The 280897-nt window shown below is 51.8% G+C and overlaps 8 protein-coding genes across 15 annotated transcripts; 2 read left to right on the top strand and 6 right to left on the bottom strand.

The window, feature by feature from the left end:
* Positions 1-15197: 15197 nt before the first annotated feature.
* On the bottom strand, positions 15198-34217 carry ALDH4A1 (aldehyde dehydrogenase 4 family member A1). The gene is made up of 15 exons (XM_071575641.1): positions 33996-34217; positions 32450-32543; positions 31314-31406; positions 31174-31221; positions 30731-30886; positions 29622-29771; positions 28873-28947; positions 25472-25659; positions 23772-23845; positions 22087-22283; positions 21664-21711; positions 21059-21211; positions 19997-20118; positions 19178-19296; positions 15198-16837 (listed from the first exon to the last, which is right to left on the bottom strand). Exons 1-15 carry the CDS (start codon positions 34028-34030, stop codon positions 16725-16727), a joined length of 1665 nt encoding a protein of 554 aa, XP_071431742.1. The 5' UTR covers positions 34031-34217; the 3' UTR covers positions 15198-16724.
* A 4795-nt stretch (positions 34218-39012) lies between these two features.
* On the bottom strand, positions 39013-82092 carry IFFO2 (intermediate filament family orphan 2). Its single transcript, XM_071576009.1, has 9 exons — positions 81370-82092; positions 55319-55379; positions 54420-54515; positions 51876-52016; positions 50136-50278; positions 47011-47131; positions 44297-44386; positions 43543-43673; positions 39013-41352 (listed from the first exon to the last, which is right to left on the bottom strand). The coding sequence occupies exons 1-9, from the start codon at positions 81975-81977 to the stop codon at positions 41247-41249; spliced, it is 1497 nt and encodes a 498-aa protein (XP_071432110.1). The 5' UTR covers positions 81978-82092; the 3' UTR covers positions 39013-41246.
* Positions 82093-93893: 11801 nt separating this feature from the next.
* UBR4 (ubiquitin protein ligase E3 component n-recognin 4) lies at positions 93894-180203 on the bottom strand. Of its 5 annotated transcripts, none has more exons than XM_071575770.1 (107): positions 180041-180203; positions 175637-175734; positions 174719-174822; positions 173851-173980; positions 173614-173753; positions 173169-173271; positions 172492-172633; positions 171248-171372; positions 170470-170594; positions 170189-170248; positions 169870-170060; positions 169526-169625; positions 169277-169414; positions 168274-168391; positions 167661-167848; positions 166981-167140; positions 166783-166868; positions 165658-165827; positions 164734-165016; positions 163312-163444; positions 162819-162898; positions 162080-162208; positions 161449-161631; positions 161128-161250; positions 160810-161039; positions 160063-160187; positions 159429-159526; positions 159148-159305; positions 158153-158362; positions 157371-157472; positions 156446-156546; positions 156057-156255; positions 155021-155209; positions 154445-154508; positions 154071-154262; positions 153452-153522; positions 153178-153325; positions 152393-152620; positions 152039-152209; positions 151770-151952; positions 151005-151163; positions 150247-150399; positions 149711-149938; positions 148799-148956; positions 147679-147850; positions 147330-147531; positions 146438-146601; positions 146027-146243; positions 145427-145643; positions 144035-144067; positions 142864-142927; positions 142263-142397; positions 141785-141959; positions 141431-141568; positions 140899-141020; positions 140201-140312; positions 139573-139703; positions 139256-139433; positions 138962-139066; positions 138329-138484; positions 136794-136962; positions 135943-136039; positions 135430-135537; positions 134871-134987; positions 133003-133212; positions 131961-132110; positions 130991-131218; positions 130825-130903; positions 129327-129569; positions 128287-128455; positions 127590-127734; positions 127119-127204; positions 126606-126693; positions 125426-125619; positions 124189-124428; positions 121527-121665; positions 120915-121040; positions 120628-120756; positions 119880-120223; positions 119503-119593; positions 119052-119136; positions 118770-118897; positions 117953-118082; positions 117284-117441; positions 116267-116376; positions 115602-115743; positions 114810-114891; positions 113704-113877; positions 113180-113301; positions 112064-112261; positions 111859-111939; positions 109578-109665; positions 109063-109190; positions 108546-108653; positions 107715-107834; positions 106712-106902; positions 106131-106304; positions 105536-105635; positions 104756-104974; positions 104435-104548; positions 103756-103898; positions 103364-103489; positions 102192-102386; positions 99990-100214; positions 95871-95961; positions 94902-95064; positions 93894-94309 (listed from the first exon to the last, which is right to left on the bottom strand). In XM_071575770.1, the coding sequence occupies exons 1-107, from the start codon at positions 180175-180177 to the stop codon at positions 94245-94247; spliced, it is 15546 nt and encodes a 5181-aa protein (XP_071431871.1). In that variant the 5' UTR covers positions 180178-180203; the 3' UTR covers positions 93894-94244. The 5 variants fall into 5 exon arrangements, with proteins under 5 accessions (XP_071431871.1, XP_071431872.1, XP_071431873.1 ...); XM_071575771.1 differs by having other exon boundaries at positions 138329-138466; XM_071575772.1 differs by having other exon boundaries at positions 138329-138460.
* Positions 180204-181221: 1018 nt separating this feature from the next.
* On the bottom strand, positions 181222-197729 carry EMC1 (ER membrane protein complex subunit 1). Of its 2 annotated transcripts, XM_071575753.1 has the most exons (23): positions 197607-197729; positions 197399-197523; positions 197186-197251; positions 196187-196280; positions 195395-195523; positions 195134-195260; positions 194099-194248; positions 193614-193781; positions 193221-193292; positions 192768-192827; positions 192454-192576; positions 191749-191845; positions 190977-191093; positions 189954-190153; positions 189563-189712; positions 189059-189220; positions 188672-188791; positions 188316-188453; positions 187286-187459; positions 186251-186461; positions 185653-185737; positions 184406-184535; positions 181222-182101 (listed from the first exon to the last, which is right to left on the bottom strand). In XM_071575753.1, the coding sequence occupies exons 1-23, from the start codon at positions 197693-197695 to the stop codon at positions 181922-181924; spliced, it is 2967 nt and encodes a 988-aa protein (XP_071431854.1). In that variant the 5' UTR covers positions 197696-197729; the 3' UTR covers positions 181222-181921. The 2 variants fall into 2 exon arrangements, with proteins under 2 accessions (XP_071431854.1, XP_071431855.1); XM_071575754.1 differs by lacking the exon at positions 192768-192827.
* A 96-nt stretch (positions 197730-197825) lies between these two features.
* On the top strand, positions 197826-202260 carry MRTO4 (MRT4 homolog, ribosome maturation factor). Its single transcript, XM_071575549.1, has 8 exons — positions 197826-197887; positions 198310-198368; positions 199549-199652; positions 199741-199822; positions 200118-200185; positions 200521-200672; positions 201678-201754; positions 201940-202260. The coding sequence occupies exons 1-8, from the start codon at positions 197860-197862 to the stop codon at positions 202093-202095; spliced, it is 726 nt and encodes a 241-aa protein (XP_071431650.1). The 5' UTR covers positions 197826-197859; the 3' UTR covers positions 202096-202260.
* Positions 202261-202505: 245 nt separating this feature from the next.
* AKR7A2 (aldo-keto reductase family 7 member A2) lies at positions 202506-208614 on the bottom strand. Its single transcript, XM_071575543.1, has 7 exons — positions 206703-208614; positions 205478-205665; positions 204865-204969; positions 204234-204330; positions 204036-204135; positions 203602-203731; positions 202506-203028 (listed from the first exon to the last, which is right to left on the bottom strand). Exons 1-7 carry the CDS (start codon positions 206905-206907, stop codon positions 202867-202869), a joined length of 987 nt encoding a protein of 328 aa, XP_071431644.1. The 5' UTR covers positions 206908-208614; the 3' UTR covers positions 202506-202866.
* On the top strand, positions 206698-212903 carry SLC66A1 (solute carrier family 66 member 1). 2 transcript variants are annotated; one of them, XM_071575547.1, is made up of 8 exons: positions 206698-207214; positions 208189-208382; positions 208966-209095; positions 209693-209780; positions 210792-210943; positions 211684-211776; positions 212116-212301; positions 212597-212903. In XM_071575547.1, the coding sequence occupies exons 2-8, from the start codon at positions 208213-208215 to the stop codon at positions 212693-212695; spliced, it is 918 nt and encodes a 305-aa protein (XP_071431648.1). In that variant the 5' UTR covers positions 206698-207214; positions 208189-208212; the 3' UTR covers positions 212696-212903. The 2 variants fall into 2 exon arrangements, with proteins under 2 accessions (XP_071431648.1, XP_071431649.1); XM_071575548.1 differs by lacking the exon at positions 206698-207214 and having other exon boundaries at positions 208192-208382; positions 208970-209095.
* Positions 212904-214115: 1212 nt separating this feature from the next.
* On the bottom strand, positions 214116-277276 carry CAPZB (capping actin protein of muscle Z-line subunit beta). Of its 2 annotated transcripts, XM_071575545.1 has the most exons (10): positions 277152-277276; positions 255359-255448; positions 245060-245181; positions 237505-237618; positions 224993-225134; positions 224399-224515; positions 218792-218857; positions 218398-218474; positions 217184-217295; positions 214895-214981 (listed from the first exon to the last, which is right to left on the bottom strand). In XM_071575545.1, the coding sequence occupies exons 1-9, from the start codon at positions 277254-277256 to the stop codon at positions 217193-217195; spliced, it is 936 nt and encodes a 311-aa protein (XP_071431646.1). In that variant the 5' UTR covers positions 277257-277276; the 3' UTR covers positions 214895-214981; positions 217184-217192. The 2 variants fall into 2 exon arrangements, with proteins under 2 accessions (XP_071431647.1, XP_071431646.1); XM_071575546.1 differs by lacking the exon at positions 217184-217295 and having other exon boundaries at positions 214116-214981.
* Positions 277277-280897: the final 3621 nt, after the last annotated feature.

The raw sequence follows: 280897 nt of genomic DNA, 5'->3' as shown, positions 1-280897 counted from the left end.
TGTGCCTTTAAGGTTGGCCCCAGCTGGGTTTGCCACGGGCTGCAGAGGAGGCGAAATTAAGGTCCGTGAGGCTCCTGCAGCTGAACCAGATGCGACTGAAACGGGGCTCTTTATGTATTCATGAGCTGTGGGGAAGAGAAATAAAAGGATTCATTACCACGCAAAGTGTTACTAATGACATGTACCTGGTGCCGAGCACCTCTGGAAATCTAATGCGACACAGTGGAGGGGAAAATGTATTCGCTTCTCAGAGGCCGGCGCTGAATGGAAAATTTCCCCTCCCCGGCCCTGCCTCATTCTGCATTCGCTAAAAGCGACATTTCCAATTCTTCTGCCATTATGTCCTACCAGGCCCTCTGAGCTCTCTGGCACGACCTTGAGAGGAGCTGAAAATTGGAAATTCGCTGCCACCGCCGAGATGGGGAGGGCTGGGGAGGGACCGGCCCTGCCTCCTGCTCTGTCAGGAACGGGGGGGAAGGAAGGGAAGGGAGGGAAAGGAAAAGAAGGACAGGGGGGAAAAGGGAAAGAAAAAGAAAAGAAGGAAAGAGAAAAGGAAAGGGAAAGAAAAAGAAAAGAAGGATAGAAAAAAAGAAAGGGAAAAGGGAGAAGGGGGGAAAGGAAAGGGAAAAGGGAAGGAGAAAGGGAAGGGAAAGGGAAAGGGAAAGAAAATAAGGAAAGAAAAAGAAAATAAGGAAAGAGAAAAGGAAAGGGAAAGAAAAAGAAAAAGAAAAGAAGGATGAAAAAAAGAAAATGAAAGGGAAAAGGGAGAAGGGGGAATAGGAAAAGGGAAGGGGAAGAAGAAAGGGAAAGGGAAGGGGAAGGGGAAGGGGAAGGGGAAGGGGAAGGGGAAGGGAAGAAGAAAGGGAAAGGGAAAGGGAAAGGGAAAGGGAAAGGGAAAGGGAAAGAAAATAAGGAAAGAAAAAAGAAAGGGAAAGGGAGAAGGGGGAAAAGGAAAGGGGAAAGGGGAAGGAGAAAGGGAAGGGAGATGGAGAGGGAAGAGAAGGGAGAAGAAAGGGAGAAGGAAAAGGAGGAAAGGAAAGGAAAGGAAAGGAAAGGAAAGGAAAGGAAAGGAAAGGAAAGGAAAGGAAAGGAAAGGAAAGGAAAGGAAAGGAAAGGAAAGGAAAGGAAAGGAAAAAGGAAAAGGAAAGGAGGAAGAGGAAAGGGAGAAGGAAAGGGAAAGGGTGAAGAAAAAAGAACAAAAAAGGCAATGCTTAACTGTTTTTAACTCCACAGCAGGAAGAGGTGGAGGGTGTGGAAGCAACCAGGGGTGGGACACAGAGATAAATGGGAGTGGATACAGTTCCACAGCATCTCACAGCCCTCTACTGATGCCACACAAGGTGTTTGGAAAGAACCTCCCTTATCTTGTCTTACCCCAGCTGCCCTTCCCAGGCTCTGGGCAAAGAAAGCAGCCTTTGGGGTCCCTGCTCAGTGCTGGCTGTGCTGTGTTGTTTCAGAATCCTTTCCACAGCCACACTGCCCATGGGAAACCCCTCAGCCCTCCCAAGAACCTCTTCCATCCACCCAGCACGGGGGTAGAACCACCCCAAGCTAATTGCAGACCACTTTATTTCTTCTTTCCCCAGCTTGGCTGCTCCTTTCCTCACTCCCAGCTGTACTTGGGTGGTTAGTTGGAGGTTTTCTACAAGGTTTCCTCATATTTGGGTGGTACTTGTTCATATAAGGCCTGGTCTGGATTCTGGGGAGTGGTGGAGGAGGATGAGGCTTTCAGGAGTGTTTTTATTATTCTTTATATGTGGATGTGATGGGTAAATGATCCAAAAAATGGAAGGAGAAAGGTCTTGTTGGGCTCTGACCTTCCATCCCTGCTCCGGTGCCTTCCCTCAGCCACTCCTGGTTTATCCCAGAGCTGGTGCCACGATTTTCACCCAGGTGAACTAAATGGGACACAGGGATCAGGTGAGGAGGGTCTGCAGGTGGGGGACAGGGATGTGCAGAGGGACCAAACCCACCTGCCTGTCCCAAACCTGCAGCTCCCCAATTTCCATCCCTCTCTCAGTCAGTGCAGCCTCTCAGGGCCAGTTTGGAGTCCACCAAAGCTCAGCCAGTTTGGGGCTGGTGGAGCTGCTCTGGAGTCACAGCCTGGAGGTTTCCTGCACCTTTAACAGGCAGCAAAACCTGCTGAAGTGCCCCCACCCTGTGCCTTTGCTGCTGATTCTTCAGCATTTCCATCTCTTTTAACAGAAAACAGACACTTTCTTTGTGTGTTGCCTTTTTAGGAAAACTCTTCCAAAGGAAATTGCCTTTCCCTTTTTCGCCCCTCATCCCTCTCTTCTCCTCATTTCTGGCTGCCTCTGCTTTCCTCCTCCCTTTTTTTCCTGCCTAAATCTCTGGCCCTGCCTTCCTCCCTCCCTTCCTCTCCCTCCCCAGCCCCGTCACTTGTCAAGTTGCTGCTTATCCACTTCATTAGTGCCCGTCCCCGTGTTTACCGAGGGGCTCTGCATTAGCTGGAGAGCTTTCTAATTTAATCAAGGTTAGAGATGCAATTGCAGGGCTTGTTTGCCCAGCATGCTGGCCCTGCTCCCTCATTAATTCCCAGGCAGTCAGATGTGCTGTTCTGCTTTGTTTGTCATTCTCCCCCTCGTGTCCTGCTCCATTCCCTGCTCTCCAGGTGTGCAGGGCTGGGAGAACTCCCTGCTGGATGTGGGGAGAGCCCAAACTGCACCCAAATCCTCAGGGATGGGGCTGATTCCTGCCTTCCTTGAGGTTCATGTGCAGCAACTACTGGAGATACCCTGAAGGGTGTAATAAGTGTGAAAAACCCAGGGAATGTGGGATCCTGAGCCCTTATTCCCACATGGAAGTTCGTGGTGTCTCCATGGGAGCTAAACCTTCTCTTCATGGCCCTCTGTGTCAGGGACATCAACCCAAAATGGGCAACTGGGTGTTCTGGAATGTGAAATTCAGCTCAATAAAACAGTGGCCACAGCCCTGCCTGGGTGGGAGGTTGGGCTGGAAAGCCAAAAAAAGTGGGAAACAGAAATATTTGCTCTGATCCTCTGCAAGCCACAAGTGCAACCCTTTGGTTCTTTCTCCCCAAATTGGTAATTCCCCTTTTCTGACCCAACTTCTCTCTCTTGTCCTCAGGGAGAAGTGTGAGAGAAAGAACCATCTGTGCCATTGAGGAGAGAAGAGGTGTGAGAAAAGGTGTGTTATCTTTGTAAAATATGTTATTAAGATTCATTTTTCCTTCCCCAGAGGGACTTTTCAGTGGGCAGGGAGTGGCAGGGCATTCCCAAGGGGGAATGGATTCCCACTGCCAGAGGGCAGGGATGGATGGGATATTGGGAAGGAATTCCTGGCTGGGAGGTTGGGCAGGCCCTGGCACAGGTTGGGCAGAGCAGCAGTGGCTGCTCCATACCTGGGAGTGCCCAAGGCCAGGCTGGACAGGGCTTGGAGCACCCTGGGATAGTGAGAGGTGCCCCTGCCCAGGACAGGGGGTGGAACAAGACAAGGTCTCCTCCAACCCAAACCATTCCAGGATTCTGTGATTCCCAAATCACTCAATCCATCCCCTCTGTCCAACAGCCCTCACTGGTGGGATGCAGCCACACCTTTTCCCTGATGCCACGTACAACCTGGGCAGGAATTACTGCCATGTCCCCATGGAGAGGCTTCATTCCACCCCCCTGGCTGTTGCCTGCACCTCGTGCCAGTTTCCTGTGGCACAAAAAGGGTGCAAACCTTCCCCACTCTGATTCGGTGGCGTTTTGCAGGAGCATCAGAAGCCTTGGGCTAAAACTGGGTCCTTTGCTTGCCAGGAAACATTAAAGTGTGAGTTTGCACGAGGAAGGACACGGCAGAAAGTGCTGACAGGCCTTGAAAGGGTCTCTGCTGCCTGCACAGTCCATTTGCATGACCTATTTTGTGCAGGAGCACCTGGGGGTGATGCCAAATATTTGCAATACTGTGGGATCCGGTTCAAAAGCAGCAGCTCTGCCTGTCCCTCTGCTGGGAAATTGGTGGGTTGGCCCCATGGATTGATGGCTGAGCTACAGGAATCACTGCTGGGATGATGCTCAGGGGGGAAAACAGGGATGAGCTTCCTGAGATTGTGGTGCTGGGCAGTGTTAGGGATTAAATTCAGGTCTGTTGGGTTGGGAACCCCAATTCCTTATCTATAAAATGGGGATAAATTGCTTTTCCACATGTCATGGGACACTGTTCAGGAGTGAGAGGCATTGAGAGTCTTAATTATTAATTGGGAGGTTCATCCTGTGGGCTCTGTGGGTGGGAGGTGCAAGCCTGGAGAGGTGTAGGAACATATTCCCAACAGCAGGAATTCCTCAGACTCCCCACACAGGCACAGCTGGGAAAGGGGAGTGTAATATTAAGAAGTATATTGGAATGGTTGGAATGTCTGTGCCCAAAAGAACGGGATGGGGAAGGAACAGGTTCATGTTTGGGGGGAAAAGAGGTGTGGGATATTCAGGGCACTGAGGATCCTGGAAAGGGATGGGATGGGATGGGATGGGATGGGATGGGATGGGATGGGATGGGATGGGATGGGATGGGATGGGATGGGGTGGGGTGGGGTGGGATGGGATGGAGTGGGGTGGGGTGGGGTGGGATGGGATGGGGTGGGATGGGATGGGGTGGGGTTGGAAGGGATGGGATGGGGTTGGAAGGGGTGGGATGGGATGGGATGGGATGGGGTGGGATGGGATGGGACGGGATGGGATGGGGTGGGGTGGGATGGCATGGCATGGCATGGCATGGCATGGGGTGGGATGGGACGGGACGGGACAGGATGGGATGGGATGACATGGGATGGGATGGGATGGGATGGGATGGGATGGGATGGGGTGGGATGGGATGGGATGGGGTGGGGTTGGAAGGGATGGGATGGGGTTGGAAGGGGTGGGATGGGATGGGACGGGATGGGATGGGGTGGGGTGGGATGGCATGGCATGGCATGGCATGGGGTGGGATGGGACGGGACGGGACGGGATGGGATGGGATGGGATGGGATGGGATGGGATGGGATGGGATGGGATGGGATGGGATGGGATGGGGTGGGATGGGGTGGGATGGGGTGGGATGGGTGGGCTGTTCTCCCTAAGGAGGGAGGGAAAGGGCCTAATCTTAAACAAGAGCTGTGGAATTTGAGGGGAGAAAAGAGAGAGAAATAAAGGGGGGAAAGGGCTTAATCTTAAACAAGGGCTGTGAGGTTTGGGGGGAGAAAAGGGAGGGATATAAAAGGAAGGGGAGAAGGATGGAGGGGGGAGTGGGCAGTGAGAGCAGTGGCCACTTGAATTTCAGGCCTCTCAGGGAAATGTGGAGCCCTGAACTATTTTCCCAGGCTGTGAGAAGGCAGCACAGCTGCCTCCCTCCAGCCCGGGCCAGGAGGGAGGGTCTGAAGTGGTGCCAAAGTCTTAGTGCTCCTGATGAAAACGGGAGGAGGAGAAGGATCCGGGAGGGCTCTCCCGGGCTGGAGCAGAAAGATGAGACTCTCCCCCACCAGCAGCTGCTCAACACATTGCCCAACTCCAGGAAAAACAACATCAGGAGCCTCTGGCAAGTTATCATGTGTGGTTAAAAGGAGCTGACAAGTGGGGGAGGCAGCCCGGGCTGTCAAGGCAGGTGTTGCCGAGGAATTATCGCCTTCCCCCAGGGCTGGGCAGCAGGAAATGAGCCCAGTCCATGGGCACAGGGATGCTCAGGGCCAGCAGGGAGGGCAGGACCAGGAACAGCCTTAGGGAGAAGGTCCCAAGTGGTGTTGCTTGACATGGATCACATCCCAGCTGGGATTCAGGGGGTCTGTGTGCACCTACACCCTCTGAGGGGCTCAAAACACCAGCTGGGGAAAAAACCCAGGTAGTTCCCATTTAGGGAACTAAAGCAAAGGAAAAGACAATGATTTCACCTCCTTCTTGCCTCTTTTCTCCTTCCATACTCTGTTAGTGTCTGTCCCTCAAGAGGGAACAAGAAATCTGGCTCCAAGAGCTGCTTTTCTCTACTTGAAGTTAATCCCTGTCCTTCAGCCCTGCCAGGTGGAGAGCAGGGTGGCACCCAGGGGGTGGCACAGGGCAGGGAGCAGCAGCTTGGCCATGGACAACTCTTTTCTTGTTGCCATAAACTAAACCCTCAGTTCTTGGCTCCTCTCAGTCAGAAATAGGTCAAGCATTGGGGTTTCAGCTGATTTCCCTCCATCACTTCACCCCTGGGTTTCCCAGACCACAAACCTGTGACTTTACAGGTTCTTGGTGTGTTTGGGCACAGGAGTGACAGTGCTGGAGTCAGGTCTGGAAATCAGCCTGATTTAACCAGCCAGGTCCTACTTTTGAGAGTGGGGAGACTCCTGGTGTGGGTTCAAGTTCTTTCTGCAATAGATTTATTCATTTTCATGAAAAAATGAACCTGAGGGAAAGGCTGGAGTTGTGTTGTCAGGGCAGGGTTAGGGGGGATCTCAGGGAAAGGTTCATCCCCCCGGAGGGTGGTGGGCACTGACCAGGCTCCCCAGGGCCGTGGGCACAGCCCCAAGGTTGACATTGCTCCAGGACAACACTCTGAGGGACAGGATGGGATTCTGGGGTGTCTGTGCAGGGCCAGGAGTTGGATGGATGATCCTTGGGGGTCCCTTCCAGCTCAAGATATTCCATAATTTTATGATTTATAACCTACCATTTGCTCAGGAGACCTCTGGGCTGCACAAAAGCTGTGCCAGGCAGAGCAGCACCAGAGTCCCTCCACATCTGTCCCAAATCCTTCCCAAGAACTCCTCTCCACCTCAGCCACCTCCTCCCCAGCCCTTCCCTGCAGGAACTGTCGTTTTCTCCAACATCTAAGACTCCTTCCAGCTTTGGAAATGGAGTTCCCAACCAGCAATCCCTCAGCCTGGTGTGCCTGGGGTGTTAATCCAGCCTGGAATGCCCGTGCTGGCCGTGCCCAGGCTGCGATGGCACCGCAGGAGGGTGGTGGCCCCGCAGGGAGGGTGGTGGCCCCAAAAGGAGGGTGGTGGCCCTGGAGGGAGGGTGGTGGCCCCGCAGAGAGGGAGGTGGCCCCGGAGGAAGGGTGGTGGCCCTGGAGGGAGGGTGGTGGCCCCACAGAGAAGGTGGTGGCCCCGCAGGGAGGGTGGTGACCCCGCAGGGAGGGTGATGGCCCCTCAAAGAGGGTGGTGGCCCCGGAGGGAGGGTGGTGGCCCCGCAGGGAGGGTGGTGGCCCCACAGGGAGGGTGGTGGCCCCACAGGGAGGGTGGTGGCCCCCCAGGGAGGGTGGTGGCCCCGCAGAGAGGGTGGTGGCCCATCGGGAAAGCCGCTTTGCTGCCGGGCGAGCGCAACCGGAGCCGCCGCAGCGATTCCCGGAGCGATTCCGAAGCGATTCCCGGAGCAATTTCTCGGAGCGATTCCCGGAGCGATTCCCAGCGCAGCGGGAGGGTGGCCAGGAACAAACTCCCCCAGGAGAGGGGACACAAAGGGACTGGGACACCGGGAGGAACTTCCCGAAGGCACAGCGGGGCTGGAGCTGAGCAGCTCAGCGGCTTTGCCCGCGGGGATTTCACGTTTCCAGCGCAGAGATTCCTCGGGGTTGGTGCTCAGAGAAGGAGGGACATCTCGGGAGCTGCACCAGGGCTGGGTGATCTGGGAACTGGGGACAACACACAGGTCTCCTGGGGGGTTTTGTAGCATATTTGGGTGGCTTTGGGCTGGAAATAGCGGGGGAAGGAGCCTCTCTGTGTCACCTGCTTGTGCAGAGCTTCTCATCAGCCTCATCCCCACCCTGAGCTGCATCTGCAGCATCAGATGCCGAGGGCAGAGCAGGGACAAAGTGACACCAGCAGAAGAGCTGAAGCTGCAGCGGGACTGCAGCTCAAAGGACCCATCACAAGGGGTTAAACGTGTCCAGGCTTCCCCTTCCCCTGCCAGGAGAGCGAAGCAGGGGCTGCCATGCCCAGCTTGAGTTTCACAAGCAGCTCTGGCTGTAAAATCTGATCGTGTCTCTGCCCTGATTGATGGTTCCAGTGAAAACATCAGGCCCAGAGGGGATCACATTTTCAAGGGCACAGGCGGCTGACATCCAATCCCCTTCCCCAGCCCAGCAAGCTGGGACCAGTTGTGGTTGTCCCACTTTTTACCCAGGCAGGGATGGAGGCTGAAAGGGGAGCAGGGGGAGCATCTCTGGGGCTGGAGCATCTCTCCTGGTGGGTCATTCTTTGGGAAGCCTTGAGCCATTGGCAGTGGGTTAGGGGGAGGTTTGGGGATGTCCAACCCTTTTATGTGGGAAACAGTGAGGGAAAAAGGTTTCCCAGAGAAGGTTTGGCAGCCCCATCCCTGGAAATGTCCAAGGCCAGGCTGGACAGGGCTTGGAGCAACCTGGGACAGTGGGAGGTGACCCTGCCCATGGCAGGGGGTGGAACGAGGTGACCTTTAAGGTCCCTTCCAACCCAAACCATTCAGTGATTCCACTTCTCCACAACACACTGCAGCAAATTTGGGGTGCCCATCAGCTGCCCACCCATTGAACCCCAGGACTATCCCAATCCAGTGGCATTCCAGTGTCCACATGGGCAGCTGCTCCCTGGTGTAGAGCCCAACAAAGCCCCTCTCAGCAAACCAGCTGCAGAGGGGCAAGAGCACAGACCCTGAGGAGTCCCAGGAGCAGGGAATGAGCTGCTGGTGAGGCAGAGGATGCTGGCACAGGTCCCTCCACACCAACATCCCTTTCAGGCACAGCCAGACCACCCTGGGACTGGGTTTTGCACATGTATAACCCCTGAGCAGCAGCAAGCACAGAGGGAAGATCTGCAAAGGCAGCAAACCAGGGGAGCAGCCACATCTCCGTGTCTCCCTCCGGCTGCATCCAGCTGGAGCTGCCCTGCATCCTTCCCTGCTTCCACCTCTTCATTCCCTCTTTGGAGGCACCAGCAGCAGAGACCTGGGGCTGAGAAAGCAAAGCTCAGTGCTGGATCTGGGCAGCTGAAAGGGGCAGCATTGGGGTTATTCCATGATCCAACCTGACTTTCCTTTGTGCCACACGGTGCCCCAGCAGTGGGGTTGGTGTGCAGGAATCTCCCTGCTTTTCTCCAGGGGATCCAGCACTGCCTGGATCTGCTGGCAAAGTGGAGGGACAGGGCTCCTCCTTTGCTCTCAGGAGATTCAGGGGAATGCAGGTGCCTCTTGACCCCTCCCTGCAAACCCTTGGAGAAGGAGACCCTGGCCCTTTTCCCCCCTCCCTTCAAACCCTTGGAGAAGGAGCCCTTGGCCTCTTTACCCCTTCCCTGCAAACCCTTGGAGAAGGAGGCCTTGGCCTTTTTCCCCCCTCTCTTCAAACCCTTGGAGAAGGAGCCCTTGGCCTTTTTCCCCCCTCTCTTCAAACCCTTGGAGAAGGAACCCCTGGCCCTTTTTCCCCCTCCCTTCAAACTCTTGGAGAAGGAACCCCTGGCCCTTTTTCCCCCTCCCTTCAAACCCTTGGAGAAGGAACCCCTGGCCCTTTCCTCCCCTCCCTTCCAGCCCTTGCAGAAGGAGCCCCAGTCCGAGGCAGCCGGTGGGTGATGTCAGGGCAGGCACAGCTGACTCCACACATCCCACCCCGGATTAGGGCCAGGAGAGGGAGGGGGACACACATTCCTGGGGGACAGGCGTCACTCCAGCGCTCCCCTCTCCTCCCATGGATTGATCTGTGTGGGGTTTTGGCCAAAGCAACATGTCCCCCCCACACACCCATCACTTCAGCCCCCCCAACTTGCTCCACCAGGGATCTTATCCAGGTGCAGAGCCTGGGGGACACACCCAGAATAAATTGGGGTGCCATCAGCGCATGGGGATCTCATTCCCAAGTTTTCAGCTCTTGCCCCTTTCCCAGAGCCCCCTCCCACACCCACCACAGTCCAGGGGTGGGAGCAGAGGACTGGGAAGCCCCATTGCCACTCATGGATTGCAGGGGGATTAATCACTCCCGACTGTGCCTGAACTTCCCCAGCCTCTAAATGGGGTGGCAACACCTCTGTGCCTGCACATCCCTGCCTGAGGAGGGGTTTGGATCCCTCTGGGAATACCCACAGACTCCTACAGAATCCACTGTACCCAGCCTGGTGGCAGAGACCCCCTCTGAGCCCCCAGCCTTGGAACCTGAGGATGGGGCTGCACCCTCTGGAGCTCAGGAAATTTTTACCCAGAGAATCCCAAAATCAAATTAATCCTGTTCCCTACAAGCTCCCAGATTCCATCATGTGCTTTTTTTCCCAGGCTTCAACCTGGAATCCCCTTTGCCTGAATTACTGACCTTCTCTGGGTTGCAGAAGTGATGCTGGAGGGGAGGCAAACTGGTCCCACAGCCATCCCAGTACACACCAGTTTGCCTGTGGAGGGGCAAACTGGGTTTCCCTGCTGAGCCTCCATCGCTCAGTCTGCTCTGAGTTGATCCCTTCCCATTCCCACCCTCGTGGCACGGGGATGCTCCCACCCAACTCCAGCGGCATCCCCCATTTTGGGGTGTCCCCTATCCCCCCAAACTGGGGACAAAAGGGGAGCTGCGGGCAGGGCTGAGCTCCCGCTGCTCAGATGGTTGGGCTGGCACCGGGAGGCGAGGCGGGGAAAATCGATTGGCCGCGGCGCTCCTGCCCGCCTGGCACTGCGGAACAGGCACCGAAATGTCACGTCTGTGATCTCCAATCGGCCAGCACGACACGGGGCGGGGGGGAAAAACCCCCCAAAGGGTGGGGTGGGGGAGAAAAATCTGCAACAAAAACAAGGGCAGAGCGGGGCTGCCGCCGGGATAATTCCGCTAATTGGGAGCGGGGGGAATATCCGCGGGAAGGAGCTGCTGTTTGTGAGTCATTTCTGGGCGCTGTGTACACGCAGATGCCTTATCGCTGAGGGATGGAAAATAGCAGCTGAGATGCTACTGCAGATACATTTTAAGCACCCAGACGCGGGGCTGGGGAGGGGGGATGTGATGGGAAGGGCTGTGATGAGCCGAGGGTGGGTCTCTGCGCTGGTGCTGGGTCTGAGGAAGGTTAGAGTTAGGGCAGGAGTGGGATTTAGGGGATAACTCCCCTCCCAGGAGAGGGACTGCGGGTGCAGGTGGCCCCTGGTGTGATGAAATGGTGGTTCAAGGGAAAACCATCTGTGCCTGGGGCTGTGGGGATGAGCTTTGAGCTTTGCTTTAGGCCTGGAGGCACGAGAGGGGGAGGATGCTGAGGATGTTGGTGGCTGTCGCTGCTGGAGAAAGGGCCGGAGCTCTCCCTGCCCACCCCGGCAGGGTCGCGTCTTTATATGAGCTGATTCCCATGGAGTGGATCCGGGAACGATCCCACCTTCCCTCCCATGGGTTCTCACCCCCTGGGATGGGGTCTGAGCCGAGGTGGTTCTGTCCCCGATCTCCCCCCATCCCTCGGGGCTCATCTGGCCAGGGAAGGGGCGCTGGAAGAGCCACAGCTGGACGGGGAAAGGCTGCGCCGGAGCCGCCTGGCAGATGCAAAAGTTCCCTCTTAATCCCCAAACCACCCTGGGCCAACTCTGCCGCTGCCAGGAACCTCCTCCTTGGCCTCCCGAGCCAACCCCGGGGCCGTCAGACAGTGATTTATCTCCTGGGGCTTCCCCGGAGAGCGGCTCTGCCTTCACCTGTTCCTCTTCTCAAGCAGCCTGGCTCCAAAAGAATTCAGAATTCCGGCTCCCAGACAGGCGCTCCCTGGGGGAAAGTGGGAATCGCTGGGAGAGGTGGGATCCACACCCCACTGAGGGGCTGGGAAGAGGCACCCAAAGCTGGAGGAAGGGATGGAGGTGTCCTCAGATGTATCCCACCGTTTTTAACCGCATGGTGAGCGCTGTGGTCATGCAAAGGAGGTGGGGGATGTATTTGGGGAGCTTTCTGCCTCCTGGTCCCTTTATTTTCCGGGAGTTTTTCCCCCGGCCCTGAGGGATGGTCATGTCTTCTTCCAGCTTTGCTGTGTCAGCCTGAGGGCTGAGAATCCCCTCTTTATTTATTTTAGCTGGAAGTTGACATCCCGCTGCATTCTCATGACTCCAGGACCTGGGGCTTTACCAAAAATGCTAAATATTGGAACCCTCTCCGTGATTTTGCAGCATTTTTGGAGGGAATGGGGAGTGCAGGCACTGGCTCCATAAAGCCCAGTTTGTTTGTGGAGCAGAGCACACACACTCAAACCTTCTCCCCTTTCCTGCCGCTGGTGTTTCTTTCCTCGCTTTCTCCCATCCTCACTGTGGGAAAATCCAGCTCCAGAGCTGAACCCTGGGGCTCTTCCCTTCCTTTCCTGGGGCTCAAACCCACTCCTGGTCCCCCAGCCCAGCCCCACGGCCGTTCCTCCCAGCAGCTCCCAGTCCGAGCTCCCACGGATGAGCCATCCCAGTCTCGGCGCCCAGTGGGAGCCGTTGGTTTTCCCGGGACAAAGACCACCATCTGCTGCCAAAGGCTTGTACTGCAAACGCTCCTCCCGGAGCCCTCCAGGCTCTCCCTGCTCTGCCAAAGCCACAGAGCACTGAGGACACCCGGGAGGAGAAGCATCACCCCAATGTGCCCATGTCCCCCACCCCCGGGGCTCTGCAGAGACCCCAACGTGTCTCAGAATATCATGGAGAGGTTCTGGAAAAGTGTATTTGGTGCCACATTCCCAGTGTGGGGATTTCGAGCTCGTTTATTGAGCCCTCAGGGCAGGGTGAGGGCTCTGCCCTGACACCAAATGCAACCAAGACCCCCCTCTGTGGTTCAGGTTTTGTGTTCTGTGCTGTGCTTGAGGTGATCCTTCATCCTTGGGTTTTCCAGCCCCATGGCCTGTCCTGGATTGCAGCAATTCCCAGTGTGGGGAATTGCAGCTGTTCCCCTTAGTGGGTTAAACCTTTCCTTTTCTAAAACAAACCAAATTGGTGAGTGCTGTTTGAATACTGTTAGGGCAGAATTGCATTATGGTGGTGCTTTTCTTTTTTTGGTCAGTCTGAGCAATTTTAAGAATTGTTTTACATTTAGATTTCATTTTAATTTTTGTATTTTAATATTTTAATAATATAATTTAATAACCTAATAATAAAATAATTTAATATTAAAAAAAAAACGTTTAAATTGCCCAGGAAGCAGAAGCTTCCCTGCTTGGTGCAAGAACAGCAGGGTGGCTGCTGCTCCAAATTCCCTGCAGTGGGAATGAGGCACCAAATGTGCTATTCCAGAGCCTCCAGTGGGAATGTGGCACTAAATGTGCTATTCCAGAGCCTGCAGTGGGAATGAGGCACCAAATGTGCTATTCCAGAGCCTGCAGTGGGAATATGGCACCAAATGTGCTATTCCAGAGCCTGCAGTGGGAATGTGGCACCAAATGTGCTATTCCAGAGCCTCTCTGTGTTGTGGGACACACTGGGCACCCTGCAGAGCCCCGAGGGTGGGGGACATTTCAGTCCTCCTGCTTTCCTGGGCTGAGCATCCTCCCTCCCTGTGCCTCTTCCGTTTATCCCCCATGGATTTACAGCTCTTGCGCTGCCTCGCATTCCCATTTTCCCTGCTCCAAGCCCCTCTGGCTGCCCCGGGTGGTTCCCATTAGCACAGTCCGGGGTGGTGGGGAAAGGCTTTGGGCTCCATCCAGGAGGTGTCGGGGCCGCTCCGGCCGCTCCGCGTCGGGGATTGGATGTGCCAATTTAGCGGCGGCCGCGGCGCCGACGGGAACCAGATGGAGCGACGCGTTATCGGAGGGGAAAATCTGTCACTTCCCACCGAGAGCCTGGCTCAGCCTCCCACCCGGCTCCGGGATGGAGAGCCCAGGGATCCGGGATGGAGAGCCCAGGGATCCAGGATGGAGAGCCCAGAGTTTGGGAATGGAGAGCCCAGGGTTTTGGGATGGAGAGCTCAGGGTTTGGGGATGGAGAGCCCAGGGATCCGGGATGGATAGCCCAGGGGACTGGGATGGAGAGCCCAGGGATCCAGGATGGAGAGCCCAGGGTTTTGGGATGGAGAGCCCAGGGATCCAGGATGGATAGCCCAGGGGGCCGGGATGGAGAGCCCAGGGTTTCAGGATGGAGAGCTCAGGGTTTCAGGATGGAGAGCCCAGGGATCCAGCATGGAGAGCCCAGGGCTGCAGATACACTGAGAGCTGGGATTGAAGCCCTACCAGAGGGCTCCAAACCTGTTGCCCACCTTCACTGGGATGGTGCAGAGCCCCTGTGCCCTCCCCAAGCCCCTTTTCCCTATCCTGGCACAGGGCACAGAGAGCTCCAGGAGCATCCAAACGGGAATGCTGGAGCAGGAACACACCCAGGGGCTGCTCCCAAACACCCACCCAAGCGTTTATCAGCTTCAAAAAGCCAACGTTTAAATAGCATTAGGGGGCTGATTTAGAGTCACAAAAGCCATGAAATTCAGAGTTAAGGCTCAAAAATCCACTTGACACTTGAGCCTCGAGGCATAAAAGGCGAGAGCCGAAGGCAGGGGCTGGGATGGACACTCTGCTCCAGGGCTGGGGTTCCCTGGATCTCCTGGCTGCCCAGAGAGGGGGTGAGGACAGCCCTTAATGGGATTTAAATGAGCTGATGGGACAGGTCTGGAAGGTTTGGGAATGCCATTTGGAGGAGCTTTGTGGAGGGGCTTATACCAAGCTGGGGACCAAGAGGTGACTTGGCTGGCCAGGACATCCCTCTGGTCCCACCTGGATGATCTCTGGGGGTTTGGAGCCCATCCCTGCAGTCAGGTGTGTCCAGGCCTTTCTCCACTGCTGGGGGACTGAGGGAGTTTCCTCCCTGCTGTGGAATTGGGGCAGTTTTGGAGCTGAGCTGGGCTCCCATGTGCTCTCCCAGTAAGATGTTACTTGGGAGTAACATGGATGAGGACAAGAGGGAATGGCTTTAAAGTGAAACAGGGCAGGGTTAGATGGGATTTTGGGAAGAAATTCCTGGCTGGAAGGGTGGGTAGGCCCTGGCACAGGTTGGGCAGAGAAGCTGTGACTGCCCCATCCCTGGAAGTGTCCAAGGCCAGGTTGGGCAGGGCTTGGAGCAACCTGGGACAGTGGGAGGTGTCCCTGCCAGTGACATGGGGTGGAATTGAATGGTCTTTAAGGTCCCTCCAACCCAAACCATTCTGGGGTTCTGATTGAGGCACCTGCTCATTTTTCTGCCTCTCTCTCCCAATGCAAGTCTTGGTTTTAGCAGAAAATACAACACTGGGTTGGTTTTATTTAAAGGTCCTGAATGCCCATTTGCTTGGGCAACAATCTGAAGAAATAATTCATAAAACATCACAAAGAGGCTTGTAATTTGTTTTATTGCACATTTTTGTAGCTGACCCAGGATCCACAGGAATTGCTGCCACTCCTCCCTGACCTGCACCCCGAGCCCCAGCCCAGGCACGGACTGGTATCAATACTGAGATCAATACTTAATGCTTATTAAAACAGCCCTAATAGGGTTATCCACTCCATCTGCAAATCCTGATAATTGAGCAGTTATTAATTACAGGTGTCAGAAACAAATACATCTGTAAATTAGCCCTGATCCTGCCAGGCCTCGTGGCTCAGATCCCTTTTCCTGTTTGCATTGCAGGTCCCATCACAGAGTCCTTGCCCAGGCAGAGACCAGAGACCACAAAGGTCAGAACTAATTAAACTCCTGATTTAACTCCTGAACTCAGCAGCTGGCAGAGACTCAGGGATGGGGCTGGGTCAGAGAGCAGCTTCCCAGGATGGGAGGGGGGTCCTGAACCTCCTGTTGCTGTCCCTGATCCTACTTAAAATTCCTTCCAGGGGTGGCTGGGGATGCTGCATCCACCTGAGCAGCTTGTGCAGGAACATTCCCCAAATCCTCCCAGTGCACACACAAGGACCAGAGCAGTGGAAACAACCAACCCCTGATGGGAACAGCAGAGACAGCCAGGCCTTGGCACCAGGAATGAAATAAGGGGACCAAGGGGGGTGTTGCTGCTCCTCTGCCCATGTCTGAGCCCACCCTGAGCCCACCTGAGAGGTCACAGGCAGGGAATGCCAACCAAGGGCTTGGAAGGGATGGAATAAGGCACTTGAACTTCTTTCCAAGCAGCACCACAGCTGCCCTCTCCTGGCACAGCCTGCCTGCTGCCAAGCTCCCTTTGCTACATCCCAAACATTTAGAGGGATGTGAGGCTTGGCTCTTGCTCAGGAATGGGGAGAAAACACCACTCAGGGTTCCCACCACATTGATCTGGAGTTTAAAACAAGCCTGGCTTCCCACACCCCCTGGCAAGGCTGGCACAGGCAGAGCTTAAAATCCAGGGATTGCTCTGGAAGGGGTAAAGGAGGCCCTGGGGACAAAGTGGGGACAATGTTTTGTCCAAGAGACAGGCCAGGGCCAACCACTTGATGCTCATCTTCTGCTTTAAGTCCCTCTCAGTCCCATTGAGAGGGAACTGTGCTGGACTGCTGGGAATGGAAAAAACGGGAGGAAAAGGGAACTGGGGTCCAGGTCTGCCTCTGCAACCACCCTATTATGTTATTAATTAACTAAGCATGCTCACATACAATCATTTCAGTTGGAAAAGACCTTTAAGATCATCCAGTCCAACCATAAACCCAAACACTGCCACATTCACCACTAAACAACATCCCACTCAACTAAGAAAACCTTTCAAGCCTACAATTTAACAGCAGATCATTATTTTTTTTTTCTTTAAAAAGAAAACCTAAGCTGGCCAGGTTAGAGCTCAGGAGATTGAAGTGCTTTGTGAGGCTGCAGCTGCAAAGCCACTGTGCTTTGGGGCTCAGTAGTACCAGAGCAGGGCTGGGGGCACACACAGAGGCATCACTGCATGTAGGAGTAACGCCAGTCCCCAAGGGGCACGTGGGTCTCTTTGATGGCCTGGGGGGACGTCCAGCGCAGGAGGTAGTGGGGACCCCCTGGTTTGTCGTTGGTGCCTGTTGGGGAAGGCAATAAAATGCTGGTGAGCACCAGGAGGGACGTACCTGATGCCTTCAAATCTGTATTATATAGGATTTTAGCATAATTTGTTAGCAATTTTAGCTTGCTAAGTGTCCTAGTTGAGCAGGAGGGACCAGCTAACCCTGTGGGGGGGGATCAAAGCTGTGTATTCTACCCCCTCTATTCATTCCCCAAGGACAATGGGCCATTAGCAGCAGCTGCCCAGGGAGTCATTATCACCTTCACACCCAGCCTGAGGGGGCGGAGCTGCCAATGGGCCATCAACAGCTCAACACCCCCTGGCTCCCAGAGTGAATCACCCATTGTGTGAGTCCCCGCCCAGGGGGAGGGACTGGGTGCTTGTAGTAGTTTTGGCTTTAGTCAGCATAGGTCCCCATTTAGGCCTCAGTTTTTAGCAGGCCTCAAAGGTTGTGACACGGATTAGAGGGGACAGGTATCATCTGACTTAAGCAGCCATAGAGGTATTTCATATCATCTGACATGATCAGGAAGTGTCGGGGAGTATAACAAGCAAGGTGGGAGGAGTCTCGCCCTCTTTTCGGTCCCTGCTTCTGACCAGGACAGTTCCCACTCCCTGACTGCTGATATCAGGCCCTGCTGCCGGTCGGCACGTCTGTTTACCCAGAGACGTGAGCACATTCCTGTTAATTCCTCTTTCCCTCTTGCTGGGAGGTTTCCTTTGGGGAGGGGGTTTGGTTGGTTTGGAGTTTCACCTGTTAGCTGGGGTGACCTCGGTGAGCCTGTTGTTGTTTCCTGTCACTATGTGCTATTTCATATTCTGTGTTAAGCTCTCCTCTTCTCTGTATAAATATAAAAACCTCACTGTGTCTAAAGCCTCGTTTCTGCTGTTTTCCCTCACTCTCCTGCTCTGGGAGTGGACTTTTTGACTGGGTACCAGGCAGTTGGCATTTTGCCAGCTCAAACTATAACAGTGCTCCCTGAGGGTACATTAGTGGTGGGTAAGAAGACCTCGGGAACTTCTCGTGGGATCCAGAGGAGCAGCAGGACCTCAACAGGAGGAGATCACCGCTCTCACCCAGACCACAGCTCTCACCTGCACCAACAGGTTTTTCATTTCCTTTTGCTCTGGACTTGGGGGAGCCACAGGGGTCTCAGCACAAGGGCAAACAAACCCCCTTGGGTTTGTACCCCAGGACACTGGGTTATACTGCTGGGGTTTTGTGAGTTGAAAGCAATTTCCCTTTCGTGTCAGTGTTTTTAGTGTAATATTATTATTAAATTTTAGCTCTGACTTATAATCTCCCTCGTGGTGAGTTCATTTCCCCTGCTGGTTCACCTTTAAACCAGCACACTAAGTAGTCCAAGATTCCTAAAATGCTGTTTAATGTTCTTAAGAATTTCAACAAAGGGTTTTAACGAGGTGAAGGGTTTTCTATCTGAGAAAGAGACACAACACCTGATATAACCAGAGCTGCTCAGAAACCCTGAAACCCTTCCAGAAAGCACCAAAGAACAAGGAACAAGATGAGGAAGATGAAGATAAAGGGTCTTTGGGACTTCCAATTCCAATTTAGGAAGGGAGGGACAGTTTTGGCATCGGGGTAACAATATTTGGCATTGCTTTGAATTAATTAACTAAATAAAAGCAAGAGGCTTTTGTAACTCTGTTTTTGAAGAGAGCAGATTCTCCTGCACGAGGCTGAAATGTTTGATGGAGTTGGTAAGTCGATTAGAGAGTTGTTGACTATTTTTAAGAGGGGGTGGTGCTTTTGTAGGTTGGGTGCCATTAATTCTTAGGTCTGTGTATGAATTAAATAATAAGGATTGATAAGGCAAAGGATCCGAGGTAGGGTTTGGTTATTCTGGTGTGGAAAGTGGCTGAGGTTTCAGTGGCTTTAATGCCAGTTCTTTGGGGCCTATTTTTGTGTACCAGGGCAGGTCAATTAAGTGGGAGGCAATTTTTGTCCATTCCTTGGCAGTTTAGTGTTAAGATGATGGTGCTGTGGGGATTGAAGTATCCTAAAGTTGAGGAGAAGTTTAGGACTGAGCTCTGGTTTGGTTTAGTGAAGTTAAGTGCTGTTTTTGACAACTCCAGGGCTAAGATAATGCCTAATGTTGTAACAACAGTGGGGTTTGTGGATAGGGGTGAAGTTACAGGCAGAGGATGTAGGAGGTAATGAGCTTTGGAGATGATAAGGTCGCTAATTACTGGCTCATTTTCCTTGATTGGGGTAATGAGCGTTATGCAGTGAAGTTTGTTTGGACTAACACCATGAAAGGAACTGGCCCTGCTACAACTCACAGACTGGTCTTAGGGGGGAATCCACATCCCCAGGGAGGAGTTTGGGTCTCACCTGAGATCCGGGAGCCCCCGAAGGGCTGTTGGGCCACCACGGCGCCCGTGGACTTGTCGTTGATGTAGAAGTTGCCCGCGGCGTTGCGCAGGATGCTCCGGGATTCCTGGATGATGCTCCTGGGGAGGGACACACAGGGCTGTGACAGCAGCAGCAAGAGCTTGGGGGAAGAGCTCAGCCCTCCTGGAGCCATTAGAACTGGGCAAAAAGCACATCTGTGGTTCTTTGGCCACATTTCCAGGGCTGCACGTTGTTTATCACACGCTGGAACAGCTCCTGGATACTTGGAGTGAAATTATCCCTGTTCTTTAGTTTGGTTTTCTTTAGTTTTATGGTGATAAAATGAAGGTAATTAATTATCTCTCAGCTGTGGCTGCCCCATCCCTGGCAGTGCCCAGGGCAGGGCTGGACAGAGCTTGGAGCAACCTGGGATAGAGGGAGGTGTCTCTGCCTTCCCTGCAGGGGTGGGATCAGATGAGCTTTAAGGTCCCTCCCAACCCAACCCATTCCTTGATTTTATAACTTATGGATGGTCTCTATTTGAGGTGACACTGCTCTGAGCCCTCCTCCTGCTTGAGGGGGCTGAGGGTGCACCCCCCCCCATATGCTCCAAAGAGTTTCTTATTCAAAAAAACCATTTTGGGGCTGAAAACCCATTTTAAAGCTGTCCCTCCCCTCCTCAGCAGGACAAGAGCTAAAAACAGCACCAGCCTTGTGGGAAATGCTTTTTTTCCTCCTTTGGAGAGGGGGAAAATCCGCGGCTCACCCCAGAAGGGACAAGGCAGAGGGATTTGGGAATTTGGGAATTTTGGGACTCACTTCTCCTGGGCGAAGAGCGCCCCCGTGAGGCCATAGGGGGTCGTGGTGTCGATGAGCTCCAGCACCTCCTTGTAGCGTTTCTCTGGGTACACATAAACCGTCAGGATCGGCCCGAAAATCTCCTGGGAAGCCAAAAAAACCCGAGCAGTCTGAGCGGGGGCAGCACCAAAAACAAGAACCAGCCCAGGAGCCAAACTGGGATGAAGAGGAACGTCCTTGAAGCAACTTCTCACAGAGCTCTGGGCAGCTCATTGGGTAGGGATTGTGGGATGGGGAATCACAGCCCACTTTTCCTGCAGGGATTGTGGGATGGGGAATCACAGCCCCCTTTCCTGCAGGGATTTCCCATCACAGCCCCTTTTCCTGCAGGGATTTCCCATCACAGCCCCCTTTTCTGCAGGGATTGTGGGATGGGGAATCACAGACCTTTTCCTGCAGGGATTTCAGGATGGGGAATCACACCCCCCTTTTCCTCCAGGGACTGTGGGATGGGGAATCACAGTCCCCTTTCCTGCAGGGATTTCCCATCACAGCCCCCTTTCCTGCAGGGATTTCAGGATGGGGAATCACAGCCCTTTTCCTGCAGGGATTGTGGGATGGGGAATCACAGTCCCCTTTCCTGCAGGGATTTCCCATCACAGCCCCCTTTCCTGCAGGGATTTCAGGATGGACCCCCACAGCCCCCTTTCCTGCAGGGATTTCAGGATGGACCCCCACAGCCCCCTTTCCTGCAGGGATTTCGGGATGGACACCCACAGCCCCCTTTCCTGCAGGGATTTCAGGATGGACCCCCACAGCCCCCTTTCCTGCAGGGATTTCAGGATGGACCCCCACAGCCCCCTTTCCTGCAGGGATTTCAGGATGGGAATCACAGTCCCCTTTCCTGCAGGGATTTCAGGATGGACACCCACAGCCCCCTTTCCTGCAGGGATTTCAGGATGGGAATCACAGCCCCCATTCCTGCAGGGATTTCAGGATGGACACCCACAGCCCCCTTTCCTGCAGGGATTTCAGGATGGACACCCACAGCCCCTCTCCTGCCCCTCTCAGAGCTGCCCTCACCTCTTTCATGATGGGATCCTGGGGGTCTTTGCTCTCCACAATGCAGGGCTCCACAAAGTACCCCACACTGTCATCACAGCCACCCCCAGCGAGGATGGTGAGGTTGGGGGACTTCTTGGCATGCTCCAGCCACTTCTTGATCCGTGCAAAGGACTTGAGAAAAGGGAAAAATAAAAAAGAGGGTGGGTTTGGGGCTCTAAGAAGGCTCTTTCTTGGCTACACTGCTCTGAGTGTTCTTCCAGCTCAAGAGGAGATGAAAACACAGTTCAGGGTGCTCTGCACCTCACATGAGACATAATCTGTGAGTGAAATAACCCACTTTTCAAGGGTGGCAGTGACCAAGACATGCAACACTCAGCTGATAACGAGCTCTGACTTATCACTGATGTCCCTATTTTGCTGTAATAAAAACCTCAGCAGAGCCTGGTGGTGTCACCTCCTGGCACCAAGAGAGCTGAATCAGAATCATAGAATGGATTGGGTTGGAAAGACCTCTGAGATCATCAAGTCCAACCCTTGGTCCAGCTCCAGTCCCTTTACCAGGTCATGGCACTCAGTGCCACGGCCAAGCTCAGGTTAAAACCCTCCAGGGATGGGGAACTCACCTTGTCATCGATCACAGCCGAGAAAAACGTCCCAAAGTCCTGGGCAGGCTGTGGGAAGGCAGAAAGGAGGTGATGCAAACACCCACTGTGCCTAAAAGTTAACTCTGAAACCAGGAAGGGCTGAAATTCCCCAAATAACACCGAGGGCAAGAGCTCCCCTTTTCAATTAGTCTGCAGGACTCAGCCACTCGCACAATCCTTCCCGCAGACTCCGGCTACAAGTTAATTTCTAATCACCAAAAAGAAAAAAAAAAAAAGGAGGAAGGGGAGGGGGGGAGCACAGAGGGGCTGCGGTGGGGAGAGAGAACCAGTGGATAAAAAGCTCGGTTCAATAGGAATTAGTAGCCAGTTACCGCAGTGTCTAATCCCATCAACCACCCGCTGAGCCGCAAAGCCCTTCAGCTCGGCGGCAGCTCCGCTCACATCGCCCACTTTGATCTTGCCGTGCTCCTCCAGCAGCTTCGCTTTGATCTGGGGCCACAGCGAGTCCGGCGCGTACAGGCGGGAGCAGGCGGAGCATTTCTGCCCGCCGTACTCGAAGGCGGAGCGCAGAGTCCCGTTCACCACCGAGCCCACGTCGGCAGAGCTGTGAACCACGTGGAAGTTCTTCCCGCCGCACTCTGGGAGTGGGAAAGGGAGGAAAGGGGGGTTGGAAAGGGTGAGATGGTTCTTCAAAGCACCCAAGGTCTTCTGCTCGCCCTGCCTGGGCTGCAGTTCCTCGGGGAGCACAACCCAGAGATGGAACGGAGCTCTTGGCAAAGGCACCAACTTGAGGTCCCAAACTCCATGTGGAGATTGTGGAACCTCACACCAACCACCACCTCCCACCCAGGTGGCAGCTCCCTCCCCACCATGAAAGCCCATCCTGTGCTGTATCTCCCATCCTGGTGCCATCACTCTAAATATCCAGCAATTTACTCTGTCCTCTGCTCCCAAAGAAAGGAATCCTGACCCTCACTTTAGTTTCTCTCCAGGCACAGGAGACAAGGGACCAAAAGGGGGTTGGAAAGGGTGGGATGGCTCTCCAAAGCACCCAAGGTCTTGTGCTCACCCTGCCTGGGCCACAGTTCCTTGGGGAGCACAACCCAGAGCTGGAACGGAGCTCTTGGCAAAGACACCAACTTGAGGTCCCAAATCCCACCCAGGTGGCAGCTCCCCATCATGAATCATAAAATCCTAGAATGGATTGGGTTGGAAAAGACCTCCGAGATCAAGTCCAACCCTTGGTCCAACTCCAGTCCCTTTACCAGATCATGGCACTCAGTGCCACGGCCAAGCTCAGGTTAAAAACCTCCAGGGATGGGGAATCCACCCCCTCTCTGGGCAGCCCATTCCAATCCCTGAGCACTCTCTCTGCAAAGAATTTCTTTCTCATCTCCAACTTCAATTTCCCCTGGCAGAGCTTGAGCCCATCATGCCCCCTTGTCCTATTGCTGAGTGCCTGGGAGAAGAGACCAACCCCCACCTGGCCAGAACTTCCCTTCAGGCAGTTCCAGACAGTGCTGAGGTCACCTCTGAGCCTCCTCTTCTCCAGGCTGAACACCCCCAGCTCCCTCAGCCTCTCCCCACAGCACTTGTGCTCCAGTCCCTTCTCCACCCTGTGCCAGATCTCCCATCCTGGTGCCATCACAGCAATTCATGGTGTCCTCTGCTCCCAAGGAGGCGAATCCTGACCCTCACTTTAGTTTCTCCCCAGGCACAGAAGGGAGCAAAAGGGGGTTGGCAGGGGTGGGACAGCTCTCCAAAGCATGTGGGGTCTTGTGTTTGCCCTGCCTGGCCACAGTTCCTCAGGGCCATGATCTTGGGAGCACAACCCAGAGCTCGAACAGGCTTCTAGAACTCTTGGGAAAAGCAGCAACCTGAGGTCCCAAACTTCATATGGAGGCTGGGCAACCTCACAGCACCACAACCTCCCACCCAGGTGGCAGCTCCATCCGTATCTCCCATCCTGGTGGCATCACTCCTCTAAATATCCAGAAATTTACTGTGTCCCCTACTCCCAAGGAGGGGAATCCTGACCCTCACTTTGGTTTCTCCCCAGGCAGAGGAGACCCTGGGCCTCCCCACCCTGCATGGCCTCCCCCAGGAGGTGGCAGAAGTGGCAGTACCTCCAGCCAGGCGTGGGAAGTTGCGGTAGCGATCCAGGTTTTCCGACACCTGCTTCCAGAGCCTCTTGAAAGTCCTGGGAGAGGGAGGAGGAGCTGGTTAGTGCACTCCTGCCTTTGCCCACAGGGGTGGCACTTGGCAAAGGCCCTGCTGAAGCCCCCCCCCAAAGGAAGGGATGCCCTGCAAGAGGAAGAGGAGATGCTGGGAATGAGACCACAGGTATCAGAGCAAAGGCTCTACACAACAACTCCATGGTTTTTAAAACTGAACTGTTGCAGTGCCACAGGGAAAAGCATCCAGCAGAAGTTTCTTTTCCTCCCCTTTCCCCCCCTTCCTTTTGGTCCTTACTGTGACAAACCTCTTGGTTGGAAAACAATAAAAATGCAAATGACCTCCCATCAGGAGGCACAGCCACTAATTCTAATTTATGAGCTTCCCATCCCACCTTTCCAGCCCAAAGCTCATCCAAGCATGTCCTTGCCCTGGATTTGACAGCCCATGGAGGCTCCCAGGGCCCTCAGCACCACCGACACCCACGAGGGCAAATCCACCTGGAGCAGCACAGGTTGGAAAGCCAAGTCACAGCACCCCTGGCAGTGCCATGTCTGAGTCTGGCTATTCCTGTGCCTTGAGTGACAAGAAAACCTGATTTAGACACTTTCCCCCCCTGTTTTAAACCCTGTTTTAATTGCAGTGTGTAATAATGGCCAGTTATCTGCCTGCTGCCCCACTCAACCCTGGCCTGTGTGTTCAATTCAAAGGACTGGTGTGGGATGATGGATGGGGTAAAATCCAGAGGAGAGTCAGAATTCTGGGGTAAAAAAGCAGCTGCAACTCCCTGGGTGGACTGAGATCCACATAATCCCCAATGAACAATAAACATCTGCTCAGAGAAACAGAACAGAGCATGGAATGAAGGGGAGACCAGGAGGCCCCTCTGCACTTCAATCCCAACAGAATGGGAGAACATTGAGGTACCTCTGCCAGTTGTGGTACCTCTGCCAGTTGTGGTCCCTCTGCCAAGGGACAATCCAGGTGTTCAGCTGCTGAAGCCAACAACCATGTCAAACCTCTTCCTCAAGGGCCAAGCCACGACCACCACCCCCTCCCATTAGGGACACCAATCAGAAATAAAAGGTATTTATGATCAGAGCTACTCAAACTCCACCCAAATATAAATAAATAGTGTAAAAGTAAGTTGGGGATACAAGGAGGAAAGGGGGAGAAGACCCACTGAAACTGCTGGGATCAGCTGAAGGGCTGAGCCCACCTTCTCCCCCCACAGGGACACCTTGGGTGAGAATTATACTCTGCATGTGTTAAATGCTGCTTTTAGGACTAGACCTTGTGTTTGTGCTCACCCCAGAGAACACCAGCAGGTTGGTTTGTATCAGAGCTCGTGCTTGCTCAATATAAGCATCACTGGATTGCTCTCAAACTTATTTTTGCAGTTAGAAACTATCCCTGACAACCTTTGAACCTTAATTAACCTGTCCCAGTTTGTGTTAATAAGGAGTGACCAGTTCAGGTGAGTCCTTGCAGTTGGCAGCAGCAGAAACCACCACGGCAGGACCTGCTGAGGGGTCTCAGCTCTGCTGGGTGGTGGAGGTCCCCTCGGACCTCGTGAAGCTGCTGGTGAAGGGTCTGCCTGTGAGACACTGGCAGGCTGGCAGAGGAGGTGCCACCCCCCTCCCCAACCTACGGCACACTCCCGGTGAAGTTGAGGCCACAGAAGTGCTCGGAGCCGGTGACGGTGTCCCCAAAGACGGGCCCGTCCGCGGGCACGAACTGCACCACGTTGGGGGGCAGCCCGGCCTCCAGCAGGATCCTGTACACAGCATAGCTGGCCAGCAGGGCAGTGTCACTGGGCTTCCACAGCACCACGTTGCCCTGGGAAGGAGGAGGACACAACAGCCGTGAGAAATGAGTCAAATCCATGGAAAATGTGTCCCACCCCAAGCGATGGCACCTCTGGGGGGGCATTTGTAACCACCTTCACCACACAGAAACACAGAATCAGCTGGGTTGGAAGAGACCTCTGAGATCATCAAGTCCAACCCTTGATCCAACCCCACTTTGATCACCAGATCATGGCACTCAGTGCCATGTCCAGTCTCATCTTAAACACCTCCAGGGATGGGGAATCCACCCCCTCCCTGGGCAGCCCATCCCAATCCCTGAGCACTCTCTCTGGAAAGAATTTCTTCCTGATATCCAACCTAAACCTCCCCTGGCAGAGCTTAAGTTGTGCCCTCTTGTCCTGCTGTTGGGTTGCCTGAGAGAAGAGACCAATCCCCACCTGGCATCACCAGTTTTGGGAAGGACTGTGACCACCCTGGCCAACTGAAGGCACAAATTCCCTTCTTCTTCATGCTAGTCTTCCACACTCTCCCTTCCCAGGGACGAGTTTTGCCTTCCCTAAGAGGAGCTGGAAACATAGACCTGGTTTATGTCTCAGGAAAAGGGACAACACTGCCAAGAAATGTGCTGTGATGTCACCAGTGCTGCCACCAGGTTTGGGCAGGACCCAGCAGGTTTTTGTGCCAGGCAGAGCAGTGAAACCAAACCTCAGGTCTGGATTAGTCCTGCACAAGGAAAGAGCAAGGAAAACACTGGTGGGGACACCCCACCCCTTTGGCTCCATGCCACTGTCCCTCCTCCTGCTCCAGGCACAGGGCCCGGGCACTGCCCTGTGTCCCTGTCACGCTGCTGACCCCCCTGCACAGGGTCACAGCCCTGGGGGGAGCATGAGGGCACTTTGTGGACTTTGTCTCCACCAGGCTCCTGCTTTCCAGGGACTTGTGCAGGCACAGCTCCTCTCTGGGCACAGCTCCTCTATGGGCACAGCTCCTCCCTGGGCCCCTCTAAACCTTCCTGGGCACAGCTCCTCGATGGGCCCCTCTAAACCTTCCTGGAGCAGCACAGGTTGGAAAGCCAAGTCACAGCACCCCTGGCAGTGCCATGGTGCCCTGGGCCCCTCTAAACCTTCCTGGGCACAGCTCCTTCCTGTGCCCCTCTAATCCTCCCTGGGCACAGCTCCTCCCTGGGCACAGCTCCTCTCTGGGCCCCTCTAATCCTCCCTGGGCACAGCTCCTCCCTGGGCCCCTCTAATCCTCCCTGGGCACAGCTCCTTCCTGGGCACAGCTCCTCCATGGGCACAGCTCCTTCATGGACCCCTCTAATCCTTCCTGGGCACAGCTCCTCCTTGGGCACAGCTCCTTCCTGGGCACAGCTCCTTCCCCTCTAATCCTCCCTGGGCACAGCTCCTCCCTGGGCACAGCTCCTCTCTGGGCCCCTCTAATCCTCCCTGGGCACAGCTCCTCCCTGGGCCCCTCTAATCCTCCCTGGGCACAGCTCCTTCCTGGGCACAGCTCCTCCATGGGCACAGCTCCTCCATGGACCCCTCTAATCCTTCCTGGGCACAGCTCCTCCATGGGCACAGCTCCTCCCTGGGCACAGCTCCTCCCTGTGCCCCTCTAATCCTTCCACTCCCAACACTGCACCACACCGTGGGAAACTCTCCAAGCAACTGGGAAACCTAAGCCAGGCCAGGACTGAAGGCAGCATTCCCAGCTCCTGGATTCCAGAGGAAATCCTGTTCCCAACGCTGCAATGGCATTACCTGCATTGATCTCTCCAGCTATTTAGGCCAGAGCCATGTTCAATCCCCTGGGAAGGGCACTGAACCACTGGGGTTTTAATTAATATCCACCTACCAAGCACCATTTTCTCCTAAATCTCATTCCAGGTACCACCTGCTGCTGAGCTTTTCAAGCCTTCTGCTCCTGGCCCAGGGAGAGCAGGGGGGATTTCATCACCTGCTGCATCCCAGTGGGAATTTATTGCCCCACTGGAGGAAGGAGAGTTGGATGCCCCAAACTCTTCACTCAGACCTGCCTCCCAGCACAGCTCATCCACCCTGGGATAAGTTTATCACATTTCCCAGTGCCAAGGACTTTTCTGGAATCCTGGGGTGGGAGGAATGACCTCCCTCCTCCAAAAAACTTCCCAGCTCTGTGTGAGCTTCACCTTCTTCCTTGTTCTCCCCATTCCTCCCTACAAAAGCACCAGGTTCAAATGCTGTGCCCAAATATGACATTCCCAAATTAAAAGCTTGGAGTTCTTCAGCCTCTTCCACCTCCAACTGTTGCTGGAGGGCAAATCTTTGGGGCCAGCAGGAAATCTGAGCCTAATTAGTAAAGAGCTCAGGATAATTTGTGGGTTTGTTTTTTTCAGGGCAACAATAATTAATGAATCTCAGCCCAAATTCACCAGGTTATTTCAGTTTCTCCCCAAAATCCACCCTGCAAAGGCAGGTGCTCCTGAACTCCATGGGATGGGACACACAGAAATTATTTTATCCAATACTTTGCCTTTTTGGACCATCTTTCATGCCTGTTGGGATCTCCTGTTTCCCAGTTCAGTGTTAAATGCCAGGGCCATGACCTGCCCCCTCCTTCCCTCACCCCAACACACCCAAAAAGCATCATCCAAGAGGAATCTGGGCAGTTACAAACTGGTTCCACTTTCCTGTCACGACAGCACCCCCTTCACAGGACAAGCATCACCAGGAGAACAAACCCTCTCTGTGTTTCTTCCCTTCCTTGGAGCTCAAACCCAGCCTGGGAGTGAAACCACACTTTGCTTCAGAAAAAAAACAAAACCAGGAGAGCAAGTTTGGGCAGTTCCTGCTTTTCTAACACTTCTCCCATCACACCTGTCCAGTGAAAATCTGAGCACTGAGATGATTTATAATTAGCTCAGTTGGTTAAAACTTGGTTGTAGTAACACCAAGGTCAAGGGTTCAATCCCATGTGTGGGTCATTGACTTGAGTTGGACTCGATGATCCTTGTGGGTCCTTCCAACTCAGAATAGTCTGGGATTCTTTGATTTAAAGATGTCTAATTGCTGATTGAATTCAAGAGGAATTAAGAGCAAAACCCTGGGTGTGTCTTACCGAACAGCACCAGGAAGGCTCAAATTCCTTCTCTGCAGATCCCAGACCAGGCAAACCACAGCCTGAGAGCCCAGATCCCTCTCCCAGCCCTTCTCCAGCCCATCCTCTCCGTCCCTGGTTGCCCCCAGACCCCCCACACACTCACCATCAGTGCTGGAGCTCCTGCCAGGTTGCCCCCAATGGCTGTGAAGTTGAAGGGAGAAACGGCAGCCACAAAACCCTGTGGAGGGAAGGGCAGTGGGATCACAGGGCCACCACACACCACATTTTAGAATCATAGAATTGATGGGGTTGGAAAAGACCTCCCACATCATCAAGTCCAACCCTTGGTCCAACTCCAGTCCCTTTACCAGATCATGGCACTCAGTGCCACGGCCAAGCTCAGCTGAAAAACCTCCAGGGATGGGGAATCCACCCCCTCTCTGGGCAGCCCATTCCAATCCCTGAGCACTCTCTCTGCAAAGAATTTCTTTCTCATCTCCAACTTCAATTTCCCCTGGCAGAGCTTGAGCCCATCGTGCCCCCTTGTCCTATTGCTGAGTGCCTGGGAGAAGAGACCAACCCCCACCTGGCCAGAACTTCCCTTCAGGCAGTTCCAGACAGTGCTGAGGTCACCTCTGAGCCTCCTCTTCTCCAGGCTGAACACCCCCAGCTCCCTCAGCCTCTCCCCACAGCACTTGTGCTCCAGTCCCTTCTCCAGCCTCGTTGCTCTTCTCACTTGGGTTGGAAGAGACCTCTGAGATCATCAAGTCCAACCCTTGATCAAGTCCAACCCTTGATCCAACCCCACTGGGATCACCAGCCCTTCTTGGCCACCTGGGCACACTGTTGGCTCCTGTTGAGCTTCCTGGGACAAAAATGGCAGAATGGCAGCAGGAGGGAGCCTGCCCTCACCTCCAGCCCCCGGTACACCATGCTGTTGGTGCTCACATCCACACTCAGGGGCTGGCTCTGCTCCAGCTCCAGCGCGTACTTGGCATTGAAGCGGAAGAAGTCGATGAGCTCCGCAGCGGCATCGATCTCTGCCTGGATCACTGTCTTGCCCTGCCAGGAGAGGCCACAGAGAGTGAAGGTACTCAGGGGAGGGAAGGCGGATGCAGGGGAGAGTCCCAGAGAGGGAAAGCACTCAGGGGAGGGAAGGGGGATGCAGGGGAGATGCCCCAGAGAGTGAAGACACTGAGAGGAGGGAAGGGGGATGCAGAGGAGATGCCCCAGAGAGTGAAGACACTGAGAGGAGGGAAGGGGGATGCAGGGGAGAGTCCCAGAGAGTGAAGGCACTGAGGGGAGGGAAGGGGGATGCAGGGGAGATGCCCCAGAGAGTGAAAGCACTCAGGGGAGGGAAGGGGGATGCAGCACAGCATGGCCAGGTGAGGTCTGTGGGATGCCTTTCACACAGGACATGTGCTCAGTTCCCAAAGAGTTGGCCTCCTGCAAGCCCTCCCAACCTGATCCTGGCCCCAGGAAGCACTGGCTCCCACCTTCACCTCCCTCCCAACCTGATCCTGGCCCCAGGAAGCCTGGCTCCCACCTTCACCTCCCTCCCAACCTGATCCTGTCCTCAGGAAGCACTGGCTCCCACCTTCACCTCCCTCCCAAGCTGATTCTGGCCCCAGGAAGCACTGGCTCCCACCTTCACCTCCCTCCCAAGCTGATCCTGGCCCCAGGAAGCACTGGCTCCCACCTTCACCTCCCTCCCAAGCTGATTCTGGCCCCAGGAAGCACTGGCTCCCACCTTCACCTCCCTCCCAAGCTGATCCTGGCCCCAGGAAGCACTGGCTCCCACCTTCACCTCCCTCCCAAGCAGATCCTGTCCTCAGGAAACACTGGCTCCCACCTTCACCTCCCTCCTTAGCACAGCAAGGATCATTTTGTATCCCCTCCCACTTACAGCCATTCCCACTGGCAAAGAATACCTTCAACAGCTCTCCCTGCCCCACTTCCCCAATTCCCAGCTCCCCACATTCCCTGCTGTGCCCCCCATGCCCACCCTGCATCCCCCATACCTGCCCAATCATGGTTTTGGCCAGCACTTCTGCCCTTCTGGGGCCACTCAGCATGTCAGCTGCCTTCAGGAAGATCTGGGCTCGGTCCTGCACAGGTTTCAGGTCCCATTCCTTCCTCGCTGCCAAGGCAGCGTTAATGGCTTTGTTAATGAGCTCCTGCAGAAGAAAAGGGGAAAGGCAGCAAGGAGGGACCCACCACCAGGTCAAAGGAGAAAGTGAGGGGTCACCCACCCCCAGGCACAAACCCCAACAGTCAGTGTCCCACTCCAACCCCAAAGATGCAGCTCCTGGTATGGATTTGTTCCAGGATCCCTGGGGCTTGGAAAGCCAAGAGCTGTTCCTGGAGCTTCCCAGCTCACAAAACGAGCAGCGATTTCTGTCTCACCTGAGCAAAATATTCCTGCCTACCCCCAGAAAGAGGGAGGGCAGTGAGATGTGCTCACCTTGCTGGCGTAGCAGAACTTGGCCACCTTGTGTGCATGGTTAAAGGGCTGGAAAGAAAAGGAAAGCCTCAGTAGATACCAGTCCAACAGTCCCTGTGCCAGGGGCACCCCCTGGTGAACCCCAGTACCCCCCGACTCACCGAGAGCTGGTACCGCACGGTCGGTGTCCAAACCTCCTCCCCTCCAATCACACACGGGATGTCCTCGGTCTTGCCCTTCAGGTCAGCGAGGGCCTGAGCAAAAGGAGGAGAGCAGGATGCTGGGAGCAGCATTCCAGCTGCTCTCCCTCTCCATCCATCCTTCCCAAGGAGAGCAGGATGCTGGGAGCAGCATTCCAGCTGCTCTCCCTCCTCTCCATCCTTCCCAAGGAGAGCAGGATGCTGGGAGCAACAGTCCAGCTGCTCTACCTCTCCATCCATCCATCCATCCATCCATCCATCCATCCATCCATCCATCCATCCCAAGGAGAGCAGGATGCTGGGAGCAGCAGTCCAGCTGCTCTCCCTCTCCATCCATCCATCCATCCATCCATCCATCCATCCATCCATCCATCCATCCATCCTTCCCAAGGAAAGCAGGATGCTGGGAGCAGCATTCCAGCTGCTCTCCCTCTCCATCCATCCTTCCCAAGGAGAGCAGGATGCTGGGAGCAGCATTCCAGCTGCTCTCCCTCCTCTCCATCCATCCATCCTCCCCGAGGAGAGCAGGATGCTGGGAGCAGCATTCCAGCTGCTCTTCCTCTCCATCCATCCATCCATCCATCCATCCATCCATCCATCCATCCATCCATCCATCCATCCATCCATCCTTCCCAAGGAGAGCAGGATGCTGGGAGCAGCATTCCAGCTGCTCTCCCTCCTCTCCATCCATCCATCCTCCCCGAGGAGAGCAGGATGCTGGGAGCAGCATTCCAGCTGCTCTCCCCCTCCATCCATCCATCCTTCCCAAGGAGAGCAGGATGCTGGGAGCAGCATTCCAGCTGCTCTTCCTCTCCATCCATCCATCCATCCATCCTCTCCAAGAAAAGCAGAATGCTGGGAGCAGCATTCCAGCTGCTCTCCCTCCTCTTCATCCACCCTCCCCATCATCCCCACGAGCAAAGGGAACCTGGGAACAGCCTTCCTTGAATCCCCTGAGTATCCATGAGCTGGAGACAGGAGACACAACTGTCTCCAAAGGGAAGGAGCAGGAGCCATGCAGGATGGGAATCCCCCACCCCAGGGAGAGCCTGGGGCTGCTCTGCCCTTCCAGCCCCCCAGAATTCCCAAAGTGGTACCTTTTGGAGCGCGGCTCGCTCGGGACTCCCCGGTTTAAACTCGAGGATGGGCTCGTTGGTCACCTGGATGGCCGCTCGGTGCTGCCATCTCCGCCTGGGAGAGGGGCAGGATTGGCGCTGGAATTCCCGCACATCCCTCTCCTTCCCGGTATCTCGATCCCAGCCTCCCTGGCCATGCCAACCCCCCCGTGCTCCATCCCATGATGCCAAAGCCAGGGAATGAGCCTGGACTTCACCCCCAGCCAACCATCCCTGGAAAAAGTGCTGGAAAAGGCATTTCTGCGGCACAAGCTCCGAATCGATCCGGTCTGCGCCAATATCCCGATGCTCCAACAGCTCCCGGCAAAGTCCAGGGGGCAGGAGCTGACCTGGCACCGCTGAACCCGCCCCAGGGACAGCTGGGCATTGGCAGCCGCCCAACACACCTGAGTTCAGCTGCCAGCTCAGCCAGAGTGCCCCAAAAAAGGCGGGGAAAGGGACAAAAATAGGGAGGGAAAGTGGAATGAGGGGGGGGGAAACAAGGGGAAAAGTGAGGAAAAGGGAGGGAAACTGGGAGGGAAAGAGAAAACAAGAGGGAAAGGGGAAAGCAAGGGGGGAAAGAGGGAAAGTAAGTGGGAAAAGGGGAAACAAGGAGGAAAAAGGGGGAACAAGGAGGAAAAGGGGGAAACAAGGAGAAAAAGGGGGAAACAAGGAGGAAAAAGGGGGAAACAAGGAGGAAAAGGGGGAAACAAGGAGGAAAAGGGGGAAACAAGGAGGAAAAGAGGGAAACAAGGAGGAAAAGGGGGAAACAAGGAGGAAAAGGGGGAAACAAGGAGAAAAAGGGAAGGAAACTGGGGAGGAAAGAGAAAAGAAGAGGGAAGGAGGACAACAAGGGGGGAAGGAGGGAAAACAATTGGAAAAAGGGGGGAAACTGAGAAAAAAGGGGGAAACTTGCGGGGAAAGAGGGAAAGTAAGTGGAAAAAAGGGAAACAAGGAGGGAGATGGGGGAAATGGGGAGGAAAGAGAGAAAACAAGGGGAAAACGAGGGGGTGGAGGGAAAAATAAGAGGTAATTAAAGGAAAACGTGTGACAAGGAGGAAAATGGGGGAAACCGGGGAGAACACGGGGGGAAATAGGTGGAAAAGACGGAGAAAGGGGAGAAATAAGGGGAAACGGGTGGAAAAAAAGGGGAAAGGGGAGAAATAAGGGGAAACGGGTGGAAAAGAAGGGGAAAGGGAGGAAATATGGGGGAACAGGTGGAAAAGAAGGGGAAAGGGGAGAAATAAGGGGGAAACGGGTGGAAAAGAAGGGGAAAGGGGAGAAATAAGGGGGAAACAGGTGGAAAAGAAGGGAAGGAAGGGCTGGAAGCGGCCGCGGTTGGCAGCGCGATGATGCCCGGCAGGAGCGGGGGATGCAGCGCGGCCCGAGCGGACCCCGAACCCGCAGCCCGCGGGGCTCCCACCGCGCCACGCGTGGGGACACGGCCGGGAGGGGGCCCGGGGGGTGCGGGGGTTGCCCCGGGAAGGGTGGGAAGGGCAGGGAAAGGCACCCCACGCTCATCACTCACCCGCAGCCCCGCAGCGCCCGCAGCCCGCGCCACATCCCGGCCCCGCACGCTGCCCCGCGGCCGCCACCAACCGCCGCGGGGGGGGGAGCGGGGAGGAGGCAGAACCATTGATTACATATTAAATTTAAAAAGCGCAGGGAAAGGGGGTGCTGGAGGAGCGTCCTCAAAGCCCAACATCGCTGTGCGGGGCGATGCGGGGCGTGGCACCCCCTCAGGGTGGGAAGGAGTGGGGTGTTCCTCCCCATGTCCCCCCCCCCGTCCGCGCGGCGGTGGTTGCGCCCGGCCGGGGGGCGGTGGCGCGCGCAGCACGTGGGACGGGGCGGGGCGTGGGAAGGAGCCAAAAATTGGGGAAAAACAGGAGAAACTGGTGGGAAAAACAACAACAAAACGCATCTCGAGGGCCTGTCCGGGATCGCGGGAGTGGGAGGAGAGGGAAAAACAACCGGGAGTCCCTTTGGGCACTGACAGCTACTTAAAAAGGGGGGATTTTAACCCAAAAATGGGGGATTTAAGCCAAGAAAATGGGGGGGTTTAATCCAAGAAAATGAGGATTTTTAACCCAAGAAAATGAGGATTTTAACCCCAATGGGCGCCTGGGTTGGGCACGGGGCCAGGAGGAGGCTGAGGTGTGCAGAGGGAGTTTTTATTTCCAAGGAGGGGCGTGTTTTCAGTAGAAAGAGCCTCATTTTGAGGGGATTTGGGGCTATTTTGAGACCCCAAATCACCTGGGCTGGGGCGGTTTTTCGGGATCAAGGACATTCCCTTTCTCCCCAGACTCCAACCCTTTGGTGCACAGACATTTCCCACCCCAAGAATTAATTAACACACAGAGCCATTAACCAGGAGTTTGGTATTTATTTTATAGTTTTTTTCTGTTTTCCTCGTCACCAGAGACCCGTTTTAGGGACAAGCTCCCACCCCCCTCACACAGAGGAGCCCACGGGGGGTCTGGCACTGAAGGATGAACCAGGAGGGATGGAGGGATGGAGGGATTGAAGGGAGATGGGGGAGAGATGGAGATGGGATGGAGGGATGGAAGGGGGATGGATGGAGATGGGATGGAGGGATGGAAGTGGGGTGAAGAGATGGAGACAGGATGGAGGTGGGATGGAGGAGGGATGGAGGGTGGAGGTGGGTTGGATGGAGACAGGATGGAGGGATGGAAGTGGGGTGGAGAGATGGAGATGGGATGGAGAGATGGAGACAGGATGGAGGGCTGGAGGTGGGATGGAGAAGGGATGGAGGTGGGATAGAGAGATGGAGACAGGACGGAGGGATGGAAGTGGGATGGAGGAATGGAGGTGGGATGGAGGAGAGATGGAGGTGGGATGGTGGGATGGAGGAGAAATGGAGGAGGGATGGAGGGGTGGAGGTGGGATGGAAGAGGAATGGAGGTGGGATGGTGAGATAGAGATGGGATGGTGGGATAGAGGTGGGATGGAGATGGAATGGAGGTGGGATGGAGGGATGGAGGAGAGATGGAGATGGGATGGTAGGATAGAGGTGGGATGGAGATGGAATGGAGGTGGGATGGTGGGACGGAGGGATGGAGGAGGGATGGAGGAGGGATGGAGGTGGGATGGAGGTGGGATGGAGGAGGGATGGAGGTGGGATGGAGGTGGGATGGAGGTGGGATGGAGGTGGGATGGAGGTGGGATGGAGGTGAGATGGAGGGATGGAGGAGGGATGGAGGAGGGATGGAGGAGGGATGGAGATGGGATGGAGGTGGGATGGAGGTGGGATGGAGGTGGGATGGAGGTGGGATGGAGGAGGGATGGAGGTGGGATGGTAGGATAGAGGTGGGATGGAGGAGGGATGGAGATGGGATGGAGACCTGGAGCAGCACATGGAGAGCCACCAGCACACCTGGAAGGGCTCCTGGGCTCGGTTTTGGCACTAAAAAAGGAACTGGGGAGCAAATCTGCTGAACTCAGAGGAGGGTGACCAATCCCAGCTCTCCCTGTGGCTGTTTGGGGGCTCCTGACGACAGGGATGGGATTTTGGAAGCATTTCATGGTCCCAAGTGTGGCTTGGACCATTTGGTTTTCCCAGCACAGCCTTCCAGCCACATCCCAACTCCAGAGGGTGGGAGCTGGTTCATCCTTCAGCCTTTCCCCACCAAGAGCATCATCAGTCCAGTCTTTTTTTTTTCTTTAAAACGAGCTAATATACAGAATATAAAGCACAATATTTACAAAGGGACGGAATCCAGGGGGCATTTCCACATGGGATCAGTAGTCTGTTGTCATGGATAGAAAAGGAATTCTTATGTGACCTAAGAGGAACCGACAAGAAGTGACACAGCACGAGGGAAGAGTCGTCAATACCCTCCACGAGAAATAATAAATAATCATTTTTGGCAGAAAGTAGCCACGGACACTTTACTCACAGTGAGGTGTTTTAAGGACTGAATTGTGTGTCTTTTGGTGAAGCCACAAGGAGTGTGTTTAGTCAGCAAGATTTAATCCTCCTCTGATGAAACAGCAATTTAGGATTTCAGGGGTTGCCCCTCTGGGTTTGGGGCAACCCTTGGGTGTTCTTGCCAGGGGGTTGAAGCCACCCCAGGGCTTGTTTTAAACATTAATATCATTTTTACCCCCCAAATGGAGCTGGCCAGACCCACAAGCACCAGTTCCCCCAAGTGCTTTGCTGTTGGAAATGCCTTAAATTCGGAGGGAATTGTGATTTCCACGACCAAAATCCCCCTTTTTTTAAACACAATTTGGCGCTTCTACAAAAGAGAAGCTCAGAAAGGCTCCTGCGGGCGCAGAAGGGTCTGAGGACACACAAAAAACACACAAAGGGAAAGACTCAGGTGCTCCTTCACCACTGCCAAAGGCTCGTCCAGCCCTCTGGGACTCCATTCCTATGAGGAATTTGGCAGGAAGTGCTTCCAGCCCCCCTTTAATCCCAGTTTTCCATGTGTTGTTTCTCATTTAAAACTCCAAAGTGACTCTCAAGTTCCACTGAAAGCTTAAAATCAAAGAGTGACAAAGTTTTAAAACCTGTCTGTCCCCCCTGCAACCAAGTCCTGGAGTAGAGCAAAAAGAATAAAATCCCAGAAATCCTGAAGCAAAAAAAAGGTGGCAAATCCTCACTGGGGTGTTCCAACACCATGGAAACATCAGGATGGCTTAATTTGGGATAAATCATCCCTTAAAACACCAAAAGGAAAAACTCTCAAAGGTGAAATAAGAGACTTCCCACTTGTCCAAGACAAACATCCTTCCCTGTTTTCCCAGAGCCAAAGGAAACACCAGGAAGGAGTTCTGGGAGCTCCCACCGTGGCTCTTCCTCAGCCAACTCGTGTTTTTGCTGGCAGCAAAGATTGTGGAAATCAAAATTAATCTCCTCTGGTTTCAGAAGCAGCTTTAGAGCCACGACTGAGATCCTTTATTCTGTTTCATCGAGTTAATCCCAATTTCTACAGCAAGAGATAAATATCATTTGTTTTCCAGCCAGGCTGGGGTTGAGTTTTGTCCTGGGATTTAGGGGGGCAAACCCTTTCCAGCAGGATCCTCCCAATCAGGGCAAGGGAATAAACACCAAAAATTCAGAATAATAATTCAGTTAAAATGCTGTTTTTTCCCCAAGGAAGAGACAGGTGAGAGCTCCACAGCTCCCATTTTTCCCATGCTTGGGGAATTTGGGAGTTGTCCCATCAGAGCAGAAGAGACTTCACAAGGGAATAGTTGCATTTGCTGACAGAATTCTGTTTGCACTTTAAAAACCTCTAATAAAAATAGAATATACACTTGTGGTTTTATAAATAGATTACACGTTTAGCTTAGATGAGTTTCATTACATTCCCCCCCAATTATTTCTTTTAAAAAGAATTTTGCTTTTTTTTTCATTGTGTGAACTAAAAGGAGCATCACCAAGTCTTTGAAAAAAAAAAACAAATTATTTGTCCCACATTATCCTTTAAAACTTTTGTACCACGTTATTCTTTGGACATTTTGGACCAACGTGCACCCACAAACTGCCACCTGTTTGCTGAAAACAGTTTTGTACAAACCCATTTTTTAGGAATTGGATCTGCTAATTATTCCACTGCTAATGAGCAAAAAAAAAAATTTGCTTCCTTGAACTCCCCCTTTTAAAAAAATGAGAAAGGATGAGGAGGATTTCCTGATTGTTAAGTCTAAAAAGGTGTCAATGTGACACCACTTTAAGAATAGAAAACAAAAATAAAGTATTTACAGCTTTACAAAGGAAAAAAAAACAAGAAAGAAAGAGGTCATCAAAATCATTTCCAGCATTTTCACAATTAATTAATTAATTGGGTGTTTTTCTGGCAAGCTTTTGATCTGGTTTTCAGAGTGGTGACACACACAGAGCAGGAGCAGCTGGACACAACCAAAGACCTCCCAGGAAAACCATCCAGGATCAACCCCAGTGGCTCCCAAGGGGCTGATCCAACCTAAAGGAAAATAAACCCCCAAAAGCCCAAGTATGAAAACACCTTTTCCTCCTTAAAAATGGATTATTACCTATGGACACAGGACACAGACACCACCAACCATGGGAATCTACTCTCCTACACATCACAGGATTCCTAAACCTCTACTACAACCCCTTACTCTGCCCCTTGGCACAACTGGAGGTGCCACCTGAATTCCTGCTGAGGATATTCCCACATTCCCAGCTCCCAGTTTTGGGAACACTCAGCCTTGTCCTTGTGAGGACACTGAGTTTGAGAGGCTGAAAACAACCATCCCACCCCAACCCAGCAGTGAAGCCCTTCCAGGTGCTGAGTTCCTCCAGTGCCAAGGAGCATTCCCAAATTTCCCAAATTTCCCAAGCCAAGAGAGGCCGATTCACTGCGCAAGGACAGCAAAGCCTCCTCCTCCCCAGCCACTAAAGCATCCCAGACATCTCCAGCTTTGGCAGAGGGTTCCTCAGCCCCAGCAGCTGAAGTTCAGACACCCTCCCAATGCCTGATTTCCAACATGCAGTCCCAGCCCCCTCCAAAAATCCCCTCCTTGTTCCCCCCCACCCACCCCCCCAACCCTCCCACTTTGCCATTGACCATTTACCACTTTGGCCACCTAAGAAATAACAGGAATGAGCACTTTGGAATCAAGGTTTCTCTTCCAGAGAACAATTATCTACATTTGCAGGGTGAGAGAGGCTTTGGGAAGCCCCTCACCCACCCCACGGGATCCAAGGACTTGCTGACCACTCTGGGAGCGACTGCACTGAGGATTCCCAGGAGTGAGGACACCACGAGAACATCCCTGGATCTACTTTCATGGACAGGAACCACCAGCTGTGGGTGGTGCCCTCCCTGCTGTGGATCCAGATGGATCATCCCAGTCCTCCTCCACACTCTGGAAAACTCAGGGAGCCCATTTGAGCCACGTGGCCCAAAAGCACCACCAAAATGTCCAAGCAGGAGATGGATCTGGGAGCGATGGGACACTCCATGGAGATGACATTCCTGGGCAACAGAAACCCTCTGAGGTGCTGCCCCTCTCCATGGCCATGCAGCACAGAGGACTTTCTGCCCAGGAATGTGCCATTTTCCAAGATATTTCTGCTCTTTATGGAATTCAGCAACACTGATCTATCCTGGCTGTTTGATTCAGATACAACTCCACCGATCCCGGATAGACACATCAGAAAGGCCTGGAAACATCCCTCAGGAAGCTCCAGAGATTGGCCACTTTACCTTTCCATAACACTGAGAGGGTGCTTAGATTGGGATTTTCCCTGTCCAGTCCCAGCTCTGCTCCTACACAGTAGCTTTTAAGCTTCCTGGCAGGGAACAACAAACACATTTGGTATTTGCTCCAAGTCTTAGTTAAGTGCAGAGTGAACCTTAGGCAGCATTAACTACACTTTCAATCTTGGCCTAAAACAAACACAGAATTATTGGCTGAGGTTTATACCCTGTTTTTACCTGGCTGAGGTGCTACAATTCCCATTATAAGCATGGACAGATTGATGATGCCAAGAGTTTCCTCCACTTCCACCACGGGATCTGACTTTTGATGCTGCTTCTCCTGGGTCAAAACACAGAGAGATGGACAAAGCCAAGGTCTTCCCAGAGAAAACACAAGGCTGTTCCTCCCTAATTCCAGGGCAGCAGCAGTTTGGGATTCTGTTTACTCTGCCCTAAAAAGGATTAGTGTTTCCCAATGTTGAGATTTCCTGAAGAACAGTGGCCTGGAACTCTCCCAGTGTCACATCTCCAGCCTCCACCTATGTCAGGTCATCCTGGTGCTCCAACTATCCCACTCTAAACACCATGAAAGCAGCATAAAATGGAGTTATCTCCCTGTCAGCAAAGGAAAAACCTGCAAACACTAAACAAAAACCCAAAAAACCACCCTGAAAAAAGACACAAACCAACACAGAACTGAAGGGGCTGATTCCCCTCCTAATCCAACCACTGGAAACAAAGGCTTTGAAATGTGACATTCCACCCCTAAAGAAGCTCCACAGACAGCCAAGTGTGCAAATGTGGGTTGAGCTTTCCTTTTCCCAAGAGAGAGAACTGTAGCCCAGCAGGGAGCAAACATTCCACAGAAATAAGGCGAGCTTTTTGTTTGGTTTTTGCATAGTAGATTATCAGGGATGGTCCCCCCCACTGGCCCCTCCTTTGTCCACCTGCTTTGCCACCGAGCTGAGACCTGTTTCTCCAGCTCCTGGAGTCCAGCAGAAAGCTTGGCCACATCTCAAAGGCTCCTTCACCCCCAAAGGTGGAATGAAGAAACTCCTTTTACATCCTGTAAAACTGCTTAATCCTGAGAGCTTCCTCAATGTTATTTCAATTCTTTTTTTTTTGTGCCAGACATCAGTAATTGCACCATCATTGTCTTGGGTTTGCTGCTCTTTTTGCCAGAGTTCCTTTTGCCAATCAGTGCAGCAGCTCAATAAAACCAGCAGCTTATTGAAGTACCCAGAGCCTTTGCAGCACCACTCCCAGCTTTGTAGTTTTTGAAATAATGTGTATTTATAAAAACACCTGCTAATAATATTCCACTGGAGCTCAAAGTGGCTCAGCTTGGGGCAAAGGCACAATTAACACACCGTGTTTTCCTACAGGACTCTGCATGAATGGTTTGTAGAACAATAGAAATGTACAGCACCAATCCTTGGGTGGGGTGGGGATGCACGTGGGAAGGAGTCCTTGAAACCCTCTGCAAGGGCTTGCAAGTCTTTCAGCTTTCCCCCATCAGCGTGTTGGGTTTGAATCTTCTCTTCTTCCACCTTCCCCTTCACCAGAACGCTCCGAGTTTGGTATCAGCTGACCATGGGCTCCACATCCGTCTCTCTGTCCAAATCATCCTGAATTTCATCTGTGTTTCCTGAGTCACTGCTGGCCACAGAGCTGGGAGATGGAGAGTTCCTGCACAGAGAGGCAGAGCCAAGAAAAATTCAATACCAGCAGCAGAAGGAAAAAAAAAAAAGAACCTTTAAAAGAAGAGTCGATTTCACCTCCCTAAAACTATTTAAAAAAAACAATTATTAACATTAAATTGTGGGTTTACAGCAAATATCAGTAGTAAAATTAAGTTGCCACCCCACCCATCTCCTATATAAACATAAATGAAGAGTAATTTTTGGAGAAATGTAAAGCAAGTCTCCTAACAGAGACTCTCATCATCCCTAATAGGCACAGTCTTAAAAATTGAAAGTTTATCATTTTATTCTACTGGGGGTGAGCAAGAGATAAGAAAAATCCCTCAGAGTGTAAGGTTCTTAACACATGAGAAGATTAAACCCCGAGTTCTTCATGTAAGTCCACAGCCAAGATTTAATTTGGGCTTTTAAGAGTTTTAAATCTAAGATGTTAAGACTAAAAGTCCATCCTGTTTTTACCAACAGGTGTGGAATCCTCAGAGCTGTTACACTGGGAGGACCCTCCACACTGTTCCAGGCTCCCTGTTAAAGCTGAGACTTATCCCTGAATAAAATAAGATTATCCAAAGGACAAAGTGTCCCAGTTCAGCAGGTGGGACCAGTTTATCCCTGTGTGGGGTGACCAAAGCTGGGGATTCTCCCCCTCCATTCATTGCCCAGCAACTGTTCCCAAGGGCCCATTGGCAGCAGCTGCCCAGGGCACAGCTGAGCCCTCAGGCTGGGAGCTGGCTGGGAAAGAAGCCTGGCAGAGGAGCTGGGAGAACTGCCCTGCAGGGACTCCTTGGCACCTCCACACCCACCTGAGGGCTCAGCTCTGCTCAGGGGCCAGCAACGATTCCAAACTCCCCCCTGACTGCCAGAGTCAGATCCCCCAGTGTGGAACTCCCTGCCCTGGGGGAGGCACTGGGGGCTCCCACCAGGGCCTGAGGGGATGGAATCTTGGGGTCTGGGGACTTGGGGACCACTCAATGGATGCAGAGGAGGAGCAGCCCCTGGCCAGGAGGAGCCCCCCACTCTCCACCAGACTGTGCCATCATCTGCACCAACAGGTTTGTCCCTTCTTTTTCCTTTGGCCTCAGGGGAACCACGTGGGGCTCAGCACAGGGGCCACCAAACCCCCCTGTGTTTGTGCCCCAGGGGGTGGGTTACACTGCTGGGGTTGGGGGTTAAACCCAATTTCTCTTTGTGTCATTGCATTTATTGTAATATTTTTATTAACTTGTAACTGATTTATAATCTCTTTAGTTTGGGTTCATTTCTCCTCCAGGTTCCCCTTTAAACCAGCACACAAAGTCAGAGACAAAATGATAGTGTGGCCTTTAAACCTGGCAGAGAACACCAGGGAAACCAAACCCTGGAGACCCCCAGGCGGGGGGAGATGCCCCCAGGCAGAGGGGGAAATGCCCCCCAGGCAGATGGAGATGCCCCCAGGCAGAGGGGGAGATGCCCCCCAAGCAGAGGAGGAGATGCCCCCCCAGGCAGAGGGGGAGATGCCTCCCAGGCAGAGGGGGAGATGCCTCCCAAGCAGAGGGGGGGATGCCCCCCAAGCAGAGGAGGAGATGCCCCCCCAGGCAGAGGGGGAGATGCCTCCCAGGCAGAGGGGGAGATGCCTCCCAAGCAGAGGGGGAGATGTCCCCAGGCAGAGGGGAAAATGCCCCCCTAGGCAGGGGATGATGCCCCCCAGGCAGAGGGGGAGATGCCCCCCAGACAGAGGGGGATGATGCCCCCCAGGCAGAGGGGGGGGATGATGTCCCCCAGGCAGAGGGGGATGATGCCCCCCAAGCAGAGGGGGGGGGATGATGCCCCCAGGCAGAGGTGGGGGATGATGCCCCCAGGCAGAGGGGGGGGATGATGCCCCCCAGGCAGAGATGCCCCCCAGGCAGAGGGGGGGGATGATGCCCCCAGGCAGAGGGGGGGGATGATGCCCCCCAGGCAGAGAGGGGGAGATGCCCCCCAGGCAGAGGGGGGGGATGATGCCCCCCAGGCAGGGGGGGGGGATGATGCCCCCCAGGCAGAGGGGGATGATGTCCCCAGGCAGAGGGGGGGGATGATGCCCCCCAGGCAGAGGGGGGGGATGATGCCCCCAGGCAGAGGGGGGGGATGATGTCCCCCAGGCAGAGGGGGATGATGTCCCCCAGGCAGAGGGGGATGATGCCCCCCAGGTGATGCCCCTCACCTGTCAGCTGAGCCTTTGATGAGCCTCCGACACGTTTCCATCTGCACATCCAGGCCCCTCTTCATGCTGCACATTTCCATGTACTCGTGGAGGTGCCGGTTCATGTCACTCTTGGCTGTGGCCAATTCCAGCTGCAAGGAAGGGAATCATCAGCCCAAGGGCACCTGCAGCTTCTCCCACCTTCACATCCCCAGGGCTGCTGCAGCTGCCCCAGGCCAGGCCACAACTCCCCATAACACACTTTTAACCTCACTGGTCCTTATTGCCAAGGTGTTCACCGGCTCAGGAAGTGCAACCAGGGCCCTACATTGTGTTTTAAACAGCCCTGGAAGGTTGTTTTTGTTTTTTTTTCTGCTGTTGGCATCTTGTTTGTCAACAGGCAGTAATTCATGAAAACATATTTTAGGCAGGGCAAGGATCTGGACAAGCTACAGCTGTTGTGTCAGGCAACCTGTGAAGTATTTCCCAGGTTGAGGGGGGATATACAAGACAAAGAGGGGGGAAAGAATAACAGTGTGTTTTATTCCCTTTGTTCTGCAGTTTCTCTCCCCACCAGCCTCAGATTTATGCTCAGTGCTAAAGCACAGAGCAATAATGGCATAAAGAAAGTCCCCAGGGGACATCAGAGGGAAATGCCTTTGCATTCTCAGACATACAGACATTCCTCTTTCCCTCTGGGATACACCACACCACAACACTGGGCATCTTTGCTTCCATTAGGAACAATTCCTGCTGTCCTGAGCCCCTTCCTTACCTCTATCTGTCCTATTGTTTCTTGGTATTCCTTGTCTCTCGTTTTAAAGAAAGACTCTGTTTCGTGGATCAAGTTTCCCAGGTTTTCCTCCTGCAGGGGGGTGAGGAGGACACAAAGAATCAGCAAGGAACAAACAAAGAACTCAGGGCTGCAGATTTATTCAACCTCACCTAGAAATGCAGGTTATGCCCATTCGTGCAAAGATTATTTTAAGACAGGTGAGGGAATATCAAGTGGAATATCAGAAACACCTTTTTGTGCCATGACACACAAAAATCAAGCTTGATTGAGGCTCCAGCAATTAAACCCCTCCACCAGCTGCATTCCAAAGCACCAAACCCCTGGATTTCCCTGAGCCTTTCACAGTCTGATCACACACTTGGACAGGCTGTAATTGCTCTCCAGCCACAACACTGAATTTTCCCTTGCACTGACCACTCTGCTACTTCCAGCTTTGCAGTGGAATTCTCATTTTCCAGTGACACCTCCCAGGTTTGCTCTGCATGTGCTGCTTCCCACTGAAATTCCTGCCTGGATAAAGCCAGGGGAAAACACATCCCCAGGAACCAATGGTGTCCCAAAGCAAAGCTCCTGCTCCTGGATCAGCCCTGACAGCACAGCCTGTGCTGCAAAGCACACAGAGCTATTTGGTGCTGTCACAATGTCATTTTTCTCTCTTTCAGGTTTTCACCTGTCTCTGCTTCCCATTAAAAAATGATCACTAATTTAATGCAACTGCAGTGATGAGTGTTAATTGTGTTTCCACCCTCTGGCCATATCTGTGGCAGATTTATTGGGCTCATTCCTGGTACCCACACCAGGCTCCCCAGCCTGGAGTTACAAGAATCCTTGCACTGATCCTTTTATATTCAGAAGAGCTTTAAGGAGGGAGGTCACAAAAGAAGGTGGTGAGGGCAGCGTGTAAGAACTTGAATAAAGCCCATGGAAGGAAGATTCAGGCATGTAAAGCACATGTTAGGAGCAGTCTTTATTCTCAATCTCCATCTACAAGCCAAATCTACCCTTTCCTTGGATAATTTTCATTTAGAAGGATTTAAGCTTCTTAAAATCTTTAGAGTTTGCACGTGGAAGGCTCGGGCTCGGCGCTGGCCCTGGGCTGGCTGTGCTTAGGCTGCTCTATGCTAATCAGCCTGGCACTAATTCCAGCACTCCTCATTATCCCTCTGCCTCTCCCCCTGCTTCCTGCAGCCCCAGCACTTCCCACAGACCCCCGAGGGATCCATGGAGGGGAGATGGAGCATTGGCCCAGTTCAGCAGGTGGGACCAGTTGATCCCTGTGTGGGGTGACCAAAGCTGGGGATTCTCCCCCCTCCATTCATTCCCCAGCAACTGTTCCCAAGGGCCCATTGGCAGCAGCTGCCCAGGGCACAGCTGAGCCCTCAGTCTGGGAGCTGGCTGGGAAAGAAGCCTGGCAGAGGAGCTGGGAGAACTGCCCTGCAGGGAGTCCTTGGCACCTCCACACCCACCTGAGGGCTCAGCTCTGCTCAGGGGCCAGCAACGATTCCAAACTCCCCCCTGACTGCCAGAGTCAGATCCCCCAGTGTGGAACTCCCTGCCCTGGGGGAGGCACTGGGGGCTCCCACCTGGGCATGAGGGGATGGAATCTTGGGCTTTGGGGACTTGGGGACCACTCATTGGATCCAGAGGAGGAGCAGCCCCTGGCCAGGAGGAGCCCCCCACTCTCCACCAGACTGTGCCATCATCTGCACCAACAGGTTTGTCCCTTCCTTTTCCTTTGGCCTCGGGGGAACCATGTGGGGCTCAGCACAGGGGCCACCAAACCCCCCTGTGTTTGTGCCCCAGGGGGTGGGTTACACTGCTCGGTTTGGGGGTTAAACCCAATTTCTCTTTGTGCCATTGCATTTATTGTAATATTGTTATTAAACTGTAACTCTGACTTATAATCTCTTTTGTGTTTGGTTTGTTTCTCCTGTCGGTTTAACCTATCCCTGGGGGTCTCACCACTCCCTGGGGGTCAACTGGGGGTCTCACCTGTCCCTGGGGGTCTCACCTGTCCCAGGGGGTCTCACCTGGGGGTCTCACCTGTCCCTGGGGGTCCCGTGGAGGTCTCACCTGTCCCAGGGGGTCTCACCTGTCCCTGGGGGTCCCCTGGAGGTCTCACCTGTCCCAGGGGGTCTCACCTGGAGGTCTCACCTGTCCCTGGAGGTCCCCTGGAGGTCTCACCTGTCCCTGGGGGTCTCACCTGTCCCTAGGGGTCCCCTGGGGGTCTCACCTGTCCGTGGGGGTCCCCTGGGGGTCTCACGTATCCCTACGGATCCCCTGGGGGGTCTCACCTGTCCCCAGGGGTCTCACCTGCCCCTGGGGGTCTCACCTGTCCCTGGGGGTCACCTGGAGGTCTCACCTATCCCAGGGGGTCTCACCTGTCCCTAGGGGTCACCTGGTGGTCTCACCTGTCCCTGGGGGTCCCCTGGAGGTCTCACCTGTCCCAGGGGGTCTCACCTGTCCCTAGGGGTCACCTGGCAGTCTCACCTGTCCCAGGGGGTCCCCTGGGGGTCTCACCTGTCCCTGCACAGACTGAAAATCAGCCAAGGAGAGAAAGCACCAAGAGGATTTTCAAACCAAAGCAGGTTTGGTGGCAAAGGGATCACCAGCGAGACACCCACAGGCTGCGGGGGCTGAGGGGCACAATTTGTGCAGAGAACACTTGGAGAGAGCACCAGGAGCGACCTCACCTCTCCCTGGAGGTCGATGGAAGGGTTGCAGTTGGTGAAGTCCTCCCAGAGCAGCAGAGTCTCCTCGTTCTCCTCCCACGTCAAACTGTCGCAGTCGTCGTCGAAATCAAACGTCTCGCGGCTGTCGGGGACCAGAAACCTCATCAATGAACCCATCCAGCCCCTTCATTAATTGTCTAGAAAAATGAGCTGGGAGAGCTGAATGGAGGGCACAAAGCAGCAGCTGAAAAGCCTCAGAACTCCTACAAACAGGGCCCAAGTGCCCCCGCCTGGGCTCTTTGCCACCCCCAGCACAAAGGACGGGCCTTGTTGGCGCTGCCGCTCCCAGGCCTGGCTCTGCCCTCCAGCTGGAGCTGCACTGGAGCCCTCCCTGTCTGCACAAGCACAAACATCCTCCCGACCGGGCTCGTCATCCCTGGGAAAAGCTGCCCAGACACAGCACGAGGAGCTTTCCAGGAGCCAAACAGCAGAAGGCGCCGGGATCGTCCGGGGGAGTTGGGGCAAAGCTCCCCCTGCGGCAACTGGGAAAGGAGGAGGAGGTTTTGGAAAGCAAAACATCGTTTTGGAAAGTAAAGGATCGTGTTTAAAAGCGAAATAAGACTGTCAAAAGTAAAAGAAAAAAAAAAAGCTTTGAAAAGTACAAAGTCATTTTAGAAAGGAAAAAAATTTGTTTTTAAAAGCAAAAGGTCGTTGTCGAAAGCAAAAAAAGGTTTCAAAAGGAAAAAATCGTTTTCAGAAGTAAAAACACACTTTGAAAAGTGCCCTGGGCTGGTGATCACAGTGGGGTTGGATCAAGGGTTGGGTTTGATGATCTCAGAGGTCTCTTCCAACCCAAGTGAGAAGAGCAACGAGGCTGGAGAAGGGACTGGAGCACAAGTGCTGTGGGGAGAGGCTGAGGGAGCTGGGGGTGTTCAGCCTGGAGAAGAGGAGGCTCAGAGGTGACCTCAGCACTGTCTGGAACTGCCTGAAGGGAAGTTCTGGCCAGCTGGGGGTTGGTCTCTTCTCCCAGGCACTCAGCAATAGGACAAGGGGGCACGATGGGCTCAAGCTCTGCCAGGGGAAATTGAAGTTGGAGATGAGGAGGAAATTCTTTGCAGAGAGAGTGCTCAGGGATTGGAATGGGCTGCCCAGAGAGGGGGTGGATTCCCCATCCCTGCAGGTTTTTCAGCTGAGCTTGGCCGTGGCACTGAGTGCCATGATCTGGTAAAGGGACTGGAGTTGGCCCAAGGGTTGGACTTGATGATCTTAGGAGATCTTTTCCAACCCAATCCATTCTATGATTCTGTGATTCCTCCTGGCTCAGGAGGCCCCAGCAGGAGCAGCCTCTGGGAGGGATTTTTCTGGCTTTAGTTCACTTCCTTTCTCCCAGATAACATCCCAGCAGCAGCAGCAGCAGAGCCCCTGCTGGCCCAGGAGCTGCAGGGCCTGGCAGGACAGGGACAGGCAGCTCCTCTGAGCTCAGCAGGGCTGTAAAGAACCATTTAAAACCCCCCAGCAAACTTGGACAGTCTGGATTGTGCCTTTCACACTCAACTCTCTCCCATCAGTTTGTTTTTGCCAGCTCTGTCCTGGTCAAAGGGCACAAGAGCTCCCAGGCTGAATTCAGACACTCAAAACCCTCTGCATTGGGACGTTTTTTACTACTAGACACTTAAAGATTAAGTTCACTACAGATAAACTACAAGCTGAGAGGTTTCTCTTAATGATATAAACTCTTCATCTCTTTCTGAACTATTATTTTCTACTTCACAAAGACCCCTCAGTAAAATACACCCCCAAAAATAACCCAAATTAAATATATCCACAAGATTCCTGCCATGCAGGACCAGGAGATAAGAATTCCATGAGAAACACCAATAAAAATTGTTATCACAGGACAGGGATAGCAACAAAACTAAAAACTAAATGCATGACCAGCCCAGTAGCCACATTTTTGCTTCTTGCTTTTCTAAAAAAATCCACTCCCCACCTGCTGGCACAGTGAATTTAGCAGGGGAGAAGCCAAAAATCTGTATTAATTACACTATTACTAATTACACTGACTATAAGTAGGGGCCCAAAGACATGTAAAATGAGCCTCCACGAGGGAAATTATCCACATTTTTTCCCTCCTACACAGGGAATTGGGGCAGAAAGGAGGAGACACTCCCCCTGCAAACAGAACTCTTGGCAACATCTCCCAAGAGAAGAGGAGCTGGTGCTTCTTGGACCATTCCTGGTGCTCTCCCACACATGGAACTTTCCCACTCCCTGCTTTGTGTGGGAAAGCACTGGGAGTTCTGCACTCACTGCACATGTTGGCAGAAGAGAACCACGTCCAAATGCTCTGAAATCAGCCCCAAGGTGCCTCCTGGGGCTTCTCTCTGTGCCACCAGAGACCCCCAGGAGCCTCCCAGGCTGTGGCACCTCCATCCATCCTCCCTGGAATGGGAGAGCAGAGCACAGGGCACACCAACAACCCCCCTCCTGAGCTGCTCAGGGCAGCACCAAGGTCCTTTCTTTCTCCCACACTCTGCTTTGGGGTAAAGCTTTAAGCAAAATAAACTCCAGTTCCAGGTGAAAACCCCAAAGTGAAGTTTGTCCACTGCCAGAGTTGATCTCCCAGGAAGATCCCCCCACTCCCACCTGCCCACAGCTCAAAAAAAATCATCCAAAACACCAGAGAAGCCTCAAACTGAGCTTTCAGCTCCAATTCCCTCCAGCCAAACAGCAGCAAGTTTCTCACCCAACCTTTTAGAAATCCAACATTCAGCCAAACACACAGAACACACTCCTGGGTTTTAACCCTTTTTTGTTGCTGCTGTTCTAACAACATTTAGTAGCAAAACCACTTGTTTGAATATTTTCTATTCTCTGGAGCTCCTCCTACTTAAGGCAGCAACAAAAACCAGTTGATTTTATTCCAACTTCCACAAAAAACTGGTTGTAACAATGCCAAGGTCATGGGTTCAATCCCCTGTGTGGGCCATTGACTGAAGAGTTGGACTCAATGATCCATGTGGGTCCTTCCAACCCAGAATAGTCTGGGATTCTGTGAAAAGCCCCAGGCCTGTGCCATGGTGGCAGCTCAGCTGTTCTGGAGCTCAACCTGCTCTCCAGAAGGAGTTTTCCCTGGGGGTACTCACAGCTGGTTGAACATTCTCTTCATCTCATCCGTGATGTTGAGGGAGCAGCTGACCTCGTCGTCGGAGAACCTGCCATTGTCCCCATCCTGCTCCGACAGGTCGTCGTCCGACGGCAGCTTGCGCTCCTTCTTCTTGGAAGCCACCTGAGATGGAGAGAGCACAGCAGTGAGCCCAGGGGTCAGCTGGGGAGGGTGGTGGGAAAGTAAAGGGCATTGGGATCGGGTGGGTACAACTGTCCATCAGTTCCCGGGCAGTTCGGGGACGGAGCGCTCGGGCGGGAGGTGGGTGTGAGGTGAGGGGGGGACACGGAGCACAGGGAAGCAGGTCAGAGCAGAGCAAAGCGAGCTGGGGCTGCCAGGGCTCCACACAGGGTCATCTGCTCATCTGGGATCTGCCAGAGGGCATGCAGAGGTGGCAGTGAGACAGGAACAAGCACAAGCTGGCAGCAGTGCCCAGGCAGAGAGCAGGGACAGAACTCTCCCTTCCTGCCACCACCACGGGCTGTTGGTGCCTCCAGCCTTCCACCACCACGAAGGAACGGGCAGGAAACCTTCCTGGAGAGCAGAAAACCTTTCTGGAGAGCAGGAAACCTTCCTGGAGAGCCTCAAGGTCAGGGTCATGCCCACCCCATCAGTAGGAGCAGGCTGAGAATCCTCAGGCTGCCAGAAGAAGGGTTGGTTGGAAATGCCTACACAGCCCCAAGGGAATGAGGCTCAGAGAGCCCAAGAGATGCCCCTGCAAGGGGCACAGAGGGCTGGGGCACATTCACAGAGTCACAAACACACAGTCCACTCCCAACCTACTGCAGCTTTCCCCCTGACTGGCACACAAACCATCCCTCACTGCCTTGTCCTCCAGGGCAGTGCCCTCCTGATCTTTTTAACCTCTGCACTCCTGCACTTCAGAGTGTGCTCTGAAGGCACCTTGGGGCACAAAGACTCAGCAATCCCACCCAGAGACAAGAAGGAACCACCAGCACAAGGCAGTGGCTCAACATGCCACAAAAACACTTGTCTCCTATAAGGAAATCTGAGTCTTTTGAGGTTCATAAGGGGAAAAAAACCCCCACATCATGTAGGGCAACTTCACCAGTTGAGACCACAAGGATCTTTTCCAGTGGTTTTGGGGGGCATTTAGCACGTTGTGGCACCACCACACAGAGAAAAGCATCAGGTTTATTGAAAGACTGAACCAGACACACTCAGATGGAAGCAGAAGGAAGGTGGGTTAGTCACAGCTGGGACAGGAAACCAACTGCCCTGGGAGTGACAGGTTTGCTCCAGGCAGAGCTGCCACAGCTTTTGGAGCAAATTAAATTCCTTTCCTTCCAGCACCAAAGAGCCCCAGCAGCTCCAGGAAAGCAACTGGAGCTTGTGCCTCCCAGAAGAGCCAGAGCTCACCAGCACAGAGAGATTATTTCTGGCCATGGAGCTCGAGCCAGAAATAAGACCATTCAGATGACAGTTCTACAAAGCTTCCAACCTCTCACTAGTGAAGGGAACAAATGGGAGGAAGTCATTTAGACAAGCCTAGACCCTGGAAGTACCCTGCACTCACTGCAGACCAACAGCACGTCCTGAAGGTCATCCTGAGACTCCTGGTTTTAAACTCCTCCACTTGGTGCTCCAGCAGAGCTGCCCTACCAGGCCCAGAGAGCAAAGTCAAGAAAAGCCAAGTGGCTCCTCCTCACCATTGGCTCCCTCTTGGCCCTACCCTGGGGAAAATTCATGGCCTAATCACCTGGAATATCTTGGAAACGTCTTCCGAGTTGCGCTGCTGCGCGACATCGCACAGCTTGGCCGTGATATCGATGCGGCGGCAGATGTCCATGTCCACCTTCATGGCCTTTTCTTGGATCTTTGTGTCCAGGTCTGTCATGGGCTGCAGGAAGGACAGCAGGGATTATTATCCTCTGTTATTAGACAGTTCAGGAAAGAAGAGATACCCCTCAGTATCTCTGGAACCCCAGGCCATACCACTCGTAAAACAGCTCCACACCTTGTTGTCCAGGAGCATGGACAACCTCCTGGGCTTGAAAAACTGAGAATTAACATTCCTGCCTGGTTCTAATCCCTCTGAGGGATTTGCCACCTACACCCACCCCAAAAAAACCTGCTAAATGAGGCAACAGGGAACTTCTATGGGTCAACAACAGGTTGGAACAATGGGACAGGTTGCCCAGAGAAGATGTGGTTGCCCCATCCCTGGAAGGGTTCAAGGTTGGATGGGGCTTGGAGCAACCTGGGCTGGTGGAAGGTGGGACTGGATGAGTTTTAAAGTCCCTTCCATCCCAAACCATCCTGTGGTTGTATAAATAACACCTTAGAAATGGAGAAACTCCCTGTGCAGAGGAGAGTGAGACCCAAAGCCTGGGGAGGAGGCAAAGCTTCCCCTCTCCAAACAGACCAATGTGCTGCACTGACAAGTTGCTTTTAAACCAGATCCAGGCTGAGACAACTTCCCACATCCCACGGAATCATCAGATCAAGATGGATCTGAGCAGATCCAGGAGAGCCTGTGACACAAAAACACTCCTCACTGGCATCAACCTGCAAAAGTTCTGCAGCAGAAACATGGCCCTGTTTCAGTCTGGGGAGTTGGAAACACAATTTGGGAGAGATCCTCCCCCTCAGGACATCTGCTCCTGAGGAAGAAATGTTCAGTAAAACCCCCCAAAAAGTCTATTTTCCAGCCTAGTTGAGACTCTGTTAGAAAGTCCCACTTCAAGGGCCAGGCAATGCTCCCACCTGGACCAGAAAAGCAGAAAAACTCTTTGCAGAACATCCTTAAATACCAAATCCCCTCCCTATAAAAGAGGAAACCTTTGGGGGCTTTGTTGGCTTGGTTTGGTTTTTCCCTCCATTTTTAATTAAATTAAAAGTCAATCTTCTCCAGCTCCTGCCAAAAGCACCTCTGGAATCAGAGAGCTTTGCTTTCCAGACCACACTGAGGCAAAGAAATCTCTCCACACTGACACACTCAACACAACCTTCTCCACTGGTGCTTTATAACCCCAAGAGCCACATTTTGCAATTCTCTGCTCTCAATATTTACCCAGGGAGCTCCAAAACAAACACTCTCAGTGCTTCCCTTGGCCTTTTTGGCTCCCTGAAGAGCTTGCAGAGCCCAAAGGACACTTTCCCTCGAGCTGAGGAGGATGTTTTGCCTCCCCCCCCACCCCCCTTTCTGTGCACACAGAGCAATGTTTGTTCCTGGGTGAAAAAAAAAAGTCCTCCCAGGGCTGGAGCCCCAACCAGTTCCTCCCTTTCACACCCTCCAGCCAAGCAGAGCCAGCCTTGATTAAACACCACAGCTAATTGCTGGATTTCACATGAACACATCCAGTGGCCCTGGGAGAATGGCTCTGACACCAGGAGCAGGTTCTGCAGGTTTCTGGGAAGGCAGGAGAAGGCAGCTGGATGCAAAATTACAGAATAAATAACACCATTGGATTGATTTGTTAGACCAGTGGCATCAGCACCTTTTCAGTCTTCCAGAGAAAGGCACCTTGAGGTTCTTATCTCTCCAGATATCTGCAGGAGAACCTGCTCTCACCATGTCTGCATGTCAGAAAAACATCCACTCCCAGCCTGAGAGATGCTCTGGCTTTGAAGGGAACTCAATATCTAAGGAGACAGGAGGAAATCCCTTGGAAAACAAAGTGGGTTTTCTTTAACCCTTGGGTGGAAGCAGCACTGGAAACAAAACCAATCCCTGCCCCAGGGATGTTGGATTCATCTCCTTGGAGTTTTCACTGGGAAACAACCCCTAGGAGGGTGAGGGTTTGGATTCCCCATCCCTGGAGTGTCCAAGGAGAAGGCTTGGAGCACTCTGGGATAGTGGAAGGTGTCCTGGCCATGGCAGGGGTGGAAAGGGATGGGCTTTGAGGTCCCTTCCAAGCCATTCCATGACTCCTCACAGTGTGTCCCCTCAGGAATGTGATTCTTTGGATGACTCAGCCCCAAACCCCCGGGGTGCTGCACAGTGACCCTTTCCCCTGAGCTGGGAGTTCTCCAAGGCTTTTCCCAGAGCTGCAGCCTGGAATGTTGGCACTGGAGAAGGGAAGGGAAGGGAGGGAAGAGTCTGAGCTCTGGGCTAAGCAGCAAGTTAATGCATCTCTGCACAGACCAGACAGGCAGCAGGGCAGGAGATGTGTCTGAGGCATCACACCAGAGGCAGCATCACACTAATTACACAGCAGCACTAATCACCTTCTCATGAATGAAGCCATTGGCATGACACACACACTCCCAGGGGCTCTGGGAGGGGCCACTCGGTACTTACATCACTCATCAGACCCTTAAACACCACCAGCTCTGCCTTCAGTCTCTCAATCTTCTCATTCAGCTCCTCCTGGAGAGCCTCTGCTTCCTGTGCCTCCTGCAAGGAAAGGTCAGAGCCCAAATCAACTCACTGTGGCCAAAACACAGCACTGGGAAAGACTCAGCCCCCCTGAAAACTCCTCACAGAAACTGAGATTTGAGGGCCCAGCTGCAATAACCCAAACTCAATACCAGTACTGACCCTGAGATCAGCTCAGCTGGTTAAAATTTGGTTGTAATAACACCAAGGTCAAGGGTTCAATCCCCTCTGTGGGCCATTAAGGGTTGGACTCGATGATCCCTGTGGGTTCTTCCAACCCAGAATAGTCTGGGATTCTATGACACAAGTGGTGGCATCCCAGGTCCCCATGGGGAGTTTGGAGGCTGGGAGTTATTTCTGACATGGCTCACAACGTTTGGGATGTTTCCCTGAGCTCTGAGAGCCAGGAGTGGGGAGAGACCAACCCCCATTCTCCTTTAGAGGCCCAGCACTATAATCAGGACTCAGAAAGAGGGGGATGAGCCATGGAAGAAACAGCCTGTGCTACATGTAATTATAGCCAGGCATTTTTAAAAGAAGCAGGTAGTAATTTAGGAAAGTAAGAAGTGGTTGGAGACCAGGAAAAGGGAATAAAGCTGCAACAAAGACTTGAGGTGGGAACTCAACCTGAGCAGGCACTTCCTCAGCCTCTCCCTCCACTCTGTCCCCACCTTCCTGCCCCAGGTCAGCTCCTCACTGTCCTCTACAGCAGCACACCCTGGCCAGAAGTCTTAATTCTTCACGAAAACACAAATTTAATTAATGAACAGCATGATAAAAGGTGCAGGAAACCCTCCCAGGACAGCCTGTCCAACCCTCACCTCTCTCAGGGTCTCCACCATGGACTCCAAGCTCATCCTCCTTGTCAGCTCCTCCTCCCACCTGAAAGACAAGATTTGCAGGCAAAGTGTTCATTATAGAGAAAAGTATTTTTTCCCCCTCAAAATCACAAGTTTTTTGCTTGCTGTGGGATGATGCCAATTCTCTGAAATGCAGAGCAGATGGTCCCCCCTCCTTGTTCACCCTCAGACAGGGAACGCTGAGTCTGGGAGAGAAGAAACGCTGATCCCACTTCCCCTGGGATCAGAATTCCTCCTGCTCTGCCCCACAACAGAATCATGGAATGGTTTGGGGGTTGGAAGGGACATTAAAGTCCATCTTGTTCCACCTGCCACTGTCCCAGGTTGCTCCAAGCTGTCCTTGGGCACTGCCAGGGATCCAGGGGCAGCCCAAGCTGCTCTGCCCAACCTGTGCCAGGGAGGGATTTCTGCACCATCTTTGAGCAACCTGGGCCAGTGGAAGGTGCCCCTGCCCATGGAATGGGATGACTTTAAGGTCTCTTCCAACCCAAGTCATTCTGAGATCCTAAAATAATTGGATTAAATGCTAAAAAACTGAAAAATTTCCTCTTTTTAAGCACTGAAACTTTTATAGAGCAAAGCCCAGAATCTGACAATACAAATTCCAAAGATGAGAGTCTTGAAAACGAGACAATGCACATTCCTACACAAAGGTGTGGTTGAGTTTGGGGGGCACAGACACAGCCAAATGTTTGCCCCTCTTTTGGCATGGGCAGCTGTGCCACCCCAGCCTGGCCTGGCCTGTTGTAACAACAGGAATTACACCCCTGGAAAAGAACCTTGGGACAGCACATGGTTAATAACAACCCTCTGAAGATGCTCCCCAGAGTCATTTCTGTTCAACACTTTATTTAGAGTTTAACTAAAAAAAGGCAGACAGTGAGAATTCCATCAAAGCAAAGCATTCTGGAAGTCCAGGATTTCTGCAGGGAATGTTGTTGTGCCTCTTTCCACCAGCACCGATTCGCTGCCAAGCAGAGGAAAATATTTAGGCTGAAATTTGCATTTGTCATCAAATGTTTGGGCTGGGATTTCCACACCCTGTTGGTGTTTTCACTGCTAATTCCAGGGATATTCCCATTAAAAGAGGAGCTTTGCTTTCCAGGTTGTAATAGCGGAGGCAAGAAGGTGAAATTAATTAAAGCTGCCATTTAAATTGGCAATCTGTAAATTGGGAGGGCTCCTCCTGTTACAGGAGCATCCCTGGCCCTGCTCCTGCTGCCAGGATGGGTGGGAGGCAGGAAAAATGGATATGGATGTGCTGCTTGCCCAGGGCTGAGCTGCAGCCAGGAGATCCTGCTGGATCAGCCAGGAGATCCTGCTGGATCAGCCAGGAGATTCTGATGGATCAGCCAGGAGATCCTGCTGGGATCAGCCAGGAGATTCTGATGGATCAGCCAGGAGATCCTGCTGGGATCAGCCAGGAAATTCTGCTGGATCAGCCAGGAGATTTTGATGGATCAGCCAGGGTATCCTGCTGGATCATCCAGGAGATTCTGATGGATCAGCCAGGAGATCCTGTTGGATCAGCCAGGAGATCCTGCTGGATCAGCCAGGAGATTCTGATGGATCAGCCAGGAGATCCTGTTTGATCAGCCAGGAGATCCTGCTGGATCAGCCAGGAGATCCTGATGGATCAGCCAGGAGATTCTGATGGATCACCCAGGGTATCCTGCTGGATTAGCCAGGAGATCCCGCTGGATCAGCCAGGAGATCCTGATGGATCATCCAGGGCCTCCTGTTGGATCAGCCAGGAGATTCTGCTGGATCAGCCAGGAGATCCTGCTGGGATCAGCCAGGAGATCCTGCTGGATCATCCAGGGTATCGTGATGGATCAGCCAGGAGATCCTGCTGGGATCAGCCAGGAGATTCTGCTGGATTAGCTGGGGTATCCTGCTGGATTGCTGCATCCAGGTTCTCCTGCTGGATCATCCAGAGCCTCCTGCTGGATCAGCCAAGAGATCCTGCTGGATTGCTGCATCCAGGAGATTCTGCTGGACCATCCAGGGTCTCCTGCTGGATTGCTGCATCCAGGATATCCTGCTGGACCACCCAGGTTCTCCTCCTAGACCACCCAGGTTCTCCTGCTGGACCATCCAGGATATCCTGCTGGACCTGCAGGTTCTCCTGGGTTTCTGCACCGTCTCCCTGACCATCCTGCAGAGAGATGGAGTTTTGGGTGACATCATCTGTTTATTTTCCCTGACTATGCCAAAGGCAGGGAAGAGGATCAGCATTCCCTCCCTCCCTCTCCAGGCAGCTGCCAAGACCTCACAGCTCCAAGTCTGCTCAGCCAAACCTTCCTCATCCTGCAGAAATTCCAGGAGTTCCAGTGCTCTGTGCCAGACAAAGTGCACTGGGCAGTGATTTCCAGCCCTCATTGCCCTCATCAGCCCCCAGACTGTGGATTCAGGAGAAGAGGCCAAGGATGGCACCTTCTACACAACAATTCCTGCATTTCCCTTATTTATAGGAACAATGAAACAATCAGATCATTTTAAACCAAAAAGTTCCTGCCTAAGAGAAGGAAATTTTCCCTGGATCCTGTAACATGAGTATCAAATTCTTAACCCCAGAGTGGATTTCTCCTTCCCACCACCAAGCTGATTAATCTCATTTAACAGCTCAAAATGCCAATCCTACCTTAAACCTCGGGAGATTCTTTGGAGGGAGGAGAGGAAGGAGCCTGGGCAGGGACAGGGGATGGACAGGGAGCAGGGAATTAACTCCCCACTGCAGCTCCCAAGGAAGTGAGAGAATAGGAGATTGTTCAGCCATGGGATCAGCTGCACTTGCTGGAGCTTTTAAAGGGCCTTGGCAGCTTTGCTGCTGCCCAGCCCAAAAATCCAGAGGTGAGGAGTCCACATTCCATGGAGAGGATGCTCATTATGGCTCTGCTGCCTTTATTATTCACAATCAGAAAATAATTCCTTACAGAGAGAGTGCTCAGGGATTGGAATGGGCTGCCCAGAGAGGGGGTGGATTCCCCATCCCTGGAGGTTTTTCAGCTGAGCTTGGCCGTGGCACTGAGTGCCATGATCTGGTAAAGGGACTGGAATTGGACCAAGGGTTGGACTTGATGATCTCAGAGGGTTTTTCCAACCCAAGTGAGAAGAGCAGCGAGGCTGGAGAAGGGACTGGAGCACAAGTGCTGTGGGGAGAGGCTGAGGGAGCTGGGGCTGTTCAGCTTGGAGAAGAGGAGGCTCAGAGGTGACCTCAGCACTGTCTGGAACTGCCTGAAGGGAAGTTCTGCCCAGGTGGGGGTTGGTCTCTTCTCTCAGGCAACCAGCAGGAGAACAAGAGGGCACAGCTCAAGCTCTGCCAGGGGATGTTTAGGTTGGATATCAGGAAGAAATTCTTTGCAGAGAGAGTGCTCAGGGATTGGAATGGGCTGCCCAGAGAGGGGGTGGATTCCCCATCCCTGGAGGTTTTTCAGCTGAGCTTGGCCGTGGCACTGAGTGCCATGATCTGGTAAAGGGACTGGAGTTGGCCCAAGGGTTGGACTTGATGATCTCAGAGGGCTTTTCCAACCCAATCCATTCTGTGATTCTGTGAATGTGGCACTGAGGGAGAATCCACCACGTCTTGATCCAACCCCACAGTGGGGTTGGATCAAGGGCTGGACTTGCTGATCTCGGAGGTCTTTTCCAACCCAATCCATTCTATGATTCCTGTTAATCAGCACTTTTCCCTCTCAGTCACCAGCTACAAGCAGAAGAGTCTCCCCCAAGTCTGTGATGCCCTTTGGCTCCTTGGCAAACAGGTGGCACAGCCCCAAATGTCCATGGAAAGCCACCAACAGCTCCTGGTGGTCCCTTCATGCCCAGAGAGAGGGAAGCACCACCTCAATTAATTCCTCTGCAGCAGCTGAATTAATTCCCTCTCCAGGGCTGGCCAACCCCAGGAGAAGAAGCAGGACCAAGCACTGAGCTCTGCTCCCTGTGACAGGTCCCAGGAAGGGCTGGGGCTGTGCCAGGGCAGGGTCAGGTTGGATCTCAGGAAAGGCTCTTCCCCCAGAGGGTGGTGGGCACTGCCCAGGCTCCCCAGGGCAGTGGGCACAGCCCCAAGGCTGCCAGAGCTCCAGGAGGGTTTGGGTGATGCTCAGGGACAGGGTGGGATTGTTGGACTGGATGACCTTTCTGGATTCTTCCAACTCAGCATGTTCTGGGATCTCAAGCTGTGCCAGGGGAGGGTCATGTTGTATCTCAGGAAAGGCTCTTCCCCCAGACTGTGGTGGGCACTGCCCAGGCTCCCCAGGGCAGTGGACACAGCCCCAAGGCCTCCAAAGCTCCAGGAGTGTTGGGATGTTCTCCAGACACCCATCTCTGCTCTCTGGTGACCCCAGGGAATGGGCTGGAAGGACTTCAGGTTGGAGCTCAGAAGGGTTTCCCTCAGTGGGCACTGACCAGGCTCCCCAGGGCAGTGGGCACAGCCCCAGCCTGGCAGAACTCCAGGAGGGTTTGGATGATCCTCTGGGGCACAGGGTGGGATTGCTGGGGATGGTTCCTGTGCAGGGTCAGGGGTTGGACTTGGTGACCTCTCTGGTTCCTTCCAACTCAGCATGTTCTGGGATCTCAGGAGGGTTGGGATGGACCTCAGGGAAAGGTCCTTCCCCCATTGGGTGGTGGGCACTGCCCAGGCTCCCCAGGGCAGTGGGCACAGCCCCAAGGCTGCCAGAGCTCCAGGAGGGTTTGGATGATCCTCTTGGACACAGGGTGGGGTTTTGGGGTATCTGAGCAGGGCCTGGAGTTGGATGGATGGTCCTTGGGGGTCCCTTCCAGCCCAGGACATTCCATGACTCCAAAGGGCTCTGCTGAGGACTGTAATACCCAAGAGGGAAATGGCAGGAAAAGCAGGAGCCTCTCCATGCCTGGAGCAGGATATGAACTCCCAGCTGCTCCCAAATACTCCAATTTCCTGGCTCAGATGCAGCAATTGCAATGATTTCCAGCTGCATCCAACCCCCACTTTCCTGGCTCACAAACCATCCAAACCCACCAGACTTCAGGGCTTCTTCTCATCTTTTCAGTTATTTCTTCTAAAATGAATTTCAAACCTAACCAGGCTTTTTTTTTTTTCTTGCCTTTTTTTTCCCCATTTCCCAAGGACGTTTTAGCTCCACCCACCCCCAGCTCAAGGGCTACTGTGCATTTCTGGAGCCCTTTTGCCAGATGTGACACATCACATTCCGGGGCCATTCCGTCATCCCTCAGCTCCTGTCTCAGGGAACAAAGTGCCTGCTCTGCTCCCTTTAACGGGAAGGATGTTGGGCAAACAAAGCCCTTGAGTGGTGAGGATTAACAGTCCTCAAAGAAGTGCCCTTGGAGAGCTGAGTCACGCCACAAACTTGGGCTTCCTTTGAAGTTGGAAGAGCAAGGACCAGCTCCCCAACTCCCAAATCCTCCCCACCTCCCAGGAAAGGGATGGAGACACCTCAGGAGAACATTCCTTAAAAGCTGCTCTAAGTTTTCAAGCCTTATTAATGTCCATGAAGTCAAACTGAACAGTTTGTGTCGACACAAGAAGCTTCAAAACTTTCCCTGAACACCAAACTCCATCCCATTTTCCCTTCTCCTCTCCCAGGATCAATTCCAGTTCAGGAATATTGACCCACTGCAGCAGATTGACAAAACCCTTCGGGACCAGAACCTTTGACAGAAGTTCTCCTTGCCAAAAACTGCTCAGTAATTGTCTTTTACATCATTTTTAGATGAACAGTTGGATTTAAACAACAACCAACACACTCCCAGGACACACCAGGTGCTCTCAGAGGGGTTTTGCTCAAGGCAGAAAGGCACAAGCAGAGCAGTCACTTGATGGTATCACCTGGATTGTTCCTTCATTTCAAATATCCCTCAAGGAATGAAATTTTCAGCGAGTAAAACTGAAGGAGAAAATATTTGTTCCATAAGGAGGACGAGTCTCTCCTTCCTGGTGGGTTTAAGGAGAGAAGAAACTCCCAAAGAGGAGATTTTTGCAGAGGTCTGAGCATCCCCCCCCTGCCACTTTTTTAGGTGCTGACTGAAGCTTTTCACTCATTTCTTGGAGGGTCCTCCCACCAGATTCAGGGCAGAAAAGCAGCAGCAAAAGCAAAGCACTGAGAGCTCTGAGGTTTCAATCCACAACAGGAAACTTAAATATGAAATAAAACCACGACCAGCTCATGACCCCCAAAACCACCAAACTCTGCTCCACAACAGCAACTTCCAGATCCTCCCACCCACTGATCATTTGGATCCTGCCCTTTTTAGTGCAGCAAATTAAATGCTGCTTGATGGGCTCCATGTAAAATGGATTAATTAATGGCAGGCCTGATTCCATTAGAGCCTGGCTGGGACACAGAAGATGCTGCACTCCAGGGAAGGGGGTTTTTTTTGTGCCTGTTGAAACATCCTCTCCACAGAAACCTCTTTGCTGCAAGTCATTCCAGCCTCAAACTTCCCAAATATCATCAGAGCAACAAGGGGGAGTTTGTTCCTGAGACACACAAACCACTGCAGAGCAGAACTTGGAGCTTTGGCACGGCTGTTTCAATACAAAGCAGAGCTTAATATTTAGGTCTTACCCTACAGTCAAACAGACCTTGGAACAGCAATTCCTTGGGAAGAAAATTGCTAAAAGGACTCACTCTAGAAAAAAACAATCCCTAATTATCCCTCCTGATCACACCCAGGCAGGAAAATGCTCCAGCCTGTTGTGGCACCACAACAAAAAAATAAAAATCACCTCTTGGTGCCTCCCTGCTGCCCACAGGAGGGGTTGGAACAGCAGCCTGAGGACACCAGAGCTCAATAACAGCAAGTCAAAGCAGCAGCTCAGGCTGAATTCCTGCAGAGGGGAAATTCTGGGGCTTTTAAACCAGCAGGAGAATCCACAGGGGATGGGGCAGCTCTCCCAGCAGGATGAACATCCTGGAGGGTGCAGAGCTGAGTCCCCACTGCTGGGGGGGTTTATTCTGCAAACAGGGAGGTTATTCCTGCCCTGGGAGGGCAGCTGGAAAGCTCAGGGCTCCTTTGGTACCTGGATAAGATCTGGATCTCTCTGTACTTTATGCCCCTAAGACAGAAAGAGCAACGAGGCTGGAGAAGGGACTGAATGTGGCACTGAGTGTCCTCTGAAACACCTCCAGGGATGGAGAATCCACCATGTCTTGATCCAACCCCACCATGTCTTGATCCAACCCCACTGTGATCACCAGCCCAGGGCACAGAGTGCCCTGGGCTGGTGATCACAGTAGGGTTGGATCAAGGGTTGGACTTGATGATCTCAGAGGTCTCTTCCAACCCAAGTGAGAAGAACAACGAGGCTGGAGAAGGGACTGGAGCACAAGTGCTGTGGGGAGAGGCTGAGGGAGCTGGGGGTGTTCAGCCTGGAGAAGAGGAGGCTCAGAGGTGACCTCAGCACTGTCTGGAACTGCCTGAAGGGAAGTTCTGGCCAGCTGGGGGTTGGTCTCTTCTCCCAGGCACTCAGCAATAGGACAAGGGGGCACGATGGGCTCAAGCTCTGCCAGGGGAAATTGAAGTTGGAGATCAGGAGGAAATTCTTTGCAGAGAGAGTGCTCAGGGATTGGAATGGGCTGCCCAGAGAGGGGGTGGATTCCCCATCCCTGGAGGTTTTTAACTGAGCTTGGCCGTGGCACTGAGTGCCATGATCTGGTAAAGGGACTGGAGTTGCACCAAGGGTTGGACTTGATGATCTCAGAGGTCTTTTCCAACCCAATCCATTCTGTGATTCGATGAGTTAAACCCACTTAGTCTCTGCTGAGATCCTCAGGACATTAATTATCACCTTATCAATCACACTTACAGACTAACAAATCAACACCATCATCACAAGCCTTTTCCCCCCATCATCTTCTTCCTCCCACTCTCCCCCATGGTCTCCTTAACCCCCTGGAAACTTGGGATCACCATAAACCAAAGGCCTTCAAAGCCTTAAACAAGAGCAAGAGGGCACAGCTCAAGCTCTGCCAGGGGATATTTGGGTTGGATATCAGGAGGAAATTCTTTGCAGAGAGAGTGCTCAGGGATTGGAATGGGCTGCCCAGAGAGGGGGTGGATTCCCCATCCCTGGAGGGTTTTCAGGTGAGCTTGGCCGTGGCACTGAGTGCCATGATCTGGTAAAGGGACTGGAGTTGGACCAAGGGTTGGACTTGATGATCTCAGAGGGCTTTTCCAACCCAATCCATTCTGTGATTCTGTGAAATCCAGTCACAAATACAAGATGTTCATTCCAAACAGGTCCAGCACAGCAGGTGGGGCTGCCCTGGGTGTTCCCAGAGGGTTGGATACAACTCAGAGAGGTCCTGAAATCCCTCCTGTCCTCGCACAGGGAAAGTGCTGGCCATGAAACTGGAGTTACCTTCAATCTCACAGCCAAAATCTGATCCCCAGCCTGGTTTGAGGCCATTCTGCAGGAGATTCCAGGCCTTCTGCCTGCAGGAAAGTTACTTTTACTGGACAGAAAAGTTTTGTACAGCTCCTTTCCTGCTGCTTCCCTAATCCCAGTCCATTTTCTCCTGGAGAGGAGGATCAGACCCCAAACCCACCCACCCCTGGCTGCTCATTCTGCAGCTACAAAAGACTTTAAATGTTGTTTAACAGCTAAAACCCCTCAGAGGGGTCCAAAGGCACAACGAGGAGATCAGGAGGACCTTCCTGAGCAGGGCTTGGGCAGCTCCAGGAATTCTGTTTGGAGTTTCATGGGAGCTCCTGGCACTGCCCCATTTGTGCCTGGATCTTCTGCTGCTCCTGCTCAGGGGAATCAGAACTGCTGGGCAGGAACTGAACTGCTCCAGCTCAAGGAAGAGAAGCCCCAAAGGCCTCTGGCTGTGCAATCTTTATAAATGGAATGGGAGGATAATTAAAATGACCATTTCATCCCCAGTGTCCCCCACACCTCCCACCGTTGTGCCATCACAGGAACACAAAGTTTTCCTGCAGATTTTGGGTGACTCACAAACTGTTCTGGCTGAGGAAAGATCCCACCAGTTGGGAGGAAGGAGGTGGAGAAAGGCTCAGGATGGAATTCAGGGCATGGGAAGGGATACAGAAGGTAAACCAAACTCTGCTTTCTGTGTCCTCCTCCTCCAGCACCAAAACCACACGAAAGAACAGACCAAGGTGGATCTCACAGAATCAGATCCCACAGAATTCCAGAATGGTTTGGGTTGGAAAGGACCTTCAAGCTCATCCCATTCCATGGGCAGGGACACCTTCCCCTATCCCTGGCCTTGGACACTCCCAAGGATCCAGGGGCAGCCACAGCTGCTCTGCCCAACCTGTGCCAGGCCTGCCCACCCTCCCAGGGAGAAATTCCTTCCCTGTTCTGTGCCCCTCCCTGGCAGGCAGAGCTGAACTTGGCTGCATTTCTGAGGCCAAGAACCCCAAAAGCTTCTTCACTTCAGAATAAAATCCAGCACAAGAGACTGGAGAGGATTTTCCAGGTTCTCCCTCAACCTTCTAAGACTGGAGAGGATTTTCCAGGTTCTCCCTCAACCTTCTAAGACTGGAGAGGATTTTCCAGGTTCTCCCTCAACCTTTGAAGACTGGAGAGGATTTTCCAGGTTCTCCTTCAACCTTTTAAGACTGGAGAGGATTTTCCAGGTTCTCCCTCAACCTTTTTAGACTGGAGAGGATTTTCCAGGTTCTCCTTCAACCTTCTAAGACTGGAGAGGATTTTCCAGGTTCTCCCTCAACCTTTTAAAACTGGAGAGGATTTTCCAGGTTCTCCCTCAACCTTTGAAGACTGGACAGGATTTTCCAGGTTCTCCTTCAACCTTCTAAGACTGGAGAGGATTTTCCAGGTTCTCCCTCAGCCTTTTAAAACTGGAGAGGATTTTCCAGGTTCTCCCTCAACCTTTGAAGACTGGAGAGGATTTTCCAGGTTCTCCTTCAACCTTTTAAGACTGGAGAGGATTTTCCAGGTTCTCCCTCAACCTTTTAAGACTGGAGAGGATTTTCCAGGTTCTTCCTCAACCTTTTAAAACTGGAGAGGATTTTCCAGGTTCTCCCTCAACCTTCTAAGACTGGAGAGAATTTTCCAGGTTCTCCTTCAACCTTTTAAAACTGGAGAGGATTTTCCAGGTTCTCCCTCAACCTTTGAAGACTGGAGAGGATTTTCCAGGTTCTCCCTCAACCTTCTAAGACTGGAGAGGATTTTCCAGGTTCTCCCTCAACCTTTGAAGACTGGAGAGGATTTTCCAGGTCCTCCCTCAATCTTTGAAGACTGGAGAGGATTTTCCAGGTTCTCCCTCAACCTTTTAAGCAACACAAGGAGAATCCACATTTTCCCACATATTCCTTGCTTTTTTTTTTTTAACCTTGAATTCTCAGTTCTTTTTTCTGTTTTGTTTTGGTTTTTTTACCCCCAGAACACACAGACACTTCCAGAGCTGATAAAAACATCACTCTGGAAGGTTCTTGTGCAGGAGGAAGAAGAAGAATAAAAAGAAAACATAAAATAAGCCAGATATAATCAAACCCACTTGCAGTAGAAAGGAGAATAATTCAATGTAGTTCTGGCCTTGCAGCCCCTTTAAAAAGATGCCCTCAAAGTCTATTTTCATATTCACCACCCCCATTTTAAAAACCCATTTGTATTTTTATGGGGAATGACTTTTCCCTTGGAATTCCTGCCCTCCTGCTGCCCTGGCAGACACTTGGCCCCAGTTCTGGCAGCTCAGGAAACGAGGAGTTCCAGGAGGGATTTAAAGCCATAATAAGATCTTGAAGCTGCTGGAAAGTCCAGGCAAACTTGTGTGGCATGTTTTGCCTTTCCCTTTTCTATAAACACCTCGTGGAAGCTCCTGAATGTGCTGGGGGAGCTGCCAAGTTAAATCAGGGCATTATCTCAGCTGCTCTCGTGACTCCGTGGAATATTCTCCCAGAACAGCCCCAGGGAATCATTCCCAGGATTGGAATTACAGGGAAGTTCTCCCTTTTAGGGGGTGGTTATTTCTTTGCACAGTTGCCTTGGGACTTCAGGGCAATGAGGTGTGAGAAGGGAAACCTGGATGTGGGAGGGGTCTCCTGCTCCTGGATTTGGGATGTTGGGATGGGTCTCCTGCTCTCCAGGTGGATGTGGGAGGGGTCTCCTGCTCCTGGATGTTGGGATGGGTCTCCTGCTCCTGGATTTGGGATGGGTCTCCTGCTCTCCAGGTGGATGTTGGGATGGGTCTCCTGCTCCTGGATGTTGGGATGAATCTCCTGCTCTCCAGGTGGATGTTGGGATGGGTTTCCTGCTCCTGGATTTGGGATGGGTCTCCTGCTCTCCAGGTGGATGTTGGGATGGGTCTCCTGCTCCTGGATGTTGGGATGAATCTCCTGCTCTCCAGGTGGATGTTGGGATGAATCTCCCTCTCTCCAGGTGGATGTTGGGATGGGTCTCCTGCTCCTGGATTTGGGATGGGTCTCCTGCTCTCCAGGTGGATGTTGGGATGGGTTTCCTGCTCCTGGATTTGGGATGGGTCTCCTGCTCTCCAGGTGGATGTTGGGATGGGTCTCCTGCTCTCCAGGTGGATGTTGGGATGAATCTCCTGCTCTCCAGGTGGATGTTGGGATGGGTCTCCTGCTCCTGGATTTGGGATGGGTCTCCTGCTCTCCAGGTGGATGTTGGGATGGGTTTCCTGCTCCTGGATTTGGGATGGGTCTCCTGCTCTCCAGGTGGATGTTGGGATGGGTCTCCTGCTCCTGGATGTTGGGATGAATCTCCTGCTCTCCAGGTGGATGTTGGGATGGGTTTCCTGCTCCTGGATTTGGGATGGGTCTCCTGCTCCTGGATGTTGGGATGAATCTCCCTCTCTCCAGGTGGATGTTGGGATGGGTCTCCTGCTCCTGGATTTGGGATGGGTTTCCTGCTCCTGGATTTGGGATGGGTCTCCTGCTCTCCAGGTGGATGTTGGGATGGGTTTCCTGCTCCTGGATGTTGGGATGGGTCTCCTGCTCCTGGATGCTGGGATTGCTCCCGACACTGAACACTTTTACTGACCCCACTGAAGACCCAAGAGCTGTTTCCTGAGCCAAGACCAGCCTTACCTGGTGCCAGGGGCCAGGCCAGGTGGGTGCCACACCCAGCAGGTGGCACAGTCTGCCCTCAGTGCCCCTCCACATCCCTCATCCCACCCACATTTGAAGTTTTATCCCCTTTGGAAAAGTCAATATATTTAAGGGCAGCTTCACGTGCTTTGTCAATTCTGGCAACAAGAAATCAACTGTTCTTCCCTGTGGGCACACCCAGAACTCCTCCAGGTGCCCCTCCTGCCCCCAAGATCTGCAGCTCAGGGGGTTTATGACCTTTGCAAACATAATAAATGTGGTTTTCACGTGAGGGTTGTGAGAACACAGAGATTAAAAAAGGGCAAAGGAATAAACTGCTCTTCAAGGGCTCTTGAGGAACACTCAGAACTCCCTCCTTGTGGAGCCACCTGAGGAGTTTTATTACCTTGGCAAAGGTAAATACATTTAAGTGCAGGGTCAGGGTTGTAAGAACACAGGTATTAACAAAGGAAAAAAAGAAATAAACTGCTCTTCAAGGGCTCTGCTGGCACTTGAGGAACACCCAACACACCGACCAGAATGGACACCCTGTTGGAGCTGCTTTAATCACCTCCACTACAATGGGCAGATTAATGAAGTTTCCCAGTTAATTATGGTGAGCAACCTTACAGAATTCCCATTAAACCACAGCTCTGCCACTCAGAGGGAAGGGAATGGACCAAGAGGACAGCTGGGATAGAGAACTCAAGATGAGCCCCTTTGGAATATCTGCACAAAGGCAGGACAGGCTGAACTCACAGTCCATAGTTGGGTTTGTTGTCTCTGCTGCACAAATTCCCAAGAACTTCATTGTTCAGGGCTTGGATTTGCAGCAGGGGAGGAACAACCAGAGAGGGCAACCCTGGGGTGTTCATGGAGGGAAGGGATGGGCAGCAGGAGAGCTCCAGGGCAAGCTCAGTTTTCATGGAATCCTGGAATGGTTTGGGTTGGAGGGACCTCAAAGCCCATCCAGTTACTGGGACAAGTGAAGTGTGAATGATGATGGACAGATAAACTGGGATGGTGGAACATCACCAGGTCCCAGACTGGGTTGGGATGGAGGGACCTCAAAGCTCATCCATCCCACCCATTCCATGGGCAGGGACACCTCCCACTGGAATCACAGGATCCCAGACTGGGTTGGGTTGGTGGTACCTCAAAGCCCACCCAGTTCCATTCCATTCCATGGGCAGGGACACCTCCCACTGGAATCACAGGATCCCAGACTGGGTTGGGTTGGGAAGAGCTCAAAGCCCATCCAGTTACTTAGACAAGTAAAGTGTGAATGATGATGGACAGATAAACTGGGATGGTGGAACATCACCAGGTCCCAGACTGGGATGGGCTGGTGGCACCTTAAAGATCATCCCATTCCACCCCAGGGACACCTCCCACTGGAATCACAGGATCCCAGACTGGTTTGAGTTGGGAAGACCTCAAAGCCCATCCATTCTACCCATTCCATGGGCAGAGACACCTCCCAGTGGAATCACAGGATCCCAGACTGGGTTGGGTTGGTGGTACCTCAAAGCCCACCCAGTTCCATTCCATTCCATGGGCAGGGACACCTCCCACTGTCCCAGGTTGCTCCAGCCTGGCCTTGGACACTCCCAGGGATCCAGGGGCAGCCACAGCTGCTCTGCCCAACCTGTGCCAGGGTCACACACCAGGAATTCCTTCCCAAAATCCCACCCTTCCCAATATCCCCATTCCCCTTGTCCTGGCACTCCAAGCCCTTCAGGACAGTCTCTCTCCATCTCTTTTGGTGGCTCCTTCAGATCCTTCAAGGCCACAAGGAGGTCACCCCAACTGCTTCTCCAGGCTGCACAATCCCAGCTCTCCCAACAAAGCTCAGGGAGAAGGACCAGCAGTGGCCAAGGCAGGGACCTCCTCCAGCTGCCCCAAAATTCCAGAAGAACTGAGCTGAGTCATGGACACAAACCCCCCTAAAATCCAGAGGGCCTGGGGTTGCATCCCACTGGGAATGTTACAGGAGATCCCAGAATTCCTGTTTATTGAAGGCTGGAGAAAGGAGAAGCAACGTGAGGGCTCCCACCAACCACCCCCTGCATTAATTAACAGGGAAATAATAAGACAGAAATTCCACCCAGTCACCAACACTGAGCAGGGAAAAGTTCTGTACAAATGGGAGAAGGAGCTGAAGCCCAAAAGGGGAAAAAAAATGAGTTTATTGGTGGGTCAGACCCAGCAGAGACCTGTCCTTGGGCCAGTTCCACCCCAAGGGGACACAGGACACCATTGCAGGGTCACCCTGTCCCTTATTAGTGGCAAAACATTTTCCAGGGAGTTCAGGAATTCTGGATTCCATTTTTCCCTTTCCCTTTTTTTAAACAAAAGAATCAAAGAGGGAGAAAAATTTAAAAAATAAAAAGTGTGGATGACAAACAGCCAAAGGTGAAGTGACTCTGGAATGGTCATTTAGGGGGGGAAAATGGAACAGAAGAGTTGGAAAAAGAATCCAGGCTGCCCTTCCCCATCTGCTCAGCTCCTTATGGAAAATTCTGGGGGAAAAACAAAGGTTTGGTTTCTGTCTGCAAGAGGGGGGTTTTCTTGGAGCACTTTCAATGACAGCAGCTGTTTGAAATATTAACTATTAATCTCAAAGCATTCCCATAATTATTCAATATTAATGCACCCCTGTCAATTTATAAATTATGTAAATTTACACCAATACTTAAGTTTTCTTTTTAACCAGATTTGTCCTGTCAGGGTTTGGCTTTCTGTGACTGATAAATTTAAATTCTCTGCATCAGGCAGAGCTGCATTTTAAAAAAAAAGGCAGAATTTTATTTTATTTTCTCCCCTGTTTTACCCACAAACAGAAACACCTTTCCCATTGGAATCCAATTTGGGATAAATCCTGAGCCAGGATCCCTTTGATCTGCAATTCCAGGCTGAGTCAGGGCAGGAACAAACCCTTTATTTAAGGGCAGGGGGATCCAGCCCTTCTGTTCATCATCACTCCCTTAATGAGCCACTGCAAATTAACAACTTTTCCTGCCCACATGAAGAGCAGGGAGTGAATTCCTCTGGTTTTTACTCCAGGATTTCTGAGCTGGTTTGTTTTTTTTGGGACACACAACCCCCCAAAGCTCTCACAGAAAATAAAACTGAGTTTCTGCAGCCCAAACTCAGATGATCAGAGCCTGAGCTCAGGTTTCCCAAAAGTTCAGGATTGGGAAATCTGCCCTGGTTTGTCCCCAACACCAAGAGATTTGGGGAGTTACACTGAATTTAACATCAAACCTTGATTTGTGCTGAAATTCAGTGGAAATTCAGAAGAAACCACTGAAAGGAGCCTCAGATTGAAGGGGAAACTCAGAGACCCAACCCCATCCCTGAGCCCACCCAGCTCAATTCCTGCCCCAGAACAAGGAATGTTGGGGCTTCCTGGGCAGGAAAAGCCAAAAAAAGGGCCAAGGGCAGGTGAGGAATGAGCTGATTTGGGACCAGCAACACCCAAAGCCACGGGGGAGGAGACCCGAATTAATGAGGTTTACAGGACCCAAATTACACCCAAACAGCATCCAAACAACACCCAAACAACACCCAAACAGCACCCAAAGTACACCCAAACAGCACCCAAATTACACCCAAACAGCACCCAAATTACACCCAAACAGCATCCAAATTACACCCAAACAACAACCAAACAGCACCCAAACAGCACCCAAATTACACCCAAACAGCATCCAAACAACACCCAAACAACACCCAAACAGCACCCAAATTACACCCAAATTACACCCAAACAGCACCCAAACAGCACCCAAACAACACCCAAACAACAACCAAACAGCACCCAAATTACACCCAAACAGCACCCAAATTACACCCAAACAGCACCCAAACAGCACCCAAATTACACCCAAACAACACCCAAACAGCATCCAAATTACACCCAAACAACACCCAAATTACACCCAAACAGCACCCAAACAACAACCAAACAGCACCCAAATTACACCCAAACAACACCCAAATTACACCCAAACAACACCCAAACAGCACAAAACCAGCAAAAAAACAACACCCAAACAACCAAGCAGCACCCAAAAACCACTCAACAACCAAACACCCAAACAACACCCAAACAGCACCCAAATTACACCCAAACAGCACCCTAAAACCACCCAAACACCACCCAGCACAAAACCAGCACAAAAACAAGGCTAGTTTGGATCCAGGCCAGGATCCCATTGGCCTTCTTGGCCACCTGGGCACACTGTTGGCTCCTGTTGAGCTTCCTGTCCCTCAGTCCCCCCAGGTCCCTTTCCCCCAGTCCCTCTCCACCCACTCTGTGCCCACCTGTGGCACTGCAGGGGGTTGGGGTGGCCAAAGGGCAGGACCTGCACTTGGCCTTGCTGAACTTCATCCCATTGGAATCAGCCCATCCCTCAAGTCTGTCCAGATTCTTCTCCAGATCCCTCCAGCCAATCCAGGTCCTTCTCCAGATCTCTCCAGCCTGTCCAGATCCCTCCAGCCTGTCCAGGTCCTTCTCCAGATCCCTCCAGCCTGTCCAGATCCCTCCAGCCAATCCAGATCCTTCTCCAGATCTCTCCAGCCTGTCCAGGTCCTTCTCCAGATCCTTCCAGCCCATCCAGGTCCTTCTCCAGATCCCTCCAGTCTGTCCATGTCCTTCTCCAGATCCCTCCAGCCTGTCCAGATGCTTCTCCAGATCTCTCCAGCCTGTCCAGATCCCACTCCAGATCCCTCCAGCCCATCCAGGCCCTTCTCCAGGTCCCTCCAGCCCATCCAGATCCCACTCCAGATCCCTCCAGCCCATCCAGGCCCTTCTCCAGGTCCCTCCAGCCCATCCAGATCCCTCTCCAGGTCCCTCCAGCCCATCCAGACCCCTCTCCAGGTCCCTCCAGCCCATCCAGGTCCCTCTCCAGGTCCCCCTCCAAGTCCCTCCAGCCCATCCAGATCCTTCTCCAGATCCCTCCAGCCCATCCAGATCCTTCTCCAGACCCCTCCAGCCAATTCAGGTCCTTCTCCAGATCCCTCCAGCCCGTCCAGGTCCTTCTCCAGATCCATTCAGCCCATCCAGACCCCTCCAGCCCATCCAGGTCCTTCTCCAGACCCCTCCAGCCCATCCAGGTCCTTCTCCAGATCCTTCCAGCCCATCCAGGTCCTTCTCCAGACCCCTCCAGCCTGTCCAGATCCCACTCCAGATCCCTCCAGCCTGTCCAGGTCCTTCTCCAGGTCTCTCCAGCCTGTCCAGATCCCTCTGCAGGTCCCTCCTGCCCTCCAGCAGCTCGACACTCCCTCCCAACTTGGTGTCATCAGCAAATTTGCTTATCACAAATTCCTCCCCTTCAGAAGGAATAAATTGCCATTTACCACCTTTTATTATTATTATTTTTGCTGCTCATTTGTCACTTCAGGTTTCTTGGAACGAGGGAGGTTTTCCCAGGAAGAGTCAGGAGGCTCCAGAAGAGTTTCCCTCACACTGAACAACGTACAGACAATTTTCTTTTCAGCTTTTCAACCTAAAAAAACTTCTATAAACTTCAAGAAATTTCTTCCTTTCTCATACAAAGCAAAAAATAGAAGGAAAATTCAAGTGTTGTGGTTCTCTGGCAGCAGAGGAAGTTTCTCTTTGAAGAACTGCACAAATCCTGCCCCAGTTTCTCTGCAACTCAAACCACAGCACGAGGGGGGGGGGGGGGGGATTTTTTCTCTATGAATTCATTATTTTAATTAGAATTCAGAGCAAAGATGAAGTTCAGGATAACCCTCAGAGCTAAGACAGTTATTCCAAACCAGTCCTGACAACCCCAGCTGGTCACTCCCATCACAAACCAGTTTAAAAGGCACACAGAAAGTGCCTAAATATTTAAATATTCAAAGTAGAGCCCCCAAGAAAACAGAATCAAAGGGAAAAAAAATCCTCCTCTCCTTCCAAAACTTCTCCTCCATTCCTACAACTCCGAAGTCCCTTTTTCCATGGAAAAAAAAAAATGAAAAAAGCTGAGATTTGTTGGAGAACTCCTGTGGCTTTGCAGCATTTTAGAAGGAAAAATGATATTATTTAAGGCAACGTTATTTTTGTAGGGCTTCATTTGCAGAGTTCCAGCAGAGCCACTTCCCAACCAGCAATTCCAGCTCCAGTTTGGTCTTCCAGGTTTTCTCACATCAATTTTATCCCTTCTCCAGAGTGAAAACCAACTCAGCACAAGGGAAAAAAAATGGGATTTTCCAGCCCAAGTTTCAGGTTTTGTATTTTATATCAACTGCACAAGGGAAGGGGGAGCCAAAAATCCCCCAGAGCAGCTTCGGGAAGTGGGAAAAAACTGTAAAAATTTCAGTGAAAAGCCACAAGGAAAGGGGATTATCCCAATAAAACATGGAAAGAAAAGCAGAAAGGGCAGCACTGAGGGGAGCTCTGAGAGGGGCCACCCCTGCCACCAAAGGGGCAGTGCCACCCCTGGCACCAAAGGGGCAGTGCCACCCCTGGCACTGATGGGGCAGTGCCACCCCTGCCACCAAAGGGGCAGTGCCACCCCTGGCACTGATTGGGCAGTGCCACCCCTGGCACTGATGGGGCAGTGCCATCCCTAGCACCAAAGGGGCAGTGACATCCCTAGCACCAAAGGGGCAGTGCCACCCCTGTCACAAAGGGGCAGTGCCACCCCTGGCACCGATGGGGCAGTGCCACCCCTGGCACTGATGGGGCAGTGCCACCCCTGGCACCAAAGGGGCAGTGCCATCCCTGGCACTGATTGGGCAGTGCCAGCCCTGCCACCAAAGGGGCAGTGCCACCCCTGGCACCAAAGGGGCAGTGACATCCTGACACCAAAGGGGCAGTTCCACCCCTGCCACCAAAGGGGCAGTGCCACCCCTGTCACAAAGGGGCAGTGCCACCCCTGGCACAAAGGGGCAGTGCCATCCCTGTCACAAAGGGGCAGTGCCACCCCTGGCACCGATGGGGCAGTGCCACCCCTGTCACAAAGGGGCAGTGCCACCCTGGCACTGATTGGCAGTGCCACCCCTGCCACCAAAGGGGCAGTGCCATCCCTAGCACCAAAGGGGCAGTGCCATCTCTGTCACCAGTGGGGCAGTGCCATCTCTGTCACCAGTAGGGCAGTGCCATCCCTGGCACTGATTGGGCAGTGCCATCCCTGCCACCAAAGGGGCAGTGCCATCCCTGACACCAAAGGGGCAGTGCCACCCCTGGTACCAACCCCAACCTTTGGCCTTTCCGGCTGCTCCAAATTTAAGATAATCCCTTTTCCAAGTGGACTTTATGGACCTGCCCAAGGAAATCCCATCCTGAGGTAAAACCTTCCAGCTCAGCTCTCAGAACTCAACCCCGTGCTGGGAAACACAACCAAGACGTGGCACCCCCAAGATCTGCGGCAATTAAGAATTAATTGGGAAAGCAGAACACACAAACGTGCCCAAGAGCTGGGAGGGAACAGCTCTGCCTTCTGCAGCTCAGAGGGGAAACACCAACCCAGGGAAGGACAAGGATTTCACCAAGTCAGCAGCTGGGTGGGCACACACAGTGGCATCAACACTGGCACACACAGGGAGTGCTGGAGCTTCCAGGGAGTGCTGGAGCTTCCAGGGAAGAGCTGGAGCTTCCACGGATGTGCCTGGAGCTCCCAGGGAGGTGCTGGAGCTCCCAGGGAAGAGCTGGAGCTTCCTCGGATGTGCCTGGAGCTCCCGGGGAGGTGCTGGAGCATCCAGGAAAGTGTTGGAGCTTCCAAAGAGGTGCTGGAGCTTCCAGGGAGGTGCCCGGAGCTCCCAGGGACATGCTTAGACCTTTCAGGGATGTGCCTGGAGCTTCCAGGAAGATGCTGGAGCTTTCAGAGAGATTCTGGAGCTTCCAGGAAGGTGCTGGAGCTTCCAAAGAGGTGCCTGGAGCTTCCAGGAAGGAGCTGGAGCTTCCAGGGAGTTCCTGGAGCTTCCAGGGAGGTGCTGGAGCTTCCAGGGAAGAGCTGGAGCTTCCACGGATGTGCCTGGAGCTCCCAGGGAGGTGCTGGAGCTCCCAGGGAGGTGCTGGAGCTTCCAGAGATGTGTCTGGAGCTTCCAAAGAGGTGCCTGGAGCTTCCATGGAGGAGCTGGAGCTTCCAGGGAGGCGCTGGAGCTTCCAGAGATGTTTCTCAAGCTTCCAGAGATGTGTCTGGAGCATCCAGGGAGGAGCTGGAGCTTCCAGGGAGATGCTGGAGCTTCCAGGAAGATGCTGGAGCTTCCAAAGAGGTGCCTGGAGCTTCCATGGAAGAGCTGGAGCTTCCAGGGAGATGCTTAGACCTTCCAGGGAGGTGCCTGAACCTTCCAGGGATGTGCCTGGAGCTCCCAGGGAGATGCTGGAGCTTCCAAAGAGGTGCTGGAGCTTCCAGGGAGGAGCTGGAGCTTCCAGAGATGTGGTTGGAGCTTCCAAAGAGATGCTGGAGCTCCCAGGGAGATGCTTAGACCTTCCAGGGAGATGCTGGAACTTCCAGGGATCTGTCTGGAGCTTCCAGGGAGGAGCTGGAGCTTCCAGAGATGTGGCTGGAGCTTCCAGGAGGTGCTGGAGCTTTCAAAGAGGTGCTGGAGCTCCCAGGGAAGTGCCTGGAGCTTTACTGAGTTGATTTGACAGCAAAAGTGCAGTTTTACAGAAAGGGAATTTGACCTTTCCTTGCTAAAAGGGTAATAATAGATAAGAAGCTACAAAAGATCTGATGGATGAACAATAAAATGATCTGATTTGAAATGAAATCTCTGCTCAAAAGCTCTTCTAAATAGCAGCAGTTTGGGGAAAAAAAAACAAGAAAATTAATTAAACTTCATTTTCCCTACAAAGCTCCTCCAGTTGCTCATTCCCTCAACTAAAGTCATGACCCTCAGTGGAAAATCAAGATCATTACTAAAAAAAATTTAAAAAAACAGATTAAGACAACATGTTAAGTAGAAAAAAAATCAAATTTATACATAATTTCAGTAAAACAACATCACCAGGGGGGGAAAGAAAAAGCAGTTTGGGCCTGAATTATCTGTTGGGCTCCTCAGGGGGAATATTTTGCTTCAGATACAAACAAAAGCCTGGGAAAAAAATATGATTTATGTGCACTCTGCCATTTTCTAGACCTCAGAACTCCAGTTTCTCCTGTCAGGATGTCCAAGAAAAATCATTTGGGGAATGGAACAAGGAGTTGAGTGGATTTTCCCTGAATGAAGCCCCAAAATGGCCCAGGCAGAATTTTCCTGCAAAGAACATCTTGGATGGTTTTCCAGCATTATTTTAGGGCAGGAAAGGGATTTTTCCTTTGAAAGAAAAGAACCAAAAGGGGTTATTGCCCCTCTGAATTCCAGCACTGAATGTTGCAGTTCCCAAAGTGTGACATCAACCAGTTTGTCTTCACCAACCTCAGGCACATCCCAGGGAGCTCCTGAAATTCAGGATTTCCTGGAGCACCTTCCTGGTGGTTTCCTGGGGGCCAAATATTCCAAACCAGAACCATTTACCAGCCCTGACCTCCTTCATCAGGTGGTTACCCTGGAAAGGGGGAAAAGAGGGGGGGGAAAGAAGGGGGGGAAAGAAAGGGGGGAAAAGAAAGGGGGGAAAGAAAGGGGGGAAAGAAAGGGGGGAAAATAAAAGGGGGAAAAGAAGGGGGGGGAAAGAAAGGGGGGAAAGAAAGGGGAGAAAGAAAGGGGGAAAAGAAAGGGGGGAAAGAAAGGGGGGACAAGAAAGGGGGGGAAAAGAAAGGGGGGGAAAGAAAGGGGGGAAAAGAAAGGGGGGAAAAGAAAGGGGGGAAAAGAAAGGGGGGAAAGAAAGGGGGGAAAAAGAAAGGGGGGGGAAGAAAGAGGGGGGAAGAAAGGGGGGGGGAAGAAAGGGGGGAAAAGAAAGGGGGGGAAGAAAGGGAGGGAAAGAAAGGGGGGAAAAGAAAGGGGGGAAAAGAAAAGGAAGGAAAAGAAAGGGGGGGAAAGAAAGGGGGGGAAAGAAAGAGGGGGGAAGAAAGAGGGGAAAAGAAAAGAAAGGAAAAGAAAGGGGGGACAAGAAAGGGGGGACAAGAAAGGGGGGGAAAAGGGGGAAAAAGAAAGGGGGAAAAAGAAAGGGGGGAAAGAAAGGGGGGAAAGAAAGGGGGGAAGAAAAGGGGGGGGAAGAAAAGGGGGGGGAAGAAAAGGGGGGGGAAGAAAAGGGGGGGGAAGAAAAGGGGGGGAAGAAAAGGGGGGAAAAGAAAGGGGGGACAAGAAAGGGGGGAAAAAGAAAGGGGGGAAAAATAAAGGGGGAAAAATAAAGGGGGGAAAGAAAGGGGGGCAAAGAAAGGGGGGGAAAGAAAGGGGGGGAAAGAAAGGGGGGGAAAGAAAGGGGGAAAAGCCTCGAGTGGTTGAGGAAATAAATGGAATTCTCATGATCTGCTGGAGCACCCCTGGCCATGGGACTGGGGGCTCCTTGGCCTGGGGGATCCAAAAAGGCTGCAGGTTCTGCTGGTTCCCAACTGGACCCAGAAATGGGTATTTTCTGAGTTATTTTCTGTGCTGGGAACTTGTGCCAAACCCACCCAGGGCTCTGCAAGCCCCAACAGCCCCACCAGGAGATGGGCACAAGGCTCCTCTTCCACCTGGAGCTCCATTCCCTGAATAAACCCTGAGCATCAAAGGGATGCCAAGGGAGATAAAGGGAACCCCAAGGTGTGTGTTTCCACCCAGGCAGAGACACAGAGACGTGCCAGGGCAGAGAGCCCTGCCCAGACAAACAAACAAACAAACACCCCGTGCCCATCTCGGCGGGGCTGAGACAAACACTGCAACATCCCTGAGCTCCTGGGAATCCCAGGGAATTGGGGAATCCACTCTGAGAGCCAGGAGGGAATTGGAACAGCACAAGATTGTCCCCTGAGTGTGCCCAAAGTGCCCCCCAAAAGAGTGGGGTGCCCACGGGGGGCTGGAGGTGACAGAGCAGAACAATCATTGCAGTCTCACAGTGATGAACCCCCAGAACACACACAGGGCAGGGGGAACCCCAGGAATGTGTAACCTGGGATGTGAGCAGGACCTCTTATTTTCAGGAGGAAAACCTGTTTCAAGAGCAGGAGGGTGGCAAGAATAAGATTTGAGGCTCCCCTTGCCTGAGTTTACCTAGTTTGTGCAATCCCTGAGTGTGCAGGGACACAGATTGGGGTGAAAATCTGCTTTAAACCACAGAGTAAAAGCAGAATAATCAACTGTGTATCACAGAATAATCAACTCTATATCACAGAATAATAAACTCTATATCACAGAATAATAAACTCTATATCACAGAATAATAAACTCTGTATCTCAGAAAGGCTGAACCCGAAGGCCCACAAGTCTCCTCCTGGCCAAGAAGCAGAAAGAAATCCCAGAGAAGAATTAAAATCACATTAAAAGGCAGAGGCACCTCCAACTTCTGGTGGCACAACCCACACGGATCTGCTGCACGAGCCACCAGCCAGCAGGACTTCCTGTGCCAACCACAGCCCCACCTCCCTGGTACCAACCAGAGAAACAAAACCAGCCCTGAGCCACCAGGGCACCCACAGCTCCAGCTGAGAACCAGCTCCTTTTCATGCCCATCAGCAGCTCCAAGCAAGAATCAGAATCACAGAATGGATTGGGTTGGAAAAGCCCTCCCAGATCATCAAGTCCAACCCTTAGTCCAACTCCAGTCCCTTTACCAGATCATGGCACTCAGTGCCACGGCCAAGCTCAGCTCAAAAACCTCCAGGGATGGGGAATCCACCCCCTCTCTGGGCAGCCCATTCCAATCCCTGAGCACTCTCTCTGCAAAGAATTTCCTCCTGATCTCCAACTTCAATTTCCCCTGGCAGAGCTTGAGCCCATCGTGCCCCCTTGTCCTATTGCTGAGTGCCTGGGAGAAGAGACCAACCCCCACCTGGCCAGAACTTCCCTTCAGGCAGTTCCAGACAGTGCTGAGGTCACCTCTGAGCCTCCTCTTCTCCAGGCTGAACACCCCCAGCTCCCTCAGCCTCTCCCCACAGCACTTGTGCTCCAGTCCCTTCTCCAGCCTCGTTGCTCTTCTCACTTGGGTTGGAAGAGACCTCTGAGATCATCAAGTCCAATCCTTGATCCAACCCCACTGTGATCACCAGCCCAGGGCACTCTGTGCCCTGGGCTGGTGATCCCAGTGGGGTTGGATCAAGACATGGTGGATTCTCCATCCCTGGAGGTGTTTCAGAGGACACTCAGAGCCACATCCAGTCCCTTCTCCAGCCCCTCAATCTCTTTCCTGACCTGAGGGGCCCAGAACTGAACACAACACTCAAGGTGTGGCCTCCCCAAGGCAGAGTCCAGAGGAAGGGTCACTGCCCTGGACCTGCTGGCCACGCTAGTTTGGATCCAGGCCAGGATCCCATTGGCCTTCTTGACCACCTGGGCACACCTGGGCACACCTGGGCACACCTGGGCACACTGTTGGCCCATGTTGAGCTTCCTGTCAATGAGTCCCCCCAGGTCCCAGCAGATGCACTGGGAGGAGACAGAACTTCCCAGCCCCCCCAGTATCACCTGGGCACCCAAACCAGGCTGGGCACTGGGTGTGACTGGGCTGTGCCAGCAGGGAGGGGGTGACAAAAGCCGCTGTGACCCGAGGTGTGCAGGGAGGGAGAGCTCTGCAGTGTGGACAGCAGAGCCCCAGCCAGGCTGCCCAGGCCATGGAGCTGCTCCCGGGGAAATATCCACGGATTTGGGGTGTTGTGCAGGAGAAAACACGCCTGGCACGGCTGGCACAGGAGGGAAGGCACCTCAATCTGCCCCAGCTCAGCCCCAAAGGGCAGCAGCTCCTCAGACAATGCAGGAATCTCCCTGCACAAACCCAACTAGCCTTTTTTTTTCCCCTCTCCGGCCTCCATCTCTGCCACGGAATCCATCAATCCAAGGGAATATCATCCAGCCCCGGGCAGGGGGAGAGGAGCATCCCAACCCCGGGGCTGCCCCCGGCCCAGGAGGCACCTCCGGGGCTTCCAAAGCCTTTTGTTTGGGCTAATTCCGAGGCACATCCTGGGAGTGCAAAACCTCCCCTGCAGTATTTGCAACCCAAATATTGCAGCACTGAGCTAATTTCGGGGAGTTGGCACAAAAAAAAATCGACTACTGGAGTAATCAGACCAGAAAATGACGGCGAGCTAAATTTAGGAGTCCACTATGCAACACAACGGTAACAACAGATTATTTCCCTTCTCCAGAATTGTTTTCTTTTTTTTTTTTTTTTTAAGTTAAGCTGGCAATGCTCCTTTTAAAATCAAAGCTGTCCATCCCCCCTCCAGGGATGGATCCTACAGTTTTTTGGGTGCCAAGATAAGGTTCAACCCCAACCAAATCTCTCCATCCCCCCTCCACGGGTAGATCTTACAATTTTTAGGTGCCAAGATGAGGCTCAATCCCAACCAACACTCTCCATCCCCAGGGATGGCTCCTGCAGTTTTGAGTGCCAAGATGAGGTTCAACCCCAACCAAATCTCTCCATCCCCCCTCCAGGGATGGATCCCACAATTTTTAGGTGCCAAGATGAGGCGCAACCCCAACCAAGGCTCTTCATCCCCTGTCCAGGGATAGATCTTACAGCTTTTTGGGTGCCAAGATGAGGTTCAACCCCAACCAACACTCCCCATCCCCCCAGGGATGGATCCTACAGTTTTCTGTGTGCCAGGATGAGGCTCAATCCCAATCAATGCTCTCCATTCCCCCAGGGATAGATCTTACAGCTTTTGAGGTGCCAAGATGAGGCTCAACCCCAACCAACACTCTCCATCCCCAGGGATTGATCCCACTGTTTTCTGGGGGCCAGGATGAGGCTCAGCCCCCACCGAGGACGAGCCTCTCAGTCCTCCCGAGGGGAGGGAGCCCTGGCGAGGGGGCAGCGCTGTCCCCACGTCCCCAGGCGTGTCCCCAAGGGTCTCCCCGCAGGCTCCCAAGGCCAGGCTGCCCCGTTTCCCCGCAGTGCAGGCGCCGACATCATCCTCCCGCATCCCCCCCGCATCACTCACTTCCTCTTGTACTCGTCGCGCTCCCGCTTGACTTTGGCCAGCACGTTGTAGAGGGCGCGGATCTCGGGGGTGATGGTGTCGATCTGCACGCCCACCCCGTCCGGGTGGATCCAGGACACGCCGGGGCCCTGCACGGTCTCCAAGGCTCCCCCTCCGGTGCGGCGGACCTGCGTGTAGCTCCAGATGGTGCCGGGCAGGCGGCCGAGGTGCGGCGGCGAGGGCAGCGCGCCGTGCCCGGGGCCGGGCGGCGGCAGCAGCGGGGGGGTCCCGCCGTCCGTCTGCACCGCCTGGTCGCGGGAGAAGGTCTTGTAGCGCAGCCTCCGGTCGCGCTCGCTCTGCTGAGCCGCCAGCTGCTTCTCCAGCAGCCGGTTGCGCCGCTCCAGCTCGTGCACCTTGGCCAGGAAGCAGCGGAACCGCACGTTGAGCCCCTTGAGCAGGTGGATGTTGGAGCCCAGGTCGTTCCGCAGCGCCGCCGTGACCGGGGGGCCCCCTCCGGCCGCTGCGGGGCCGCCGCCGGGGCCCAGCGCGCAGGACGAGGAGGAGGCGGCGGCGGCGGCGGCGGCGGGGGAGAAGGCGCGGGCCATCTCGCCGAAGAGCAGCGAGTTCATGGCGGAGGGAGGTGGAGGCGATGGAGGAGGTGATGGAGGAGGCGGCGGAGCGGGGATGGAGGGGTGGCGGTGGCGCTGGCGGTGCCTCCTGTCGCTGCTGCCGCCGCCGCTGCCCGAGCTCTGAGCGCGGACCGGGGCGGCTCCGGCTCCGCCCGCAACCGGCGCCGCTCATTTGCATAGCCACGCCCCGTACTCCCATAACCACGCCCTCTATTTCCTTATTTACTCCTTTATTTGCATAACCACGCCTCTTACCTCTCAAACCGCGCCCTCTGTTTCCATATTAGTCACGTTATTTGCATAACCACGCCCCTTTCTGCCATACATGCCTGGTGTGTTTGCATAGCCCCGCCCCTCCCCGGTCACGCCCCCCGCGCTGCCGCAGCGCCGCCGCGGGTCCCTCCACGTGTCCCCAGTGCGGGCACATTTAGGGGAGGGGGGGGCGGTGGTTTTTGGGGTCTAATCGGGTCCGACGCGCCCCACAACCCTCGGTGTGCCCCTGCAGGGGTTGCCAAATGGGCCGGAAATGGGATAAAGGCCCCTGGCCTTCCGTCCCTGCTTTTGGCTCTCCGGGAAAGCGCCTGAGTATTAATCCCCTGCTAATCCCATATGGAGACAGGCTGGGAAAGTTGGGGCTGTTCAGGCTGGGGATGGGAAGGTTGTGTGGAGACCTCCCAACAACCTTGCAGGGGCTGAAGGGGCTTCCAGGGAAGCTGGAGGAGGCTTCTTTGTCAGGAACTGGAGTGACAGGAAAAGGAGGAATGGGTACAAATAGAAAGAGGGGGAAATTTAGGTTCGATATTAGGAAGGAATTCCTGGCTGGGAGGGCGGGCAGGCCCTGGCACAGGTGCCCAGAGAAGCTGTGGCTGCCCCATCGCTGGAGTGTACAAGGCCAGGTTGGACAGGGCTTGGAGCAAACTGGGCTGGTGGGAGGTGTCCCTGCCCATGGCAGGGGGTGGAATGAATGATCTTTAATATCCCTTCCAACACTCTTAACATTCTATGATTAGGTCAGATCAGATTAAATTATAAGGGGTGAATTTTGTTATCCCAAAGCAGAGCCCTCCCTAAGTGCTAAATAATGCTGATATTATAATAATTAACTTATTAAATAAGTGTTTTCCAACTGCTGCTCTTGGCCCTCTGGGCCACTGGGCAATCAAAGGATATTGTTTAATGGAATGATGTGATTGCTCCGTTGTGTTGCCACGCATGGAATGATGCAAGTGAGGAGCATGGAAAGCTCTCACTGACCCCTCTGAAAGGCTGCAGCAAGAATAATTTATTCAAATCACTCTGGAAACAAACATACGGGCTCTGCCAGGCAGTGTTTATGTTTAACTCCCCAGGCAGCAGCACCCACCTGCTGAAACCCCACCAGCACCCCCAGCCACGCTCAGCACCGAAACCAAAGGAGCTTCAAAGGGCTCTGTTAATGTGTTACAAAACTAAATGTGCTGGGTGGAGGTGCTTTATTAAAAGGGTGACTCAAAGAAACACCTCAAAGATTATCTCTGCCTGAGCACAAACCGCTTCAGCCTCAGTTTGTGGCGACTGGAACGTGAGTTGAGCGGTGAGGAGAAGACTCTGCTGGGAGGGCAGGGCTGTGGTGCTGCTGGTGGGTGTCAGCAGAGCATCAAACAGGGCCAGACTTCAATGAAAACCTTTCATTTTAAATGAAAAGCCTTTGCAGGTCGCTGGGAAGTGTTTCCATGGCTATTGCACCACCCTGCAGATCCACAGCAATACTTGGGAAAAGCAAGAATTGACTAAAACTGCCAATAGTGGGGGTGTTTTCAGGGGCAGCAGCAGAGCCAGGGCAGGTTTTACTGATATGGGGAATTTCAAGGCCAGGTTGGATGGGGCTTGGAGCAACCTGGGCCAGTGGAAGGTTCCACCCATGGCAGGGGTGGAATGAGAAGGGCTTTAAAGTCCCTTCCAACCTAAACCATCCTGGGATTTTATGGATTTCCCTGGTTTGGGGCACCTGGCAGACAGTGCTGGAAGGATCTGTGTGATTTCAGTCAACAGGTGGGAAAATCCTGTTGATCAACCAGAGGTTTTATATTTTCCCCTTAAGGAAGTAGGGAAACATCAGAGGGAATGATAAAGCAGCTGATTAATGTTTCTGTTCCTGCCTGGTGAGGTGATGCTTCCCATGAGCTCCCTCGTTGGCCATCACCAGGTGGTGAGGATGGACCCACCAGCACCACATCCACAGGTCATTAAATCAATGAGTCTTTTCCTGATGGGATTTGGCTCATCCTTGGGATGCCCACGGTCACCACCAGCATCTCCTGCTCCACCACCGGGCTACAGTTCCATCCCAGCCCCTGAAAGTGAATCATCCTGAATTAATCACAGCAATTAATTAAGCTTAGGCTGGGAGAAATGGAATTCCCTGTTCCAAGAGGGCTCGTGCCACCCTGGATGTGACCTGTTGGCACCGACCCTGTGCCAGGCAGCCACTGCCCAGGGGATGCCCTGTGGCAGTTGGGGACATTCCTGCAGGGATTCCTCCAATTCCTGCTGTGGGAAGCCCAGCAGTGCCTGCCAAAGGCAGATATAAATAATGAAGCACCGATTAGTCCTTTCCTATTTGGACAGGGAGGAAAAGGGATGGGAAATGGGGCTATTTCTGAAGGCAGGAACTCTCTGGCAATTAAATAAGTGACCACCCCAGCAGTGCTGATATAATAATAACACACTGGATTTATTTTTGCTCACAGTTGCTTCACCCAAACATGGGCTGGAGTGGGGATTGAGGAATCTGGACCCTTGGATTTGATTTTCCATTCATTTTACCTTCACTTTGGCAAATCCTTCACTCCTAAACCTCAGCAACCATTTCAGGGCTGGTCTCTACATCAGTTTAGGGGGTTTGGATGTTCATTTTCCTGGGTTTGGTTATATCCATTGAGGCTCTGAAAGTCTGACAGTCATGGAAAATTCCTGTTTCCTTGGTAAACTAACCATTTTCCAGCCAAACCAAGCCAAGCTCAGCAGCATCCCCAGAGTGCTGAGTGGCAGTGAGGGGATGATGCTCCCTGGGCTGATGTGAATCACCAGGGAGTTAAATGGTGTGTGTTTGAATAAACCTCCCCACAAAACACGCAAAAATCCTTTGGTTTAACTCCATAAAGCTCCCCAGACCTCGAGAATGCCCCTCAATGATCTCATGGACAATCAGCTCTGAGTTCCCCACATCACACTGGAGCAGCATCTCCCCATCCCTCCCTCCCCCCTTGGGCTGCACCAGCTGCCCCAGCTGGTCCCTCTCGGACCTCAGAGATGGAAAAAGGAGATTTTTCCATCCCGGGTTCAGCAGGAACAAGAAGCTTCTTCTTCCTGAGGCTGCCCCTTCACACAACCAGCAGCCTCCAGTGGTGAAACTGGGATTGGTGTCGCTGCCCTGGGGCTCTCCCCTCGCCCCTCACAGCCTGAATAAGAGTCTTGGAGCAATCCAGGCTGCGGAAAGAAGCGGAATTTTGGGCAGTTCCTCGCCGAAGTGGCTGTTTTTTCACGCAGCCCCGTGTGATGGCATCGGTGGGGGGATGGCAGTGGCAGCTCTGTCACATCCCAGCCCAACTTTGGCCAGCCAAGCACTTCCCACTCCACCAGCCCCTTTTTCCCGCACACACTCCCCTTGTTCCACCTTTTCCTTGCGGAACGGGAGCAGAGCCCGTGCCCGGCACAGGCACGTGGGCACAGGGGCAGCAATTCTGACTCCCCGGGTGACTCAGAGCCCGGCTCGGAGCACAAAGGCTGTGCCCATCCCCGGCTCTCACTCGCCGGGGAAAGGGCCGGCTTAGTCACCGGGGTGGGTGTTCCCAGCCTTTGGATCATGCCGGGAATCGCGTGGGTCACCGTGTCACTGCTGTCAGTGACATGGGAGGGGTGAGTTCCATCAGGGCTACAAACCCCCCAGGGTTTCCTCCCTGCAGGTTCCTTATTGCCTCCAAAGGAGGTTTCTCCTCCTGAAATGGTCCTTTGCCCCCCCCCGGTGTATTTTCTGTCAGCTCCTGACCAAGAGCAGCTGCAGCTTCAATCTTAAATCCAGCACCTTCTCCCACCGCAGGTTTATCCCTTTGCTGCACCCACAGACCCATCATTTGGCCACACCGGGGGAGTTTGTGGCCATTTGGGGTTTAGGGGCACCACAAATTGAGCTCAGACATAGAGGGAGGTGTTGCTCGTGCGCGGCCAAGGAGCTCCACGTGCTCCCGGCGGAGAATTTGGGATGCAGGGAATGCTCTCAGGGCTGGTTGACTTCAGCACATCCCTCTCACCTGTGCTGGGGCTGATCCTCCCCATGGAGAGGTGTAAATATTTTGGAAACCAAAGCACCTGCCCCAGGTGCGAGCCCCAAAAGGTGGGTGAGACCCGAGGAGGCAGCGGAGCAGCAGGAGATGAAGGTGCCGCGGAGCATCCCCGGACACGCCGCGGCAGTTTCCTCGCAGACTGTGGCAACTCGTTGCTTCCTTAGTAACCAAACATTTGCATCTGTGTTGGGCACAAACGCCCTCGCTGAGCCGCGCAGGTCGCTGCAGGAGCGCTTGGGAGGCAGGGACCGCTCTGGCGGCTCATGCAGGATAATTGCAGGATGCGGCACTGCCGAGCTGGGCATGCCCAAGTGCGGTGGCAGCCTCGGGTTGTTCAGGTATCAGGTGGCCCCCGACCTGATTAATTCAAATGCAGAATAACAAATTTATAGAATGGATTATTTCTTTCTTGTTCTTCCTCCAGATTTGTTGGGCTGAGCAGCATCCAAAGCTCAGAGCACTGAGGAGGGTTAAGTGGAATTGGGGTTTATTTTTAGCTCCCTACCCAAATCTCTCTTCCAGAGGCCATCAGATAATGGTTTGTTTGCTTGCAGCGTGGGGGTTTCAGCCTGACAGGTTTTGTATGACACAGGATGAAGAAAAGCCTCCTGGTGGGAGCTGGTGATGAGGTTGGGGTGGGCACCCCTTAGGTTTCCTCCTCCCCTCCTTCCCCACCAGGCCTGGACAGCGGGATGTGCCCTGTGGAGGGGACAGCGGAATGTGCCCTGTGGAGGGGACAGTGGGATGTGCCCTGTGGAGGGGACAGTGCAGTGGGATGTGCCCTGTGGAGGGGACAGTGGGATGTGCCCTGTGGAGGGGACAGTGCAGTGGGATGTGCCCTGTGGAGGGGACAGTGGGGTGTGCCCTGTGGAGGGGACAGTGGGATGTGCCCTCTGGAGGGGACAGTGGGATGTGCCCTCTGGAGGGGACAGCGGGGTGTGCCCTGTGGAGGGGACAGCGGGATGTGCCCTGTGGAGGGGACAGTGCAGTGGGATGTGCCCTCTGGAGGGGACAGTGGGGTGTGCCCTGTGGAGGGGACAGCGGGATGTGCCCTGTGGAGGGGACAGCGGGATGTGCCCTGTGGAGGGGACAGTGGCGTGTGCCCTGTGGAGGGGACAGCGGGATGTGCCCTGTGGAGGGGACAGCGGGATGTGCCCTGTGGAGGGGACAGCGGGATGTGCCCTGTGGAGGGGACAGTGGCGTGTGCCCTGTGGAGGGGACAGTGCAGTGGGATGTGCCCTGTGGAGGGGACAGTGGGATGTGCCCTGTGGAGGGGACAGCAGCAAGATGTGCCCTGTGGAGGGGACAGTGCAGTGGGATGTGCCCTGTGGAGGGGACAGCGGGATGTGCCCTGTGGAGGGGACAGCGGGGTGTGCCCTGTGGAGGGGACAGTGCAGTGGGATGTGCCCTGTGGAGGGGACAGCGGGGTGTGCCCTGTGGAGGGGACAGCGGGATGTGCCCTGTGGAGGGGACAGTGCAGTGGGATGTGCCCTGTGGAGGGGACAGTGCAGTGGGATGTGCCCTGTGGAGGGGACAGCGGGGTGTGCCCTGTGGAGGGGACAGCGGGATGTGCCCTGTGGAGGGGACAGCGGGATGTGCCCTGTGGAGGGGACAGCGGGGTGTGCCCTGTGGAGGGGACAGCAGCAGGATGTGCCCTGTGGAGGGGACAGCGGGGTGTGCCCTGTGGAGGGGACAGTGGGATGTGCCCTCTGGAGGGGACAGCACACCCTGGGGCACTCAGGGTCCCCCTCCTGAAGGGTTTCCCTGGGGGATGGAGGATGCTGGAGGTGGCTGCAAGAAAACTGAGTGTCAGCAAAGTGAGTTGAGCAGCCGAGGCCGTGGGAGTTGGGGTTTCCCAATGCCCTGGGTGATCCTCAGGGAGAGGTGCCAGGGTGGAGCCAGGGCCCAGATTCCAGTGGTTCCCAGCCCATGATGGAGCCTTGGGCTGGTGAACACCTTCCTGAGCTCCAAACTGCTGAGAGCAGCAAAACAGGGACAGAGGGAAGAGAAAAGGGAATGACCTGGCACTGGGGAGATGTGCCCTTAGTGTCTGATGTCGTCATTTGGGAATTAGCTTGTTGCCATCAAATGTTGGGAATAATTAAAGGATGCTGCTGGGTTTCCAACGTGCTCATTTTTGCTCATTAAATAAGATTAAAAAAAAGCGGCCTGGGAGAAGCTGCAGGGATTAAACACCCCGAGAAGGGCCTGTGGGGAGCCCCAAACTGGGATAGTTGGGTGGTGTGGGCAACACCAGCACCAGAGATAACCAGAGACAACATCCCAAACACCCATCAGGGCTGAAAACGAGATGTAATCAGTCCCTGGGAGCTGCTTTAGGCTGTCACTGCTGCCCAGGGCTGTCATTTGTGTCCAACCCCAGAGGATTTCAGCCTCCCCAGGAGCATCCCAAGCCCTTTCCCATCCCAATCTCCCCATCTGGGGCTGAGGGTGGCACCTCCTGACCCCAGGGCATGTGCTGAGGGTGACTGAGGTCCTGTTGGCACAGCCCTTGGGAAAGAGCAAGCGGGATAATTATGGATAACAGTAATTATTGGGTTATTATCATTATGGCAAAGATCTCACATCTCAGTGACTGGAGCCCAACAGCCCTCAGAGCAGTGGCTATCCCTGCCTGCCCTGCCTGCCACCTCCCTCCCCACATTTAAACATCTCCTTTACTCCTTGTCCAGCTCCTGCCACATCCCCATGGCAGGGGAAGATGTTGGACCCCAGATTCCTGCCAAGAGCAGCCAAAACTGAACATGATGTTCTCAATATTCCTATTATTTTTTTAAAAGCTCAACCTCTCTTTATATATCAAACCTGAACAGCTCAATTTTCCCAATTTCTGCTTCACATTTGCCCTTTTCTGTGTCTCACACCTTCCCCACTGGAGAGGGGCTGTAAGGGGAGTATTTTCCTGCTTCCCCAGTGGCAAAAACCCCCCAATCCATTCCCCTCTGGAGCAGGTCAGGCTGAGGTGCTGCAGCTCCAAGAGCAGAGGTGGGTTCTGTGCACCAGCCCCATTTCTGCTGCAGCTCCAGGGCCGTGTGTGGGACACTGAGGGTTCTCTGCAGGGTTGCACCAGCTCTGGTTGGGGCTCTCCCACAGCTCAGGCCGTGATTCACCCCCAAGTGATTTGTATTTCACAAGGGAAGGGGCCAGGCTGAGTCAGCCCCAGGAGGGTCAGGGTGGTGGCATCTTCCCAGAAGGAAAGCCCTGCTTTTTGGAGGGGGAAATCCATCCTGAGGGGCCTGGTGCTCCCAGGGGGGTGTAGGAAGGGGCTCTGCAGCACCTGGCTGTGGGAATGGAGGAGCAGGGAATGTGTGTGACTCCTCCTGGATCTGTGGCAATGGTGGGATGAAGGGGAAAATCAGGAGAGAGGTTGGAATTCCCACTCCAGGATGATGCTGCTCCAACAAAGGCTTAATAAGCTCTGTGAAAACACATCAAATCCTTCCAGAGGGAGCAGCCAGAGCTCTCTACACACCCTGAAAGGTTCCCATTTGGGATGGGGATGCTGCTTTTTGGGAAGGGAATGCCTGGGAACCCCCAACCTGCCTGGGGTTAAAACACAGCAAAAAGGCTTCCTCTCAACGTGTCATCTGCACCATTTCAAAATAATTTTAACCAAAAAGCATCTCTTCCTACCAGCCATCAGGAAGGGGAGAGGGATCCCTGCTGATCTTCAGGGTTTGGATAAAACACATGGAGCTGGTTCCTCCCCGAGCTCAGCTGTTGGTGTGAATGGGTGGGATCAATCCTGGCAAAAAAAAAATCTACAAATAGGGGTTTAATCATTAATATTTTTCCCTCTTGGAAACAAGGGAGTGACTATTCCTGGAGGATCAGGTGGCTGCAGTTGCCTTTTCCCAGCAACTTCATGTACTGGGGGGAATATCCCTGGAGTGATTCTGTGCTTAATTCCCCCAAGCCCCTTTTCCAGCAGTCCTTGCAAGTTGTATCCCTGTATCCCTGATTCCTCAGGAGCTGCATGGTGTGGTTTCCCTTTATCCCTGATTCCTCAGGAGCTGCATGGTGTGGTTTTCCCATATCCCTGATTCCTCAGGAGCTGCATGGTGTGGTTTCCCTCTCTATCCCTGATTCCTCAGGAGCTGCATGGTGTGGTTTCCCTCTATCCCTGATTCCTCAGGAGCTGCATGGTGTGGTTTTCCCATATCCCTGATTCCTCAGGAGCTGCATGGTGTGGTTTCCCTCTCTATCCCTGATTCCTCAGGAGCTGCATGGTGTGGTTTCCCTCTCTATCCCTGATTCCTCAGGAGCTGCATGGTGTGGTTTCCCTCTATCCCTGATTCCTCAAGAGCTGCATGGTGTGGTTTCCCTCTCTATCCCTGATTCCTCAGGAGCTGCATGGTGTGGTTTCCCTCTCTATCCCTGATTCCTCAGGAGCTGCATGGTGTGGTTTTCCCATGTCCCTGATTCCTCAGGAGCTGCATGGTGTGGTTTCCCTGTATCCCTGATTCCTCAGGAGCTGCATGGTGTGGTTTTCCCATATCCCTGATTCCTCAGGAGCTGCATGGTGTGGTTTCCCTTTATCCCTGATTCCTCAGGAGCTGCATGGTGTGGTTTTCCCATATCCCTGATTCCTCAGGAGTTGCATGGTGTGGCTTTCCCATATCCCTGATTCCTCAGGAGCTGCATGGTGTGGTTTTCCCATATCCCTGATTCCTCAGGAGCTGCATGGTGTGGTTTCCCTCTCTATCCCTGATTCCTCAGGAGCTGCATGGTGTGGTTTCCCTCTCTATCCCTGATTCCTCAGGAGCTGCATGGTGTGGTTTTCCCATATCCCTGATTCCTCAGGAGCTGCATGGTGTGGTTTTCCCATATCCCTGATTCCTCAGGAGCTGCATGGTGTGGTTTCCCTGTATCCCTGATTCCTCAGGAGCTGCATGGTGTGGTTTTCCCATATCCCTGATTCCTCAGGAGCTGCATGGTGTGGCTTTCCCTGTGTATCCTTGATCCTCACACGTGAGGTGTGAATCATCCCTGCTTGGGGGTGAACGTGGTCCAGCAACGTGCAGAGAACAAGTCAAGGCCAATCTTGATTTTCTGATCTGAGGTGGCTCCCAAATAAGCCACGTGGATCATGGGAGGTCTCCTGGGTCCTGGGATGTGCTGGGCAAGCTGCTCCTTGGGCTGGCAAAGGGGCTGGAATTTAATAGTGACATTTAATTAAATAATTAAATTGTTCTTGTGGATTAATTTGGGAACCTGACTCGGTGCTTTCCATACTCGTTTCTGTTCCTCACCTGCTTGGAGAACACCAAGTTCTCCACCCAGTCCTTGAGCTCCATGGGGTACACATGGATAAGGAGTAAGGGCTGGGAGCAGGGCTGGCTGAGGGAGGAAATTCTGCAGGATTTTTGCTTTCCTGCCAGAGCAGACACTCTTTGGGTGCTGAGGGCTCTGCCAGAGGGTCATTCCTGCTGTGGAATCAGAACGGGCAGGGCTGGCAGAGCCCGGGGGGACATTCCCGAAGGAAAAGGAGCTCAACAGCCCAAATCAGCATATGGGACTCCATCCAGCCACTGGGAGTGCAATCCCAAGGTGTCCCCAGTTATCCCAAGGCTCCACAATGGTCTTACTGAATGATCCATCCACGTGTCCTCCCCTGCCTGAAAAACAAGCGGCGCCGACGCGCGTCCCGGAGATAAATCACTTCGCCCGTCGGAAAACGTCCAGGGAATCTTTCCTGGCACTGGAACACTGGAGCTCACAGTGTGTTTATGCTCAGCAGCTCTAACCCACTGCTTGTTTGGAAATACATCCAGGCAATTGCAGTGAAAGACAAAACACAGGAGAAACTTGGCTGGAGAGCAGGTCGGAAGCGTCGGGAGCGGGGATAGGGGAGAGGCTGGAAGGTTCCATCCCACAGGGACAGCTGTGGGAAGGAGCTTCCAGAATTCTGGGCATTGCCTGGCTTGGAAAAGGGGATTATGAAGGGAGAAAGCGGCAGGACAAGGAAACCATCATGGGATACAAGGGGGAAGGTCAAGCTTCCCATTGTTATGGAACAGCCAAGTCCAAGGGGTTGGAGCCCTGGCAGGAAAGGGCTGTGGAAGTGACAGGGATTGAATTGAGGCTCATGGGGGACTCACCACCTGCAGGTGGGAGAGCCTGGAGTGGCCCTGCTGAGGGCTGGGCCCACTGTTCCCCCTGGATTAACTCCTCATTCCCAGATGAATTCCCAGCAATCCCTAGACTCCAACCCAGCGAGAGCAGCACAGGGATCAGATCCCCTGGGAAGCTCCTGCCCCCTCAGCTCCCACATCCCACAGTGCCCCTCCTGCACCACAAAGGGTGGTGGGGTTTGAGCCTTGCACTGAACTGAGAGAGAACCTTTAGAAACAGAGTCACAAAAACCTGGTTTCTTGTCCCTCTTCTCTGCTGCCTCCAGCAATCAGAGGGTTATTTACTGCAGGGGGGCTCAGCCTTTCCCAGGCTGTGAGTGCCAGTGGTGCCTCCAGCCCTGGGAACGTCTCAGCTGCTCCTGTGGACACAGCTCTGTTAGGCTGGACTTTACAAGGTGTGTTTGCTCTTTGATGTGGCTCCAAGGCAGGTGAGGCTCAGGACAGAGAACAAACCCCACCTCAGACCCTCCTGCACTTCACAAGGCAAGGCAGAGTCACCCAATGCCCCAACAGACCTCGAGTCCCTGGTAAGACACACAACAAACCTCTCTGGGGTGTTTGCTGCTCAATTCTCCTCCTCAGCAGCAGGTCCAGCTGCCAGGAGTGACATCAGCACCCACAGAGGTGAGAAGAAAAACACTGCACCTTCACCCCCTTGGTAATTGTCAGATCACAGAGCGGGGCCAACACCAACAAAAGGCATCAAATAGGCAGGGGAGTTATTCAGCCTCTCAAATGAGGGTTATTATTTCTGTTTCTGGGCTGGGACTGCATCAGGATTGCGGAAATTCAAGTTCAAACAGAGCTGAGGAAGACAGGGAAAGCTTTATTAGATTCCAGGCTCAGCACGTGGCAGGCTGGGGGTACAGGAGAGCACAACTGGTGGGCAGGGGGTGCCCAGCATGCACAGAGGGCACAGGGGCAAGGCTGTGTGCCAAGCACAGGCCTGGCTCCAGGGCAGGGCATGCACAGGGATCGGGGGCTCCACGCTGGGCAGGGGCTCTTGGACATGCATTTGGCTGAAGCTGAAAAGTTTTACCAGAGAGAGAGAAAATGGATGTGGAGTGAGCAGGACCCCCCTGAGAGGGGCTGGGAGGCACAACGTGCTCTGGGTACAGCCTTGGGGACAGCATGGGCAGGACAGGCCCCATCATGGTCCAACATGCTTGGAGAGGGGACCCAGAGCTCCTGCCCAGGTCCAGGGAAGGGGAGTGGAGGGAAACACTGGCCCTGCAGTGCCAGGCTGTGACCCTGCACACACAGTCAGGCAGTGCCTGGTGCTCCCTCACTCTCTGGGAGCCCTTTGCTTCCTCTGGCTCCTTCTCCAGACTTAGGGCTGCAAAGAGCAGCAGCTCTGAGCCCTGGGAGCAGGAGCTCTGAAAGAAAATGTGAGAAAGAACTTGGCATTTAGGCTACTTCAAGTACTAGTCAAACCCAGCTTACCCATTTGTTTGGTTTATTGAACTGCAAAGAGGTGCACTAAAGCATTAAGAGTTACTGGTTGGGATTCCTCTCTGTACAAGTTCTTTCAACCAGCTTGAATGCACAAAGCTTTACAGACAGAAGCACTGAAACACAGGATAAAACAGATCTAAACTCCAAATCACTCCATGAAGGAAAATTGTAGAAAAAAAAATAAACCAAAACCAAAACAAAACAGAAAAAAATAAACCAATCCAACAAAAATCTGCAGCACTCCTTGGGGAAGGGACAGACTGCACGAGCAGAACACAAAGGGGTGGAAGGCAAGCCAGTGTAGTCTCTGCCCAAAGCTCCTCCATGCTGGCTGCTCAGGGGATGGAGTTCAAGAGATCCTTGAGGAAGCTGTCGGGGTCACTGATTTCTGACAAGAGCCCTTCAAACAAAAGAAGACAAGACAGAAGAATTAGCTCCAGGATGCTGCTGCTCCTGCCCACACTGGGCTTTGTGCTGGGCATGTGTAAGTCACTCAGGACAGCTGCAATGTTATTTTAGGTCTGGACACGACGAGGATAAATAAACCCTTGTTGGATTTGTGAGCAGAAGGGGCTGAAATGAATGCATTAAATCCATAGGGCACTTGCTCTTGTGCAGCTACAGGGGTCCTGCTACACACTGAGCAGCCTGAGGCACAACCCTCTTCTCTGGGGATCCCAAAATCCCCTCAGCAGGATCTCGGCTGCACCAACCGCTGCCTCCAGTGCTCGGCCACATCTGCTCATCAGACCAAACACCTTCAGGTCTGAGTCTGTGTTTACCAGAGCAGGGGGAGGACCTGCAGGATCAGGTGGGAGACAATTCCCTGTCTGAGGATGCTCCAGTGTGTGTCCCAGCTGTTCCTGGGCTGGTTCAGGAGTGCTGATGGCTCTGCTCTCACTGTGTCATCCAAACAAGCTGCAGCAGCGTCAGGAATGCTGCTGTCTGCAGCCAGCACAAGGCAGCCTATAAAAGGGCAAGCTCACACTTACCAGCCACATCCAGAAACTCAGAAAACGTTTCCACTGGCATGAACTCCTCCTGGAAGGTTTTCAGGGCCTTGTCTGCAGCCTCGTGGATTGGCATGTCGTTGTGTCGGATGAACTCGGCGAGAGAGTAGGACCAGCCTCCCTCTGTGTTACTGGTAGGCACCTTCTGAGAGGGGAAACACAGACCAAATCAGCCCAAAAAAGAGCTATTTGAAACAGTAAATGCAAACCCTGGTGCCTTCTCCTGCTGCTCCTGGACTTGCATCCCCTGCCTCTTGCAAACAAACCACAGAGAAACAATGAGCCCATTCGTGACTTCATGATCTTATTGCAGGGAATGAAACAAGGTCAGAGGCATCTTCTCTCCCTAATTACTTAACCTTCTTTAGAAGCTGCAAGTTTTTCCTTGTGGATGCCTCTTTCTCCTTCCTTACCCAACAGTTTCCCTTGGAATGTCCTTCTTTCAATGAACAATGAATAGGAAAAATAAGCAAATACACAATACAGGAGTGTTGCCAACTGGAAAAGCCTCTCAGTTCTTCAGATACTGAACTGCAAGGGGTACAATAAGCACAGGCAGATTCCTGTGGCCTTTCTGCTCTTACAGGGAGAAGAAAAAGAAGGAAGGAATTGTTCCCTGGGAGGGTGGGCAGGCCCTGGCACAGGGTGGGCAGAGCAGCTGTGGCTGCCCCATCCCTGGGAGTGTCCCAGGCCAGGCTGGACAGGGCTTGGAGCCACCTGGGACAGTGGGAGGTGTCTCTGCCCATGGCAGGGGTGGCACTGGATGAGCTTTAATGTCCCTTCCAACATAAACCATCCTGTGATTCTACAAAGCTTTATGTTTACAAAGATCTTGGGAAAAAAGGGGCTTCAAACGTTGCCTCCTATTTCAAATTCCTGGAGCTGCACAGGTTGGAAAGCTGAGGCAGGAGAATTTCAGCTGCTGGAGCTGAGTTTCCAGGTTTTTCTTACCTTGAACATGTTGTAAATGAGATCTACAAGTGCCCAGAAGAGCAGGCCAGAGCGATACGTCGCGTATTCCTTCACTGCCTTATCTGCCAGTCTGCAAGACAAGAGAATCCCTCTGGGAGCTGCTCACTTCATTATGCTTTGTGACCCACCTGAGGAACTGCACAAAGGCTCAAACAGCTAAAAAAAATCCATCAACAGCACCAGGGGACAGCTCTGAGTGAGCTTTGCTGTGTCCTCTTAGACATGAAACAAATCCTGGGCACCTGAGAGTTCTCTGGGCAAGGATTGCCAGGGTGGGAAGTCACTTTCCTCCAGCTGTGCCTGCTGTAACCAGAGCTGGTTTGGCAATAAAACCTTATTTCACAGGAAGGAAACAAGCACAGAGTGGAAGGAAACAAGACAGTGAGGGGAGCTGTGACTGCTCAGACTATATAGGAAGTCAACAGCAAAGTAGGAAAAAACAATGTACAGCCTTTGTGTGAGAACAGCAGATTCCTGGAGGAATAAATAAATCTGGGATTCAGACCCAGCCAGTGGCCATGTCAGAGAACATCATTTTGCTTCTAACTCACAGAATTGTTTCTGAAAGACTCTGAGGGAACTCTCTTATCCTTGAAGAAACGGAGGAATTTGCATTTAATATTTTCTTGGTTATTCTCTCAGCAGCAAAGGGCTTCCCTTCCTTTGGAAATCCAGCACGTGGCTGCAGGAATGCTCCAAGAGGTGCAGAGCTGTGCTGGGATAACAGCTCCAAAGTTGCCAGGATTAATCACAAACAGGTCCTGGCAAGGTGGAACCTCCTGCCAGCATCTCTAATGGCTTTGGAATTTTCCTGCCTGTGTTTCTCAGGTACATCTGCCCCATCACGTGCTGCTTCCTGCTCAACACTTAAAAGCTTTGGAAAAATAAACCCCCCTTTTTTATGCACCCAGAACCAGCTCAGCTGCTGCTGCTGCTGCTGCTGCAGGTCAGTGACACACCAGGGCATCCTGACCAGGGCCCAACTCCAACTGGCCACAGGTTGAGGGTTTTTGAGGGGCAATGACCCTTTTTCTGCTCTTATTAAAGGCTCCATTTGTGTGTCTGCCCTAAACCAGACTTCTTAGTAGGTGGCAGCTGCTCAGGCAGCTCAGCTTAATTATTTAAAGGAAAACCAATTAGTAAAGGTGACTAAATTTCCACGGGAAGAGCAGCAACTGAGAGAGCTAATTCTGCCTCCCAAACACTGCCAGACAGGCTCTCTCCTCCTGTGAATGCTTTGGATCTAATTGGAGTCTGCTCCTTTAATTGAAAACTAAGAGGCCCTTGTGGGTTAAGGCTGGTAGTTACCTCCTGAACAGCTATTTCATGTCAGAGCTGCTGCATTTCATTCCTGTGAGCTGGTCCAGCTCATCAGCCTCACAGGGATGAGCAGAGAGCCAGACATGGACACTTGGGAATATTTTACAAAGGTCACAGCCAGGAGCAAAGGGGGAAAAAAATCCTGAGGGTATTTTCCTTCCAAACTCTGGATGAAAGCTGCACTGGGAAGAGTCTGCAGGACTCTGCAAGCCAGAACTCTGGGTTCAGGAATAATGAACAGGTCACTTGATTCAGCTCTTTGGAACTGGTAAATTGTATTTGCAAGCAAAGAACAAATCCAGGACTTGGATCCATCCTGGTGATTATCCCTGGGTTTAAATAGGAAGTGTTTCTGTCTCCCCCTTTGGATTTGCAGGCAGCTGTGACACCATCACTCCTGGCACAGACAGAGCCATTTTTGGCTGGATTCTCCCCAGATCTGTGTGTGCTACACTGGCTGAGGAGCTGGGCAGGAACGTGCAGGATTTGCTGCCTTCCCCTGAGTATGAGGGAATGGAGAGCACTGCTGAATTTTCAGGTGATTTACAGGATTTTTGGCATCACCAGTTGATCTTCAGCTGCTTGAGATGCCCTGGTGGTCCCTGTGGTGACTCCTCCCCACTGTCCCTGCACTTGGGTCTCTCCAGCCTTCAGCCCAGTGTTCCTGGGATGGAGCTGCTCCCAGACACCCCCAGCAAACATGGAATGCTAATTTTAATCTTTTGCATTCAGACATGTTCCTGTGGTGTCACAGCCACTGCCTTCCTCTCTGCCTCAGCCTGTAAATTCAAGGTATTGGCACTTATCTGCAGAGCATTTCACCATCCATCATCCCCTTCCTGATTTTCCACAAGAATAAATAAGCACAGACCTGGGAAATCAGAATTGCCACATTGCTCTTTCTGAGAGGCTTTATCAGAGGAAGGCTTTGTGCTCTCTGAGTCTGCAGAGATTAAAGAAAGCCCTTGAAAAAACCTTGACATAATTCCTGAGCACTGTTTCTGAGTGTTTTCCCCTGAAATTCCAGAGATTGGATGGCTTAGCTGGAAGTTTTTTGCTGTGTCTCTGTCAATGTGCTTTTATTACATAATGCTTGGGGAAGGAGCAGAATCATTTACTGAGGGTGCAAAAAAACACCAAACACCCACAGCAAACCCACCCAGGGGCTCTGCTTTCCCAAATCCTGGAAAACAGCCCTCCAGGATAACATCTCCTGGGTGTGTTAAACCTCCTTTCCCAGAATTCAGGCAAATGGGAGACAGGAGACAGGCTGAGCTTGAAAGCAGCACAGAAATCAATGCAGGAGCCCCTCTCAAGGCTCTCTCCCTTTTCCAAGAGCACTGGCACATGCTGGGTTGTGTGTAACTACACTGTAATGACTTTATCAAACACATAATTAATGTCATCAGCATAAGAATGCCCTTTAAGGCGACTTAGAGTAATAATGAATTGATTCCTAATTATGACAGCTATTTAAAATCATCTTTTCAGAAACTGGAATTTCCTTTCCCTCTCTGCAAATACGTGCCTTTGTCAGGCAGGCACAGCCACTTATTCTTGTGCTTCAAGTGCCTGACAGCTGCTATTGATTTCTTTCTTTTTTAAAAGCAATGGCATTTGATTTCTATTTTTCTATTTGAGGGAGGCTGGTACCCTGATCAAAGAGCACAGAAAGAGCTTCTTTAATAAGGCAGGCAGGGAGTGCTACAGCTCTGAGACAGGCAGGGCAGAAGATCCTCCAGTGCTTCACTCAGGGAATAAGAACCTTGAATTTCCCTACTTTTAGTCACACTCCTGGGAAAAGCATTGTTTGCATTGATCAGCTGATGGATCCACCCCAAAACCCACCCAGAATTAAATGCTCCTGCTCAGACCAGCACTGGGAAGTGGCTGCAGCCACTCAAGGCCAGGCTGGGCAGGGCTTGGAGCAACCTGGGCAGGTGGGAGGTGACCCTGCCCATGTGACACTAACAGGAGTGGCTCAGTGACAGTGACAAAAGGGGCTCTGTGACAGGGACACGAGGGGCTCTGTGACAGTGACAAAAGGGGCTCTGTGACAGTGACAAAAAGGGGCTCTATGACAGTGACAAAAAGGGGCTCTATGACAGTGATACAAGTGGCTCTGTGACAATGACAGGAGGAGCTCTGTGACAGTGACATGAAGGGCTCTGTGACAGGGACAGGAGGAGCTCTGTGACAGGGAGAGGAAGCGCTCAGTGACATGAAGGGCTCTGTGACAGTGACAGGAGGGGCTCTGTGACAGGGACAGGAGGGGCTCTGTGACAGGGACAGGAGGGGCTCTATGACAGTGGCACCAGGGGCTCTATGATAGTGACAAAAAGGGCTCTGTGACAGTGACAAAAAGGGCTCTATGACAGTGATACCAGGGGCTCTGTGACAGTGACATGAAGGGCTCTATGACAGTGATACCAGGGGCTCTGTGACAGTGATACAAATGGCTCTGTGACAATGACAGGAGGAGCTCTGTGACAGTGACATGAAGGGCTCTGTGACAGTGATACAGTGGCTCTGTGACAATGACAGGAGGAGCTCTGTGACAGTGACACCAGGGGCTCTGTGACAGTGACACCAGGGGCTCTGTGACAGTGACACCAGGGGCTCTGTGACAGTGACACCAGGGGCTCTGTGACAGTGACACCAGGGGCTCTATGACAGTGACACCAGGGGCTCTATGACAGTGACAGTACCAAAAGGGGCTCTGTGACAGTCACAGGGGCTCTATGACAGTGCCACGAGTGGCTCAGGGTGGTGACTGACCTGCTGGCCCCTGCTGGGGACACCACCCGGGCGTGGGAGGTGACCAGGAGCCGTTTGAGGACGTCCACCCTGATGGCCCTCCACCTGTCCGGGGGGCAGATGTGCAGGGCCAGCACGGTGTAGTAGTGGGGCCCGTCCACCTCGTAGGCCCCCTCCACCCACTTCTCCTTGGGCTGCTCCAGGAAGCTCTGCAGGTTCTTCTCCTCCCTCGAGGTCGCTCGAGTTCTGCAACACAGGAAAAGCTTCAGCAGTTGCTCTGGCTCTCACAGGTTCATCTGGTGCTCCCCAGGAGCTTTAGGGCACTGTATCCCTGCAGTCCTGCACAGGGACAGCAGTGCCACCTGGGCACCAGCAGCTTGGCCCCAATTTCATCCTCTAAGTGAGGATCAACTACTTGGGCACGAGATTTTCCCCAAATTCACACACTGGGTGAGGATTTGCCACTTGGGCCCCAGCAGATTTTCCCCAATTTCATCCTCTAAGTGAGGATTTGCTCCCAGTGGGCACCATCAGCTCTGCCCCAGGTTCACCCACTGGGTGAGGATTTGGTCCCAGTGGGCACCATCAGCTCTGCCCCAGGCTCACCCACTGGCTGAGGATTTGCTCCCAGTGGATACAAACCCAGCCCCTTCTTTTCCTTGGACAGGTCTGCAAGGCAGCTGGCACTGCCCCAGCACAGAGCAACACTATTGCACAGCAGTTTCTCCTTATTTTAGAGAAAACAATGGAGTCAAGGCCAGCCAGTTCATGCACTCCACTGGCCCATCTCCATCAGACACCACACTCGTGACTGCAGCTCCTACAGCCACACCTGAGAATCCATTTGTAATATTTATCTGCTGTAAAAGCAATCCCTGAGAGATTCAGGCCAATTTCAAACCCCAAAAGATACTGTACTCACTGCAAGCTCATACAATTATTTTATTCCTTTCCTCTAGAGCTCCAGTCCCTTCAGGAGTCCCAACACCCCAGGGCTGACTGTGCACTCTCTGTGTCACACTCTGTGAAGGTGGATCACACTTTCCCACATCTATTGCCCTCCTGCAGCAGAAGAGGCTGCAGCCAGGTAAGACCTTTGGTTTCAAATGAGATAATTACTCTCTTTATCAGGTATAAAGCAGCATCCCAGCAGATAAAGCTCTGTCTGGTGTCAGGGTTGTGTGATCTTTTCATTTGCTACATGAGGCAGCTGGTGGCCAATTAGTGGCTCTTTATTTTCTCCACTTAATATCAAAAATCCTGGCTGGAACCTACAGAATGAATTTTGCCACTGCTGCCCAGTGGGTTCTGGGCTCTCTTCTGCCAATGAGATGAAAAGAATAGTTTCATTTATCTTTCTCCCAAGAGACTTGGAAAACAATAGCACAGGGATCTGGAGATAGATATTAAAACAATAGACAAATTGTATTAGAGCCAAAATGTTGATTAGTTCCAGGCAGGAAAGGGAGAGAGAGAGATTCCACTGCACTGCATTTGGAGTGACCTTGAAGATGAGTGGATTTTAATATTCATACCCTCATCTAATTAGTATTACTAACCAATATCTGACTACTCAAATATTGGATGTACATGGGCAATCCATTTTAGCACGATCAGAACCAGCTCATGGATTCCAAAGCATTTGGGTGCCTGTGGATCTGTGTCATGCCAAAGCATCACTGTGCACTTGTAAAAAATATTAATGATGGCAAAAAAATACACTGAAAATATCAGGAAAATCTGATGGACCTGAACCCTCCAGGAGAATTCCAGTATGTCAAAACTGGAAGCGAAACTGTGTTATTTTAATAGTGAATAAAATGATACCAGGGTTAAGTTTTCAGCTAACAATGACTTCACCACAGTGTCTCTTCTGTCTGCTCAGGAGAAAATTAAGCTGGCAGCATTTCTTTAATCTAATAACCCTGTTGCTCACCCCAGAGGTAATAATTACATCTAGAATGGAAAGAGAAGCTAATTCCCAATTGCTTTTACTCAATAGGTTCCCTGTTATCCTGCATGTCCAGGCAGCAACGCTTCCCTCCAAACAATGTAAATCCCTAACAACCTACTTAAGATGTGCAATTGGGTTCCTCCTAAAACTTTTGTGTCATTTCCCATCTTTCTTAACCACACACTCATCACAAAGCCCGGACTGCAGCACTCCAAGGCCTTTCTGAGACCAAGAGAGAAGGTAGAGGTGGTTGTTGGGGAGGTACTGACGTGTTGAGGACGTAGAGCACCGTGTGGATGATGTAGGGGATGAGGTGGATGTTGCTCTCCCTTCCTCCCCCTCCGGTGTCTATGCTGAAGGATTGCTCCATGGCAAACCGCAGGAAGAGCAGCTTGATGTCGTGGACATTGAGCTGGTAGGTGGGTTCCCTCTGCCCTGTGCACTCCTGGAGGTATGTGTTGTGCCTGGAAAACAGCAGAAAGGGTTTCTTTGTTAAAAACTTGGATAAAATTCCTTCTTCCACAGCACTGCTCTGGGTCTGAGCAAGCAGCTCACAGAAACAGAGCTCTAAAGAATGAACAGACTATAAAAATGCAGTCTCTGCTACCTTGGATTAAAATCCCCAAAGGGAGGCTCTCAGCTCACTCTGGCAAATCCAATTCCATCTGCAGACATACATACACTCATCAATACTCTTTTCCCATGTCCAGGGCCTGGGAAACAACTCCCTGTCTGCAAAGCAATCATGATGTTACCACTGCTGATTCAACAGAATCACAGAATGGCCTGGGTTGGAAGAGATCTTAAAGCTCACCCAGTGCCACCCCTGCCATGGGCAGGGACACTTCCCACTGTCCCAGGTTGTTCTAAGCCCTGTCCAACCTGGCCTTGGACACTTCCAGGGATGGGGCAGCCACAGCTTCTCTGCCCAACCTGTGCCAGGGCCTGCCCACCTTCACAGGGAGGAATTCCTTCCTATTATCTGACCCAAACCCACTCTTTTTCAGGTTAAAAATTTCTAATGTATCTGTACAAACCCAGCATGAGGTGGAGCAGAATCCTGAGAACAGGATCTCCACCTGCTCCAGCTGAGAGGTCAGGACCTCAATATCACCCAACTGAGGTTTGGAAACCATCATCAGAGAATCTGCTGGTTTCTTTTGCAAAGCAGGGGGTCAGTGGGACACAAATAAATCAACAATGCAATCTGCATCTTCAGGAGTAACTGGGAGCTAAGAGGTAATGAAATCATCTATTTATAAGAAGCCAAGAAGCCAACAGACACCTGCACTTTAGGAGATTCACTCTTGATGGCAGAACCTGAAAGGGCTCAGTTTCACCAAGATTTAGCTGTCACCACCTTTGTTTCCCTGATTTTAAACAAGCCTTTGACTCACCCACCCAAAACAAACCAGCTGGAGCAGTAACTTCCTGTACTCACCGTGCTAAGCACGTGGCAAAAGCAGACTCTGGCACATGAGGCCCCCAGACTGGCAGGAGCCCATTGCACTTGGTGTTGGCATTCTGCAGGGCTGCACTCTCCCATTCCTCACGGCCCCGAGCAAGTCTGTGTGGAGAGACAGAGCCACACCCAGCCAAGTTAGAAGGATGCAAAAAAACCAACCAAAAAATAACAATTTCACAGCTTCTTTAAATTATGGACTTCACTCCCCCCTGTGCAGGCTGATCAGTATTAAAGCAGCCCACAACAGAGAGGCCTGTGGCTGTCAAGGGACCCACAACTAAGCAAGTCCATCCTGAGTCCCAAGGCCGAGTGCCACGATACCAAAGCACCCTGGCAAAGCAGCTGAGCCCCCAGTGAGCAGCACACACCTGACAGCTGCCAGGTGACAGTCGTAGTGGACGATGTTGAAGTGAGAGACTGTGCTGTACCCCTGTTGTTTGCGGGGCTTGTTCTCAAACTCCTCCAGTGCCACGCGCTTGGTGAAGGTGTAAATTCCCAGGACCTTGGTGGGCTGCAACGACACCACAGCTGTGTTAAAAACCACTCCCTTCTGCAGCAGCTCACATTTTGTGCTGTTCTGACACTGCACTGAATTTAACCTCTCTCAGTCCCAACTTCAGACTTAAACCAATCATACATTTGTCCATCTTTCACTGAAAACACATTTCCACTTCCCAACCACCTCTGGAATTACTGAGCTCAAGAACCAAACCTGAGATTTGCTGATCCCCCAGTGCCAACACCCCAACCCTTGTGCAGCCAGGTATTGGCAAGTCCCCTCAGCTGGTGAGAGGGCTCTGAAAATGCATCTCCCTTTTGTAACTTAACAGAAATTTTAATGTTTCATTTAAAAAATAAAAACATTTTCAAGCTAGCAAACCCCTTTAACTGGAATCTGTATCTCCTTTTATCTGGGATTTTTATCTCTCTTCACCTGGGACTTGCATGTTGCTTTACCTGGAACCTGTACCTCCCATTGCCTGGAATCTGCATCTCCCTTCACATGGAACCTACACCTCTCTTTGCCTGGAACTGCCTCTCCCTTACCTGGAACTTGTATCCCTCCCTGCAGATGCAGCAGGTCAGACCTGGCTCCTCTATCAGCTCCTCCATCTGTTTCAGCAGTGCAGTCTTGGTCACCACCTGACCCTTCTCATTTGTCTGGAAGAGAGAAAAGCCTGAGCAGGTTAAAAAGCACCACCATCCCCTCTGGAACTGGAAATGCACCCCATGTTTACCCTCCCAGGCCAACTGGCAGCTCGAGCCCTGCGATACTTGTCACTAAATCTTGTCACACAGTTCCCTGTGTGGCAGTTTCAGCAGGACAGAAAGAAAAGGCCGTGGGCTCCTCAGTGCCACAGACATTACCGTCATGCCCAGGGTGCCCAGGGCCTTCTGCCTCATGGCCATGGCCATTCTCTTCTTCTCTGCTCGAGTCTCCTTGCGGGCAGCGTCGATCTTCTTGTTCACCTCGGGGTGCTCCCTCAGTGCCTCCAGCAGGTTCTCTGCCAACGTCCCGATGCCCTCGTCACTGGAAACCTGCTCCAGCTTGTGCAGGTTGGTGATGGAGTCTGTTCCTATTAGCACCTAAAAGGGATGGAAACACAGACTCAGCTCAGGGAAATGGTGCACGGGGTGGTGGCTGTGCCCTCTAACCCCACTGTGACAGCTGGGCAGCAGCACTGAGGTGCAACAACCTTTGCCAAGTGTCTTCCTTCCTTTTTCATGCTCCTACATTATGGACCCGAGTCCTAAAGCTGTGTCTGAGACTGGGGCAATTTGCCTCTCCACTGGCTGTTACTGAGAGTTCAGATGGGGATGTTGGATAAAACATTAGTTTTGTGGTCAGACATTGTGTTGGTGTCTCAAAAGAACAAGCAGGCCACTCAACACTATGCAGTTCAGAGTCCTGAATTACCTTCTCTTCACACTGGTGTGTAAATCTCACACCACACAGAGCATGAGGAAACACTGAAGTCAAAATCTCTGCCTCTTCCAGCCCAGCAGAGGATACCTGAAGCTGGTGTGTCTCTCCAAGCTCAGCAAAAATCAGTGCAGGATCAAATCCCACAGATTGAATGCCCAGCTACAGCCACCACAGCAGTGCCCAAGGCAGCCCCAGCCCCTCTGGCTCCAGCAGGGCCTCACCTGCGTCGCCGGGTGCTGCGTCGCGAGGCCGCGGAGCAGGCGCAGGATGAAGGGAAGGGCAGGGCGAGACAAGAACTTCTTCCATATGTCTGCATCCAAACTGCTCAAAAACAAGAGGCAGCAGCTGAAGGGCAGCCACCACTCCCCAAAGGGGCCTGGCAGCCACCCAGCAGCAGAGGCTGCAGGAAAGACAAGCTGCTCTCCCCTGCTAATGAATGAAGTGACATTCCCACTCCCACCCCTGCTGTGCACACTGAGAGACAGGGTCAGCTCTGAGCCCTGGGATTTATGGGCACGAGCTGGGCCTCACAGCAAAGGCTCTGGGACATGCAATAGGAGGGAACAGGCAGGAAACACAAGTCCTGTGATACCCAAGGAATCCGTTCAGAATATCAGCATTGTGATATCCAAGAAATCAGGGTATCAAATGGGAAGATTTCAGTCTTTTTAGTCCACCCCTGTCCCTCTGCACCACAGCTGTTCCAGCTCTAAATGTGGATTAATTAACAGCTTTCTTGGAAGATTGTGGTAGTGGAATGAGAAAAGCACAGGACAGTCACATACAGTAATCACATCAATTAGTAGTGACTCTTACTTCTTTGCACTGGGAATGTGCTTCTTCATGTAATCCAGGGCATTCTGTGTGATTCCCTTCTGCAGGATGAGATCCTTCAGCTGATGGCCATTGCTGTTGTTCTTTATTCCTGCTGCTATTTTACAGAAGCAGTCCAGGAAAACTTTATCATCTCCACTGTGCTCCTCATCATACCTGAAAGGAGAGAAGGAACAGTAACTTGGGGGCTCCCCCAAAATCTCTGCCTGTAATTCTCAGCACATTATTACTGAATGATGTACCCACTGAGCCCCAGAAACTCTACCTGTAATTCTCAGCACATTATCACTGAATGATGTACTCACTCCAGCTCAGAGACTCAGAAAAGCTACTCAGACCCCTGTCACCTCAGAATAAACCCTCAAGACCTATTCCTCAGGCTAAAGCTCACATATTTCTTATAAAAATGGCTTAGAAGTGAGATAGAAAATGAAGCTTAATGCACCAGGAACCTTTGAAGCTCTGCATTGCACTGAAATAAGAATCAATGAGAAAAAAAACAGGGACAGATATATCAGTACAACTGATTTCAGGTGCTTTTAGCTGAACTGTGAACAACTCACTTGTCAAAGTTACAGTAGGGCTTGAAGCGATCCACCAGGATCTGCATTTTCTCCAGCTCCCCGAAGGACAGGTATGGGATGATGCGCAGCAGCCCCTGCAGGACACTCAGGTTGGAGCGCACAAAAGTGCTGTTGATCTGGTCCAGCAGCATCACCAGCTGGTCCTTGTCCCCTGTGAGGAGGAGGTTGCCCTGTGAAGGAAGGGAGAGCAGGAATGAATCTACAACCTTCAATGAAATGCTCACTCCACTAGCCGGGAGGCTATTCCAGTTTTGAAGGATTAGAGGTCTAGTCCCTGAGAAAGGCTGGGAAACTACTCCAGTTTGGAAGGAACAGATGCCTATTCCCTGAGAAAGGCTGGGAGACTGTGCCAGTTTTGAAGGATTAGAGGTCTAGTCCCTGATGAAGAACAAAACCCAGCCTCATTCCCAAAGATCTTGTGGAAAGGCTGTATCAACCCCTCTAGCTGACACCTGACTTATTCCATCTACTGTTAAAGCATTTTCCAGTCAAAAAGTCTAATAATTCCAAGCCAAAGGACATCAGATTCCCATCCACCCATAGTTTCAAAAGATAAGTGAGAAACTCTTCTTGTTCTCAGTCTTAGCTGAGATACAGTTTTATCCTCAATTAGCTGGAAAATCAATCACATTTTTAACACATACGAAAACACGCCAAAACCCAAGGCCAAGCTGTGTCTTTTCTTGTCTGTCCCTGGCCTGGGGCCTAAAGCAGCAGGAAGGGATCCAAGCAGTGCCTAACAACACCCACCCCAACTGTGCAAGACTCAGCCTAAAGAAGCCTCACAGAGCTTTTGGTTCAGGGCACTCCTGTGCCCCTCCTCCAAGGCCTGCTAAGACATGCCAGTGTTGTTACAAGGGTTGAAGTCCCTGCTAACACTCCTCTCCAGCTCCTGAAGCTCAGCATCCCTGTAATCAGAATGCTTGCAAGCCTTGAATCCATGTCAACATTCCCAGTGGTGCACAGAGCCCTGGGCACTCACCTTGTCCTCGCTCAGGGGTTCTGCGTTGGATTCATCCAGAATGATCTCCATGATGCTGAGCACCTGCTCTGCCACCGCTGCTCCTCCACTGTCCTTGCTCTCCTGCTCAGCCACCAGAGCCTGGGGAAGATGGGAGCAGTTAAAGAACACCCCCAGTAACTGGTTTGAGATGGGAACAGGTAGTGGAGCATTCCCAGTAACTGGTTTGAGATGGGAACAGGTAGTGGAGCACTCCCAGTAACTGGTTTAAGATGGCAGCAGTTAGAGAACACCTCCAGTAACTGGTTTAAGATGGGAGCAGGTAGTGGAGAACCAACAGTAACTGGTTTAAGATGGCAGCAGGTAGTAGAGAACCAACAGTAACTGGTTTAAGATGGGAGCAGGTAGAGAACACCCCAGTAACTGGTTTAAGATGGCAGCAGGTAGTGGAGCACCAGCAGTAACTGGTTTAAGATGGGAACAGGCAGTGGAGCACTCCCAGTAACTGGTTTAAGATGGGAGCAGTTAGTGGAGCACCAACAGTAACTGGTTTAAGATGGGAGCAGTTAGTGGAGCACCAGCAGTAACTGGTTTAAGATGGGAACAGGCAGTGGAGCACTCCCAGTAACTGGTTTAAGATGGGAGCAGTTAGTGGAGCACCAACAGTAACTGGTTTAACTGCCCCACACTCTCGCACCCACTGACAGATCAGGAATTCCAACACACCATCTGCAGTGCCAGCACAGCAATATTTCAGATCTCTTGTAGTTGTCATAAGGCAGCATGACAGAAGTAGCTGAAATTCACTGGAGTCCATGGGAAAGAGTTTTTGGAAGTCCAGGTTGTCCTTACCAAGTTCAGTGTTCCCAGCATGACATTCAAAGTGTTCATCTCTGGTTTGACCAACTGCTGACGGTTTATTTTCACCTTCACACAGTAACTGAACAGCTTTAGCAGCACCTGCAAAACACAGAGAAGGGATTTCTCTGTATACCTTCAAAATGAGCAGGAGGATTTTGCTGAAAAGCCCCCAACAGTACACCTGATTTCCAGACTTCTGGGGCAGAGTACAAGCCAGATTTTTACAGCAATATAAATCTTAGCACAGCTTTAGTTTTCAGGTAAGGCCAAGGCAGAAAACAATCACTCAGACAGGATTTAGTCCTACCAACTCCCCAGCATCTACACACCAAGTCTTTGTAAGGAATTGCTAACCAAGAGGAATAGGAGAGGGAAAGAAGGGATTTCTCAGGTTTTCATTCAATAATGAACTGAAACCTCTGCTCCAACTCAAGGCAGATTGTCTGAACTCCCCTGTGGCACTGACACTGTGTAACTCCTGTCCCCCAGAGCAGAGGCTGCGACTCACAGTGAGGAGGTGCCGGCCTTGTTTGAAGTCCTTGATCCCAGTCAGTCTGTTGAGCATGCACTCCAGGCCTCCACATGGGGCCATGACCCCTGCCATCTTATAAACTTCCTCCTCATCTTCCTCTTCATCTGCAGGACAGACACACATTGTGAGGAGGGGAAGAGGCCACAATGTGACAAATGGCAGAAGAGTGAGGCAGAAAGGGAGAGCACAGCAGGACACATTTAGCTGCAGTTCAAGCCACTTCAGCTGTACTCAATTTGAAAAGAATTAAGAGCAGGAATATGAAGAAGGGCTGGGCAGAATGGTGCCTGTGCCATGCAAGTGTTGCCATCTGAAGGAAGGCTTTAAAGCCTTGTTCAAATCCTCCCTCACTTTGGGAGAAGCAGGTAAGTGCAGCGAAAGCAGCGTCAATCAAGGCTAAGCTCACTGCTGTGAGGATAATAATGTCAGGGCTCTGCAGAGAACCTCAGATTTCAAATCTAATCCCAGCTTTCAGCACACAAATGTATTACCAGTGGTGGAGTCGAGGGACTCGATGAATTCCTCCGTTGCATCCCCCAGTAACCCTCGCATGCGGTAGATGATCCTCATCGGCTCCCCCTGCAAGAGCAGAGCTTGGTATTAATTGCATCTCTCTGGGCACTTACAGACAAGTTTGATTCTCATTAGAGTGTGTAACAGACACCTCAGCTTCAGTTTTCCTTTGTGCTATTTTGCCTGACACAGGGAAATCTTTCACTCCCTCCCTGAGATGAATTAAAAACAACAGCAAAACCACCTGCAAAAACACCAGTAACTCATCCATTGGTCTGTCCAGCTTTTCTTGGCATTGCCAATTAATTGACAGGCTGGTAATAAACAGTCTCTTCCTCCTCACATCTCCTCCAAATTTCCTTTGGCACTAGTGAAAGATGTAGCCAAGGAAAATGGGTTCATCTACAGAGAAATGCCTGCTTTCCATGGCAACCTTCCCTCTGAGGGTATGGAACAGCATACCTGGGAAATACAGGGAATAGGCACAGTATACCTGGGAAATACAGGGAATAGGCACAGCCCAGGAAATGAAGCAGGACTGGGTTTTTGGGTGAATGTTTTCAGACAGATAAAATCTGCAGTGGTGGAAAATGGAAGAGCAGTAAAAGGCAATTTAACGAGCTTTCAGTAAGCCAGTCCATCACTAAAACGATCCAGCCAAACAAGCTGTGCTTTCACCCTGGGAAAGGACTAGTTTTCCAGATGCATTTCCAGCTGGAAACACTGACAGCATATCACTAAACTTTCCATTTTTAATCCATAGGTCTGAATAAAAAGCAGAAAAGAAAAATCCCAGATTTGGGAGCAGGAGACCTTGTGAGAGAAAACCTGTCAGCGAGTGCGTTAAGCCTAATGTGGAATAAGCAGAGCTTAATGTCACAGCAAGTACAGAACACAGGGAAAGCCCCGGGGGGAAGATCTGCTCAAAGGCCACGCTGGCGACCAGCAATTAACTCCACAGGGGCCCTGGTAAAACGGCAGATGAACAAAAAAAGCCACTGAGAGACAAGGGGAACAAAAAGGGGCCTGAGGTTGCGTTCCTTGTGCGCCTGTCGCTTCCCAGGGAACGGGAGCTGCGGCTCGGGGAGGGGCTCACAAAGGAAGGCAGAGCAAAGCTGTTCGTGCACAGCAATGCTGAGCAGAGCCGCCTTTCAGCAGCGGTGCCGCATCCTGGGAGAGCTGCACTCGGCATCCCACGGGAACAGCACCTCGCTGGGGCAGCACCGGGGGCGATTCCCAGCCCCGACCTCAGCAGAGTCCACACCTGAACTCACACACTGACACCAGCACCTCAACCCCTGTCCCTGTCGCTAAAAACCATCACTGGCACAAGCTTTGGGCTTGGTTTGGCAGTACTGAAGGGGTTTGTAGTGAAATAAAACTGAAATTTTACTGCAATAAACCCATTCCCTGTTCACTAAAAACAGGCATTTTGTTTGAATTCCTCCCCACAAATGGCTCCAGGAAAACAGGTTTCAAAGGTGATTAGAACAACCCAGGAGGAAATGAGGGATGAACAATTTGCTGAGCAAATCAGGGTGTTTTATGATCTCAAGTGCTTCTAAAAACATATTGGTAAGGGGCAAGATTCAGTGTGATGGTCCCCGTGGGAGTTTATTTTAGTGGCTACAAGAAAGGGAAGGGAAGAGCTTGTTTTGGGCCACATCCACCCCTAGAACAGGTTTGGTGGACTAGACCCTTGAGACTGTTGGGTCCGTTTCTTCATGTGAAAAACACACAACACACACTCCAAGGAGAAAACTGAGAGGATGAATCTGTCAAGTCTTGAGATCTCTGTGAAAATATGGAAATCTGGAGAAACATTGGATGTTCTCTGCAGAAATAACTTGGGCTCATCTCTGAAGCACAGAGTGATGGAGCCAATCTGGTGTCCCTGTCTGCACACACACAACGAGCCCCCTGTGCAGATGGAGTGTGAAATGTGCTCTGAAAGGCAGGGACAGATCCAGCTCCTTCCCCAAAGGAATGTAAGGAATTTTGTTACCAGGAACAGTCACACACCTGACACACCACAAAGCTCACCTGGGGCACCACTGTTTGTTTTCACATCCCTCCTGTTGCAGGACTGTGCACAATCCATCCTGACAGAGCACTGAAAGGTGCTGACCAATTATACCCAATAAATTATATGCCAAAAAATAAATCCTGACTTGTGGAACTTTGATTTTCCCCCCCAGTTTTTTGTTAGCATGAAGGACAGTGCCTTGTGCTGTTAACAAGTATAAAGGTAACACAAACCTCATTTGTGGGACACCACACCTTCTTGTAGACCTCAGCCACAGGCAGATCCAAACTGATGATCTTATTGTTCACCAAAAGCTTAAAAGGAATAAATAACAAGTCAGGAACAAGCTCAAGTTGCATCACCCTCCTGGCAGTCACCAGGTGCCCAAAAATGGTGTCCTCACACAACTGTGCAAGAAATCCACGTGTGCATCCTCACCTCCATCCCACTGTCATCCTCCAGCAGAGCCACCAGGTCACAGTCCTGACAGATTTTGTTCTTGATGTCCCTCATGAGTGGCCCAATGCCAGGCTCGTTGCTGCTGTAGGGATTCCCTGGCATTCTGCCCTGTAAGAAGTCTTCCTGCTGGGGATCTTTCTCCAGAGTTACAAAGAACTCAGTGACTTCATTCTCTTCCTAAAGAACAGCAGCACAGACAGGGGGAATCAAGTTTTTGCCTTAACCAGGCTCCCATTCCTGCATCTTTATAGCAGCAAAGGGCAGGATGTTCCAAAACCTCCAGTCCTTCCTCCATCTGCTGTACATTCCACACATGTGGCACTCAGAGGATATCCAGGATCATTCAGTAACCAAATTCCACAGCAAAACCCAGTACTGTTGGTTCTGGTAGAGCAGTGAACTTGAACAGTGACCCCTCAAATGGGATACACTGGGATACAGGTCTACAACACTGCTAGTAGTAAATCATGACTGCAGACACTGTTGGTCTTGGCCAAAATGCCAGGAACTCAATCCAGGGTTGCTACAGGTGGTGATTCTCCCCCACGATCAGGAGATCCTGGAATACCATGCCCAGTTCTGGTGCTCCCAAGATAAGAAGGACATGGAACTGCTGGACAATTCCAGAGGAGGTGAGGAAGTTGCTCAGGGAGTATCTCCCCTGTGGACACAGGCTGGGAGAGCTGGGGCTGTTCAGAATGGAGAGGAGAAGGTTGTGTGGAGACCTCACAGCACCTTCCAGGATCTCCAGGGGCCTACAAGGAAGCTGGAGGGAGACTTTTCATCAGGAACTGGAGTGACAAGGCAAGGGGGAGTGAGTTCAGATTAAAAGAGTGGAAATGTAGGTTAGATATTGGGAAGGAATCCTTCCCTATGAGGGTGGGCAGGCCCTGGCACAGGGTGGGAAAAGCAGCTGTGGCTGCCCCATCCCTGGAAGTGTCCCAGGACAGGGCTTGGAGCAACCTGGGACAGTGGGAGGTGTCTCTGCCCATGGCAGGGGTGGCAGTGGATGAGCTTTAAGGTCCCTCCAACCCAAACCATTCCCTGACTGTACTGGAGCAGTGTGACTGTCAGTGCCCTCCAGCCCACACTCACAGGGTAGATGATGCTGCAGAGCCTCTCAAAGATGAACACTGGAGTCCTGTAGTCGTCGAGGCTGTAACGCTTGGCAGTCTCTATACACACTGCCATGAAGGCTTTGGTCTCAGATTCTGTGCCTGCCAGGAAAAGGAAGCATTAAAATGGACACAGGACTCAGTTTGGTAGGTTGTGTTTAGACTCAGCACACACAGTAAATCCTTCTGCAACAAGCCCCACACTCTGGTGCTCTCTTCTTTTGTGTATCCATAAAAGATGAAAGGCTATTTATTGGGATGGTTATTACTAAGGAAAGCCTTTGTGTGGCTGGGCTGCAGTAAAACAGTCCCATAAAAAGGAGGAGGCTTAAATTCCTGAAAAATAGATGACTGGGAGTGTAATTTACCTTTCTGTGCCAAAAGGAAATACTGGAAGCCATAAAGACCCCTCACTACAGCAAAGTTCTTTGTGTGGCTGTACCAGTGTGCTTTTCCATCTTGGTTCACCCAAACTCTGGATTTATGGAGCAGAGGTGCTTTTACCTGTTGTCATATCCTCCAGCATCTCCAGCAGCATGTCCTGGGTTTCATCAATGAGCTTTGTCCTCTGCACCACGAGCTTCCTCAGGCACAGGTACCCGTTCAGGACAGTGCCCACGAGGCGGCTCTTGAAGTGCCGTTTGATGGATTCCACCTCCACAAAGGAGGACAGGAGACCTACAAAGCAGAGACAGCTCAGCAGGTGGCAGAGAACTGGATTTGGATCCTCAATGTCATGGCAGCAAACAGGGCACAGTATCCTAAAAATGGCTTGTCCCAACTCGCTGTGGTTTAAAGCTCACTCCAGTCAACTGAAGGGTTGGAAGCAAAACCCTCAGCCTGGGAGAAGGGTCTGGGAAATTGTAACCCAAAGAAGAATCATTTTTGGAATGAGGAAAGGGTCTGAGGAGTTTTCTAAGTGCTCCATATAAAATTCTGCACACTGTGACATTTTTCTGCTGCAAGATATTTCAAAAGCAGATGATTGTCCCTCTCCTAACACTTAAATGAGCTGTGAGGATGTGCCAGGACTGATCAGTGACATCACCCAATGACCACTCCTGTAATAAAGCAAAGAATCAGCAAACACTCAGATTCTTTCCCATGACACACTGATCAACGTGCTGCTTCTTGCAGGAAGCCAGGCTTTATGAATTACTCCACTAACATCTGAAGAATGTGGAAAGAGGATACAAAAAAGAATGACCTCGTTAATGAGGTATTTCCATCTCCAACAAATTTCCAAAGAAAGTATACACCCTTAGAAGATTAAAAACAAAAACTACCAGAGAATAGGTAGGTGAAAAACAACAGGCAGCAATAAAGCAGAAGTGTTTACAATGGTCCCAGGGATTGTACTGGATAATAAAGTGAAATGATGAAGTTTGCTTGGTATGTTACCACAGTTCAACTGAAAACTCAATCTGACCACAAAAAATACAGAAAAATCCATTTAGAGATGAAGTGCTAAACTGATGGCAAAAATCCAGTGCTGCCAATTGCAACACACTGAATCACATCTCTTTGAAATTCTGCTACATGTTGTTACAGAACAAGGATCACCCCATCCCTAATCCTGCTGCAGGACTCCTGTTGGGGCCATGGAATACCTGTGAGACTCTTCAAGGCATATCCCTGCTGCAAATCAGTGCTGAGAGTGGCTTCCTCCAAGGCAAGTAAACGAGCAATTTCCTGAAAACAATTAACATTATTGTTAATTGAAATGAGGGCAAGAAACTGCGATGCCAGTAATGATTGGTGAGTGTCTAACAGAGGGTACAAAGAAAGCCAGCACAGAAACAGAGCCAGCAACAGGGAAAGCAGAACTGCAACACAGCAGTGAGGAGGGGAGGGGGACAGGAGGGAAAACCACCCCAAATATCCTGCTCATTTTCTCCCTGCACCTCCCTACTACCACTGCTTGGCTCTGGTGGTCTCTGTGATGGACTCAAGGCCACCACTGATATGGAGAATGTCACCTGTCTCTTTGGATTGCACCAGGGATCCCCCACAGGAAACTCCCACCATTCTGAACACTGCAAACCAAGTGCCTGCTTCTCCAGCAGGTTGTAATTCCCACTCCAGGAAAGGCAGCACACCTAATCCCTCCCCTGTCTCCAAAGGCCTTGTCTCCAGCAGCTGCCATCTCAGACCTGGTGCCAGGAAGGGCATCAATATTTATGCCTCTCAGCAGAGCTGCCCCCAGAGCAGTTCATTAAAGTGCTGAGGGATTCTAAAGCTGTGCCCAAACCCACTGTGGCTCTTCCTGTTCAGAGACAACAGCACTGAGGTGTGAACTTCATAACCCTCAAGGGTCAGCAACAGGGCCCTGAACAAAGGGATGGAGATTTTAAAGCAAAAAAGCCAAACCAGCAGGTCATCTCCTCCACACAAGTCCATACCTTGGTGATGAGGCTGCCAATATAGGGCAGAACCCCCCTGGCTGCCAGGTAGACCTTCCAGTGGGCAGGTTTGATGAGTTTCTGGTACAGGGCCAGGTACTCAGCAGCACATTCACCAGCAATGCTCAGCTCATCCAGGTAGCTAGGAAAGAGAAACACAAGCTGACAACCACATCACAGTAACAAGGGGCATTCCAGCTTAAGGACATTGTGGGAAGAAAGAAAAAACCTCCAGAAATCCATCCTCCCTGCTGTCCTTGCCAACAGCATCACTGATACTCATTACATGCTGGATAAATTGGTATTTTGTCCCAAAAAGGAGTTTCCCAACTGTGCAACAGCATCAGCTGGGCTGAGTTATGTCACAGGAGTTGGAGGAGAGTTCACCCTATTATTTTGCTGTCCAAGAGGCAGAGGAAATGTTGGCCAAACAGCTGAACAGTAGCTGCTTAATTCTGGAGAAAGTACAGAACCACAACAGCTTATTGCCAGGCAGCAAAAATAAAAAAAAGTCTCCCTATAACTACACCCTCCCAGCCAATTATGTTTTAAAATCCAGCTCAAAAAGACCTGTGAACCTGAGGTATACAAGGGTGGGAAAAGCTGGAAGAAGGGAAAGATTCCTCTGGGAATTAGAGGAGACTAATCCTGGGGCAGAGACATACCTGGTGAGGAGATCCAGGACCTGCTGCTTGCGGCTGGGGATGGTGGCCAGAGCCTCCACGATGGTGCAGGCAGCCTGCCTGGCAGCCTGTGTGGCAGGGGTGAACAGCACCTGGCAAGGGCAGCAGAAACCACAGCTCTTGGATGTGCACACAGAAACCAGGGACACTTCATCAAAAAGACTGTTTGGAGAGCTGGTGTTTTTCTGTGCTTCAAACAGTGGATTGTACCACCAAAATGTTTCAATAATGGATTGTGGGGGTGATGTGCTAATCCACACACACAAAAAGAAACCCTTTTGCCCAGGACCTTCCAAAATGCAGCTGGTTAGGCAGGGAGGATCACTGTGGCAATGAGAGCTTCAGACTTTAAGGACATGTAGACCTGCAGAGCAGTGTTTGATGTAGTATTTTTATGGGAAGAAAGCTGCAAAGCTGCCTTGGAATTAGAAGCAGTGAGTTACTATTGGGGTCACCCTTTGTAGGGTTGAGGGGGTGCATTAATGATGGTCAGAAGAGCTCAGGCACAGCAGCACAGAAGGCTTGATCAGAAGGCTTACAACTAAGAGATTATTTTTAGTTACAGCTACACTTTTTATATACTCTCATATCACAGACTATTCTGAGTTGGAAGGACCCACAAGGATCAAGTCCAACTCTCAAGCAATGGCCCACACAGGGGATTGAACCCATGACCTTGGCAATATTACAACCAAGTTTTAACCAACTGAGCCAATCTCAGGGTCCAATATGTCATGACACTATTGGTTAGTCAGTTCACCCAACATACATGGAAACATCCTACTGGTTACAAGGTATGCCACATTCTACAGGTGGCTCTCTGCTCCTTAAGGGTGCACTCATTAATTACCTCAGACCTTGGGAGATCCACACACACACACACACACTTCCATCTCTCTCCAAGTTACAGCCTCCCCAGACACCCCTGCACATGACCTGCAGCAGCAGAGCACCACCACTACCTGCCAGCTGTGCCCACTGCAGCTCCCCCACGGGTACCTGTCTCAGCCAGTTGTTGTGTCCCAGCTTGAGATCCAGAGGGCAGGTTCTCTTCCCACGGCGGCTCAGGAACTGTTTCCACTTCCACACATATTTCTCAGACAAGTAGAGCTGGTGGAGCTCAGCTTTGCTGGGAGATTTCCCGTTGGCATCTGCACCTGCACAGCCCCAGAGCACTGTCAGCAGCTATCAACTGCAAGCTGCTAGAACTGTCAGCACTCCTATCCAACTTCCAGAGTATTTCTGTCTCAGTGGAACTCTCCAAACTCCAGCTGGGAAGCTGAGTGGCTTCCCACCTCTTTCTGCTGCCATTTTCACTGCTGTGTCCAGCCATGCTCAATTCCAAGCCAGATGCAAATCCCAGGGCCTCTCAGGGAATTCAATCAGCTTTCCAGCTGGCTGGTGTCAATTTAAATATGCAATACATCTCATTTTTTACATTTCCCTGATTATCTTCAGGCACAGAATAGTTTCTACTTAGGATCTGAGCAACACAGCCTGGAAAAGCCAGTGCCACAACCCTTGAGGATGACACAGATACATGTGAAGGTGGCAGCAGATGTCACAGGGCAGAAGCCAACACCACTCCACAGAAGCACATTCCCAATTGCACCTGGAGGGACACACATGTTGCTTCCCAAAAGTGCAGAGTTAAAAGCACAGAACTACCTCTGGCAGGGAGGCACTTTTTCCAAGCTTCATAGGATGCTTTGGGGTCCCTCTTGAACCACAGCTGAGCTTGTGCATGGATTTCATTGCTGTAAGGCTTCACAGTGGTGAGAGCATCCACAGGCACATCCTAATAAATACAAAAGCTTTGTGATTCTCCAGAAAACTACAGACTGTTCCCAAAGAGTAACTCCTGCAGGTGAATCACTGGGGCTGTGCCACGAGGAGGTAAATGCAGCTCTGGACAACAGCAGGCTCTGTTAATGATGAACTGAGAGATGCCCCATTCCAGTTCCTACTGAAATATCAGTAAACCCATGTCTGACATGCATCTATGATTATCAGACAGCCAGACCACAGTAAAACATAACTCCTCTCTTGCAAATCTTACCCTAAATTACCATCAAGAAGCAGCCAATTAATATATTTTTATCAGAATTGTAGCTCTGTTAAAAAACCTGAGTCAAGATTACCTGATTCTATAAAGTTCAAGTACTTGGCTCTACAAAGCTGTTGAAAGCACCAAAGACCTGGCCAAAATAACCAAGTTGTAGCTTTGAAGTAGCTCTTTCCCCATGTCTCAGAAAAAGCAAAGCCTAGTTTTGAACAGTAGTGGTCAAAGTCAGCAAAAAGCAGTAAAAACCAAAGCTGTCACCTGTAATTTGCAGTCTGCAAAGGCAGGAGTCACAGGGGTTTGTGCTTCCCTAGTGCCCATGACCAGGAAAAGCAAGCCCTGGCCTCCTCACACAGTAATTAATCACTGAGGTCAGTGCCAGACTTTAATCAGCAAATTCTCAACTGCTTTGCTCAGCAGTACCTTGTTTTTCTTGCTGGTTGGAGCAGGTGGTTTGATGAGCTTCTGAAGAATGCGCAGGCACATGAGGGTGATGTTTTCAACAACCACTGGAGTCTTGATGTTCACTGCCATGAGGAACAGGCCGAGAGCTGAAAGACACACAGAAACGTTCACTCCACTCTGAGATCTGCAGAGAGCTGACATTTTTACAGCTCTGTAATGGGCCCAGGGGCAGAGATCTCAGTGCAGTGCCTGGGCAGAGCAGTGTGGACTGAGCCTTTGCCAGGGGTGCCCTGAGCTCACCGCAGCGCAGCCGCAGCTCCCAGCAGCTGTCCTCCTTGGAGATGGAGTCTGTGAGCAGCAGCATCTCGTACTGGAGGCTGCTGGCCTGCAACACACACACGTATTCCAAGTGTTGGTGATGGCCCAGCCCTTTTTGCCCTCTGAGATGTACAAACCACAGGCTCCAGACACATGGATCTAAGTAAATTGAATCCCATGCTCGTTTGGGGTGACTGGTAACCTGTCTGAGAGCTGCAAGCAACAGCCAAGATGGGCAGAACTGCCTGAGGAAACTCAGGTATGCACCTAAACACATACTGTTGTGCTTTACTCTGACATTTATCTTATTTCCTATCAAGACTCATTTTTTTTTCTTACAAACAGACCATAAGAGAGAAGACACAATGAGTGGAATGCATCAGCAGTGCAGAGGGGCAGAAAAAAGAACCAGGAAAACAGTGGAGTGTCTCACCAGCTCTGGATTTGCCCAGTGTCCCTTCAGAGCCGCAGAAACCTTCCCAATGATTAAGTCATTCATTTGCTGTGTGGCCTCTGGATTGTCCCTAATTCCAGAAGGAGAAAGAGAACACTGTTATGCTGTGCTTGTACTAAACACCAAAAGCTCCTGACACTGCAGCTCAGCTGTGACTGATGTACAAGGAGCTGGAGTCCAGTGTGCTGATGTAACACACCCATGGCAGGTGGTTGGGACTAGGTGGTCTTTGGGGTCCTTTCCAACCCAAAGCAGGCCGTGATTCCACGATTCTAAGACAACCCCCATACAAAGCTACTCCTTCCTGCTGGTGCATCTCCCAGGCAGAGTTTCCCTGAGGCTGAGGGGGCTCTCACCTGGTCAGAAGGCACATGAGCTGCCGCACCTCCTCCCGCATCGTGGCCGCGCCGCGGCGCAGGTTGTAGTCGAAGAGCTCTCGGATGAGGCCCTGGGACACCAGGATGTGCCTGATGGCAGAGTTGGTGGCCAGGGCCCTCAGCAGGGTGATGCAGTGCTCTGTGACAGCCGAGGCACAGCCGTAGCACTTGGTGGAGGACGTGTGGCCGCAGCCCAGCACGGACAAGGCACGGTACTGGCTGGCGGTGAACGTGGGCTGCGCCGCGCTCCGCGACGACTTGGTGGCCGCCTCTCTCTGCTGCAGGTCGTACTCCAGGAGCTCCTTCCGAGAGGCAAACACTTTCTGGGAACACAGGGAAGGAGTTGTGGACAGGTGAGGCAGCTTGTCGTTGCTGAGCCCGTTCACAGGTTGTTTTCATGGTGTATTTTGTGGGGAACATTTTCAGGCCAGTAGGTCCAAAGCTGAAATCCTTCCTGGCAATGGCAGACTTGGGAAAGCTGCTGGAAATCAGCCTGACTCCCAGTCATCTGCCCTGCCATCTACATGCCATGCCATGTAACACTGGAAATGTGACAAATCCAAAGTGCTAACAGCAACCACAGTTTTTAGAAGTGATTATTTAATTATTTCCCTGAAAATATTCTGATCACTTATTGTTAATGATATCAATAAATGCAGAGTGGCAACATCCTGCTTTCTGTTTCTGATTAGCTCATGATCTCAATTCCAATCAAAGCACACCATACCTGGATGATTTTGGAAAGTTCATCAAAAGAGTTCTTGCAGTCACCACAGTACTCCTGGGCTAACTGGAGTATGTACCTGTTCACACTTGCTGAGGTAGAGCTTATCCCTCCACTGCTCCCAGACTCATCCTGGAACAGAGGGCAAAGCAAAAAGGAGTCACACATAGGGGCTACACAAAACAAGAACCACTGCAGAGCAGCATCTGAAGCCGGGACCTTTGGGTGCTTCTGGCAGTGCAAAGGCCAGTGTGGCACCAGCCTGTGCAAGCTCCACCTGTCCTTGTTACCTGGGGCTTCTCAGGAGCTGCCTCGTTCACTTTACACAGCAGGTTTTCCAGCTGTGGTCGGTGTCCCATGAGCTGGTGATACACCCTGTCAGCTTTGTCCAGGAGAGTGTTGATGTTTGTTACCGCCTAGGAATCAAAAATTAAAGGAAACTCTTATTTTGAGATGCAATTTTTAATTCTACAGAACTACAACTAGCAAACTCCAACTGCCTCTTTTGCATTTCTCTGGGAAAAACATAAATAAATGGTGAGCCTGCCATGAGAACCACTCAGCTGTCACTACACTGAGCTCACTAATCCTCTGGGACAGGACACAATGCAATGGACTCTTCATTCCTGAGCAGGGAATTCCTTGACAAACAGTATATCCCAAATTCATCCCCTTTTCCAGCAGGGCAAAGACATGCAGTGCTAGAGGGTTTGTAAGTGGAGAACTGAATTATATCTTTGGTAGAGCAAGACAGCAAACAAGGACTGCAACAGTCAGTGAGAAGGCTTGAAGGGGTGCTGCTTCTCATGGTGCTCCAAGAGGGATGGACCTCTGATGTCCCCACACTGCTGTCCTGGCCAGGAGCTCCAGAATGTCATTAAGGGCCCTGCTCTCAGCCTCACCTTCTTGCGATCCTCCTCGTTCTCGATGGGATCCACTGCACAGCAGGGCTTGGCATAGAGCATGAAGTCAAAGCGAGCGTATTTACAGAACCCACAGGCATTGCACAGGAAGGGATCCTTCTCATCATAATTGATGGATCTGAAAGGCAAGCCACAAAGGTCCAAACATGCACCTCAAGGCAACTGAGGCAAGAAACTCGACTCTGAAAGGACTCAGGTAAAAGAAATGGGTGACTCTTAAAACATCTACGTGACCAAACTGCCCTGGGGAAGGGAAATACATGAGGTACATGAGGATCAAAACCTATAAATCAAGCAACAGAAAAATCCTGACAGCACTGGCACATTCTGGCTGGAAAAGGCAGAAACAGATGTGAGTTTGTTCCTAACAATTCAGTAATTTCCAGCAGAATGTCAGCCTGGGGCACTGTGTCCTTTAAGAGAGCACAGATGAAAGGAGCTGGTTGGGTTTGTAAGGTCTGGGCTTCCAATGCTTTCATGGCTTACCCAGTTGCAGTGGGAATGGCTGCAGCACAATTATCCCTCTGCAGAGCAGAGGAGCAGGACACAGACTGATTTACAGCTCAAACAACCCAGGAAAGGATGTGGAAACCCTTCCATACACCTGATCTCTGCAAAGAACTTGCTAAACACCTTAAATCCCAAGAGAATTAGAAAATGGGATGGCAATAAGGGGAAGAGAGATATCAGATAAGGAGACAAAACTGACAAAAGGAAAGGATTTCTAACTGTGTGGTGGAAGAGTGAATAGAACACAGTAATTACCCCTGAGCCTGCTCTGAATGAGGAGAGCACAACAAAAGCCCTGAATAGCACTGTCTGCCCAGCACTGAGCCAGGGATCCTGGGGGGAACCCCCTGCAATCCTACAGCTGTACTCCAGCCTCACATCCAGGCAGGCCAAAAACAACACCCTCCTGGGAATTCTCTGGCTTGAACTTCTGAGGGCTTGACCTGAAACTTCTGCGCTCCCTCAGTATTGTGGCATCAGGTTCCCTTTGTTAGTCTGTATTAACATTAAATCCCTGTAAGCCTGTTTTATACTTCCCCACTAATTTGATTGTGTGCTTGTATTAACCAGAATCATGGATTTAAATAGCAGGGAGGGCTTTGTTGAACATCCAGCACTGCACGAGGGCTCTGGGAAGGGCTCTGGGAAGGAGGGAGGGGACACACCTGCACTTGTGGCACTGGGCACGAGGGATCTGAAAGGAGGGAGGGGACACACCTGCACTTGTGGCACTGGGCACGAGGGATCTGAAAGGAGGGAGGGGACACACCTGCACTTGTGGCACTGGGAATGAGGGCTCTAGGAAGGAGGGAGGGAACACACCTGCACTTGTGGCACTGGGAATGAGGACTCTGGAAGGATGGAAGGGACACACCTGCACTTGTGGCACTGGAAATGAGGGCTCTAGGAAGGAGGGAGGGGACACACCTGCACTCTGGGAAGGGTTCTGGGAAGGAGGGAGGGGACACACCTGCACTTGTGGCACTGGGCAGGAGGACTCTGGAAGGAGGGAGGGGACACACCTGCACTTGTGGCACTGGGAATGAGGGCTGTGGAAAGGAGGGAGGGGACACACCTGCACTTGTGGCACTGGGCACGAGGGCTCTGGAAGGAGGGAGGGGACACACCTGCACTTGTGGCACTGGGCACGAGGGCTCTGAAAGGAGGGAGGGGACACACCTGCACGTGTGGCACTGGGAATGAGGGCTCTAGGAAGGAGGGAGGGAACACACCTGCACTTGTGGCACTGGGCACGAGGGCTCTGAAAGGAGGGAGGGGACACACCTGCACTTGTGGCACTGGGAATGAGGGCTCTAGGAAGGAGGGAGGGAACACACCTGCACTTGTGGCACTGGGCACGAGGGCTCTGAAAGGAGGGAGGGAGGGGACACACCTGCACTTGTGGCACTGGGCACGAGGGCTGTGTGGGCAGGAGGGAGGGGACACACCTGCACTTGTGGCACTGGGCACGAGGGCTGTGGAAAGGAGGGAGGGGACACACCTGCACTTGTGGCACTGGGCACGAGGGCTCTGGAAGGAGGGAGGGGACACACCTGCACTTGTGGCACTGGGCACGTGGGCTGTGAGAAGGAGAAGGGGACACACCTGCACTTGTGGCACTGGGCACGTGGGCTGTGAGAAGGAGAAGGGGACACACCTGCACTTGTGGCACTGGGCACGTGGGCTGTGAGAAGGAGAAAGGGACACACCTGCACTTGTGGCACTGGGCACGAGGGCTGTGTGGGCAGGAGGGAGGGGACACACCTGCACTTGTGGCACTGGGCAGGAGGACTCTGGAAGGAGGGAGGGACACACCTGCACTTGTGGCACTGGGCACGAGGGCTGTGTGGGCAGGAGGGAGGGACACACCTGCACTTGTGGCACTGGGAATGAGGGCTCTGGAAGGAGGGAGGGGACACACCTGCACTTGTGGCACTGGGCAGGAGGACTCTGAAAGGAGGGAGGGGACACACCTGCACTTGTGGCACTGGGCACGAGGGCTGTGTGGGCAGGAGGGAGGGGACACACCTGCACTTGTGGCACTGGGCACGAGGGCTCTGAAAGGAGGGAGGGACACACCTGCACTTGTGGCACTGGGAATGAGGGCTCTGGAAGGAGGGAGGGGACACACCTGCACTTGTGGCACTGGTACACGTTCTCGCCGCAGTTGCCGCACACGCCCGGGTTGGCGGGCACCGACGCGCTGCACCGCGGGCACTGCAGGGTCTCGGTGGACGCCTGGTAGTTCTCGTAGAAATCAGCAAATTCGATCATCAGGTTGGAGGCCACGATGGGCAGGGGCAGGTCGATCTTCACCTCCGTCTGGCCCGGGGTCAGCTGCACCTTCTTGGCCTTGTGCCAACGAGCTGGCCTGGAACAGGGAAGGAAGTGGTGTGGTTTTCCAGGGAGAAGGTCCCTCCCCGCCCACGTGTGAGGAGAAGCCAAATGAAACCGTCTCGGCTCCAAATCTACTTTAAAAGGGATGAATGGAGAGCAGTTCTAGGACTCGTTTCCTCAGCTTCTGTATTGACATGATATGTAGCCAGAAATACATTTTAAGCCTTTATCCTCTTCATAGAGAGAGACTGTTTGGGATTAAAGAGCTGTTGATGCCTCATGGAAAAACTTTAATTCTACAGACATTTTCTAGGGATTTTCACCTCCATTTTTTTATTAGTAAGGACATTTGCATGAAAACAGGATATTTATTTCTTAAAGATCTCATCTGCTCCCACTGCTTATTCTCAACCTGAAGTCAGAATCCTCTCTTTGTGACATCATAATCCTCTCCAAAGCAGCCACTTGTGATGTCACACAGGATTAAGACTTCAAATAGGCAATAAGTGGCAGGCACAGATTAATCCCTAAGCCAGAGAGATCTGATTCTGGTGAGAACATCTCGAGAAGTAAGAAGGGAAAGCACATAAGCAGGACTGGCTTCAGACTGAGCAGTGTGTTGAAAAGGAGCCATTTTTGGTGGGTAAAGCAGAGCTGAGAGTGAGACCATCCAACTTCCCATTTTAATTCTTCTCCATGGCTTCAAACAACAATGTGCTTTTGGCACTCCTGGACATGCTGCAAGGTCCAAATCCATTTTGGAGTCAAACTATACAATAGTTTTATAGGCATTTAGGTGCTTAAAACTGAGCCTCCACAAAGTTGGAATCCACAGATTTTATAGGCATTTTTCAAGCTTCAGGTCTTTTTTCAACAATTGTAGGAGACTCAGAACAATCCCACCCAGTGTGGGCTGAGAGTGATGAGGAACTGCCTAAGGAACCTTAGGAAAAGCAAGAAGCCAAAAGCACCTCAACAGGAATTGTAATGCCAAATTCAGAGCTTGCACACAAAAATGTGGATGCACATACTTGTTTTTCAGCTCCACTATGGCCTGGACTGTCCTGTTGTTGTAGTAGAGGTTGATGGTTCGGACCATTTTGGTTCGTTTGAGGTCTCCAATCTTCACTGTCACCTTGCTGATGGTGTGGCTGCCAATGAGCTTCACCACCTGCTGGGTGGTCGTGTACCGCGTGTCCACTTTGATGGAGGAGAGCTTGATGTACTGAGGGGACAAGGACACACCCACCAGATGAGAACATCCCCAGAGCCTCAGCAACACAGCAAACCACACCTGTAAATGCCTGGGATCCCTACCCAGGGAAGGATTCAAGAGCAGTCACTGCTGCTGTCATGCAGGATGGCTGGAGCTGTGCCAGGGTTAGCTGGGATGGATCTCAGGGAAAGGCTCTTCCCCCAGAGGGTGGTGGGCACTGAACAGGCTCCCCAGGGCAGTGGGCACAGTCCCGAGGCTGCCAGAGCTCCAGGAATGTTCCTCTGGGGCACAAGGTGGGACTCTTGGGGATGGTTCCTCTGCAGGGTCAGGAGTTGGACTTGGTGACCTTTCTGGTTCCTTCCAACTCAGCATGTTCTGGGATCTCAAGCTGTGCCAGGGCAGGGTCAGGTTGGATCTCAGGGAAAGATTCTTTCTCCAGAGGGTGGTGGGCACTGACCAGGCTCCCCAGGGATTGGGCACAGCCCCAAGGCTGCCAGAGCTCCAGGAGGGTTTGGATGATCCTCTGGGGCACAGGGTGTGACTCCTGGGAATGATTCTGTGCAAGGCCAGCAGTTGGACTGGATGGTCCTTGTGTGTCCCTTCCAGCACAGCATATTCTGGGATCTCAAATTTTGCCAGGGGGGCCCGGGGGGATCTCAGGGAAAGGTCCTTCCCCCATTGGGTGGTGGGCACTGACCAGGCTCAGGCTGGATCTCAGGGAAAGGCTCTTCCCCCATTGGGTGGTGGGCACTGACCAGGCTCAGGTTGGATCTCAGGGAAAGGCTCTTCCCCCATTGGGTGGTGGGCACTGACCAGGCTCCCCAGGGCAGTGGGCACAGCCCCAAGGCTGCCAGAGCTCCAGGAGGGTTTGGACAACACTCAGGGACAGAGTGGGATTGTTGGGATGTCTGCAGGGCCAGGAGTTGGGCTGGATGGTCCCTGTGGGCCCTGGGACTCAGGACATTCCATGGCTGTAGGATCCCCTGGCTACTCACACAGAAAGGCACCTCCGGGTTGTTGCAGACCAGGCAAGGGTCACTCTCCAGGTAATACCCATCAAATTCCACGAGCCCAGACAGAGTGCTGGAATGAGAGAACAACACTGACACATGGAACTGGGCACTTGCTGTGTTTGAAACACAAGCCACTCCATCAGAATTGCTTTGATTTCCCTCCAGACCCCAGTCCCAGGTGTGTTACAACATAAACCACACTGAAATCAGTGGCATTCTTGGTGTAACTATCCACTGCCAATGCAGGACAAGAGCACAACACTTAATGCTGCAAATCTCTGCCCTCCACTTGGTCCTAATATTTTATAACATTTACTGACCAAGAAAGCAAAAAAGCTAAAGCCAAGCTCTGCTGGTGGGCACAGAATGCCACAGTTTTCAGCTGGAAATGCCCCAGTTTTCACATTGTTCAGGAAGGATTCTGCTATTCTCCCAAGACAAGGAATCTCAGCAGAACTCTGTACTCCCCATGGATCACAGGCAGAAGGAACTCACTTGTAAATGTTGGAGTTGGGGTGGTTGGTGAGAATGTGGTTTTGAGTCCGGAGAATCTCCACAGCCTTTTGGGAATATTCCTTTAACTGCAACACAATTGGACATGGCAGAAAAATGTATTTTCCCACAAAGGCTTCTTGTGGGAATGAATTTTTCTTCTCAATAAATAAAAAATCCCCAGCACCATTTTCATCCCCAGAACACCAAAACCACCAAAGAAATAGAACAAAAAACCCACAGCCCCCAACTTTTTAAGGATCCTGCCTTTTCTAACACTCAAATTTTGGGAAAAAAAAATTTACCAGAAGCTCTTCTGACAGAAAATCTATTCCAGATGTATCATAAATAACATCAACATAATTCCTATGAATTATATATGGAATTTGGCACTTGTGTTTGAAACACAAGCCCAGGAATTCTGTTGGTGCAGGACCTGGAATGCTGCACCTCCTTTTTGGAATGACACTGTACCTTTTTCTCAGTCTGCTGTGTTTTCAGAGAGAAGTATCCCAGGAGATCTACAAACTGGGCAGCCTTTCTTCCATAGGCTGGAAGTTCTGGCCAGATTGACCACATGAGATCCAACAGCAATTCCTGCTGAGACTTGTTGGAGTTCCTGTGGAATGGATTACAGATAACCAGGCTCCTGAAGATGGATGGATGACATGGCACACCATCTTGTGCAAAAGGAAAACACAAGCTACAGTTCACCAGACTTGGGAATTGCTGTCTTGCTGTACAGCAGAGTTCGTAAGAGTTAAATCTCATTATTCCCTGAAACCAGCTGTTTTCCAGCACTCCAAAATGAAAGCAGCTGTTTTGCAACACCTGAACTGAGTTCTGAGGGATTTCAGCACCTTGAAGTGTCTTTCCCCACTTAACTCCCAACTTTTTAACTCTCTGAGTCTGCCTCTGCCTCAGAGATCCACCTGCCCACAAACACCTACTCCTGTACATGTGAGCAGCTGGATTTTGCAGACAGAATAAAATGCTTCTTGCAGAAGACAACTCAAACTGATTATGAATAAGTCACAAATTTGCCCTCCAGCAGAACAGTGGGAGCAATTCCAGGGGGACAAGGACTGCAGCTTCCCTCAGGAGAGAGAATGGAGCAGGAGCTCTATCCCAGGCAGGGCTGAGCTGCCAAGGCCAGGCTGCCCCAGCTCACCTGTAGATGTGCAGGGCCAGGCAGTGGGCCTGCCACCTCACCGAGGAGGAGTTGGACTCCAGCAGGAAGCAGCGCAGGAACTGGATCAGGGTCTCCTTGTCAGCAAACTTGTTGAGCTGGTTCACCAGAGCTGTGCACAGCTGGTCCTCCTGACTGCCTGAACCCTCACCTAGGGGCACAAGGAACATTCCAGAAACAAGATAAATGCAGTATCTCACAGTCAGGTCACCTTCCTACTTTATACATCACAGGGTGAGTTCAATGGGGACACATTGCTGTGTTTCAGGTATTGAATAAATTTAACATTCCTGTCTTTTTCCAAAATCTAACCTCATTCTCCTGACTAACAGAAAAAACTGCTGGAAAACTTGCCAGTAAGGACGTGAGAAATGTGCTGCACATCTTGATAAAAAGAAAAGGACTGACCATGAGGCACTAAAAAGCCTCACAGAGAACCATCTGATAGTGAAAGCCAAAACGGTTCCTTGAAGGAAAGCCAAGGGAGAATTTATGCCCATTGACTTTTATAGGAAAGCTTAATTACTTTCCCAGGACTGCAGATATTCATTAAGCAGCAGCCCTGGCTCCAAGAGAGCTTCCAAGGCAGCCAGAGGAAACAAGTCTGAACACAATCACTGAAGAGCAGAGCTAACTGGGTGTGCTTCTCCAGCACTTGTGTTAATCCTCGTGAGCATTTCAGCCTCCTACAGCCCAGGACAGGCAAGCTAAGTGGGAGCTACTCCATCATTAGATGAAGTAATTTCCATTAGACAACCTCAAGCCAATAAACACAGTAGGTTTGGGATGTCCTCAGCACTTAATTTCAGCTCAGCTCTTGGGGCACATGCTTGTCCCTTGCCCACCTACACATGGTGAAACTGCCCTTCTCTCCTCATTGTTACTGTGGCCTGGGAGTGCCACAATCCAGGACCCTTTCCCAGCAGTGGGATTTAGCACACAAGACAAAGCACCTCTCTCTAAACAGAACAAGGCTGGGAGGAGCAGACCCCACCCCAGGACAGGGCCCAGCTGCAGCTCACCCTCCCGCTCCTTTTCCTTCTCCTCTTTCTTGCTCTTTTTAGTGGAGGATTTGCTCTGTGCTGCTGCCTGCCCAGAGCCTGACGCTGCAGGAGCAGAGGTGGAAGAGGTGCTTGATGATCCAGAGGATGAAGCCACAGACAGCACTTTGCTGCCACACAGAGCACAAGACAACAGCTGCAGGAGCACTGGAGACACCCCTTCATCCACCAGGAAGCTGACTTGGAGCAGGAAATAGAGAACCGCTGTGGAGGGAAGGAGAGAATACCTGAATCCTGCAATCCCAGAGTATCCTGAGCTGGAAGGGACACCCAAGGATCGCCCAGTCCAGCTCCTGGCCCTGCATAGACACCCCAAAAACCCACCCTGTCCCTGTCCCATTGCCCAAACCCTCCTGGAGCTCTGGCAGCCTTGGGGCTGTGCCCACTGCCCTGGGGAGCCTGTTCAGGGCCCACCACCCTTTGGGGGAAGAACCTTTCCTGAGATCCAACCTGACCCTCCCCTGACACAGCTTTGTGCCATTAAAACCTGAATTAAAAAAGAACCTTCCTGTCCCTACACTAGAGAAACTGAACACTGGGGTACACCAAGGTGAAGTGGTTAACCCCAAATTACACTCTGGAATAATGGCAGCACAAGGAAGAGAACACAGATCAGGTCCTGTTCCAGTAAGTTATCTATTACACCATACTGTGCTCTTTAGCCAAGGACCAGCTGCAATTAGGGCACTGGGATAATTAGTACTGGAAGCAGTTCAGTCCTACTCAAAACTCTCAGCTGAGCTGCCTCATCTGAGATGTTCTTGATTCAAACCACAACACCAAAGCCTCCTCCTGCTCCCTCAAATACCCCCAGACACAGAACTCAGTCACCCAGAGCTCAAATATCCCCATAGACAGAACTCACAGTCACCCTCAGCTCAAATATCCCCACAGACAGAACTCACAGTCATCTGTAACTCAAACACCCCCAGACACAGAACTCACAGTCACCCTCAGCTCAAACACCCCCAGACACAGAACTCAGTCCTCTTCAGCTCAAATACCCCAAGACACAGAACTCAGTCACCCTGAGTTCAAACACCCCCAGACACAGAACTCAGTCCTCTTTAGCTCAAATACCCCAAGACACAGAACTCACAGTCACCCTGAGTTCAAACACCCCCAGACACAGAACTCACAGTCCCCTTTAGCTCAAATACCCCCAGACACAGAACTCAGAGTCCCCTTTAGCTCAAATACCCCCAGACACAGAACTCACAGTCACCCTGAGCTCAAACACCCCCAGACACAGAACTCACAGTCCCCTTTAGCTCAAACACCCTCAGACACAGAACTCACAGACATCTTTAATTCAAATAGCCCCAAACACAGAACTCACAGTCACCTTGAGCTCAAATACCCCCCGATACAGAACTCACAGTCACCCTGAGCTCAAACACCCCCAGACACAGAACTCACAGTCACCTTGAGCTCAAACACCCCCAGACACAGAACTCACAGTCATCCTTAATGCAGAACTTCTGCCAGTTCACCGTTCGCTGCGTGGCAATCTCAGCACAAGCCTTTAAATGCTCCATCTGGAAGGACAAAGGGACAGGACCCCCCATGAGCATTCCCAACACACCAATGTCCCCTTTCCCTGGTGCAGCAGCACTTCCCCTCACCAAGGAGATCAGGGTGTCGTACTGCAGGGCTGAGCCTGAGCTTGCTGTGACCACACTGGCCCTCAAGAAGATCCCCTGCTCCTCCAGGAGCTTCTTGATGCCCCGAACGTGGGAGTCCAAGGTGTGAAGGTCTCGCAGCTGCCTGTACTTGTCTTTGGAGCCACAGATGAAGAGCAGCAGCTTCCGGACTTGGCGGCGCACAAAGGGAGTCTGCTGGATCATCAGGTACTAGACAAAGAGCAGCCAAGTCAGCACTGAACCCACCAGGGGCACACCTGGCCAACAAAATGGGGTGCTTGCTTCCAAAAAGAGGTGGATTCACCAATCTGGAAGATTTATGGGACCTTACAGTCACAGTGTAACAGCAGCATCCTGAAGCCACTGCTGAAAACCACTTCTTGCCATCTACAACCTCAGATAAACAGCTAAACAAGTCTAACTAACAAATCCTAACTCATACTTGTGTAAGTACAACTTGTTATCTCAAGAGGGAAGCAAACCAAAGGAATGGAGAAGGTAAACTCCAAATATCTTCCTGATATTTTTAAGGATTAAGTACCAACAGCCAAGCATCACATGATATTGTGCCATCTCACAGGAGTCACAGAACCACAGATTATTCTGGGTTGGAAGGACCCACAAGGATCATCAAGTCCAACTCTGAAGTCAATGGCCCACGTAGGGGATTGAACTCATGACCTTGGCATTATTACAACCAAGTTTTAACCAACTGAGCTGATCTCAGGAGGTTTTCTCTTTGAGCTTTGTGGCAGCAAACACTAAGTTTGAGGAAATAACAGCAACCTTATTTTTCATGTAAGTTTTCCTGTTCACCAGGAGCAAAACAAAGCCAAGGGGATGGAAAATCCGAGATGGTTCTGAGACCAGTTCTGCAAAAGCTCATCTTTGCCATGAGAGAAACCACCACTGGAATTTGGTTATAAAATCTGCATGTGGGTCAGGTTCTCACCTCGGACAAGAAGTAGAACCAGGAGTGGTCGAAGATGGGGGGTGGGATGCGGGAGTTGGTGTCTGCAATCTTCTTGATCTGGTAGGGCAGGCGCAGCACCATCTCTGTCAGCAGCTGAGTGTAGGCCTCGAACACGTCTGCGGCGTGGCCCTGGGGCAGAGCACCCATCAGTGCCCCACACCCTGGCACTGCACACCCCCAGGGGCTGCCACGGCAAGGGACAGGGGGCACTGCTGGATTGTCCTAAAAACCAAGCTTTTCTGCACCTTTCCCTTTGACAGGCAATTGGTAGCTCAGGAATTGACAGTTTGGGGACTGTGGCATTAGGAATCCCATTAATAAAAATTCCAACATACTTTGCATTTAGACTCTATCTTATTAAAGCAGGGATTTAGTTTTTACTCTCCACTCATACAATATTTACTAATTAAGGTTATCTTGAGTCATGAATTCAGAATCCTTTGCAGCCAAAATAAATGCTCCCAGTTGATAAATAAAAACAGGCCAATAAACCTGCAGGAGGTCTTGAATTAAATGGCAACTATGAGGATGCACTGAGCTAGTCTGGAGTAATGAGGCATTTTAACAGGAGTTTTCAACTCAGGAGACATTCTTACATTTAATTAGGCTTTTTCACTGCACTTGCACATACATCAAACCCCCACAGCACCTCAGCAGAAAGACACTGTGGTGGTGGAACAAGTCCAGTACTTGGTGTGGAAATCCCACTCACTGCTCAGCTTCCTTGCTACAGGAAGTTCAGGAATTCTGCCTGCCTAGCACAAGGAATCCCAGGATGGAGGAGCTTCCCTTCAGCATTAACACTTCACCAGGAGCAGTGGCAGCAGGTCCACAGAACTCCTGGTGCAGGATCACACCAAGGGGTGCAGCGAGCTGAGAGCTCAGAGCAATCCCAGTTGTAACCACCAAGGGAATGGATTTTGGCTGCAGCACTCAAGGAAAACAGGGATGCTTTAAGCTGCTTCTGTGCAGCAGCCTCTGCCACAGCTCATGTGAAGCCCAGAGCACAGGCAGGACTCACCTTCACATACTGGCGGAGGAAGAAAGGGCTCATGTCGGGGGGAGAAGAAGTCGTGTGTGGTTTCAGGAGCTGGCTGGTGGCCACTGGCTCCTCATCATTCTGCTGGCTCTTCCAGTACTCCAGCAACGACTTCAGCACGTGCAGGCAGTAATCAACAGCACCAGAGCTCAGCAGGGCAGCAGCAGTGGCACTGGAGATGAGGGAGGAAGACTGGAACAGAGAGGAGGTGGATCAGTAACACCCCTGAGAACGCCTGAGTGGGAAGAACTGTGAGCACCAAACAGCACTTGCTGACAGTGTGGATAAGAGAGCAGGTTTTGATCAAACTTTGCAGGCAGCTTTTAAGTTTGGGGTTTGTTTGAGGTTGGGGTTTTTGGTTTTTTTTGTGTTTATGAAAAGCAACTCAAATATTTACAGAGACTCTTTTGAACAAGTGCTTAGTAAAGGAAAACAAATAAAATCTCCTCTTAAGTCTAATCTCCCCTCGACACATGTGCCAGAGGCCACTCTGCTATGGATTAGACGACTAGGGCTTTTTTCCCTTCTCTTTTTTTTTTTTTTAAAGTTGGGATTTCTATTTGTTTATCTGGGATTTGGCCAGCTGGGTGTGAATCCTGGTAGAGAAAGAGTCCCTGTTGCAGCTGCCGCTCACGGACTCTGCTCCACCCAGGTATTGCTCCACCTGCATTGGGAGAGAGAGGAGCTTTGATTTCTGTGGGAAGCTCAAGTGCATAACAAAGGCTGGAGAAAAAGCTACTGTAAATAAAACTATTAAAGCAGCCCTGTAAATCCAAACAAACCCCACAGCTCATAAGCTCATTAAAATTTGATGCAGTTCAGACTAAATTTTTTAACCTCTATGCTTTTTTATTAATCTCCTTCCCACCACACATACTGCTTTTTATGCCTTATTACTGTACCTTTTAGCAACAAATATCTAAGGAATCCTCTTAGCGACTTTTACGTTGACACAGCAGCATATTGCTTTCCAATAATCACATTACAAATCCTCTTTAACCCCTTCAGCACTGGGAAGATGCTGAAAGGGGGAAAATGTGCCAGATCGTTTTAAATAACATCATTAATGTGCTGCCCTGAGCTCAGTCTGAAACCCTGCACAAAACAAGTGTCTTTACATGGCTCTTTCCTCCATTCTGAGTTTCAAAGATTTTTTTCCACAAGAGTCAAGTAATATCACAGATTCCTTACAAATTTATCCAAAGCACTTTGAGGTGTTTTCAGTTTTAGACCTGTTACTTCAGTTGGTAGATTTTAGATCATCTGTGATGAACAAAAGACTCCCAAGCACGTCATGAAATCGTGGGCTGGAAAGGACCTTAAAGCCCATTCAGTCCCACCCCTACCATGGGCAGGGACACCTCCCACTGTCCCAGGGTGCTCCAACCTGGCCTTGGACACTCCCAGGGATGGGGCAGCCACAGCTTCTCTGCCCAACCTGTGCCAGGGCCTGCCCACCCTCACAAAATAAAACTTCCTCCCATATATTTAACCTAAATTTCCCCTCTTTCAGTCTGATCCCATTCCTGGTCCTGTCATTCCAGATCCTGATGCAGAGTCTCCCTCCAGCTTCCTTGCAGCCCCTTCAGACACTGGAAGGTGCTGTGAGGTCTCCACACAACCTTCCCTTCTCCAGGCTGAACAGCCCCAACTCTCCCAGCCTGTGTCCATAGGGGAGGAGCTCCAGTCCCCTGAACAACTTCATGGCCTCCTCTGGACTTGCTCCAACACTTCCATGTCCTTCTTACACTGGGGACACCAGAACTGGTATTCCAGGTGGGCTCTCAGGAGAACAGAGCACAGGGGGAGAAAATGATGCCCTGACAAAGCAGTTTGGAGAACAAACATACCTCACAAATGGAAGTCTTGGATCCTGACTTGGTTCTGGACATGAACACACTGAGCAGCCTCATCACCACCAGGTGCACCTCGTTCACAGGAGAGCGCTCGTTTTTCTTGGACACATCCTGCAGGACAGACACACCCTGAGTGCTGTCCCAGGCCCCTCAGCCTCAGTGCCCTGAGCCTCAGGAAGCATTTCTAGCCTAAGCTCGAGCAGTAATACTACAAAAGCAGCACAAAAGCCTCAACAGGAGGCCAAAGAGTGGCCTGGCTGCCTTGCTACACCAACAAGAAGTCACATATGTCAATCATACAGGACTGACCATGGCTGTTTTCAGAGTTTAATCCAAGCAAACTAATTTTCCTGCTCACTCGTGGAACCAGGAAACACTGAGAGTTCCACTTGTATAATTTTCTGCCTTATGTGGAGTAAAGCAAGAGAAATAAACTGCCTGAGCACACCCACACAGCAGTGTTTGTGTGAGTCCCAAGTATTTAACACCTCCATGGAAAGCAACTCTGTCTAGAAAGAGCAAATTCAGGGCATGTGCCCACACTCCAGCTTACCTTTTTGTCCATGCCCAGCTCTGCAATCAGCTGGGACAGAAGGTTATCCAAAGCTCCCTTATCTTTCTCATCATCTCCATCTAGGTCTGTTGTGAGCATCAGGATAACCTGGCAATAAAAGTCAGAGAATTATCAAAAGGCAGGTTCCATGTTTTCAAGATAAATAAATTATCTTTCACAAAACAGCACAGATTTATCTTGATTAATCCATATTCTTTCCTGAATGCTGCCTGTAACATCACACCCTAAGTTGAACATAAACACAAAAGACCTTTCCAAACACATCAGAGTTGAAGGATTTGAGCCCTGAGGATCATGAGCTGTAAAGCCATGCTGAGAAAGGGTACAAAAATCCAGCAACACTCTATGGGTAAGGAATGCTGTGCAACACATGGAACACTTTATAAAGATGGACTCACACACTGTGACTGGGCAGGGAAGAGCAAAACATGTGCAAATAGAAAGCTGCAGAATTAGTAGTGTTTGCCTGAACTCCTGCCCCTCCTCACTCACCTGCATGTAGGGGATGGCTCGGACCCCTCCCACGTTCCTCAGCTGAGGTAAATTCTGCAGCAGCCTCTCCAGCAACATCAGTCGCACCATGTGCAGCCTGGGAAGGCAGAGCCAGCAATCAGGAACATCCCAACACATACCACACCCAGCAGCACCTCCAACAGAGCACTGCAATTCACCAGAGAAACCCCAAGGGCACCAAATCCTCCCAGAGAGGAGTGGACTCTCTCAGACTTCACAACAAGGTGATGTCAAGATGCAGAGCAGCTGACAACAGACATAGTTATGCACTTCAGAGCTCCCCTGTCCAGCCTGGCCACCTGCACAGTCCAACTGCCTGGGAACAGATCCTGCACATCAGCCCCACACTGCACTGTACAAGTGACTGAGCAGCTGCTCCCACAGAATAACACACTGCAGATGGTCCCAAAGTGCTCAGGACACTTGTGCACACCTTTTTCCTAACAGTGAACTTCACAAGTGATTCCCCTCTGTTAATTAGACTCATGCAGAGCTTTTTCATCACTTCACAGAGGCAGCAGTTCTGTGGGACATACGCTGGGTGGGGTACACAGGGTGGTGGGCACAGCCCCAAGGCTGCCAGAGCTCTCAGGGACAGGGTGGGACTGTTGAGGTGTCCTGTGCAGGAAAGGAATCGATCTTACTGATCCTTGTGCATCCTTTCTAACCCAGGACATTCCATGATTTTGCAATGGCAGTTTGCCCTGGACTGTTTCCGACTTCCCATTTTCACTATCCCACAGCCCACAAATTCCAGCCCCTGCATCCCACACTCCCCCCACAGTGTCCCCACCGAGCAGAGGCGTTATTCCTGAGGAGGAAAGCCTTGCCTGTTGCTGGTGTGGACATCCCCCTCAGTCTCCCCTTCCCCCTCGGAGCCCTCTCCCTCCTGCTGGCCCGTGGTGGTGCTGATGGCGCCGGTGCTGGAGCTGACGCTGCCCGGCCCCGCCGGGTGCCCCTCGGCTGTCGTGTCCCCGTAGGCACTGCTGCGTCCAGACACTGGGGAAGAGAGACAGAGACAGGCAGGGAGACAGTGTCAGAGGGATGGCACATAGAATCATAGAATGGATTAGGTTGGAAAAGACCTCTGAGATTATCAAGTCCAACCCTTGGTCCAACTCCAGTCCCTTTACCAGATCATGGCACTCAGTGCCACGGCCAAGCTCAGCTGAAAAACCTCCAGGGATGGGGAATCCACCCCCTCTCTGGGCAGCCCATTCCAATCCCTGAGCACTCTCTCTGCAAAGAAGTTTTTTCTGCTCTCCAACTTCAATTTCCCCTGGCAGAGCTTGAGCCCATCGTGCCCCCTTGTCCTATTGCTGAGTGCCTGGGAGAAGAGACCAACCCCCACCTGGCCACAACTTCCCTTCAGGCAGTTCCAGACAGTGCTGAGGTCACCTCTGAGGCTCCTCTTCTCCAGGCTGAACACCCCCAGCTCCCTCAGCCTCTCCCTGGCCTGCCTGACAGCAACCAGCACAGCTGAGCTGTAAACAGGAGCTGTGGTTATGAGGAGATGGGGCTCTTTGGTTCACTTCATGGAGCTACGTCAGAGTGTGAAGGTACATCTGTAGAAATCTGTGAAGAAATCTAGAAATCTTCACACTCCATGCTCATCTCTGCAATTTGAAGCCAGTCACACAAGGTGTGGATGGGCAGTGCAGACAACTATTTTAATAGAAGCCTGTGATTATTTTACTCAGGTATCAGTCCCTTGCTGAAAAGAGAGAAGTTGATAATATCCCATCCAAACTTAAACAGCAGTACAGTGAATTCTCTCAGTGTTGCTCTAGGAAGAGAAGGCTCCAGGGAGACTCACAGCTGCCTTCAGTATCTTAAGGGGGCTCACAAAAAGGAGGAAAAGGGCTTTCTATATGGGCAGACTGTGACAGGACAAGGGGTCATGGGTTTCGGCTGAAAGAGGGCAGGGTTAGATGAGGTATTAGGAAGAATTCTTTACTCAGAGAGTGGCAAGTAAAGAATTAGCACAGTTTCCCAAAGCAGCTGTGGCTGCCCCATCCCTGGGAGTGTCCAAGGCCAGGTTGGACAGGGCTTGGTGCAACTTGGGATAGTGGAAAGTGTCCCTGCCCATGGCAGAAGGTGGAATGAGATGAGCTTTAAGGTCCCTCCAACCCAAACCATCCTGTGATTCCATGATTCTCCAGGCCAGGAAAATCTCCTGCAGATTCCACACTCCTACAAAACCCCAAAGAGCGAGGAAACCCTCGGCATGTCCAGCAAAACCCCGAAACCCATGAATGGTAGTGCCTGCTTAGCATTGAGACCTCTGTGCCAGCATCCCCCACCCCCCTCAGCGTGGCAAAGCCCTGGCAGAGCAGGGCAGGGCTGGTGCAGCAGGGCCACTCACCGCTGTGCTCCCCGGCCACCGAGTCCACGGCGCTGCCGCCGCTCTCCGAGCCGACGCTCCCGCCGTGCTCCGCCGGCGACGTGCGCAGGGTCGAGCCGTCCGTGGCAGCCGTGCTGCCCTCGTCGTCAGATGCTGGAGCTAAGAGAATAAAGAGAGCTGTTACAAGTAAAAACACTGCCTGGAGAGAACTTCAAGAGACACACAAGCTACCAAAGGAAAGATGTGAACATCTGGCTTTGGTATTTTGTGTTGATTTTCAGCTATAAATGAAAAGGGAGCTCAGGAGTGTCCATTGGTATGTTTAACATTGCTCGGAGCAGTGGAGGGGAGGTATCCTGAGAGGAAACCCTCTCACCAAACAGACAGGCATGCAAGTTTTTTGATGAGCAATATCTGGTTGTTTATTAAAGCAGAGGAAATATGGCACATGGTTTGTTTTGTCTGCTTTAGTTAAAGGAGAGGAAATAACTTCCTCAGAAGTGTACACTAAGAGTCCATCAGAACAGGAAAAGGTCATAAATACACTAACAAAAATAGGAAGCCAATAGTAATAACTGTCTCTTCCAAACCAATTTAAAGCCATTATTTAGGTCAAAATTTGAAAAATGTTGATTGCTGGCAGTGAACAGTTACCTGATGCTGTTGTATCCGAGAGTGTTCCGGCGTCCAGAGAGGAAGAACTGGGGGCTTGGCCAGACAGTCCCAAGCTCTGCAGTCCAAGGGCACTGCTGCTGCTCCCTGCAGGCACAAAACAAGCTATGAGCATCCTTCTTTGAGGGAATTAGGTTAACTGGCATTTTCTTTGCATTTCAGAGTTCTCCTGTCTTTGGTTCACTGGTGGTGACACCAACAGCTTCGCTTTGTTTCTTTCCCAGTTTCCCCACAGCTCATCTCCCTTTTTGCCTCCCAGTAACACCCACATCTTACCTTGCTGATCTTGCTGCAGACTCAGAGCAATAGCCAATTCCACCATTGTCTCATCATCTGCATCTGGAGGGATGTCCAGCATGGGAGGGAATCCCTCTGCTCCAGCCAGAAGAGCCTCCAGAGGAGAAGGATTCCCGTTATTCACATTCTCAGAAGTCTCCAGAACCATGGACTCGGACTATGGAGAGGAAACACAGTGACAGCTTTCCCCAAAACACAACCAGGAATGGAGCACTACAAACTGATCCATCAGAACTGAACTGAACTCAAGTCCTAACACACTTTTAGGAGGCTCCAAAGAGAAGCTCTGGGCTCACCACCATCTCGAAGTCCCCGTGATCCACTTCGCTCTGCTCCTGGCTCTCCTGCCGGATGTGCTCACCATTTGCTATCCCAGAACTCTGCAGCTTGTCCTCTGCATCGTCATCATCGTCATCATCCTTATCTCCTGAGTCACAAAGGATTAATTAATTAATGCACAGATCCTCACATCAGCCCAAACAAGGCAATTAGTGCTGGGAAAAAACCTTAACCCATCCCCAGTAACCAAGAGATTCCATGGCAGCCAAAATTTGCCTCAGTATTAAAAAACATCTCTTGGATGGAGCTTTGATATCCTAATTTTGGTCTGTACACATCTCTGATTTATAAGAGCTTGAAAACATGCACAGAAATACTAAGCCTGGATTACTACCCCATAAATAAAATAATCACACTTCCCTATCACTGAAAGGGGAGAAACCTCCTCTGTGAATATCAAAGAAGAGGTGACAGTTTATTAAATAAAAATTTTTAAAAAGGGGTTTAGGGGCCAAGACAAAGCAAAAGAAGGGAGAAAGACTGGTTTAACCCTAATTTATAATAAGACTACTTAATTTTCTTGTCTTTCCTGACACATGAAGTGGGCCATGCCCGTTTCAAGGCAGGGGAATGTCTCTGCCATACCCATGGGAGTGTTGCTGCGAGGGGACGAGGGCAGGGTCACGTGTCTCCGCTTGTTCCGTGGCCTCAGCACTCTGATCAAAGCTTGTTTGCAGGAAAAGCTCACTGCTGGATCCTACAGGGTTAACAGTTCATCATTACACTTCTTAAGCTCCAAGTGCTTATTCACAGTATTTGGAAAGATGGCTAAAAATACACTTGTGGCCCTCTGTTGGTCCTGATTCATGTAAGGAACAAGTCACTGCCTTAACTCCCTGTTTCCCCAAGAAGCCATAAAGCAACAGCAATAATTACACATGACAAACATTACTACAACACAAAGAGAGAGAAACTTCTCCTTCATTCCCTTCTGCCTGTGTGTTTAGGGCTGAATACCTCTATTTTGTATCTGTACTATGTACTCTCCTTCTACCTGTATTTAATTCTGTGTAATTACAGAATCATAGAAACATTTGGGCTGAAAAAGTCCCCTAAAATCAAGTCCAGCCATAAACCTTACACTGCAATCACCCTAAAACGGGTCCCCAAGTGCCACATTCACATGTCTTTTAAATCCCTCCAGGGGTGGTGACTTCACCACTGCCCTGGGCAGCTCTGCCAGGGCTGGAGAACCCTTTCCATGAGGAAATTGTTCCCAAAAACCAACCTAAACCTCCCCTGCTGCAGTTCAGGCTGAAGCAGAGCAGGGCAAGACGACCTACCGGGCAAAGTAACATCTGCATGTAGATCTTGGATGCTGTGTGGATACAATCCAGCTCACAGGTGCAGTATCCATGGATAATATCCACCAAGGCATTGACTGTGGCTTCAACATGAGTGAGACCTAAGGAGGAACAGAAGTAGAACTGAACTCAGGTCTCTATTTCACCACAGAGTGAGATAATGCAGAAGGATCTTTTGTTTGTAGACTTCAAGGCACAATGTTAACACCACAAATACACTGATTTTCTTGTCTAATGGAGTATTGTGAACTCCATATAGCAGCACCACTGAACATCCTCAACACCACCCATGAAGCCAAAAGTGGATAAATCAATCCCCAGTCCCTTTTTACTGGCACGACACACTCCAGAACAAAAGCTTTGGAGCAGAATTTGCAGCTGTACATCAGAGAGCACTCAGTGCATCATCAGCATCTTAAGCCTCCTTTGGAACAAGCCATTTCTCTCTGTTTACAAACTTAAAACAGGATCCTTCAAAAGCCTGCCAATAGCCAAGGAAGAGCTACCAGACCTGGCAGGCAGGCAGGGGCCAGGAAGGCATTTTTGGGTTTTGATGCATGGAGCTTCCAGAAGTGGTTCACCAGCTGGGTAATAAATGTGCAGCCCTCTCCCTCCACGGGTTTCTGGGCCTCTTGCCCTTCTTCACTCTCTGTACAAATCAAAAAACACTTGTCAAATATGTGCAGGGGAAAGCATTAACACCAAGTTTATTTGAAATGGCTTTTGTCTTGATGTTCTCCTTTACAAGGACTATCACACACTGAAGAAATGTGCCAAATACAGACCCTGTCACACCAAACCCGATACCCCACAACAGCTGCAATTAGCACAACAGAAAGTTAAAGAAAATTACAGACTTCTCTACCTGCTTCCAGCTGTGGCAGCTTTGATTCAGTGTAGTGGACCAGATTGTTGGGTCTCATAATAGCAATGGATCGAGCAGTGATGACCAGCCTCTGGAATACTTCAGGATCAAGGTCCTTTCCTTCTTTGGTTGAGGAAGTCAAATACTGAATGGCTTTGCTTAGCAGTGCTTGATCCTGTGAAGTGAAAGATCACACAGGGAAACTAAACAGCTGACACAACAAAGCAGCTGAAGTACAACCAGGACAGATCCTGAGGAAATCCTGCACTCGCTGCTTCAACTCCTGTCATCTAAGGAGGGACAATTAATACTAAAATAAATCAGAGTTTTGGTGAACTACAAAAGCCAACAAGGCAGGAGCTAAAGGGAAATCAGCTAGCAGGTTTATACTGCGTGGAGAAAGGGCTTCTCAGGGCCGTGCTGCACCTCAGCCATGAACTGGCAAGGGGCAGGAGCCCCAGATCCCTGTGCCCTTTACCTTGTGGTTGTGGTAGGCTGAGCGACTGGTGTGCAGGCTGGCCAAGAGGCTCTTGGTCTGCTGCTGCACGCTGGAAGGAGCTGGCATGGACAGCAGCATCGTAGCCAGTTCCTGAGCTGCAATCTTGTTCTTCTCCTAAGAACAGATAAAAGCCTTTATTCAGCATATTCATCATGAAGGTGATTCATGAGTCTGATTTCCCAGTGTACCTGCAGCTCCCTGCCCTCTTTGCAAGTCTCTGCCTTCACTCAATACCCTTCCCACAGCCTCCCTTAATTCACTGTTTGACATTTAGGGGACATTTCACATGTCTACATAAGAAAAGTCCTTTTGAGATTTATGGGCTTCTCCCCTGCTGTCTTTGTAAACGAGGTCACTCCACAGCACAAAAAGCCCACCAGCGATAAATGCAAATGCCAATTGTCATTCTAAACTAGTTTCAAATGCTCTTGGCTAAGTCAACTTTCAGATCAGCGCTCTGAGCAAAACGGATGCGGCTCTGCTCCATATCAGGCCCCCGGGGCTGCAGGAGGGAAGTGCTGAGCTCGCCCCTCCTCCCCCAGCTCGCAAAGCTCAAGAATGTATTCAGAAAGTTACTTGCCTTCTCGTTGACTGGTCCTACAGCAAAGCAGCTTTCCAGCGCTTCTAAAGAACTCACTACTAGCCTGAAGGGAGAAAGGAAAGCAGGCTTGAGTACAGCAACCCTTCTCTCTCCTTAGCACTTTGCTTTATGCGGGCTACAGTCATGAGTAGCTCAGAGACAGCTAACGAATGCCAAGTACAGAATCAAAGCATGATAAAACCTGCCACAGGCACCATGCATATCATTTCATTGTGTTACAGACCAGAGTTAAACCTGGCTCACGCTCACAGACAAACTTAGGACTGCTTTAATAATCCACAGCTGAAAGACAGGGGCTTTTCTCTCCCAAAGAGGATAAAACATTTCCTCACGCAGCCTGCAGCAGGGATAACTTGGATTGTCTTGACAGTCCCAATTCACCATGGCCCACAGACGTACAGATGACTGCAGATCAAGGCTGGCTATGACACATGGGAAAAAGCGGAACCGACTTCGCTAAGGGAGCAAGATTCTACTCGCTCGCTCTTTGCACACAGGTTGGTCCTTCCAATTTGGAGTTTTCAGCACAAAATATTCCACAGGAAAATTAACTTGGAGCACCGGGTTTGGCCCAAGTGAGAGATGCTGAGGTTCATAGTTTGGCAGGCTGGTAAAACACTTGCCCCGAGGGGAAAGCTGGTTTACAAGTGGCATCAAAGTGCTGGATCTCCCTGCAGGTGCTCTCCCTGCCTCGGGTACAACCACCTGAAATGCCACCTGATACACCAGAGGGAGCAGGAAGACATAGGAAAACGGAGGGAAGAGAGAGCATTAAGGGGAGAAATAACAGTGTAGGATTGGATAAAAGGTAGAAGGAACAATTGTCTGGTCTGGTGGTGATAAATAACAACCCCCTACCCGCAGCCACCCTCTGGAAAGCTCTCAGGGAATGTAAGTGGGATAAGAAGGCGCAAGGAAGGAACAAAGCAGAGGAGTCTCAAACAAGCAACAGTTACGCTGTGAACAGCAAAGATCTGCAAACCACCTCATCTTCACATCGGCTAAACCATCTGCCATGCAATGACCAGAATGTAAAGAAGCAAATGTCACTTAGGAAACAAAGAGAAAACCCCAGTCAACGAAAGCCACACCATGTGCTCTGTCTCTCTGACACACACGCACTCGTGCAGAGAAAAGGATGGATACTAACCGGTCCAGGGTGGTTAGGGACTCAGTGTCAGAACTTTGGGGGAGCAAAGAAAAAGGAAAAAAAAATAAAAATGTGTAAAGCTCACAGAAAAACTCCCTAGAACACATTCTAAGCAAAAGGCAAATTAAAGGGGGGGATCGGGAAGCTGGGAGAGCACTGGGCACACTCAGCCTGAGCACAGCTCTCTCTGCCTGGGCAGCACACACTGGGATAAGCCAGACAAAGGAGAGAGATCCAGGGCACCTGCACACAGAAGCCAAGCACCACTTAAAGCACCACCCAAGCCTGAGTTTAAATGCAGACACCAAACTTCTGCCAGAACAGCTGCCTCCTCCCTGCCCTCAGCTGTGCCTGCTCAAGAGGCCCTTCAGAAGGTCACACGCTGCATTCTGTAACATCAAATAGTAACTTTTATTTTGGATCTGAATTTTTAGACTGTAATCCCACTGCCCTGGAAAACCAGGGAGCATGTCTGTGTTGAGAGAGGGACATCTTGTGGGGATGTCACAGCAGAAGGAGGGAAGGAAAGGGAAAATAAGCACAGGGAAAAATCCCATGATTTATTAGCCAAAATATTAAAGGATGGCTGGACAAGTCCTTCAGCTGGTCGTGGCTGCCACTTCAAGCCCTGACCCTTTACCTGAGAATTTCAGTCAGACAAAATTAACCACCACTTCCTCACAACTGGGCAGCATATGCCTTGAAATGCTCATTTTTCAGCAGTGCTGGTTCCTCCTTGGTCTGTACCCTCCTGTCCTTGCTGCTTGCCAGGCTTCCTGCAACCCTTGGGTACAGACTGTACCAGCTCAGAGGAAGAACATGGGGTGGATATAAAAAAGAACACAAGTTTCATTTCTTGTACTAAATACATATCCAGGTCACCCTTATGGTTTGGGTATGGGGAGGACAATCCCAACACTTTCTCCAACACAACAGCTCAGCCTGAGACATGTGGGCTGCAAGATGAGTTGGTGGGAGCCACAAGCCTAAAGCAGGGTCACACCCAAAGCCCTCCTCAAAACTGAGCTTAACTTCAGAGGCCTGACTTTTGTGAGCTCTAGAGAATGGAAAGGGCCAGCTGGAAATGAGAGAGTGCACCAAGGCAGCAGAAATCACTTTTAGCTCCTCAAGGCTGCTGAAACAAAGGAACCTGGCAACACAAAGCAGGCACACAGATCTATGCATCTACTCCACCAGAGAAACCAACAGTGAGCACAAACCCTCCTTACAAGACAACCTTGACTTTACAGCTGTTGCTTTGTAAGGCAGTGAGAACAATTCATTAATTCCATTCAGTTCTCCCAGTTAAGAAAAGCACACAAGTGCACCCAGGAGCCCTCCACAGCAGCCACCCACTTCCAAGGAGAAATAAAGGAAATACTGTGGAAATACCTCTCCAGGACAGTCCCACTGGCAGCAGCAGGGGCAGCAGACTCTGTGTCTCCAGTGCCATTCCCTTGATTCAGGTTTGGGGGACAAACATTGCTCACTGAGGCAGATGGGAAGTCCTCAGGAGGCTCATCAGGCCATCCAAACTGCTCTTTGGTTTTGCCATAAATTTTGATGGAATCCATCATGGTGACTCCAGCAGGATCCACAGAAGCCCCAACTACAGCAAGGAGAGAAATTTCTTAAAAACTAAGAAAACTGTTGTTTCTGAATACAAACAAGTCTTGTCACGTGGTGTCAGGACAGCGATTACACCACGTCATTAATACACAGCCACCCACAGTGTCACCTCCTTTCCATGGCCATTTTCCCTCTTTTATCTCAACATAAAATTATTGAGCTGAGCCTCTGAACATTCATTCACTGCAGCAAGAAACTGGGCCCTAATTAAAGTTGTTCAATCTTCAGGGTTTGCCCCTCCAATTGTTTTTATAGTGAAGTCAAACAGAGTGTGCGAACTCCCTGTGAGGTGAAGCACAACAGCTTCAACCCACCCAAACAAAACCACCAGCTGGTCAAAGCAAACAATCAACAAAGACTTACTGAAGATGGTGAGTTTCTTGTCAGCCTGCAAGGCTTCCTCCCTGGTGAAAGGGAAGTCGAACCAGCGGGCCCTGGTCATGTTGAGCTGCATGGTGCGGCCAAAGATCTCCAGGTAGGAGGGAGCTCGTTCTATGGCCTGGGTGCCGATCTGGATCCGCATCCCCGTCATCACCATCGTGCTGTTATTGTTGGTCACTTCGATGGTGAAACCCCCAGGCTGCAGAAGACAAATCACAGCACAAAAAGTCACTCTCAAGCCAAGAATCTGACTCTGCACAGAGATGCCTCCACCATTTCCTAAGGACAGGACTCAAACAGGGTCATTTGAACAAAGCAGACTCCCAAGACACAGCATGCCACCAGTATGAACAATGATGTCACCCAGAAGAACCCCTCAGTTGCCCCATTTACCTTGGTGTTGGCCACATACATGCCCGTGGAGTTGAGGCGGTGCTTTATCTGCTGTGCATTGTACACCTGCAGCAGGTCGTTGCCTCCGAACTCCACGTCTGTGAGCTGCTGGTTGTGCTCAAAGAAGTCAATGGGGAAGTTCACCTGGCTGGATGTGCGAGTTGCTGTGAGGGGAAAGAGATGGCATTGAGGAAACTCACTCTAAACAGGCAAAGCTGTGGTAAAAAAGCTGCAGAAGGAACTCGGCTCCTTCGGAAACATCTGCATGTATTTTTATACATATTCATGGAAGCATTTTACCCAGAGTTAGAATCAGAACCATAGAATGGATTGGGGTGGAAAAGACCTCTGAGATCATCAAGGCCAACCCTTGGTCCAACTCCAGTCCCTTTACCAGATCATGGCACTCAGTGCCACGGCCAAGCTCAGCTTAAAAACCTCCAGGGATGGGGAATCCACCCCCTCTCTGGGCAGCCCATTCCAATCCCTGAGCACTCTCTCTGCAAAGAATTTTTTTCTGCTCTCCAACTTCAATTTCCCCTGGCAGAGCTTGAGCCCATCGTGCCCCCTTGTCCTATTGCCGAGTGCCTGGGAGAAGAGACCAACCCCCAGCTGGTCAGAACTTCCCTTCAGGCAGTTCCAGACAGTGCTGAGGTCACCTCTGAGCCTCCTCTTCTCCAGGCTGAACACCCCCAGCTCCCTCAGCCTCTCCCCACAGCACTTGTGCTCCAGTCCCTTCTCCACCCTTGTTGCTCTTCTCTGGACCAAGCCAGTACTCAGCCCTCAGGCTAACAAATAACTGCCAGGAGTGAACATTTTAAGTATCTGGAGGTTGCTGATCAACCTGTGCAGCTCCCCCTGTTACCCAAGGCCTGTGAGAGCAGCCCCTTACTGATGGCGGCCGCCTTGCGCTTGCGGACGGGCTTCATGATGCTGATGACGCTGCTGGGCTGGAGCGAGGGCTGCAGCCAGTACGAGGTGTTCTCCACGTTGGCCATGTAGATCCTCAGGCTGCCATCCTCACACAGCAGGATCATGGTGGTCCTCTGCTGCTCGTTGCAGGCCGTGTGACGGATGGCCACCATGTCCTGGATCTGAAAGGCAAGGCAAGGAGGGGACTTGGCAAGTGTTGCATGAGGAAATAAACTCTGCATTAGAAAAGCTGTCCCAAGACCAGAGATCCTGTGGATGGAACAAGAAACCACATTGTAAGGGGAAAAGCATTGAGAATTCTGACAAACCTTGGCTTTGGCTGGCAAGGTTTTGATCTCCTGGATGAGGAAGGTGTCTGGCTTCACCATGACCACCAGTGGGACACCCGTGGTTTGCTGCACACAACACACCAAGCCAGGATGGTTCATCACCTCTGACCACTGACACAGGGCTGGAGATGTCTTGCTGCCACCATTGGAACTGCAAGAGATGAAGGGCATGGTGACAACAATGGAACAAGGAGCACAAGGGGTAACATAAAATGCAGCACTCAAACCAGTCAAAGCTTCGACCTCCGCAGGAATTCAGTCATTCCAATTCACAGTCCTGATCCCTACCCTGCAAACTCAAGGAAAACCAGTAACATTTGATGCCCCAAGCCAAGGAGGTAATTTTAAAATGGCTTTCAGCTGTCTCTGTCTGAAGAGATATCCATGTTAGAACACATCTGGCAGAACTGAGCAAAGGCCAAACCAGGAGACTCTGTGTGACTGCTCACAGCAAACATTACTAACAGAGCTGCAAAAAGACTCATCCAAACTTGACTGGGGCTCAGGAGCTCTTGGAACAACCTACAGAGCCTGCTCATGACAGTGGCTTTGTGTCAGGTCAGTGAAGGGTCTGTGGCCCAACTGCCCAGCTGTGCTTGTCAGAAAATGCAACAGAAGAGCTTTTTCCCTGCCACATTCATAGCACAAGAGATTGGTTTCCCTCAAGGGTGTCTGAAAATAAGCCTTAATATGCACAGTGCACAAGGTCCACTGCAGGACTGGTGGCACCAGGAAACAAAGGCTCCCTGCAGGTAATCCCATTGGATCCAGTGGCTGCACTGGGAGCAGCTCCACCCTGTGCAGCACAACTGCTCTGCACCACCTTTCTGCTGGGAAATCCCAGTGGGAACACAAAATGCTGCCTGCCCCACTGCTGGAACAGCCAGTTCTGGTCTCAAATCATCCTGCAACTGGAATATCCTGAGCTGGAAGGGACCCATTATGGCAGAAGCATCATGAAAAATAGCATTAAATCATCAAAAAGGGGACCTTCAACACAGGGTTTGGCCATTCAGGGCTGGGATGTTAATAATGAGTGATATTTACTAATAATAAACAGAAATAAAGAGTTCAAGGGAGTCTTGCACATGAGCCTCACCTCTTGATGTTGATTGGGAAGAGCCTCTGCACTTCCAGGCTGGCCCTGCTGATAGTGGCTGCGAAGGATTTGCCTTGGCAGTAGCTGAAGAACAACATCTGCAGCACGTGGGAGTAATAGACTGAGACCCCCCCTCCTGCCACCTGGCCATTGCTGTCCTGTGGGACCCAGAGAAACGACAACATTGAACACAAACACACATATCCCACAACACCGTCAGGCTTTGAAATTTCTGATGGAATTATTCCCAAAGCCTCCCCTCCTCCCTAGCAGTGAGAGAACACAGCCCCAGATGATGATTTTCTAAGCTGAACTCCTGGGTGAACTCATCCATCAGGCACTTCAAAGGCTTTGGGAGGGGATGCTGAGCCTGCACACCCGTGGGCTGTAGGTAACACCCTCAGCTGGGAGCCTGAACGCCTGTGACAGCCTCACATGGAGCACTCCCCGTGTTCCCAGCTCACAAAAGGCCTTCCTCAGGGCTGTCTCCTCTCATCTTTCCCCTTGTTTTGAAACAGGCTGAGGTAAAACCACTGGAGAGGTTTTACAAGTCACCCCCAAAACCAGAGACAAAGGCTCACTCCAGCTCTGCAGCCCCAGCAATGGTGATTTATGCACTCTGTTCCTGCACCTCTGGAGTGCCTCACTCAGAGAACAGCACTGCTCTGAAACCATCTCCCTGCTGAGAAATCCTGCTGGGCATGACTTCAGAGCCAGCCACGGAAAACATGCTCCATTTTCTAGATGAAAGGATCAAGGGGTTTAATTTTCACCCCCACCCCCTTTTTAGTGCAAGGATATTTCTCCCTTTAGAGCAATGAGCAAACCCCTTGATCTAGATCAGGGAGCTTAAAAGAAGGAAAAAAGCAAAGGAAACTTCTGCCTTCAAAGAGAGAGGGAAGTCACCAGCACCTTCAGGTCCTCGTGGTTGACTTCCAGCACGTTGGTGACATAGAAGGGCCCGTGCTGGGCACTGCTGGCCTCCTCCATGAGCTGGGTGTAGATGTACCCAGCTGAGGACATGATCACTATGATGTTCTTCCCCTCCTCGTTGAACAGGAAAGTGACATCTCTGATTTTGGAACTCGGGAGGAGGAAGTAGAAAGTTGGACTCAAGGCATCTACAGAGAGATCGTAAATCTGGGGGAAGAACCAAGGAAATAATTACTATGACACAGAATAATTAAGGCACTAATCAACTTCTACAATACAAAGCAGGACAAGAGCTGAGACAAGGGAATCCTTTTAGATGTTATAGTAAAATGTTCTGCTCTTTGGGTTCTTTAGTTCTGCTTTTCCTTGCAACAACAGCAGCCAAACACTCCAAAATTATATTTCCAATTTGTTTCTAAGAATATTATCACATTCTTTCACATGCAACTCCACAAGGATCCAAGCTCTGCTGTATGAAAGTAGATATATTATCAACAGCCTTTGAGCAGACACACCTTCACAAAGTCTGCAGTCACAATGGCAAGCTCTGTTTGAGATCCTGGCAGCCACACAGCTTTGATGATGAAATTCCCAGTGGCCAGTTGGGGATGAAGCACCAAATGGTCAGAGACTGAGCCAGAGCTGCTGAATGTTAACACGTGGCAGTCCTGGAGTAAGGAAAAATATTGGTCAAATGTTAGAACAAAGCATTTTATAAACCTTTGGAGCCAAGAATGGAGTTAAAAGTCAGCATTTCTCTTAGTGCCAATAATGATTCAGAGAGTGAGAATCTAAAACTACTACATTAAAGATGAATGATATGATGGTTTGTAAGGAAAAAAACACAAAACCAAAACCACGCAGAGTGCAGATGTTTCTCAGCTAAATAATAAATCTGTGGGTTCTGCACTGAGAAAGATGAATCTAAATTTGGGAGAACACAACAAAGAGGAGTCCTTGCCAAAGAACACTAGTTGTTACAGACTAGTTCTAACACACTAAGTTTGGCATCACTAAACCTTGGCTCAAGCCTTGAGTAGAATTAACCTAAACACAATATGAAGTGCTATTTCAAGGCACTGTCTCCTTTATTATATTATTCATACAGCTCCTGCTCTTTTACTTCATCAATCAAGCAGAAAAGTGATTCAGGAGCTAAATTAGTGACAGAACTTGGGAGCCAGCTCTGTGTCAGCTCCTCAAAGGAACCAAACACAGCTGGCTTTGAGCTGATGTTTCCAGCTGCCTGGGAGAGGGTTTGGGAGGCACCCACCTTCAGTCCACACACAGCCAGGTAATCCTCCTTGCAGGGATTGCCCGTGAGGCTGAGCACCGTGAAGGGGACGGGTGCGGACGCCAGGCGGGTGAGGGTCAGCTTCCTTTTGCTGGAGTCTGCTTGTTTCAGCAGAGCTGAGAGCTGAAGGACCGTGATCTGCACCACAGAACCAACTGTCAGACAGCTTTGTAACTGAGGAACAAGGCATTTCAGTTCCAGCTCTATCAGTGTGTCCCACCAGTTACAGGATCAGCATCACAGAATCATTCAGGCTGCAAGAGACCTCCAAGATCATCCGACTGTCACCCAGTGCCACCATAATCATCCCTAAACCACGTCCCCAAGGGCCACATCCACACACCTCCTGACCACTTCCAGAGATAGCGAGTCCACCACCTCCCTGGGCAACTCATTCCAATGCCTGACTGCTCTTGCAGTGAAAATTTCTTTACTAATATCTAATTTGAACCTTCCCTGGTGCAGCTTCAGGCCATCTCCTCTCATCCTTTCACTTGAGACACAGCAGAAATGATGGACCCCCACCTCACCCCACTCTCCTTGCAGGCAGTTGCAGAGAGCTGTTCTCACTGTTTCTGCTGCCAGAACTCTTTACCCTGACGATTTCTCTCTGAGAGAGGATTTTCCAAGCCGTGCAACACCACACAGAAGATGCAGCTCTCCAGACAGGCAGGACAAATCCCACGCTGCCTGTTTCATGTTTCCCTCAGAATGCAGTGCTCCCTGCAGGGCTGGCAGGCTCACCTTGCCCTTCTCGTGGCTCACAGCCAGGTGCTGGCGCCGGCCATGGGGCGAGGACAGCACACACATGGCCACGCGGCGCAGCACGTGGGCGCTGATCAGCTGCCGGATGGTCTGGCCCTGGTCCCCGCTGTAGTTCATGCGCACGTTCTCAAAAGCACCTTCTTGGGAGCCAAGAGTTGGCACCTGAGTATCCAAAGCATTCAAAGTAAAGCACTGTTTCAAAGTGGCTCCTCCCTCCACCCAGAATCTGATCAGTCCTTCAGTCTCACCATCAGCTGGTCCGTCATTTCTACTGATTTGTCCAGAGTGTGGAGCTCGTTGAGAGCCTGCTGGGCACGGCTGCTGCTCCCCATGGCTGAGGCTTGCTGGAAGTTGATCTGGATGGCATCCATCAGGAAATTCAGCATCTCCAGCACCAGAGGTGCAAAGGAGAAGTTGGCCTACAAGAAAGAGACAAGTGAGGAACAAGGTGCTCTTGAGGGGAGCCTTCATAAGGGCTGATGTCGACTGCTTTTTAGAGCCTGACACCCCTTTTATGACCCCTCTTATCATAAAAATCAAGCAACTTGGCTGACAACCAACCCATTCTGCCTGAATGATCTTTGCTTAACAGGTAATCATACCTGGGACTGCAGCTCCTCTCGACAGCCCTCAACGTTTCTGCACAGGCTGCTCTTCTTGGGTTTCTCTTCGTCGGGGCCCTTCCCCTCACTGATGGTGACCTTGGCCTTCTCTGCAGGGGAGGTGCTGGCGTGGCGAATGACGCTCTCAGGCACCCTGGGCTCGCTCTGGAAGGCCGATTCCTTCATGGTAGAGCTCATCCCACCACTGGGAGTCCTCTTCACCAAAGCCTGCCAATGACACACAATGCTGAGAGCCCACACCAGACTCAATTTGACCACTGATGAAAGGAGCACAGACTGTAACAGCAGCAAGATCCATGTAATTTGAATGAAATAGAGAGCAAATCTTGTAGACTGCAATTTTAAAGAAATAACACAACAGCATCCACCCAAGTATTAAGAAACTTAAATGTATTTAAGATATATTTCGTTGGCTGTTAGTGGAAAACATGGGAAAAGGTGTTGATTGCTGCATAGCAAGTTCTGTAAAGGCAGGTGGAATCCCAGGAGTCACTGGGAGAGAGATTTGCAATGCTCTCATTTGGTGCAAAAAACTCATTATCAGGTGTCTTGGGTTGAGCTGGCAAAAGGCCAGCTGAAATCTAAAGCCTAAATTTACACCCAGCTAAACCCATAACACTAAGCAAGCTGTAAATTCTGAAGGTTCATTACAAAACCAAGGCCTTCAAGCCTTAGCACTCTTGCCCACTCATACCCTAGCACAGCTCAGTGCAGAACAGCAAACTGCCAAAGGCTTCAAAGGCTGAGGACATGCAGGACCTTACCAGGCAGCTGCCATCCTCCTTGGCTCCACAGTCGCAGAAGAATGACCCGTACTTGGCATAGGAAATCTCATGATCCTTGTGACAAACTTTAGCACAAACTGTGCAAACACCAACCCCATCAACCATCTTGCAAGTGTGACAGTGGTACCTGCCCAAAACAAGCCAGGTGAGTTAAGGAAGGCAGTGCCTTGAGGCTCACAAATCACACTGGTTTTAACTCTCAGTGCCCAGGAATATCAGGCTGAAACTGTGAACACAAATTTCAGATTCTTACCAATGCTGATTCATGAACTCTTTCTGTGTGATGGTGAAGGTACAGAGTTTATTACAGAGAGAATCTTCATCCTGTGAAGAAGTAAATTGTTTCAGAAAGGTGCTGTAACTGCAGCTACAGTAAAGTACATGGGACAGAATAAATTCCACGGACAGCAAATGTGCATTTTGAGAATAGCAACACTGAGTTCAAAGAAGGCAGCTGGTAACAAACCATATGAAAGAGGAGAGATACATTATAATAACATGAAAGGGGTAAGAAGAAACAGTAGCAAAAATATTGGTACAATGAAACTTAAAAGAATATATCATAACAGCTTTTTTCCCTACCCAGTAGCACTCCAAAGTCTTAGCTTGTTGATGTATATATGTAACTGACAAACAGACCAGTAGGAACAAACCCCCCTCACTCCATTTCTTCCTTTTTTTATTAAAAACATAAGTATTTAACTTTTGTTGAGATCACAAAGTCAGCAGATCTAGGCACGAACTACAGATCTGCCAAGTAGGTTTTTCACTCAGTGTCACATCAGGAACAAAACAACATAAACCCCGTAATTTGATTTGGAAGCCAAATAAACCCCCCTCTCCTCTGCAGCTCTGCCTGGGGTGTTGCCTACCGAGTCCTCAGCCTGGGAATCCTCCTCCTCCACGGCCAGCTCCTCCACCCAGTCCGAGTCCACCTCGATGGCTCGCTCCTCCCCATCCACAGACAGGTGGCTGGGCCCTTGGCCACTGCCCTGGCCCAGGGCGTTGGTGACATCAGCCAGGTAGGACACGATGTGGCACGTGCACTCCAGGATTGTCACGTGCTGGAAAGCAGAGAAGAGGGAAAGTGAGAGGCACTACTCACATCCCATAACAGCTGCTTCAGAGCAAGAATACTGAACAGATGCCCCCTGACCAGATTGCTTTAAAACCCCCACAATGAACCCAAAACAGGGCAGCTGAGCTGGGATTTATTCCTGCAAGCTGAGCACTAATCACATCTTACCTTCCCTTGCATGACGTTGGCATTCATTTTTTCTACCACGTTCTTTTGAGACAGGTATTTCTTGCTGTAACACAGAACAGTGGGAATTATTGTAGAGTCACAGAATCCCAGAATGTTTGGGTTGGAAGGGACCTCAAAGCTCATCCCATCCCACCCCCTGCCATAGGCAGGGACACCTCCCACCAGCCCAGGTTGCTCCAAGCCCCATCCAGCCTGGCCTTGGACACTTCCAGGGATGGGGAGTCCACAATCTCTCATTAGAGCTAACAGTCTTTGGGAAGCATAAACTCAGGCCTGACCAACAGCCTCAAGCATTTAGTTTGCTTTAGATTAACAACAGGGAATTTATAAATGCAGTAATTAAACCACCCAGAGTGGAGAAGATAAAGACAACACATGGTTGTTCTTAATGGGGGGGGACACAGATCAGACACTTTATATTCCCAACAACAAACTAAAAAACAACTAAATATCATCAAACATGAACTTTTGTCCCCATATAACCAGTAGAAAAATTTAACAAAATCAGTGTAAGTGATGCAAATGGACAAAGAACAGTACCCAGTTTGCTCTTACCATCTGCCCAGCCAATCCACAGCAGCACCATGAAGCTGGAGGTGTCCTGCACCCTGCCCTGCACTGGCCAAAGTTGCCATCACGACCATGAGCTCAGGAAAGCCTGTGCCATCACCATTGGCCAGCATCTCTGTCGCCATTGGTATCAGAGTACTCAGCAGAACAGTGCACACACCTTCTCCCACTTGGCTGGGCAAAAAAAGGAGAGTTTCAGACAGGCACAAAATAAAGAAACCACAAGCAGCTCACACCCACTGTGCACCCCCAGAGGGGAGCAGCTCTCACTGTGCACTCCTCAGAGGCGAGCAGCTCCCACCCACTGTGCACCCCCAGAGAGGAGCAGCTCCCACCATGGACCCCCAGAGGGGAGCAGCTCCCACCCACTGTGCACCCCTCAGAGGGGAGCAGCTCCCACCCACTGTGCACCCCCAGAGGGGAGCAGCTCACACTGTGCACCCCCAGAGGGGAGCAGCTCCCACCCACTGTGCACTCCCAGAGGGGAGCAGCTCCCACCCACTGTGCACTCCCAGAGGGGAGCAGCTCTCACTGTGCACCCCTCAGAGGCGAGCACTCCCACCATGGACCCCCAGAGGGGAGCAGCTCCCACCCACTGTGCACCCCCAGAGAGGAGCAGCTCCCACCATGGACCCCCAGAGGGGAGCACCTCCCACCCACTGTGCACCCCTAGAGGGGAGCAGCTCCCACCCACTGTGCACCCCCAGAGGGGAGCAGCTCCCACGCACTGTGCACCCCCAGAGGGGAGCACCTCCCACCCACTGTGCACCCCCAGAGGGGAGCAGCTCCCACGCACTGTGCACCCCCAGAGGGGAGCAGCTCCCACCCACTGTGCACCCCCAGAGGGGAGCAGCTCCCACCCACTGTGCACCCCCAGAGGGGAGCAGCTCCCACCCACTGTGCACCCCCAGAGGGGAGCAGCTCCCACCCACTGTGCACCCCCAGAGGGGAGCAGTTCACACCCACTGTGCACCCCCAGAGGGGGAGGGCAATGCCCAGCACACAAAGGCCTGGGTGTTACCTGTTCTCCCGCACGATGTAGGTCGTCAGGAGCTGCAGGAGCTGCCTGTTCTCCTGCACAATGTCCAGCTGGTCCGAGTCCTTGGGTGGGGACATGGTCATCCTGGTGAGCCAGGCCTGGAGCCGGGCGGGCTCCACACAGGCCAGCTGGGCCAGGGAGCCACAGAGCCGCAGCAGGCTGGGGTTGGGGCTCTTCTCAGCTGGGGGGAAAAGCTCCTGTGAGTGACAGACCTACAGGGAACGTGTGTGGAAATGGCTTCCACTAAAAGGAAAGCTGTGAGCCACCTCCCTCCTCCAGCTTTTTCTTTGAGCATCTTTATGTCTCAGTTTAACACAAGAATAGGATAAGGTGGGCAAAGGCCGGACAGGAGAGTTCCAACCATCACTTACTCAGCTGGAAGAGCTTGGTGAAGAATTTCAGCACCCTGTTACAAAACTTGGCTGAGAGGTTCTCGTTGGCCGTTGCCATCATGATCTGGACCAGTTCTCCACTACAGAGGGGGAAAATAAATCAGCTTTGTCAAAGGCAAGCCATTCCCTTTTTCCACTTGCTTCACTTCTCTCCACCTCATGTTTCAGACTGGCAACAGTTTGTATTAATATTTCTCAGCAGCCAATTGCTGGAATTGCTTTCAGCCAAACAGCAAACTCAGATTAAAACTCATAAATCTCACAGACTCCTCAGCAGTTTCAATACTCTCACATACCAGGTCACTAAATGCCTTTCCAAACCAAAAAGAAGATTTTCTTGCCTATTTTCCCCTCCCACCCTAACAAAGTAGAGCCACCAGCCTGCTTCCATTTTGAACTGCTGAACAAGTAGAGAGAAAAAAACAGACAATTGGTTTGCTTTCTAACAGAGGAAACCTTTGCTCTAGTTCACCCTCACATTCAGAACACTGTGGCTGTGCTGTGCTGTTCCCAGCACATAATTTTAAGTCAGGCCAACACCCCACCTACATTCTTAAAATTACCAACCTACTGCCCCAGGGAAGCACGAGGAGAACTTGGGAATTTGCAGCTTGTCTGTAACTTATGGACCAGCATCTCTAAAAAGCCTCCTCTGACAGAACAATCATCTTGCACTAATGACCACTATGGGGACAAATTCATTTGCAGTGACAAAGACCCAGGTCCTCTCCCCTCCAGAGACTTTTCCCACTCTCCTGCACTTCCCAAAGGAGGTCCTGTCTTTACACAGCCCCCATTTTCCTGCACAATGGCATAACTTCACCTCAGTGTCTGCAGTGACAAGCAAACAGAAACAGAATGAGAAATACAAGTTCTTGGGCTACAACTTCCACAGTGACCTCACCTTTCTGAAAAGAATTCCTCCATGGCTTTTCGGGCCTGGCTGCTCTCCAGCTGCTTCTCCAGATGCTGCAAACATTCCTCCAGGATGGACTCATCCAAGCCACTGAGGATTGAAAGAGGAATATATAAGGCTCAAATACATGAGTAAGAATATATATAGGAGGAATTTCAACAGTTACAACAGCTCTGAGAGCCAAGAAGGGACCTATTTTGCTTACACAGTTCCAAAAACTTTCCAGCAGTTAAAAGCAGCTCTTCATAAGACAGGAGAAAAACAAGTGATCAACAACCACCCAGAAACACCAACAAACCCAACAAATGGTCAGGAAAAAAGTGCCACATGATGCTGTAAGGCAAGTTACAGTCAGAGAGACCCAGAACAACCCAGACCTTTTGGACACCTCAGATTCCTACAAACAGCTGCTGTTTTCACACTTTATTTTAGTGTTGCTCCTCCCCACTTTCCCCTGTGCTCATCCTCACTCCACAAACATTTTGCAAGTACATTTATACCCTGCACCAGGTCAGTAGAGCTCCCTCTGACCTCCCATCCAGAGAGGATCAGTGTCAAAAAGATGCAACATCATTATGTGTACAGGTTTTATGTTTCAGATGGGGAGAACCAACACCTGCACAGGAAGCTCATTCTCTCTGTACACACAGAAAGGGGTGGGAAGCCCAAATCTGGGATAAAGCAGGGATTAACCTTCCTTACACACAGCAGGAACAAGGGAATATAAATTAAGTTAGGCTGGCATCTTCACTTTGGATTTAGCCTGTTACCTGTTTGGATCAGAGTGATGGGCCAGGATGTTGTAGCATCCTGTGATCAACTTCTCGTAAACACGTGCCAGGAACTCATCTGACTCTGCAGGGCCCAAGATCCTCTCCAGGGAGTTGCTGCTGATTTCTGCCACACTCTCTGTGCTGGTCTCCAGAAGGAGGGGCAGCAAGGAATGAATCACCTGGGGTGGGTTTGGATCGTCTGACCAGCTTGAAAAGAAAAGCAAACAAATTAGTTCTCTGCAAGATGTACCAGAGAACATCCCTATTGGAAATCAGAAGTCACACAAAGGAGGAACAAATCTGGATGGAAATCAGTGCTAAAACCTTTTTTAGAAAGCTGGGATAAATCCACTGACCCAGCCTCAGAAAAACTGTTCCCATTTGGAAAACTCCACACAGTTACATTTTCCTAGACAGTCACATTATTCCTAGACAGCCACATTACTGCACAGTGTGGCTTTTGGGCTTGTCTGAAACTTGTCAACAGCTAATTTTTGGTTTCAGAGTATCTTAGACTAAGTCCCTGCAAAAAAATTTCATTTAACTTTTTCCTTACACTTTGAAAACAACACAAAAGTGAATCATAAAAATGCACAAGTGAGTTGATTAGATCTGTGTTGTCTCAGTTTATATTCCAGTTTCTTCAAGTCCATATTTGATATAATAAGGGTTTTTCTCAGTGAGTCTGACTTTTGAAGATTCCAGATCACAGAATCACAAACTATTCTGAGTTGGAAGGGACCCACAAGGATCATCGAGTCCCACTCTGAAGTCAGTGACCCACATAGGGGATTGAACCCATGACCTTGGCATTATGAAGACAGAAAGACTGTCTTTATTCATTTAGAATTGCAAACTGACAGGTTTAGTCCAAAATACAGCCCCAGGTCAGTGATTTCCACCCTCCCAGCCTGAGGAAAGCAGCCCCTGAGAACAGCAGGCAGACCCACCACGCGTGTAACACGCAATGTAATGGACAAAGCAGCACTTACACGATGAGATCCCCGGTGAGCCTGACCAGGGAGAGCAGGGTGTGCTTCAGGGACGCTGCCAGGGGCAGGGTCTGGCTGCAGAGGGTGCCCAGGTGGGCGGCCTGCACGGCGCTGATGTAGCTCTCGGCAGGGATGGTGTCGTTGGCAAAGGCGTTGCGCTGGGGAGGGACACACAGACACACACATCAGAACCCCCAGTGCCACCCTGCCCAACATTCCCACCATTCCCAGCAATTCCAGGAGCTGAGGGCACTCCAGACAATCCTCCAGGCCAGACTCACCCATGAGCCGATGTTTGGAAACTCGTTGGTGTGGATGTTGTTCCACGACTCACACAGAGCCTGCACGGCTGAAGGCAAGTTCTGAACAAGTGCTGGCCCTGCAGGTAACACAGAATCATCAGCCACAAGTCATTCCAGGGGGTCTGGAGAAGGTCAGAATGCTTCTACACTTTGCAAATGAGATCATTACCTAAGACACAACTGAGCTGTGATTCTGCTGAGGGTTAGTTTCAAGCTCTTCTACAAGTTAAAATTTTCCCTAAGTTTGCAAGACCTCCCCTGCTTGTTTCACTTTCACAACAGAAAACATGGCAAAAATACCAATTCACAGCAGTCTTCAACATGGCAACATTTGAATTCCCCTTATTTTTCCATGCCATCAGCTCCAACATGACTATAAAAGCATTTCAACAACCCAGATAAACCCCTAAGACAGGTACTCTTTCAAGCTTTGCCCAGCTCTTTCAGTTTTTAGGATACTACAAGGAAGAGACTTCCCATTGGAATGGTAACTCCCTCGTTTAACAGAGTGGTGGAGGACACGTGAGCCAGCACAGGGCTCTGAAATGGAGTGCTGGCAGTGCTGCAGAAAGCTCCACCTTCCCAGAGTGAGCTCTGCAGCAGCCTCACTCACCCAAGGTGTTGGACTTGCAGCGGCTGGAGCCGATGGCCAGGACAGCAGCGTAGCCCTGCAGCTTCTCCTCGGAGGGTCTGCTGTCTGTGGCGCCCTCCTCAGACAGGCTCCGCAGCAGGTACGACCTGCAGGCAGCAGGGAGAGGCTTTACTCGTCAGTTACTCTGCATTTCAGAGCCAAGGCTGGCAATACAGTGACAGGTAAACAGTAAAATTCTGAAGTTCTGCCCCTCACTTCATCTTGTACCACTGAGGGACTTGTGGGCTCTTATCCCCTCTAAGCTACTTATGAGGAGAAGTGCCCATTCCAAAGAAAAAGCTGATTTATTTCTGCTTTCTTCTACACAGGTTCTAAAGAGAGTTTAGAAGACTTCAGGCTCTTAACACAAGAATTAACCCCCCTCTCCTTCTTGATGGTCTGACAGCCTCAATATTATCCCAGAGAAATATAAGTAGCACTATCCTAGAGAGTGGTTTTATCTTTGGAGGAAAAGCTGAGTTTGCAAACTTGCAAGGAAGCCTTGAAGATCAGACAACAAGGTTACTTAGAAACAACAACTTCCCATGCATGGCTTAAGAAGCTACTTTTTATTCTTCTTTTAAAACAATGGATACTCTAGAGGACATAAAATAATTACACTGGACTATGAAAAATAACCAGGGAGCTCCAAGAAAACAACACAAAATTCAAAGGAAGCAAAATGCACAGCAGGGAATTGTATTCCTGCTGGAGATCCAAGGACTGTACCTGGTAAACGTGGCATAGGTGTCAATGAGCTGCAGCGTAGCAGGAAGGAGGTTCTTGGTTATCTCTGAGTTTTTGTGGGGATCAGTTTCTGCAGCTAACTTGGAAAAGTGCTCATCTAGAGAAACCTGAATCTTGGAAATTGCAGCATCAAGGGTGTAAATGGATTGTAAACTGGGAACTTCATGCAGCTGGAGAATAGTTGTGCAATCAACAGCACAGAAAGAAGAGATCTGAAAACACGAAGGGAAGGAACAGTAAGAGCAAATCCTTCCACAAAAATGGAAGCTCCACGTGCACAGCTGCACTCCCACCCCTCACCTGTCGAGCAAAGTATTCCTCTGCTATTTCCACGTCGTACTTCACTGAGATGCACTTGCTGGAGGTCAGTTCAATGAGAGGAGCAGCATGTTCAGCTTTCATGCCCTGCTTCACAAGGTGATCCTACAGATGCCAAAACCCAGACCCATCACACCTCAGCAGTGCTCTGTAATTAACCCCTCTGCCAATCACCAGGCTGAAACACTTGGGAAAACACAGGCACATCTTCCCATTTGCCCCAATTAACTCAGAGAACAAATCCCACAGGCAGTGGTGGAAGAGACTGACATTCCAAACACCCCTGTGCAGATGGGGCTGTACCTTGATCCAGGTGACATAGGAGGGGATCTGCAGGCGGGACGACCAGCGCAGCGTGTGCAGGAGGTCACAGTCACTCATCTCAGGGGTGTTCATGGCCAAGTGGTGCATGTAGCTTTTGGAAGGAGGTAAAATCCCCAGAATCCTCCACAGGATCAGGAAGTAGTACTGAAGGGCACAGGCTTCCTACAGAGAACAGTTGGATGAATCAGTAAAGAAAGATGGAAGTTTTGATTGTTACAGCTATTGAAACATCTCATCAGGAACTCCAGACTGCTGCAGATGTCCCAGTGCAGATGAACATGTTCTGGATGGAGTTTCTGTCATATTGTACAAGAAAATATGCAACAGAGGAGTGAGGAAAGAAAAAGGAAAAATTATATCATTTTCTCCTACTTAATCATGTTCTAGCCAGACCTGCTGGAATTAGCAGGGACTTACAAGAAGTCTAAAACACACTATGAATTAAAAACTCCAGAGAATTGCAGCCACCACAAACACTACAGTTAGTTAAGGGGTTTCCAAGTTCCACATTACTCCAACCACTGTCCAAAACACTTTGGTTAAATACTTTGCTTGAAAATACTAACTTTGAAAACGTTATTCCTCAACACAGGCAGCAAGACACTCTTACCAGTGCTGTGACAGGTTTGTTCTCCCTCCTCCTGAGTGTGTCAAACTGTGACCCAGCTGCAAGCAGTGAAGTCAGAGCCGTGTAAAGCTCATCATACTTGGTAGCCCTGGAGAAAAGGACCTCGCAAACCTGCAGGAGATGACAAGTCAGGATCCTTCCGTTGCAAAGCAAATATGTAGCCAAGCTCTTACCCTTTTTATGTAGTCAGAATACCCACAGCCCAAAACTAAGCAAAATAAGCCTTCGGGAAGTGAGTCCTGTTGGGTATTTCTCTCCCCAGTTGGGTAATCAATGAACTGGTGAGCAGGAAGCCAACATGGGAGCAAGCCCATAACCCTGCTGGCAACAAGGTTAGTGAGGAAAACAAACCCAGCAACAGTGTGGAGAACAGAGAAACAGAACACAACTCTACACATGCCTTTGTCTCAGGTGTTTCAGCAGCAAAGAAAAGCAAGTGTGGACAGGGCAGGGCTCTGTCACAGCAAATGTGTCTGAATGACAAGCACTGCTACAAGGAGCACAACACAAGCTTTGCACACTCAGTTCCCTCCCGTGCAACTGGGTGTGCAAATGAATCTCATATTATCTTCTCCAGCCACTCCTTTCCATTTAGTAAAAAATACTAAATGGTCTCTGTTTAATCAAGTCTCTCCTTCTCTCTGTTTTCCCTGGCACTTGTCAAACCCCCAGGGCCTCGTGCAGACTCACAGCAAGGCCTCTGACCCAGCAGAGCCCCTACCGTGCTGTCCAGGCGGTTCAGGTCATCCTCAGAAGCTTCTGGAGACAGGATGCAGTAGAACCTGGGCTGAGGAACTGAGTCTGGAAAGAAAGAACAGAAAATAACATTGCAAGTGCCAGCTTAACTAAGCATCATTGTGTTATACTCTCTTCCATCCCCACAACCTTCCACATTTTAACACTACTCCCAAATTCTAAGCCACCTCCATGACACACTGTGTGCTCCAACCTGTGGCAGACACAGCCAAAGTTTTACTACTCCTACAATCCTGCCACAGTCAGCACAGACTTATTTTGAATTACTTGTAGCATAATCCTGGATGACAGTAATTTTGTTTAATAAAACTTTTCCTGCATTATTAGATGCACTTTCATCTATTGTAGTTGCCCATTAAAAACAGGAAAAGCTGCCCAGACCAGGGAACAGGAAGGGCTCACATTTAATTTTAAAAGCAAATACTGGAATAAAAAGTTCCTTTTATTTTCTTTCCCACCTGATGAACAGTGTTTGGTCCAGTTTTCTTCCACTTCTTTAAAGCCATGATAAAGGGGGACAGACGTTCTCCTGCTGCTGTCCTGGGATCCACCCCCCCAGCCAATGGGAGGAGTCAGTAAATTATACTGCACCTAAATTAAAAAATGAGCAAAAATTCACCCATGGCATCTGTGTCATTGAGAGGCAGGGGGAAAACACCAACCCACAGGAAAACAACCATAGAACAGAAACAACTCTGCTTAAAAGACATTACAAGCCCTGGATCACAGAATCCTAGAATGGATTGGGTTGGAAAAGACCTCTGAGATCATCAAGGCCAACCCTTGGTCCAATTCCAGTCCCTTTACCAGATCATGGCACTCAGTGCCACGGCCAAGCTCAGCTGAAAAACCTCCAGGGATGGGGAATCCACCCCCTCTCTGGGCAGCCCATTCCCATCCCTGAGCACTCTCTCTGCAAAGAAGTTTTTTCTCATCTCCACCTTCAATTTCCCCTGGCAGAGCTTGAGCCCATCGTGCCCCCTTGTCCTATTGCTGAGTGCCTGGGAGAAGAGACCAACCCCCACCTGGCCAGAACTTCCCTTCAGGCAGTTCCAGACAGTGCTGAGGTCACCTCTGAGCCTCCTCTTCTCCAGGCTGAACACCCCCAGCTCCCTCAGCCTCTCCCCACAGCACTTGTGCTCCAGTCCCTTCTCCAGCCTCGTTGCTCTTCTCACTTGGGTTGGAAGAGACCTCTGAGATCATCAAGTCCAACCCTTGGTCCAACCCCACTGTGATCACCAGCCCAGGGCATGGAGCCAGGAGTGCCCTGGGCTGGTGATCACAGTGGGGTTGGATCAAGACATGGTGGATTCTCCATCCCTGGAGGTGTTTCAGAGGACACTCAGAGCCACATCCACTCCCTTCTCCAGCCTTGTTGCTCTTCTCTGGCCCCGCTCCAGTCCCTCAATCTCTTTCCTGAACTGAGGGGCCCAGAACTGGATCCTCTCTGATGATTTTTAGTATGGAGTGAGCCATTTAAATCAGAAGCTGAATTTCCCACAGTTGGAAAAGCCAGGCACAAAGCTCCAGCATCCCACTAAGGAGAAAACCGAAAATCCCAAAAGCCTCAACAGTGAAATGCTAAAGCAAAGAAAAGGTAGCTGTGAAATGGTGCCTAAATACCCAAACACTCAAGATTTCAAAGATAAGGTAGGACAACCATCCTGTCCTTAACAGAAATTAGGACAATAATTAGACCAGGAATGAACCCAGTGCCAGGAATCAGCAGTGACAGTCATGCCTTGTAACTCCACAGGCTGACAACAACATCAAAGCTGATTTACTCACAAAGGTCATGAAGAGACCAGAACACAACAAATGATCCCAGATTTCTGCTGGGTGACCAGTTACAGATCCAGCACATGATGCCAAAGCCTCACCTGCTCGAAGAGGTACACGGGAGCTTTGGAATACTGGTGGAGCAGGTAGTCAAACACCAGGAGCAGCCGTGCCACAAGGAGGGGCACAGAGCACTGCTGGGTCTCCATGTTTGCTGTCAGCTCCACGATGGTCTGGATGCAGAGCAGCAGGATGGACCTGCGGCCCCTCTCCGAGAAATTGTGGAAAATGAGCAGCAGCAGCTGGAGATGTTCCACGTTCAGATCTTCTGTGTCACTGGGGAGAGTCCCCTGCAGGGCATTTTGCTTCAGGGTGCCCACAAACCTGGCAACAGGAGAGCAAGTTTATAAAGTTTGCTTTCCCCTTGCTTAGATCTCTTTTTAAAGTCTCTTTAAGCAGAGGTTGAACATTTTCATAGTTGCATTTTGCTGCTTAAATGCTGGTAATTTCACTAACTGTTCACTACACTGTGTACTGGAATGAGACCACACAAACAGTAAAAAGTACAAATTAAATTAGCAGCAAACACATTTAATGGAAAATAGGATCATTCAAAGGGAGAGAGGGATTCAAATCTGCTCCCATGGGAAAGGTTGGACACTCAGGCTTTAAGCCAGCTATCAGAGACTTGCACATCCAGGTAAGGGCAGAGAGAAACAGTCCAGGCACCATCCTAACTGAACCTACCAGAAACCTGCTGAAATAAGACATTCCCTTTCCCTTTTTAAAACCAGCATTGCTGTAATTCAGCCTCCTCCCACTTTAATCCAGATTTTAGGTCTCATTTCCTATGCTGTGGGTGAAGGACTCCTGTCACTCAGCAGGCTGAGCTTCTGCTCCCCTGAGCATCACACTGATCTCAGCTCAGAGAACACACACACTTGTCTTGCTGGAGGATTTCACTTAACAGGAAATGAGAGAGCTAAGAGATGACTGATTTTCAGCTGCACATGAAATGATCTCACCTTTCCCAGACTTTGAGGCATTCTGGAACATCAGGATCTCCCTGGGCAGTGGCTTTATGCTGCCAAATCAGGAGAAGCCGTGAGAGCACTGACAGACTTTGAGGGTGGATGTAGAGAGGCCAAGGACCTTCAGAGAAAGGGGCAACTCCCAGCTGCTGAAGAAGTGTGTTCTGGAACAAAACAGGGGCTTGTTGTAAAGGGGCAAGTCCTGTCTGAGGCTTTAATTGACTGAAAGTATGATCTGAACACACAGGTGACAATAAACAGGTGACAAACAGGGGCTCCTACAGTAGTACCTCTCCTACCTCAAATAGCTACCGAGGGATACAAAGCTGTCCCTCTGCCACCTAAAACACAACAAACTCTCACCACCAGTGCAATAAAAAAGGCATTAATCAGCTCTACTCATTTACTGCAATATCACAGCAAGTACCATATGTTCAATGTCTATGAATTTGGAAGAAGACCCCTTTGATCACACTTGTTTTCTTTTTAAATACAGTAAAAAGGCAGATTGCTGAAAAGTCCAACTGCTTTAAAAAAAAACCCAAACAACAGAGTGTTTTAATACAGTAGAAATCAGTCAGCAAAGTAGAAGGATTAAATTCAGTGATGGGTAAGCAGGTTTGTGACCTCTGCTTACAGGGTTAAGTCAGGTCAGCCCATGACCCAGCAAAGAAACCCAGAGGCTACAAACTTAGTACATGGAAGCAAAAGGATTAATCTGAGTCTCTTCTGAGAGAATTCCAAGGCTTTTGGGCTTCAGTTCTGACAGCAAAGCAAATCTGCAGGAATGTCTCCTGACAAACTCACAGATAGAGGCAACTTTCCAAAATAAAATACACAGACTCATTTCCTTCTCAGTTTTCATCACCTTCAAGGTTCAGTGGATTAGTCTGAACTCCAGATGTTAAGTCTACACTGTGCAGGATGTTCTGTACTGGATGACTGCAAAGGTCATTCAAACAACTGGACTCAAAGTATTCCAGCCTCTGTTTACAAAGGAATATACTCGGGGTCAAATGGAATCATCAAGACACTACTCTGGATGTGGAGAATCTGCGTAGGGACAGTAACAGACACCACCATTTCTTCATTTTATGCACACAGTCAATCCCAGATTACCTGCAGGGCAGGGGACTGAAGGTCTGAGGTCACCAGGGAGTGGTTGAAGTGATAGAGAGCAGCAGCAAACTCCTCATCTGATGTACCTGTAAAACAGGGACCGAGTGCCCTTTACTACCTTTGCTCCCCTACATCTACAATTTTGACATGACACCAAGAAAATACCTCCCTCTAAACCCTCCAGCTGTATTCACTCACCCTTAAGCCCATCCTTGTCCACCTCCTTGATGATGCTGGCCAGTGTTGCCATGTGCTGCTCTGACAGAGACACGCTCAGGTAGTTGCGAATGAAGTTATTCCTGGAGTTGAGCATGGAAGAGGTGATGAAGTTCAAGATGTTGGAAGCCAGGCTCAAAAACTGCAAAGAAAAGAGAAACACTCTATAGAAGCAACAAAAGCAGAGGGACAATATTAAATAAAAACTAAACCACCAGTAAAATAAGACCCTTAATTTCTTCCCCAGCAGTGGAGGACTGGTGAGCTCATGGCAATCCAGCTCAGTGCACTGTGGTCTGTGTCAGGACTGATTCCAGAACTCTCTGTGAAGGTTGGAAGCCTCCAGTTAGCCCCCTGCAGTATTTATTTTTGTCTTTACCCAATGGAGTTGGAGCTAAAAGCATTCTACCAGCAAGTCATTTCACTTATAATTCTGCCCCCATTCTCCCTCTCCCCCTGTAACCCAAATAGATTCTGCTTGTGCAGTCTCTGCTTCCCTGGCAGCAACAAACCCTGTGACATTCCACCTGGCACTAGAGTAAAGAACTTCCCTCAAAGCCAAGACACTCCCTGATTCTCCATCAGCAATGCACATACAACACCTGACACTCATCATGTTGTCAGTGCAGCTGCTGAGAGTGACCTGACAGAGACTCCCATACCAGCTCCGGGTCCTTGCGACTGGCCAGGATGTTCCCATTCTCTCCCCCACTCTGTTTGTTGGGGCTTTTCACCCTCGGTGAGCTCTCCAAAGGAGGTGGTGGAGGGGGTGGTGGTGGGGCCACCTTCTCTTTGCTTGGAGAGATTGTCTCCTCAAACCATTGCCCAAGGATGGGTTCGCTGTCATCATCTAACACACAAGGCAGGAAAAACAAAACCATGTTATTGTAAGCAAAAATCTTAATAAAATATTCAGCCTGGAAAAGGCCTAAAATGGGATTTCAGTGAGCAGAGCTAAGGCATCTGTTATCTTCATTTCTCCCTTCCAAATCTCATGGAGAGGTACTTTTAAAGAGGTCCAGCAGGAATTTACAAGAAGAAATTACTTCCACACTCTCCTCTTGAGCAAACACTGCCACACCTCAGTCCCTCAGGGTTCAGTTTACACCCAAGAACTCCAGCCAGCACTTCTGCCTCACAGATCTTACAAACTGCTTGGCATTTTCAACTCTACAGGCCATCCCAGGCTGAGAAGGCAACAGCCCAGCAGCCAGGGCTCTGCTTCTGTGAATCTGCAAGGCAGTGTACAATCCTGACTGCTGCAAACTCTGTCACCTTGGCTGCTGTCCTCCTCAGTGCTGCTGAAATCATCCTCGTAGTAGGTGTTGGAGTCGGTGGAGGCGCTGGCGTCGCTGCTCATGGAGCCCTTTCTCTGGCGCTGCAGGACACAGGCCTTGGGGAGAGACAGAATCATGGAATTATAGAATGGATTGGGTTGGAAAAGACCTCCCAAATCATCAAGTCCAACCCTTGGTCCAACTCCAGTCCCTTTACCAGATCATGGCACTCAGTGCCACGGCCAAGCTCAGGTTAAAAACCTCCAGGGATGGGGAATCCACCCCCTCTCTGGGCAGCCCATTCCAATCCCTGAGCACTCTCTCTGCAAAGAAGTTTTTTCTGATCTCCAACTTCAATTTCCCCTGGCAGAGCTTGAGCCCATCGTGCCCCCCTGTCCTATTGCTGAGTGCCTGGGAGAAGAGACCAACCCCCACCTGGCCAGAACTTCCCTTCAGGCAGTTCCAGACAGTGCTGAGGTCACCTCTGAGCCTCCTCTTCTCCAGGCTGAACACCCCCAGCTCCCTCAGCACAGCAACAACATCTCAGCATCAGGAAAGGCAAGGATTTGAAAATAAGACTTAAGCTCCTCATGCCTTTTCATTTTCTTCCAGCAAATTTACCTCAACTAATTTATGAAGCTTTTCGAGGCTTCTTCCCTTTAAGTTTTATTAAAAATTGCATGGGATGGCTGGAAACAAACGTCAAGTTTGTGACCAACACTTGAAGTAACAGCTGTGACATAAAAGCATCAGTTTTGAAAACAGGCTTTTCATCTTCCAAATAACTTGCAAATACCACTGAACTCACAGAAAAAGTTCATTTTCATTAGAACAAGGTTGTCAAATTTGTGTCTCTGAAAGCAGGAACGAGAGGCCCCAGCTGATGACTTCTGAAAGCAGAATTCTACACTCTTATCAGCACAGTGACAGTTTGCACAGTGAGAACTTTCCCTGCCTGGGAGAGGCTCAGAAGCAGAAGTTCTGTGTGTGCCAGTTCCTACCTTTCTGTAGGAAGTAGAGAGCAAAGTCAGCAGCAGATTAGTGAGTGGCACAGAGTCGATGAGCCGCTGAATCCTCTGGATGGAGGTGCTCTGAGCCATGACATCCAGCACTGCTGGGGGACCATCACTCTCCCAGCCCTGCAGCAGAGAATTGAAAATTGAATAGGAAAAAAGAGAGGTGAGAAGAGAATTTGAAGTGAGTGGAGAAGGCAAAAAGCTCCCCCAGCACGTGCCACGCTCCCTGCATACCTTGTGCAATGCCTCCACCTGCAGATCCTGGAAGAGGGATGACAGCAATTTGATGGCATGATTTGCCAGCACCACTGACAGCACACCAAACCCTTGGTGCCTACAGAAACATAAAGGACACAATGTGATTTTAGGGGGGGAAATAATAATTAAAAATATAAATATTAAATTGAGTGACGTGTCTGCTTTGCTAAATTGAAGAAACTACTTTTCAAGACTCAAGACTCGAATTATAAATGGAGTGAAATAAAATTTCAAGAGACCCACAAGTCCCTGCAGTAGCTGCTTGCTGAGCATGGTGAGATCCATGGACAGGGATTCCTGCAGTGGGGGGGGTCACATACCCTTTCCCAGGTCCCAGTTTGGGAGACCCAACGCCCTCCTTAGTGCGAGCAATGATGTCTCTGACCCGAAGAGCAGCCAGTGGATCCTTCTCCTTTCCCTTATCAGCCAAGGCCGTGGGGCTGAGGTTCAAGATGAGGAAGAGGCTGTTCAGCAGACACCAAGCCCCGAGCAGCTGGAAGTTCTGATAATGCTATCAGGCCAAAAGCCAAGGGGAAGGGGGGAGAAAAAAGCACCAAGACACAAGAGTGTCAGTCCAAATGCCAAAATAGACCAGCACAAAAAAACCACTGAAAAAGTCTCCTGAGATGCAAATCTTACCTCACCCCCTGCACGCCGTGAATTGCTGATGGCTTGTCCAATCATTTCATAGATTTCAAGCTGCAAATAAAGCCATAACTATGGTAAGGTGCTCCACTGGGCAGTAATAAAAATAAAAACTCCAAATAAAACTGTATTTTGCCATCTACAATTAGCACCCCCTTAACTCCTTCACCAGCAAGGCTAATGCCCTGAAATAACAGATATTGCAATCCAAATAAATAGAAACTCTCCACACTTCAGGTGCTGAGAAGGAAAACAATGAACACTCATTTACTCACACATTTCTGTACAATAGTAGCAGCATCATTCTCATAATCTTCCTCTTTGGAGCTGGTGGAGCCCGTTCGTACCTGCTGAGTGCTGCCCACGTGCAGGATGGCCATGCAGGTGGCCACGCTCACACCTCAGGGGAAACAAGTGCAAGGACAATCCTTAGCAAGAGCCAATCTTGGGACAAAATGTTCCTATTTAGTATATTAAAATGTGTCCATAATCTTGATGGAGCAACTGTAGTACTCAGTATCACAGGTAAGACTTAAAAATCTTTAGTATCCTCAACAGAGGAAAGTCTTGTAATAAAAAAGCACAGGGGAACAGTTAGAGGAGGAAATGTTTTAGCATGTAATTAAATGCCATTTTTAAGACAGTCTTCAAAGCCAACTGCTCTGTGTCTTTAAAGGCTCCCCCATGCCAATTAAACACTGAGGATTTTGGTTATACATCAGCCACTCCTGGAGAACAAGGTTGATTTGGGGCTACAGTCAATTAAGTTGAAGCCATGAGTACTGCAAAAATATATTATTCTCTGAACATTACAAAAAGAGCAGAAATCACAGGCTGTTAAGAAGATGTTGAGTCACTCAGTCTCTTAGATACTGACAGAACAACGGCAGAATGCACCAGGATTTCAGAGCCACTGTAACAACTTCAGTATCAGCCCAGTCCCCACTCTGTGCTGCAGAGCTTTCAAATTCATCAGAAATAAAGGTGACTTGTGGGCTGAGCCTCACAAAGCAGAGCAAAAAGCTCCAAAAACACCCAAGGAGATCCACTCACCTGCATAGAGACAGCTGAGAGCAAGAACAGTCACGTCTTGCAGCCGTGTGGGCGTCAGGGGCTCCAGCACAGGCAGGGACAGAGTATCCAGTGCCATGGTCACGTCTATCACCAGCGAGTGGAACCTGCAGGGAGGGCACACCTGGAGGCTCAGCAGTGAGGGGACAGCAGAGCTCAGAGGGGCAGGCAGGGGTGGCACTGCCCTGTCAGCAGAGGCGACACTGGGGATGGAGCAGGGGGTGGCACTGCCAGCCAGTAGAGGTGACACTGGGGATGCTCCAGGGGGTGGCACTGCCCTGCCAGCAGAGGTGACACTGGGGATGCTCCAGGGGGTGGCACTGCCCTGCCAGCAGAGGGGATTCCCTTCCCTCAGACATTGGGGATGCCCCAGGGGTCCTTCAGACACTGGGGATGCATCAGAGGGTGGCGGTGGCACTGCCCTGCCAGCAGAGGGGCTTCCCTCAGACACTGGGGACACTCCAGGGGTCCCTCAGACACTGGGGATGCACCCGAGGGTGGCACTGCCCTGCCAGCAGAGGTGACATTAGGGATGCACCGGAAGGCAGGGGTGGCACTGCCCTGCCAGCAGAGGTGACACTGAGGATGCACCAGAAGGCAGGGGTGGTACTGTCCTGCCAGCTGAGGTGACATTGGGGATGCACCAGAAGGCAGGGGTGGCACTGCCCTGCCAGCTGAGGTGACATTGGGGATGCTCCAGAGGGCAGGGGGTGGCACTGCCCTGCCAGCTGAGGTGACACTGGGGATGCACCAGGGGGTGGCACTGCCCTGCCAGCAGAGGTGACGCTGGGGATGCACCAGGGGGTGGCACTGCCCTGCCAGCAGAGGTGACGCTGGGGATGCACCGGAAGGCAGGGGTGGCACTGCCCTGCCAGCTGAGGTGACATTGGGGATGCACCAGAAGGCAGGGGTGGCACTGCCCTGCCAGCTGAGGTGACATTGGGGATGCTCCAGAGGGCAGGGGGTGGCACTGCCCTGCCAGCTGAGGTGACACTGGGGATGCACCAGGGGGTGGCACTGCCCTGCCAGCAGAGGTGACACTGGGGATGTACCCGAGGGTGGCACTGCCCTGCCAGCAGAGGTGACACTGGGGATGCACCAGGGGGTGGCACTGCCCTGCCAGCAGAGGTGACGCTGGGGATGCACCAGGGGGTGGCACTGCCCTGCCAGCAGAGGAGCTTCCCTCAGACCCTGGGGATGTACCCGAGGGCAGGGGTGGCACTGACCCGTTGCGCACGGCGGTGGCATCAGCCACCGTGGCTGGCATGATGAAGAAGGAGTTGGCAGACACGGCGTCCTGGAACCTGTTGATGTACCTCAGGAAGTACGGCAGGTTCAGGCAAACGCGCAGCAGCTTCTCAGAGCCACCTATTAAAAGTAACAGCGTCGTTATCTCGCTGTGTCATCAGAGAGCTTCCAAGCAGCACGGATGTAACAGTCCACACTAATTGACTTAATTAGTCTCTGTGGTGAGAAAATGTCATCAGAGATGAGGCAATAGGATAAAGACTCGTTTACAGCACATAAAGCGGCTGGTGGAGTTTCCAGCCCGTACTTGTAACAGGTGTCACAAAGCTCTGTGTCCAGGTTAGACGGCACATCAGGGGCTGGACTTGATCTTAAAGGTCTTTTCCAACCTTAACAATCCTGTGACTCTAACCCCCACCTGCTCAGTAATCCACCCCATAAGCTATTTTATACTGTCCACCTCATTTACCCCTTGAAACTCAAATATCCTCACTGAGCTCATCTCTGCAATGGAAACTCCACTCCAGCCACAACCTCCCCTGGCAATCACCATGAACCCTTTAGGCCAGAGAGTTTCTTCCCACTCAGAGCTGTCAGGTCCACTGGAGGGACATTTTCTAGCACTTTTTTGACTCCCAGATGAACTGATTCTCACCAAGTTCTTGCAGGCTGGCCACGTTCTGAGCAATGAATATGCTTTTGGTCTTTGCTGCAGAGGTTTGGTCTGTGGCAGCTTGATCCTCACTCTCCCCTTCCACCTAAAGAAAGCACAAATTAAATACATTATGGAGGCATTAAAACCACACAGTATTGCAGTGAGTCTCTACACAGGAGCAAAGGTGCAGCAGCAGAACTCAGAAGAGCCATGAACAGCACTGAGCATGAGCTTCCATGAGGCAATAAAACTGCTATTGACAATCCCAACACAAACAGTATTTTGTCATTTTCCACTCAAAAACACAAAAGCAGGATTTAAATACTTAAAAAAAGGGTTTCTTTACACTTGTCTTGACAAACTGCCTCTTACAGCCCTCTGTCCTTCCCTGCACTGTGTAACTGATGGTAAAATTCAGACTAGTTGTCCTTTAGGGTTTGTTCACCTGTGTCTCTTGTGTCATGGACGGTGATGAGGAGACTCTGGGGTTAAAGACTGATGTCAGCTGGTTGAGGAAGTTCATCTGCACTTCCTTCTGCCTCAGCTCTGGGCTCACTGGGGAGGCCAGTTCCTTCTGGTCCTCGACTGCAGGGAAAACAACACACCAGCATTTCACACAGAGCCTCAGGGCTGTCTGTGCCTGACTGACAGGGAAATACACACAACTGGGAGCCCCTCCTACCATCAGAGAGGGTTTTGACCGTCTGGGGCAGCTTGGCTGATTTCATCATTGCAGTGAAGGTGATGATCTCCGTCCGGTCCAGGCGGCTGCAGCCCGTGCACAGCCCCTTTATCAGCAGAATGAGGTGTTTCTACAACAGGAAAATGATATAAAGTACAATTTAAACTCTCTTGATTGCAATCATTCCTCCATATCATACACTGCCAGCTGCCAGATTAAGAGTAATGCAACTTCAGCTGGCAAGGCCACTGCACCAGCTCTAATCCAGGGGGATGTCACACTAAGGTTGTGACAGATCATTGCCTGCAGGTAATCCAGGTCACCAACACTGGCCCTGTGCTTCTTATGGAAAACACCTGGAAAAGCTCTCTCTCCTGTGACACTGAACCTTCTCACAGGCTTTTCCTTTTCTAAACATATTTAAGCTTTCCCAGATAACTAAAATACAAGTTGGAAAGAAACTGCCTTTAAAAACACAACAAATAGTTTTGATTTAGGTTGTTACACAAAACTAAAAAAAATTGTAGGAAACTGAAAGAGAATTAACCAAGACTTAGGTCATCTTTATTCCAGGTGGTGAGCAAGCTGAGACTGAATTAAGAATGAAGAACTAAATCAGATTGTAGGAAACTGAAACAGAATTAACCAAGACTTAGGTCATCTTTATTCCAGGTGGTGAGCAAGCTGAGACTGAACTAAGAATGAAGAAAGAAGACTCAGCAGGAATCAGCCTCTACCAAAGTGGCACATTTTAAATATTTTAAGAACTTCATCCATTTTGTTTTATGCATGTAACATCAGAGCAAATATTTCAGGATTAGAGCCCCAAGCCCCTGTTCACAGCCAGGCTGTCAGACCCTGTGCTCACCTGGGACACAGCACAGGCCTCGTCGGGGTTCTCCAGGCGCAGCAGGGAGAACTCAATGAGGACCTTGCAAGCAGCTGCCACCGACTGCAGCTGGTTCCTTGGGACTGGAAAAAGCAGATCCTTGCAGTCAGAGAGAGCTTTTAAATAATTCAGTGCTGTCAATAAAGCAGGATGCTCTGCAGCGTGGGCACACACACCATCCATCAGGCTGAACACACAGGTGCTGAGTAAACTCAGGCTCCTCACAAGGTAACCCAAGACATGTCAGTAAATCAGGATAATGCCTTCCATCAGACAGGGGAATTTAGAGAGATAAAACAGTTTCCCCAGCAACGTTATTTAATGCTGACAGAGGCACTGAAGAACTTGAAACAAGTCCATAAAGGTCTTTTTTTTTTTAATTACTAAACTGTCAGCCAAAATAACAGAAAACGCTTCTGAGTCACAATGTTTTGATCATGAACTCCAATATAGTAACATAACTATGGAATCCCAGAATGGTTTGGGTTGGAAGGGACCTTAAATCTCATCTCAATCCAAATCCCTGCCATGGGCAGGGACACCTTCCACTATCCCAGACTGCTCCAAGCTCCACCCAACCCAGCCTTGAACACTTCCAGGGACAGCAGTGTACTAACTGCTAGAAAAGACCCTAAAAATCCTGAAAATTGAATCACACTTCATTTGACCAAAAATTAAGTCAGGCCAATGAATAAGGAAGCAAAAATGCAATGCTGCCAGTGCTTGGTGGCCAAACACTCCCAACCAACAAGCTTCCCTTTCCACGTGAGCTGACATTTTGCCAGGATAAAGTCTGATATATATACAAAAGTCTGATCCAGCAAAAGATAAATACAAAAACTGCAAATCCCAGTCACAACACAAGAGCAGGAGAGGCAAAGGAGGGGGAACACTTACTCAGGCCACACACAGTGGTGATGTAGTGTGTGGAAAGTGCAACGAAGGAGGAGTAAAAAGGCTCATATTGTTTGTCGTGGTGCAGGATTTCAGATTCACTGCAAGGGGAGAAGAGGAGAGATGTCAGAGGGATCCAGCACAACAGCAGCACCACCCAACACCCAAAAACATGATCAGAGGGGAGACAAGACTGTTAACAGCTCTGAGAACACAACCCTCTCCCTCCTGTCCTCAGGGTGCTCCAGCAGCAGCCAGACCACGGCACAGGCATCAGTATCCACGTAAGAAATTTAAGGAAATAATCCCAATATTGTAAATGTTTTTCCTTTACAGCATCAACAGGTCAGGCTCTCTCTCAGCCAGAGGCTCATTAACCTTTCAGTTATTCTAAACTCAGCTGCCCAGAGTGTTTGGACTGAGTGTTCTGCTAACGCTGGCAGGATTTGCCAAGCCTGGGGCACAGGAATTCCCGGAGTCAAGGGGAGTTTGTGCAACTCTGCAGATCAGGGGGATCAAACCAGGCAATTGCATAATCACAACAGGCACACAGGGCCATGGGCTGGGCACTGAAGGGTTCTGGTAGGTGAGTGCAGGGTCTGAGGGTTCTGAGAGACCCCCTGGCCATGAGATGAGTCATTCCTGAGAGCTGACCCTGCTGCAGTGCTGGCCCAACACAGCACACCCAGCTCTGCCTCCACACCCACCACCTGAAGGGAAGTTCTGGCCAGGTGGGGGTTGGTCTCTTCTCCCAGGCACTCAGCAATAGGACAAGGGGGCACGATGGGCTCAAGCTCTGCCAGGGGAGGTTTAGGTTGGATATCAAGAAGAAGTTCTTCACAGAGAGAGTGCTCAGGGATTGGAATGGGCTGCCCAGAGAGGGGGTGGATTCCCCATCCCTGGAGGTTTTTAAGCTGAGCTTGGCCGTGGCACTGAGTGCCATGATCTGGTAAAGGGACTGGAGTTGGACCAAGGATTGGACTTGATGATTTGGGAGGTCTTTTCCAACCCAATCCATTCTCTGATTCTAAAAGCAACGAGGCTGGAGAAGGGACTGGAGCACAAGTGCTGTGGGGAGAGGCTGAGGGAGCTGGGGGTGTTCAGCCTGGAGAAGAGGAGGCTCAGAGGTGACCTCAGCACTGTCTGGAACTGCCTGAAGGGAAGTTCTGACCAGCTGGGGGTTGGTCTCTTCTCCCAGGCAACCAACAGGAGAACAAGAGGGCACAGCTCAAGCTCTGCCAGGGGAGGTTTAGGTTGGATATCAGGAAGAAATTCTTCACAGAGAGAGTGCTCAGGGATTGGAATGGGCTGCCCAGAGAGGGGGTGGATTCCCCATCCCTGGAGGTTTTTAAGCTGAGCTTGGCCGTGGCACTGAGTGCCATGATCTGGTAAAGGGACTGGAGTTGGACCAAGGGTTGGACCTGATGATCTCAGAGGGCTTTTCCAAACCAATGGATTCTGGAATTCTATGGATGTGGCACTGAGTGAGAATCCACCACGTCTTGATCCAACTCCACTGTGATTACCAGCCCAGGGCACTCTGTCATAGAATGGATTGGGTTGGAAAAGACCTCTGAGATCAGCAAGGCCAACCCTTGATCCAACCCCACTGTGATCACAGTGGGGTTGGATCAAGACGTGGTGGATTCTCACTCAGTGCCACATCCACAGAATCACATAATCCATTGGTTTGGAAAAGACCTCTGAGATCATCAAGTCCAACTCTTAGTCTAACTCCAGTCCGTTTACCAGATCATGGCACTCAGTGCCACGGCCAAGCTCAGCTTAAAAACCTCCAGGGATGGGGAATCCACCCCCTCTCTGGGCAGCCCATTCCAATCCCTGAGCACTCTCCCTGCAAAGAAGTTTTTTCTGATCTCCCACTTCAATTTCCCCTGGCAGAGCTTGAGCCCAAACCCCCTTGTCCTATTGCTGACTTATTTAGTCTGCCTAACAAGCTGAAACAGGAAAGCAGAGGAGCTTTCCTTGAAGATATTCAGCAGCAGAACATGATTGAGCTTCAGCACCTCGGGCTCCACCTCAGCACCTCCTGCCAGAACTGCCCTGCTGGGCAACAAAAACATGCAAAAAATCTCTGCTCTCTCAGACACTCATTCTGCTCATCCTCCTCTCAGGCCCAACCCTAAATCAGCAGCAGGAGATGCCTGTAATGTATTTTAAGAGAATAAATTAGAACAATTTGGGAATAACAGAGTAGAGGAGAGGCTGGAAGCTCCTCAATTACTGCACAGGTCAAGCTGTGCAACACACAATGCCCACTCTGTGTGCCCTCAGGGTGGGAACACAGAGGTGCAGAATCCAGCACAGGGCAGGGAATGTCACCTGGATTGGGCAAGGAGAGGGGAGAGTTCAGTAAAACAAGTTGTGGAGTTCCTGAGGTGGTGCAAAGTAGAGGGCAGCTGTCAAGGAATCATCAATCCCTGTGAGTGAATCAATCTGGGATGTGCCAGAGTGTTACTCTGCATATGCAGTGAGATTTAAAAATAACTTTCAGCTATTCTGTTGTGGTTTATTGGTTAAAGGGCTTGTGCTTCCCAGGGAAGCTCATTCCTCAGGCTGAGGGAGAAGCCTCTGTGGTGGTATCAGCACCAAACCCCAGAACAGCCCCAAAACAGCCCCAAAACAGCCCCCAAAACCAGCCCCCAAAACCAGCCCCAAAACCAGCCCCCAAAACAGCCCCCAAAACAGCCCCCAAAACAGCCCCCAAAACAGCCCCCAAAACAGCCCCCAAAACAGCCCCCAAAACAGCCCCCAAAACAGCCCCAAAACCAGCCCCAAAACCAGCCCCAAAACCAGCCCCCAAACCAGCCCCCAAACCAGCCCCCAAACCAGCCCCAAAACCAGCCCCAAAACCAGCCCCCAAACAGGCCCTTCCTGTGAGGCAGGGGGGACAAAGCACCTTCTCCTGGGGGCAGGAATTCTGCCCTATGGAAACCCCTTCCCCAAAACCCAGCCTGGTGTGGCTGTGCCAGCCTGTCTGTTCCACTCCAGCTGCACTTCCCAGGTCAGCACTTCCATCATTTAGGAAAGAAAGAAGCCAAATTCTGCCAGCCCTGGGATACACCTGCTCCCAGGGTGTCACAGGAAAAGGGATCATCCCACCAGTCACCTGATGGTGCCTAAACTTATAAATGAAATAGGAGAGCTGCTAAAAATGTAGTTTATTGATTTATTTTGAAAAGAATTACACCAATGATTCCTCTGCCATCCCACCAAGTTTATTTAAGGGGAAATCCAACAAACACCTTCTAAAAATAACTGGAAGAGATAAAATATTTCAGATGAGGGAATCTAAAGATAGATTCCTGTTCAGCACAGCTCCAGACACAAACGAGCTGTATTTATTTATTTATTCCTTTGAGATTTGCCTCATTATACCACGGCATGAAATAAAAAGTATCATCCTGCAAGAGCCCAAATCCTGCTGGATCATCAGACACACAACTCCAGCCCTAAAGGCAACGAACTTGCCTCCAGTGGGAACCATCACTCCCAGTAAAGGAGGAAACAGCTCACTCCCAGAACTCCAGTGGGTCCACCCGAGTGTCTCTGGGATACTCAGATGAAACACTTCCCCAGGGAAGTTCAGGCACACACACAGAACAGCTCTGCACAGAAAAGGGGCACTGAAACAAGCCCTGGAGCAAAGCCTGGCCAAAATCCTGCCCCAGTCCCATCAACCCGTCCTGGGTGAGCCACTGCCACTGCCCCTGGACCTGGGTCTGGAGCATCCCCTGCACACTCAGCCATCCTTCACTAAGCAAAACACCACAGGGCTTTACTCCATCACCTTCCTCCCTGCAGTGTTTATTTGAAGTTCCCCAACAACTTATCGTGGCCGGGGTTATCCCCCTGCAACCGAGCAACACGTTGTGGCTCTCACGCCTCCTGTTTTGGGTCCTAAAATAAGCTACAAGTTCAATTAAACAGCTGCGGCGGGTACTCTTATGCTCCGAGTCTCATGTTTATAGTTAAGAAAACGATTATGCGATTTGGCTGTGCTTTATTTCTTCCTGGAAGGGACTAGGAGGGGACTCAGTGCCACCAACTCGGTGCCCTCAGAGTGCCACCATCCGGGTGCCACCAGCCCTGCCCCGGCAGACACTCGGAGGGGACTCAGTGCCACCCCCTGTGCCCTCAGCAGGCGGGTGACACCACCGGGACAAAGCCACAGCCACAGAGCCGTCCCGAAGGCTCTGGGCGATTGGGCCGGGCACCCTCAGCCCGTTACGGGGCCCGAGGGCACCTCCGGCAGCCTGCGGGCAGCGCTCGCAGCTCCTCCGGGGCAGCCACAGCCGCGCCGAGCCCCTCACGGCACCGACCCCCGAGCGCCCCTCACACACCGCGCGGGACAGCCAGCCGGCTCCCCGCCACCCCCCTCCTCACCTCTCGATGACCGAGGCGAGCAGCTGCGGCAGCTCCTTCATGTCGAAGGCGGAGTAGGAGGCGGAGAGCAGCGGCCGCACCGCCACGTCCCAGCCGGGCCCGGCCGCGGCCGCAGCGGCGCCTCCTCCCGCCGCCATCTTGGGCTGCGCTGGGGCCGGGCCGGGCCGGGGGGCGCCCCCTGCCGGCGGGGCGGCACCGCCCAAGCAACGTCGCGCCGCCCCATTGGCCCGCGGCGGGGGCGCGTGCGCACTGCGTGAGTCAGCAAGTTTGGCGCGCGGCGCCTGCGCGGTGAGAAGGGGCGGCGCATGCGCAGTGGGAGGAGCCGCGCCCGCCCCTCAGGGGGAAAGCGGCGCTGGGAGCGGCGGGGAGGGGGAAAATAGGGCCATAAAAATAGTTGTTAAAGGGAGAAAATACCGAGTAGGAGAAAGATACGTGAGTAGCCACAAAAATCTCAGTGGAAAGGCCAGAAAAATCAACAGCCAAAAGCTGTTTATGTGGCCAAATACTCAAGAGCCAAAACCTATGAGAATAGTCCCAAAAATACCATGAAAAGGTCAGAAAAATAAATGGCCAAACCCCATGAGAGTAGCCCCAAAAATCTCACTGGAAAGGCCAGAAAAATCAACAGCCAAAAGCTGCTCAAGTGGCCAAAATCCAGTAGCCCAAACCCATGAGAGTAGTCCCCAAAATGCCATGAAAAGGTCAGAAAAATAAATGGCCAAACCCCATGAGAGTAGCCCCAAAAATCCCACTGGAAAGGCCAGAAAAATCAACAGACAAAACCCACCTAAATAGTCCCCCAAAAATATTAAATGGCTAAAAAACCCAAGAGCCAAAACCCATGAGAACAGCCCCAAAAATCCCACTGGAAAAGGCAGAAAAATCCACAGCCAAAACCCACTTAAATGGCCAAAAAACCCAATAGCCAAAACCCACTTAAATGGCCTCAAAAACCTCACCTAAATGGCCAAAGAACCCAACAGCCAAAACTCACCTAAATAGCCCCAAAAACTCCACTTAAGTGGCCAAAACACCCAACAGCCAAAACCCACTTAAATAGCCCCAAAAACCTCCTACCTAACCCACTCCAATCCACTTAAGTAGCCCAGAAAACCACTTAAATAGCCCCAAAAACCCACTGAAATGGCCCAAACCCCACAGAATATTCCCAAACAAACATGTCACAGCCCACAGGCAGGTCCTGGATTTATTGAGGGATTTCACTGAGGGCTGGAGGGGACGGGGCCTCTCCCATTCCCAGACTCCATTCTAACAATTCCACTCCTGGAGCTGAGCTGTGATCCCGAGGGAAGCACCGTGAGGAGCCTCCACGTGGGACAGAACTCCAGGGAAATGGAAACCCAGTGGGAAGGAGCTGCTCTTCCCATCAGAATAAATACAGGACATGGATCAGACATTCCAGCTCCTCCCCCAGCCCTGCAGCACCATCGGCGACTCCACCACGCCCTTTCCCACCCAATTCCCAACATTTTTATTCCAATACCCCCCAGTCTCCCCCTGGCACTGGCAGCTCACACATTCCCACTCCAGCACTCCCAGCACAGCTGCCAACACCCCCCAGAGCTCCCTCCCCTCTGCCAGATGTGGGCACAGCTGGTGCCAGGGATGGAGGGGACACATCTTCAGCATCCTCTTCACCACCATGAGGGAGACAACGTGATTTTGGTGCTTTCTGGGAGGCTGGGGAGGTTCTTTTTCAGTCACACATCTCTTCCTTCCCCGCTCAGGACACACACGGGTCACAGCAGCAGCTTTTCCTCAGCACAAAGATCTTCCAGCAGGACAAGACATGGATGTTTGGCACTCCTGGAAGCTCCGCAGGCAGTGCCAGCCCAGCTGGCCACCCAGGGCCCCCCTGGCTCAGCGCCAGGCCCTGTTGAGCAGCTTCACCTGGGCCAGTCTCTTGGTGATCATGGTGGCAAAGACCAGCCCGAAGAGGACGCTGCTGATCAGCACGTAGTCGTAGTCGTCCTTCAGCACGTCGAACTGCTTGGAGGGGTACACGCGGGTCTGGAACAGGTCCAGGCCGTAGGCAACCACCTGCAGGGGCAACGGGGCAGGGGGAGGCAGCTCTGAGTGTGAAGAGTCAAAAATTACTCACTCAGGGCTGCAGTGCTAAAGAGCTCTGAAACTCCTGCTTAAATAGCCCTAAAAACTCACTTAAATGACAAAAAACCCCTTAAATAGATCCAAAAACCCCTCACTTAAACAGCTCCAAAAACCCTACTTAGACCCCCAAACCCCCCACTTAAATAGCCCTAAAAACTCACTTAAATGGCAAAAAAATCTCTTAAATAGCTCCAAAAAACCCTCACTTAAACAGCTCCAAAAACCCCTTAAATAGCTCCAAAAACCCCACTTAAACAGACTCCCAAACCCCCCACTTAAATAGCCCTCAAAACTCACTTAAACGGCAAAAAAATCTCTTAAATAGCTCCAAAAACCCCTTAAATAGCTCCAAAAACCCCTCACTTAAACAGCTCCAAAAACCCCTTAAATAGCTCCAAAAACCCCTCACTTAAACAGCTCCAAAAACCCCTTAAATAGCTCCAAAACCCCCTCACTTAAACAGCTCCAAAAACCCCACTTAGACCCCCAAACCCCCACTTAAATAGCCCTAAAAACTCACTTAAACGGCAAAAAAATCTCTTAAATAGCTCCAAAAACCTCTCACTTAAATAACTTCAAAAACCCTCACTTAGACCCCCAAACCCCCCACTTAAATAGCCCCAAACAATCACTTAAATGACAAAAAAACCCCTTAAATAGCTCCAAAACCCCCTCACTTAAATAGCTCCAAAAACCCCTTAAATAGCTCCAAAACCCCCTCACTTAAATAGCTCCAAAAACCCCTTAAATAGCTCCAAAAACCTCACTTAAATAGACCCCCAAACCCCCCACTTAAATAGCCCTCAAAACTCACTTAAATGGCAAAAAACACCTTAAATAGCTCCAAACACGCCACTTAAATAGACTCCCAAACCCCCCACTTAAATAGCTTTAAAAACTCACTTAAATGACAAAAAAAAAACCCTTAAATAGCTCCAAAAACCCCTCACTTAAATAGCTCCAAAACCTCCTTACTTAAACAGCTCCAAAAACCCCACTTAGACCCCCAAACCCCCCACTTAAATAGCCCTAAAAACTCACTTAAATGGCAAAAAATCCCTTAAATATCTCCAAAAATCCCTCAAATAGCTCCAAAAACCCCTTAAATAGCTCCAAAAACCCCACTTAAATAGCCTTAAAAACTCACTTAAATGGCAAAAAACCCACTTAAATAGCCCTAAAAACTCAAATGGCAAAAAAAAGCTTAAATATCTCCAAAAAAACCCACTTAAATAGCTCCAAAACCCCACTTAGACCCCCCAAACCCCCCACTTAAATAGCCCTAAAAACTCACTTAAATGGCCACAAAAAAAGCATAAGTAGCTCCAAAAACCCCACTTAAATAGACCCCCAAACCCCCCACTTAAATAGCCCTAAAAACTCAAACTGCAAAAACCAGCTTAAATATCTCCAAAAAAATCCCACTTAAATAGCTCCAAAACCCCCACTTAGACCCCCAAACCCCCCACTTAAATAGCCCTAAAAACTCATTTAAACAGCCAAAAAAAAAAGCTTAAGTAGGTCCAAAAAACCCACTTAAATAGCTACAAAAATCCCACTTAAAAAGACCTCAAGCCCCCCACTTAAAAAGGCCTAAAAACTCACTTAAACTGCCAAAAAATGCTTAAATAGCTGAAAAACACACTTAAATAGCTCCAAACCCCCCACTTAAATAGACCCCCAAACCCCCACTTAAATAACCCTAAAAACTCACCTATATAGCAAAAAAATCCATTTAAATAGCCCCCCAAACCCACTAAAATAGCAAAAACCCTCAAATAGCCCCCCCAAAAACCACTGAAATAGCCTCAAAACCTCCACTAAAATAGCTTTCAAAACCTCACTTAAAGAGCCCCCAAAAACACCTAAATAGCAAAAAAGCCCCACTTAAAGAGCCCCCCAAACACTTCAATAGCCCCCCAAGAAACACCTCAAAAGCCTCTCAAAAACCCACTTAAATAGCAAAAACTCACTTAAAGAGCCTCGAAACCCACTTAAATAGCCTCAAAAAACACCTCAATAGCAAAACCCCACCACTTTCACAGCCCCAAAACCCACTTCAACAGCCCCAAAATCCCTCACTTAAACTGCAAAAAGTCTCACTTCAACAGCCCCAAAAAATCACGTTCCAGATCAGAAGGACTGTCTAAGCTGAGACCCGCCAGGCTGGGGGCACTGTGGAGTTCCCGTGGCCGGGAATGCAGCCCCAGTTCCAGGGAATGTCCCGGCACTCACCAGGCAGGTGGACTCGAGGCCCGAGGGCGCCGTGTAGATGCCCCTCATGCGGGAGATGGTCTGGTTGTAGTTGATGAACCTCTCGGCGTGGATCTGCACGTCGGGCGAGTACGGGATCAGGTTCTCCTCTCTGAAAGGCAGGGAGGGCAGTGAAGTCCCACCAAACAGCACTCTGATCACAGCTCCTACTCTGCAATCCCACCAAACAGCACTCTGATCACAGCTCCTACTCTGCAATCCCATCAAATTCCTACTCTGCAATCCCACCAAACAGCACTCTGATCACAGCTCCTACTCTGAAATCCCACCAAACATCACTCTGATCACAGCTCCTACTCTGCAATCCCATCAAATTCCTACTCTAAAATCCCCACCAAACAGCACTCTCTGATCACAGCTCCTACTCTGAAATCCCACCAGATACAGCTCCCTACTCTGCAATCCCACCAAACATCACTCTGATCACAGCTCCTACTCTGCAATCCCATCCAATTCCTACTCTGCAATCCCACCAAACAGCACTCTGATCACAGCTCCTACTCTGAAATCCCCACCAAACAGCACTCTGATCACAGCTCCTACTCTGCAATCCCACCAAACAGCACTCTGATCACAGCTCCTACTCTGACATGCCATCAAATTCCTACTCTGAAATCCCCACCAAACAGCACTCTGATCACAGCTCCTACTCTGAAATCCCATCAAATTCCTACTCTGAAATCCCCACCAAACAGCACTCTCATCACAGCTCCTACTCTGCAATCCCACCAAACAGCACTCTCTCATCACAGCTCCCTACTCTGATCATCTCCAACTGATCTGAAATAGGAAATCTGGAAGCTTTTCCTTGTGTGAATTCATTTTTGCTGCAGGATGAAAATCAAAAGTATCTCTGGGCCTGGCTAAGCTGCAGCTGCCTCTTCCTTCCAGGCTTGGAAGTTTTAAAAGTCTGTGTAATCCTAAAAGCCCAGTTACTCTGAGTGCTCCTCCCAAGAGAGTAGACAACAGGCTGGATTAGGATTGACCTGCTGCCTTACAGACAAACAGCCCAGCACAGACTGGGAAGGAACTACAGAACTGTTTAATTTGGAAAAGACTTCTAAGATCCCTGACCTGAAGATTCCATTCAAAACCCACCCTGACTCCATCCAGGACAGGTTGTTCCACTTCACACTCCTGTATCACACTCAAACCCCATCCCTCTTCCCAGCTGCCAGGAACAGGGGTTGTTGTCACCCCTTCCCTACCTGCTCTGCTCCGTCGGGATCTCCGGGCGCCGAGGATCCAGCAGAGCCTTTGGGAGGGACAGGATGGCCCCGGAGGGAAGCCCAACTGTGCATTAAAAGAAGAGCATCTTAAAAATCCCAGAATTGTCAGGGTTGGAAGGACCCTCTGGAGACCATCCAGTCCAACCCTCTGCCAAGGCAGGGTCACCTGCAGCAGGTGACACAGCAATGCATCCAGGTGGGTTTGGAATATCTCCAGAGAGGGAGACTCCAGGCTGTCCCTGGACTCTTGTTCCAGTGCTCTGTCACCCTCAGCATAAAGAAGTTCTTCATGCTGAGGTGGAACTTCCTGTGCTTTCGTTTATGCCCATTGCTCCTCATCCTGTCTCAGGGCACCACTGCAGGGTCTGCCACCACCCCCTGATACCCCATGGCCATTCCTGACAGCATTTTCCAACAGCATTTTCCAACAACATTTTCCTGACACCATTTTCCTGGTGCTCACTCTTGCACTTCCAGGGGTCCAGGACAACCCACAGACATCACTTTTGGCAGCAAATGCCTTTGGCTTGTATTTCAGTGCTGCCTGAGCCCCTCTGGGCACCGAGCGGGCACTCACCGAGCAGGTGGCGGCTGGTGATGCCACGCTCGGTGATGGTGGCCTCCATGGCACTGATGGCAGAGGGGAAGATGTAGGACTGCTGGAGGACCTGGGGCAGGATGGGGCGGTCCAGGGAGCTGAAGGCCGTGGCGTTGTATTGCTCAGTGCCCTCGTAGAGCTCCAGCACAGTGAACTCATTCCGCCGGGCCTTGGTGTTCCAGTACTGGTACTGCAATGACAGCACAGGTCAGGAATGTGAGCCAAGCAATCCATAACACAGAGAGCAGGAAATCACAGGGAATGGAGAAGGATTTTTGACCACAGAGGATGAGGAACTGCCCCCACTTCCCAATGTAAGCAGCATGGCACTCAGTGCCTCTTCACCCAGGCACTCAGCAATAGGACAAAGGGGGCTCAAGCTCTGCCAGGGGAAATTGAAGTTGGAGATGAGAAAGAAATTCTTTGCAGAGAGAGTGCTCAGCCATTGGAATGGGCTGCCCAGAGAGGGGGTGGATTCCCCATCCCTGGAGGGTTTTAACCTGAGCTTGGCCGTGGCACTGAGTGCCATGATCTGGTAAAGGGACTGGAGTTGGACCAAGGGTTGGACTTGATGATCTCAGAGGTCTTTTCCAAACCAATGGATTATGTGATTCTGTGGATGTGGCACTGAGGGAGAATCCACCACATCTTGATCCAATCCCACTGTGATCACCAGCCCAGGGCACTCTGTGCCCTGGGCTGGTGATCACAGTGGGGTTGGATCAAGGGTTGGACTTGATGATCTTGGAGGTCTTTTCCAACCCAAGCAATTCTATAATTCTGTGATCTGGGTGACAATGTAGTAGCTCAGTTGGTTAAAACCTGGTTGTAGTAACACCAAGGTCATGGGTTCAATCCCCTGTCTGGGCCATTGACTTAAGAGTTGGACTCGATGATCCTTGTGGGTCCTTCCAACTCAGAATAGTCTGTGATTCTGTGGTGTTGGGTCAAAGGTTGGACTTGATAATCTCAGAGGTCTTTTCCAACCTGGTTGATTCTGCAATAAGCTCTTACCACCACCCAGTTCTCTGAGTGAACCATGTGGACAGGCCCCTTGGCTTTCTTCTGCACTGAGGAGTGGATGATCCTGCCTGTGACCCCATCAATGAGGTAGATCCCGATGAAGGTGCGCTCGTGGTGCGTGTCCGTGCTCTCTGTCACCACAGCCAGCAGGTTGGGGTTCAGGGACTGCAGAGAAACACAAACACAACTGAGATCCACCCCCACTTCAGTGCCACAGGCACCTTGTTCTGTGTTTCACCTGACACTGGGTAGGTTTGGGTTCAAAGACTGAAAAAAAGGAAAAAAAGCAACTGAGACCCATCCCCACTTCAGTGCCACAGACACCTCGTTCTGTGTTTCACCTGATACTGAGCAGGTTTGAGTTCAGAGACTGAAAAAAAGACAAAAAACCTGAGATTCATCCCCACTTCAGTGCCACAGACACCTTGTTCTATGTTTCACCTGACACTGGGCAGGTTTGGGTTCAAAGACTGAAAAAAAGTTAAAAAAGCAACTGAGACCCATCCCCACTTCAGTGCCACAGACACCTCGTTCTGTGTTTCACCTGATACTGGGCAGGTTTGGGTTCAGAGACTGAAAAAAAGACAAAAAACCTGAGATTCATCCCCACTTCAGTGCCACAGACACCTTGTTCTGTGTTTCACCTGACATTGGGCAGGTTTGGGTTCAGAGATTGAAAAAAAAGACAAAAAACCTTAGATTCATCCCCACTTCAGTGCCACAGACACCTTGTTCTGTGTTTCATCGGGCACTGGGCATATAATAAACTAATTACCTGATTAGCACAAATCACCAGAAGAAATCAAGCAGTTATGCCCCAATATCAGATGTCTGACTGACTTAATTACTGCACCAAAGTGCTTTAGAAAAGAATCCCTCCCAAAATTAGCATCTCTGGGGAGGGCTTGGGGAAAAACCTGCTACTACAGGGCAGTTAATCCCAAAGCAGAGCCTGGGAGTGGCACTGAGCTGTTCCCAGGGAAGATGCACCCCCAAAAAGCCACAGCAGCAGCAGCAGCACCTTGTAGAGGACGCTGCGGTCGCCCATGACGCGGCCCTGGGAGTGCACGTGCTCGTTGGACCTCTTGCCTTTGACAGCCACAATCCTCTGCACCTCTGGGGGGATCACCACCTCCCAGCTCTCCTCTGTGCTCAGGTCCTGCAAGGAAAAAGCAGAGGGGAGGCTGGATCTTGCCCTCAAAAACACCATCCCCACCAGTGACATTCAGCTTTCTCTGCTTTTTCATTGTACAGGTTTCTTCAGGATGTTTTGAGGCTGAATGTTCCTATTCTGAGCAAAGCCCCACAAACCAAACAATGAGATCTACCATTATCCAGGCAAGTGGCATCACTGGGACTGTACCAAGTCTTCCCTACCTTTTTCAGCCTGAATCCAGAGAGTTTTCCCTGCTCAGCATCAACCAGATAAAAATAGATAGAATGGGCTATTTCTTCCAACTGGCGAAGGACGTTTTTAGTGGCTGGGAAAGCTGTAACCTGGAAAAGGAGGATGGAAACACAGGTTAAAAACCAGCTGACACAGAAAGAGGTTAAAAAAAACCCAAAACAACAAAAAATGAACCAGAAAGATTATCTCAGATATGTTTATCAGATATGTTTATATGTTTATGTCTGTCTTACCAGAATAACCTCATAGTTTTGTGTGAAATGTGACCCAATGGCATTTTTTTAAATCTTGTTCCAAAAGGGAGGGGAATAATTAACTGGAACATGAAGAAAATTTTTCCAGGCAAAGCCAGTTACCTTGTACTCATCATCAATCAGCAGCAGGACTTTGGCATAGTCTTGATCCATAATAGGCAGAAGCAGAGTCTGGAGAATTGGGCGTTTCAGAACAGGGGGAGCGACTTGGCTTCTCTTCCCAAAGATGGGGTTAAAGACATACAGAAAGCTCATTTTGGTTTCCTATAAGACAAACAAGAGGCAAAACTTTTTCTAAGGGGGAAAAAGGGGTATTTTTCTAACTGCTCCTTGCTGATGTTGGACTATTCTTATCCAGAGTTCAGCTATTCCATCCTGAAAATACTCTGGACATGAATACTCTGTATCCCACACCTGCCTATCAAACCCATGGTCATGCTCAAGATTTTCAGGCCTCTGTGTCTGCTTTTCCCCAGGTCCCTCTCTCCTCCCATCCCCACATCAGTGACAACCAGATGAGGCACAGAAAGATGGTTTTTCCTGCCCTTTCCAAGGACAGATTTCCATGCTAACCCAGCCCAGTGGAGGGCCAGGGAAGGGCTTCACCTTGTCCTTGACAAGCAGAGTGCACTGGGGAGGGTGTGGGAAATGGGCTGTTGTCCTTTGCACCATCAGCTTGAAGGAGGAGCCTGGTCTCACATTCCTCAGGTATTGCTTCCACAGGATGGTGCCAGAACTGCTTTCAATGCCAAAGAGCTGAGCAAAGACACAGGAAAGCCAAAGCTGAGGAAAACACACCTCTCACATCCAAACACTGCATTTTTCTTTGCCATATCCCAAAGAAAGAAGAGTCTCGGTCCCTGTTTAAAGGCATCACAAAACATCCTGTGCATCTTCTCATGACATCCTGCCCAAGCCTGGTTAAAAACAGGGCTGGGAGTTCAGAGCTGAGACTCTGTTATACCCCAGAAACAGATCCCTCCTCTGTCCTCCTCACCTTTCCTGAGGCAGTGACCATCACCATCATCTTCTGGAGGTTGAACTCATCTCTGGCCAAGTTGTCAATGTTGATCTCATTCTTGATCTGGCTCCGGGGCTTTCTGGCATCGTAGAACATCTTCCACAGATGGGCAGTCCAGGCCTGCAGCAGGATGAGCTGGGAGGACAATCTCTTCAGAAACATCCCCAGCAAACCATCTGCAAGGACACCAACAGTGACAACAAGAGGGAAAATCCAGATCCCACCCCAAAACTGGAATTGTGGTGTTGACCAGGACAAGGAAATGCTGCCATGCACAAACCTGGGATAAGTCTCTGCCTCCCTGTTACTCTGGAGTAACAGTCATAGTCACCATTTAATGACACACTCTGGCATTCACCTTTTCCCACTTCACACTCATTCCCAAATTTGCCTCTATCAACTGAAAGCAAACCCTCATGCAGAGTGTTTTGTGCTCCTCCTCACTGTGCCCACCTAAACCTCACCCACCTCCAAGGTCTGTGTCTCCCCCTGCACTCAGTAAGGAAAAACCCACTTCATTCTGCCCAAACAGGGATTATATTTAGTTGCTCAAAACAAACTGTCCCAGCCCTGAGGGGAACAAGCAGAGGCCACTGGTGGCACCAGAAGCACCAGGCAGGGGCAGCACACACTGCATGCAGGCTGGGTTACCTTGAATGGCTGCATCCAGGACAGCAGGGAAAGACAAAACAAAGCAAAAAAAAGGCCATTGGAAACAAGTCTTTCAGAGAGAGTCAAAGGAAACACTCAGCAGAGATGGCCAAAAATCCCTCCTACTGCTGCCAACTGGTTTGTCACAGTAACAGTGAAATGTATCCGTGTCATCTGCACTTGGCATTGGGCCTCAGAAGTTTAGACAGAAAAGGGGTTATTGCTGCTCATTTTAACTGCCATCAGTAGAGATTTGAATTCCTCTCTCAGCTTAGAGTACACAGGAAACAATAAATACATCTATTCAGGAAAAGGAACCAACTCACAAAGGCCACTCTTGAAACTCACCTGCTTTTTTTCCAAATTCCCCCTCCAGCTCAGCCTGTGCCCCTGTCAGAGGCAGGTCCACCATCTCCAGGCTCACCACCTCTGCCAGGGACTCCTCTCTGCTCCACACAACTTTTCCTGGAAAAAAGGAGTAGAATATTGGGAAAATCAACATCTGGGAATAGGATGATGTTCCAGTGGACCCTTTGAATGCAAAGCACTTCTTATGGAATGCAAAATATTCTGTATCTGTCTAATATCAATAAATGAACTATTTCATAAAAGACAAACACTTTATGCAACTGGAACCACTTTGGGGAAGAAACCCAAAGGATCTGTAAAAGCAATCTGGTGTTTTTAAAGGGTTACAGTTATAAAATCTATTTAAAATAAGAGGTTCCCAGAGTGAACTGAATTCCTTTTCAACTCCAGAAAATTCATGTCACTGAGAGGGACTTTTAACCCTTTCTGCAAATTAACATTTTTGCCATAAGGATGTTTTCTGAAAAACTTTGAGGAATATGTACAACAGGACTTGGATTCTCATCCTACAGAAAGTTTTGGTATCTGCAGAAACCCCCTGAAATCCAAAGGCTCTGCCTCCACAAAGAACATGCCAGAACCCTCTGCTCAGGTGAGATGTGAAAGTTCTTGAGCTTTTCATGGGACTCCGAAAAGTTAAATTAATTTTGCCAAGTTTCCAAGGAAAGTAATGATAAAATAATGATCCTTTAGGAGCTGGAATTTTCTTGTGGCCAGTGTTGCAGCTGGAGGAGGCTGTTTGTGCAGTCACCTGGCTGCTGGAGGAACATGAGCATGTGGTCTTCTGTTTGCACCAGGGCTCTGTAGCCCACCGAGTCATCCTTCTTCAGGAACACCTGGATGTACAGCTGGGAAAACAAGGGCAACAGTGAGGTTCATGCTCACCTCACCTCCTCACAGAACACAGAAACAAGAGCAGCAGTGGGATGGTAGAACCCCTAAAATGCTCTTTCCTATTGCCTGAGGGCTCTGCCCATCCTGCCAAATCAGGCAAGGGAGGTCTGAGCAGCGCCAGGACTGAACCAACCCCTCCCTGCTCACCTGCTGTGGTTTGGCCCCTCCCTGCTCACCTGCTGTGGTTTGGCCCCTCCCTGCTCACCTGCTGTGGTTTGGCCCCTCTCTGCTCACCTGCTGTGGTTTGGCCCCTCTCTGCTCCCCCCTGCTGTGGTTTGGCCCCTCTCTGCTCACCTGCTGTGGTTTGGCCCCTCTCTGCTCCCCCCTGCTGTGGTTTGGCCCCTCTCTGCTCACCTGCTGTGGTTTGGCCCCTCTCTGCTCACCTGCTGTGGGTCTGGCCCCTCCCTGCTCACCTGTTGTGGTTTGGCCCCTCCCTGCTCACCTGCTGTGGGTTTGGCCCCTCCCTGCTCACCTGCTGTGGGTTTGGCCCCTCCCTGCTCACCTGCTGTGGTTTGGCCCCTCCCTGCTCCCCCCTGCTGTGGTTTGGCCCCTCCCTGCTCACCTGCTGTGGTTTGGCCCCTCCCTGCTCCAGGCTGAAGGTAATCGTGGTGTCCAACAGTCTTTGTCCAGTCTCAACCAGGTAGAGGTTTATGTTGTAGGTTTGGTTGGAGCAGGTTAAGGAATCCTGGAAAACCAAGCAGAAAGAATCACCTGCACACATTCAGCAAGAACTGTGGCTTCAGGGTGTTTTTATGTTCTATATATGGAACTGCTACAAAACATCAGCCTCCAAAAGGCTGCTGTGACCCCTCTGTCCTTCTGTTCCTGCACAGAAGGGACTGCCAGGAACTGCCCTGGGCACAGGAGCAGCTGTACCTGCCTCCGGGCCTCCTCCCCAGCACTGCCAGCAGGAAGGGCCTCAGCACTCCCAGGTTTCTGAAAGGAGGGAGGGGAGAGATGAGCTGTGGCAACAACACCAGTGAGAGCACAAAACATCAGGGCTTTGAGTGCCTGACAAGCTCAGGTAGGAAACAGTTCTATTTTTATATACAGTTCCATACTATTTTTTATTAAAATGAAACTCTCCCTAAATTTGGTACCCCCAAGAACTGAAATCCAATATGGATCAGTAAATCCTATTCCAAAGTCTGCCCACTTCACTCAGGGCTAAAGCAGGACACACATCCCACTGAGCCAGACCCACCCTGAGCTGGACAATATCAAGCTTTAATTGCATTGCCACCCTCCTCTTCCTCAAGGGACTCCCCATCCCTGTGACACACCCCCAGGGCTGTGCTGGTTCCAGAGAACAGGAGCTGTTGTGCTCACCAGTTCACTCCTGCACGTCAGCACAGCAGCCACTGTCTTCTCCCCAGTTGTTGCAAAACTCACCAGAGCTGCCTGGAAAGGAAAAAAAACAGCAGGAAATCATTAAAAAACCCACCAAGAAAATCCCAAACTCCATCAAAAGCCACTGTGGAGTAAATAAAGCCACAGTGGAATTAAAAGCAGATGAACTTCCACAGTCAAATTTTAAATTTTATTGTTTCCTCCAACAAAACAAAAAATCCTAAGACTGAAAATATTTCTAATAAAGATGGAAACAGCTGATCTGCTGCAGGTTTTTGAACTGTAATGCCCAGAATTATTAAATTTGCACAACCTGCCAGCTGGGCTAAGAGCTCTGAAGGATTTAGGCTCAGCTGGGCCTGTGGCTGGTACCTGCTGGAAGTCTCGGAGGTGGCTGAGCAGCCCATGCTTGTACTGCAGCAGGGAGAAGTGGCTGGGAGAGACCTGCAGGAAGAACTGGGTCCGGGAGGCTCCGCTCACACTGGGCTGAGTGGCCAAGAGCCTGGCCTGGAAGTCATCTGCAAACTCCAGCTCCAGGGACTGCAGGGACACAAGCACAGCTCAGGGGGCTTGTTCTCCACTGGGATCAACACCTTCCCCCTCCCAGCAGCAACACAGCTGGAAGGAGAGATTCCCTGGGCCAGGAGAGACAAAGCAGGAGCAGGGAGGCTGAGGCTGCCCTTGGAGCAGAGCTCTGAAGAGATCAATGCAGAAGGATGGACAGAAAGCTTTCCAACCCTTCCCCCAAGTCTCTAGATCCTGATCCCCCACCCCTCCTCAATCATTCCACAGTTCACCAACAGGCACCAAACCAGCTGGGCAAGGAATGACACACCATGTTCCTGCAGAATTCTCACCTGCAGCGGGATCTGCTTCATCTCCTGCTCGGTGTCCAAGGAGCAGACATGGAGGGAGCTGGTCTTGCTGTCCACACACACCAGCACAGCCTCCCCCACCACCCCACAGGGGCCCTGCAGGCTCTGCAGCCACGGGGCTGCCACTCTGCCCTGCAAAAGACAGACACTGAGACACCGAGGTGGCAGCAGAGCCAGCTCTGCACAGAAACAACCTGGACACAGCCAGGAATTCAAGTCACCATTATCTCTCCTCATGAGTGGGACAAACTCTGTGTTTGAGGGAGCTGGGGGTGTTCAGCCTGGAGAAGAGGAGGCTCAGAGGTGACCTCAGCACTGTCTGGAACTCCCTGAAGGGAAGTTCTGGCCAGGTGGGGGTTGGTCTCTTCTCCCAGGCACTCAGCAATAGGACAAGGGGGCACGATGGGCTCAGGGGAAACTGAAGTTGTAGATGAGAAAAATATTCTTCACAGAGAGAGTGCTCAGGGATTGGAATGGGCTGCCCAGAGAGGGGGTGGATTCCCCATCCCTGGAGGTTTTTAAGCTGAGCTTGGCCATGGCACTGAGTGCCATGATCTGGTAAAGGGACTGGAGTTGGACCAAGGGTTGGACTTGGTGATCTCAGAGGGCTTTTCCAACCCAACCCATTCTGTGATTCTGTGATTCTATGGATGTGGCACTGAGTAAGAATCCACCACATCTTGATCCAACCCCACTGTGATCACCAGCCCAGGGCACAGAGTGCCCTGGGCTGGTGATCACAGTGGGGTTGGATCAAGGGTTGGACTTGATGATCCTGGAGGTCTTTTCCAACCCAATCCATTCTGTGATTCTGTGACTCTCTGTCAGCCTGAGGTTCATGGGACAACCCTGACTAAGAGCTGCCACTCTCATTCAGTTTGGCTTTCAGTGCCTCAGGGCAAGGGAAGTTTCTCTGGATCACAACAATTTCTTTGCCCCCCACAGCACAGCCCCTCTGGTTGGGAGCACATTTGTTAACACCAAACCCACTTTTTTGGCTCCATAATCAAGCACTACCTGCTTTGTAATTTCTCCATCCTCTACACTGAATGTCAGGACAGTCAGGTGGCTCTGGGGAACAATTCCAAGCACATGGATCACTCCAGTCCCATGGGAATACAGCAACTGGTACTGAGTGGTCTCACTGCAAGAGAGGCAGCAACCCTGAAGCATCAGCTTCTCACAGAGCTGTTTGCAGAGGTTTTCAGAGGCACAGGGCAGGGGCAGGGCCCTTCCCTCTGCCAGGAGCTCCCAGCTCTCCTTAAAATGTGCTCCCACCTTTCTGGCAAGTGTTCCACCCACTTCTGGTGCCCGTTGGACAGGTAGTGCAGGGACAGGGCCGCCTTCTTCAGCACTGCCACGTATTTCACCGTGTCCTGGAGCCCCACCAGGGCAGCTGCCTGGAAACTGAGCAAGGCCACAGGCAGAAAATCAGGGAATTATTCTGCTGCTTTACCCTCTGGAAGGGGCTGGAGCAGCAGGAGGGGCTGAGGGAGCTGGGGGGGCTCAGCTGGAGAAAAGGAGGCTCAGGGGGCACCTTCTGGCTCTGCAATCCCTGTCAGGAGGGGCAGCCGGGACAGGAGGTCGGGCTGTGCCCCAGGGCACAGGGACAGGAGCAGAGGGCACGGCCTCAGGCTGGGCCAGGGCAGGGCAGGGGGCACAGCAGCAGGAATTGCTGCCTGAAAAGGGTGGGCAGGCACTGGCAGGGGCTGCCCAGGAAGGGATGGAGTGCCCAGCCCTGGAGGTGCCCAAGGCAGGACTGGCCGTGGCACTCAGAGCTCTGGGCTGGGGGACAAGGTGGGCATCAGGCACAGGGTGGGCTCCATGGGCTGGGAGGGCTTTGCCAAGGTGGGCATCGGGCACAGGGTGGGCTCCAGGGGCTGGGAGGGCTTTGCCAACCTCAGGGATTCTGTGCAAGGCTCAGGCACTTCTAAAGAATTCACCCAAAACTCTTCCTGGAAACTTCTCCTTTAACTAAACCTTCCTCTACAGTGCAAGGGCAGGCAAAGCCCACGACCCCTCCCTCGCTCCCCAGCGCAGCCCCAGGGAGGGCAGCAGCACAATTCCCACCTGCCCGTGTCCAGGGACGTCTCCCAGTTGAGCCCCCCGATGTTGGTCTCCCAGGAGCGCAGGATCCGCCCGGCGTTGGACACGGTGACGGCGTCTGTGGGGCAGGGCCTGAGCGTGGGGCGGGTGCCCCCAAACCCGCACCGGGGCCCGGGCGGAGCCCCCACATTCCCGCGGCATTCCCACCCCGATCCCACCCCAATCCCCCCCCCCCCGATCCCCATCCCAATCCCCCCCCCCCGATCCCCATCCCAATCCCCCCCTGCAATCCCACCCCAATCCCTACCCCCAATCCCACCCCAATTCCCCCCCAGAAACCCATCCCAATCCCCCCCGATCCCCCCTCCCGATCCCACCCCAATCCCCCCCCGGTCCCATCCCAACTCCCCCCCTGATCCCATCCCAATCCCCCCCATCCCATCCCAATCCCCCCCATCCCATCCCAACTCCCCCTCCCGATCCCATCCCAACTCCCCCCCCCGATCCCATCCCAATCCCCCCCATCCCATCCCAATCCCCCCCCCCGATCCCATCCCAATCCCCCGCCCCATCCCTCCCCCCGATCCCACCCCAATTCCCCCCCCCCCCGATCCCATCCCAATCCACCCCCGATCCCATCCCAATCCCCCACATCCCATCCCAATCCCACCCCCGATCCCATCCCAATACCCCGCCCCATCCCACCCCCCGATCCCACCCCAATTCCCCCCCCGATCCCACCCCAATCCACCCCCGATCCCATCCCAATCCCCCCCCTCGATCCCACCCCAATTCCCCCCCCCCGATCCCATCCCAATCCACCCCCGATCCCACCCCAATCCCCCCTCCCGATCCCCTCCCCGATCCCCCCCCAATCCCACCCCCGATCCCATCCCAATCCCCCCCCCGATCCCATCCCAATCCCCCCCAATCCCCTCCCCGAGCCCACCCCCGAGCCCACCCCAATTCCCCCCAATCCCCCCCCCGATCCCATCCCAATCCCCCCCCATCCCACCCTCTTACCCTGCCCATGGATCAGCATCGCATCGATCGTCCCCTCCGCGGTTCCCTTGTCCACATGACGCCACACTGCAGGACACAGCGCAGGGCAAGGACGTTCGGCCCCCCAGAGGCATTTTTATTATTTTTACGCTCTCTTTGTGCCCTGCCCGCCCCCCGCACAGCCCTCCCCGGGATCCCACCCGGCGGGACTGACCCCGCCCGGGCCGCACTCACGGATGTCGCCGCTCCGGGAGTTCAGGGCGGCCACCACGTTCTCCTCGGTGGCCACCACGAGCTTCTTCGAGCCCTGCGACGCCTCCAAGGACGCGAACTTGAGCTTGCCCACGTACTGCTGCCTCCTGCGGGGGGAGCGGCGGTCAGGCGGTGCCCGCCCGGGGCGGCGCGGGGTTCCTGCCCGCGGGGCGGCACCGCCAGCGCTCACCAGTCGAACTTGCCCACTTGGTCCTCGTAGACGGCGGCGGCCAAAGGCAGGAGGAGCAGCGGCAGGAGCGGCCCCGGCGCCGCCGCCATGACAGCCCGGGGGGCCTCGCACCGCAGCGGGGCTGCCCGCGCCGCCGCCTGAGCGGGGAAAGGCTGCCGGCGCCCTGAGCAGCGCGCAGGCACCGCGCTGGGCAGCCCCGGCCGCTCCCGGCAGCCCGCGCGCCGCCGAGGGGGCCTCGGAGCACGGGGCAGCCATGCCCAAGTCCCGGCGGGACCGAAAGGGTGAGAGCGGCGGGAACGGGGACGGGAACGGGAAGGGAATGGGGACGGGAACAGGAAGGGATCAGGGACGGGACCGGGCCGAGACGGGGACCGGGGCCGGACCTTTCCCCATGGCTGTACCCTGCCCTTGCCCCGGCTCCAGCTCCAGCCTTCATCCCCTTCTCGTCCCCGTGTCCATTCCCATCCTCGTGCCAATCTCCTTTCCCATCCCTTTCCCCATCCTATGTGCCTTTCCTCATCCTCATGTCCTTCACCGTCCTATATGTCCTTCCCCACCCTTCATCCCCATTCTGTATCCCCTTGTCAGTCCTTCATTCCCTTCCCATCCTCTTGCCCCTTCCCGCCCTTGTGCCCATCCCCTTCTCGGTCCCTCTCCCTTTCCCCCATCCCACCCACTCTCACTCTGTCTCTGCTCTCCACAGTCTCCCTGACCAGGACGCCCCGGAAGGGGCTGGAGGCCAAACAGGCGCTGATCACTGAGGTGAGGCCGACCCGGGACTTGAGAGTCCCCTGTCCCCGTCCCCATCCCCTGTCCCTGTCCCCATCCCAATTCCTGTACCATCCCCATCCCCTGTCCCCGTCCCCATCCCCGTCCCCATCCCCTGTCCCCATCCCTGTCCCCATCCCTGTGCCCATCCCCGTCCCTGTCCCCATCCCCATCCCCGTCCCAGTCCCCATCCCCATTCCCATCCCCGTCCCCATCCCCGTCCCCTGTTCCCCATCCCCGTCCCCTGTTCCCCGTCCCCGTCCCCTGTTCCCCATCCCCGTCCCAGTCCCCATCCCCGTCCCAGTCCCCATCCCCATCCCCATCCCCGTTCCCGTCCCCGTCCCCATTCCCATCCCCATTTCCCCATCCCCATCCCCATCCCTGTCCCCATCCCTGTGCCCATCCCCGTCCCTGTCCCCATCCCCATCCCCATTTCCCTGTCCCCATCCCCGTCCCCATCCCCATCCCTGTCCCCATCCCTGTTCCCCATCCCTGTCCCCATCCCCGTCCCCATCCCCATCCCTGTCCCCATCCCCGTCCCCATCCCCTGTTCCCCATCCCTGTCCCCATCCCCTGTTCCCCATCCCCATCCCTGTCCCCATCCCCTGTTCCCCATCCCTGTCCCCATCCCCTGTTCCCCATCCCCATCCCTGTCCCCATCCCCTGTTCCCCATCCCTGTCCCCATCCCCTGTTCCCCATCCCCATCCCTGTCCCCATCCCCTGTTCCCCATCCCCATCCCTGTCCCCATCCCCTGTTCCCCATCCCCGTCCCCATCCCCATCCCCATTTCCCTGTCCCCATCCCTGTCCCCATCCCCATTTCCCTGTCCCCATCCCCATTTCCCTGTCCCCATCCCCATCCCCGTTCCCATCCCCATTTCCCTGTCCCCATCCCTGTCCCCATCCCCATCCCCATTCCCGTCCCCATCCCCATTCCCGTCCCCATCCCCATTCCCGTCCCCATCCCCATCCCCTGTTCCCCATCCCTGTCCCCATCCCCGTCCCCGTTCCCATCCCCATTTCCCTGTCCCCATCCCCGTCCCCATCCCCGTCCCCATCCCCGTCCCCATCCCCGTCCCCGTCCCCATTCCCATTTCCCCATCCCCATTTCCCCATCCCCATTTCCCCATCCCCATTTCCCGTCCCCATCCCCATCCCCATCCCTGTCCCACAGCTCCGGCGCTGTGTGGACACCTACAAGTACATCTTCGTGTTCTCGGTGGCCAACATGAGGAACAACAAGCTCAAGGACGTCAGGAACGCCTGGAAACACAGCAGGTGGGCACGGGAGGGGTGGCTGGAAAGGAGGGGACATTCCCAAGGGCTGTGAGCCCCCAGGGCTGACATCCCCCTCCTCCTGCTCCAGGATCTTCTTCGGGAAGAACAAGGTGATGATGGTGGCGCTGGGCCGGGAGCCGAGCAGCGAGTACAAGGAGAACCTGCACAAGGTGGGCTGGGGGGCTCTGCTGTCCTAAAGCTCCACCTGGCAGGGTGGGCAGGACCTTCCCTGTGCTCCCACAGCCTCGTGCTCTGCTCTCCACCCCCAGCATTCCATCCCTGCTCCAACCCCTGCAATGCCTTCAATTCCACGTTGTGGAGTGACATCCCAGAACATCATCCTGTGAATGTTTTGAGTGAATCCATCCCTGTGGTTATAGCAGAGATTTCACAGCTGTGCAGGACTCGCCTTGCAGGTCAGTCCCTGGTGCTGCCCAATCCCTATGGATGCTCCTTTTCTTCCAGGTCAGCAAACACCTGAGGGGGGAGGTCGGGCTCCTCTTCACCAACCGCAGCAGGGACGAGGTGGATGAGTGAGTACCCGTCTGGCACAGCCTTTTTGTTCCCACCTATTTCACTTCCCAGAACCATTTCACTCCCTGGTGCTCCCTTAAAACAGGGATGGTCTCAGGGACCTTCTCCACTCATCTTTCTCAGCCATCCCTGCAACAGGAATGGTTTGGGTTGGAAGGGACCTTAAAGACCATCCCATCCCACCCCTGTGGGCAGAGTCACCTCCCACTGTCCCAGGTTGCTCCAACCTGGCCTTGGACACTCCAGGGATGGGGCAGCCACAGCTTCCCTGGGCAACACAAGAATTTGGGGTGGGCTGTAGCCAAGGGAGGCTGAAACTCATTCCCTGTCCCAGCTGGTTCTCCAAATTCCGAGAGATGGACTTTGCCCGTGCTGGGAACAAGGCGCCGTATGGGGTGAGCCTGGACACGGGGCCCCTGGAGCAGTTCCCACATTCCATGGAGCCACAGCTGCGCCAGCTGGGGCTGCCCACGGCGCTGAAAAAGGGTATGTGGGGCAGGTGGGAGGGGCAGGTGGGATGGGGCAGGTGGGATGGAGCAGGTGGGATGGGGCAGGTGGGAGGGGCAGGTGGGATGGGGCAGGTGGGATGGGGCAGGTGGAAAGGGGCAGGTGGGAGGGGCAGGTGGGATGGGGCAGGTGGGATGGGGCAGGTGGAAAGGGGCAGGTGGGATGGGGCAGGTGGGAGGGGCAGGTGGGATGGGGCAGGTGGGATGGGGCAGGTGGAAAGGGGCAGGTGGGATGGAGCAGGTGGGAGGGGCAGGTGGGATGGAGCAGGTGGGAGGGGACAGCTGGAAAGGGGCAGGTGGGATGGAGGAACTGGGAAGGGGCAGCTGGGAGGGGCAACTGGAAAGGAGGAACTGGGAAGGGGCAGCTGGAAAGGTGGAACTGGGAAAGGGCAGCTAGGAAGGAAAGCTGGAAAGGGGCAGCTGGAAAGGGGCAGCTGAAAAGGGGCAGCTGAAAAGGGGCAGCTGAAAAGGGGCAGGTGGAATGGGACAGCTGGGAGGGGGCAGCTGGAATGGGGCAGCTGGAATGGGGCAGCTGAAAAGGGGCAGGTGGAATGGGACAGCTGGGATGAGGCAGCTGGAATGGGGCAGCTGGGAAGGGCAGCCCCAGGTCTGCCTGAGCAGGGAAGGTCTCTTAAAGGAGAATGTTAAATACAGATCTGGAAAAATCTGATGGACAGTGTTCTTGTTGGGATGAGGCTGGAACTCCTCATGTCCTTCTTGTGCTGTTCCTCCCAAACTTGTGTCAAAGGATGAGGCAACCAACCAGCTTTCCCAGGATAACTGTCCCTTTCCAGTGGAAGCAGCTGGGACTGAGCCATTCAGAAGGATGTGGGGGTTTAGAGCTGATCTCTTCCAGCTCCTTGGGGTGCACTAATATTGTATGGGAAGCTCCAAGGGGTGGTCTTGGAGGGATTCCGGGCTCTGCATCCACATTCCAGGGGGTGCCCAGTTCCTGGGAGCCTGGATAAGGAGTCTGTTCCTGCAGGGGTGGTGACGCTGCTCTCGGATTATGAAGTGTGCAAGGAGGGGGATGTTCTCACCCCGGAACAGGCCCGTGTCCTGGTGAGTAACACAACAGCTCTGCTTTCTGACACAAAGTAATTCATTAATGCAACCCCTGAAACTCTGCAGAAGTAATTTTGGCTCCTGCTTTGCTGCACTTCCCACCTGAAGTGGTCTGGGCTGTTTTGCTGGGCTGGACACAGGGACAGTTAAAGCAGCAGTGACAGATTTGTGTCCTCCCCCAGAAACTCTTCGGTTACGAGATGGCAGAGTTTAAAGTCACCATCAAATTCGTGTGGAATTCTGAGACAGGAGACTTCCAGAAGCTTGTGGGAGGCACAACACAGGAGGAGGAGGAAGAAGAGGAGGAGGATGACAATGATGACAGCAATGAGGACTAGCAGTGTGGACCTGGCAGCTCTGCTCTGTTTTAGAGACAAAAAGAGGAGGATGTTTCCCCTCCCTGTTTGCACCTGGACAAGGATGATCAGCTCAAATATGCTCTTTGTAAAAAAATACCTAACTATGCTTTTTTTTATATATATAAATCTCTATACAAAACTTGAGAGGGTCGTTGCTGCTGCCTGTTACTGTTTGTGTATCCTGAGGTCTGAGGAAATTCCACCTCAGATGTGAAAACTGGGCAGAAAGGGTGTCAATTTAATGCATCTATGATGTAGCAGAGTGGGGAAGATGCTGAGGGTTATTCTATACCAGATGATATTTAGCTCAATCCCTGGAATTTTTTCCCAGGGGGGTGGAACAAGATGAGCTTTAAGGTCCCTTCCAACCCAAACCATCCTGGCATTCCAAGTCACCAAGTGCTGCCAGCCAGGTTACAGTTTTAACTGTGTTAGGTTTTATTCTTGTGCATAATTATTTAAGATTTCACATTAAAGCAGACCTGGGGCTTTAATCACCCCATCAACATGTTCATTTTCCTGATCAACTGCAGCTTTAATTAGTGTTGGGGGGAGTTGAAGGGCTGGGAGGAACGACTAAGGCACAGCCCAGCACGACAGTGGGGGATCCTACAAAGCTTCATTAATTCAGGAAAAAGTCTCACCCCATTTGCAGGTGGATCAAAGGGCAGGGTGGGAGCCCCTCTTGGGAGCTTCCAGAGCCCTGTGCTCTGCTCCCAGCCCACGGTGCCAGCGGGCTGTCCCTGATCCCTAACGGAAGTAGTTGGGGCAGTCGTGGGCACTCATGTTCCAGGCGGCATCAAAGGCCTCCAGCACGGCCGGGAGCAGCGGCCCCTCCTCGCTGTAGGTCAGGTTCTGCTCCAGCTGCTCCATGTTGGACATCCCAATGATCACTGCGTCTCCAAGGGAACCCTGGGAAGAGATACGAGGTGCTGCTGGTCCCAAAAGAAACCTGGTTTGCCTCCCAGGCTTATGGATTTCCACTAAAGGACATCCAGGATGTAGACAATGACACCACAAGGTTCTGGTCACAAGGCCAGGACACCTCCAAGTCATGGGAACTCCTCAAGGGTTGGACTCGATGATCTCCGAGGTCTTTTCCAACCCAATCGATTCTATGATTCAAAAGTTTCCAAATCCTACTTTAGGAGGGGCTACAGGAACGTTTGAGGGGATGGGGAATATAACCAGTGGTTTCCTAGTCCAAGGAAAAGCTGAGTGGGTGGGAAGCCAAGACCCCAGTAATGAGCACTGAAAACCTTCCACTTCTCCCAGTCCTGAGCACCCAGGATCCCATGGGGGACACTCCCTTGAGCAGCCTGGCAGAGTCCATATGGCAATACTCACTTGGGAATGCCACAATCCCACGGGATACACAGATTAAAGGATAACTACACTGCCATGTCCCTGTTTGTGTGCCAGGACAGCTGCCCAGCCCTGGCAGCTCTGCCCAGGCTGGTGGGCATGGCCAGGCTGAGCTCTCACCTGCAGTTTGGAGTGGTTGTAGAGCCAGCGCAGCGCGGCCGAGGCCAGGCTGGGTGGGTTGGAGCCATAAGCCTCTTTCAGAGCCTTTTCTATTAGGGCAATTCCTTCAAAATTGTGTTTTTTCCAGTACCTGCATGAAAAGAAATCACTCTTACTGCCCCTGAGACCTCTGGTGAGGGGTGGATGTACATTCCAACAGAAAGGAGGCTTCATACAATTCTTTATGATCACTGAGGACTTCTGCAATGTCCCCTGCAAGTCATGGGGAAGCTGAGCCTGAAAACCACCCTGCAGAGCTGTCACATGCCACAGCCCCAGCCATGTGTGCTGACGTAATCCCTGCACAAGCTCTGGTCAATTCTCCTTCCTCTCAGCTGATGATTAGTGTGGTTCTTCAATGCAGCCACTCCTGGGTCTGGCAGCTCCAAACATACCTGTCCCTGTAGGCCTGAGCCCAGTCATTCCCAAAAAATCTGCCCGTGGGCTGGCGCGTGTCTTTGTCCTCGTACTTGTACTTGCCAGTCAGGAGCCCTCCTGCAAAGAGCAGGGGCAGGTTTAGGGCTGGGCTGGCTCTGCACAGCCCCCCTTTCCCTGGGATTGCTCCCCAGGCCTGGCCTTGGCCCCTGCTGTACCTGCCAGGGGGTTGTAGGCGTAGAAGCGCAGCCCAAAGTGCCTCAGGCAGGGGAAGAGCTCGGCCTCCACCTGGCGCGTGGTCGCGTTGTACATGCCCTGCACCGAGGGGGGGGACAGTTCAAACACCAGCCCAGGGCACTGCACCGGCCCTGCCCCACCCTCCCCTGGCAATCCCTGTCCAGAAGGGAGGCTTCAGGTCACACAAGGGGTGATTTCTTTAGGAACAGACTTGCTGAAGGATTGCAAGTCATCCACAGATTTAAGTTGGCTGATTCCAGCAACAAACACGCACTGAGGGGTTTCTGAGAGTGACCTCCCTCAGCTTCCTGATCCTGTGTGTCCTGAAAGGACGTGGAAAGGGTGGGCAGGCACTGGAAGGGGCTGCACAGGGAGGTGGTGGAGTCCCCACCCCTGGAGGTGTCCAAGGAATGACTGGACATGGCACTCAGTGCTCTGGGCAGGGTGACAAGGTGGGGATTGGTCACAGGTTGGACTCAATGACCTCAGAGATCTTCTCCAACCTCAACGATTCCAACTTCCCAGACTGACTGCAGCAGATTCCTCCTCTGGAGGTTAGTATGAGATGTGAGGACCCCAAATCTGAGGTATTTCCCCACAGCAACACCTCACCTGGTACACAGTTGGCATCACCCAGTTGTTGTACTTGCAGATGGTGCAGATTTCTGCCACCTCCCACGCCGCATAGTTTGACAGACCAAGTTCTTTAAACTTTCCCTGCAGAGGAATAAAAGGGAAATTCAGTTCCAATGTTTATTCAATGTTCATTTGGATCCAGACAGTGCAAGATGTGGGGACTGAAAAGGAGTCATCAAATTTTAGTCCAGAGTGCTCATCCCTGTCCACCTTTTCCAACAGACTATAAATTATTAAGGTCTGACAAAAATATTTTCCATTTTCTGTTCATTTGGAACTCACACCCTCTAATTTAAATGGCCTATTAGATGAATGCAATTCAGGAATCCTTCACCCATTACCAGCACTGATCCTAACCCAGTCAGTTAACAGGGCTGGAAGCAAAGTTCAGATGTTCCAACACTTCCAAGAGCTTTTGGGAACAAAGTGCACCACGTGAGCACCAACAGAGCAGCCCCACTCGGCCCTGCCCTGGGCTCTGTCTCCTCTTCTGAGTGTTGCACAAACTGCAGTGGGCACAGAACCAGCCCTGGTGTAAGGAACAGTGGTGGGAAGGAGGGAATTGCCCAGGTTGGCCTCTCCACTCCACCTCCTTGTGCAGCTCATTGCAGGCTCGCAGGGTCTCCTCCACCGGCGTGCCGTGGTCGGGGGCGTGCAGGTAGAACAGCTCCACACTCGTCCTCCTCAGCCTCTCCAGGGACGTGTCCAGCTGGGAGCGCACGCTCTCCGGCCTCAGCGTCTTCCCATCCCACGGGTTGGCCTTGGTGGCCACTTCCACTGGCAGGGAAAGAAGGAATGAGCAAGGAATTTCCACCTTTAGGAGGAAAATAGGGATTAGGGACGTAACCAAGAGTGTGAGGTGTTTCAGGGAAGGTTCCTCTCCTCGGGAACCACATCAGCCTGGCATGGGAGACTTCTCCACAGGGACTGGGGGTCTGCCCTGGAGAGGGAAAAGCTTCTCCTCAGGGTCTGGGCAGTCTCTTCCCTTCAGGCATGCCATCAGCCTGGCAGGGAAAACCCTTATCCCATGGGAATGGGCCTGGAGGAAGTCCCATTTGCTCAAGGAGGGACTCAGCCTTGCAGGGAACACCTCAAGGAATGACCCTGCAGAAGGTCCTTGTTCTCAGGGATGGAGTCAGCCTGGCAGGGAAAGCCCTTCTCAGGGAATAAGTCCTGAGGCAAGTCCCTTCTCCTCAGGGAGTACCTTCCCCTCAGGGAAGACCCTTCTCCTTAGGGAATGGGCCCAGGGAAATCCTTCCTCCTCAGGGGCAGTGTCTGCCTGGCTGGGAAGACATTTGTCCTCAGGGAGTGAGTCCTGGGGAAGTCCCTTCTCCTCAGGGACAGTGTCAGCCTGACAGAGAAGTCCTTTCTCCTCAGGGAATGAGTCCTGAAGCAAATCCCTTCTCCTCAGGGGCAGTGTCAAGCCTGGCAGGGAAGACCCTTTTCCTCAAGAAGACTTTTTTTCTCAGGGCAGCCCCATTTTCTCAGGGCAAAACCTTCTCCTTAGGGCAGCCCCATGTCCTCTGGGAAGACTCTTCTCCTCAGGGCAGCCCCTTCTCCTCAGGGCAGCCCCCTCTCCTCAGGGCAAACCCTTCTTCGCAGGGCAAACCCTTCCCCTCAGGGCAGCCCCTTCTCCTCAGGGTAAATCCTTCCCCTCAGGGCAGCCCCTTTCCCTCAGGGCAGCCCCTTCTCCTCAGGGCAAACCCTTCCCCTCAGGGCAAACCCTTCCCCTCAGGGCAGCCCTTCGTCCTCAGCCAACAAGCCCCGAGGGCGCCCCTTCCCCTCAGGGCACCCCGTCCCTCCCTCAGCCATACCGGGCTCGGTGCCTCCCTGCAGCAGCGCGCCCAGGATGCGCTCGGACTCTCCGCCCGCGTACATGAAGGCGGTGTCGAGCAGGCGGTGCCGGCGGCGCAGGAAGGCGCGGAGCAGCTCCGCGCTGGCCTCGGGCCCTGCCCGCCGGCCCATCTCCATCGTGCCCAGCACCACCGCGGGCCGCGCCATGCCCGCCATGCCCGCCATGGCCCTCCCGCGCTGCGCATGCGCGGGCCGGGCCCGCCCCGCCCGCCGGGCCGGGGAACAGCCGCGTTTGGGCGAAAAAACACCGAGTTTGGGTAAAGAAACACCGGATTTGAGGGGAAAAAACAGGGCGGTGGGGAAGAGCAGGCCGTGGAGAGAAGGGCTGTGTGGGAAAGCAGCGCGTTTGTGGGAAAAATTACCTCAGGGCTGTCACGGGAAGGCGGCGGGTCCCGGCAAGGAGAGCGGCGAGTGCCGGGGTCGGAAAAGTGACTTTGGGGGAAAATAAAGTGAAGGAGCGCACGGAGCTCAGGTGAGTGCGGGGTCGCTGCTTGTAGTGCTGTTTGTTATTTGTCCTTTTCCCCCTTTTGTCTTACTTTTGCTTGTGTTGCTTTCGGTGTTTTTCTTTTTTTCCCCTATTTTCCTTCTCTTTTCTTTCTTCTTATTTCTTCTTTTTCCTTCTTTCTTACTTTTTTCCTTTCCGTTGTTTCTTTCTCTTCTTCCTTCTTCTCTTTTCTTCTTCCTTCTTCTCTTTTCTTCTCTGTTCTTCTTCTCTTCTTCTCTTTTCTTCTTCTCTTCTTCTCTTTTCTTCTTTTCTTCTTCTCTTTTCTTCTCTTTTCTTCTTTTCTTCTCTTTTCTTCTTTTCTTTTCTTCTTTTCTTCTTTTCTTTTCTTCTTTTCTTCTCTTTTCTTCTTCTCTTTTCTTCTTCTCTTTTCTTCTTCTCTTTTCTTCTTCTCTTTTCTTCTTTTTTCTTCTTCCTTTTTCCTCCTTTTTTCCTCGTTTTTCCTTCTTTTTTCTCTTTTCACTCCTTCTCTTCCTTTTCTTTTTCACCTCTTTTTACATATTTTTCAGGGGTTTTTGGTTTTTTCCACTTTTCCCCCTTCTTTTTCCCCCTTCTTTTCCTTTTCCTTTTCCCATCTTTTTTCTCTTATTTTTCACTTCTTTTTCTCTTCTTTTTTCACTTCTTTTTTCCTTTCCTTTTTTTTTCTTCTCCCTTTTCCCCCCATCTCATTTCTTCTCCTTTATTCCTTCTTTCCTTTTTCTCCTTTGAGGCCAAACCCTCCTGGTCCAACAACTTTCCCTCCCATCTCATCCAAGGGCTGCAAAATTAATTCCCATAAATACATATTATCCACGAAGGATCCTTTTCCCAACATGAGGTTTCCAGCTGCTCCCAGAGGAGCCCCAGCCCTGTTTCTCCTCCACATCTGTGTTTCCCTGGCACTATTCATTTCTTTTCCCACATTATTCATTTCTTTTCCCCCACTATTCCCCTCTCCCCACCAGCTTCCCTGCAGGACGTTCCTCTCCATGGCTGCTCATCGCTGGGGGGGTGTCCCCTTTGGGAATCTCTCCGAGTGTCCCAACGGCTCCCGCTGGATCATGGACGTGTTCCACGAGTGTGCCCAGGACGGCTGGGACACCTCCAGTGTCATCCTGGGGCTGGTCTCCATCTTCTGCTTCGCCGCCGCCTCCTTCCCGTGAGTGTCACCCCAAATCCCGGCCCTGGGACAGCAAAAACTGACCTGTGAGCACCAGGCACCTGAACTGTTAAATCCACCCCTCAAAAGCTTGGAAAATTTGGGATTAGCAGCAGGAGAGGGGCAGGCAGCACAGCCCCAAAGTCTTGGCTGTTGTGGTGGTGTTGTTGCTGAGCTTGGCAGCAGGAATATCCCACGTAAGCCAACTGCAATGTGGCCAGGGCAGGTCCTACGTGGGGATGGAATGTTTCCAGGAGCTCTGGGCTTCTTGGAAGTGCTGAGACAAGCATGGCAGAGGGGGTGTGGGAGTCATGCTCTGTCTTGGTTATTTCGTAACCAGAGGGGAGGATCCTGCAACTGAGGCTTCTCCTTTCTCCATCCTGCCTCAGCCCAGCGAGCACCAGTGAGGCTCAGGAGTTCTAACTGGGACCAATTTGCAGGGGAGCACATGGCTGTGCTAGGGGCAATCCCTGCTTTCCCTCCCCTGAGTGCTTTGGGATCATCAGGGAACGCTGGGGATGGTTCCCAGGCAGTGCTGAACCAGCCAGGGGCTGTGTTTGTGTCTCTGCCCGATTCTCTGCAGGCAGTTCTACCAAGCCTGCAAAACGGGCATCATGGACCGGGCTCTCTCCATATATTTCCTGCTGGGCTGGTTGGGAGGAGACCTCCTGAACCTCATTGGATCCTTCCTGGCTGATCAGCTGCCCCTGCAGGTACTGATCCCTGGAGCTGGGCTGGCTTTCCAACGTCCCCAACTCCCGGGAGGAGGGATGGGCTGGGAGCTGCTTAATCCAGCACTGGGAGGCGAACAGCCTGGGATGCTCCCTTTTACCCCGCCCAGGGATGTTTCCTTCTCCTCCGGTGGGGCTGCTCCCTTGTTCCCCCCTAGGGATGCTTCCTTCTCTCCACTTGGGGCTGTTCCCTTCTCTCCCAGGGATGCTCCCTCTTTCCCCCTGGAGTTGCTCCCTTCTTCCCCCTCTGGAGTTGCTCCCTTCTCTCCCGGGGCTCTCCCTTCTCTCCCAGAGCTCTCCTGGAGCTCTCCCTTCCCTCCCGGAGCTCCCCCTTCCCTCCCGGAGCTCCCCATTCCCTCCCGGAGCTCCCCATTCCCTCCCGGAGCTCTCCCTTCCCTCCCAGCGCACCCCATTTCCTCCCAGCGCTCCCCATTTCCTCCCAGTGCTCCCCATTCCCTCACGGAGCTCCCCATTCCCTCCCAGCGCTCCCCATTCCCTCCCAGCGCTCCCCATTCTCTCCCAGTGCTCCCCATTCCCTCCCAGGACTCATCCCAGCCTCACCCCCGGCTCCCCCCGCAGGTTTACACGGCCATTTACTACGTGCTGGCCGACCTGGTGATGCTGTCGCTCTACTGCTACTACAGGGTGAAGAACAGGGGTGGCAGGGGTGAGTTGGGGCATGAGGGGGTCTGTGCTCCCTTGGGATCATGTCTGGGATGGCTTGTCCCTGTCTGCAGGGAATCCCCGGGGACATTCCAGGGGCAGGGAGGCTTTGCAGACACATCAATTCTTGCTGGTTGTTTTCCCTTGGGTAATTTGAGCCCCCAGGAAAGCCAAAGCCAACAGATAGCTACAGGCTGTGCCTGGGGCTTCTGCAGACCCTGCAAATCCCCACACGGTGTCCAGGCTGAAAACAAACCCCTGTGAGCCACACTGGGCAGAGAAATAAAGCGTTAACCCACTGAGAGGTGGTAACTCCACCTCAGAGCTGGAAAACACAGAACTCCTGACTTGGGCAGGACTGGAAGGGAAAGGGGGAAGTTTTCTGACTGTTTCAGGGTCAGATCTCCAGCCCTGCCGTGATGGGGAAGTTCCTCCCTGTTCAACTGGAGTGAAAAGGGAACCTGAGGAGTCCTTACAAGGTTTAGACAGGCAGAGGAAACAGCAAATCCATTTTCCAGCACTGCAGCTTTCTAAGCTCCAAACAGGCACCTTGGGACAGGGACAACTTCAACTTACTCAAGACATGTAAACTTATGAAACCAATATTTGGTTTAATATTTAATATTTGGTCCATCAGCTGTGTAGTTTTGTTAAGGTGGACAGCTCGTTTACTGAATATAATCACTAAATAATTACTGAATAGGTAAGCTGAGGCAGGGCTTGCTCTGGCATGGATTTGAGCATGGCTGTTGTGAGATAACACAGTGAAATCCTCTGGGGGGTGATTTTTAAGAGCCCTAAACCCAAAGAAACCAAGATAGGAGCAGTTTCCTGTCTGATAAGGTACAAACTGACCACATCACTGGGAGATAAATCCCCCACAGCAGCCTTACCCACTCCCTGGGTGAGGTGGAGATAAGGGAGGTTTCTTTATCCAGGGAGGGTTCCTGGCACCCCTGAGGCTGTTGGGGTTGGTGGGATTCTCCCTAACCAGGCTGTCCTTGGTTCCCTGCAGTCACTGCCCCGATCAATGCAGCCTTTGTGTTCCTCTCCATGGGGATGGTGACAACTCTCTCCCTCGTGGGCAGCAGCACCAGCACTGAGGGCCCAGGGCCCTTCAGGGGGAGGTCTCTGCTCTCAGTTCACGTGGATGATCCTGGAGCAAAGGTGAGCCAGTTCCTAAATCTGGGTGATGGGATGCAGGTGATCCCGGTGGGATCCCACCCAGCAGTCCCAAAAACACCACATATTTTGGGCTTGGGGACCTCTCTGTTCCTCTTTTAGGAGCAAATTGTTCTGCAGGGTTTTAAGTTTTTGGAAGGTGACACTGGAAAGAGAACTTCCAAGGCAGCTCCAGAATTCAGGGACAGTTTGCTGCAGGATTTCAGGGCCTGCTGAAGTTCCTGCAAACTTAACATTTCCTGTTTGCAAATAGACATTATTTCAGGAAGCTGCACAGGATGGACATTCTCTAAAAAAATGTGGTATTTAAACTACATTCATTCACATTAAGCCACAGCCATAAAGAATGACTGTTTTAGGAAGGTTGAGAGACTTTTCCCCTTTTATTCTTTTTTCCAATTATCCACATATATCTGTTATTGAAAAGCCACCAAGCAAGTGCAGCAAGGTGACTCAACTGGCTGCAGTAAAGGAGGTTTGCAGAAGAGTTTTGCACTGCAATAGTAAAGGACCTCTCCAAGCCATGGAAATAAACCCAATTCCCAGTATAAGAGCTTGAACTAAACAACATATTTTCCTGTGGTGCAATGGAACATAATTACCAGTTGTAATTAGCACAGGAACTGTCAGGATGGAGAGCTGGGCAGGTGAGGGGCTTGGGGCCACGGGGAGGGTGCTGAGCCTGTCTGAGAACCAGGGGCTGCTCCTGCCCCTCTTCCTTCCAGCCTTTCACCAGGAGTGAGATCATTGGATTCACCATCGGCTCCGTGTCCTCCGTGCTGTACCTCTGCTCCAGAGTGCCCCAGATCCACACCAACGTGAGTGCCCACCCTGGGCACCCCTGGCATGTCACACCCAAGGGGGCTGGGGGGATCTTCCTTCTCCTCTTTGCTCAGAGGTCCCAGGACTCTGATCATTCCATAAGGGACTAGTTTTCTGTATTTCTGGTCCAAAACCTGCTTCATTTTTCTCCCTTCTCTTTAACCTACCAGTATTTTGAGGGTATTGCTTTCACTGACAAGTACAAGGGGAACTAAAGGGCTCTTGGCATTGAGTCACCACCTTTTTCTTCTCTTTTTTTGGGGAGGGGGTGATTAATACCACTTTATTTAGGAGAGCTGCACCCCAGCTGCTCTCCTTGTCCCCTCTTTCCCCAGTACAAGAGGAAATCCACCACTGGGATCTCCTACTCCCTGTTTGCCCTGGTGATGTTGGGGAATTCCCTGTACGGCCTCAGTGTCCTGCTGAAGAACCCTGAGCCAGGCCAAGGGGAGGGTGACTACGTCCTGCACCACCTGCCCTGGCTGGTGGGCAGCCTGGGCGTCCTTGCCCTCGACGTGCTTGTATCCTTTGCTTGCCCAAACTGCCCTCTGGGGCCACATCCCACCTGAGGGAGCCCTGCAGGGAGCCCTCCTGTCCTGGGACAGGCAGGAGAAGGGGCTGATGCTGCTCAGGGTTGCTCACCCACGTGCTGCAGGTGAGCCATTTGTGGTGTTGCAGCAGCTGAAACGCTCCAGCCTGTGTTGGCAGTGCCCTGTTTGCTCCTCTGCTGGCACAGACAGCCCCTGGGGAGGGGTGAGAGGAGCTGAGGGCACAGATCCACCCGCAGGCGTGTGAACAGCCTTAACCTCTGCCCAGATCTCCTTCCAGTTCCTCGCCTATCGCAAAGGAAGAGCCGGGACCCGCGAGGAGAGGGATGCCCTTCTTGCAGAGCAGGGAGACAGCCTGGAGAGCTGACACAGGGACCTGCCTGGGGGAGAGGAGGAGGATGCAGAGGAGGAAAGTGGCCTTAACACCCTCCGTCCTGGTGGCTCCAGGAGAAGGGGACCTGAGCCAGCGGGGTCAGACACCTTGTGCTGCTGAAACCGTGGCAGGGGATGCTGCTGTTTGAACTCGTGCCTCTGATACCAATGATGCTGGTGGGATAAAAGGGAATTATTTGATACCTCAGTTGCTCTTTGCTGCTCTGCTGCCCCACAGCCGAGCCCGGTCGCTGCTGTGTCCCTGCGGGAGATCTGGAGCTTCCCGGTGCTGACAAACACGGGAGGAGCGTGAGTGGGGCGGGGACGGGGCTGACTGGCCTGCAGGGACCCTGCACCGCGCGGACCCCACAGCTCCGCCCCGGAGCGGGTACGGAGCAGCACAACGAAGGGTTCGTTCCACACCCCCTGTTTAATTAGCGCGGCTGCCCGCCCATAAAACACCCCCTGCCCCACGTGCCGCCTCTGTTTTCATTGTGCCAGTTCACCTGGCAGTTCTGCTGCGTTCTAGTGAGTCTCACATCCCTATTTCTCTGACTTCTCATTTTTTGCCTCACCCATGATTTAATTCCATGGATTCCTTAGGGAATTGCTCCACCTCTGTTACCCATGGAAGAGCTGCCTCTCTGCTCCTGCTGGATTTCCGTCCTGCCCTCCCATCACTGATGAATTTATCCCCAACCTGATGGGTTTATGCCCAACACTGATGAATTTATCCCCTCTCAGGGCCCTGCACACCAAGAGAAAACAACCAAGTCCCAGCGTGTTGCCTTCAGGGATCCCTCCCAGCTGTGGGGCCGGCACTGCTGCCCTCCCCAGCCTGTCCCTCAGGAGCTGGCACAGCCCACGGGCCCCAGACAAGCCCTGGGCCCACTGCAGGGGCTGGGGGTGAAACGGGGCACGTTGGAAAGCCCAACAGAGCACATCAGTCAGGGCAATGCCAACAGTGTCCACGGGCTTGGCTTCACCACAGGTTAACTCCAGTGGCCACGGACAGGAAGAGCCCAGCAGGGGTTTCTTTCTTTCCCATTTTCATCAGGATTAAGTTTTGTTACAGCCAAAGCCAGACCCAAAGCTGTGCAAGGTCCCTCTGCCCACCAAGGGGGTCAGGAGGGGGTTGTGGGTGAGGCTTTTGGGTGACACAGGGACCAGAGGGGCAGCTCTGGGGGCAGCACTATCTGGACACACAGACCCCCAGACTGTGTCTGACACCCCCAGGAACCCCCCTCCAAACACTCCCACCCCACACTGCTGGGTGGCACAGCATCAATGCCAGCACCTCAAAGGGCCCTTGGAGAGCATCACACACATTTCAGCTCCTCTGGATGTGAGACAAAAACCAGCCCCCAAAAGACCCTGCAAGGAAGGGAGGAGAAAGGACACCAACCACACACATACTTCTTCCTGGGATTTTTTTATTTTTATTGTTTTAGTCTTTTTTTTTTCCTTTTTTTTCTTTTTTCCATTTTTTAGTATGGAGGCTCAAGTATCAGATGTAGATTCAATTTAAGCTTTACAAAAAAAACCAAAAAATCAAAACAAAAACCCCTTTTGCATTCCATAAAAATTGACAGAAAAGCGCCTTGGAACCAGAAAAGAAAGAAGAACTTCTCAGCAGGTCTCCAAATCACCATCTCCTGCACATCTGGGTGAGTCACATCAGACAATCCCAAGGAACACCCTCTCTTCCCTCCCTCCCACCAGCCAGCCCCGTGCCCAGCCCCCAAACATACGTGGAATAGATTATTTTTCTCTTTTTTTTTCTTTTTTTTTTTTCCAGTTCTTCCTCTTTCACACACCACAGTATTTAATAAATTTTTGTTTTACATTTTTTACACCAATGTAACAAAAGGCAGGAGGGGAGGGAGGGAAAGACAAACAATGATCCGTGGTGATGCATATAAATGGGGGAGGGTGGGAGAGGGGTGGGGGGAGAAAAAAATAATACATGGAGGGCTCCTACAGAAACATTGCTAAGTCTGGAGAGTAAAATGTGGTGCAAAGTAGGCCTCAGAGACTGAAAAAGTTTGTACAGCTTTATTCATGGGGAGGGGATGGCGCTGCATGGAGAGTATTGGATGCAGATCGTGACGTGACGGAACAGAAAAGGGCAGGGCAGGGATGAGTTCTCTACCAAAGGAATCTAACGAGTGCATGGCATGGCTGGTTAGCATTTTAACTTTGCTGCTTTCTCTTCAAAGCCTCCACCAGGTCGTTTTTAAGAGCTTCTTGTTTTGATTTGTCTGCAAAAGTCTGCACAGACCTGCGGGGAGAAGGAGAGGTGGGTCAGAGGGAGGGGAGGGGTTGGGGACAGGCCTGGCTGGGAGGCCGGAGGGAGGGACAGCCCCTCAGCCCAGGGACACTCGGCCTCTCAGCTCAGGGACAGCCCCTCAGCCCAGGGACACTCGGCCCCTCAGCCCAGGGACACTCGGCCCCTCAGCCCCGGGACACTCGGCCCCTCAGCCCCGGGACACTCGGCCCCTCAGCCCAGGGACACTCGGCCCCTCAGCCCAGGGACACTCGGCCCCTCAGCCCAGGGACACTCGGCCCCTCAGCCCAGGGACACTCGGCCCCTCAGCTCAGGGACACTCGGCCCCTCAGCCCAGGGACACTCGGCCCCTCAGCCCAGGGACACTCGGCCCCTCAGCCCAGGGACACTCGGCCCCTCAGCCCAGGGACACTCGGCCCCTCAGCCCAGGGACACTCGGCCCCTCAGCCCAGGGGCACTCGGCCCCTCAGCCCAGGGGCACTCGGCCCCTCAGCCCAGGGACAGCCCCTCAGCTCAGGGACACTCGGCCCCTCAGCCCAGGGACACTTGGCCCCTCAGCCCAGGGACACTCAGCCCTGCCTGCTGCACCACGGGGAGCAGAAGGCAATGGACACTCGGGTGAGGCATCAAACCAAAACACTTCAGCAAGGACGGCACCAAAGGCTTCCCCCAGGCAGCTCCAGCTGCTGGGAGGAGATTCCCCCAGTCTGTGTTACAGAACCCCAGCGTCCCACAGCGAGGGGTTAGTGCTCCTGCCCTCAGTCCAGGGAAAGTGCAGCCTCCACCCAGGAGAGGGGCCAGGCTGGGCAGCCCCTGCCCCTCCTGCAGCTCAGAACTCCCCCCGGGGTTTGCTCTGCTGGGAAAGCAGCCAGAGCTGCTGAGCTCAAATTTGCCTCGGTTTGTACCTTCCCCAAGCACTGAGAGATCAAAGCAGCTGAAGGAGAACAGAGATACTGTCACAAGATTATTGCAGAGGTTCCCCTTGGACAGAAGTACAGAGGAAAAGCTCCAGTTTCCAGGAGTGCTCTGGGATCAGTGCCCTGTGAGGTGGCTACGGAGGAACCTCCGATTCCAATGGAACAGTAAGAAATTCCCACTTTTAAAACAGACCCTCTTAAATGTGATTATTGACAGAATGATAAGACCAGACTTTTCCAGAGTTGCTCCCACAGAGAAGTGGCAGGATCCAGTTTGGCAGGAGATTTCCCCACCTCAACCTCATTTCACAGCCTTTTCAGCACTCAGGACCTGGGCTATGGAAGGTGTCCCTGCCCATGGCAGGGCTTGGAACTGCAGGAGCTTTAAGGTCCCTTCCAACCCAAGCCAGTCTGGGATTGTAGGATTCAAAGCCTTATTTTCCCTGGATGCTGTCTCTGTAAACAAGGTTGCTCTTTGTGGTGGATATTTTCCTGCCACTTTTATAACAGTATTTCCATTCTCTTGTCTCTGGAGACTTCTGCTGCTTTAATAAAAACACACACATTTGATGTTTGCCTTTGTCACAGGCTGCAGAAGTGGTTCTTGGCCATTATCAACACACAGTGAGGTTTCCCTCTGTCAGCAAAGTGTGTTTCAAACATCTGCAACTGGCCAGGAGGTGCAGTGGGAGGTTAAGGTGGCCCAGGTTAGTCACGGCCCAGTGCCCTCCAGGGTCAGAGCTCCAGAGCAGAGCACAGGAACAAACCCTCGTGCAGAGCACAACCAAGGGAGGCTGGGAATGGCTCAGGAGCTTGGGCTTCAAGCTCCAAGGGAGTTCAAGACCCATCAGGCAAAGAGTGTGAGTGTGAGTGAGCTCTGACTTGTGGGAAGTGCCAGCTGGGGTTGTTTTACCCAAGACTTCATCCTGCAGGGAGGACACTCAAGAGTGCAGGGAGTGCCCTCCTGGGAGTGCTGCCCACGGGACACAGTCCCAGGGCTTCTGATCCAATCAGCACAATCCAACACCACTCCCACGTGCTCCTTCCCTGCTCCCAAGCCAGAGTGCAGAGCGGTCAGTGCTGCCCCAATTCCAAGTGTGAGGCTTCCAAGGGGGGCACCCCCAGTGGGAGTGGCACCCCCAGCGTTTAGTTCTGAGTCACAACCCGCGGGTGGCACCGCTGGGGATTAGGGGTTAGTTCTGTCCCGTCACCATGCAGGGCTGGGCTGGGTCAGTCCTGTTTAGTGCTGCTCTCACACCCCACGGGCAGCCAGGGGTACCTGCAGTGCTCAGTTATCAGGCTGGATGTAGATCTGGCGCTGCGTCAGCACTTGAGAAAGTTCCCTCTGCAACTGCTTATACTTTTGGTTGTCAGGAATAGCATCGATAGATCTACAGAGAGCAGTCGGAAACCAGGGAGCAAACAGGGAAAAGAACAGTCAGAAGAACTCAGGAACACAGAGCTGGGATTCTGGAGACCACCAGGGAAGAAGGAGTGTGAACACAGGGTGGGAGGAGCTGGGAAAGGCTCCAGGTGTTCCTGGCACACCCCAGCACTGCCCACGGTGCCAGGACTCCCCAAGGGAGTGGAGACAGCAGAGAGAGGCAGTGACAGCAGCTGAAGGCAGTTCACAGGGGAAAAGACTCCATCACAGGTTCCCTTGGACTGGTAAGGAATGTTTCCTGGCTAAACCCTGCCCAGCACAGGGGAAATGGGCCTTTACCCAGGCTGGGTGTGGAACAGGACCCAGAGCAGCTGCTCTCACAGATCCTGTGTCTGCCCCTGCCTGTGGTGCAGCACAAACACTGAATTAGCACCATTTTGCATCTTCTTCCACATCTCAGGCTGGGAGAGCAGCAGGACACTCACTGTGGGCCATTTGTTTGTTCACATTATCACACCTGCTGGAGATCTCTCTGCACTCAAAGGAAGTGATTTGGGAGCACCTCCGTTCTGTGCTTTCCTCTGTGAGCAGCAGAACCACCAGCTTGGGATTTGTGTGCCCAACTCCTGGCCAGGAATGGGCAGGGCCTGAAAAGCACAGCCCAGTTTCCCTACAGAAAGGCACAGGGGATTTATTCTCTTGCTCTGTTGTTCCAGGGCACTTTATTTTGACCAGTTTTGGAGAGAAAAGACAGAATTAGACCAAAGTCTCATTACCACAAACTACTCACATCACAACTTAATTCTGGGACTGTTCTTAAGAATAGCAGAAGAGAGGTCAGAATTTTAGTACAACTTGCAGGACTGTGAAGAATAAAACCCCTAATGAAAAATAATCCTGAAATACAAGTGTTGTTAGTTGGGCTGTTTTCCTCCTGGTGGAAGAACAAGGGATTAAAACGTTGCCTCAGGTTTCTGTGAAGTGTCCCCTGAACTCCACACAACAAATAACATTCCAAAGCACCGGGAGGGGAAACAGGAGCAGCCCAAGGCTGGGGTGGAACCACAGGGATGGGAAGGGGGTCCCTCTCCCAGCTGGAGATCCCTTACCTCAGTCCATTAACGATGTCCTTTGTTTTTCCAAAATAGATCTCATTCAGTGTACTTCTGATTTTGTTTTCCATGTCCTGGAAAAAGACAAGAAACCAGATCTTTAGCAGCTGTTCCCAGGGATGGTGCAGCACTTGCCCCACCCACAGGTCCAGCCTGGTGTGTTCCCACTGTGTAGATCCTCCCCAAACACCCTCTGGCCCAACCTCTCTGCTCTAATCCAGGAAATAAAGGCTTTATTCCCGTTCTCTCCTCCCACTTAACCACTCCAGGCCGTGGATGTCTCTCTAAACCACGAGAGGGCAGTTTCTCTCCAGTTATCCACATTCTGCACAGGAGGAAAATGCATCCCAGCCCAGCCCAACCTCCCTCTGGAATTCCCTGAGGCACTCACCTCTACCAAGCGCCCGATGTTGGCTATGTGGGGAGAGGAGTCACTCACAGTCTCATCCTTCTCCATCTGCAAAGGGAAGACACAGAGCCATCAAACACCTGGAAATCTGAGGGGAGGGTGTGGCAGCACCAGGAGGGTGGGAGAAGTGGGGCTCAAAACCCCTCCTGCTGTGCAAACAGCCCAGGGAGGGGCTGAGACACTCCTGGCACTGAAAACACGGGTGGGTGTTGGGGCACAAATACAGGGCAAAAAAAACAAGAACCAGGAGAAGACCCTGGTGTAAAACTGTCACCCACCCCATGAGGGGCTGCAGGTCTGCAGAGGGGACATGTGGACAGCTGGCAGCTCTGCAGGGGGAGGGATCAGGGGCTGCACAGGAGGAGGGTGATGGCAGGAAACAGCTCAGAGCTCTCCTTCCAAACGGTCCTTTCTCCTCACCTTCACCTCAAACCCCACTGTCACTCCTCACTGTCACTCCCACCTTCCCACTGCCATTCCCACCTTCCCACTGCCATTCCCACCTTCCCACTGTCACTCCCACCCTCCCACTGTCACTCCCACCCTCCCACTGTCACTCTCCACCCTCCCACTGTCACTCCCACCCTCCCACTGTCACTGCCACCTTCCCACTGTCACTGCCACCTTCCCACTGTCACTGCCACCTTCCCACTGTCACTGCCACCTTCCCACTGTCACTCTCCACCCTCCCACTGTCACTCCACCTTCCCACTGTCACTCCCACCCTCCCACTGTCACTGTCACACCTCCCCACATCCCACTGTCACTCCCCACCTGCCAAACCCCAGGCTGAGCCCAGTCCCACCCCACGGACACAGCTCTGTGGTGTCTCTCCTGCTGCAGATCCACTGCCTGCCTTCCCTGCCTCCCTTCCCAGCCCTCTGCTCCCAGGGAAACTCCCTCTGCTGGGAATATTGAGCTCCCCGTGCCTGGTTGGTCATTTGGGGAGTGGAATAAAACACTTTTCTGGGCTTTCTGTAAATGTTATTTGGAGGAATAACACAAAGAGGGAAATTTAAGTTGGAGAAACACTTTGTTTCATCATGAAAGTGTCTGAAAGGACAGAGGGGGAGCTCGTTCTGCACTTTGCTCCAAAGAACCAACCACATCCACAGCTGTTCTGGCCACAGAGCAACGTGAAAATCCCTTTAATGAAACACAAACAGCCATTTGAGCCAAAAGCTCCCAGAGCCACAGGCAGGGACTGGCAGACTGAAGGCTCCAGGTGGAAAATATGTGGAATTAAGTGGGTATCAGCAGGGCAAAGTTTGGGCTCTCTCTCCAGCACTCACTCCAGGCTGTGAGCAGGTAAGGGGAGTTGTGAGCTCTGCTGCAGGAACCAGCTGGGACTGCCCTCCCCTTACACTGATCTGTCCTCTCCAAAGAGCCAAAGGTGTCCCAGGCCCTGCCCCAAACTGCACAGCCAAACCCACCCCAGCCCTGGGGGTGCTGCACAGCCCCCAGTGCCCCAGGCCAGACGTGCTCAGCTCTTCCACCCCCTCTTCTTCTGAACTATTATACAACTGAACCACTGTGAGATCATAAAGGACCTCAAAGCCCACCCCCTGCCATGGGCAGGGACCATCCCACCAGCCCAGGTAGCTCCAAGCCCTGTCCAGCCTGGAATTGGACACTCCAGGGATGGGGCAGCCACGGCTGCTCTGCCCACCCTGTGCCAGGGCCTGCCCACCCTCGTGACAGAAAGGGGAAAGAGAAAACAGTCCCCAGACAATCCCTGGCTGGCACATCCCTGCTGTCCTCTGCTTCCCAAACACTGCCCAGGGCACTGCTCAGCTGCTGGGGGGCAGCTTGAGGAGCAGAAGATCCCACTGGTGGGAAAACATCTGGAAGTTGGTGGGATGGGCCTGCACATGAGAGCTGGACTTGATGGGAATGGATCATCTCCCAATGGCTGAGCATAGGAGATGCCAGGGAACATCCCCTGCACCCAGGGAACATCCCCTGCACCCAGGGAACACCCTCCTGCATCCAGGGAACAACTCCCTCCATCCAGGGAACACCCTCCTGCATCCAGGGAACAACCCCCTCCATCCAGGGAACAACCCCCTCCATCCAGGGAACACCCTCCTGAATCCAGGGAACACTCCCCTGCATCCAAGGAACACCCCTCCTGCATCCAGGGAACACCCCTCCTGCATCCAGGGAACACCCCCCTGCATCCAAGGAACACCCCTCCTGCATCCAGTGAACATCCCCTGCACCCAGGGAACACCCTCCTGCATCCAGGGAACAACCCCCTCCATCCAGGGAACAACCCCCTCCATCCAGGGAACAACCCCCTCCATCCAGGGAACAACCCCCTCCATCCAGGGAACACTCCCTCTCCATCCAGGAAACATCCCTCTCCATCCAGGAAACATCCCTCTCCATCCAGGGAACATCCCCCTGCATCCAGGGAACACCCTCCTGCATCCAGGGAACACCCCCCTGCATCCAGGGAATACACCTCTGCATCCAGGGAACACCCTCCTGCATCCAGGGAACATCCCCCTCCATCCAGGGAACAACCCCCTCCATCCAGGGAACATCCCTCTGCATCCAGGGAACACTCCCTCTCCATCCAGGAAACATCCCTCTCCATCCAGGAAACATCCCTCTCCATCCAGGGAACATCCCTCTCCATCCAGGGAACATCCCCCTGCATCCAGGGAACACCCTCCTGCATCCAGGGAACACCCTCCTGCATCCAGGGAACACCCCCCTGCATCCAGGGAATACACCTCTGCATCCAGGGAACAACCCCCTCCATCCAGGGAACAACCCCCTCCATCCAGGGAACACCCTCCTGCATCCAGGGAACACTCCCCTGCATCCAAGGAACACCCCTCCTGCATCCAGGGAACACCCCTCCTGCATCCAGGGAACACTCCCCTGCATCCAAGGAACACCCCCCCTGCATCCAGGGAACACCCTCCTGCATCCAGGGAACACCCTCCTGCATCCAGGGAACAACCCCCTCCATCCAGGGAACAACCCCCTCCATCCAGGGAACAACCCCCTCCATCCAGGGAACACTCCCTCTCCATCCAGGAAACATCCCTCTCCATCCAGGAAACATCCCTCTCCATCCAGGGAACATCCCCCTGCATCCAGGGAACACCCTCCTGCATCCAGGGAACACCCCCCTGCATCCAGGGAATACACCTCTGCATCCAGGGAACACCCTCCTGCATCCAGGGAACAACCCCCTCCATCCAGGGAACAACCCCCTCCATCCAGGGAACAACCCCCTCCATCCAGGGAACACTCCCTCTCCATCCAGGAAACATCCCTCTCCATCCAGGAAACATCCCTCTCCATCCAGGGAACATCCCCCTGCATCCAGGGAACACCCTCCTGCATCCAGGGAACACCCCCCTGCATCCAGGGAATACACCTCTGCATCCAGGGAACACCCTCCTGCATCCAGGGAACATCCCCCTCCATCCAGGGAACACCCCTCTCCATCCAGGGAACATCCCTCTGCATCCAGGGAACACCCCCCTGCATCCAGGGAACACCCCCCTGCATCCAGGGAACACCCCCCTGCATCCAGGGAACACCCCCCTGCATCCAGGGAACACCCCCCTGCATCCAGGGAACACCCCTCTCCATCCAGGGAACACCCCTCTCCATCCAGGGAACATCCCTCTCCATCCAGGGAACATCCCTCTCCATCCAGGGAACATCCCTCTCCATCCAGGGAACATCCCTCTGCATCCAGGGATGGCTCTGTTGGCCCAGCTCAGCCTTCACCCAGCTCTGCAACACCTTCTGTCTCCACTGGAGAGTCTCAGGTTCAAATCCAACCCCCATCTGAGCTGCTTTAACCCCAAAGCTCAGGCCTCACATCCCTCCAACTTTGTATCCTCCCCTTCCCACATCTCCAGCTGTAAATAAACTGCAGGTTTGGAGGCAGCTCCTTCCTCAGCAAACCTGCAGCTCCTCGGGGCAGGAAACACACCCAGGACTTTGTGCTCCAGGACACCCCAGAGAGGCACCTGCTCCTCTGGCTTTGCAGGGAGTGCTCACAAACCCACCCAGGTTGGATGTTTGCCACAAAGGGGCACCCTGAACATCCTCTGCTTAAAGAGCATCAAACAGGACCAAACAGCTGCTCTTCCCCTGAGGAAAAGTGCAGCCTGAGGGAACCTCTGAGCTCAGCCAGAGCCACTTTCTGCCTCCAGTTCCACCAAAAATTTCTTCTCCAGCATCCTGTGGAGTGAGAACAGGGCCCAGCAGCTCAGGCCAAGGTGTGCTGAGGACACCCACCCTGCCCAGGCCCCTGTTTCCCTTGGCCTGCACTTCCCAGCTCTGGGTTCAGCCTTAGCCAGGGCTGGGATTAAAGACTTGACCAGGTCACCATAACTCGGGTGTAATTACTGCAAAGTTTGGAAGAGGCAGGAAAAAAACAGCTCTAAACTGTCTCCAGATGCTTTTTTCCTTCCTCTGCTTTTCCATCAGCTTCTTGTGTGAGTCAACAACAATCTGGAAAGGAAAATCACCCAGGCACAGGCTCTGGGAGCAACCCAAGCTCAGTCCCTCTGCACTCACAGACCCTGCTGGCCTGGGCCTGGCTCAGACCTGCACAAAACCAGGAGGGTTTGAACAGACTCCGCTTTGTGCTTTGTGTGGAAAAGCCTCAGTGTGCCCTGGGAAGGCTCATAAAGCAGTTTTAGCTGCTGCCAGTCCCTCCTGCAGTCACTCCTGACCTCACAATGTGCCTCCTGTCCTCCAGGGTTTACGACCCTGCTCAGTCAGGGACTGGCACAGCCCGAGCTCAGGCAGCCCCAGAGCCCTGGCAGGTGCCTGGAGGGGCAGCAGCTCCTCCTCCAAGGATGCACAGCCCAAATTCCCACCAGCCTGGCACCTTCCTGGGGAAAAACAGCTCTCAAGAGGAAGTCAAAGTAATTAACACTGCCACAAAACCACTAAATGTTTAGATTTATCTTTTTTTAGGAGGTTTTTTTTTTAATCAGTCTCCTGCTACTGCAGAAGGAAAATATTAAAGGATACTAAAACCCCAAATGTTTAGGAGAAATTTATCTTTTTTTTTTTTTAGATTTTTTTAAAATTAGTGTCCTGGCACTGCAGGAGGAAAATACTGAAGAAAATGCTGAAGAAAAACACTAAAAGACAAGTGATGTGTTTAAGGAGAGGAGAATCCTGCAGTCAGTCAGTGCCAAACACAGGTTTGCTCACAGTGGCTTTGGCTGGCTGAGAAAGGAGACACAGAACAAAAGAGGTCACCTTGTATTTTTATAATCCTACTGGAACCTTCCAGTAAGAGGGTGGGCAAATCTTACAGAGAAAAAACACCTGCAGTATAAAAATTGAGGGATACCCAAAGACAAACTAAGACTCAAAAGCAAGTCCAAACTGCTGCTGGATGTTTTGTATTTTTAACTGCAAGCCCCACTTGCTGCCAGGCAGAGCTCAGGGGGGTCTCTGGCTGGGACTCTCTGCATTTCCCACCCCCTGGGCTGCACCAGGAGGGTGTTTACCCAACACCTCCCAAACTCTGGGCCTCCCTGGGGCTCCTGGGAGGGAGGGGAGGCAGCTCTGGGAGTGCCCAGGGCCCAGACTCACCTGCCTGGTGAGGCTCCCCCCCAGGTTCATGGTGCCAGAGCCAGTTTTGTTGGTCTGCAGCCACAGCATCACCGTGGAGGTCAGTTTGTAATGGGCAGTGCGGCCACTGGACTTCTCCTGCAAGGACACAAAGGGTTAAAATCCCCCCAAAACCCCACAAAGACCCCACAGCAACAGGACAGTGAGTCCAACCCCACTCACAGCACAGGCTGCTGCTTAACAGCAATTCCAAGTGTGCACATTCCTCTAATTTTCCAAAGCAACTCCAGTCACAGCAACTCACCCTCCTATTACCTTGTTTTTATTACCTAATTAGTGATATTTATCTGTAGTCCTTTATGTTAAAAAAAATAATAATCTCAGGCTCACATGCACAGAAAGCAACATGCCTTCAATTCTTCTGGGATTCTGTTTGATTCCAGCCCTGACTTATCTCCATCCAAAGAGCCCCAGGGCAGTTTCCAGCCTGAGCAGGGGAGGTTTGCAGCCCTGCCACAGCCTGGCCTTGTTCAGGGAACACCTGTGCTCCTTAATGGGCTGCAATCCACTGGGGGTTGTTCCCAAGGGGTGTCTCAGCTGCCCCAGGGGCTGTACCTGAACCTCCACCACGTGGATGGAATCCCAACATCCCTTAATCTTCTTTGATCCATCTCCAGCTTTCTTGATGAGGATCACCCCGGCAAAGCCGTGATCCAGATCCCAGAGGTAGACAGAGGAGACTCCACCTTCAAAATACCTGTGGGAGCAGAGCCAGAGGAATGTGAAAAACCAGCAGGGCCCAAGCCAGAGTCAGGGACCAACAATAACCTTAAATCAGCAGGATTTCTGTGTCCTAATAAAGATTATTTTTAAGTCTAAGACAGCACAGCCTCACCAGTCACACACAGCAGTTCCAACCACTTTATAATGCAGAGACTAATTACAAAAAGACCTGCACATTTCTCCCAAGGAGCATGAAAGCAGAGCTGCTCACAGACTCCTACAGGACTCAGGCAAACAATTCCTCTGATTCCAATTAACCACAGCAGCTGCTAAAAGCACAAGCTACAAAGTGGGCTGAGTGAGGCTTTATTTTACAGTTTGGTCTTTTTTTCCCTCCTTTTCCCTCGCTATTGGCAAAGTCTGGAAGTTCTTTACAACAAAGTTCACTAATTAAGACAAAAGGGAGCAAGTGAGCAGCTTTCTGCTGTTGGCTCAAGTTTGTGTGAAGCTCCTTTATTGATTTAGTGCAAAGGAGCTGAACTGGAACCAGAAAGGAAGGGATGTGGGGAGGTTTCACTATTCCAGCTCCACCTGTGGGATACAACAAGCCAGACTTGCCTGAATCTCAGGTTTCTGGGAGATAAAAGTACAGCCAAAAAACTACCAGAGTAACTCCACCAGCAGAGCCCAGACCCTTTGGGTGACACCAGTGCTGGGCCCTCCCTGTGCCAGGTGGAAAATCCACCTTCAAATAATGGGAAACAACCCAACACTGCTGGAAGAAAGATGCAAAAGGAGAGATTGTGGCTTCTAGAAAACTGGAACCCACAGGGCTCCACTGGTTCCATTCCCAAGTTACCAAAGAGGAAGGCAAAGGGAATGCTGTTGGATGGCACACAACTCCCAGATCTGGGTGGTGAACTCACAGAATGACCACGTGGGAGGAGGAGATGAGAGCTGAGCTGAGGCAGATCAGCAGTGACAGTGATTTTGGTTGTCAGGGATTTGTCACTGTCTGGAGCAGAGCAAGAGCTCAGCACCCAAAGGCAGCAGGAGCTGCCAGGCCTGACCCTTCCCAGCAGCTCAGGGACATCAGAATGGGCTCCATTCCTGCCTCTGAGTGTCACACAGAGCTCCAGGTGACCCTGTCCCTCCTCTCCTGCAGCAAAGGGTCACTCAGTGACCCTCCCACCTTTGTGCTCCTCCCCTTCCCAAGCACAGCCAGTTGGGAATAACCCTCACAATCCAATTTACTGTGCACTGTGGGCTCCATGTGTCAGGCTGAAGCTCTGTGGATCCAAGGGGATCCAAGGACACTTCCAAAAGTCAGGAGAAAGGCCACTGGGAAGTGAATGCAGTGACAGGAGTAACTCCCAGCACATCCTCTGCTCTCAGACCACTCCAGTGAGCCCCAATCCCCTTTAATTCCAGACATCCAAGTCTGTCCCCACACCAGTGCTGACCTCAGGAAGGGCAAACCCCTTCACACCAACCCCCCAAAGTGCTTTATTTTCAATGGGTGGCTCTGCTGGGCAGTTCAGTGACCAACAGGAACACCCCAAGCCATTGATCAACCACTGCCAATACACCAGTGGGAAAGGAGAGCCCTTTGCTCCTCAGCAGGCCAGGGAAACTCCAGCCCCAAAGCAGCAAACACCTTTCACACCCCCTGGGGCACCCACAGGTGGGTTTGGGTCATGCAGTTAATGGGAACTCCAGTCCTGCAGCAAAGCCCAGGCCCAGCTGAACTGACCCTTCCCTTCAAAGGAAGTTACTGCCCATTTTCAGACCAAGAGTGCTTAAAATATATACATATAATACAGTCTTCTTAATATAGAGACTGAGTGAATCCACTCAGCAGGGACTGGCAGCCCTGAGCACATCACAGAGTGTACAGACAGTTCCCCATTACCAACTTTACGACCTTCCTACGAGCACGAAATGTTAATTAAGAGAGAGACCCAAACAAGGCTTGGGGAAATTTATTCTTACCTACTGTACTTTGATCCTAATGACATGAAACAGGGGGAAAAAAAAAAAAAAGATCATTTTTATGTGGTTCACCTTTATGAGATTTTACATAAAGGCTTTTGTGGGTATTTTAAGAATGTGCTAAAATGTTGTCTGAAACCACATAAAACCCTGAGAAGAACCTCCCGCCAGACCCAACAGCCACACATGGAAACGCTTCCCGTGGCCTTTCTGAGCTTAATGAATCAAACACAGCATTAATATTGTTTTAAACACCAACATGCTCTTCCAATAAAGCTGCTTTGCCATGGCCAGATCCAGGATCTGGAGGCTGGAACAACAATGGCACTGATTGAACCCTTATGGATCCACAGCACGTTATCCAAGGCCTGGATTTGGGGAATCACTCCCAAAAAATCCACTGCTCCTTCCCAGGAGAAAATCCCTGATCACTCCATTGGAGCTCACCCTCCCCCAGACAGTGGGATTTCCAAACCCAGGGAAGTGTTTGCAGAGGGGAATGTTCCCCAAGACCTGTTTGCTTCAAGGAAAACAAAGAGGTGCCCCCAGTTAATTGGCTGTTCCATGAGGGAAAATGGGATGACAGATGGATTGGCAGGGCTTGAAATCCACATCCATGAACTTGGATTTGCTGCAGGAAGGCTGGACCAACTCCAGGAAACCACAGACTGATAAGCAGCACTGATGAAAGTCCAGGCAGGAGAGGAACCAGGTTGGAAAAGGTTCCAGGAGGGAAAGAAAGAAGTGGGAGGGCAAAGCAGAGCAGAGCCCCAAAGTCACACCCAGGAGCTGCAGCAAAACACCTGGAAAGCTCCACAAAGGTCCTGGATTGACATCTCCTTCCTGCACAGCCTGTTCTGGATGTCCCAGCTCCTGGAGCATCATCCTCCTGCACAACAGCAGCTGGAAAAGGCACCCTGTGTTTTTTGGAAGCTTCAATCACAGAATTAAGGCTGGAAAAGGTGTTGGAGATCACGGAGCACCATCATCAATCACCACCAACCCACGTCCCCAAGTGCCACAGCCACGTGTTTTTGGAACAATTCCAGGGTTGGTGACTCCCCCACTCCCTGGGCAGCCCATTCCCATGATTTACAATCCTTCCCATGAACATTTTATCCTCATTTCCAATCCAAACCTCCCCTGGTGCAACCTGAGGCCGTTTCCTCCCAGCCTGTTACCTGGGAGCAGAGACTGACCCCCCAGTCACTACAACTGGCCCCTCCCAAAGAATCCAAGGAATCAGGAGACACTTTGGGGATGTCCAAGAGGTCTGAGGAGACAGGAATTCAAATTGGGGTCCCTCAGGAACATCCCCAAGGGACAAGCCATTCCCAAGGACAGCAACTCAGAGCAGTTGCTCCCCAAAGGACACGGATCAATCCAGGATGTTCCACTCAGGATCAGTCTGGGTTTACCTACAGGCCAAAGTTTGTTATAAAACAATTAAAATGTTGTTTTATGGTTGTCACATCCCTCAGTTACCAACCAAAACATGCCAAATGATACCACAGCTGGGCTGGAAGGTCCTGAAGAGGCCAAACAGACCAAGGGACATCCCGGTCCAAGGGCAGCCAGGGCTGTCCCACCTCTGGGAAAATCCCTTTGTAAGGTTGCCCAGGAAGGTGCCTGGAAGGTGTAAAGCCCAACACCATCACCCCCTGTCCCTGCAGAACTCAGAGCAGCAGCTCCCTCACCATCAATTACAGCTTTAACCTTGTGATCAAACCCTGAAGTTTCACATCCGTTGCTGCTCAGCCACAGACCTGGAAAAAGCTGTTTGACAGAAAAAAGTCACACTGAAGACTGACCTACTTTACAAACTCAAGAAGAAAAGGAAATATTGAAGCTAAGAGTGATCCAAAGCTTTATGAAGTGTTTGAAGTCGAAGTGGGAGGGGACACAGGATGGAAACTTGTCTGAGGAGCCCAAGTTGTGCCTGTGAAATAGAGGCTGTGGCCAGAACAAAGCCCTCACTTGCAGGGCTGTGATGGGGCAGGAAATCCCCCACTCTCCAGCTCAGGGCTCAGCAAGGGGCTCCCATCAATCCCTTTGTTTCCCACCGACTTTCCCCATCCCTCTCTGCTGCTCCCCAGCCCCTCAAACAGATCCTGGATGGAGAAAATGAGTTTCCACCAGCCAGCAATAAAACCAAGCTCTGCCCTTCAGTAACACTTCAGAACCAGATCACTCATCCATAAAAACATTTTGTGTGTTTTCCAGGGAGTTGCTGAGAGCCAGAGACAAAAAGTCTGTGGCTTCTGGCTCTGAGAACCCTGATGCAGAAGTACCACCACCTGGAACCTCCTCAGCCTTCCAAAGGGCTCCACAGGTTTCACACTGGCTCCTTTAAAGCTGAAAAAGATGTTTTACTTTATTCCCTAAAGGTCACCGAGTTATTTCTTCCAGCTACAGAAGTTCTGCATGGAAAGGGAAACCTCTCCAGCCACTCAGATCAACAGACTTCCAAGAAAAGTGGGATTTAAAGATCCTCCCCCAAGGAAAAGGGTGAGGATTCAGCTCCACGTGTTTTTACAGGAGGACAATGACCAGAGCCATCCCCAAAACATCCCCTAAACCACGAGGTGAGGCAGAAAACATCCCAATGCTTTGGAAACAGGTGAGTGGAATGGCAAGTGACTTGGCACAACTCTCAGAGTCCTCCCCCTGTCTCTGCCCCCTCTCACCTCAAACCAGCACAGGAACCACAACACAAAGAGGAAGGAAGTGGCAGATTTCAGGAATTCTCCTTCCACCAGAGCCAAAGCACAAAGTGTTCAACAAACCCCCTGCAGTTCCACACCTCAGCTGAGGGAGAGAAATTCCTCAGGGGATCAGAGCTGTCCCTCAATAATCCTGTTGTCTGTACCCTCCACCCAGCTGTGGCTGAGCCTCTTCAGAGCCTGTTCTTTGATACAAGGTTGGTCCCACAACACACCAGGATGTGACACCTCTCCCAGTGCTGAGGAGAAGTAAATCCACCAGAGGATTTACAATTCCTCTCTCCTCCTCCTCTGCCAACAATGGCACTGATTGAACCCTTATGGATCCACGGCACATTATCCAAGGCCTGGATTTGGGGAATCACTCCCAAAAAATCCACTGCTCCATCCCAGGAGAAAATACATCTCCCTGATCACTCCATTAGAGCTCACCCTCCCCCAGACAGTGGGATTTCCAAACCCAGGGAAGTGTTTGGAGAGGGGATTGGCCCCCAAGGCCTGTTTGCTTCAAGAAAAACAAAGAGGTGCCTCTGGTTAATTGGCTGTTCCATGAGGGAAAATGGGCTGACAGGAGCACAGAAGGTACAATGTCTGACACAGCCCACCTGAAGAACAGCCCGAGCTGTGCCTGGGGGCTCTGCACAGGTATTTGGCAGGAATTCTCCCCAGCACAGGCAGGTGCAGAGCTGCCTGGAGCAGACATACCAATCCTCTTAGCTATGTGGGACTTCACTGCCAGTGGGACTTAAAAGCAACATCTGGAGCACTGGGATGACTCAAACTGAGCAGCAGAGTGTGAAGTGCAGGAGCTCAGCATGGAAGGAAAGCAGTGCCCAAACAATGGGATCCTGAGGGCTGGAAACCTCCCAGTACCTCCCAGTTTGTGCTTTCCAGCACCTCCCATTCTTTAATGGAAACTGCTCACATTTTCCTCCCCATCCAACTGCTCTTGGCAGATGGAAGACAAGGACTAATCCCACCTGGAAAGGGCTCCATGAGCCACCTAAAAAGAGAGAAAAAGGGTCACTGTAACATCCAAAGGTTCAGTGACCACCAGGAAGCTCCAAACCCTTCCCTGTGCCCAGCCCTGGCCCAGCACAGACAGCACAGAACTTCACCCACCCAGCCTGGCACCTCCCAGGCTCTGGAATTCCAACATGGACAGGAGGGCAGGAGAGAGCAGGAACCCTCTGTGAGGTGCAAGTTGGGCCAGGTCAGTGCAGGCAGCAGATTCCAAGTGCCATCTCACATCAGACACCCCAAACCAAGCCTGTCATTTGTCTCTCCTCAATTTTCACCATTACAACACCAAGCACTTGGGAGAGCACGAGGAAAATTCCTGGACACACAACAGGATGCACTGCCAGAGATAACCAGTTCGAAAAATTCCAGATCCCAATAAACTGACATCCTGAAATTGAGCCTCCTTTTTGGAAGCATGTAAGTAATTTCTTACTGGGGATTGAAAGCCTGCAGAGAGTGGTGTTTGAGGATAGTGCTGCATCATCAGTGCTGACCTCCTAATCCAGGCTTTCCCTCTGCAGAGTTCAGCTTTTATGTAATCACAGAGAACCGTGGGAACCCCAGGGAAAAAACTCCTCCTCCACCCAGGACCTTCAGTTCAGAGGAGAGGAATGCAGAGTGTACAAAATGAGGCACCCAAAGGAAAAAAAGTCACATGCAAAGCAACTAATTCAGTTTTCCAGCATGACAGAAGCAGATGAAAAGCAACTAGTTCAGTTTTGCAGCATGGGCAGTGCAGCTGTTTGCTCCAGTCTGTGCCACAGACACCACCAACTTCACCACTAATTCTGGTTTCAGTGCTGAGCTGCCCAGGGGTGTCAGGGAGGGGATGCCAACACTGCTCTGCTCACTCCTAGATCTCAATCATTTCCTTGGGAAAACATCCTGGCTGTGAGTATGGAAGCACAGACATGAAGGCAGGGAAGGTCTGGGTGGTTTAGATCTCAGGAAAACATCCTGGCTGTGAGTTTGGAAGCACAGACATGAAGGCAGGGAAGGTCTGGGTGGTTCAGACCTGGGGAAAACATCCTGGCTGTGAGTTTGGAAGCACAGACATGAAGGCAGGGAAGGTCTGGGTGGTTCAGACCTGGGGAAAACATCCTGGCTGTGAGTTTGGAAGCACAGACATGAAGGCAGGGAAGGTCTGGGTGGTTCAGACCTGGGGAAAACATCCTGGCTGTGAGTTTGGAAGCACAGACATGAAGGCAGGGAAGGTCTGGGTGGTTCAGACCTGGGGAAACATCCTGGTTGTGAGTTTGGAAGCACAGACATGAAGGCAGGGAAGGTCTGGGTGGTTCAGACCTGGGGAAAACATCCTGGCTGTGAGTTTGGAAGCACAGACATGAAGGCAGGGAAGGTCTGGGTGGTTCAGACCTGGGGAAAACATCCTGGCTGTGAGTTTGGAAGCACAGACATGAAATGAAGGCAGGGAAGGTCTGGGTGGTTTAGATCTCAGGAAAACATCCTGGCTGTGAGTTTGGAAGCACAGACATGAAGGCAGGGAAGGTCTGGGTGGTTCAGATCTCAGGAAAACATCCTGGCTGTGAGTTTGGAAGCACAGACATGAAGGCAGGGAAGGTCTGGGTGGTTCAGATCTCAGGAAAACATCCTGGCTGTGAGTTTGGAAGCACAGACATGAAGGCAGGGAAGGTCTGGGTGGTTTAGACCTGGGGAAAACATCCTGGCTGTGAGTTTGGAAGCACAGACATGAAGGCAGGGAAGGTCTGGGTGGTTTAGACCTGGGGAAAACATCCTGGCTGTGAGTTTGGAAGCACAGACATGAAGGCAGGGAAGGTCTGGGTGCTTTGGATCTGTCTGAGGACACTTCACCTCGCCCTTACCAGCCTGACCCGAGGCAGGAATGTCCCAGGTGACACAGTGCTGATGTCACAGGCTGTGGTGCCAAGCCCAGCCAGCAGGGAGGGGCTCAGGGATGTTTCCTCAGCGCTGGATGCACAACAAATGCATCTGGCTCCAATCTGCTGTGGAGGGCCCAGGAACTGCCATGGCAGGGAAAGCAGCACAAAGGGCTGGGCCAGTAATGAAGAACAGGGAGCTCAGGGCAATAAAGGCACTTCAAAGCTTTCCAGGGGTCTCTGCTTTAGGCAGACTGGGGGTTACATCTAAACACAGGCACGAGGCTGATTTAAAAAGCTCACAGCTGCCTGGACACTTTGAGCTCCAAACCTCATCCAACCTGGCCTTGGGCACTTCCAGGGATCCAGGGGCAGCCACAGCTTCTCTGGGCACCCTGTGCCAGGGCAGGATGTGCTGAAACCAAACCCACACCTCTTCCATCTGGTGCTCTCCTTCATGTGGTGCAATCAGAGCAATTCCGTGCACAAAATAAATCAAATTTGGTCCAACAGGTAAACACAGCAAGTGCTGCCAACCTTGGGAGAAGTGCAGAGCATTTCCTGAACTGGCATGGACTCCACTGCTGCTCTGTGAGAGCAGGAAAAGGGAGAGTCAAAGGCAGGGAAGGAGGAATGAGATGACACTGGAGCAGAACTTTGAAACACTTACAGCCCAAGGGCAGCACTAAGTGAGACTTCCATCTTTTTCTCATAAAGACAAGTGGATGAAGGAAAGTGTCAAAGGTGGTTCAGAACAGTCCAAAATTAAGGAAGGAAAAAGGTAAAAAGAGCTCAGAAGGGAAGGCCATGCAGCAGTTCAAAGGTAAAAAGAGCTCAGAAGGGAAAGCCAAGCAACAGTTTAAAGGTAAAAAGAGCTAAAAAGGGGAAGATGCAGCAGCTCTCAGGCCAGGTGGCCACACTGGGTGCAGAGGGTGGCACAGGGGGCAGGGGCAGGAGTCACTCACACTGAGACAGCCCTGAGGCTCAGCAAAGCAAGGCTGTTCCAGGAGATTAAACACAATAATTAGAAATGAAAGTTAAAGTCAGCCCTGAGCGCTCTAAAAACAAAGGGCAAACTCCTCTGTCACTGGGACTCTGTGGCAGGGCCTAAAGAAGCTCCTCAACCCTGTGAGGCACCACACAGGAGTTCCTGCAGCCTGTCCCTCCCCTCCCTCCTCCAGCAGAGCACAGGAGGGTGGTGGGTGCCCAGTTTGGGCTCCCAAAGCCCCTGCAGGTGCTTGGCTGGCAGGGCTGCACCTCCAGCACCACAGGGACTGGCTGGGCCGGCCCAGATTCCAACCAAAACTCAATAATAAAAGGATTACACACAACAGAAACATTCCAGAGGTCAATCCTCTCCCAGACCTCCTCCTGCTCCCACCAAATTCCAGGTCCAGAGCTCTAACACAACAAACTGGAAATGGATCAACATCAAAACATGGACAGAAGCAGAAGTTCAAAGGCTTCGCTGCTTCCTCTGCTGAGGGAACTCAAAACCTTGATCAACACAAACATTTTCAGGAGCACAACGATTAAGAGGAGTGTTTTATCTTGTTTTAAAGTTGTTAAAAATCAAAAGCACCAACAAATCCAATTTAAGCCAAGAAAAAAGAAGGGAGGACCAGCTTTCTAAATACATGTCAGCCAACTAAACCAGTCCAAAGTTGCCAAAACTCATCCTGTTTGCAGGCAGATCAGCACATCCTTCCCCAGGGAGGGCTGTTTAATCACTCCAGAAATTATTTCTTCCAGACAACAAAGAGCCATTAGATTACTTAATTAAAGCCCTGATTATCTCCAACCCAAAACAAGGCAAGGCAGGATCTAAAATAGAAGAGGTTTAAGCAGATGCCCTGGTGCTCATTATGCTTTGATTTCAATCAAGTGCACACACACGTCAAGGGAAGGGCAATAAATTACAACCATGTGTGGGAAGGAATTATCTCCACGATATTGGAAGTGGAAAGCCAAGGCTCTAACTGAGGGGTGTAAGATATTAGAGTTCCATCTGGGAATAATAACCCAGTGAACAAAAACATACCAGGGCATTGCTGCAGGCAGTGTCTGAGTTAGCCCTGGCAGCAGGAGACCCAAATGGAACAGTTGTTTTTTGGGAAAGCAACACGGATTTTGGCAAAGCAGATAGCCCAGAAATATGTTTGTTGTGGAACTGAAACCTGGGATAACTCCTCTTTAACCCAAGGAGACAGGAATATGCCTGCAGGAAGAAAAGATGGGAAACTCCAGAGATACTGAGAGGCAGTTTGCACTAAAACAGACACTTGGGAACAGCCCAGAACTCCTCCCCAGGCACTGAAGGGGCTCTAAAACGGGTCCTCTGCAGCTTCCATGATTTTCAAGGATTCCCTGCAATATTTCAGGCCTTCTCCAGACTTATTCTCACACTGCAGTCCCTCAGGGCACTGGCGACTAAAGCTTCTGGAGACAAAACTAAACTTTGAGGTCCCCAGCAGGCAAATCCAACTGGATGAACTCCCACAAACTGTTAACAAATCCACACCAGGCTGTTCCCCTCGGAACTAGCAGGTGCCAATCCCTTGGGAAGTGGCAAACACAGTGCAGTGACTCAGGGAATGGAGACCCAACCCCACTGAGAGACTGAGCAGCACTCCTGGGGAGGTGAGCCTGGAATAAATCCACCAATGCCCCAGAATTCCCACAGAGGATCCATCCCATGGGCTGCCAGCAGGACACTCAGCTCTCTGAGTGACACAGCAATGCCCTCCAAGGAGCCTGAAGTGTCCCACAAACCTGGACTGACCCTGGCTCTGCTCCCCCTGCTCTGGGGTGATGCCTCTGCCCTCCCTGCCCAGCACCAGGAGCTGCCAGAGCAGCAGGGCAGTGACACCTTCAGCTCCTGCCCTCCCAGTGCCCTCCCAGCATCAGCTTCCAGACTCTGGGAATCACATCCCTGCCATGGCCATCCCATTCCCACCACAACCACCCCCAATCCAGACTCCAGGGGGTTCCAGCAGCTGCTGGGCAGGGATTGCTGCAGTCACTCCCACCTGACACGTTGGCAAGAGCAGCAGTGGGAGAAGCTGCCCCTTGTTACCCCTCTGGACTTGCCCCCTCTGATCTCCAGGTAAAAATTAATCCTCTGCTGTCAAAACACAAAAATCCACTTGTGCTATGAAGGAAACTGCAAGAACAAAAGCCTGTTTGCCTGTTTCTCTCCACATCTCTGTGGGAGGTGAAGTCCAAATCATTCCCAATTCCAAGCTCAAGGAACCCTTTGGACACTGAGGTTAAGTTGGCAAATCCTCTCCACAAATGCCACAATTTTTACAGCACTCAGCAAAGCACAAGCCACCCTTGTCCCCTTTTTCTCACCCATTTTTGAGCTCATAAAATGTTCTGTGCTGACAGAGGAGTTTATCTACTCTGGTGCTGCTGACACCAAATGGATCCCTCCCATGTCCTGCCTATAAAACTTGCACTGACAAACCAAAAGATGAAATTTGGTACAATCTCACCTTCTTTTTTCTCCCACATAAGATATTGAGGTTACTGCTGTACCCTGAGCTGAGCAGGGCTCAGCAGATTCCCCTCACTCAGACTAACCTGCCCCTGGTTCCCTCTCAGCAAACAGAGTTTTTAAAGGAGTTATTGTACCCAGCCATGACTTCACAGTCATCTGAGCAGAGTGGGATTTAACCAGACAACTCTGGGTTCATAAACCTCCTCAGTTTCATCTAAGGGTATTAAAAAACTTATTGGTTCTGGTCTGTTCTGCATCTGGGGAGTAACTGCAGCCTTGGCTTTGCTGAGCAGGCAACATTCCTCTCTCCCAGCCAGTTCAGACACCAAACAACTGTTCCTTACAGGAGGGGTTGGATGGCTGTGGAAACAATGCATGGAAAGAAGGAAAAATGTGATACCTGTAACAAGAGTGTGACCATCACACATCTGGACAAGCCACAAAACCCAGCAAGGAAAGTTCCCCTGAATGTGCTTTTGGCAGCACTGTAACATGATGAGCTACAGCTCAGGGTGTGTTTTATCTCCAGTTTTGGGGAACATGAAGCAGCAAAGAAGTTTGTTCACCTTGTTCATGGCTGTCACACACCTCCAGTGAGGAAGCAACTCAGCACTGGATAAACTTCCCAGTTCCTTTTGCTTTTCAACACTCCCTTGCTGTCCAGATTTACTGTCTCCATCCCAGCACTGCTCAGAAAACCTACAGAGACAACAGCTCCACCTTTACACCTCCAGACCATGGATTGACTGCAGTGCCAGACCAGCACAACCCCAATTTTTAGGAAAGTTGTTCACCTGAAAAGTCACCCAGACAGTTTGTTAGTGCTGCTTTAAAAAAGCCTAATCTACATTTATCTTACACATCCCTATTAAATTGCTTTGCTTTACATCTCTTTAACAAGGCAGTGCCTAAGCCAAGCATCCTGCAGCACAAGGACATCAATCCCTGTCCAGCTTCTGCATCTCAGTGCTCATTCCCCTGGAAGATGGGAGAGTTGCTGCTGAATATATGGATTTTTTAAGAGCACAGCCTTGAGGGAATGGAAAATGCAGATGGTTCCAGACTGAAGTTAAAGATGAAAGAGAACACAGGTCACTCCAGGACAAAGACACCACCAATCTGTTAGAGGGAGACAGGGAAGACCCTCAGCATCTGCCCTGAGCATCAGCTGACACATTTCCTCCTGTTTGGGAGCATTAAACCAGCAGCTCAGCCCTTCCTCCCCTCCTCCTCCTCCCTGGGGCAGTGACCATGTGTGTGCTGAGGGGACAAGGAAGGAGAGGGCTCTGGAGGGTAGAACTGACATACAAGTCTCTGTACTGGTCAAAGGCATTGTTGGCTTCCACCTCGAGCTTGCGCAGCCGAGCCGAGGGCATGGCCCCGTCCTCCAGCGGAGGGTCGTACTTGTTGCTCCAGGGAGACCTGCCAGGAGACAAGAGAGCACAGTCAGACCTGGGAGCACAGTCAGACCTGGGGAGCACAGTCAGACAGGGGAGCACAGTCGGACCTGGGGAGCACAGTCAGACCTGGGGAGAACAGTCACATCTGGGGAGCACAGTCAGACCTGGGGAGCACAGTCACACCTGGGGAGAACAGTCAGTCACACCTGGGAAGAACAGTCAGTCACACCTGGGGAGAACAGTCACACCTGGGGAGCACACTCGGACCTGAGGAGCACACTCGGACCTGGGGAGCACACTCGGACCTGGGGAGCACACTCGGACCTGGGGAGAACAGTCAGCTCTGGGGAGCACACTCGGATCTGGGGAGCACACTCGGACCTGGGGAGCACACTCGGACCTGGGGAGCACACTCGGACCTGGGGAGAACAGTCACACCTGGGGAGAACAGTCAGACAGGAGAGCACAGTCAGACCTGGGGAGCACAGTCACACCTGGGGAGAACAGTCACACCTGGGGAGCACAGTCAGACCAGGGAGGCACAGTCAGACCAGGGAGGCACAGTCAGACCAGGAAAACACAACAGCCACACAACAAGACAAACCCTGGTCATGGCTCCAAACCTGCCCGAGCTCCAGCAATGCTCGGGCGATGCTCTCAGGAACAGGGTGGGATTTTGGGGTGTCTGTGCAGGGCCAGGAGTGGGACTGGACGTTCCCTGGGGGTCCCTTCCAGCTCTGCAGAGATATTCTGTGGCTCTGAAAGGTGTAATCTGACCTGATCTGCAGATGCTGAGCTGCCAAAATCAAGCCAGAAGGTGCCCAGAGCACTGTACCTGTAAAACTGCACCCTCAGAACCAGTGGGACACGAGGATCCCTGTGGGGTCCTTCCAATTGGCACATTCTGTGATTCCAAACACCGGGAAAAGGGGCCACTGACCCTCAAAGCTCACCTGGGGAACACTCCCTGGCCTCAGATTTCTCTAATATAATATAAATAATCACTCTTGGGTGTGAATCTGTACCTTCCTGAATATTCAAAAACAAGGCCTCAGCTGTTTCATATCAAATATATAAAATTATGTTCATGCAAATGTATTGTTTAATAATAAGATAATAATTTAATAATATTGATGTTTTAATAGTAAGTTTATTTGGGATCTGACACTACTTGAGCCAAACACTGCCCTCTACAATCAAGGCCCAAAGTCTCCTCCACTATTCTGCACTGAAATAAACTCTGCCTTTAGCACAACATCAGGAAACCCTTTGAAGGGTCTGAAGGATTTACCAGGGGCTGTAAAGCTGCAGGTTTTCTGTGATTTCTGCAGGTGTGGAAGAGATTTTTCATGCTCTTAATGAAAGATCTGCTATTAAAAGATTAATGGAACCCTTTGCCCATCTGTTTGAGGCTTTTATGATTCCCACACTGGAAACCTGCATTTTGCTTTTCATTTCCCCTTGGAATGACCAACCTGCTCACAGCACTGTTGGGTTACAGAAGGTACCTCTGCCTTGCACCTCCTCACCTTTCCAACCCCCCAGCCAGGTCTTAGAGCAGAGCAGGGAAAGGGTTTTTTCCCTCAGGAGCTGTTTGTTCCTGATTCCCATGGAAGGCAGTGAGGTCTGACAGCTCTTTGATGCAAAGCACAAAGACCAGGCAAGGCTCTGCTCCTCCACTCCTCCCAACCACATCTGACTCCAAAGGGGACACCCCAGGAAAAGCCAAACTGTGGTGCCACATCCACCCAGAGTGATGTTTCCAGGGGGTGGTTCCTCATCCCAGTGCTGAGTCCAGTTGGGGATCCCTCAGTTCAGGAAGGACATGGAGGGGCTGGAGGTGCCCAGGGAAGGGGCTGGAGCAGCAGGAGGGGCTGAGGGAGCTGGGGAGGCTCAGCTGGAGCAAAGGAGGCTCAGGGGGCACCTTCTGGCTCTGCAATTCCTGCCAGGAGGGGGGAGCTGGGACAGGGGGTCGGGCTGTGCCCCAGGGCACAGGGACAGGAGCAGAGGGCATGGCCTCAGGCTGGGCCAGGGCAGGGCAGGGGGCACAGCAGCAGGAATTGCTGCCTGGAAAGGGTGGGCAGGGGGCACAGCAGCAGGAATTGCTGCCTGGAAAGGGTGGGCAGGGGGCACAGCAGCAGGAATTGCTGCCTGGAAAGGGTGGGCAGGGGGCACAGGAGCAGGAATTGCTGCCTGGAAAGGGTGGGCAAGGGGCACAGCAGCAGGAATTGCTGCCTGGAAAGGGTGGGCAGGGGACACAGCAGCAGGAATTGCTGCCTGGAAAGGATGGGCAGGCACTGGCAGGGGCTGCCCAGGAAGGGATGGAGTGCCCAGCCCTGGAGGTGCCCAAGGCAGGACTGGCCGTGGCACTCAGTGCTCTGGGCTGGGGGACAAGGTGGGCATCAGGCACAGGGTGGGCTCCATGGGCTGGGAGGGCTTTGCCAAGGTGGGCATCGGGCACAGGGTGGGCTCCATGGGCTGGGAGGGCTTTGCCAAGGTGGGCATCGGGCACAGGGTGGGCTCCAGGGGCTGGGAGGGCTTTGCCAAGGTGGGCATTGGGCACAGGGTGGGCTCCATGGGCTGGGAGGGCTTTGCCCAGGTGGGCATCGGGCAGAGGGTGGATCTGAACCTCTCAGAGATCTTTGCCAGCCTCAGTGATCCCGTGACTTAAATAGTTGACTAAAATGTGGTTGCTTTGGAGAGGAGGCAACAGCCACAGCCCTGGATCACAGAGTGGAGAGGCTGGAAGGGCCCTCAGAGGCTCATCTGGCCCCACCTCCTGCCCCAGCAGGGCCATCCCAGAGCACTCTGGACTGTGTCCAGATGGGTCTGGAATATCCCCAGGGATGGAGACCCCACACCCTCTCTGGGCAACCCATCCCAGAGCATGTGAGGAAGTTCTTCATGTGAAGAAGTTCTTTCTCATGATCAGGTGGAACTTCCAAGCATCAGTTCCTGCCCATTCCCTCCTGCCCCACTGCTGGGCACCCTCTGCCCCTCCTTGCACACACTGACAGACAGGATTGGGGTCCCCTCTCAGCATCTCTTCATTCCTTTACCTAAACCCTCTGAAATCTGGAGGAGATTCACCCAAAAATCCCCCCCTGGTGCCACCTGAGGATTCCCAGGGGGCTCATCTACCCCCTCCAGGGGCAAAGAGCTCCTGCAGGACCCGAGTGAAGACCCTCCCTCTGCTCACACCGAGCTCCTCTGAGGCTGCAGAAATGGCATCTAAGGGCAGCTCAGGCACAGACTTTTTGCAGAGTTTTCTTCCCATTCCACTCAGAGCCAGCACCAATTTCACCCACAAACCCCCTCCTGACACAACCTCGTGGGTTTTATTCCTGGGGAGGAGCATTTAAACACATTTCAACACTTAACTGTTTGAAGGAAGACAGATGGACAAGCACTTAAATTTCCAAAGTCAGACTCCTAATTTCCCCAGAAGAGAATGGTTTTTGTTTCACTAACAGGTCTGTGTTGTTGGCACCAAATTCCCCATAAGGATTCCATTTACCAGAGTGATCAAACACACTCCCAGTATGGGAAATGTATGGGCAAAGTCAGGCACCTTGAAGTCTAATATTAGAAAAAAAAATAATTAATAAAAGCTCTGCCTTCACAGTGTGGATTCTGTGGCTGTTTGAGATCCTCCACAAGGCTTTGCTATTCCAGGAGTATTCCACAAGTACCTGTGAGACTCTGAGCAAGTGATAATATGAGGAAAATGAAAATTATCTGCTTAGGAAGATCCAAGAGAGACTCCAAAAATCCACTTTCTAATCTGATCCACGTTCAACATGGACAAAAAAATCAAGTCTTTCTAAGTCTAAATTGTGATATTCACTTCCCACAGCAGCTTTTTTTCCAAGGAAATTCCCAGTCAAACTGTAAAGCCATTAAAAAAAAACAACAAAAAAACCAACCAACACCCTACAAAACTGGAATCCCAGTGAGCAACTCTGACTATCCAGCCCCACCTTTCCTGCTCAGCTGTCCCCAGAATGCTCTGAAATCCCTGGATTAGCATTCAAAGAAATGCAATTAGCAACCTGTGCAGGAAGAGGCAAAGGTGTTTGGAATGTGCAGGAGTCAGGGATGGAATCCTTGGGACTTCTAATGTGGTTCTGAAAAATGTGGAAATATCAAAAGCTCTTAAAAGCACAGAGAATTTGGGGCTAATTGATTAAATTGGGGTGAGAGCCACTTCCCAGGAACAACTGTGTTCAGTTCTGGGCCCCTCAGTTCAGAAAGGATATTGAGGGGCTGGAGCGAGTCCAGAGAAGAGCAACGAGGCTGGAGAAGGGACTGGATGTGGCTCTGAGTGTCCTCTGAAACACCTCCAGGGATGGAGAATCCACCATGTCTTGATCCAACCCCACTGTGATCACCAGCCCAGAGAACTCTGTGCCCCACTCTGTGCCCCACTCTGTGCCCTGGGCTGGTAATCACAGTGGGGTTGGATCAAGGGTTGGACTTGATGATCTCAGAGGTCTCTTCCAACCCAACTGATTCTATGATTTTATTCTATGATTCTGTGATGGTGGACTCACCATCCCTGAAGGTGTTTGAGACTGGACACGGCACTGAGTGCCCTGGGCTGGTGATCACAGTGGGGCTGGATCAAGGGTTGGGTTTGATGATCTCAGAGGTCTCATCCAACCCAAGTGAGAAGAGCAACGAGGCTGGAGAAGGGACTGGAGCACAAGTGCTGTGGGGAGAGGCTGAGGGAGCTGGGGGTGTTCAGCCTGGAGAAGAGGAGGCTCAGAGGTGACCTCAGCACTGTCTGGAACTGCCTGAAGGGAAGTTCTGGCCAGGTGGGGGTTGGTCTCTTCTCCCAGGCACTCAGCAATAGGACAAGGGGGCACGATGGGCTCAAACTCTGCCAAGGGAAATTGAAGCTGGAGATCAGGAGGAAATTCTTTGCAGAGAGAGTGCTCAGGGATTGGAATGGGCTGCCCAGAGAGGGGGTGGATTCCCCATCCCTGGAGGTTTTTCAGCTGAGCTTGGCCGTGGCACTGAGTGCCATGATCTGGTAAAGGGACTGGAGTTGGACCAAGGGTTGGACTTGATGATCTCAGAGGGCTTTTCCAGCCCAATCCATTCTGTGATTCTGTGGATGTGGCACTGAGGGAGAATCCACCACGTCTTGATCCAACCCCACTGTGATCACCAGCCCAGGGCACAGAGTGGTGATCACAGTGGGGTTGCACCAAGGGTTGGACTTGATGATCTCAGAGGGCTTTTCCAACCCAATCCATTCTATGATTCTGTGATAACTGCAGGTTTTGTGAGGTACAAAGAAGTGTCTGGACAGAGGCACAGAATGGGATTAACGTGCCCAGGGAGGTGGGGCTGAGTTTCAAAGTGAAATGGGAAGGAAAGAATTTGCTCCATGAAACAGAGCTGGGACCAATCAGTTCCAGAAGGAAGAATCCCTTCAATCAGAATGTGTGAATCAAAGAGAACAGGAGTCTTTAATGCCAGCACTGAACACATGGTGCCTGTTCCACAGCAGCAAAGGGAACAGCTTTGCTGAAACTTGGGAAATCCTGAAAATTTCAGGGTCATTTTAAAGGCTGAATTCCTCCTGCTCCCTTGGAACTATTTAAACACCTTCTCAGAAGGAGATGGAGCAATTGCAGAGCCAAACATGACACCCCCCTTGGAGAAGGGACTGCCACGGGCCCTAATTAAACCCAGAGGGGTCATTAGTGGCTGCAGAATGGCACATCCCAGTTCCACCAGTGCCTCTCCCAGTTCCTGGGACTCTGGGGGTGGATGGTCATGACAAAAGCCTGAATAGGATGCAAAGGGGCTTCCAGAAACATCCCAACTGGAGGGAGAAAGCATCTCCTGAAAGATCCACAAGAAATTTGGGATCTAATCCCTCCTCCTGCAGCTGTGTGGGCACCTCTGGGGGGGCAGAGCCTGTAAAAATTGATTTTATCTACTAATTTAGAGCTGATGAAGTGCCTGGAGCTGCCAGGGCAGACCTGACCAACTGAGACACACAAGCTGAATGCACAAAGTGCTTTAGGAGGCACCTGGCTCTGCTGGGGAGGGTTCAAGTGATTTAAATGTTAAACAAGCCCCAAAAAAACGTGAGTGACACTTCACCTTCCAGACCTGCCCACTCCTTGGCCCTCCTCAAGAGGTTGTATTTAAATCAGCTCCTCAGGATTTACACTCAGCCAAAATCCAGCTGCTCTGCCCAACTCTGCAGCCTCAAACATCCTCCTCCTCCTCCTGTTTCCAGGACAAAATGAGTCTCAGAAGGTTCTCAGTGTGGGCCAGGTTGGATAAGGACCTTTCCTGCAGCTCAGAGTGCTGAGCCCACCCATCTCAACCCCCTTCCAGCCCACCTGCTTCAGCAACAATGCCTGAGGAAAAGGAATTGCTAAGACTTTTTCTGGAATTTCCTTTTGAAACAGAGTTCCTGAAACATCCTGGACAGATGGAAGTAAAACACTCCAGCAAATCTGCACAGAGCAAAGTCAGATTCTCCCTGCAGGAAGTTCCAGGCACTGAAAATGTGAATTATTGCAGTGAAACTAAAAGGAGAGACAGGAGGAACCCTCACAATCAGCTCCAGAAGCAACAGTTGGGCTGAGCAGGAGATGAATGGGGGTCACCTCCCAGCCCTTAGTTAAGGGAAAGAACAAAAGTGAATATTCACAAAGGTTTCTGGACTTGAGGGTTTGAGTCTTAATTAAATATTTGGAACTATGTCATTGTCACTACAGCCATTAAGGAAAGTCAGGCAATGCAAGAAAGGGGAGGAGATAATTAAAAAAGAATTAAGAATCATCATCCCAATGGCAAGGGAGAGGATAAAATCATTCACAGAGAGACTGTTCAACGTGGCACTGAAACCTCATTGTCCCACTTCAGTTCTACAGCCCCTTCTCCTTCAAAAATTAATTACACTGTAATTACACACAGCTTCTACAGTTTCAGTATTTGCACTGGTTTTGTCTGCTGTGCTGTTCTGGTGGACAGGGATCCCTTTTTTGTGCTAAAAACCTGGGCCAAGGTTTTCAAACAGGACCAATGTCACTGAGTTCAAAGTCAGAGTCAATCCCTTGCAGAAAAGGAGTGAAAGAGCCTTTCCCAGCTGGCAAATCCTCCCTGTTTTGTACAAGCAGAAGATGATTTTGTTTAACCCAACTGCTGCATCATCTCTTTCCTGTCATTATCCATTCCAAAGATTTTATGACCTTGCAATGTTTTATTTCATATCCAGGCCATCCCAGTCATTTCTGCTGGTTTTAATTCAGAATACAGAGAGCAGAGAGAAATACATCACTCAGCCCTTTAACAAGGTAACAACAGCACATTTTAGGTTTAAATCTTTAAATATGATGGGGTTTTTTTGGCTGGGAATAAGAGGGAGAAGGGTCTGAAGGGTAAAGCTCTGATTTACAATTCCCACCAGGGCCCTGCCTGGGGTCTGAACTCACCTGTACGAGTCTCCATCTCTGTTGTAGTCACACAGTAAATAGTCTTTCCCCACCACCTTGTCTCGTGCAATCTTCAGGGGCTGGTCCACAGAGGAGAGGAGATCTTCACACAGGCTGGGGACCTGAGGTTGGGAGGGAAGCACAGGGAGGGAGACATAGCAAGGTTAGAAGGGATGGCACCCCCAAGAACAGGTTGGGTTGGTAACAGCCCAAACCAGAACTCTGGAAAAAAAACAAACCAAAAAAACAAACCCCAAGCTGCACTTCAGGTACAGCACAATCCTGTGCTCCCACCTGCACGAATTCCAGATTTCATTACCCAGCCCCTGGTGAGCTCCAGCTCACCCCAACACACACACACACACACACACTGTTCACATCATGCCACAGCAGCCAGGGCAGCACTGCCCAGGAATGGTGGATAGAGGGAATATTTACAGGGCAGTGAAGAGATTGAGGGGCTGGAGCGGGGCCAGAGAAGAGCAACGAGGCTGGAGAAGGGACTGGATGTGGCTCTGAGTGTCCTCTGAAACACCTCCAGGGATGGAGAATCCAACATGTCTTGATCCAACCCCACTGTGATCACCAGCCCAGGGCACTCTGTGCCCCACTCTGTGCCCCATTCTGTGCCCTGGGCTGGTGATCACAGTGGGGTTGGATCAAGGGTTGGACTTGATGATCTCAGAGGTCTCTTCCAACCCAACTGAGAAGAGCAACGAGGCTGGAGAAGGGACTGGAGCACAAGTGCTGTGGGGAGAGGCTGAGGGAGCTGGGGGTGTTCAGCCTGGAGAAGAGGAGGCTCAGAGGTGACCTCAGCATTGTCTGGAACTCCCTGAAGGGAAGTTCTGGCCAGGTGGGGGTTGGTCTCTTCTCCCAGGCACTCAGCAATAGGACAAGGGGGCACGATGGGCTCAAGCTCTGCCAGGGGAAATTGAAGTTGGAGATCAGGAGGAAATTCTTTGCAGAGAGAGTGCTCAGGGATTGGAATGGGCTGCCCAGAGAGGGGGTGGATTCCCCATCCCTGGAGGGTTTTAACCTGAGCTTGGCCGTGGCACTGAGTGCCATGATCTGGTAAAGGGACTGGAGTTGGACCAAGGGTTGGACTTGATGATCTCAGAGGGCTTTTCCAACCCAATCCATTCTGTGATACTATGGATGGATCCAGAGCCCTCCAGGGCCTCCCTGCACTGCACAGGGAGACACACCAGCTCTTCCACCACGGCAGAGAGGCTGGGCTGAACTGCAGAGGGATGAGGCTCCTCTGCCCTGCACAGACTGAGGCACTGGGACCATCCACACGCCCCTCCCAGAGCTGCTGTTACCAAACAATTCGTGTATTGTGCATTTCCTGCTGGGAAAACATTCCAGGTTTCACTGCAGGAGAAAGGGACTAAAGCAAAACATCCTGTGAGCCCGCTGGGGTCCTTTCCCAAAGGGATCATAGGAAAACTGCCAAGTTCTTGAATGGATTGGTGACAATGTGCTAATAAAACAATTATAGAAATAACCAGTGTGAAACCTCTTCTCCATCCACTCTGCGCTGTAGAGATGAAAACCTGACTGAGAACATGAGGACAAAAGGCAATCAAGAGTGAGATTAATTATGAAGTGGTGAATTCACACCTCATAAGAAATGAAAAGGGGAGGGAAGAAAGAAAAAAGAAAACATGGAAAAAGCCTAGAGGAGAAAAAACAAATTCGGGATGCAGCAGCACTGGAATTATTTTAATGCACTGGATGGGACATAAGGGATCAAACTGCCCAAAACAAAAACATTCTTAATCCCAAAGACTGGGCAACAACTACAGAGGAGCAAACACAGATAAACCAACGTGACTGTGGAAGACCAAAACCACCATAAATGGCAAATAACAAACCAAGATTTGGTTGCCCCATCCCTGGCAACGAGGGTTATCTCTGGATGAATTTTGGCAACAAACCCTCCTGAGGGGGGCCACTCTCCCAGTTTCTGAGGGCTGTGGTTACTCTTCCAGCCCTAACAGTGAGTGCATTATATCATACACTGTCCAGGCTATAATACTGCCCTGTTTTATAATCCTCCACTGTGTCAGCTCCACAGCCACTGTCTCCTTGGTACAGACACTCCTCAGGACTCCAGGCAAACTATTCTTTTTCCCCTTCTCCTTCTTTCAGAATAAAACCCACTCATCTACTTTGGAAGGATTAGAACATTTCAACAGTATTTATAAAAAGAATGGCTATTCCAGCTGATGGAACTACTCGTGTAATTCTAATTATTGCAAAAGCACCCAAGTGTGGCACAGTTACCACAAGAATATAATTTTTATGTAATTTCTTACATCAACTCTCAACAGCTGCTTTACTTCCTAAGAATGAACTGACAGGATTTGTGCACCCTGGTCATCCTCCTCTACTCTGGGAAACTGCTGACAAGGCAAAGGCAGGAACTTGAACAGGGTAATTTGCAGCTTTAAACACTTCAGCTCCATGTTCATCAGGCTGATTCCTTCTGAAATCAGGTCCTTTGCATTCTTCTCCATGTCAAGAATTGAATCTTCTTCAAGCACTCAAAAGCCTGTTGTGAATTCAGTTTATCTTGTGATCCAACAGAGACAACTCTGCCCCAAAGGCACCTGATCCTCAGCCTGAAACAGGGAATTTGCATTCCCTGTTCTTACTAAGTTTGTTCTGTGTTAAATGGGGGCCAAAACACACTCAAGTGCCTGAGCAAATATCTCTAACAGGGAAACTGGACTCAAATTTAGAAACACAAGAATTAACCCACTCCTGAGGCCCAGCTGAAAAGCCAAGGCAGTGGTTTTGGTGCAATCACAGAATGGACTGGGTTGGAAAAGCCCTCTGAGATCATCAAGTCCAACCCTTGGTCCAACTCCAGTCCCTTTACCAGATCATGGCACTCAGTGCCACGGCCAAGCTCAGCTTAAAAACCTCCAGGGATGGGGAATCCACCCCCTCTCTGGGCAGCCCATTCCAATCCCTGAGCACTCTCTCTGCAAAGAATTTCCTCCTGATCTCCAACTTCAATTTCCCCTGGCAGAGCTTGAGCCCATCGTGCCCCCTTGTCCTATTGCTGAGTGCCTGGGAGAAGAGACCAACCCCCACCTGGCCAGAACTTCCCTTCAGGCAGTTCCAGACAGTGCTGAGGTCACCTCTGAGCCTCCTCTTCTCCAGGCTGAACACCCCCAGCTCCCTCAGCCTCTCCCCACAGCACTTGTGCTCCAGTCCCTTCTCCAGTCTCGTTGCTCTTCTCAGTTGGGTTGGAAGAGACCTCTGAGATCATCAAACCCAACCCTTGATCCAACCCCACTGTGATCACCAGCCCAGGGCACGGAGTGCCCTGGGCTGGTGATCACAGTGGGGTTGGATCAAGACATGGTGGATCAAGACATGGTTGGATCAAGACATGGTGGATTCTCCATCCCTGGAGGTGTTTCAGAGGACACTCAGAGCCACATCCAGTCCCTTCTCCAGCCTCGTTGCTCTTCTCTGGCCCCGCTCCAGCCCCTCAATCTCTTTCCTGAACTGAGGGGCCCAGAACTGAACACAACACTCAAGGTGTGGCCTCACCAACCAATCAATCCATCACTGCCCTGTAAACAAATCTCACTGGAGGGACGAGGGTTGTTTTACAAGCAAGGACTGGGCTCCCATCTCTGTTTGCACACGAGTTTCTCCCCCTCCCAGCAGTGGAAGTTCAGAGGCAGAACACAAAAATCTGCACCTTGTACCTTAACTCAGGACTGCCTTGCTGTGCACCTGTGTTTGCCCAGCCCAGACCTGCCCTCCCTGCTGGCTCTGAGCCCACCCTCACTGCAAACCAGAGGAGAGAAGAGCAGCATCTCTGGGGGTGCAGCCACAAACTGAGCCCACCCTCACTGCAAACCAGAGGAGAGAAGAGCAGCATCTCTGGAGGTGCAGCCACAAACTGAGCCCACCCTCACTGCAAACCAGAGGAGAGAAGAGCAGCATCTCTGGGGGTGCAGCCCAGGAGGAACAGCAGCATCACTGAGAAGCAACGAGCCCCTTGTGTTTGGGGGATATTTCTTTCCAAGGAGACAAACAAAGGATGAGCTGCACAAGGGAAAGGAGCCCTTCCTGGGGCACTCTGTGCTGTGTCCAACAAGGATTCTCTTGTCCTGGTAACATTATTCCCCAGCAGAGCTGCCCAGGTATGTGGGCAATGGTTTAATTAAGTCAACTGCTCTGCTATCCAGACAAATAATCACTTGTGCCAAAGGGGAAACTCTACACTTTTTGGGGGAGTGACCTCAGGCATTGGAATGGGCTGCCCAGAGAGAGGGTGGATTCCCCATCCCTGGAGGGTTTTATCCTGAGCTTGGCCGTGGCACTGAGTGCCATGATCTGGTAAAGGGACTGGAGTTGGATCAAGGGTTGGACTTGATGATCTCAGAGGTCTCTTCCAACCCAACTGAGAAGAGCAACGAGGCTGGAGAAGGGACTGGAGCACAAGTGCTGTGGGGAGAGGCTGAGGGAGCTGGGGGTGTTCAGCCTGGAGAAGAGGAGGCTCAGAGGTGACCTCAGCACTGTCTGGAACTGCCTGAAGGGAAGTTCTGGCCAGCTGGGGGTTGGTCTCTTCTCCCAGGCACTCAGCAATAGGACAAGGGGGCACGATGGGCTCAAGCTCTGCCAGGGGAAATTGAAGTTGGAGATCAGGAGGAAATTCTTTGCAGAGAGAGTGCTCAGGCATTGGAATGGGCTGCCCAGAGAGGGGGTGGATTCCCCATCCCTGGAGGTTTTTCAGCTGAGCTTGGCCGTGGCACTGAGTGCCATGATCTGGTAAAGGGACTGGAGTTGGACCAAGGGTTGGACTTGATGATCTCACAGGGCTCTTCCAACCCAATCCATTCTGTGATTCTGTGGATGTGGCACTGAGGGAGAATCCACCACATCTTGGCACACCTTCTCCAGCCCTGTTTCTGTATCCCAGCTCTCCCCCCTCAGCCTGAACAGAGTTAGGCAGGATTCCAACCAGGATTCCAGGATTCCAGGATTCCAAAGCCCACTGAGTGATCCTCACACACGTCCCCTACAAAAGACATTCAAAATACATTTTAAGGGTCTCTGACACCAGCAGGGCAGTGGCAGGAGCCTGGAAGACAAAAGGGTTTATAAATAGAAGGAGTAAGTGCTATGAAGCCAGAATTGAAATTCCCTTTTCCAGCCTCATGCCAGGAATGGAGCTGCCAGCTCCAGGCCAAGCTCGAAGCCAAGCCCCACATTAACGATTTACACACATTAATTGCTATCTCCAATTACCATCAAGATATCCAGAGGTAATCTTTGCTAGCTGGAAAAGCTCCTGCTCACAGGCACTCACCAAATGGAAAAACTGGCTCTCAACCACCAGGAATTCACTCAGGGAGCCAGAGCCCCTTTAGCCAAGGATCCCGGTGTTCAAACCCGACTGCCCATCCCACAGGCAGCAATTCCAGGGAAAACAGCAGGTCAGAGCTCAGCCTGGAGCCCACAGGGCTGTCAATGCACTTCTGCTTCCACCACCTTCTTTTTCAGCTTTCACTGAGTCTGATTTTTCTGTTTTAAACATCTCCCACCCTCCCCAGACGCTGAGCTGGGCATCTGCACTCAATTACTTTATCTCTCTCCCCGATGCCTTGCACTGCTCAGGCTCTTGGACTGCAAACACAGAAAGCTCCAGCCACATTCTCATGTTCTTTATGGCCTGTGCAGCCCAAGCAGTGCAGTTTGCCTGGGGATAAATCCTCTAACTTCATTTATCTTCCCTCACTGAAGGCACAGGAGCAGATTTGGGACTTGCCTGGGGGCTCACACGAAGCAAAGTCCTGATTCCTGTTCCAGTATTTCAAAACCTTAAAGTTTATACATTTTAAGATTCATCACAGTGGGATTTTTCTAAAAAGCAACACATTCTACTAAAAATACTCCAGCATTCTCCTGTGATGAGAAAGCAGAGCTGATCACCTCCCAGATCTTTGATTGCAAACAGAGCCTTGAAAAACACCCAGCAAAGTTCCTGAGTGCTGTGTCTGTAACTGTTGCTGTGATTCTTCCATGGCAGCATCACTTGGTTCTGCTCTTAAGCAAGTGCTCAGTTTTGGGAATGTTGTTCCAATACCAGTCCTACTGGGAGGAGAGAGGGAGAAAGTCATGGCTGTGAGCAAACACTGCTGTCCTCTCCTGGAGAACCTGCCTGTCCTTGTGGTGACAATGAATCCCTGTCCCCACTCCATGTCCTTTTGGTGGGGATGAATCCCTGTCCCCACTCCATGTCCTCTTGGAGAGGAGGAATCCCTGTCCTCACTCCATGTCCTTTTGGTGACAATGAATCCCTGTCCTCTCTCCATGTCCTTGTGGTGGGGACAAATCCCTGTTCCCACTCCATGTCCTCTTGGAGAGGATGAATCCCTGTCCCCACTCCATGTGCTGTTGGAGAGGATCATTCCCTGTCCCCACTCCATGTCCTGTTGGAGAGGATCATTCCCTGTCCCCACTCCATGTCCTCCTGGAGAGGATCATTCCCTGTCCCCACTCCATATCCTCCTGGAGAGGATCATTCCCTGTCCCCACTCCATGTCCTCCTGGAGAGGATCATTCCCTGTCCCCACTCCATGTCCTCCTGGAGAGGATCATTTCCTGTCCCCACTTCATGTCCTCCTGGAGAGGATCATTTCCTGTCCCCACTCCATGTCCTCCTGGAGAGGATCATTCCCTGTCCCCACTCCATGTCCTGTTGGAGAGGATCATTCCCTGTCCCCACTCCATGTCCTCCTGGAGAGGATCATTCCCTGTCCCCACCCCATGCCAACCATCTGATCCTCCCAATCAGCCTCCCTGCAGTTTCCATCTCATTTATCTTGTTCACACCCAGGCAAACATCCAAATGAAACACTCAGCAGGAAACTGGTGCCTGCAGAAGGAGCTGCTTGACTTTTACCAGGACTGAGGGCACACCAGGTGCCACACTCCAGCCAAAGCCACCAAGGGAACCTGTCACAGACCCCCGTTTGCTGCACGTGCAAGTCCAGCTCCACTTTCCTCCTTTCCCACGGTGTGCCAGGGGAGGTGCCAGCAGAACATCCCCCACAAGGACTCTGGGGTTGCCCAGAGGTGTCCCAGGAAGGATCCTCCACTGCAGCACTGCCCAAAACTGATCCCTGATCCCTTTCTGGGGTTTCTCTTGGAGAGGAACAGCTGAAAGTACAAGGGGACTGACTCACAGGACAACTGATCTTGAGGAAGACAATCCCCTTGGACTGTTCTCGTCTCCCAGTTCCCACAGGAGCTCTGTGGAAAATTAATCTAATTTAAATTAGTTGTCCTTGAAAAGGTACCTGCCTACCCCAAACTCTTTCTGTACAGACTGTGAACTCCTTCAGAGCTGCACCCTGAGAGCCCCTGAGCAGGGTATTTACAAATAACGGCTCATTGAATCCCAAGCAGAGCATTCCATGCCAAGGCCCGTTTCCAGCACAGCTTCTTTCAGCCAGGACTTCAGGAGGGCTGTGATTGACAAGGTCTCTAATGAACTCTAATTGAAGACCCAGCAGCCTAAAAAACTCAACAACAGATGTGGTGAAAGGGCAAACCACAAACTGCTTTCCTAATGAATGCAAAGTGTCTGGGCTGATGAGGGCCAGTGACCCAAAAATTCTCTTTTTCCACCCACCCTTTTACTTCATGTTCAAGTTTGGGCAGTTTCCTGTGTCAGCACAACACTTGGGGGCACTCCTGGACAGTCCTGCACACACTCCACGTGTTCAGATGGCCACCAAGGTGCTCTTTTATGAGTAAAGCAGCAGAACATGGCTTTGATGGAGTAAGAGGGACCTTAGGGAGGGACCTCAGCGTGGCCACCCTTCCCAGCAGGAATACCAGCCTAGGAGAGGTTTTAAGCTCCCAGAGGGCAGGTTTAGATGGGATATTGGGAAGGAATTCCTGGCTGTGAGGGTGGGCAGGCCCTGGCACAGCTTGCCCAGAGAAGTTGTGGCTGCCCCATCCCTGGAAGTGTCCAAGGCCAGGCTGGACAGGGCTTGGAGCAACCTGGGATAGTGAAAGGTGTCCCTGCTCAGATCAGGGATGGAACAAGATGGGCTTTAAGATCCAAAGCCATTCTGGGATTCTGATTCTAGGAAGGAGATGCAGTTTCTCAGAGTGTTAGTTTTGGAAAACTCTGGACATACAAAGACATTTCTATGTCATCTTCTGTCCTCTCAATTTGCAAGCAGCAAACCACGAGTTTGGGGATTGAGTTCTATAAACTCTGGCCAGCTGAGCTGCAAAGCAGACCTGAAGTGATAACCTAAACCTCACCCCAGGAGGGAAACCCAGCACAAGGACACCCAGAAGTCAGGGACCACCTTTCATTAATTCTGCCCCAACTTTAATGAACCTGCTCATGCTCATCCTGCATTGGGAGTCTGACCTTCTGCTCCAAGGAGGTTCTTGTCTGGTAATGGCACAGGAAACAGAGTCAAAACATCAGCTGTGGAGGTTTGGATGAAAAATGTCAAAAAAAAGGTCGAAAAACTATTTGCTTGAGTCTGGCTTGTGATGTGTTTGGAACTATCACAGGGGGCAAAGCACACTCTGCTCCTGCCTGAGCAGCTCAGACTTCAGCAGGGCAGGCTGTGGCTGCAGAGCAGGTTCACAGATGTCCCAACAACAAAGAAATCAGACTGGATTTAACAGGTTATTTCATCTGTGCCCCAGAGAAGGGACAGAGTGACTGGGAGTCACACAGACCTTCTAACAAGCCCCAAACCAGGCTGGTTCAGGTTACACTCACAATATGAGAAGGAGCCCAGCGAGGCTGTGAGGCTGTTGCTGATGGAAAGCACGGAGAGCACTAATGAGCACCATCCAGGAGTAATTCCAGCATTTAGAGGTACCCAGCAATTTTCTGAGTCATTAAAGAACCCTCACAGCAATTACCCAGCCAAGCTTCCCATGGATCCCAAACAACTCCCTGCTCTGAGGGCTCCCAGGAGCTGCTCAAACCCTGGTGTCGTTCAGGCCTCCCAATTCCATCAGAAAACCAACCATGTTACACCAGATCAGATCAGGGAGTGAGTTCCTTGTGTCCTCCCTCCAGCAACAGCCACAGAAACGATGCTTTGGGCTGCCAAGAGTTTTGGTGGCACAGATGAAGCCAATCACTGAAGGGTTTCAAGAAAGGGAAATAATCCCTTCCTGCAGGGAATCATTTCTTTCCTGCCCCCCAGAGCCTTCTTACCTGTTCCTTTGCTTATGGAAGGAAAAGAATTCCTTAAGACTTGGATAAATTTAAGTCAGCCACAACTTTCTAACCATAGTTTACCAACCATGTAGGAACAGACATGCCCAACCAAACCTTTACCTGCTGCACACAGAGATGACAAACAGCTCAGACACAATTTCAGCTGTTTAATTGAGGCACCAGTTCAAACAGCTCTTAATCTGCAGCACCACCAGATTTTTGGGGTGTCTCAGGCAAGGTTTGGCAGCACCACACAAAATGCAGACCTGCCACAGGAAGGGATGTTAATTCTCACTGGAGAGACACAAAGAGCTGAATTCAAAGGTCTAACAGGTCTGTTCCAGTCTCTGTGTCCTGCCTGCACAGCTTAGGTCAGAAATCAGCCACGTCTTTAGACTGGACAATAGAAACAAGTTTTTCCAGTAGGAGGTTCTGTAGAGATTTAATCCATATTTCAGCAACACCTTCAGTTCCCCAGAGGCCACTGTGCCACCCACTGTTTTAAGGGACAGTTCCCACTTACCAGGCTAAAAGTGCAACTAAATCCTGTGCAACCTGTAATGCCCTAAAAATCCTTTTTGTTTCCTTCACCAGTGTTTTACTGGAGAACAAGAGTTCCAGGGCAAGCAGCAAACAGGTATTGGGTACAAGATGGTTGTTCAGCTTTGGGGTTTTGACACCTGATGGAGCATAAACTATCACGACATGTGGGGGTTCTCCAGCCCCCCCGGGCTCTGTCACAGCCTCACAGGGCTCTTGGTGTGTGGGGTGGCACAGCCACTGCCCCTCCCACAGCAGGTTGTTTGCCAGGAGACAATACCCAGGGACCAGGCCTGGTTCCAGCTTTAACAGCAGCCTCCAACCTGGCCAGGAGTTCATTAAGAGACCTGCTAATGACCCTCCATCCCCAAGTGTCCCTGCACAAACATGCAGATTCCTGACATCGCTCAGGCAATTGTATGGCAAAAAAAACACAAGGGGACAAACAAACCACCACCCCTCTGAGATGCCTCAGGGAATGTTCTCACACCTCAGAGCTTTGGCCCAGCCCCGGAACTCACCAGGTCGATGAGGTCGCTGAGATTCTTCTCGATCTGCTGCGGAGGCAGACGCCTCATCAAATCCAAGGCACAGTCCAGCTGCTGGTCACTCTGCAGGGACAAGAACAGCCTCTGTCACCACCTGTGTGGGTCACACAGCAAACCCCCCACACACACAGCCTGCTCACTCCTCAGATGGAAGTTTCCAGTTCTAAGCAGCAGCATGGTTTGTATTAATACAGTAAAATTCGGTGTATTTGATGGTGGATTGTTGACTTGGCATTGAGGAGTCCAGTCCTCACCTCCCCAGAAACTGCCTCCAACATTCGGGCAAGTGTTTAATGTGCTGGTTTGCCACATTATCTCAATGATAACCTGGGTAGGGAACTGAAAGTTCCTCCTCCCACAGCAGGTTTAGCCCTTCCTGGTTTGCACTGATCAGCCTGAGATAACCAGTACCCAAGATAAACTCTGCTCCAATCCAGAGCTCTCCCTCCCACCTTGAGCTTTATCAGAAACCAGGATGAAACACACACAAAGCAAGATCCACTGTTTCCTTCTTCCTGTAAACCCCACACCCAAACCTGCCTGTGGCTGAGAGACTTTCAGAGAAATCACAGCAACATTCCCCAAAGGACTCACACAAATTCTGACACACACAAACCACCCTCAAACTGCAGAGTCAGAAAACACGCCCCAAACAAACATTACCACAGACCCTGAGGAGCTGAACCACAGCCCTGGAACGACCTTCAGCTTCCTCTTCACCAACACACACAAACAGCCACCTTCCTGCAGGCCTAAGAACACCCAAAGCTGCACCAGTTCCTTTGCTCACAGTCAAGTGAAGCACAACCACCAGTTGGATTTCACTGTTCCTCCCCTCCCTTTTTTTTCCCTTGGCCATTTCTACCCACCCAAATACAAGCTCAGCTTTAACTTCACCCTCCTGTGCTCTGCCAAGCCCCAAAAGTTTTATGTGATAACTTCACCATCCTGTGCTCTGCCAAGCCCCAAAAGTTTTATGTGATAACTTCACCCCCCTGTGCTCTGCCAAGCCCCAAAAGTTTTATTCAACAAGAGCTTCAACACCAAGGCAGTTCCATTACAACATCATTCAAAGCAGCACCCCCAGGACAGGGAGAAACAGGAAGCAAAACTTCCTGCAATTAAGCTCCACCTCAGGAATGAGGAAAGGAAGGAGAGCCTGGTTTAGGGGATGGACATCCCTCAGGAAACTGTTCCTAAAGGTCCTGCCTTTCACCAGCCAAAGCCAAACACTCACACCTGGGCTGGGAGATGTGTTTGTTCCTCCACCAGCTCAGGTCAGAGAACAGCTTTGCACAACATTCCAGCCCTGCAGCCAGGTCAGGCATCACCCCCAGAAACCTGCAGGGCCTGCTGGAGGTCTCAGCACCTGCTGCCACTGAAGGACCAGCCAAGTAAAGTGCAGAAACCCACCCAAACCTCTGGAACACCTGGATAATGGGACAAGCTAATAACAATGGGACAAATAATGGGAAAGAGATTGAGGGGCTAGAGCGGGGCCAGAGAAGAGCAACGAGGCTGGAGAAGGGACTGGATGTGGCACTGAGTGTCCTCTGAAACACCTCCAGGGATGGAGAATCCACCATGTCTTGATCCAATCCCACCATGTCTTGATCCAACCCCACTGTGATCACCAGCCCAGGGCACGGAGTGCCCTGGGCTGGTGATCACAGTGGGGTTGGATCAAGGGTTGGGTTTGATGATCTCAGAGGTCTCTTCCAACCCAAGTGGGAAGAGCAACGAGGCTGGAGAAGGGACTGGAGCACAAGTGCTGTGGGGAGAGGCTGAGGGAGCTGGGGGTGTTCAGCCTGGAGAAGAGGAGGCTCAGAGGTGACCTCAGCACTGTCTGGAACTGCCTGAAGGGAAGTTCTGGCCAGGTGGGGGTTGGTCTCTTCTCCCAGGCACTCAGCAATAGGACAAGGGGGCACGATGGGCTCAAGCTCTGCCAGGGGAAATTGAAGTTGGAGATCAGGAGGAAATTCTTTGCAGAGAGAGTGCTCAGGGATTGGAATGGGCTGCCCAGAGAGGGGGTGGATTCCCCATCCCTGGAGGGTTTTAACTGAGCTTGGCCGTGGCACTGAGTGCCATGATCTGGTAAAGGGACTGGAGTTGGACCAAGGGTTGGACTTGATCTCAGAGGTCTTTTCCACCCCAATCAATTCTATGATTCTACAATTCTAAGCAAACCCTCAGCTGAAATCAGTCAGGAGTGAAGCAAGTTATCACCCTGGAGAGGGACCCCAAATTCCTGCTTGAACTATCACCACAATCATGCACAGAACTGACACCCAGTTCAGAACTTTTCATTCATCATCTGATGTCCATGGGAAGGGAAACTACTCCCTTTCTGCTCTCAGACCCCAAGGGAAGGAGCTCTTTGGATGGCCTGGGCCTGCCCAGCTCCTGCAGCCAAGGATTGTCTCCACCTCCTGCTATCTCTTATGTCCAGGAAGGAAAGCTGGAACTTGGTCACAGGGTCGTGTTCCTCACTTGTGGATCATGGGAATGCTGATGGAAGAGCTCCATCCTCCTATGCCAGCTGGAATTGTTTAACAGCCCAAAAAGCCTGGAAAGGGTGTTAAAAACCAGCACTAGAGCTGCAACCCCAGAGTAAGTGTTTTACACCGAGGCAATTTTGAAATAAATACACTGAAGGAAGCAAATCTCTATTTCCAGTGTTTATGGATTAACCAAGAGACTTGGTCTGACTGTTTTTATACAATATATTCAATAACAGCAGTAAAATGTCATGAGCCAGACTGTTCAAGGCAGAGATTCTCAAAGGGGTTCAGACACAGCTGGCAATGGAAAAACAAAAATATTCCAGCAAATACTAACAGTGTATTTTCCTGGTATCAAGGAGGCAAAAGCAAGGCTGAGCAGGAGGACTCCAGATTCTTGCAGAGCACTCAGTAATTAAACAGCTTGCCAGCAGATCTCCTAAAGCACCAAATGAAGGCAGGGTGTGCTGTAGCCCTGTCCCTAAATCCGTGGGTACACAGCCACTTTCATCTGGCATAAATCCAGTGGGAATGGTCAAAAAGGCAGCACAAAGGCAGATTACAGGGCAAAGGGTTCCCTGGGGCATTGGACACATTTGGGACATCCTATTTCAGGACTGAAGGGGTAATTCTACCAAGACCTTCTGGTTCTGGTGAAGGGAAGGTTTAAAAACCAGGTGTGTGGTCAAACACATCCTTGGGTTCAGACACATCCCTGGGCTCAGACACATCCCTGGGCTCAGACAAACACATCCTGGGATTCTGACACATCCACAGGTTCCAGACACATCCCCTTGGGTTCCAACACAACCCTGGGCTCAGACACATCCCAGGGTTCCAGACACATCCCCTTGGGTTCCAGACACATCCCGGGGTTCCAGAGACATCTCCTTGGGTTCCAGACACATCCCAGGGTTCCAGACACATCCCCTTGGGTTCCAGACACATCCCAGGGTTCCAGAGACATCTCCTTGGGTTCCAGGTTCCAACACAACCCTGAGCTCAAACACATCCTGGGTTCAAACAAACACATCCCCTTGGGTTTCAGACACATCCCGGGGTTCCAGACACATCTCCTTGGATTCAGACACATCCCGGGGTTCCAGACACATCCTCTTGGGTTCCAGACACATCCCGGGGTTCCAGACACATCTCCTTGGGTTCCAGACACATCCCTTTGGGTTCCAGACACATCCCTTTGGGTTCCAGACACACCCCCTTGGGTTCCAGACACATCCCCTTGGGTTCCAGACACATCCCCTTGGGTTCCAGACACATCTCCTTGGGTTCCAGACACATCCCGGGGTTCAGACACATCCCCTTGGGTTCCAGACACATCCTCTTGGGTTCCAGACACATCCCTTTGGGTTCCAGACACATCCCCTTGGGTTCAAACAGATCCTGGGGTTCCAGACACATCCCAGGATTCCAGGTTCCAACACAACCCTGGGCTCAAACACATCCTGGGTTCAAACAAACACATCCCCTTGGGTTTCAGACACATCCCGGGGTTCCAGACACATCCCAGGGTTCCAGACACATCTCCCTGGGTTCCAGACACATCCCAGGGTTCCAGACACATTCCGGGGTTCAGACTGTGCCCAGCTGAAGGACATGGCAGAGCTGGAGGCACTTCCAGAGGGACAGGAGCCACATCCCAGGTGCCAGAAGCAGCAGCACAGAGTTCCCTGATGTACAGGAGGTGCTGCCACTGCAGTTCTGAGACTTGCACAGTGTTGGTGGCACTGAAACCCCCCCAGAGCCCTCACACACCCCGGGGACAGGAAGGTGCTCTCTGGGGACTCAGGACATGCCACCCACCCCACCAGGGCTGCCCCAACTTCTCCACTTCACCTGCCCTGGGTTTCCACTTGCTTAATTCTCCTGTAAAATCCCAGACTGAAGGCCAGGATTCTCCCCAGACCTCCAGACAAAGCATTTCGGTGGAATTTCTGCCTTTGGCCATGGAGAGGCTGACAAGGCCCTGCTCCCCGGGCAGGTGCTCAGACAGGCTGTCTCCAGGCCGGGCTGCTCCCCAAGCCAAGCTCTTTGAGGTTTCTGAGCTTAATGAGCTGAGTGTTTACTCGATAGGAGGTCGTTCTGCACCATTCCTGCTCCATCCAGCCCAGAACTCCCGCGGAGGAGCAGAGGGTTCAATCAGAAAGTCTAAATGAAGTTTTATTACAGCTGAAGTCACTGAAGGATTTAGAGATCACAAGAGCCTCAAAGACTGAAAATATTAGCTTAGATGAAAGCTCTTTAATAACCTCCCTCTAAAGAAGTTTGACTATCTAGAATCTTCACTTAAGCACCTGCTGGAGCATTCCCATGGCACCACCACAGGGGAAAAAGGTTATGTCCATAGTTATGTTTCAGCTTCCTTGGCCTGCATTTCCTCCTCACTCCCTTTGCTGATTTCCACAAGAAAAACCCTCTCACAACAGCCACAGGTCTCTGGTCCTTGAGGCACTCTGTGCTAAAGAAAGCTCAAATCAGGAAAAATAGTGCTTAAAATAAAAAAAAAATTTACCTGTATAAATGTGGATTTGTGGGATTTGTGTAGGGGCACAGCTGTGTGTTTTAATGGGTATGGACAGATGTCATTGAACACAGAAAACACAAATTAAACAACCCCAGGGAGTCACTACAGGTACAGAAACCACAAAAACTGAAAGGGGCAAAGAGCTGAAATTCCTTTTAAAAACTGAAAGGGGCAAAGAGCTGAAATTCCTTTCAAAAACTGAAAGGGGCAAAGAGCTGAAATTCCTTTTAAAAACTGAAAGGGGCAAAGAGCTGAAATTCCTTTTAAAAACTGGAAGGGGCAAAGAGCTGAAATTCCTTTTAAAAACTGAAAGGGGCAAAGAGCTGAAATTCCTTTTAAAAACTGAAAGGGGCAAAAGAGCTGAAATTCCTTTTAAAAACTGGAAGGGGAAAAGAGCTGACCTTCCTTTTGCCTCCCACTCCTCATGTGCCCCAAAGCACACTGGGCTGAGGGGGACAGGGCACAGGAATATCCCTGCCTGGAATAAAGTGCTGATCCCAGGAAAGAGGAGCTGGGCAGGCCCAGCCCAGCCCTGCAGCAGCTCCTGGTGCAGCTGCCACAGCCCTGGCACCAACCCCAGACTGCAGAGGGGGCACCAACCCAGCCCAGGGTGCAGAACTGTGTCCTGATGCAGGAGCTGTTCCACCCCAAGATCCACATCCAGAGTCTTCCCCTGCAACACGAGTGACACTTGTTTGCTCTCCCCAGCAGGACCAGCACTCTGGGGAGTTACTGCAAGTGCTGGGCACTTTAAATTACACATCCACACTGGCATCTCACTGTACATGCTCAGAGAAACTCACAGGCTTTATTCCCAACTCTCCACTGCCAGTTCCCTGATCACATTCCATGTTCTACCAGGGCTTACACAGACCTGCAGCTCTCCCCATTTCACAGCCATTCCCCTTGAAAGCAGGTTAAAGATCCATTTAAAGCTCCCACCCTTCCAGCCAGCAGGGATTTGCTCCTGAATTTTATCACAAAAGCCCCGTGGATTTAATTCCCTGTCCCTCACACCTTTGCTGGGATGAGTCCTGCTCACTGAACTGTTATTGCAGAGCATGAACAGAGCTGGGCTGTGTCTCCAAAACAAAACCCAGGCTGGGTTCACTACTGCCTGTTTCTGTAGTGACTCTGCTCAGGGGTAACTCCTGAGCCATCTCAGAGCTGCTCCAGTGGCAGCTTCTCCCAGTTTAGCCCTTTCTGGGAATCAGGCACTTGGGCCACCAACCTTTTTCCATCCAAACAACACAACACTTCCACTCGGGGCATGGCTGTGCTGCTGCCAACCCCTTTTTCCACCTGGGACACCAGCTGAGAACAACTGGGTGACCTACAAATTGTGCAGTAATTAAGGTGAAAAGGCCACACAATTGATGTAACAGATAAAACAAAGGTTTTTGAGGTGCTTCACACCCAAGTTTTGCTCAAGACTGGCATCTGAGAGGTTATCTGAAGGAGGAGGAGGCATCTCAGTGTTCAGAGAACAGACATGAGACCAAACCCTGGAGACACCAAAACCAGAACACCTCTCAATGCCCCTTGGAGAAACCACACACCACTTCACTTTGGCCACTGGGCAGTTCACAGGCAAAGTATCTTCACAGATTAACCCAGGGCCAGAAATCCACAACCAGCAAACGACTCTTTCCTTCCTTTCCTGCTGCAGACATTCCCCAGATTGTAAATCATATTATTTCCTGTTAGTTCTCCCAACAGGAATGTCTGACTAACATTTCAGCTTTGTGGCACTACAACAATAAGATTTTTAATTGAAACACATGCCCAGCTTCCCCTCCTGCTTGTTCCTTCAATCCCTGCCAACCTCCCGAGCTCCAAAGGCAGAGATTCCCTTTTCCCACTACACAACACTGCTGGAAGCTGCAGCAGAGGGTTGAATTATTGTAACCCCTGGGCAATACAAAGTACAGCAGCATGTGAAGTTGCAGGGCTCCCTTCTCAGCTGTCAGCATTCACTTCTGAGGATGTTGGATGGGAAGGGGAGTAACTGTCAGACCTGGGAGGCCCCAGACATGTCCTGCACTCCTGACGTTTCCATCAGCTGTGCTTTCTCCTCACAATCTGTTTCTCTGCATTTGTTTCCCCTGACTATGAACCCTCCTCTGGCAGATCCCCTGCAAACCCACCTGTAATGGGCTCATAAATCAGGGCTCTGCCAGCAAGGTGTGCTGGGGGAGAGAAGGCAATAAAGGCAATAAAACCTGAGCAGAGACTGTGCTGTGCACAGCCACGACAGGTCAAAGATTATGAAAAGAACAAGACACTGATGCAGAATTCATCCTCCTCCTGCTGAGCTGCTTCTCCCTTTGTCCTTTTTGGCTGGGATGGCACCCCGTGGCTCTCAGCACCTCCCACCCCTCTGACCACCCATGTCCAGCCCCACTGGCCGTGGCCAGGACCCAACACCCAACTGGGGACACTGCCCATGCCACGAATACCAAGTGAGGAGGATTAAAGATTAAAATAAAAGCCAGAAGTGGTGGCTCAGAGGCTTTAGCAGAGGCTGCTGTCCTGTCTCTCCCAGCTCCCCTGTAATCTGTATTTATTTACAGAGCAATTGCACCAGTCACGGCACAGCTTTGGAGTCAGTGGGTGCTCCTCAAAGGTTCCCCTGCACAACATGATTTGTTCCACTCTGCTCTGCTCCAACTTTTACACACAATTAATTGAGCACAAAGCAGCACTGGCCCCAATTAATGACTGCAAACACTTTCACAGCTTGTTTTCTAAGCTCAAGTCAGTGTTGCACACATTGCAAATGCACCTGCAGGGTGGCCAAAATCATGAGGGGTCTGCCCTAAACCTCAACTTTCTGTTCTGTATCACTGCAGGAATCCAACACACACACACCCTGCAGACACACAGAGCCCAGGAGGGATCCATTCCTTGAGGAGGCTCTCCAGGAACGAGGAACTCCCTCCCACATCTGCTCTGGAGTCTCACACAGGGGAACTCAAATAACCCCTAGGAAGGGGAGCCAGGGGGGCAGCTTGGCTTTCCCTGGCACCACTCTGGGTGACACCAGACACTTGTCACCACTCTGGGTCACACACAACTGTGGCAGGGCCTGGGCAGACTAAAGAAGCAGCACTGGACCTGCTACCAGAGAGACCTTCCCCTCCAGACAAGCTCAGTGTTTTCCCAAATCCTTTACCTTTAGGCAGCTCTTCACAGAATCCCAGACTATTCTGAGTTGGAAGGACCCACAAGGATCATCAAGTCCAACTCTTAAGTCAATGCCCCAAACAGGGGACTGAACCCATGACCTTGGTGTTATTACAAGTTTTAACCAACTGAGCTGATCTCAGGGTCTTCCAAGCACCCTTTCCATCAGATGTTGGATCTGACTTCCCTTCCTCATTCCCACTTCCAGAACAGGCCACAGGACATCACCCACCACCCCAACTCCACTCCAGAACAATTACCAAGTGAGTTTTAACACACTGAAGGGACTTCCATCCCTGAGCACCTCAATAACCCAGGGCTGGAGCTCAACCTCATGAACGACCTGCTGGTGAGGCCACACCTTGAGTGTTGTGTTCAGTTCTGGGCCCCTCAGTTCAGGAAAGAGATTGAGGGGCTGGAGCGGGGCCAGAGAAGAGCAACAAGGCTGGAGAAGGGACTGGATGTGGCACTGAGTGTCCTCTGAAAGACCTCAGGGATGGAGAATCCACCATGTCTTGATCCAACCCTACTGTGATCACCAGCCCAGGGCACTCCGTGCCCTGGGCTGGTGATCACAGTGGGGCTGGATCAAGGGTTGGGTTTGATAATCAGAGGTCTCTTCCAACCCAAGTGAGAAGAGAAACAAGGCTGGAGAAGGGACTGGAGCACAAGTGCTGTGGGGAGAGGCTGAGGGAGCTGGGGGTGTTCAGCCTGGAGAAGAGGAGGCTCAGAGGTGACCTCAGCACTGTCTGGAACTGCCTGAAGGGAAGTTCTGGCCAGGTGGGGGTTGGTCTCTTCTCCCAGGCACTCAGCAATAGGACAAGGGGGCACGATGGGCTCAAGCTCTGCCAGGGGAAATTGGATATCAGGAGGAAATTCTTTGCAGAGAGAGTGCTCAGGGATTGGAATGGGCTGCCCAGAGAGGGGGTGGATTCCCCATCCCTGGAGGTTTTTCAACTGAGCTTGGCCGTGGCACTGAGTGCCATGATCTGGTAAAGGGACTGGAGTTGGACCAAGGGTTGGACTTGATGATCTCAGAGGTCTTTTCCAACCCAATCCATTCTGTGATCTGACATCCATGGAGAAGAAATCACAGCCCCTGAGAGCCTGGAGCAGGCCTGGAATGCCCTGACTGCTTTACAAGTGAGAATCCAGCAGCTCCAGGAGGTCCTGCAGGTGGTTCACACCCCCTGTAGCTGCTTTTCACCCAAATGCAGCTCCTCCTGGCACACCCACAGAGGGGCACAGCACTCAGGAAAAGGATTAACATTCCCTTGGCACCTCCTTCCCAGCAAGGACACATTTCCATATGGCACCTATTTGCATATTTGATACTTTCAAAACTAATTTACCATTTACCAACTGAATTTATATAAACCAGTGCAAGTCTCCACCAGCTCTCCAAGGAAAAGAGCCCCCACTCCCAAACCTGGGAGCAGGATGGAGCAGCACCAAGGTTTTCTGGGAACAGTTATTCACCCCAACCTTTGCCAGGATCACTAATGATTTCTGCACCAGCATTTGTCTTCTGGGTAACAGAAACAATGTTTTATTTATTAAACTTGTCATTGAACGTGACAATGCAATTTAGTGGCTTTCATCTGGTGCCAGGAATTCCTGTGAAGCACAAAGTTTGCAAGGAGTCATTTCCCAATAAATCATGGCAGGGAGTGACTGTGCAGTGTTGGCCCCACATGGCAATGGGGGCTGCAGAGAAAAGCTGCACACGCTGCAAAAAACACCTTTGACTTTTAATAAATGGGAAACGCTGAAGTTGACTGTAGAACTGACCAACTTTGCTAGGAAGATTTAATTAGACTGATGTTACTGCACAGCAGGACTTTTTTCCTTGTTTTAAGTCTGGATTTAACAAAAAAAAAATTTTAAGTCTGTATTTAACCCCAAATAACATTTTCTTTGTTAAATCTAACTACAGATAGGAAATCTTAGCTAAACAAAATGAAAATAATCTGTTACTGCACAGCACTGAGACAAGAACTCATCCTGGTTTTGCAAACACTTCATGAGGAAGCTGCAACATCTGCCAAGGGTTTCACTACCAGAGAGATGCTGAGTGTGTGTGAGCCCCAAAGGACAGACAGACAGACAGACAGACAGACACACACAGGCAGCTTTACTGGCAGTGAAACCACTCAGTGATACCCAATCCACCAGGGAACTTCAGGTGCCTCTCAGGATTTCCTTGTGACTCCTTTCAACACTCCAACCTTTTCCTGCAGCTTCACAAGAAACCTTTGGCACATCCCAAGGGGTTGGGCAATCAAGTCTTGCTTTCCAAGAACTGTGCCCCCAACTCCTGCCCCCTGCCCACATCCCTGACACCCTGCCCATCTCCCTGACCTCCCTGCCCACCTCCTTCTCGCCTCCACCCACCTCCTTCTCGCCTCCACCCACCTCCTTCTCCCCCTGCCCACATCCCTGACCCCCCTGCCCACATCCCTGACCCCCTTGCCCATCTCTCTGACCCCCCTGCCCACCTCCTTCTCCCCTCCGCCCACCTCCTTCTCCCCCCCTGCCCACGTCCCTGACCCCCCGCCCATCTCTCTGACCCCCCTGCCCACCTCCTTCTCCCCCTGCCCACGTCCCTCCCCCCTCTGCCCACCTCCCTCCCCTCCACCTACCTCCCTCTCCCTCTGCCCACGTCCCTCTCCTCCACCCACCTCCTTCTCCCTCTGCCCACGTCCCTGACCCCCCTGTCTGTCCCCTGTGCCTCACAGCAGCAGCAGCAGCAGAAGCAGCAGCAGCACATCCGTGCCCATGCACAGGAAACCCTCCCAGGATCCTCCTCCTGCCCCTGCCAGCCCTTCTGTCAGAGCTCCAGTGCAACCCACCCCTGCAGGATCCCAAATTCCTGATTCCCCCTCCCCATCCTCCCACTCCATCACTTCATTCCCCTCTGCACACCTGTGAGCTGGGTTGGTCCAGGCCTGAAATCAGCACTGTCTGTGTTGGTTCACAAGCCTCATGACCTGGTTTTCACACTGTCTTCCTGCCTTCCATTCAAACATTCCCGAGGAACCACCCAAATCCATCCCTAAGGAAGGTCTGCTTAATTTTTACAGAGGTCAATTATTGAATTTTTTTAATTGAAACCACAATTACCACAAAGACAGAAGCTCCTGAGATTCAGTGCTGCCATTTGCCATCCTGCCCATCTGCAAACATGTCATTTGTGGTGCTTTCTTTTAATCCTGTTAATGCTCAATGACCTTTTCAAAATGCTCTTTTATTCCTGGTCCATGTTCCAATCAGCCTGGTCACAAAAGTTTTGGAATCACTCAGTTGACATGGAGAGGTTTCCAAGTTTGGCAGGTTGGCCCTGGCCTGACAGATCCAGGTTCTCCTTCCAGTCAACTGCAATTTAAGTTTTGTTCTATGAGGAATTACATCCAAAAAACTGAGAAAATGCAGATAATTAGAGCAGCAGGGAGCACCTCTGTATTGCCAAGGAGCAGCAAACATCACATGCTTCGGACAGCACAGCCACACTGGGGACGGTGCTGTGTCCCAGCACAGCCAGCAGCCCAAACTGGGGATGGTGCTGTGTCCCAGCACAACCAGTACACCCACACTGGGGATGGTGCTGTGTCCCAGCACAACCAGTACACCCAACAGCCCAAACTGGGGATGGTGCTGTGTCCCAGCACACCCAGCAGCCCACACTGGGGATGGTGCTGTGTCCCAGCACAGCCAGCAGCCCAAACTGGGGATGGTGCTGTGTTCCAGTATACCCAGCAGCCCAAACTGGGGATGGTGCTGTGTCCCAGCACAGCCAGCAGCCCACACTGGGGACGGTGCTGTGTCCCAGCACACCCAGCAGCCCACACTGGGGATGGTGCTGTGTCCCAGCACACCCAGCAGCCCAAACTGGGGATGGTGATGTGTCCCAGTACACCCACACTGGGGATGGTGCTGCGTCCCAGCACAGCCACACTGGGGATGGTGCTGTGTCCCAGCACAACCAGTACACCCAACAGCTCAAACTGGGGATGGTGCTGTGTCCCAGTACACCCACACTGGGGATGGTGCTGTGTCCCAGCACAACCAGTACACCCAACAGCTCAAACTGGGGATGGTGCTGTGTCCCAGCACACCCACATTGGGGATGGTGCTGGGTCCCAGCACACCCAGCAGCCCACACTGGGGATGGTGCTGTGTTCCAGTATACGCAGCAGCCCAAACTGGGGATGGTGCTGTGTCCCAGTACACCCTCACTGGGGATGGTGATGTGTCCCAGCACAGCCACACTAGGGATGGTGCTGTGTCCCAGTACACCCACACTGGGGATGGTGCTGTGTCCCAGCACAACCAGTACACCCAACAGCCCAAACTGGGGATGGTGCTGTGTCCCAGTACATCCACACTGGGGATGGTGCTGTGTCCCAGCACAACCAGTACACCCAACAGCCCAAACTGGGGATGGTGCTGTGTCCCAGCACAGCCACACTGGGGATGGTGCTGTGTCCCAGCACAACCAGTACACCCAACAGCCCAAACTGGGGATGGTGCTGTGTCCCAGCACACCCACACTGGGGATGGTGCTGGGTCCCAGTACAACCAACACACACCTACCAGCCCAGACTGGGGATGCTGCTGTGTCCCAGCACATCCACACTGAGGATGGTGCTGTCCCCCAGTACACTCAACAGCTCAAACTGGGGATGGTGCTGTGCCTCAGTACAACCAACACACACCTACCAGCCCAGACTGGGGATGGTGATGTGTCCCAGTACACCCAAACTGGGGATGGTGCTGTGTCCCAGTACACCCAATAGCCCAAACTGGGGGTGGTACTGTGTCCCAGTACAACCAACACACACCCAACAGCCCAAACTGGGGATGGTGCTGTGTCCCAGCACACCCAATACACACCCAACAGCCCAAACTGGGGATGGTGCTGTGTCCCAGTACACCCAAACTGGGGATGGTGCTGTGTTCCAGTACACCCAAACTGGGGATGGTGCTGTGTCCCAGGACAACCAACAGCCCAGCCTGGGGGTGGTGCTGTGTTCCAGTACAACCAAACTGGGGATGGTGCTGTGTCCCAGTACACCCAATAGCCCAAACTGGGGGTGGTGCTGTGTTCCAGTACAACCAACACACACCCAACAGCCCAAACTGGGGATGGTGCTGTGTCCCAGTACAACCAACAGCCCAGCCTGGGGGTAGTGCTGTGTTCCAGTACACCCAAACTGGGGATGGTGCTGTGCCCCAGTACACCCAACAGCTCAAAGTGGGGATGGTGCTGTGTCCCAGCACACACTAAACAGCCCAAACTGGGGATGGTGCTGTGTCCCAGCACACCCACACTGGGGATGGTGCTGTGTCCCAGCACACCCACACTGGGGATGGTGCTGTGTCCCAGCACACCCACACTGGGGATGGTGCTGTGTCCCAGCACACCCACACTGGGGATGGTGCTGTGTCCCAGCACACCCAATAGCCCAAACTGGGGATGCTGCTGTGTTCCAGCACACCCAGCAGCCCAAACTGGGGATGGTGCTGTGTCCCAGTACAACCAACAGCTCAAAGTGGGGATGGTGCTGTGTCCCAGCACACACTAAACAGCCCAAACTGGGGATGGTGCTGTGTCCCAGCACAGCCACACTGGGGATGGTGCTGTGTCCCAGCACAGCCACACTGGGGATGGTGCTGTGTCCCAGCACAGCCACACTGGGGATGGTGCTGTGTCCCAGCACAGCCACACTGGGGATGGTGCTGTGTCCCAGCACAGCCACACTGGGGATGGTGCTGTGTCCCAGCACAGCCACACTGGGGATGGTGCTGTGTCCCAGCACAGCCACACTGGGGATGGTGCTGTGTCCCAGCACAGCCACACTGGGGATGGTGCTGTGTCCCAGCACAGCCACACTGGGGATGGTGCTGTGTCCCAGCACAGCCACACTGGGGATGGTGCTGTGTCCCACCCTCACAGCTCCCTGACTCCACTGCACACTCAGCACTCTGCAGTCCTGCAGGCTGCTGGCCAGGGTTGTAAATTCATGGGATGACTCTGGCAAGTAAGTGGATGCCTGGCGAGGCAGGAGCAGGCACAGGGATCTCCCATCAGCCTCATCCCTGAGCATTCCCCATTGCCTAAAGGTCACAAAAGTAGGTTAATATGCCTTTTGCTCAGGGCTCACACCGTGTGCTCTGCTGACTGCCCTGCACAGCTCCCAGCACTGCAGTTCTGTCCCAGGAATAATCCAGGGTTTAGGCCAGAAAGGTCATGGCTGAAGACCCCACCTCATGCTCCTCAGAATTCCTTCCCTTGCTGTAATTCCCAAAATTGCCTATTCTTGAAGTCTCCCCGTGCTTCCCTTGCACCTTCTGCCCTGCCCTCAGTCACAGATGGGCAGTGTGGGATCCAACAGCACAGATAATTCTGTAAAACTCTGAATGAATTCAAGCACAGAGAGTGTTTCTGCAGGAGCTCCACCTCCCATGTGCCACCTCCAGTGCATGTCAGATTATAGAATCATAGGATGGATTGGGTTGGAAAAGACCTCTGAGGTCAGCAAGTCCAACCCTTGATCCAACCCCACTGTGATCACCAGCCCAGGGCACTCCGTGCCCTGGGCTGGTGATCACAGTGGGGTTGGATCAAGATGTGGATTCTCCCTCAGTGCCACATCCATCGAATCACAGAATCCATTGGGTTGGAAAAGACCTCTGAGATCATCAAGTCCAACCCTTGGTCCAACTCCAGTCCCTTTACCAGATCATGGCACTCAGTGCCACGGCCAAGCTCAGCTGAAAAACCTCCAGGGATGGGGAATCCACCCCCTCTCTGGGCAGCCCATTCCAATCCCTGAGCACTCTCTCTGCAAAGAAATTCCTCCTCATCTCCAACTTCAATTTCCCCTGGCAGAGCTTGAGCTGTGCCCTCTTGTCCTTGTTTAAGGCTTTGAAGGCCTTTGGTTTATGGTGATCCCAAGTTTCCAGGGGCTTCAGGAGACCATGAGGGAGAGTGGGAGGAGGATGATTGTGGGGGGAAAAGGGCTGTGATGGTGGTGTTGGTTTGTTAGTTTGTAAGTGTGGTTGATAAGGTGATAATTAATGTCCAGAGGATCTCAGCAGGAACTAAGAGGGTTTAACTCTTAGAATCATAGAATGGATTGGGTTGGAAGAGACCTCTGAGACCATCAAGTCCAACCTTTTGATCCAACCCCACTGTGATCACCAGCCCAGGGCACGGAGTGCCCTGGGCTGGTGATCACAGTGGGGTTGGATCAAGATGTGGTGGATTCTCCCTAAGTGCCACATCCATAGAAACATAGAATGGATTGGGTTGGAAAAGACCTCTGAGATCATCAAGTCCAACCCTTGGTCCAACTCCAGTCCCTTTACCAGATCATGGCACTCAGTGCCACAGCCAAGCTCAGCTGAAAAACCTCCAGGGATGGGGAATCCACCCCCTCTCTGGGCAGCCCATTCCAATCCCTGAGCACTCTCTCTGTCAAGATCTTTCCTTCCATCCAACATGAAGCCAACAGTTATTCCCCAGCCCTGGATCAGCCCTGCCTGGACTGAGGCTGTGTCTGAGCAGACAGGGCAGCCTGTCCATGCTGAGCCAAGACTGCACCCAAACCTCTCTGTGATGACCCCTCCAAGTGCAGGGTGACAGCACTCAGGGGACAAACACAGCTCCAACTGCTGTGTCAGCACAATGAGGCTGATATTTCACCTCATTCCTCCATTTCATGGCTCTTTCCTGCTCTGAAGTCACCCAAAGCCCATCTCCTGTTTCTGGAGCCTGTCTCAGGTTGCAGCTCAGGCTCATGGCCAGGCCCACCCCACCTGGGCTGGCAGAGGCTTTTTAAACCCTGATCTTTAGCAAAGCAAACCTGTCCAGGGATGGCAGGCAGGAGGACATCACCTCCAAACTCAGCAGCTTCTCCAGTGGCCAAGAAAGTGCCACCTGAAGAAATGCAAGCACAATTCCCTGAGAGAATAAAGACTATTTGAAATTCATGGTGGCTTCAGGCAACCACTAAGCTTGTCTTCAGTGCAGTCTCAACCCTTTTTCCTTCCACACAAAATCCTCTTTCTTAAGTGCTGTTTTCAGTCTTGTTTCAGCTGATGCTGCTAAAATTGTGAGCTCCTGAGTTCTGCTTTCACCCAGGCTGGGCACCCTCCCACTCTGGAAGAGGGACGTGACTGCAATCCCAAGGGAATGCACTGGGAGAGAGCTCAGCTCCACTCTGAGTAACAAAACCCCACAGAGGACACTCTGCTCAGAGCAGGGCAAGGACAAGGACAAGCTCTGCAGCACCACTGCAAACACCTGGAGTTCTGTCCCCAGGGTTTAAACCCACAGTCAGGACTTCCTAAACCCAACCTGTGCTGAGAATAACACAGATACACTGATGAAACAGAAACCAGTAAGGTTTAATTTGCATAGAGAAAGGACAAGGGAGGGAATTTATGAGCAGGGCAGCCAGATGAGTCAAGTGCCTGCAAATCCATCCCCTGATTCTTCAGCCCAGCTTGGAAGGTGCAGCACAAACAGCATGAGCAGCTCAAAGCAAGTGAGTGTTTCCTTCCAAACCCTTCAGAGGGAGGGAGGGCAAAACCCCAGCACCAGAAAACACAAGGAAATTCATCTCCTGGTTGGTGCCAAGGCCCAGGCCATCACTGCAGGAAACAGCACCAGGTGTCACCTCATGCCACCAAAGCCATCCCAAACAGAAGCCTCTTTGGGGCACAAACAAGGAACAGATCCTGTTTTCAACTCCTCACTCAAAACTGGGTTGTGCCCAAACTTCCAGGAGGAGGAGGAGTGGATTCCACTGGACCTGGCATTACCCAGGCAACCTGCTCTGGAAAATAAATTTTAATTAGGAAACCAGCAAAGCCCCTTCCTCAAGTACACTGTGAGAAATCCTCTCAGCCCAACTAACAGGGAAGCACCTTTAAAACTCACTCAGCCCACATTCCCCCTTGTGCCCCACAAAGGAAGAGTCTCAAAAGCAAATGTCTCCTCTACCACACAGGCAGGAGCTCCAAAGACAACCTGTTGGAAGCCATCAGGATTCACAGGGAATTCTGGCCACTGGATCTCTGAATTATTCAGGTAAGTCACAACAGCTGAACAGTCCCCAGTGCTCAGACAAGCTCTTGGCCAGGAACCTCCACAGTCTGTGGTCAATTCTCACATTAAAGCAACACCAGCCCCCCAGTCAAGGGCTATTAAATATTTAAGAAGGGATCACACAAAAAATGAATTAAAAATCAGTTTAAAGTGGCCACACCTTCACTGCACTGCCCTGAGTTCCTGATCTTTATGTTCTAATTAACAGAACCATTCAGCAAACAAAATCTGGGGTAAAGCCCAGCCAGAGAGAGCAGGAAGTTTGGGAAAAGTTTATGCTGGCCAGACATATTAATTATTTCATCAAGGATGAAACCTCAGTGGTTAAAGAAATTCAGATTTGAAATCCAACCCTTTCAAGTGAGGGTTTTTTCACCCTTATTCCTGAAGTGGCAAAGGATCAGGAAAAACTGAAGTGTAAACATGTTTTGGACCTTGTGCATTAAGGAGAGAGACAGAGATTTATTTGGTTGAAGCTTTTTACAAACTCTCCAGGACTCTTGGCATGAATCAGTGGGAAAGCAGGAAATTCTATAATAATCACTCTACACAAGTGATTGAATTAAAAAATATCAATAAAAACAGAAGACCAACATCATTCTGAGTATCTTCTACTTCTGCAATCGTCTCCTGTGCCTGAAAAAACCCCTTAAACCAGATTGGATTGAAGTGGGGGAGAAAAACAGGGCTGAGCATGGATGGGGCTCGGAGCAACCTGGGCCAGTGGGAGGAGCTCCAGCCCAGGAAGGGGCTTGGACTGGATGGTCCTTTAAGGCCCTTCCAGCCCAAACTACCCTGTGATTCCACACCCTGTGCTGCACCTTCCAGGGCCTGCACAGGCCCCTCTCACCCTCCAGCAGGCACTGAAAACAGTTTTATTTCACTTTGAGGTGACTCTCCCACAGTTGCATCAGCTCAAGGAGCCAAAGTCCCAACCAAAACACTTCTGTGCAAGTTTCCTGAGCAGGGGAAGGAGCTGTTTGGACTGGACCAAACACCCCCCAAAGGGTGGCCAGGAAAATAAACATGGGCACTGCCCCTGCCCAGCAAGTCTGCAGGAGGATCCTGGGCGGGAATTGAGTTTCAAGGCTCTGGGGTGACCTCATTGTGGCCTTCCAGGACCTGAAGGAGCCAACAGGGAAGATGGAGAGAGAGTGTTTACAAGGGATGGAGGGACAGGACATGGGAAAAGGCTCCCCATTGCCAGAGGGCAGGGTTAGATGAGATATTGGGAAGGAATTCCTGGCTGTGAGGGTGGGCAAGCCCTGGCACAGGGTGCCCAGAGCAGCTGTGGCTGCCCCATCCCTGGGAGTGTCCAAGGCCAGGTTGGAGCCACCTGGGACAGTGGGAGGTGTCCCTGCCCATGGCAGGGGGTTGGAATGGGATGATCTTTAGGATCCTTTCCAACCCAGACTGAAAGGAGCCAACAGGAAACATGGAGAGAGACCATTTCCAGGGGTCTGGAGGGGCAGGACAAAGGGAGTGGCTTCTCACTGACACAGGGCAGGGTTAGATGAGATATTGGGAAGGAATTCCTGGCTGTGAGGGTGGGCAAGCCCTGGCACAGGGTGCCCAGAGAAGCTGTGGCTGCCCCATCCCTGGGAGTGTCACAGGCCAGGCTGGACAGGGCTTGGAGCAACCTGGGACAGTGGGAGGTGTCCCTGCCCTGATGGGGGTGGCACTGGGTGGGCTTTGAGGTCCCTCCATCCCAAACCATCCTGGGATTCAGTGATGCCCCAAAGCCAAACTGGCCCAGCACAGAGCCCTGGGCAGCCCTGCAGGAGGATGTGCAGCCCCCGAGCTCCCCACCCACCCCTCACTCTGGGAACTCAGGGATGGAGGGACAGCAGAGCTGACAGCTGTGGAAGCAGAAACTGAATAGGGCAGCAAAGTCTCCTTCCCAAAGAAAGTCATTTCTCAACTCAACTACAGTAATAAGGACTAAAAATAGTCCCTCAAAAGAGCTGAGCTGCACTTTCATTCTGTTTCACTCCCAGATGTCAACTAGTCCCGTATCAGCACATGGATTTACCATATCAGGAAATCCTGTTTGAACAACTTCAGCCTGTGGGTGCTTTTCCTTCCCCAATAAACCACAAGATTGAGCATCAGTGCAATGGCAACATTCCCTATCCCAATCTGACTTGATTATTTTGGGAATTTGCCTTTTAGGACAACATTTGGCTGAGCTCACACACTTGGCCTGGCCACTAAAACACAGACTGTACAAACCAGCTGAGGTTGGGGTTTCTCAGAGGGCAGGAGGTGCCAAGGACCTGCTGTGGGCACTGAAAACACCCCCTGAGCTCCCACCCCACGTGGTGGGGTGACAGAAGGGACACAGCCAGGGTAGAGACGGGCTCAGACTCCAGACAAATAACTCCTCCCCGACAATGGGAGTGCCCGTGAGCAGCACACGAGTCTGTGTTGGTGTCACTGTCACATCACACCCCTGGGCTGTCCCTCAGCCCTGCTCAGCTGCCTCACAAACCCTGCAGGAGGATGCACAGCCAGCACTACACCAGACAGCCTGAATTTATGGTTCACTGAATCATAAATTTCCCTAAAATTGTCCTCCTTTTCCTCCAGAGTTGCACAGCAGAAGAAAACCCTCCTAACACCATCAGGCCAATTTATGTAACCTGGAAGGGAAGGGTTTCATTTTTCCCAAAGAGTGAGTGGATTCCATCCCTTCACAGCCCCCAGTTCCAGAAATCTCAGCAGATCCTCTCTCCCAAGCCCTGCTTTGCCCTGACCAGTGCACTCCATTATTTTCAGCTCAGGACACACATCCATCCAGGCACTTTGCAAGCTCCATGTGTTGCCCTGCCCTGTCTCACTGAGCACCTGAAACGTGGACACAGCTCCAAGTTATCCCTCCAAAGGTTCCCACCTCTGCTCTGCACAGATATTGGTCACCCTGAGCCACCAGGAAGGTGTTTGACCCAAGATGCTGCCCCACACCAGCTGTTCTCTGCAATAAAAGGGCCATTTCATCATTTCAAGGCTCTTTTTCTGGTCTCACACCACTAAAATTAAAGACCCTGAAGGCTGGGCTTGCACTTGAGGTTCATTCCTGAAGTTCACTCAGCACTGGAAACCACCACAACCTGCTGGAAGTTCTGATCAAATTTCTCCTGCTGTGATCTCTGGGACTAAACAGGAGAGGATCAGAAGTATCAGAAGGCAGCACGAGCTCACAACACTCCAAGGATTTGTGCTCCACCTCTTTTAGACAGACAGTTACACTGAAACCCTGACTGGATGTTTGTACACCCCCTTATAGATGTTGGTACCACCATTGCTGTTTCACATGAGGCCTCCTTGTTTTCCTTCACTCTCTTCCTGTGAGGAATTTTGCCATGGCACAAGTCAGGACAGCAGTGAAATCCCATTTCCCAACTCCACTGTCAGGTCTCACACTCACAGACTCCAGAGTGTTCAAAGAAGCTGCAGAAAGATGCTCCCTCCTGTCAGGAACAGCCCCTGCTCTTGTCTGACCCAAGGAGAGGAGCAGAACTCTGATCTCAGCTGCTCCTCACCCTTCACCTGACCCTGCAGAGCTTCATCCTGCACGATACAGGTGGCAAAAACATAAGGGATTTCCTCTGGAATTCTTACACCTGAAGGTGAGAAGCAAAGGATGACACTGCCCTGGTTAACCAGCCTTGTATTGCTGAGCTCTGGGCTACAAACAACATATGTGTGAACATTCTGAAACTGTTCCCCTGGAAAACCTGAATTATAAATTCCTAAGGAACATAAAGTGATGTGATTCCCTCCAAGTGGCTCCATCCAGGAGGAGGATCTGGAAAAGTCCCTGTCCAGGCAGGCAGGGCCGGGCCTGGGGCAGCTCCTGCCTCACCCCCGCCCTGCTCGGAGCTGATGGAACCTCCCTGGGCTGATCCACTCGGGATGGAGGGAATTCCCTCCACCGGGCCGCGGACTCCGGAGGTTCTCCGTGGGCAGGGAAAGTTGGGAGCCCCGCGGAGGTCCTGGCAGATCCCGGTACACCGAGCCCCCCTCCCGCTTCCCGGCGGCGGAGCCCCCTGGGAATTCCTGGGGCGGGCCTGGCGCTGCCGGCCCCGCGCCCTCCGCACCACCCGCGGCGGCACCGCCCGCCGGGACTCCATTGCAGCATCCCCGCCGGGGACCGGGGGCGGAGCGACCGGGCAGGGACCGGGAGGAAACCGGGAAGAAACCGGGCAGGGACCGAGCAGAGACCGGGCAGGGACTGGGCGGGCCCCGGGCGGCCCCCGGTCCGGGCGGGCCCCGCAATGAGCCGCTCCCACCCGCAGGCCCGGCCGTGCCCGCGCTGCCCGCCGCCTTCCCCGCCGCGCCGGGGGCAGGCCGGGCGCGGCCGCTGCGGGCCGGGGCGGCAGTGTGCGGGCCGGGGCACGGCCCCGCGCCGCTCCCACTCACCATGTCGGCGGCGCGGGGCGATATATCGGCGGCGCGTCCCGGTCCGTCGCTGTCGCTGCCGAGGCCGCGGCCCGTTCGCTTCCGCCGCCGCCCGGCACGGCACATCCGGGTCAGCGCCGCCGGCCCCGCCCCCGCGCCGCGCCCGGCCAATCAGCGCGCGCCTCGCCGGCCATCGCCAAGTATGGAGCGCGCCGGGGCGGGCGGGGCCATTCGCCCCCGCGCGGGGGGGGAAGGGGAGGGCGGTGCCAAGTGCGGCGCGGGGCGGGGGGAAGGAGCGTGGCGGCCAATCAGAGGCGAGGGGCGGGGCCTGGCGGGAGCGCGCGCGGGCGGGGCGGGCTCGGGCCGCAGTCGGGGACGGGGCGGGAGCGGAGCAGCATCGCCCGTGCTGGGGGGCACTGAGGCACATTAAACGGACTGAAATAAGCATTAGGGCCAAAGGAAGGTAGGGGAGTAGCCAGGCAAGCGTCAGCCCCGATAGGGAACGTGTAGCAGCCTCAGCAGCGCTGAGAACTGGGCTTTACACAGGAAAACTGGGCTGTTCACAGGAAAACAGAACTGGGATTTTCACAACAAAACTTGGCTTTACTCGGGTAAACTGGGAGCTGGGCTTTACACACGTAAATGGGCTTTACACAGGCAAACTGAGAGCTGGGTCTTTCACAGGTAAACTGAATTTCCACAGGTAAGCCGGGCTGCGCCCCTCGCCGCTGGTGCTGCCCGTCCCGCACGGAGTGACCCGGCAGAACCACGAACCTCCCTCCCCTCCGGCCGCTGAAGGCTCGGGGTTATTTATGGGTGTGCAGGGGAGGTGCTGGGTGTTCTCTGGAAGCTCAGCAAGCTCCTGCTGCCGCTGGGCAGATGCTGAGACAGGCTGATCCCTTCGGGGCCCAGGCAGCTCTAGAAGGGGTCACAGAGTCACAGAATATTTGGGTTGGAAGGGACCTCTGCGGGTCATCTGGTCCAGCCCCCCTGCCAAGGCAGGATCTCCAAATAGGAAGCAGAAACCAGAGTGCAGGGGCAGGTAAAACATTTCTACTTTGCTCAGGCTGTCCCAAAATAGACGATTTTTCCCTCTACTGGACTAATTTCAGTGATCTCAGGTAGAAGATCCCGGTTTGAGATGTCAGAGCTACAACACACCCAGTTACCCCAGGAAAGAATCAGATTCATTACACAACACCTTCCCCTGCAGCTGTTTTTGGAACAATTCCACCCGTGTTTCACCAGTTTTGGTGCCAGGACCCCAAGAAGCCTCCCCTGGTGCTTTCTGCACCACAGACTTGGCCCTGATGAGCCAAAACCTCTTGGATTATTCTGTTCCCTTCCCTCGGTTTGCTGTGGAAGCTGCGAGTGCTGACAGGAGGAGTCACTTTTGCCTTGGAGGTGACACTGTGGCACATCCTCTGCCCGCAGGAGGTGACCAAGTGTCACTCAGACATTGTCAGAGCCACAGGCAGGTGTTTGTGGCTCAACTCTTATCAGATACCAGACGGGACTTTGGAGGAGATAACGGCTCTGAACGGGGCAAACCAGGCACAGCTTGGAAAGGAGCAATCCCAGTTTCCAGGGAAGGGAAGTGCTTGGCACAGATCCAGCTGCAACAGCCAAAGTGTACAATTTGCAGGGCCACAGGCAGAGCCAACAGCCCTCCCTGGTGCTTCCAGTGCAGAACAAAAGGAGCCCAGGAAGGAAAGGACAGAAAACAGGACAATGATCTCAGGAAAGGCAAGAGCTGTTACTGCTTCCCAGCAACACAAAATCACGTAAAACTCCATCAATAATCACCACCAAATAAACCCAGAGCTGTGAGACGACCTTGCCATCCCCAGCAGAGCAGCCACGTGACCTCAGAAGGCTCCAGAGTCCCCAATTCTCTGCCCTTTCTCCTCAGCCCAACCTCCCAAAGCCCAGTTTGCAAGAAGCAGCAATCCCCAGTGGCTCCTACTTTGCAATCCCCAGATCCTCCTCCCGTCCTTGTGGTCCCTCAGAGGTGCCTCCCAGCAGTAATTAAGAACAGCAAACCTGTTCATTACACAGGGCAAATTATTCATTCATTTTCCAGGGCTCCACACATCTCACACAAGGCTATTCCTCCCTCAAACTGATACACTTGAAAATGCCTGTTCTAAACTTCCTTATTTTTGTCACAAAACTCAGACAAAAGTATTTAATAACAACTCTACTCGTAGTAGCTTTTGGTTTTGCACAGAAACAGCTCCTATTTGCTGAAGAGGCAGAGCAAGAGCAGAATTAGGATATTTGAAACAACTTGAGCTCCAAATGAAGGTCGAGGCCAAGAGGATGTTTTTCTTAGAGGAAGAAGCACCAGCATCCTGGATTTTGTTTTCCTGCTAATAGGTATAAAGAAGAATAAACAGCTGCTCTTTGTTTTCCCCCCAAATATTTGCAGTGAGGAGATCTGCGGGTTCCTTTTGGAACTGATGTCACATCTCTGGCAAATGAGGAGCAGCTGCTTTGCTTGTTTGCAGCAGGAGAGGCTGGAGGGAGTTTGGGTGGGTTGGTTGTGAGGATGTAGGAGGGGACTCTTCCTGCAGGGAGAAGGGCCATGGATGTCACCACTCTCCTGTCGGGACTTTAGGAGGGGTTGGCACCAAATCCAGGGATATTCCTTGAATCCATCAATGGCTTTTCCCAAACCTCCTGGCACGGAATCACCCACCTAAACAGGAAAAAGTGCTCCAAAGGCTTCGTGTCAGCATCACCCCTGTGTAAAAGGAGGGTCTATAAACAAAGGAAGCAAACAATGATGTCACTTGACGGCTGGAGGGCCCAGCAGCGTCGGGTTCATGTGCAGTTAATAAGGAGCCTTTTGATCCTGCAATCAGCAGCTTTACATCCATGTGCTCGCCCTGTACGTTTGATTGCACTGAGGAACCAAAAGGATAAACACTTATTAGCATTACAAAGTACTTTTCACGCAGCATTTGTGGCCCAGCACTCTGTGGGGTTTATTTTCTCCCCTCTTTATTTTGTTTATTCCAGGATTTATCCACGACCAGGGGGGACTGTGAGAACATCTTAGGAACAAGATCCTAGAGGAAAACTTCATGCTTCACTAGTCATTTTTTTTAATAAAGAAACATCTTGAGCTTTTCTTTTTTTTTTTTCCTTAGGTCACATTGCCCACTTTCTTTCACAGCACTTGAAAGATATGTAAACTTTTATTAGGAGTCCTCATAAATTGAATTTACTGCTGCAAGAGCCTTCCAGCAATGGTAAAGTTTAACTTGCTGGGTTTTATTAGTCAGAGTCAGTAAACCAGCAGCATCACTTGATTTGAGGCTGAAAACCAAGTGTTTCTTGGAAACCAATCTAGGAAAAAGGTACCTACAACACTACCCAACGTCTTGGAATTCTGTGTCCAAACCACAGAGAGTTCTCACTATGGAGATCTTTGTATACAGTGTCAAAATAGCACAGAAACAATAAAAAACTCTCCCATTCCGATTCCAAAGCAGCTTTGCTGAGTGTACTCTTGGAATAGGAAGGTTTTAAGAGTCCCCCCATTTCCTGCAGGAACTGATGAGTAAATCCAAATAAATGTTAATGAAAAACAACATATTGCCCTTTTAGTGTGAGCTTTGGGCCATTCCCTGAACTCAGACTGTTCAACCAGACTTTTTCCACTCCATCAGCACCCAGGATGCACCACAGGATTGGTGGGATCCCAAGTTTTCCAGCACATCCCACTTAGAGCTGCATTTCCAAGGATGTTGTTTATTTCT

This window comes from Pithys albifrons, chromosome 22 (assembly GCF_047495875.1).
Source record: "Pithys albifrons albifrons isolate INPA30051 chromosome 22, PitAlb_v1, whole genome shotgun sequence".
Taxonomy (NCBI): domain Eukaryota; kingdom Metazoa; phylum Chordata; class Aves; order Passeriformes; family Thamnophilidae; genus Pithys; species Pithys albifrons.
The sequence above is the reverse complement of the archived record's forward strand: the minus strand, read 5'-3'. Positions and strand labels throughout refer to the sequence as shown.

Excerpts from the sequence above, each read along its gene's own strand:
- MRTO4 (XM_071575549.1), top strand. The coding sequence starts at position 197,860 with ATGCCCAAGTCCCGGCGGGACCGAAAGG. Across the intron at positions 197,888-198,309 it reads GTCCCGGCGGGACCGAAAGG|TCTCCCTGACCAGGACGCCC; the intron begins GTGAGAGCGGCG and ends TGCTCTCCACAG. Across the intron at positions 199,653-199,740 it reads AACGCCTGGAAACACAGCAG|GATCTTCTTCGGGAAGAACA; the intron begins GTGGGCACGGGA and ends CTCCTGCTCCAG.
- CAPZB (XM_071575545.1), bottom strand. The coding sequence starts at position 277,256 with ATGTGCCGTGCCGGGCGGCGGCGGAAGCGAACGGGCCGCGGCCTCGGC. Across the intron at positions 245,182-255,358 it reads TCAGCGACCTCATCGACCTG|GTCCCCAGCCTGTGTGAAGA; the intron begins GTGAGTTCCGGG and ends TCCCAACCTCAG. Across the intron at positions 218,858-224,398 it reads GGGGGAGCCTCACCAGGCAG|ATGGAGAAGGATGAGACTGT; the intron begins GTGAGTCTGGGC and ends TTCCCTTTGCAG.
- SLC66A1 (XM_071575547.1), top strand. The coding sequence starts at position 208,213 with ATGGCTGCTCATCGCTGGGGGGGTGTCCCCTTTGGGAATCTCTCCGAG. Across the intron at positions 209,096-209,692 it reads CTGATCAGCTGCCCCTGCAG|GTTTACACGGCCATTTACTA; the intron begins GTACTGATCCCT and ends CTCCCCCCGCAG. Across the intron at positions 212,302-212,596 it reads TCCTTGCCCTCGACGTGCTT|ATCTCCTTCCAGTTCCTCGC; the intron begins GTATCCTTTGCT and ends ACCTCTGCCCAG.
- IFFO2 (XM_071576009.1), bottom strand. The coding sequence starts at position 81,977 with ATGAACTCGCTGCTCTTCGGCGAGATGGCCCGCGCCTTCTCCCCCGCC. Across the intron at positions 54,516-55,318 it reads TGGTGGAGACCCTGAGAGAG|GAGGCACAGGAAGCAGAGGC; the intron begins GTGAGGGTTGGA and ends CTTTCCTTGCAG. Across the intron at positions 47,132-50,135 it reads AAGAGAATGTTCAACCAGCT|CCGCGAGACGTTTGATTTCG; the intron begins GTGAGTACCCCC and ends GGTCCCCGACAG.
- UBR4 (XM_071575770.1), bottom strand. The coding sequence starts at position 180,177 with ATGGCGGCGGGAGGAGGCGCCGCTGCGGCCGCGGCCGGGCCCGGCTGG. Across the intron at positions 172,634-173,168 it reads GGCCAGCCTGCAAGAACTTG|GTGGCTCTGAGAAGCTGCTG; the intron begins GTGAGAATCAGT and ends TACTTTTAATAG. Across the intron at positions 135,538-135,942 it reads GAGCCATCCCCTACATGCAG|GTTATCCTGATGCTCACAAC; the intron begins GTGAGTGAGGAG and ends TTTTATTGCCAG.
- ALDH4A1 (XM_071575641.1), bottom strand. The coding sequence starts at position 34,030 with ATGTGGCGCGGGCTGCGGGCGCTGCGGGGCTGCGG. Across the intron at positions 28,948-29,621 it reads TGGTGTACCGGGGGCTGGAG|GGTTTTGTGGCTGCCGTTTC; the intron begins GTGAGGGCAGGC and ends TTCCCTCCACAG. Across the intron at positions 16,838-19,177 it reads CGGGGGCTCCCGGATCTCAG|GCACCAACGACAAACCAGGG; the intron begins GTGAGACCCAAA and ends CTTCCCCAACAG.
- EMC1 (XM_071575753.1), bottom strand. The coding sequence starts at position 197,695 with ATGGCGGCGGCGCCGGGGCCGCTCCTGCCGCTGCTCCTCCTGCCTTTG. Across the intron at positions 192,577-192,767 it reads GGGAGGAGGCCCGGAGGCAG|GATTCCTTAACCTGCTCCAA; the intron begins GTACAGCTGCTC and ends TTGGTTTTCCAG. Across the intron at positions 182,102-184,405 it reads GCCTCGAGTCCACCTGCCTG|GTGGTTGCCTACGGCCTGGA; the intron begins GTGAGTGCCGGG and ends TTGCCCCTGCAG.
- AKR7A2 (XM_071575543.1), bottom strand. The coding sequence starts at position 206,907 with ATGGCGGGCATGGCGGGCATGGCGCGGCCCGCGGTGGTGCTGGGCACG. Across the intron at positions 204,136-204,233 it reads CGCCTACAACCCCCTGGCAG|GAGGGCTCCTGACTGGCAAG; the intron begins GTACAGCAGGGG and ends TGCTCTTTGCAG. Across the intron at positions 203,029-203,601 it reads ACAACCACTCCAAACTGCAG|GGTTCCCTTGGAGACGCAGT; the intron begins GTGAGAGCTCAG and ends ATCTCTTCCCAG.